The sequence below is a fragment of the Doryrhamphus excisus genome, linkage group LG10 (genome assembly GCF_037039965.1).
Source record: "Doryrhamphus excisus strain RoL-2023G ecotype Guam linkage group LG10, RoL_Dexc_Guam_v1.1, whole genome shotgun sequence".
Taxonomy (NCBI): Eukaryota; Metazoa; Chordata; class Actinopteri; order Syngnathiformes; family Syngnathidae; genus Doryrhamphus; species Doryrhamphus excisus.
In genome coordinates this window covers 10,218,886-10,472,883 of record NC_136366.1, presented here as the reverse complement: position 1 = coordinate 10,472,883, position 253,998 = coordinate 10,218,886, and the positions used below count along the sequence as shown (strand labels likewise).

The 253,998-nt window shown below is 44.7% G+C and overlaps 7 protein-coding genes and 4 long non-coding RNA genes across 38 annotated transcripts; 5 read left to right on the top strand and 6 right to left on the bottom strand.

Moving 5' to 3' along the window:
* Window positions 1–19,251: 19,251 nt before the first annotated feature.
* Window positions 19,252–22,558, bottom strand: LOC144901184 (uncharacterized). Its single transcript, XR_013629330.1, has 4 exons — window positions 22,522–22,558; window positions 22,380–22,447; window positions 19,775–19,892; window positions 19,252–19,701 (listed from the first exon to the last, which is right to left on the bottom strand). It is a non-coding gene; the product is annotated as an uncharacterized LOC144901184 (long non-coding RNA).
* Window positions 22,559–32,491: 9,933 nt separating this feature from the next.
* On the bottom strand, window positions 32,492–54,616 carry arhgef28a (Rho guanine nucleotide exchange factor (GEF) 28a). Its single transcript, XM_078794065.1, has 32 exons — window positions 53,990–54,616; window positions 53,210–53,249; window positions 50,867–50,909; window positions 49,677–49,729; window positions 49,532–49,616; window positions 47,370–47,467; window positions 47,097–47,266; window positions 46,901–47,024; window positions 46,737–46,836; window positions 46,507–46,593; window positions 45,454–45,487; window positions 44,520–44,621; window positions 44,118–44,244; window positions 43,508–43,622; window positions 43,374–43,429; window positions 43,017–43,077; window positions 42,751–42,868; window positions 42,596–42,678; window positions 42,041–42,178; window positions 41,720–41,970; window positions 41,030–41,155; window positions 40,841–40,958; window positions 40,516–40,764; window positions 40,313–40,389; window positions 40,051–40,229; window positions 39,888–39,979; window positions 39,635–39,820; window positions 39,339–39,559; window positions 38,814–38,861; window positions 37,896–38,396; window positions 36,918–37,182; window positions 32,492–33,762 (listed from the first exon to the last, which is right to left on the bottom strand). Exons 2-32 carry the CDS (start codon window positions 53,228–53,230, stop codon window positions 33,632–33,634), a joined length of 4,059 nt encoding a protein of 1,352 aa, XP_078650191.1. The 5' UTR covers window positions 53,231–53,249; window positions 53,990–54,616; the 3' UTR covers window positions 32,492–33,631.
* Window positions 54,617–55,098: 482 nt separating this feature from the next.
* On the bottom strand, window positions 55,099–61,079 carry LOC131120055 (uncharacterized). 4 transcript variants are annotated; one of them, XM_058065093.2, is made up of 10 exons: window positions 60,866–61,079; window positions 60,418–60,467; window positions 59,866–60,271; window positions 57,197–57,274; window positions 56,864–56,925; window positions 56,701–56,787; window positions 56,458–56,611; window positions 56,278–56,385; window positions 56,146–56,197; window positions 55,099–56,083 (listed from the first exon to the last, which is right to left on the bottom strand). In XM_058065093.2, exons 3-10 carry the CDS (start codon window positions 60,235–60,237, stop codon window positions 55,872–55,874), a joined length of 1,125 nt encoding a protein of 374 aa, XP_057921076.2. In that variant the 5' UTR covers window positions 60,238–60,271; window positions 60,418–60,467; window positions 60,866–61,079; the 3' UTR covers window positions 55,099–55,871. The 4 variants fall into 4 exon arrangements, with proteins under 4 accessions (XP_057921076.2, XP_057921073.2, XP_057921077.2 ...); XM_058065090.2 differs by lacking the exon at window positions 60,418–60,467 and having other exon boundaries at window positions 60,866–61,078; XM_058065094.2 differs by lacking the exon at window positions 60,418–60,467 and having other exon boundaries at window positions 55,099–56,080; window positions 60,866–61,078.
* Window positions 61,080–63,347: 2,268 nt separating this feature from the next.
* LOC144901075 (uncharacterized) lies at window positions 63,348–83,258 on the bottom strand. Its single transcript, XR_013629260.1, has 4 exons — window positions 80,756–83,258; window positions 79,375–79,509; window positions 74,538–74,609; window positions 63,348–63,413 (listed from the first exon to the last, which is right to left on the bottom strand). It is a non-coding gene; the product is annotated as an uncharacterized LOC144901075 (long non-coding RNA).
* Window positions 75,463–83,779, top strand: egfl7 (EGF-like-domain, multiple 7). The gene is made up of 9 exons (XM_058065133.2): window positions 75,463–75,618; window positions 77,828–78,042; window positions 78,841–78,969; window positions 79,785–79,897; window positions 80,579–80,674; window positions 80,779–80,943; window positions 81,616–81,692; window positions 82,822–82,981; window positions 83,078–83,779. Exons 2-9 carry the CDS (start codon window positions 77,966–77,968, stop codon window positions 83,095–83,097), a joined length of 837 nt encoding a protein of 278 aa, XP_057921116.2. The 5' UTR covers window positions 75,463–75,618; window positions 77,828–77,965; the 3' UTR covers window positions 83,098–83,779.
* On the bottom strand, window positions 83,392–93,970 carry agpat2 (1-acylglycerol-3-phosphate O-acyltransferase 2 (lysophosphatidic acid acyltransferase, beta)). Its single transcript, XM_058065132.2, has 6 exons — window positions 93,518–93,970; window positions 89,211–89,344; window positions 87,707–87,882; window positions 87,532–87,627; window positions 86,273–86,345; window positions 83,392–86,203 (listed from the first exon to the last, which is right to left on the bottom strand). The coding sequence occupies exons 1-6, from the start codon at window positions 93,694–93,696 to the stop codon at window positions 86,052–86,054; spliced, it is 810 nt and encodes a 269-aa protein (XP_057921115.2). The 5' UTR covers window positions 93,697–93,970; the 3' UTR covers window positions 83,392–86,051.
* A 2,304-nt stretch (window positions 93,971–96,274) lies between these two features.
* On the top strand, window positions 96,275–138,438 carry fnbp1b (formin binding protein 1b). Of its 21 annotated transcripts, XM_078794048.1 has the most exons (18): window positions 104,031–104,179; window positions 109,378–109,493; window positions 111,204–111,260; window positions 111,334–111,481; window positions 117,043–117,105; window positions 117,874–117,978; window positions 120,625–120,753; window positions 121,678–121,824; window positions 123,669–123,860; window positions 124,874–125,062; window positions 131,567–131,581; window positions 131,834–131,869; window positions 133,208–133,317; window positions 133,388–133,520; window positions 133,736–133,858; window positions 133,948–134,125; window positions 134,636–134,794; window positions 136,115–138,438. In XM_078794048.1, exons 1-18 carry the CDS (start codon window positions 104,048–104,050, stop codon window positions 136,120–136,122), a joined length of 2,040 nt encoding a protein of 679 aa, XP_078650174.1. In that variant the 5' UTR covers window positions 104,031–104,047; the 3' UTR covers window positions 136,123–138,438. The 21 variants fall into 21 exon arrangements, with proteins under 21 accessions (XP_057921108.2, XP_078650180.1, XP_078650181.1 ...); XM_058065125.2 differs by lacking the exon at window positions 104,031–104,179 and adding an exon at window positions 96,275–96,576 and having other exon boundaries at window positions 134,636–138,438; XM_078794054.1 differs by having other exon boundaries at window positions 104,029–104,179; window positions 124,967–125,062; window positions 134,636–138,438.
* Window positions 138,439–153,956: 15,518 nt separating this feature from the next.
* Window positions 153,957–175,055, bottom strand: LOC131120084 (uncharacterized). The gene is made up of 5 exons (XR_013629259.1): window positions 174,337–175,055; window positions 174,065–174,267; window positions 160,157–160,310; window positions 155,193–155,394; window positions 153,957–153,987 (listed from the first exon to the last, which is right to left on the bottom strand). It is a non-coding gene; the product is annotated as an uncharacterized LOC131120084 (long non-coding RNA).
* Window positions 164,512–212,553, top strand: col5a1 (procollagen, type V, alpha 1). 4 transcript variants are annotated; one of them, XM_078794042.1, is made up of 67 exons: window positions 164,514–164,881; window positions 177,346–177,513; window positions 181,263–181,476; window positions 181,636–181,798; window positions 187,299–187,430; window positions 187,963–188,064; window positions 188,146–188,547; window positions 188,619–189,011; window positions 189,045–189,506; window positions 189,586–189,642; window positions 191,329–191,370; window positions 191,801–191,863; window positions 191,955–192,029; window positions 193,182–193,274; window positions 193,358–193,414; window positions 193,492–193,545; window positions 194,166–194,219; window positions 194,297–194,350; window positions 194,431–194,484; window positions 194,561–194,614; window positions 194,778–194,822; window positions 195,170–195,223; window positions 195,407–195,451; window positions 195,767–195,820; window positions 195,898–195,942; window positions 196,031–196,084; window positions 196,844–196,888; window positions 196,957–197,010; window positions 197,738–197,782; window positions 197,857–197,910; window positions 198,445–198,552; window positions 198,883–198,936; window positions 199,077–199,130; window positions 199,308–199,352; window positions 199,512–199,565; window positions 199,643–199,687; window positions 199,764–199,817; window positions 199,885–199,938; window positions 200,020–200,073; window positions 200,346–200,453; window positions 200,958–201,047; window positions 201,399–201,452; window positions 201,565–201,672; window positions 201,739–201,846; window positions 202,244–202,297; window positions 202,373–202,426; window positions 202,511–202,618; window positions 202,693–202,746; window positions 202,827–202,934; window positions 204,441–204,494; window positions 204,685–204,792; window positions 204,870–204,923; window positions 205,005–205,058; window positions 205,139–205,192; window positions 205,261–205,314; window positions 205,468–205,575; window positions 205,659–205,712; window positions 205,789–205,842; window positions 205,979–206,086; window positions 206,170–206,223; window positions 206,302–206,337; window positions 206,417–206,470; window positions 206,544–206,811; window positions 206,885–206,997; window positions 208,157–208,225; window positions 210,556–210,789; window positions 210,866–212,553. In XM_078794042.1, exons 1-67 carry the CDS (start codon window positions 164,782–164,784, stop codon window positions 211,010–211,012), a joined length of 6,333 nt encoding a protein of 2,110 aa, XP_078650168.1. In that variant the 5' UTR covers window positions 164,514–164,781; the 3' UTR covers window positions 211,013–212,553. The 4 variants fall into 4 exon arrangements, with proteins under 4 accessions (XP_078650170.1, XP_078650168.1, XP_078650169.1 ...); XM_078794045.1 differs by lacking the exon at window positions 208,157–208,225 and adding an exon at window positions 208,030–208,098 and having other exon boundaries at window positions 164,527–164,881; XM_078794044.1 differs by lacking the exon at window positions 210,866–212,553 and having other exon boundaries at window positions 164,512–164,881; window positions 208,030–208,225; window positions 210,556–210,705.
* Window positions 212,554–228,269: 15,716 nt separating this feature from the next.
* olfm1b (olfactomedin 1b) lies at window positions 228,270–245,897 on the top strand. Of its 2 annotated transcripts, none has more exons than XM_058065177.2 (6): window positions 228,270–228,798; window positions 232,786–232,935; window positions 233,007–233,162; window positions 235,069–235,288; window positions 239,607–239,713; window positions 243,430–245,895. In XM_058065177.2, exons 1-6 carry the CDS (start codon window positions 228,733–228,735, stop codon window positions 244,102–244,104), a joined length of 1,374 nt encoding a protein of 457 aa, XP_057921160.2. In that variant the 5' UTR covers window positions 228,270–228,732; the 3' UTR covers window positions 244,105–245,895. The 2 variants fall into 2 exon arrangements, with proteins under 2 accessions (XP_057921160.2, XP_057921159.2); XM_058065176.2 differs by lacking the exon at window positions 228,270–228,798 and adding an exon at window positions 231,372–231,848 and having other exon boundaries at window positions 243,430–245,897.
* Window positions 245,898–249,036: 3,139 nt separating this feature from the next.
* Window positions 249,037–252,757, top strand: LOC131112914 (uncharacterized). Its single transcript, XR_013629318.1, has 3 exons — window positions 249,037–249,425; window positions 249,544–249,621; window positions 252,625–252,757. It is a non-coding gene; the product is annotated as an uncharacterized LOC131112914 (long non-coding RNA).
* Window positions 252,758–253,998: the final 1,241 nt, after the last annotated feature.

Genomic DNA, 253,998 nt, shown 5'->3' with positions numbered 1-253,998 from the left:
TGTGTGCCGTTAAAGGAAAAAAAAATCCACATTTCAAATATTTGTCAGGCAAATACCATTTTAAACCACTTCCAACCCCCACCATTTATTTCCCCGAGGGTGAGGATGATTGGAGGAGATGTGTTTTATCTGGGTCAACATACAGCGAGTGTAGGTGGATAGCAAAGAAGAAGAAAAAGGAGAAGAGGCCGCCTGCTGAGTGAATGTTTCTTATTGCAAACAGGGCGTAGCCGCTTGAAACCATTCCAGACATGCACTCATACACGCGCACTTCCTGCCATGCTGTCAGCGATGTTGGGGTCGAGCTCAGGATGACCTCAAGCGTTACATCAGCTTGCGGAGCGTGAACGCCTCGGGCTAGCCAACTGCGACAAGGCCAGCGCATCGATTCGCCACCTCCAAGAGGGGAAAGTCATGAAGACGAGATTTTCGATGGGCTTAATAATTGAATCAAGGAAAACAGATAGTTGAAGGAAAACTGCACTTTGGGGGAGGTGGGGGGTGGGGGGGTGAGGGTTGCCCATCATCCACAATCTCCATGTCATGTCATGTTTCTCCCTTCTTTTCTCCGCAGAAACTATTTGCTCCAATGACTGTAAACATCCTCTGTCTCGTACACGATATGGTTGTGTAGCTGCGTGATAAAACGCCGATGTCACTTCCAGACATGAGACTGAACAGCGAGAGCACGCTTGTCATGGCTGCATGGCGGCATCAACTATAAATGTAATTTTTGCAAATTTACCGTTGGCTGTCAAAAATTGAATAATGCAGAACATAATTACAAACAATATATACTGTAGCATATTTAAGCAAAGTTGAATCATGTCAGGGCTGCACGGCGATATAGTGGTTAGCACCCAGACCTCACAGCTAGGAGACCAGCGTTCAATTCCACCCTCAGCCATCTCTGTGTGGAGTTTGCATGTTCTCCCCGTGCATGCGTGGGTTTTGTCCGGGTACTCCGGTTTCCTCCCACATTCCAAAAACATGCTAGGTTAATTGGCCACTCCAAATTGTCCATAGGTATGAATGTGAGTGTATATATATATGTGCCCTGTGATTGGGCAAGACAGCTGGGATAGGCTCCAGCACCCCCGCGACCATTGTGAGGAAAAAGCAGTAGAAAATGAATTAATGAATGAATATACTGTAGCATATTTAAGCAAAGTTGAATCATGTCAGAGCTGCACGGTGGTCGAGTAGTTAGCGCTCAGAGTTAGCATGTTCTCCCCGTGCATGCGTGGGTTTTTTTATTATTTTTTTTCCAGCCTTTTTTTGATGTCTTGCCTACTTTAAACAATCAAAGCCAAGAATGGAGTGCGCAACTTGCTCGAAATGCTTCAGAAATGATGGCGTTTCCAAGCGCTTCTCCTCATTTTCAGGATGAGCACATCTTCATTAGCTTTGTTTATCCACAAGTCAATGCCTCTCTTTGCTTCAGTGTTATCATGCGAGAGCTGAGAGGGAATGGATGAGGGGTAATTAAGGTCTTCTCCAGCGCACAATAGCTTCTCTTTCTTCCTTCATTTCAGCCTCCTTTTGTCTCTTGCCCGTGCCATTATCGTAACCCTCACCCCAGTAATCTCTTTGACCCCCCCCCCCCCCCGGTCCTCAGGAAACATACCCTTCTGAGTTCCGTACTTTGTACTTACTTTACAAGGGAACTGCAGCTCTGCTAAAAGAGTTTTGCCATGTTGTTGTACTTTTCTGATTACTATTTGATATAAATGACAGTACTGTTGTTGCACACCATGTTTATCTGAGTGTTTTAGTTTGTTTTTTTATGTGAAAAAGTTTGACATTTGTCAATTAGTCGACTATGGACAAAATCAGATTTGACTATAAATATTCCTTATTCGACCCTACAAAATGGACCCAAACCACTTTATGGTGGTGCCTAAAATGTGGCCATACACCAAGATTTTGTGCTGTAATTTCTGTAACAACTTAAGAAGGACATGACCCAGATTAGCCTCCCCAAAGAGCTCACTCGTTTTAGCCACTGCGGTCTCATTCTGTCAGTCACTAAGCAAAATGTGGGCCCGTTGCTGACTAAGTCATCGGTCATTCGCCCGGACTCCGAGCTGACCCGTTGGTTTGGAGTTAACGAAATAATCTAGCTTGTCCAGATGGGTTATAAAATACACCTTACAGACAATATCTATGCAAATTAAGTCACAATGGCAAGTGAAGAAAAAAGGCCAGTCCTAATCCGAAACCAAAAGTTAACAAATCAAACCTCTGCTGGGGTTAGATGTTTCTGAAAGTTTGGACATCCATGTTTAGTTTGATAGTTTTGGTACACATTGGGAACAAATACAAAACAGAAAGCAAAATAAAATAGAAGTCTAACATTTCCTTCAGCCAACGGCTGTGGGAGGCCTCCTCTACTCCTCCTCCCCGAGCGTCGCAGGTTTACGACGCCCCTCGGCTGCCCGGATCCAAACATCACCTCAGCCTCTGGAAGCACTCCAGCTTTTTCATGTGGACATGATGTGTTTGGGGGTCATTAGTACACACTTATTAAGCGCTCAGGGAGGCTTTTAAGGCCACCGAGCGATGGCAGGCTTATCTCAGACTTTCAGCGAGATGAAACGCGGCGTGGCCTCATAAGATGGATGTAATAACCGCTGGGGCTGAGTCACTGCGGGCGGCCGACTCGTAACGCCGTTTATGTTCTCTTTGAAATGTCTTTGTTGGCTCTTTTAATCAGCGCCGCGTGAAGGTATTCGGCCTGCAATTTCTGCACTTTAATGGATTTTCACTCGGGTTCGGTTTGCGGATGGCAGTTGAAGGCACCTCACTCAGGTACGTAAAGTCCTTGTAAGTATACACACTTTAAAAGTAAATGTTCACCGTGACAATCAATTACAGTCCGCCTTCTCATTAAGGAAGGGAACTCATGTGCACGCTCTGTTATCTTCTTTCATTCTTCAGCTGCCCTTTTCAAAGAGACAACAAGAGGGAATGACGATGATGGCATGTCTACCAAGACCTTTATCTGGGCTCTGTGACCTTTACTGGCCAAACATCATTTTACCCCTTCAGTCATCTTCACCCACATTCCTTTTGCAAAGGACATCACAGGACAACACTTTGGTAGGAGACACAAGCAAAACATCAGCACTATTACAGCGATGTCCAAAGTGCGGCACATTCATTAAAAAAACAGCATACTATGTATGTACAGTATATGTACATGTACAGTATATAACTTCTTTGCAAATCTACATGTGTTTCTTTGAAAAATATCCAAGTGGCAAAGTTGCATCCACCATGTGGCCCTCGCTGGAAAACGTTTGGCCGCCCCTGCGCTACGTCCCCTGAATGGTATACAACAAATTCATAGTCGGGCAGCACAGCAAACAAGTGGTTAGCACGCAGGCCTCACAGCTTGGAAACCCGCGTTCAATTCCACCCTTGACCATCTCTGTGTGGAGTTTGCATGTTCTCCCCGTGCATGCGTGGGTTTTCTACGGGTACTCCGGTTTCCTCCCACATTCCAAAAACATGCTAGGTTAATTGGCCACTCCAAATTGTCCATAGGTATGAATGTGAGTGTGAATGGTTGTTTGTCTATATGTGCCCTGTGATTGGCTGGCCACCAGTCTGTACCCCCCTGGCCCAGGTGTACCCCACCTCTTGCCTGAAGACAGCTGGGATAGGCTCCAGCACCCCTGTGACCCTCGTTAGGATAAGCGGTAGAAAATGAATGAATGAATGAATGAATAGTCACATCCGTACACCACTAAAGAGATTTTTCTATGACGGCCGAAACACAGGTGTCGGTTTTATTTGGATCACATTCAATAGAGATGTCACCATGGGCCAAAGGTCTTACATTTTGAAGTTTCAAACATACTAAAAGAGTAAAACTATGATATTTCTGGACTAAAACAGACAAAAAAGAAGTGCTTATACTGACAGTACTGACACTGAAAGCTTTGTAAAGTTGAGAAATTAGACATTTTTTTGGGGGGGAGGGGGTGATCTTATGACTCACTGTGTTCCGCTGCAGATCGACCCTGCCTGTCTGATAAAGGTCATGTGCGCAAACAACTCCGGGCCAAGTGGGAACATAACAAAGAGAAAGGAAAAGTTAGCATGAGGGGAGCGCGCACGACGGATGACGTAAGGCGGCCTCAGAGCCACCATCACCATCAAGCAGCAAAGTCTGCTGAAGGAGAGCAGCGGCGGTAGGGTGGATGTGGGGGGTGGTGCTGGTCTCGGGGCCTAGCAGGAAGTCTTTGAGTTTGTAATTAGCAAAAGAAAAAAATGCAGGATGTCTAACAGCTGGTTGGGATTTCAGCACAGTCCCGTGTCAGGTTGTTATCAGTGCCTGGGAGGGGATTTCATTGGCTCCCCTGGACCACCTGATGGCAGCTTCGTTACATCTCTGCCTCTGACAGCAGGGGGGCGCCCCCTTAAAGTTTTAGTATTAATCACACAAAAGGGGTCCTCCGCCCTGGCCCCAGTTGGACTCGCACATGTGGTCCCCATCAGGGTGTCGGCGAGCCTGAAGCCAGATGAAAGGCAGCCATGTAGCTCCCAAAGCGGGATGCTGATGAGCGTCCGCGTTTGTTCGGGTGCTGGACCACACACACACACACACACACACACACACACACACACACACACACACACACTTGCAAGAAGCCACAGACACACTCAAGTTGCTAGCCACAACCACTTAGACGCTGGCTTGCCAATGCACTGTGAAAACATTTCTAACCACCCAGAGCGCCGCCGCACACACGATGAGAGGTGGTTGGCTTTGCAGAGGAGCTTAATCACACGCTGGCTCATAGTCCCCCTCCCCTCCCCCCACAAACATGTCAAACTTTGGTTGCGCTGTCATTCTAGCAGATGTTTTCCACTCCAGACTCAAGGGGATGGAACCAATAACATCGCCCTGCATTTTCAAACTTCTGCTGATTTGGTCAAATGTGTCAACAACAACAACTACTACTACTACTACTACTACTACCACCACCACTAGTAGTAGTACTGCTACTGCAGTACAGACTGTGGAATGTCGTGATGCTGTGTCAAAGCGCAATTGTACTGACACAGGTGGTCCTCGGGTTACGTGTAGACTGTGATGCAAGTCCAGTCTTATTGGTGGGTTTCATGGGAAGTGCATCCCATTACCTGCATTATTGGCTGCCTCTTTTAGCAGTTTTTATATCTTTACAACATAGAGAAAAGAGAAAGACGGAAAGAGAAAGGCGGAATTTACTTAAATAAGCATATTGTCTGACCAATACAAGGTGGCAGTCAAGCACAAAACAGCCATGATTTAATAATTAATGTTTGAAGAGCATTCATGTGAGGCCGTACGTAACCAAAGAACATGGTAAACCCAAGGCGGCCTGTATTCTGTGTAAAAAGCACGGGTGGGTGGAGCTTTGATTCTGCAATTGTGGAGCATTGTCGTATAAAACCTATCCCTTCCATTTCCTCCTATTGCCAAGATATCGTAATTGACTGAGCCATTCCCGTCCTTATTGCCCCAGCAACAGTATTAGCTAAATAACAGCGTGGGAGATCTAAACACAAAGCCTCCACTGACTGGATTAGCCACGGTCCATTTTTTTTAATGTTTGGCCAGTAATAATAATTGGCCTCAGCCAGCTACTCCTCAATCCTCAGACCTTGTCATTTTAATCTCTGCTAATCCTCCTTTGTGTCTGCAGAAATGACTTGCTGAAGTGGGCCTCAATCTAGGTCAATCCATGCAGACACTTTGCTTCGTGTGTGCATGTATGCGTGTGTGTGTTTGTACCCCCATGTGACATTTGACTGCAAGTTAAAAGGGGGAGCCACTGTATTGGCCAAACACCTTTAATCGCCAATTTAATAGGAGATTAGCAGGGAGATTAAACCATGTCTACAGGGAGTCGGAGCTCTCAGCAGTGCACACTTTGAGGTCCTTAAATAGGCCCGAAAATCTGTTTACGCTTCCTTATAGCAAGAAAAAAAAAAAAAAATCAAAGAGCCATTTGAGAGAACGCTGAGCGCAGATTTTGCTCATTTTCCTTTAAGCCCCACTCTTATTACCAAAGCACTAAAAGACAAAGATAGGACTTAATGAAAGATCATTTTCAATGGAAAATAAATTAGGCTTTGATTGCACTCTTAAAGTGATAGTTACGCAAAAGCTTTAGGGCCACATTGACAATAAACAGTCAAGTAACAAGAAAAAAAAATGTAGTTTTAGAAGTAAATGTGGTGCCAGCGAAGTGCTGATATGTTTGACTCGGGATGCTGTGTAAGTTTGGAAGTGCTACAGTAAATTTGAATGATTGTTGTTGGAAGAAGGAATGAGTGTTACGGATGTCAAATGAGACTGGAAGAGACGCCGAGTGCCACCCTCCATGCAACGCCGGATTGATAGACTGAACTGTAGTAATGCATGGCAGCCGATGACGGAGTTGCTATCGTCACGTACAGTATATCAACCTCTGGAATGACGACGGTCTTCTCATAAAGCCATCAAATTTGAGGGTCTTGCGGCCTTGTATCCGTAAGGTACATCGCCTTTCTCTTTTGTTACGTTGTGTATCTTTCTACAACTCTGATATTAACAACCTAAAATGGCACTCGCGACCCACAATGCATTGTGCGATTACGTGCGGGCATTGCGAAATTCCGTCTTGGCCGCATTATAGGCGAACATTCTTAGCTGTAGAGTTTTTAGAAGGTCATAAAGATTTTCTAAGCTCTAACTATGAAAATATTAATAAATATTAATATTGAATCTTTGCAGAAATTCAGTTATCGTCGTTGGATCTTTTTATGCGATATTATCAGATCTTATCAAAACAGTTTGTCTTCCTGCTTTTGAGTCCCCCTTCTGACCCACACATCTACTTCTCAAATCCAACCCAGACACGTCTCGTTATGCAAACTGTGCTTAATTAAGTGGGAGTGAGCCAAATCTGCATGTGTCCAATCACGAATCACGGCTTGTGAAATTATGTTTTGAAGCTCTTTTGTCCTTTTTTCCATTTGTGCAATGCTTCGTGACTGTTAAATAAACAATTAAGTCTAAGGGCTTGAGGATGTGTTGCCCGGCAACAAGTGAGGATGTGTTCAGCTGATCAAAAAAAAACACACAAAAAAACACACAAAGATCACCTCCATCTCATCTCCCTAACCCACTTTTCAACTTTCAACTCTGCATGACTCTTCCTTGAATGTATGAGATCACATGCAGGGAGGACCCGCTCTTCCTCCCTCATGACCCATCAACAACACAAATCCATGCACTCCCTTCATCTGGGAATGAGTCATGATAAAAGAGCTGATAGCATGGAGCGTGAGGTTGGCGTACATGAGACAGTTGATTCTACTACCACAGGGCAGGAAATAACCAGACGGACGCTGGAGTAATACAGTTGTCACTCGTTTTGTTGCAGTGTTTTTAGACCAAACCACTATAAATCAAATTATGTGATATAGAATCTGATGTTAATGGGCTGGAATTTTCATATTTAGAGAATAGAAAACCTGCTAAATACAGTTTTTAACATTATTAGAGCCCTGTAGACATGAAATAACACCCCTATAGTAACAATTCCACTCATATTATTCATTGTTTACACCGGATTGCACAATTATTATGCTACAGGGACTCCAAAATGTCAAAACCGTACTTAGCAAGTCATAAATATGTTTTTTTGGGCTCTAAGCCCAAAAACATTTATCAACAACGAATCCTATATCCCAGAAATTAATTTATCACGTTGAAGTCTGGAACCAATTTACCGTTATAAAAGAGGGTAAATGCAGAAGGACTGTATTTAAATTTCCATTATTTCCTGTGATGAAACATTGTTTCCAAAGTCCGGACTAAACAAAGGTCAAACAGGATTGTGTTCAGCTATGGATTGTGTTCCACCGCATCCATAAAACCTAATAAAACGTCTCCCGGCTTCACTGCCTCGATATAAAAATCCACAATGTCAGCCCTGGAGATGTTTCATGACAGCGTAAACATTCTCACTAAAGGTCAGATGAGCGCCAGCGAGAGGGAAAATACGCAGCCTGCCTCAGGAAGCTGAAAAGCTGCCACTGATTCCATGATGACCTTGACTGGTGTCAGCAGCAAAGCGGCGTGCCTCGCTTATCATGCGCGCTCCAAACAACAGAAAGACGCACAACATTTGTCATTGAACAGGAAGAGCGACAAACAAAGACTCCGAGGTTGGGAAAGCTATCAACCTATCTCAGCAGTATGAGATTATCCTCAAGGTTCAAATGTTTGTCACGTAAATCAGCCGTGTCCAAACTTTTCCCAACTAATGCCACATAGTGACAGTTTTGTTCTTTTTTTATTTTCCAAATATCTCAACTTTCTTCTTTAGTAACTTTCAGAAATTTTCTTTTTCACAATATTATAACTTTATTCCCATAATATTACAACTTGGCTGCACAGCATAGGAGTGGTTAGCTTGCCGGCCTCACAGCTAGGAGACCCAAGTTCAATTCCACCCTTGGCCATCTCTGTGTGGAGTTTGCATGTTCTCCCCGTGCATGCATGGGTTTTCTCCGGGTACTCCGGTTTCCTCCCACATTCCAAAAACATGCTAGGTTAATTGGCTAGGTTCATGAATTGTTTGTCTATATGTGCCCTGTGATTGGCTGGCCACCAGTCCAGGGTGTACCCCACCTCTCGCCTGAAGACAGCTGGGATAGGCTCCAGCACCCCCGCGACGCTCATGAGGATAAGCGGTAGAAAATGAATGAATATTCTAACTCCCCCCCACCGCCCCAAGATGATTTTTCTGAAAATTCCAAGAATATTACAACATTCAACAAAATAACTTCAACTCTATGCTACAAAGATGACATTATTTTTCCTTATAATTATGAGTTTGTTTTCCTGACATTATTCCCATAATATTTTGACTTTATATTTCTTGTAACTGGATTTAATTATTTTTCCTTTGGGAAAAATGACTATGGTTTTTGGACCGCTCTATATGGAAACCAGTTCCAACACTTAGCATCACTTAGCAGATTGTTTCCCACTGTAATCCACATTTACATCGTCATAAAAACAAGTTTCACTTCAGAGCGTATTAGTGCGACGTGTGTTTCCGCGTGCCCAATCCCGTTAGTTGCAGGCTAACGCAACAAAGTGTGACATTTACTAGCGTCACGTTGGCAGAATTTGTCGGAGCATGACGGCTGCTGCTGACCCAAATACCGAGTAGTGTCTATCCCAACACACACACACATACACAACACACACCTTTCAATAGGCTTCAGGCTTGCAGCTAAACTCCGCAGCAGTCACGTTTCACATGCAAATGCATTGTGTAGCTTTTGCTTAGTAGGGGAGGTCAGGGCAGTGCACAGGTTAGAGTTTAACCCCTTGCTCGTTAAAGCTAGTGGCAATTTCACCCCCTCCAAAAAAAAAAAAAAAACTAGGGGAACATTCCCACACTAAATCCCTAACAAGCGTATTGCCATGCAGGAGAAGGCGTTTCATTTGCCCCCGAGCCAACATTACTTCCAGCATGCGTGCGCCATAATGAGATTTCCACTGCATTTCCCTGAGCTGTGTGTCTGCGAGTGCGAGTGAAGCTCACTTTGGAATTAGAATTGGGAAAACGAATGCAGCCGACAGCTCCCAAAGACATAAAAAGTTTTTTTTTTCTTTTTTTTTTAAAGCACCAATAACAAGAAGTAAAGTCGTTTTAAAGTTTTTGAATAGCGCTCCCATTTTTGTTCAATTTCTTTGTCAGTGCGTCCGAGGCCGCTGAGCTTTCAGTATAGACGGACAGCAGGATGAGTCACTGCTCGCAGTGTGTTGACTGAGGAGAACATTATGGGATGGCATGAGTCACGGCTCTGTGGGCAGCGCATTGTCATCTGCAGCTGATTGGCCTTGTTTGCTCTTTAGACTATTCTCGTTGGAAGAGGAGGGTAAACAAACCCAAATACAGAAAAATGATGAATAGAATGTGCAATCTAGCAAGGAGTCCTGTTTATAAATGTTCTTGCAAACAGAAAGTCGGCATATCCATCACACTGATGGCCTCAGGAAAGGAAAAAAATGTAAATCAATAAAGCAGCCAAATGGGATCTGTCTTTTCTTAACACATATTTATTGGTGGAAAAGGATACGTTATTTACTCTACAGAAAAATAGCTTTTCTTGAAGTGATCATTCAGAATGTCTACCGAAATTTGGTACAATAACTGCACCAATGCTGACGTAAACGCTAGGAACCACACCGAAAGAGTGGATGGGTGATTCCCCTGAAAGCCACTTGGAGGGGCATGACAATCCTGTTTGGACTGTAAACCTGTTTGTACAATTCCATGCAGAACATGAATTTGGCATCTTCCCCGTTCTCTCTTGCCACATCCAATATGGCGCTGACTTTGACGAACGATTCAGCACCGACGCCAATACTTGACCATCACTAATGTATTCTCAAAACTGTGCGACGCTTTGGTTGGAAAGTACTGAATATGGCACAGAAGCCCACGTCATCGTATGATGTCATGTGCTGTTGTCACGACAACCTCAACATGGGCGGCAGACACAAAGTAAATTGAGCGCTGCCAAGTTATAAAAGGGCATCCGATGGAAAGTCTGAATTATTTACCGTGGCGGATGCGTCAGAGTCATGTGGCTCAGTGCGGTCGTGAATATTTCATGTCCACGCTCCGACTAGAGACGGCAGGTGACTGGTGACCCCTGATGTTTTGGGTCTTACTGGTCGTCCTCCATCACATGGGTGAAGGGAAGAATGCCATGCTTTAGCTTTTTAGCAATTGTCTGAAATGGAAGGAATAATAAATAACCGCGGAGTTCCTTTGCAGCCGGATTTGTGACACGGGCCAGACGCTTGCAGAGCAAACAAGGACAACAAACAAGCAAAGACAAAAACATGCTAGACCCATCCTACATAAATAATACACGTGTTTACTTTGCCGGCGCTGCATGAGTTCATGCTCGTAAAAGATCCGATGATGCGAGCTTCCTATTTCACCCCGACTTCCCCGGTGAGTGCACCTGACGTGACCCCCACCGCTAACCCACTTTAGGATTCCTGCTTGATTAAATAAGGAGGGGAAATTGTCCTCCGAATGCCTGGCATGGCACCATTCAGTAATACACAAACACTTCTGACATTTAGAATTGAACATATTTTCCTTGAGGGTACAAGTTCGAGGCATTTTATTGAATGCCCTACTTTGAACCTGCACGTACACGAACCAACACGGAGCTGCTAATCAGCTCTGGAACGAGGTCACATTCTTTCCTCCATTAGAACACCACCAGCCAGCCACAAGGATGTACAAACAGGTCCCAGCGGCCAAGCTTTTCCTCACCTGGGAATGTTTCTTCCAGGCACACGTGGTGAACAGAAAGCTCCTTGTTGTATGTAAACTACTTTAGTGTTCTTAGGAATCTCCAGTAGGTGGCCAGGGGTCACTATGGCCACAAAAAACATGGCTGATGAAGTTTGCCCGAGACCTCCATGCAGAGCCGCGTCTTGGAGCGTGTGCCCAAATACTGTACACCTCGCTGGGGCGCAGCAGGTGAACCCCTCCGCTCTATACTCTGGTTCTCCTGACAGTAGTGATGTAGTACTAGTATTCTCAAGGTATTCAATTGACCGCAACTGGACTTTTCAGGTTGTCTTAGTTTCGCCTCTCATCCGAGTAGGTTTCATCAAGAGGAGGACTTGGGGGCGACATCAGGGCATCTCAGCCCGCCATTCTGGTCTCCTTTATGAACGTATGAGTTGTGGCTGCTCCTTGGTGGTCTACATTCTTTAGTGGAAAGCACGGAGGCAGTCAGGTGATTTAGTGGTCCGGGACGCCGCTCCGGGCTTTAGGGGATGGATGGGAGGGGTTGGGGACTACTTGTGACACTTCATATATCAGCTGAACCAAAGTGAAATAATAATAATAATAATAACTCTAAAGTCCGGTAAAGACTGCGAACAGGAGACTCGTTGGAAGATGATGTCATTCCAACTATTCATTGGAAATGACACGGGGAGCTTTCGCTGCCTGGTTCCTCGCAGATGTGAGCTCACACGGTAGGTGTCAGCTCTCGGCATTAACACATTGGAACACCGTGATTGGAGGTGAGTAGTACCATGTGATTCCCACTGCATCTTCTCTTCCTACATTTTGTCAACGGACAGCACAATCTCGCTGGGGAAGGACATAAAAGAAGCTTTCCTTCCATGCAGGGGCCGTTTGCTTAATGGACGATGACAAGGATCAGAGGTGTCTTCAGAGGTTTTACGAGCAGGCGCGGCTGCGATGGGATGCACGGCTGCTTTCATTCTTACTTCCTCTTTAATGAACTCAACACACACACACACCAGTGGCAGATAAGACAAGCAGTCACGGATAAAAATGCTGTTGTTGACATCCCAAATTACCACAATGGTAGATCTGGAAATACAGAAGCCAGCAAAGACAGCATTGCGCTGCAACTGACAGCGATTACTTGCAACATAACAGGGTGTCTGTCTGGCTGATACTACTTTCAATGCTGGGAAAACCTGACGCTTGTTGACAAAAGTTGGGAAAATAATGTGTTTTCAGGAATATTTATGAACAGGGATCTTTTATGAACATGGATTTCTTGTTCCACTCACTGAAACAGGGGATATCATCTGTTATTCTTAAAAACTTGAGGTGCATGTTGTTTTAAAGTCAAATCCTGAGCCTGATGGTCTTAAGAGTCTGCCAGGGAGAGGATGCAGGGCTTAGGAGGCGTCTGGAAGGTGAGATCACTGCTTCCAGGCAGGGTGGGACCACAAGACGTACGTCGGATATAAGCAACATTCTAGGAATCTAAGTATGGAAGTGGTTAGCTGTTCTGTCTGGGCCTCTCCTGGAGATGCTTATCTAAGAAATGGACACTCCTCTCCATACTGGAGTGGCGGGAGGCCGACCAGGGCCGGGGCCAAGCCTGCTGGAGCGCAGCCAGGGCAGAAACGCATGATCGACTCCGACATGACGACAGATCCTGCTGGGCTCCAAATTGAAATGACAAACTCAAAGAACGATGCACATTTATTAGTGCCGGGTGTCTACATAAAACCGGATGTGTATCATCGTTTTAATGTGTTCTATTGCCAACATAAACACACACACTGAATGCACAATGTGATTTACGAGGCCTCTGCAGGGCCATGCATTCAATCCAAATCGCCCACCCCCCCCACACACACCCCTGCCAACACCCAGTAGAAATTAGAGCTCACGGCGGCCCAATAAAGTGCGTCCAGCGCAGCCGCCTCCCATAAAAGCGGCCGAGTGAGTCGGCTTGTAGAGCCAGTGTGAAATTGTGGAAGTTATTTCAGAGGAAAGTTGCGGCGTTGTTAAAGTCACAACACTTTGTGACGAGGTGCTAAAATGTTTGAAAGTAGGGAAAAGACTGGATGTGTTAATTAAGCTAATGGAATCTTCTCCAGGCCTGTCACGATAACATATTTACTGGACCGTAATTGTCCTACAAATTATTGCCATGAAACGATATTACTGTCAAGATTATTGTGAGATCATTTCTCATTAATGTAATATTGTCAACATTTTTGAGACTTTTTTCCCCATTAATGTCATGAGAATATAAGGCATATTAACACAAGTACACCGTATCAAAAGCAATCAACTTTAATTTCTCAAGAGTATTTAACATTTTAATTGCATTGGCAAGATTAAAAAGAAGCAAAACTGCACTTAAATATAATGGCAACGATTTAACTTCAATAAAAATCACTATATTTCTATATATTTTTAATCAGTGTCACTTTCGTGAAATGACTTGGAGTTTAACATTGTGTGTTGATAGAGAACAGCTAATTTGCATAAACACGTCTGTGACCGTTACTAATATCGTGTGTGGAATACATAGTTAACGTTTAGTGAGGTGTAACGTTTATTTCTTCCAGGCTGTTTGGTAGCGAGAGAGGAGGAAATCAAACATGCATACACATGTCAATTTAACGAAGCCGGCAAAATGATCATCATGACAAGCCGAATCTTCTCACTTCCCCCAGTTGAAAAAGTACCAATGGTGGACTTTAACTCGGACCTCGCAATCTTGCACCTGCTTGGTTTTCCTGACGGACTAAAGCACATCCCTGAATCTCCAACCCAACTCATATTCATCATCACCTTTGTCGGCTTGGGTCCCCCCCCCAGGTGACTCGCCTTCCTAGTTGTCACCTCCATTCAGAGCTCTGTGCAACATTCTTCCTCTTCTTTTTCCTAGTACCCGCTCACACACTACTGACACACTGCTCTCGTTGAGCTCATCAACATTCCGTGCAGATATGACACCTGTAATTAGCGCTGTTAAAATTCCTTCCCACGTGTGCCCTCAGGGAGCAGCAATTTATCCATGAAATACTTCGACTGATACACTTTGTAATATTTTGATCTAGCTTATCTATGTATATGAAGAGTCCTAATATTAGAAATGGATGTATGATACAGTGTACATGAGGGGTCTCGTGTCACACGATCTCATGAAATTAAAACCTGACAAGATTTATCATTCAGAAAAAAAAAATAATTAATCACATAAGTGACAAGGAACTCAATAAAAGTGCAGGCCTCCAAATAAACTCTCACCTCCAAACAGGCAGGAAGAGAACTGACTGACTGCAGATGCTTCATAGAATAACACCGAACAGAGTGAGACCTCTTGTCCGTCATATAGCTGCTCTGTCTCTATGGAGGAGGCAATTAGGAGTGGAAAAGATGCTCGCAAAGCCAAATGCCACATAGTGAAGCAAGCCCTTCAACACAAATGAGCCAGTATGCCGAATTTATTTGAAACAGGTGCACAGATCCACCCAACATAGTTTTCTCCTCTGGAGGGGGCGGGGAAGCCTTCGTCCCGACAGTCAACATTCACTAAGACGTTCGGTCAGCACAGTCAATACAAACGAAACAGTGGACAACAACGCTGTGTGTTCACAGAAAGTCATCACAAAAGAAATGCTGCTCCTTGATACTGGTGAAAAGCCAGCATTTGAAGAAATGCTGCAAATGTCTGACAGACAGTATCAACTGCCTACAAGAAAACATATGATACAAATGTAAAATTAAAGGAAATATTGGCTTATTATGATATCGTATTCATTGTTATGATTATAACAGAAATGTTGACAATAATATTCTTTAGTGTCAATTTGTGGGACATTAAACACCTCAAAACGCACCTGAATTGTTTTGCGACTTAAATTAAATAAATAAAAACGTTTGCTTGTCCAGTCAGATCTTTTCATTATATCTTTATTAAAATGAATGTTAAAATCTTGTCTGGTTCTTATGGACCCAATCTCGTGCATGGTTTCGTCTTGTGAGTTGGATGTATGATGACATCACAAATTTATGCCAATGTAAACTAAAACATATTGATGAAGATCAGGCTTTGCATCATCGGTGCTACTAATTCTTGTAAGACGCTAAAATAAATTTCTCTTTTGCGTCTTCTGTTAAACAAAGAAGAGTCGCAAACATTGGCGCTAGCAGGCTAAAGCTAATGCTACTTCTACTATGTAGCGGAGGCAATGCAGATTTGTATTTGTGCATTGGCAACCAACATTCCAACATTGTCTTTTGTGCGTTTATTTATGAGGATTCCCGCCAGTTCCCTGCAGCGGCTGTCAACAGAATATGATTTATGCTAACGCCTTAAAGCACAAAGACGCTCCCCGTGCTGCATTTAAACGACAATACATTTCTTTTGTCATGCGAGCTGCGCGGGATTTCCACTTTAAAGACTCTAAAGTCGGCGCAGGCATTGTCGTGACTCACATGACTGCGCTATGCGCGGAATCTCATTCGTCTTCTTCGTTCAGAGCCTTCCACCGGCACTCCTACCTCCACATTCATTCATTGATTGAATGACAAAAGACAAAGCAACTTGCCAAAAAAGAAGCGCCGCAACTATTTTCCCATCACGTCTGCCAAGAATAATCTCTGACAGCTGATGTGTGAATGCGCCAAGGCGTCATTAATGTGCTCCGTCGCCCAAATCGCAACAAAAAACTCCCGACTTTTGACTGCTGCGGGATGGGATAGTCACCGCGCGGATTTCTCACGTAAAATCGGAAGGAGGATTACTTCTGGGAAGCTGCAGAAAAAAAAGATGAGAGCTAAAAATTAGCATCAGCATGGGATTTGTTTCACATGTCTGTACATTGTAAAGGAAGCTTGCACAAATCAAACGCGCGTGGTGAAATTCCCCCTTCCGCGTGCGTGTTTTTATATCAGGAAAATAAATGTAAGCGAAATCATTGCTTTTCTCATGCTTGAAAATGAACTGGAGTCTATTGTTTTGCCAACTCTTCCTTATAAAAATATAAAATAGATTCAAGTGAAGAGAATATTATAATAACTACAAGCATGCCCGAACGCCTCATGGGGCAAGGAGATCGGATCAGAAAGGAGACAGAGCATGAAGTTGCTCTGCATGCATCATATGTAGTATGAACAAATAAGTAAGTTGGATGATTATTTTGTGCATTAAGAGGCTTCATCTTGGAGGCTTCATTTCCAATGGTACCACTTACCGATACAACCTTACAATACCTGGATGCTGCCGCCGTGCAAACCTGTTACTGTGCATAGGGACAAATAAGATATCAGGAAGGGGGGAAACACTTCTGGGGGACGCTAGACTATGCTTCCATCTGCTGCCATAGCAGAGACGCCCTAGTAAATACTGTACATGTGTTTAGCCAATATTTACGGTACGCTTATGCGTTCTTTGATTCTAAATTTGTTCTCCAAAGAGCCAAACGCGATGTGGAACCCCCCTTCTCGATGAGTACTCACCTCCAGGTCTGTGATGAAGACAGGACTTCCTCTCCTCTGATCGCATTAATCAATTTTAATTGCGTCGGGGGCCTATAATGCCGCCATTGTGCATGGCGTAATTCAATCTGCAAGCTGGTTGTATATGGCATCTACTTACATGTCACCACGCCACCCCTCCCCCTGCTCTTGCCTTCTGAGCGGGGTCGCCAGGCGGGAAAACAGGAACGCCGGGCGGGACGAGGTCATAGGTCGCAGTGCGGTGCATTTCATCCGGCAACGTCTGGAGTGTAAGGGTGGGTTCCAAGATAGTGGTCGTGTTTCATGAAGGTTATACTGCCTTCAGCCTTGAGCCTGCCCTCCACACACACGCACACACACACACACAGAATGAATGATACTGTCAGCGTGTCACAGTGGGCGTCAAACGATGAAGCTCAACATAACTTAGCCGAGGGGGAGCGGCAATAAAGTGGATTTGTTTAATGGGACCGTGTCTATCACCATATCTCAAACTGGTTGTACAGTCAATTACTGCACTGACTCTAATTATTTAGTCATGTCAGGTGGGAGGGGTGGCGGGTGGGGGTGTGTACTTGCTGAGTCGGCTGCTTCTGTCGCAACATACAAGAAACATGACACATTTTAGTGTCAATAAAAGTGTCTTTATTTTACGTGAAACATATAGGCTGATATATTGATATAAGATAGAATTGTTCCCAAAGGAATTAACGTTTGTTACAATTTGCTAATTTTTTCCCAAAGGAATTAACGTTTGTTACAATTTGCTAATTTTTTGGTTAACATCCAAACTTTCTGCTATATTTTGCCTTCCCTTGCGTTCGCCAGCTTGTTTAGCGTCTAAAGTACTGTCCAGTTTGTTTATGACGCCACCTTGGATCACACGCCCAAGACAAAATCTTACGATGCATGCATTGTGGGCCAGGGACGCCATTTTAGAACAACACATCTGTTTATATATAACAGTTGCTGTGCGGTTTGCATCATTTTCTGCATTTTAAACTATAATTATTGTATATAAAATGTGTTATCTGTTAACATTTTGGGGTATCTGGAACGGATTAAATGGATTTACATTCTTTTCTATGGGAAAATTTGCTTTGGTTAGAGTCCGACCTTCTCGAATGGATTAATGATGTTAACCAAGGCACCACTGTAATGGGAATAGTAATAACTGCTTCCCAGGTCGAGCTAGCATCATCATAGAACCTTTGTTAACTGCACAGGAACTACTTTGAGGTAGCAGTTAGCATTACTAAACTGCAGGACAAGTGTACGCGAGGAAACGAGTGACAGGCATGACTTTGTGAGGCCTTTTTCCGGAAGCTTTCCGTGGAATTCCAAACAGTTGGGCTCCAGATACCAAAGGCAAGCGGTGTCCTTTTACTGTCTGATTCTAACGCAGGTTTGTTTACTCACATTTTTCTAATATTTAGGATATTTGCACACTATTCCCACCAACGACAGATATTCAATGGTGGACCTTGGACCGTGACGTGGTGGTGCGTGCACTCCACGACCCCTGTCCCTGATCACTCGCACAGCACACCGTTGGCGGGACAAAGAGTGTGTTGTTTAGTTAAACGAGGGGCCCTTAGATGTGTGATTAGCACAATCTGCTGCAGGAAGCTCCTTCACCACACACACAACCACAAAGTTTGCGACACCCGACAGAGGGAAGTTCTAGCAAGCTTGTTTTTGCACGTTCAGCTATTAGTTGTAATTATGCATTAATACAAAGTTCAACACTGTTCCAAGATTTTTACCACAAAAGGTTTTGACTGTCTAAACACGCCAAATTGTTATTGCGCAATCCATGTTGTACATGACTGATCGAGGGGGCGTTCAATCAAGACAATTTAAGCTAATGCTAACAGGTTTCCTGTTTGGTCATCCCCCATTCACTCCCGACGTTTGCTAGCATTAGCCTTTAGCACGCAGCTACCTAACGTCAATGACTTGATGTTTTACGTGGAAATAACTCCTAACGTTTCTCAAACAAACATGTAGTCCATTAATACACACATTCAACTGCAGTGTTCAAGCTTCATTTGTGACATATTACTTACCTTTTATAAATAACACGACGATGGCACACGTCAGCTAGCAGTATCAATGTAGATTTATCGTCACGTTCGTACGCGGTTCCGCCTTGTGGACTGGCATGGTAATAGCAGTGCTACGTTATCTAACACAACAGTGCTTCTCAACTGGTGGGTCGGGAGCCAAAAGTGGATCACAGATTCATTCTGGGTGGGTCGATTTAAAAAAAAGTCCAAGTAAATAAAATAATATAAAAAGTAAATGTAAAAATTGTAAAAAAAAAAAAAAACAATCTTACAAATGTAAAATGTAATTACAAATTAATACAAATAAAATCAAATTCATTTCGAAAATAATGATAGTCTTATAGTGTAGTCCCATGCGAGTAGCAGGCTGCTACGCTGGCGAAGGGAGTGAAGATGTATGAGTGCATGGCGGGATGCACGCTGACTGTTGCACATTTAATTGGATTAGCTTCTTCTGTGTGGTTTCCTGGCAACATCGACCAGGGAAGTTTGCTTGTCTTTGCCCCACACCTCGTTTGAAGTTGATTCAAGTGAATGGTGTCTAGGGTCATCCACATGCAAGGTGCCCTCAAAATCAACTAAGAAACTGCGGCTGCATTCCTCAACATGATTCCTGCTTCTCACTGCGCCTTGAGACAAATACGTGCATGCGGCCAGAGAGCTGGAGAGAAATCAATTGTTCCAGTTAACAAGCCACGGCTGGTTGGAGATGGATATCTGGGATGAGATGCGTCTCCTGTCGGCGGAGGCGAGATGTTTCCTCCACCAGTTTTACGAGCTGCCATCCTTCCCTGCGAGAGGAGATAGCGGAGACGAGGGAGAACGTAAACAAACGTGACGACGCAAACACATGAACAACCTCACCGGGAAGGGAGACGACACGGTGGATGAGTGGAGGGAGTCGAGCACAAGGCCCCAGTGTTGCCTTTGCTAGGCGGGGACAGCTGTCATGAAGGCACCCCGTCGCCGCCGCCACCCTCAGCTGTCAGAGGCGGGAGAAATAGGCGATTCACATGCGGACATTGGGTCAGTGTTCGGGTGACGGGACATCTGATGCACACAGTGAGGCATGTGTGTGTGCGTGCGTGTGTGTGTGTAGAATAGAATCACCTTTGCCAGCCAACACACACACACACACACACATCTTTAGCATCCCAATGATGATGATCTGTTTCTGTTAACATTGAAGTTGAGTAATGCGTCTTATGGTCTTCAAGGAACCGCAACCAAGTCTTGTGGTAAACATCAACGAGTCTTCAATGAAGACTCGAAGAACCAAACCAAGCGAACGCGTTTTTTCTGACTCTTTCTGACGATTATGAGTGTGACGTACTTGAATCCCGGTAAGAGGACAGTCATAGCTGTCAGACTCCATAATATAAACGGCTCCTGTGCAATAACCGTGCAATAAACAAGTGCAATAACCGTGCAATAAACTCGTGGCTTTATCAACAGCTGTAAATAGTGTATAGAACTTTATTTGTATGACCTTTTTTATTTAGCGCTGTCTATGCTTGTGTGTGTTTTTATACTCTGCTTTTGCTGCTGTAAATCTGGAATTTCCCCTTGTGGGACTAATAAATGCATATCTTATCTTATACTATTCTTCAGCATCCTTTTTGTAAAAATCAAAGAAAATTCTTCAGCGAGCAATCATAAATAAACTTTATGTACGGACCGTTTATCAGATACATTTTACAGTCTCACCAAAGACAATATATGTAGAGTCACACTAACTCATCCTAAAGCAGCCTTGAATCAAATTCAAAGTCTTCCATGTGTTCCAATGGGTTTTGTTAACAAAACAGACGTACATCAAAGCCAATTTGGACCAACGGAATCGAAACATCTGTGCTGAATTACAGCCTTTGACAAACGCCACATCGCTATCACATCTGTGGCCTGTTGTGCCGCCGGGTTTGAAAAGTGCTAAAAGGTTTGCCAGAGACCTCGGTGGTATCACGGCGGCTGCTTGGAGCATGTGTCCGAATACAGTGCATCTTGCTGGGCCACATCAGACGGCTCCCTCTGCTCTATACTTTGCTTCTCCTGGTAGTAGTGACGTGGTGGTTGCCATGTCATGATATTGGTTTAGCACAAATCAACAGGTTTTGACCAACTTACATCTCAATTTCAAAAGATACAAAACAGTTATCGGTATATCGGTCCAGAGATGGACAGTTATCGATCTTTTTGAAAAAATGATATTCTGCATCTCTACTATAAACATTTAACATTTGCATCCATTGAATGATCCCGGACCAGTCCAGGGTGTACCCCGCCTCTCGCCCGAAGACTGCTGGGATAGGCTCCAGCACCCCCGCGACCCTCGTGAGGAAAAAGCTGTAGAAAATGAATGAATGAATGAATGATCCCATCTGCCTACACTGCATTTTGCTCAGACAAATACTCCAGATGTTTGCCGCCTAAACAAAGGCCAGCGTGTTGCCGCGCCCGCTCTGAATTTGCAGGTGTCGTCGGGGCACAGGAATTTCAACAGCCACGCAAGACAAGGCAAGCCAGGGTGAGCTTATGGACGAAAGCTGGAGGAGATTGCTCCTGTTGCACGGTCACGCTCGTTGCTGTTCCCACCGGGGGGGGAGAAGGCTGGTGACGAGCGTGCACACCTTGGCTGCATGTGTGCCGCCGCTCTCTCTCCCTCCGTTTTGCTTCCTAATCTTGCTTTGCTGCAGCGGCGGATTCCATCCCTTTGAAATGCTTCCCGGTATGTTTATTTATGTCGGCCTCTTGCGTGTTTCGGGGATTACATCTTTGCAAAATTTCCCCTCCTCATCCTTGTCTTCTTCAAAGCGGCTCTATCTTCTCCCCCTCTTGCTCTCTCTCTCACACACACACACACACACACACACACACACACACACACACACACACAGATTTTTGAGGCCTTATGGCAAGCATTAATGCTATTTGTGAACAATCGATGCGGTTTGGCATCAGCGCAGCACTGCAGCCATAATTCAATTCAAACTATCACTCTATCATGCGAAGGTCGTTAAAGGGTGCAAGTTCCTGCATGCCAGCACACACAAGGAGAGACATTTGTTGGTCTTCTTCCATCATCCTTTGGGCTTAATGGTCAAGCTAATGAGGCCTTTGGAGAGTTGTGCTGTCATGAGGCATCACCAGAGAGAAACCTGCCGAGCCCATTAGAGCCTCCATCGGCGTCCGCCAGCCTAGCCGAGTGAGGGTTTTGTCTTCCCGGGCTAAATGAGCACCCCCGCGGTGACTACCAAGCGTGAGACGGAACGCTGCGGTGGCCGAAAACAAAGATTTGCATGCTCGGACGCCCTCTGGAGCTCTGCTATCCTTTCCATCCCTGTCACCCAAACTACTTCTGCACAGCACTTGAGTATGCGTCGGTGTAAACAGACGATACACAGACGATCCACAGACGCCCAGCACATATGGCGATGAGTCATGGCGATGCAGCAGCTTCCTCTTTAATCACCTGGGGAGGCTACGTGGACCTCGACAGTTGCGGCACGACGCCGGTGTTCTGGGGTTCTCGTCTTCACGCTAAAATAAAAACACGTTAAGATGACGTTTCAGGTATCAACTTATTGCCACCCCTACGTGAGTAATGGGCTCACCTCGGCCCCCGCAGTGGAAAAGATGCGGCTCCAACACTGCGGTCACAGGTCAATATTGTATGCAGTATGTATGCATGTCCACAGCTAAGAAAAACACCAGGCTGCTAGAAAAGAAACAAGGGAAGGAAAGAATGTTCCATTTGTGTTGCAATTGAAGTCATGTTTACTTTTGCTTATGCTGTATATACAGTATGGACATCTTATACCGCCATTTTAAATAAAGTCTGTCCTATCTACAGTTCCACTGTTGTAGTCCTGTAATCACAGTAGTATGGTGGGGGGGGGGTCTCGGTAACCGCGGGATAACGGCATCGCGCTTAAGAAAGCGACGTTGACAAAGGAAACAGGATATTGGTTACCCTCCGACCCGGCCCAGATGTGGACAACTTCCTCATTGGAGCGGCGTTACCGTGGCAACAGGGGGAGCTGTGATGAGCGTTTAGATGGAAAGAGAAAAGAAAACAAGCCAACCTGTTGTTTGCTTGGACTGACTGACTGACTGACTGGATGCAGCTGACAGGACGCCCTGCTTCAAGCCCACGCCTGCACATGTCCATAAATTGGATACTTGAAAGGATATTTAGCTTAATTGATGCTTTGGAAGTAAACACAGCCTGGGTTTTAGCTTCATACCAAAGCATAATTAGACATAATTGTCTCTTCATGTACTTCTACTACATAACACAAGTCAACAAGTATGACAGTCCATCATTTTATCATTCAGCTGGTTGAGAGAGGATAACGTGACGATAACGTACCATTCCCCCCACGGTCAAACGATGGAATGATCCGGATTAGAATTAAAAATGAGTATAATTTGTTTGGTGTAACCGAGTTGTGCACAATTCAACTCCCGGAATTGGAAAAAGTGTTTTGCGCAGTGCTAATTACTGTAAAGAACCATGCTTATAACGATGCGACTGCAACCAAAACAGAACCGAGCACCCCTACGGACAACCCAAACTGAAATTTGCACCTCACACACTCCGACTCCTGGAGTCAGATGGTTCAGATGACACTGAACAACTCATACGAGGTTTGTTTGCTTCATTGCCTCGCACGAGTCGTTTTTGGGAATAAGAAATCTTTTTTGAACAAACCATGTACGATTCGTTCAGTACAATCTGGAGCATCGTTTTTCAACAGTGCTAGCAAACAAAATGATGTGATGACCATTGAAACATATCCTTATGGCCCACGTGATTCACTTCTCGGAAAAGGTGTCAATCTAAACATAAATTTGGATGGGAATCATTTTGACGCAATTTAACCAACAAACGAAACAAAGAGTCTAACTTCAATCAAAACGTTTGTGGGATCAGAAGCAAAGTTTTAACAGACCCACTCCCGAACGTAAACCTCATAGGAGCCATTACTGGGAATGGGAAATAACAGTTTTTGTGCAGTTCTATGAACAAACCTTGCATGATTCATTCTGCGTAATCTGAACCGCACTACAGATGACAAGCTAACATATTGGAACACAACCAACAATTAATTCTGTTTACCTTAAGTCAACCATACCAACAATACCAATGAACTAACATAACCTGTGTTGGGATTGTTAGTATGGTTCAGATTATACAGGATGAACCATAAAGGGTCGCGGGGGTGCTCGAGCCTATCCAAGCTGTCTTGGGGCGAGAGGCGGGGTACACCCTGCACTGGTGGCCAGCCAATCACAGGGCACATATAGACAAACAACCATTCACACTCACATTCATACCTATGGACAATTTGGAGTGGCCAATTAACCTAGCATGTTTTTGGAATGTCGGAGGAAACCAGAGTACCCGGAGAAACCCCACGCATGCACGGGGAGAACATGCAAACTCCACACAGAGATGGCCGAGGGTGGAATTGAACCCCGGTCTCCTAGCTGTGAGGTCTGTGCGCTAACCACTCGACTGCCACCTCACATGATTCATTTTGGGGAATGAGTAGTTTTCAAACAAAACTTGCTAACCACTGCTAACTACTAAGCGACGCTAGGAGGTTGCAATCCGTGCCATGATGAGCGAGCATGCTCTGAGTGCACGGCAGGCGGGAGTGTTTGAATTGCCGTGTTGCAATCCAAAGCCAACATTTCACCTCTTTCTTTCTTCTACTGGCGTGCGGAAGCTACCGCTGTGCCGCTGCCCTCCTTTCATTCAAACAAGTTGATGAAGAGGCTTTGGCAAAGTTCCCCCTTCCACGCCCGCAGGCGTAAAATTATGGGGGAGGCAGAGGACGAGGTAATTACCGTCAAGTGTTTGGGCCTCTACCCAGAAGAACACACGAGCCACTTCAAAAGGTTGACGCGCAAACACGAGCATGCATGGTGCTAGCTCTACCTTTGACACTTATTATTACTGTACACCCGTGTCGTACTGAAACATGTGGAACAGTTTCCTATGCGGTACATTTGGTGCTCTATGGTTATCAGAGCATTTTTTTTTCTTTGCCATCATTGAATAACCCTGAATTCACACCATACGTGCATCACGTACATCACATTCTTGTAGAGTATATTTCATTCATCCATTCATTTTCTACCGCTTATCTTCACGAGGGTCGCGGGGGTGCTGGAACCTATCCCAGGCGGGGTACACCCTGGACTGGTGGCCAGCCAATCACAGGGCACATATAGACAAACAACCATTCACACTAACATTCATACCTATGGACAATTTGGAGTGGCCAATTAACCTAGCATGTTTTTGGAATGTGGGAGGAAACCGGAGTACCCGGAGAAAACCCACGCATGCACGGGGAGAACATGCAAACTCCACACAGAGATGGCCGGGGGTGGAATTGAACCCTGGTCTCCTCGCTGTGAGATCTGTGTGCTAACCACATGACCACCGTGCAGCCCCAGCGTATATTTAAAAAGCTCAATTCACATTTTTTTCTAGTCCCGGGCTAATTCAGCTTTTATGACTCAAGTGCATCCTGTCGAGGCCACGACGGTTCAAAACAAAAAGGTAACGATGCTGCTTTGCAAGCAGATGACTGGAGCTTTATGAGTTTTATTACATTTCATAGTTTTTCCCGGGGCTGTGGCAGCCATTTCATTTCATGGACACTCCTGCATCGATTAGTGACGTGGGTGAAAATCAATAAGTCCTCAAAAGGACATGAAGTAGATGCGAGTGGACGTGGAGGACGTCAGCCTGATCCGACTGATTTAGAGTCTAACAAAGCAAAACAAATATAATTTTAAAGAATCCGAACACGGCCTGCATGGAATGACAACGATGGCATGAAGACGTTTGGGCGCCAGGCCCCCGAGGTGACCATTAAAAATGAAATAGTGCGTTGCCACTCTTACTAAAACTGCCTTCACCGGGGAGCACAAATTGTTGTTGTAAATAAAAACCCTGGGCGTCCAGGGACTACGTGTTGTGGTTATTAGTTTGCACCCCACCCCCATCCGCACGCCCCCCCCCCTTGGCCGCCCGCCTTCAGCGCTTTGCCTGAGCAGTGAAGGCAGATGATTATTAACTCCAGTGGAAGCTGGAGGTGGAAAATGTAAAATCATTAAAAAACACGAGCGCAGGAAAAAGAAAAGCGCATTAGGAGTCACAGGAAGTCAACATAAACGACTTCTGAGATGTTCATGATGAGAAATGAAACTCTCCTGCTTGTGATGAGCGACGTTATTATGTGGCACTAAAAGGCCACTTTTACTGCACTCGTCCATGCGGGCTTGGGGACCATTTTACTTTTACCGGCTTAACATCGCAGACGAGGAGAAACTCCACTCGTGATTGTTTCAACTTAGCATCGGAACTCCAAGTGCTTCTATTCCACAGCCAATTATGTTGGCAACACATGATGCAACTTGCACACCGCAATCCCATAACTCCTGCAGTACCTATACAACACCACTAGGCTTTACTTGATTTCTATCCTACAGATGTATGAATGATGAATGAATGCAGGCCACACAGCTAGGAGACCCGAGTTCAATTCCATCGCTGTGTTGAGTTTGCATGTTCTTCCCGTGCATGCGTGGGTTTTCTCCGGGTACTCCGGTTTCCTCCCACATTCCAAATACATGCTAGGTTAATTGGCCACTCCAAATTGTCCATAGGTATGAATGTGAGTGTGAATGGTTGTTTGTCTATATGTGCCCTGGGATTGGCTAGCGACCAGTCCAGGGTGTACCCCGCCTCTGGGATAGCTGGGATAGGCTCCGGCGCAGCCGCGACCCTCGTGAGGATAAGCGGCAGAAAATGAATGAATGAAAGATGTAATGCTCACCTCCCTACACGCAGAACACATGCTCTATGTCAGGCCCCAACATCCATTGGGGGCCCCATGTTGGGCAAGGGGGTGCACTTTAGAACATCACATCAGCCTGAGGAAGGAGAAAGGAAAAAAATAGTTACTGTAATAATTGGCAGCACACAAAAATGATGCACTGTAATGGTACAGCTGCTGCATTTAAAAAAATATCTGTTTTTAAATTTTATTTATTTATTTTCCATTTTGCACACAAAAATAATTTACCAAACTATTTGTTTCCCACGTACAGTAGGCCCTCGTTTATCACGGTTAATTGGTCCAGACTTGACCATGATAAGTGAATTTCTGTGATGTAGTATTCCTTCTTTAGAAATGTAATATTTTGGGAGTTATGTTATTAAACATCTGTTTACAATCTTCTAAATAGTTTTTTTAAACATTAGCAGAGCTTATATTGACACCCTTATAGTCCCAATGGTGTGATATGGGAGATATAGAGAAATCTAAGAAAATACAGTCAATTCAGGTCAAATTGATCTGTTTTAAATGTTTCAAATGTTTTAAATCAATATTTGACCCTGGAAAGAAACCAATGGACTTAACATATTTCTTATGGGAAAAATAGTTTTGGAATGGGAACAATTTGGAAGTCAACCAGCATCGACTTTGGAGGATTCCCTGTCCATGCATTCATCAGTCAGTAAGCAAACACGTGATCTCGATGCGGTAAATATATTTGCCAGTTTCTCTTTCATCCTTCAGTAAATGATTTCCATGCTGACAGGCCAGCAGTTGCTTTGCGAGAACGCAGGAGCGATGAAATGGATGCAGGTTTCCTTTGTAAAAGTCCAGACTCTTCCAAAGCTGTGCTGTTGCCGTGGTGACTGCAGTGGCAAAAACACACAAGCCCTTCCTGGTGGTCGGCGTGGGACCTTTTTCATCATATTGAGAACGTGATGAAGTTTGTACGAGGCAAACGTCACAACACCGCGAGACAAGCAGGACGTGTCGTACGCCCTTTTCCTTTGCAGGCCCTCGGGGAGGAACCTTTGATTCCTTGTAAACGGGACGTGGAACAACCCCAAACAAAACACCTGGATCTCGTCTTGTTTATCCAAACAGAGCGACTGTTTGGGCGGACGACCACATGGATGGGAAGGGAACAAGTAGGGATGAGGTGTCAAAGCTGACATGTCTAGAACATTCCTGCAGACCAAACACAGTGTGTGTGTGTGTGATGCATGTTCTTGTTGTGTTGCTGCAGGCAGGCTTGTGTTTGTGTACGACCGAGACGTGGAACCACCCCATGGCCCACAGCAAACCAGCTAACGACTCCAAACCCTCAGGAGCTCACATGGTGGATGGTGCTGTGGCGGCATGCGAGGCGAAGCAAGCCATGTTGTGTTTTTGTAAAAAGTCCCACCAATGTGTTGCGTTAGCAAACGCCTTTTGAGACAGGGGTCAAGAATTTGGAGCGGCTGTGTGATATTTGGGAAGGGGGCGAGAAACCAGCGCCGCGTGATTCCCGTAACAACGGCAGTGCAAGTTCACGCCTTTGACATGGGGTTGAAGGTCATGTTCATTCGCACCGACTCACGAGAACCCAGCACAAAAACAAGGCCAAGTCCACACCCACACAGCTTTGACCTTTCAGTGTCGTAGTCGGTGTACAGCTCGTATAGATTTACTATGTCAACACACGGCCATGCATGGTGGTGGTAGCGCGCACGAGTGCTACCGACACTTGTGGAGCTGCGATTCACCCAACATGCACTGTCACATATGGCAAAGCAGAAACCGAAGGAAGGAAGGCGTCTAACATCCACCAGCTCCACGAGTGACATCATCACAGAGGTAGCGGAAGGTCGATTTCAAGCTCATTGAAATATTCACCACAAGTGTGCGGCTTCCCCTCAAGTATTATATGTACAGTAGTGAGTAAAAGTGACTGTAGGGGTGTTATTTAATGTCTAGAAGGCTCTAATAATGTTAAAACTCGTCATAAATATGCTTTCTATGCTCTTACTATGAAAATAGTCCACTTAATATTGAATCCTACTTGGCGGACATTCACTTATCAGGGTTGGTCTGGAAGTATAACAGTGATGAGTGAGGGACGAGTGTAGTGAAGGCGACTGTGTGGCATTGTCCCTTGACGGGATGAGAAATGACTATTTTGCTGACCCAAGTCTTATGTGGGGAAAATGAGGAGGCATTTAGTGCGCGTGCATAAACACGCACACATCCTAACAAGTGAAGGCCGATATTGATTTGATTTAACAGCAGCGGCATCCATCATGCAGTCGTCGTGTTGTATCATAACAAGACAGAGGCGCTCCCGTGTTAACCCCGCACTGACAGAAATACGACCCGCCGTTAATTATTCACCGCAACACGCCGTGCGACCGACCGACCGACCGACCGACCTCCCCTGCTTCTCGGGAGGTAAAGATGCTGTTTTTGTTGGAGGTGAAAAACTGATATAAGTTCTCAAAGCGGACTGTCATTATTCCTCATTAGGTGTGTTTTGTACTGCTAGTCACTTTGCTGAGGGAACAATTAGCACTTGTTTTGTTTCTGCTCCAATGGAAGTCATTTAGCTGTTATTGAAGACTTTCTTATTAGTGATGGATGACGCTGTTTGCTGGGCTATTTTACGTGGCGTGGAAGGTGTATTAATCATTATTAATGACACTTTTTTTTTAACCCCTCTCCTTACAAGCCAAGGTGATTTAGCCTCCTGGCTGGACACTGTGTGTGTGTGTGTGTGTGCCTAATGAAGTACTTACTCAAGCTGCTGTCGGCAGAATGCAAGGTCACGCTGGATGCTGGGATAACAGCGGCAGATTACATTCAAGGTCAAATCCAAACACACACTAAAGGTCAGTGACTTTACACTGTAGCAAAGTTTAGTCCTCTAAAATGTCAAGTGGATACATTAAGAAATGTAAACTATGAAAATATTCAATTTATCAACATTGAATCCAACATGGCGGTCTGGCCTGGAGATAATGAACCGCTATAAGCGAGGGAGGGACGATGGAATAGATAAAAATATCAATTCTTAGACAGCCTTGGGTGGAAAAAGCGATGGAAAGGTAGAACTCCACGGGTGTGTTTCATTGTGGTAACAGCATGACGATAACCATAGAAGAAGAAAGAGGATGTCTTGACAAGAAGTGGATGTCAATAACACTGACAGAAGGAGAAGGGAATGCACATCAAAGTCAGCTGTGTTTACGTGAAGCAACACCCCCCCCCCCCACCCCCAGGCATGCATTGATGGCAAGTTGGATCATGTGTAAGTTGTTGTTGGTGAAACATCTTCAGGCTGCATGACTAGCTGTCAAAACTGGGTCACGGAATAAAAGAAAATAAAATAAAGAGTGAGTCACCTGCGAGCAGGGTCCCCCGCGGACACCATCAGGCGGTGTGGGACCATGACGCATCCCAGCGCCGCCTCATCAGGACCACCTCTCCGCATCATCCACTTTCTGAGAAGTCAGGGCCGTCATCCTGCGCCGAGGAGGCTCATCATTCCTTCTCGCTCGCTGCGGCGCTCAAGTACGACAGGAAGAGGGCCGCTGGGAAACACGTCAATAATTGGGCAGCAAATGGAAGCGGTGATGCAGGGAATGATGTCAGTCCCGCATCCTGACTGTTCATGGAGTCATGGCTGACATCAGCTTCTTCTTGGCCCCAACCTTGCAGAGCACTGGAGACCTGCTGTTGATGGCGGGAAAGGGGGTCATTACAGGAGCAGGTCCATCAAATAAAACTAATATTTTCACCAGATTAAATTAATATATGTTGCAATGTAACATAAAAGATAATTAGCAAATATTTTAGAAAAATATTGAAAAAACACAATCTGAATGTGCGATACTGACCACGCCATTTCACCGAGTTCCCGGTGCATTTCTGCCGCAGATCCTTCTCAAACTTTGGAGAGGAAAGCTTGCCAAAGCAAATATAAAAGTGTAAAGCAATATAATCATAAAAGTTGGGGGTAATATAAAGATGTGGTCCTCGTGTGGTTGACGAGAGCGTGTCTGGGAGAAGGGCCTCGCGTGTTTGTGTGCGCTATCGTTGCGCTTCGCCATAAAAGGCAACGCTATCGGCTGTTGTTTATTGTTCTTTATATATTTGGGCCAGGCAGGTTTATTTAGCCTACACAAGTCATTACGGGCATGGGGAGGTGGAACACCCTTGGAGGATGACTCAGCAATAAAACCTTTTCCCGTCTTTTAGGGCTTTTCTGCTTGGCTGCAATCGGCTCATTAAAACATAAACACAGAGAGGCCGCGTTATTGCGACTAATGAGAAAAGAATGACTCGGAATGATCCTAAAGGGATTTTTAACACAAAAGTATTAAAAATGAAAAAGAAAATGGATGACTAATGAAACACTAATGACTTTAATCCCTACTGTACGGATACAGATACAGTATGTGTTAGCATTTCTGCTAATGTAGCACAAACAGCCATGTTGAAGGATGTCAAACATGAATGACAGATACATACAAACATGTTTGTTTACCCCCCCCCCCCAAAAAAAATCCTTAAGCTCGTAAAAGTCAGCAAGGGCGATGTTACGCGCCGCCGCCGCGTGCTCCTTGGAATCACAGCTCGCTGGAGCAGGCTAGAAATTGATTAGGTGAGGAGGAGATTCACTCGGGGCCCTCGGAGAGCGAAAGCAGTGGCAAGGAAGACGAGCTAATCTGAATTTTAACGGCGAGGGGAAGGAGATAAACATGATGGACGGCGAGGAGGGAATAAAACACTGTGTGCACTTTATCCGCCGGCAAGTTGCAGAAACTCAAACTGCTGTGAAATAAAGATCAATTAAGTGTAAAAGGAAGCCGAGCTGGAATCGAGACGGAATAATTCCACAGTACAGCAGACAAAAATTGTTGGGTTTTCTTTTTTTTTGTTTGTGATGTCAAGCAAGACTTTAGCTCCAATTCAAACTGCACATGCGTACTTTGCTTCTTCTTGGGCTTTTTTCTCTTCTTATGTCATCTCAGAAAAGTAGCAGTGACAACAATGCGAAGAGGAAACGTGTGATGATAACCACAGAACAGGACGTGGCCCTTACGGCGGTAGTAATAGTAGTAGCCACAATGCAAGCATCTCGGACCTGGCTGCTCAGCACAACATCGTATAGTATGTAGTAGTATGGTATAGTATAATATATATATATATATATAAAATAATCATTCAATAACATTTACAATATATATTTTTAGATTATGTTCAAGGGTCAAACTGTAGTCATCCATATTTCATCTCATCTAATCTAAGATAATCAATATAATATATTATGAGGGATGTCTGATAATTATTGACACAATATTAGCATAAAAATGGTTGATATCGGCATCAGATCCCGATAATGAAAAAAATGCTTCATACAACACCTATGCGTTCATTCCACCACAGGAAATATGTCATGTTCACATATTGGTCTCGATGTCGGCTGATATTGGTATTGGAAGTCGAGAGTTGGACAATATCGGCATATAGGACATCCCTATTATATAAGTAAATAATATATGTTTGTCATATGTACCATAAACATTTAAAATGTGATACAGCCAAGTGTAGAGGCAATGTTTGAGGTAACGTTTTAACAAACATGCAAGTGTAAAAAGAAGTTAAGCCTTGTCTAATACAGAAAAAAGTCAGAGGAGGAGCTTGTGTCGCATTCCTGGTTCTGTGGTGAACGTCAAACGTTGCGTCACAAAAGAAATAACACATTTTCTTGCATCATCAAAGGGTCAGTATAGTGTACTGCGTATTGTTACAATATTTAAATATTAAATGCTCACCTTCTTTTATACTTGTAAGAAAGCCGAAAATGTAACCCAACACATCGCCTGCGCATGTAAGCGGTTCTATGGCGACTGCAGCTTGATCCCGAAACAGACAAATTCTGCTTCAGTTATTGTCTATTGGGAAATGATGTTACATTAAAAAATAAGTTTAGTCTCCTGTCATGTTTATCCACTGTCGATGTGCGTGTGGTGCTGTGATATTGCCGCACCTGCTGCTCCACCTGTCACCGCTGGCAACTGCACGTCTGCGCCGCTTGCTCACTGGCTGGCTGGCTGGCTGGCTGGCTGGCTGCCTGACTCAAAATGTTTGCTTATCAACCTCCTGGACGGCCGCGGCATCCGGTTTCAAATCAGTGGAAAACGAGCCACGCCGTTGCAACAAAAGTCCACTTTATCAGTACCATCAAGAACATGCGTGACAACAAAAAACACACACACATAACATGTAAAGCCCTAAGGATAAATAAATAGCCTTATATACATTGCATACAGTACATACTTACATATAGTACATCATGATCATCATGTTTAAAGGGAGGAACGAGTCTTTGATGATCTGCACTTGACTCCCCTGCTACTTACCGAGATACTTGGAAATACTACATGATTACACATAAACTGCATTATAGTTAAAATGTGTTTTTATGTATATTAGATGGATATCACTTAGGAAAGTCATACCTTGTGCAAAGAAATACAATAATAATGGAACATAATAATAAATTGGAAAATTGGCCAGCATTTAGCCAGTATTGAGTGAATGGAGCCTTAAAACGCACACTACTTAAAATAAAGGCCTCCAGCTCGCTATAGGAGGAGATACTGTGTGATGCATTATGAAGGCAGTTGGACTGATGTGGCACATTTTAAAAAAGTGCAGAGGACGCTGACCTGAGGAGGCTGCAGGAACCTGCTGGAGATCACGCAGACGCGTTCAACACACACCTTGAATACGTAACATTATCTGCAGGGCTCTAAAACAATCCCACAAGAAGGCGTACTGGTAATAAATACTTTGTCAGACGTCCGTGTTGGTTTCTCATTTAGAGGTACACGATGCTTTCCTCCGGGCTGTCCTCACCGCCGCTGTCCGTCTCCATGGAAACCAGGTGGCCCAGCTCCGGATACGGGTTGGGGGGGCGGTTTGGCCACATCTCCACCGTGCTGCTGTGATCTGTGGGGGGGTCAACACACAGAATGTAGAAAAGCTCAGTCAAAAGGAATGATAATAATAATAATAATAAAAATGGGCGGCACGGCGGTCAAGTGGTTAGCGCGCAGACCTCACAGCTAGGAGACCAGAGTTCAATTCCACCCTCAGCCATCTCTGTGTGGAGTTTGCATGTTCTCCCCGTGCATGCGTGGGTTTTCTCTGGGTACTCCGGTTTCCTCCCACATTCCAAAAACATGCTAGGTTAATTGGCGACTCCAAATTGTCCATAGGTATGAATGTGAGTGTGAATGGTTGTTTGTCTATATGTGCCCTGGGATTGGCTGGCGACCAGTCTAGGGTGTACCCCGCCTCTCGCCCGAAGACAGCTGGGATAGGCTCCAGCACCCACCGTGACCCTCGTGAGGAAAAAGCGGTAGAAAATGAATGAATAATAACAATAATAATAATGAAGACTGTCATTGTTGCAGTTGGGGTCAAAGTTCACACGTCACTCTCCAAGCCGTGATTTTTCTCTGGCAAAGTCTTCACCCTGGTGTCACGTCTGCTTGAGAGTGATGACACCATTAAAGGTGACAGGCTAAGAGAGTGAGTGAGAGAGTGTACCTTCTTCATTCATCACACAACAACATCCTCCTCCTCCTCCTCAAGATGCTCTTTGACCTTTGTGTCTCTGCTGCTGCTGCTGCTGCTGCTGCACCTTCGCAGACCAAAATAGTCCATGCACTCTGCTCTTGCACGTCTCAAAGCGTCCATCACGGGCTGGGCTGACACATGACAGCATAGCGAGCGCACACCATATGGGCAGCATGGCTATGGACATTAGCATATGTTGGTGTCAGACCCTATCATTTGTTGGTCCTGACACATTTAGATATCAGAGGTGCTGTGATATCGTATTGGATGAGGCTTGATGCTGGACAGTTTTTTTTTTAATTTTGCCCATCATGCCCAATCCTTATGTGAAACATGGAACGCATTTCTTTCCCTTTTCTGTGCATTGTAACACCAGAAAACTAGTTCATATGAGCTAGCTAACAATGCACGTCATTGGGATACACCTATTTCGACAACAGAGCTTGTTAATAAAAACCTCTAACAGCATTTTATGGTTTGATATGCATGCTGTGATCTTGCTACATATTTGTATGCTTGAAAATGCTGAATTATTTTGTCTTCCAAATATTTCAGGGCAGACAAAAGTGGCCTCTGAGTGTACTGCCTGCTTATACTTGGGCTGTGGCTTGAAACCCAGTGAATTTATACACTACTAGATATTTTATATGGAGTTCTACAGCTATATATCACATACTATAAAATGTTGGGCCCACGTATGGATGAAAATCTGGAAAATTCCACCCACGGTGTGTGTGTGTGGATGATTTAAAGATTTTAGGCCTCCAGTCAGCGAATCTCTTTGCTGTGTTTCCAGCTGCTCTCTTAATCCCTCCTGAGGATCAATAACAGTGTTTTTTTAAATAAAGAGGACTTTTGGAGGTGGGCATGTGTCTGGGAGTGTGTGTGTGTGTACGTGTGTCTGGGAGTGTGTGTGTGTCAGTGGGCCAGGTGCGCTGTCATGGTAACAGATGGCATGAACTATAAATTACCTGATTGTGTTCCCTGAAGGAGAGTGTGTGTGTGTGTTTGATGAATGGCATTAAGAGTGCGTTAGAGGAGCCTCGGTCAGCGACGTGAAAGATGAGACGTCAGCGTGCTGCAGATGACGACATTCACTCAAAGCCAAGACACTGAAGCCTGACTGAAGTCTCAAACGTGCCATTTCAAGCAACAGTATGTTGTAGTTATCTTTTTTTCACTGGAAGCATCACTGGAAGCGCCAAAGTGACCCTTGATGAACAAAATTCGGCTGCCGGGCGCACCAGCCTGGACACCTCTTTTTGGACACCGTTTTTAGCATTAGCATCAGCGCTTCGCTGGGTTCTGTGTAAAAGGCACAGATGGAACAACGATGGACGACTCTGTAGAGACAATTCTTGGGGCATCTCTGTGCAAAAGAGAAAGAATGACTTTATTGGTGCCCGACACTGTGAAAGTGCACCCAGTTGGTGCAATAAGCTGCTTCTGTGGGCGCTGTGTGAAAAGGCACAGGCCATTTAGTGGCAGCTCTGTGTGAAAGAGGCGGAGTGGCTGCAATTGAGGGCAGATTTGATCCAGTTAGTGTTGAACTGCAGGCCCCTGTGGGACTCATGCATGTTGGTTAGACGGCTGAAGGGAGGGGCTGTGGTCAAGTGTGGTGCACCGGAGTCTTGTTAACGAGGGTTTGAGGGGGGGGTTGTGTGCTTGTTTTAAGGCAGTGGGGGTTAATAAGACGATCAATGAGGGAGATGCTGAGGCTTTTAGTTGGACAAAAGGAGCTGCAGATGACACTCCACCTGACGAAGGTGAGGATTCATACTTCATCTCCGCCCCCCCCCCCTCGGCGGCCTGGGTGACAAGTCATGCTGTAATGACTTCTGCAAAGATTTTTCCTCCAGATCGATGATCCAATCAGTCAGCTGTGGCTCGTGGACTGTGATTCACACGCTAATGTCTGTCCCCCGCCGCTCCATCGGCGGCCATTGATTGTCATTTCCTTTTGGCGGAGGGGAGGGGGCGAGTGCCAGGGTCGGGCTACGGCAGGTGTGATGTGATAAGGGGCGGCACCTTTTTGTCAGGCGACACTGATTAACAGAGAAATAAGGACAGATGAGGTCTCAGCCTTGAGAGTGTGTGTCTGTGTGTGTGTGTGCGTGTGTGTGTATAGTTTGAGGACAGCGTGTAGGCGGCTGCTGTGTTTACCTTCTCACGATATCTCATGCATACTCAGAGACAAAGACAATAATTGACTGGCAGCTTTGAGGGCAGTGGGAAAGGAAATGCATCTTCAACTCAAATGCTCGGTAGAATTATGAAAAACATATACAGTATGCAAATCTGCACTTGTTTTCAAGTGTATTTTTTTTGCATCTAAATGTCTTCCATTTCCAATCTCTCATGATACTACACAGGAAGAAGGAAATAAAATGTGCTTAGCTGCACCACAAAGTGTCAATACACACGTCACGTTCCTATTCATATTGATTTATGAAATACTTGTGCATGCATGAGAATATGTAGCACAAATTCCATCATCGAAATATTCAAATGTTTGCTCTTACCAGAAGGCGTGTCCAATCCCAGCATGTAGCCCCGCCCCGTCCTCCACGACTGGCCGTCCAGGTTCACGGAGGGCGGTCTGCTGTTGGACCTGGCCAGCAGCGCGTTGAGGCAGTTGTGTGCTCTGGCCTCGCTGCCTTTGCGGTGACGGTTGTTCGGGGCTCCTACTCCTCCGCCGCCGTTGCTGCTTCTGCCGGCCAACGGCGCCTCGTTGAAGAAGATGGAACCGTTTCCGGCGTGATCACAGGACAGGCTCGGCGTCGAGTCCTGTGGCAGGTTCAGAGGAAGGTCAAGGATAAAAGGACACGCCTTATCCTTGCCAACACAATAAATACATTTCCGCTTGCCACAGCATTCTACATGAACGGGTCAACCCCCCCACTTGGCTTCAGTACAGCCAATTAGAGCAGGCCTGAGAGTTCCCCTTGTGACCCCATGCCTCAGGCATGCCTATGTCAGACCCCATGGACTACAAAAGATGGATGCAAATAAAGAAAGTGCACCAGAAAGGCCAGGTGAGCCTCGTCTGGTATTCCACGTGAAATAAATGAAGGCGTGTTGAGTGTTTAGCGTGCTCTGACGTGTCACAGCTGCCTGCACAAACTGCAGCTAGCTTAGCGTCACTAAAAAAAGCCCACAGAACTGGATGGGGCATTTAGGCCGACAAAGAGCCAATCACCGGAGTAGCTTCCAGGCTGCGTGGGCCTGCTTTTAATTATTGCAGCGGGGCTTTTATTTGCTGCACTTTAATTACCATCTATCATGGAGATGTTTATTGGCGAGCGGCGCTGCTGGTGCACCAGGACAAATGGCGCTGAAATGGTGCTCATTATCGCAGCTCGTACATTAAGAGGGGATTGAGCTGTGTGGAAGGAGCCCGGTGTTCCCCGGGCATTCCGCCGCCCGCCATTAAACCTCGGGAGACACTTTAAGTGGTGACGCTGTGATTGGTTGGTTGGTTGGTTGGAGAGCGCACCCACCTGCTGCCCCTCCAGAGGGATGACCATGTGAGGGACGGTGTTGGGTAGGCTCCTCTGCCGACTGTGCCTCCACGTCTGGAGAACTTTCCTGCGGTTCTCCAGGCGCCCCCGCTCCTTCTCCACGCTCCTCTGGCCCTCGCGGAGCCTCTCCAGGTTCTGCTGGTACTCCTCCAGCTGCTCATCCAGCTCGTCCCGCTCGCGCCTCAGCCTCTCCGCCTCCAGGTGGCACTGCCGCTCCCTCTCCTCCACACGGCTCTCCTTGTCGCCCAGCTGACTCTCCCGGGCATGGCACTCCCTTGCCCAGCGCTCCCGGTCCTGACGGAGGCGCTCGTGGAGGCGTTGAATCGAAACCGCCTCTTCCTTCCTCTTCTCCAGGTGGCGCCGTTTCTCCTGTTCATGCGAGGTGTGCTGGCGCTGTGATGCACGGGGCAAAGGCCGGCCGTCTTCTCTGAGGAGGAAGCTCTGGAGCTCGTAGCAGCTGTCCTGGATGGTCACCGCGGCCTGGGGGAGGGAGCACACAGACACAGCATGCAAAAACTGAAACGCTCGGACTTCATCATCATTTGAATACGGAAACGTGACGGCTCACCTGAGCTTTGCGGGTGAAAGCAACAAGGAAGGAGAACTTTAAATATGAAAATTGACATTACACATATTTACATTTACCTTATTTGTTTCAAATTTTATAGAAGCACAGCCATACCCCGCTGCCTCACTGTTGGACATGAGGCATCATGGACATGATATGATTGACTACGTCAAAAGTCAAATAAGACTTCATCCTTTCACCATACATGATATTATATTATCTTATCTACTTCTGACAAGAGGGCACACAAAACACTTTCATCTTCATTCAACATAACATCAGCGCGATATCATCTCATACGAGGAAGAACACATGCATTGTTTGCTGACCTGTAGACTGTAGAGCAGTTGTGTGAGGCTCTGAACACTGCGAGCAATCTGTCAACACACAATGGGTCAGATTGAAAGCGAGAGAAACACTCAATTCATGAATAAAAGCCACATTCAATGGAGTCAACTGAGGTGGAGCTACTTTAGTGAGGCGTGTGCACCCCCTGGCGGCTGTACAGGGTTCTGCAGCTCCTTTATCCACCTCTTAACACTTAACAAAATGTTAAGACCAGTTGAAAAATTTGTGTGAATACCTGACAATTTTGCCCCTTTTTCTTCAACTTTTCATGAGCTGATGAACAGCCTGTTTCACTTTAATGCGTGTTTGCAATAAATTCCTTATTCCAATGTTTTTTGTCTCACTCCCATTTCTTCTTTTTGCATTTTGAAGCTCTGCTCAGAACCTCCTTAAGATCCAACAGTGCAAAATGAAGATTTTTCAACTGGTTTTATCATTTGGACCAGGAGTGTACCTGTGTTGTTAAGATGTAAACATAGATCATGTATTGCTATCTTTAATAATACCTTTGAGTCCTCGTTTGTTCTTTGCAAGTAAATCGACGATAGAAGCTCAGTGGTCCCAGTCCAACACCCCTCAGCGGCCTGTGGGGGCCCGGGTGAGTCCTTGTGGTTAGAAGGCGGTTCTGGAGGTGTCGCAGGACTGACAGAGTAGGCGGAGTCTCTGCCAGAGTCCCAGCTGCGCACGGATAAAGATCTGGACTTCAAGGTAGCCTTCAGGTTCTCGGCTAGCCGTCACACGAAGAAAACAATGAACATGGTTGAAAAAAAAAAAAAAAGCAACTGCACGACAGTTAACGCACCTTCCTGCACAGCGGCCGCTAGCAGCACAGCGGCCTGCGGCAGCTCCTCAGGAGATGGACGCACCAGCAGCCGCGGCTCGTCAAGCGACGCTTCCTCCTGCCTGCTCAGGGCCGAGAGCGCAGCGTACATCTGCAGCTTCTCCTCCAGGCTGGAGCAGATCTGCTGGTCCTGGCTGATCAGGTTCTCTGGGGAAGATGTTAGCAAGTAATGGGCAAAAGTATTGGGACAGGGTAGTTTTTGCGTGACGACTACCTTGCAATTTCTGGACCTTCTGAAAACGAGCGTCTGTAAGCCGTTTCTCCTCTTCAGACTCGCTTGTGTCCTCGTCCTCCTCTTCCGGACAGCTGAGGAATATCAGTGCACTGAGGTGTGCTTCTAAAAATAAAAAAAAAACAAGCAAGAACCGCACGCTTACCTCTCCACCGCCTCCCTGACGAGCCTCATCCAGGTGTTGCGCTCATCCTTGGACGCGGCATAGACCTCGTACATCTCGGGCCCGGCGGCGGAGGCGCTGATCAGGAACATGCCTCGCTCCTCGTTGGCCACTTCCCGAACAATCAGCTTCTGCAGGGCGATGACGGGCGGCTTCTGGTCCTAATGGGTGCATCACCACAGTCCTCTTAGTGAGGAATGAAGGAAACGGGAAGTTGGTTTTTAAAAGCTCGGCAATGGCGTACAACGGTGGCAAACGTGTACTTCTGGTCCTTCTCTTGCAGGAAGACCAGGGAGTCTGTCAGCAGGAGAGCCAGGACGTCTGTCAGAGAGGAGGACACTTCATTAGGTGCACTTTTAGAGAGATGATTATGCTTGTAAAACTGCTTTTGAATCACACCTAAATCGGTGAAACGCATGTAAAATACGACAAATATGCGTTCCTGACCTTTGAGCCTCCCCGTGGCCGTCTTCCACAGCAGCGCTCCCTGATGCTTGAGCTTTTGCCCCATCATGTCCTGCTTGCGAAGCGTCCGCCCGTTCTTCAGCTTGGCCGTGCTGCGGCTCTCCGTGCGGCTCCACACATCCCGCAGCCGCTGGCGCCGCTCATACTCACTGACCCGCAGGTCCACGACCACTATCAGCGCGCGGACGTGGGCCAGGGATGCGGCCAGGTCCACATGCTCCTGCGTGTCCCCTTGGATGGAGGAGGGGGACGTCAGGTGTGGAGAGAGTGCAGGGTTACATCCAGCAGAGGGCGGCATATGACAAACCTGCCGTGTATTGAAGGATCCTCTCCAGCAGCACAGGATATTTAGTGATCCTTTGGGTGACCAGCAAGATGCACTCTGGGATCTCCCTCCGTCGCACCAGGGAATTACCACCTTGTTGCTTCATGACAGAATGTCGGGATTGCTACCTCCACTTATTTAGCTGTGCTACTTTGAGAGCAGAGCAGGTACCTTGATGAAGTTCTGAAATCTCTTGTTGCTTTGCAGGAGCTCTTTGAACCACGTCACGGCTTCGTTGTGTCGGCTGCAGAATTCTCCGTAAACATGCCCCATCTTCTCCCCGTCCTCGCCTGAAAACTGACCACCATTGAACATTTTCCCCATTATTGTACTGCGTGTATATCCTTCCATGCATTTCTTCAGGCATACAATTTGACTGGAAGTTCCCAAAGAAGGGTTCCAACGGAAAAATGCGATGATGACCAACAGAACAGGAAATGAAACCAGGGTCTGCCTGCTCAGTTTTAGTTACGTATGACGTTTAGCCAGGGGTGTCCAAAGTGAGGCCGAGGGGCCATTTACAGCACGGGACAGTTTTTTTGTATGCCCTCATAATTTTTAGAGACAAAAACTGCAGAAAGTTGAAAAATTAAAGGAAAACCAATTGCATTCCAAAACAGACAAAACCTCTACAAAAAGTTGCAAATGTTGGAAAATTAAGTTGGGGAAAGTTATGATAAGCTATCATAATAAAGTGAAAATATTATGAGAATAAAGTCATAATGAAGAAATAAATGAGAAAAAAATGTTCCAAGAAGAAAGTAAATATATATATAATAATAATATAAATATTTGTAACACTAAAACAACACAAACACACACACTGGAACTAGTGCCATTGCTTCCTACTTCCCAGCTGACCTGTTGCAGCAGCACGTCTCCAACACGCTGGATGAGGTAGTTCCTGTGCCCTGGAGGCTGCGCCGAGCGTTGCCGCCGCTCCTTCATGGCGGTGAAGAAGGCGTGATGGAGGAGGAGCAGCTGGTCCAGACAGGGGAAGATGCGCTCCACCGCCTCCGCGTCAAGCTGCACCTCCTCCCGCATGCCTCTGCGGAACACCTGGGCCATGACGCGCAGCGTCTGGAGGTGATGAAGCTCCGTCTGCATCAGCTCTGCGTGCCGAAACCACAATGTAGCAATTTCACACAAAGCGGATTCTGGCGCGGTGATCACGCTGCTCACCGTAGATGACGTCCTGTCTCTTGACAACTCGTTTGTCCTGCTTCTTGCAGAACCTGTACTCCACTGTCAAACTCCACGACTCTGCCTCATAATCTGCCACGTCGGCAGAGAGGTCGTGGTATTCTGTATCTGTAGTGGCTAGTACAAATGTAAAACCATTTAAAGCTGCTGTTACCATCCATGGATGAAACAGCCACTGCAGGAAAACATCAAGGAACTGCTCAGGTGTGAGTCTGTCATCTTATTTATGTCTAATATGTTTTATTTTGGCGTCACGGCGGTCTAGTGGTTAGCGCGCAGACCTCACAGCTAGGAGACCAGGGTTCGGTTCCCGCCCTCGTAAACAGGTTTTCTATTCCATGACTATGAAAATATACATATTTATATATAATAAATTCATTAATCCTACTTTGTGGAAATTCGGTCGAGTCGGAACCAAATAACAACGCTAAAAACGAGGGATTATTGTATATGTCAAAGCTCAGTGGGGCTTTTAAACATTCTAAATTCCAGCATCAAGGCTGGCACACTGATTGTCGAACCTCTGAGGCGTACCTTCTGATGAGGGCCACTGGCTGGAGAGAGAGGAAGTCCCCTGGCGCTCTTCCATCTCAGACTCGGAACTCCCGCTGAGTCGACTGCAACAAATGGCAGCAACATTCTCACCGCATCCTCGTCATATGACCGGTCAGATTTCATCACACCCTTACCTGTCATTGCTGGGCGAGCCTCCAGCCAGAGCACCTGAGGTGTCCTTGGAGGTCACGAGAGGGATAGAGCCGGCGGGGGGCACCACACATTGAGGAGGACTCTCTCTCACCGTGAAGTCTGCAGGAAGGAGAACGGGGCTGAGTGATGGCATGCAATTGAACTTTATTGATAACAACAAAGGCAGCTCGTGGAAGTTGTTCGGTCCGCTTCAAGATTAAGTCTGACAGAGTCGAACCGAGAAAATCTCAACCTGCTTTGAACTCACTCTGCGGGAGGGATGCCGTCCTGCTCTTCACCATGGCAACCGCATTCTTATCCTGAAGTTTCTGCACATCATGCAATGGCAAGAGTTGTGTTTAGAGCACATCGGCATGAAGGCAGGTTCTAACCAGAGGTGCACACACAAGATGATTACAACGTCATACTGATAACATTAAACATGGTCAAATTCTAATATGTTCCAGTTCTTTTTACCACAGTTAAATCTAAATTGAAGAAGTAGATAAAAAAGGTTATCGGCACCATATCAACCTTGAGGAACAGAAAGTTAAAATGGGTATCAGTTTGAGAAATACAAAAAAAACAGCTATTGTGAATCTCTAATTCTAACCAACGAACTCACCTTTAAACATGGCGGGACGGAGTCCTTGCAGCTTTTATGGACCGTGGCGGTGCAGGCTAAAAGAAAGACTTGTTTTGTTTTTTGTTTTTTTTTAAAAAAAAAGGTATGATGGGAAAAGTGGCGCTTTTACTTACTGGGGCAATGCAGAAGGTCTTTCCCCAGAGCAGGCTTATCGCACACCACACACATGACAGGGCCCAAACAGGAGCCTGTGGAGAAGCGATGCGTGTTCTGTTCCTTCCCTTTGGCCTTAAAAAAACAAGTGATAAGACACAGGAGTTGAAAAAAAAGATGGCTTTACTTCATATTCTTATTAACCAGGGGGGGTGGGTCTTATCTATTTGTGGAGAAAACAGATGGAAATCCCCACCGACAAGGAAGGACAAAGGTCAGCGGGGGCTTCCACTCTCTGTGCCGACTCAACAGATTAAACATTAAAAAAAAAAAAAAGGAACTAGGCCTGACGCCACCGTTTGTTTGTTCTGGTTCCACTTTGCCAGAAATAATTCCTGGTAGCAGCGGCATGCCGGGATTTTACTTCTTTTATCAACAGGAAACACTTTTAATGACTAAAATCATCACATTAGGACAAGCTTAAGCTTTAAGAACAGACTGTGACGTGTAGAGATGCTCCATATTGGATTTCTTATCGATATGAGATATTGTGATGCTGGAGCGGAGACCACTATTGGAGAGGACAGAGCCGGTCGGCTCTTGTTGCTAAGGTTGAAGTTGCGGCGCTACCTTGGTCTTGTTGCGGGTGTTGGACATCCTGCTCCTGAGGAAACTGAAGGTGCGGATGACCTTGTACTTCTCCGACTCGGCTTTGGCTGGCACGTTGCTGAACCTGTCCTGCTCCTCCTCTTCAATTCTGTCAAAGACAAAGATCCAAAGCTTGTTTGCAAAAAGCTATAGCAGCAAATAAAGGAGGAAATAAAAAATGCGCCGGTGTTAGTCACATGGGTCCTCACTGCGGACTGTCCTGAGATGAAGTGAGGTTAGTCTAGGTGGGGGGGGGGGCAATACATGTCGTTTTCATGTCACTGCTGTGAAAGCGAATGAAGATTAGTACAGCCTCTCTTCTTTCTGTTCTGCTGAGGGACTTGGGCAAGTGTGACAGTGGTTAAAACAAACAGGAGCACATACTCTTTGAGGAACTCAGACAGGGTGAGATGTTGGAGGGACTCCACCGGCGCCGTGCCACCCTCGTCATCGACTGACCGGGCTCCTTGACGGGAACTAAAATCCCTGTGAAGAACATCACGCGACACACACACACACACACACAAACACACGCTTCAACTGTCAGTGTGATGAAAGCGCTCTGCCGTGATGGCCATCAGGGGAAGCTGTTGAGCTGTAAAGTGGGAGAGATAATAGCCCACAGAAGGAGATACACCTGCAGGATGGAAACAACTGATCATCCACACCCGTTTCAAAGCAACAGGGAAAGAAGAAAGCAAATTGTGGAAAAGGGCAGTATTATTATTAGTAGTACTAGTGATAGTAACGTTGTTAGTAGTACTATTATTACTAGTAGCATTCATTATTATTATTATTATTAATAAAAATGTATTATTAGATAGATTAATAATGTATTCATTATTCTTGGTATTAGTCGTACGATTTTTATTATTATTGTTGGTGGTAATAGCAGTGTTGTTATAGTAGTATTAGTAGCAGCAGCAGTAGTAAATATAGTAGCAGTAGTAAAAAGTGAAAACATCATCCAATCAGCTGATGTGAGCAGATAAAAGGCCTCGCTGTGACATCACACTATGGAGAAATTATTTTGTAAATGTTTTTTTTTTTCCAGGGCAAAAAGTGGATCATAAAATGTAGGAAAATGACAAATAGTGATAAGGCATGCGTCCTGAGAATAAAAGTAAGTCAGCTCAGGGTGACAGTGATACTGGAAGTGGACGCCACCGCCATAGTGGGGAAACAAAAAAACACTAGAGATGGGGGGGGGGGGGGGGGAAGCTGCCAGCAACCTGGTTGTCATGGTTACAGGCATGCGTCACCCAGGCTGTTACATTGAAAGATAATGCAACTAATAATCTGAAAATGTACACATTACCTTTTCTCATGCAGCTGCTCTGAGGCTTTTTGTTCTGTGGAAGAAGAGGAGGAGGGTTATGTCTTCCTACCATACATTCATCACACAATTGCAGGTTTGGTTTGCAGGCCAAAGCGAAAGCGCAGGCGAGCGGGCTGCAAAGCAATAATAATCATCACGTGCCACTCACTGCTTGTTATCATTGGAATGTATAAGATCAGAACGTCTATGATGACTTTTAGAATTGCGTCTTTATCAGTATTTTTTTTTTAACCTGGCATGAGCCTTCCAATCAAACTCACATCGATACTGTATATCTGGAACATGTACAATTATGGTAAAATATGTATAAAAATAACTCTACCTCTAGAGATCAATATTTATTTGTAACTGTGCAACAGTTGGTGAAATGATTTTTTTATGTGTTATACAGTATAAATAATGTGGATTGGATATGATGACAAAACACATGCAAATCAACAGAGACACACACACAATATTAGGTACACCTGCACAATCTAATGACCTGCGTCCAATGCCGCCTTACGCTTATAACAAAAGAAACACTCCTAAACGAAAGGATTTCTAGCATGAAGACCTCCAACAAGGACATGATGTGAAAGGAAGTGGTTATATTTTAGTGCCTAAATATCTATGAAATGTAATTTCTCAGTGAATAATGTGTGAATATTTATATGCAAGTCAGTAGTATAATTAAGTGGAGGTCCGTGCTGTAATGCAGTGTGATCCATGACTGCCCAAGTGGTCCTAATTTTGTATCACCTCACCAATTTCTAGTAATGTTGGAGCAATGTTTAAAAAAAATAGAAATAAACAGAGCAATATTAGATTATCTGTGCAGTAAAATATTTTTTTAATCACTTTTTCCCAAGAAAAGCCAATGAAAGGTAAACATTGTTATCTTTGTAAGGGTGGATTTTCTTGTATTGTGCAGCAGTGCCTAATGAAGTGGCCACGTAGGATGCTAATGCTCATGCACGCAAATAAAAGCTCTGACGTGGACAAGCTTGGCTCAGCAGGGCCTGGCGTCGCTCAGAGTGGTCCGGTACTTACTAGCAGGGTGCAGCAAGGACAGAGATTTAGACAGAGAGAGGGCCTGAAGCAGAGACCGACTGTGGCTGAGGCCATGGGAGGGGCCATCTACGGGAGGAGGACACACAGTGGACACGCACCGCACCCGCACATCAATCACACAGGTTGCACACTCCACCGGGAGATCTTCGGAGCGAGTGTGGAGAAACGTTAGCCTGAAGGGTGAAATGAGCGAGTGTTGAGGCACTGACCCGTGCTGCATGTGTGTCCATCCTGCACAAAGCGAGAGGGGCGTAAGCCGACTTTGGAGTGCGAATACGAGCGCAGCCGCATGGACGAGTCACCCAGCTCCTGCATGGTAGCGAACAGTCAGGCTCTCATCAATTGTCAGCATGTGAGAAGCATTTTATGTTACTTTGGCGGCGGGGTCACACGCTGAGGAGGCGGAGAGGCTGCGAGTGCAAACAAGCAGCGGCGATGTCCTCGTCTCCGTGCCGCCGTCGTCCTCGCTGTCCACCTGCAGGGACACGTGGCTGGGACTGCGGTGGCACAGGAGACGTTAATGCAAAGACGCACATCGTCGCTGCTGATTGGAGAGGATGTGAGAAGACCTGAGGATGGAGGGGTCCATGGCGAGGGGACAGGCATGCACTGAAAGGGGCAGTGGTCGGGGCGTATCCATGGCAACCAGACGGTCCTCCGCGTTGAAAATGGAAGCGTCCGTCTCAGTGCTGTCGCTTGTTACACCATTGATGCCGCACCTAAAGTCCACATTATCCGCCTGAGGCAAATAAGAATGATCTGTTCCAGTGTCAAGCCTTGGATATCCCAAAACCTTTATTAAGCACATGTGATAAAAACTGTAATTGTTGATCATCATGAACCTGTGTCAAGTTGCTGCTGCAGCCGTTCATGGTCGGTGGCGGCACAGTTGCATGCTGGGAGAACTGGACACTCCTGGACTGCATGCGTGCTTGGTTTACTGAAATAAAAACACAGAATCACTTAAGATAATTGGCCCAAGTTGAACAAACATATCATTACTACGTTAAAGACCATCAACACAGTCGGGGTATCTCACCAGCAACTAAAATATCAAGCTAGCTTAGCATTGTCACAAAAGCAGGAAACAGTGTGGCTTGGTCACAAGGTAACACCGCCACCAAAAATATAAAGTCTCGGATCCCTGTGGGTGTCTTGGGTGTCTTTTTAAAATATTGTCCCAGGCTAACCTGCAAAAATAACCTTGTAACAGTGCACAGAATCCATGACCCTCTAGTATTCAATCATTCATTCATTCATTTTCTACCGCTTATCATCACGAGGGTCGCGGGGGTGCTGGAGCCTATCCCAGTTGTCTTTGGGCAAGAGGCGGGGTACACCCTGGACTGGTGGCCAGCCAATCACAGGGCACATATAGACAAACAACCATTCACACTCACATTCATACCTATGGACAATTTGGAGTCGCCAATTAACCTAGCATGTTTTTGGAATGGGGGAGGAAACCAGAGTACACGGAGAAAACCCACGCATGCACGGGGAGAACACACATAGATGGCCGAGGGTGGGATTGAACTCAGGTCTCCTAGCTGTGAGGTCTGCACGCTAACCACTCGACCGCTGTGGAGCCTGCATTCAATCATATTTATCCTTAATGATGGCCATGACAGTCGAGCGGTTGGCACCGTTTTATGACCTTCAATTTCACTTCCATGGTGAGGTCTTTCCTTTTCTTTGGCGCACTGCCGCTTGGGAGACATAATGAAGTCCAAAAAGTCAACTAATAAGCAACATTATTCTTCCTCAAGTGGGGCAGCAACAAGTTCTCGAGCAAGTTCCTTTACAGACCAAAATTACGTTTTTAATTCATTTATGGGAGCGTGTTTGTAACCACCTGTAAAATGCTTCACACTTGCATTCAGGTGTTTACAGCAAAGGCTTGTAGCGTTTTAGCTTTGCATGTCCTAAACACAAGGAACAGCTGGAATTATAACACAAGCTATCGTATACCATCCAAAACTGTAAAACACGAAGCAGCCAGGTAGCTTCACACGCAACATAAAAGCTCAAAACATCTGAGTTATGACCAAAGCCATCACAAGCATCTTGAGCGTGTGGCAACCTAACTTAATGTGTGTTAAACACAGGAACCAGCTTGGCTTTGGCCACACCGACTCTGTTTGGAGTAGAAAATGGCCTCTCTTGATGAGATGAAGCGCTTTCTGCTCTCATGAAGGGAAATCCTGGGCACCGTGGAGGCATTTCCTCTTTATTGTGCCCCGTTCCTGTGCACACTCACGAACCCAGTGACCTGTCGTGTTTGTACTTCATCTCCGAATATATATATATATCTGCTAGATAGCATCCCGGCTTGAAATCTCTCCAATCTGTCAAAGCTGCTTGACAGAATAATTGACTAGAGCCAGCGACGGCGCTGAGTTATGTCTCTGCATACAGGAACGCTTTGGATGTTTCATGTTGACAAAAAGCACTTCACTCCACTTCGGAGACGCTTCCAGGCACAGATGAGGAATTCAGGGCTTTAACGGGCTTTGATTGCTCCTCCGTCCACGCAAGAACCAGCTCGGAGAAGCCATCCGTTTTTTTACAGGAAGAAATATAAGCGACGGTAACCTCGGCGATGACCTCAACATCCCTCCATCCTCCTTGGGACGACTTTTACAAGAGGGGCTTTCAAACTGGATAGCTTGTGAAATGTAAGCTCTTTCTGTCAGAAGCGCTCCACTTTTGACTGACAGATTGGTGGGGGCAGTGGGGGTAGGAACCAGTCGGACCCCATTCCTAAACAGTTTCCTGCGTCATTGCTGCAGCAATACTTTGAAAACACTGTTTATTTCCGTAAAGCTTTGGTCTGACAGAACAGAGTATTGATTTCCGATGCGATGCCAGACAGAAGACCACAAGGGAAACTCCACTTTTCATCTTTGCGGGAATAATACGATATTTAAAACAAAGCATATCCTATTCATCCAGCATCTTAAAGCCTCATTCGTTATCATTGGTCTTAAAGTCTCAAACATACCACATGGAGATGACGGTTGCTCCTCTTTTTCATCATCACCATCATCATCATCATCCAAAGCCAGGACTAGCTGCTCTTCAAAAACCTTAAAAACAAACTTTTTGTTTTTTAATTCAGATTTTCTTAATGACGCACAACAACTCACGTGTGAAGTGTCCACCCGTACCTTCTCCTCTACTGGCAGCTCCTCGCTAACTCCTGAGCAAAAAAAAAAAGAAAAAAGCGCACACAAATATTTCACTTGAGAATGTGACTCGCTATCTACCGCCCTTCTCCTCCTGCAGCGTAGAGTCTTCTGTTTTGACCCAGAATGGAAGAACACGTCCTCCTCCACCGAGAGGACTTTGAGGAGTCCAGACATTGTGCGGGTCAATATTAGAGGCACACTTCTGCTTTGGTCAATAAAGCCATCTGGCATCGCTATGGTAACTGAGAAGGGCGGCTCCAGGTGATGGGAGATGAAGAAACAAAAAGATGGCGGGTCACTATGAGCTAAGACCTAATGCTAGTTCGTGTTTGGACTAAAAGACTCTGCTGTCATTTTTTCATAGTCTGCTTAAAATTGCACTCACACTCTCTGCATGAAGGTGAAAACGTGAGGGTCCCTACACCCCAAAAACCTATGGGAGCCAATTGATTTATCAGTCCAAAATCTCTGATATTGGCAGTCCGATACAAGCAATTCCAGAGTCCGCCGGTGTAGCTAGCCGGTGTGGTGTGGCAAGGTGTCACTACGCCAGTAACAATGTTAATCATGTTGCTGTAGCTTGGATAACATGTCAGTCACGTTGTGTAAATGGAGGATTGTTGGCGCTTTGGAGGTTTTATGGTGGAATAGGTCACGTCCCATTACGCGCATTCTTAGCTACCTCTTTTTAGCTGTTTTTATATCTTTAGAATGCACAGAAAAGAGAAAGAGGTGTGTGTTCGTGTCTCACAAAAGGATTGTGGATGATTCCAAAGTACACTTTTCCTTTGAAGAAGTAATTGGATCTGTTTTTATCATAGCTGCTGTTGCTGATTATTGTTGTCTGTTTGAGTAATATCACTTGATCAAGCCACATTCCACACTACAAAGTAAGTTTGTAAAAATTGAGTATTGGTATTGAATCAGAAATTAATAAGTGTGTGTGTTGTTTTGCTCAGGTTGCGTTACACAGACGGAGGGGGGGTTGGGGGGGCGTGACATCAGGACAAACAGACAAGGGAGTAAACAGGAGAGAGCACATGGCCCTCCCTCACAGCGCTCAGGTGAGAGTAAACAAGCTTGGAACATTCGTGAATAAACAAAACTTGGCTCGTTTGACATCACGCTACTGATTTTACAGTCCTTACCTTCCTCGGGAGGAAGACCCCCATTGTGGAGCCCCCCAGCTGCCTGCAACACAGATGAAAATGACATGTAAATGTATTACTTGCATTACAATAAAACCTAACAGCGGTAGCTACTTTATTTCATTAATTAGTGGGATTACTGTACACTCAAAACATGTTAATTCATCTCAGACTATGTGGTGTCTTTGAACGCAACTCTCATTGCTCATAATAACAAATGGATCTTTGAGTATCTTTTAGTTTTCAGATATAGTTTTGGTTTTCAAATATGGATGGATGGATAGATAGATAGAAAAATTGGCCCATTCCACACATAGTTGCAAATGGTGATTAATCATAATTAATTTGAAAACTGTGGTCAATTTGATTAAAATTTTTAATCATTAAAAACCACACACTGCTGCCTCCACAATGGTGCCACTCACTGTGACCCACTTTTGGTCCCAGTGGGGAACGCTGAACATGCAAAATTTCAAGCAACAGGAATGTCATTGTCACGTTGAGCCAGGCTGTCACAGTTTGGTGCATTTGTCCGAGGGTTCATTACACTAATACACTTTCTCTGCCTGTGTCCAATACTAAGAGTTGTCCAAATTATTAGTGTCATTAGTGTTTATCATCAGAAGGAGGACATGGACGAGGCGTCAGGTTGATTTGATCTGTGACATTAACCTGATCCATTCACCATGAAATATTCAACACAGTGTGGTTGCCTCTCAGAATGACGGTGGCGGGTTGGACGACGTGACTTAATCATGCAACATGCAAAACTGCTACCGCTTACAGATGACACAACAAGATGGCGGCCGTTGTTTTCTGACCCGGCCGGTGATACGCTGCTCGCTTACAATAAGCCCGTCCGCTTGTTTGTCCGTGCAGCAGGTGAACAAAACAAGCGGACACGTGTGCCACCACGTGCGCCACCACCTGTGCACGGTCGCCAGAGAACCGGCGATCGTTGGAGCTCCTTGCCGTGATCTCCGGAGAGCAACGGGCTATGACGCCGAGCCAGTTGAAAACAAAAACAGAAGCCTCTCTTTGCCTCTTCTGGTTGGACGATGAACCATAACTGTTTGTCGCAAGCCAGAAAGCCATTTGTGTTCTTTTTCTGATAAAATTCTCTTCAAAATGACACACAATTTGAAGATATTCCATTGATGAGAATGTGTTGAAAAATGGCAAGAACAATGTTTCCTACCAGTCAGACTCATGCATACATACATGCATACATATGAGGAGGGGGCTTGGGGTGTTTTTTTTTTGTTGACAGCTCCCGACCTGAAACACCAGTACAAATTATTCTGGCAGGCATCAGGTTTCTCCACCCTTCAGCTCAGACGACTCCTGAGCGCAGTAAAGTGGTAACAGAGATCCAGTGATCCTGGGGACGGCGTGTTATACCATGATAATAAAAACAGCCTCTGCATCACAGCAGCATGTCACCGCTCGCCCGCACAAAGCCTGGCATTGTCATCGGGATGGAGCGTCGGGAGTTGCTGCGTGACCTGACCTTGCAGCGCGTAGACGCCACTTCCTCTTAATGGCCAACTGCATGTGCATGTGTGTGCGTTTGTGCACGTGTGTGTGCGCGTGTGTGATGGTAATGATTCCCATGTCTGCTTTGATTTTGCTCTCCCCCAAAGTTGGTGACATAGCAAAAACAAGCAGACACTTGGCTTACTCTGAAATCTGGCAACAGTCGGGCAAGCGTGCGGCCCACCCATGAGTCCTGACACCCACATGAGAAGGGGGGGGGGGGGTGTTGGGGGCAGAACATTCGAAGCCAACCAAGACCCCCATTAAGCTAACAGAAGAAGGTGCTTTCTACCTCTCTGGTGCACTCAGACGGTCTTTGTCATTTGGTGACCCCCCCTCAGGACTAGAACCTTCTGGTTTGGGTTTCACTGCAGACATAAAGCCTGCAAGTCAACGCCCACAGACCACAGTGTGCACAAAACAAAAGCAGAGAAAAGCAAAGCATACAACCGCTCTGGGTTTTACAGACCAGACTGAATATGCTGTGTAATCAATGTAATGTAATGTAATGTAATGTAATCAGTGGTGTGCAGTCATGGCCAGCAAAGTGTTTAATCTTAATATTTTCCAAGTCAAACATTTTACTTTTTGTTAGCACTTATACAAATATTTATTAAAATGGAATTTCGAAACGTCCGATGGACCAGATTACGACGCTTGCTGGGCCTAATGTGGCCCCCGGACTGCAGTTTGGCCTTCCCTGGTATAATAACAATAATCCACAAAGTGAGGACAGCCGCATTCTGACTGTGTTGTGTTAGTAACTGAGAGATTTTAAATAGCTGTCTACTTGTGTGAGGGACTTACATTTCTTCTGTGGTCCTCCATTTACTTCAGAGAAGGTCAGCTGTGACGAAAAACAACAAAGGACCATAAAAGATCAAAATATGCTCCATTAAAGAGGAAGTCCGTCATGTTCTCCATTCTCAGGGTGTCATCCTGCAGCAGGGAAATTCCTACCCAGTGAGACTGAAACATGACATCATGCGCATCCACCAAGATGCTTCTGTTATCTTTTTTAAACGTGGTCTTGCATTACAGGAAGTGTAAGCTCACAGAACACCCTTTATATAAATGTTGCAACGTGACGGTAAAAAAAAGGGGGAAATATGGAACACCAAGTTACTTGGAAGTGACTTCATGTCCCATCCGGGAATGCTTGCTTATACTGCATGGTTCTATGGTTATCATCACAATGTTGTATGGCATGTTGTACAGCAAGCAAATGTGAGATTTGCTTACATCATGTAATGGCAAGTAAACCATTGAGAAGAACATGCACTAACGACAAGTACTCCACTCTAACGGCATCAAAATGAAGCTGGTGGATTGATCCAGTGTGCCTAATAAAGAGGGCAATGACGTGCCCCATTGACAGCAGTCAGGTTAACACTCATGGTGAGCGTGTTAGCTGTCAACACGTCGAAACTAGCCACAAAACAACAGTGCCTTTCGCCGTATACATGAACGCACCAGTTAAACTCGTTTGTAGCGGCAAACACACCAAAAAACGAGGCGTATCTAACGGCACCGCGATGCAAATATTTAGCGTGTTGTGTTAGCGTCAATAAGTCAGTTTGACTTTACCTTGTTGCTTTAATTCCGCTGCAGTGAGACTTTTTAGGACTTTTCAAGCCGAATAGTGGCGTCTCCATCCGCCTCGTCCAGTCGTTTGTTAGCAGGTGAGACGTTTCGAAGAGCCCTCCTCCTGTCTGACAGAAGAGACACCCCCCCCCATAAGTTACGTTTAATATGAATGAAAATGCCTCCCTTCCCTTCTCGTTTACACGTTTAGCTGATTGTGGCGTTCTATGCGCCGTATTTTATATTCTGAATATAAAATGTGTTTTTAAAAAGCGCTATTTCCTTCGTGTTAACTTCCGGGTTCTGCTCGCACTTTGGCGCCATCTAGTCATGTCATTCAATATGCCACTTGTATGACATCGGTCCATGGGGCACAAGTGATGGCGCTCCTCTAATTCTGCCTGGTAACAATTGTGTCACGTGACCAGTAAAATCCGTCCATTCTGGTGTACAGTATATTGCTAGCTAACTATATTTAGTTTAGTTGTCCAGTTTGTAGTAATTAACACCGTCACTGTAAAACAAATATACAATTTTAAAAAACATAAAAAATATTGTAAAAAAGCGATTAAAAAAATAGCAAAATACCCTGAAACTATCGCAATATCTCAATAAATTATACAAGATCTCCAGAAACTAATACAGAAATATCAAACTCACCTGTGAAATTTGCAAGTTCTTTTTCTCTTTCTGTAAAGACGGGCAACATGGGGTGGTCAAAACAGCTGCCAAAAGACCTGAAAATCACCTATCAGTTTCCACTGTGAGGAACATAAGGAGGAAATAGATGACAAAGTCCAAAAGAGGTAGGCCAGGAAAAACATTACAAAGGATGCAGAAAACTGTCCGAGACAACCCGACAACCCATAATAACATCAACTTCTAGTTAGTGGGCTGAGGCATGCCAAGGAACATTTGTACAAGCTGGCTTCATTTCGGAATAAAGCGCTGTGGTTGTCCTTCCCATCAGTTACATTTGATACATTAAAACCAAATTGTAAACAGTGATTTATAAACGATGAAATTGTCCGGGATTACTAAACTTTTGCACACCACTATCATTTCCCCCTTCCCCTGTCTTTCGATTCAGTTGAGCATTAACTAGTCACAGCTGATGCCAGACAATTTATTTCACTAAAAATGACAAGAAAATAAGTTTGATATACATAAAAGTCTGCCATATTATTTTGTAAGGTTTGTTTCGATAGAAATATAAATATGCACACGCTGCTCATTCGGCCTGTATCTTATTTACAATATGAACTACAGTACAGAATACATGTCTTCATTACAGTAACACTCGTTAAACTGACAGCAAATTGCCACCACCGACCCACCAAAACACATCTCCTGACATAACACCTTCGGAAAAATAAAAGCACGACATGTGAAGCATCCTGCTTCAATTTTTTTTTCACTGAGCCAGACGCTCACCCAGACATCAACAGGAAATGAAGGCTGGATTTTCCCAGCCTTCCAAAGCAACCCCGAGAGATGTTAAGAATTCATTTGACTGATGTGAAGATTAGATGAGGATTGACCACTTCGATGGAAAATAAATCATTCAATAAATAAATCCGAAATGGCAACCTAGATCACTAACAAGTCTGGAGCTCCATCTTTCGGCAAACCCTGTCACCCGACACACCAAGCCACCCAGAGAAAAACATGTTATTTAGACTCCTGAGCACAAGTTTGCAATCGACCAAAAATCAGTTGAAATAAATTGTTCATAGATTTGTTACCATATTTGGACTACATTAGCACACTTTGAAATATATTAAAATAGTTTTTAAAATAATATAATTTAACACTATGGACTATTTACACTGATAAACAAACACTGTGTGCGTGTGTGTGCGTGTGTTGCAGGCTGTGGGCGGGGCTAACAGCAGCCCAGCAGGTGCAGCAGCTGGGCGTCCATTCCTTCAATGTCAGACTCATCGCCCGAGTTGGGGCACTTGGCGGCCGGGGAGTCGTGCGCCTCGGTGGTGATAACGGCCTCCAGCCACGAGGAGAGCGAGGAGGACGAGGAGGAGGAGAAGGAAGTGGAGGGGGAGGGGTCATCTTGCGTGTCCCACACGCCATGGCGGGCTGCTGTGAAACAAAACAACAAGTTGCTTATGCAATAAAGGCCACAAATCGACCTGTGAAGCGACCTGCAAGGCTGGCGGCTGCTGTGTCGCTGTTCCGTCTCCTCTTGTTGGTGCCCTGCACGCAAAGCACACACACACATTAGATGCTGTGCCAGGGCCGTCACCGTTGTGTTAATATTGACCAACAGGACGCACTTCCTCGTTGCTGCTGGAACAGTCAGAGGACAATTCCTTGTGGATCTTCTTTTCAGCGTAGGCCTGCTCGTAGTATTTAGCCCGCTGCTCCTTGCTCAGTGACGCCCACTGAGCAAAGCATACATGACACACGCAAATGCCTCGCACTCTCTGCAGTTGAGTCGCCTATCATTGGCTTACCAGCTGTCCCAGTAGCTTGTTGACCGCCACGCTGCCCTTCTCCTTAATCTGGGCCTTCAGCGTCGGACGCTGCTCCCTCAAGAAGCACATGAAGGCGTTTGGAGGCTTTTTGCCGCAAGCTCGCTTGTGCCGCCGTTTGAACTTTCTCTTACGGCTGAAATAGAAGAGGAGAGGAGGGAAGCACGACAAAGCATGATGTTAAGTACATTTAAAGATCGTCCAGAGGACAAGGGATGATTCTACCTGGGGGAGGAGGTGGATGTGGATGGCGGAGGAGGAGCAGCAGCTCCCTGAGAAGCATCTACAGCTGCGTACAACACCTCTCCATTCCTACCAAGACACATAAACACTGTCTAGATCCGTTTCAAAGTGTGTCTGTGTAGCGGTGTATGTGTATGTTACTCACAGCATGCCAACAGCACGCAAGGTTGCGCCTTCGGGCAAGGGAACCACTGGCAGACTTTTTTTCTAGACACACCAAACCGTTGCAAGGCTGCATTAGTGCCCTCTGTCCACATGGTGGCGGCATGTACCCTTTTAACCTCAGAGCATCGCCTGGTCATTAACTTATTTTATTGTTAATATAAGCATGACATAGAAAATCTTTAAAGTGTCATTGTTCTGTTGGGAGTTTGGAACTGCAGACCTCAGGCCTCCTACCACCTCCCTTCAGATGTGTTCTAAAGCCAAGACCGAATAGGTTTGCTTTGTTGGTGTATTTAAACCCAAGGAGTCTTACCGGCTGTGGTGGAGCAGGCGGGTAGCTGTAGGCAGGCTGACTGTGGATGACCTGAGGAGGCATCTGACATGGCACGTACTTCGGCGACAACAGCACACATGGGTATGGGTTAGGTCAAGCAGGCAAACAACAAATTAACAGTACAGTCTTGGCTTCAAGTTTTGAGAATGACAGAAGTATAGGTATTTTTGTCAAATATTTCTATGGTCGCCCCGCTATATCCTGGCCCTCCTGTATAGTATAACTTTTATTGACAGTTACATTATAGTTTATGTAACAAGCAATATTTGTAGTGTTTTTTTTCAATTTTCAATTTACATGCATGTTATCAATTCACTTCTGGGCCACATCCTGAGTGACAGCCCATTCTTACATAATCAATGCTAGAATTTGCAATTTTATGTTTGCCCACCCGCCTCTTGAGGATTGACCACAATTTCTCAAGTGATTAGCCAAAATGCCTCATGGCAAGTTGCTTCATCACGCTGTTGTTTGTCACCAAACTCTTCTTGGGTGGCTGGGAGGGGGTGCTTTCAGAGGATGTTTTGGTGCCATACTTTATTCATGACGGGGTTCTTGGCAAAATGATGCTGACCCGCTAGCTTCCATTCTCACTCAACTTTCTCCATGCCTCAGGCCGCCGTTTCGACATGTTTTGTTCAGGAGTGGTTGGATTAGTGTTTGTGATGATAGTCCGCCATGATCGAGCGGTCCACCGGGAGAATATGTCACACAAACATTCTCTTCACAGTTACATTTCATTCACATATAGCCACTGTCTGCGAGATTCTGCATTTAACAGTAAATTCCCTTTCTATTGGCCAATTCCGGGGTTCCATTTGACATAGAAATCAGAGCCCTACAATATCCTTGCCTGTGAAGCTCTTTTTGTGCTAAGCAATGATGACTGCATGTGTACCCAAGCAGGTAACCACGGGTAACAGAGGAAAAACAAAGATTTTCAAGCACCACCATCCGGTCTGTTAGTCTAACTCTATCAGCATGACAGTCATCTTCAGCTTTTGTCCTTGTCAACAGTCTCACCATGTCAGCTGGTCCTTTAGTGACAGGGCTGAAATGCAGTGGAAATTTTGTTTTTGAGATTAACTTCCATTTTCATGACAATGTTGATCTTATCACTTTTCACAACATTGTGGGGTATATGCAAATCTTATCATGCTTCACAACATTGTGGAAAAAATGCAATTTGTGTCACTGTCAAAATCTTTGACATGACTGTCAAACCTTAAGTCAAATTTTTTACACAATTTTCTGGAACTATGCTACTTTGAAGTCACACATAACTTTGCTGAAACTTACAAAACAGCAAATCATTGACATTAGTTTTACATTTGTTTTGGGTTTTTGTGATGTTAAGCAATGCTGCATGTCTGTGTCCTGGATGCTAAGTACAATATGGCTAATTCAACAATGCAATGTTAAGGCCACTACCTTTTTTTTTTTTTTTTAAATTGGACCCCAACCACCAAACCCGAAGGAACGTAGCACTCATCAGCTGTCCTCAGCTTATTTTTACACTTGTGAGACTGTTAAACTGCTAAAATTGCTTGAGCAACTAATGTGATGCTCATAGTCCATCCTACAGTGCATCCGGAAAGTATTCACAGCGCTTCACTTTTTCTACATTTTGTCATGTTACAGCCTCATTCCAAACTGTATTAAATTAATCTCTTACCTCAAAATTATACACAAATTACTCCATTATGACAATGTGAAAAAAGTTTTTTTGACATGTTTTGAATTGATTAAAAATAGAAAACAAAAAAATCACATTTACATAAGTATTCACAGCCTTTGCTTAATACTTTGTTGATCCACCTTTGGCAGCAATTACAGCCTCAAGTCTTTTTGAATATGATCCCACAAGTTCAGCACACCTATCTTTAGGCAGTTTTGCCCATTCTTCTTTGCAATAAGTCTCAAGCTCCATCAGGTTGGATGGGAGACGTCTGTGCACAGCCATTTTCAGATCTCTCCAGAGATGTTCGATCGGATTCAAGTCGGACTCTGGCTGGGCCACTCCAGGACATTCATGGAGTGGTTCTGAAGCCAATCTTTTGAGATCTTGGCTGTGTGCTAATGTCTACTGTCTATATGGTCAAGGTACATGACCAGTCTACTGAGGTCAAGTGCGCTCTGGAGCAGGTTTTCATCCAGGATCTCTCTATATATTGCTGCATTCATTTTCCTTCTATCCTGACTAGTCTGCCAGTTCCTGCTGCTGAAAAACATCCCCACAGCATGATGCTGCCACCACCATGCTTCACTGTAGGGATGGTATTGGCCTGGTGATGAGCAGTGCCTGGTTGACAAAATGTAGAAAAAGTGAAGCGCTGTGAATACTTTCCGGATGCATTGTATTTCCATTATTTGCTCTGGGAAAAATTGGCCTTAATGGTTTACTGTACAGCATGTAATGAAGCTACATTCACAACCCCATGCACAGTGCATTACCACAAAGCACATTTTTGTGTTTAAACCAGACTACTTGAAGATTGAAAGTACTTAGAATGTTACGTCATCCTTCTGTGGAACCATGACAACATTCCACTGCAGGTGATCAAAATCTATCACCTCCTGCCAACATTTAACTGTGATAAATTCAGTAAATCCTTCAAAGCACTGTTGCATGATAGGTTAACACTTACTTGCTGACGGAAAGGAGCCCCCACCTGGCGGCTGAGGTGAAAAGGGTGCATGAGGTACGGATTGAACTGCGGCCCATAGCTCATACTGGAAAGCGACACTATTTGGCTGTGGGGGAGGAAAGGCGGGCGCAGCGGGAAGCGCCCGGCGAAGCCTCGGACGTCCCCATGGGCGTCAAAGGCCCTCCCAGAGTAGGCGGCCGATGGAGGAGGAGGTGGTATGTGATGGTTGGGAAGAGGATGAGGAGGAAGCGGGTGAGGAGGATTGGTGGTGTCGCAGAGGATATTGGAGCATAACTCCTGGAGAGTGTCGGCGACATCCTGCCACTCCAGCTCGCCGACGATCTGCTCAAACTCTTCCCTGAGTTTCTCCATGGCGGTCCTACTAGCTCGGCCCGACTGTGGACACCTGTGACACACACAATTGTTGTGGTTGTACCTAGTCAACTGTAAATAAACTGCAATTTAACATAACTTTATTATTTGTACACAAACACTTTTGGATTCAACAACACAAAGTCATTTGAATTGAAATTCAGCACAAAGTATACTTACTGTAATGTCTAAAGGTTTTAGTCAATTCTTTACTACAGCTTCTTCACGTGCTGCGATTAACGACAGCATGACGTCACAAAGACTAACCTGCCGCCGAATTCTCAAAGAAAAACGATACTTTCCTAAATTATGTTAAAAAACAACAATGTACTTTGCCAAATTATGTAAAATAATGGTGTGCCACAGTTTAAACAATTACGTCCAACGATTGCGTATTTTCGGCCATTTTGCTGCGTGAAAGATTCGTCATAATGTACTCAAAAAAAGACTTTTAAAAAGCTACTGTACAAGAGCACAAATGTCTATTCATTATATAATATATATATAGATATATAATGCATAATTATATTATGAAACAGTACTAAACTAGTAAAAACGACAACTTAGAATTATATATTTTTCAGCTAGCTCGCTAGCTAGCTAACAGTGTCAAGTGCAGGTGGGCTACCTGTTAGCAAGGAATAGCTTCCGGGTTTTAGCAGTTTCCCGGCTCCGGTCACTCCCGCTTGATCGCTAAAGTTGTTTAAAATTCGACCGGACGTGTCCACCGCGGGACTTTGAATCACAAATCTCACAATTTGTGGGCCCCACGGCAAACTTTACGCAACGGTTCGTATTTCCCCCCCCAAGTCTGTTAGCTTCGTGACGTCACCAACCGAGACAAAGCTCCGCCCACCTCCTTGGAGAAACTGGTTGCTATAGTGAACGTGCGCATATGAGACAGACGTCACTTGTTTTTAAATAAAAACGTTTTTTTTTTAAAAAAAAAAGAAAAAGAAGGTTCATGTTGAGGAGTTGGGGGTTATTAGGACAGGAAACCATTGAATCAATTTTGTGTTATTTTTATGAAGCTAAACCACAACAAAACATATGTTACTGGCCTTATAAAGAGAGCACAGCAGTGTATGACTTAAAATGATCTACGATAGCAATATAATTCTAGAATATTACTACTATCAATCACATTGTGGATAAAGAGAGCAGCCATTAATGGCTGCACAACATGTCTGGCAATGTTAGCATGATATAGTGCCTTTTCGACCACATTTCATGGTTGGGGGTGTTTATCAACTGCAGCGATTACCAGGCATCTATTAGGGGTATGGTATTGATTCAGGGCAGACCTTTATTTGTACAATAATAATACCACACTACACTTTTTTCCATAAATAACAATGCTTGGTTCAAATAATACAGTACACACTGTTTGTCCAATATTGTACAATTTAGCAACACTAGCATAGCTATGTGAGCTACAGTGCTAACATTATGCTACGTTATCCTGTTTGCTGAAGAAAAGTTAGTCAAACATATACATATCTCCCACATCTATACATAGCGGGCAGAACTTTATTTTAAGATGTGTAGCAAAGCCTGCTTTTTTTGTTGCAAAGCTGTCCTGCAGGGAAAAAAAGCTAAGCATGCATTGAAAATACCATGTCTAAAAAAAAAAAAAAGTAAACAATCCCGCAATGTTCCCATGTGACCGTTTTTGTGACTTTGCATTGCAGCTGTGACATGTTCAAGTCATGTCTGACAACATTTCAGGGTGTAATCCCACTGGGATCACCTCCAGTGGACGCATGCGAGGCGTCAAGTGTCAGCTGTGTTATTTTGACAACATAATGTTCAACCTTCTGGTTGCCGTGGAGCCACAAGGGTCTCCTCGGTTTTATGTTCTTGCTGCCACGAATCGGGCTCGTATATTATGAGAAAGCGCAGTTTATAGTTTCCAAATGTTTCCTCGGATACTTCCCCTCCACTCCACGGGGGTTTGCGTGGCCGCTTTTAAGGACGTGTGGACGGCGACGCAGTCAAACCAGAAACAGGTGGAAGGCCAGAGCGTCTATACGGGAACAAGACCAGACAAAAAGGAGTGGAAAGCATCCACATATACAACCTCAATGTGACCCCTGGATGACCGCTGATGGTGAAAATGTCACACAAACATGATACGGTATATTTATTCTGTTCTGTGATCTTCATAGGAAAGGAATGTGACACAGTGATGCTACATGTGCACATCATCTAAACGCCCTCCTTTATTATTGCTCGACTATGTTGGCCACAATTTGAACAAATTGAAGCTGTTCTTTGTTCTTCTTAACTCCACAAATATTCAGAGCACAATGGAGCAGAAACACAACTTTGTCTTCTTCAAAACTAGAATGAACTTATCTGTTTTAATGCCTGTTTTTCTTTTATGGGGGTACATTTTCCTAATCTACTATATTCATCATATTAAGTCGCCTTTTCATGTTTTTTATGTCATAAACTGATAGAAATGACATAAAATGATACGGCATGATATATTACTACACCTCAATACTTACTTTGCGACTCCAAATTGTCCATATGGGTAGAAACGTGTCTATATGTGCCCTGTGATTGGCTGGCAACCAGTCCAGGGTGTACTAACAGTTAATTAGCTCAGGATGAGTGTTTGTGTGGCTGTAGGGAACCTCCAGTGGGTGTCATTTGTCACTGAAAATGTTTTTTGTGTTGCGCCCAGGGTGTACCCCGCCTCTCGCCCGAAGACAGCGGGGATAGGCTCCAGCACCCCCGTGACCCTCGTGAGGATAAGCGGTAGAAAATGAATGAGTGAATGTTTTTCTATTCCACTTATGCTCACTAGAGTGGCGGGTGTGCTGGAGCCTATCCCAGCTGACTTGGGACGAGAGGCTGGGTACACACTGCGCTATTTGTGGTAAGACGCAACACAAAAAGAACATTTTCAGTGACAAATGACACCCACTGGAGGTTCCCTACAGCCACACAAACACTCATCCTGAGCTAATTAACTGTTAGCTCATTAGCGTCTCCTCTGTCGGTGCTCCCAGCCGCTCCATAGAGACGGGGGGACACAAGAGGGAAAGTGAGGGTGGTTCTTTACTTTATTTGTAGTTTCTAGAAAGTGAGTGAAAGCTTACGCAACCACAGGCCTGAAGAGTCTGGGTTTCTCCTCAGTGGTCATTAAGTCAGGGAAGAAAGAATAACTGCAAGGGGGAAAAAAACAACAACACACACAAAGAAGAAATCCTGCCCACTGTGGATGTTGGAAAGTGATTCTATGACTCGGACTGAGCAAAAATATTTTCCTTTTTATAGATGGCTTTAACTCTGCCGGGCCCGGATGGGAATCTTTGCGCTCCCTTTTTTCCCTCCTCCTCCTCCTCCTTCTCCTTTCAGCGGTGACAGAATGGCAGACATCAAGACAGAGAGGCCACTTGAGGAGAAGGAAAGCAGAGCCAACAGGTCGGCTCCTGAATGGTACGACAAGAAGGGCCGGCGGGAGGACGGTGACCCCCTCATAGTCAGCCTTATGTTCACCTCACCTCACCCTCGTCTCCACACTTGGCCAAGATTTATTCAACACGGAGAAATCCACATCTACGCATGCAAACTGGGATAAAACTTACTACCATACATCCCAGTTTCCAGTATTGTTCTGTGACGAAAACCAAAAGCAAGCCAGGATGCTGTAGGAGGGGTTGTCTTTGCTCTTCTCACCAGCAGGGGGAGCCCCACACTTTGGTCATCAAAGCATCCAACCTGGCAATATTTAAAAATGAAAAAACGTGTACATTTTTATGTACACTGATGGAGCTGAAGGAGGTTCTAAATAGAGAGAAATAGACAGAAAAACCCCAAACTCCACAAAACAGAGTACCTGTGCCATTCTTGTTCAGGTGAAAAATGGGTTTGGGCATGTGTGATGCCAGTCTTCCCAGGAAGCTCGTGGGAAAGTTGCTCCGGGTGCTGAAGATGACTTGACGACCACACAGACCAGGGCCTTCAGTCATGAGGGATACTACATAGGCAGCTGCCGTTTGACGCCCCTGCACAACTTGAAGCTCTATTGAAGGATCATGATGACACCCCCAAAACATCTCAGGTGGGATCTTCCTGTCCTTGGAAGCCATCGGGGGGACCATCAATAGAGAAGAAGGCTTTCTTCCACCTTTCAATGTCCCACGTTTGGTTGGCGCTCTCCTGCAAATTCCAAACAGGTGACTTTGTGGCGTTGAAGGAGATGCGGCTTTTGAAGGTCTGATATCTGGAATCACACTTTCCGAAACGTCCAATCAGGACATAAAAGACATAAAAGTCAACTTTCTCTCATCATTGTGACATTTTAGGTGATGAAAAGCAGCAAAGTGACGCTCTAGTGATGATTTTCATCTCCTTCTGCTTGGCATTTGGAATCCACCGTGGCTCTAAATACAGAATTCCATTCGCTTATTTTGGGTTTTTAATATAAACCCCAAGATAAACATCCACATCCAACATATGGTCAGTGTTTGGACAAGTTGAAACCACTTTCCCCCTGAACGCCTTCAGTTCTGCTGGTGCGTTTTTACTCTTTCTTTGGCTTCCTTCAGCGACACCTCCTCCAAAAAGACGCCTCAAGTGTTGTGAAGACAAGAAGAATACGCGGGAAGTTACAGTACGTGAAGCAATACCGTGTTATAGCTTTAGGGTGTATAAGTTTTATCCATAAAAAAGCATACACGGAGAGAAAAAGCTAATAAAATAAATCAAGGTGCACATGTTGCCCAGGCTGCTAGAGGTTCGTGCAAGGCCAAAAAACAGCTGCCAGTAGATGTAACGCTGTCATCGATACAGCACACACACATGTATATGCTATATATATACACTATATACATACAGTGCATCCGGAAAGTATTCACAGCGCTTCACTTTTTCTACATTTTGTCATGTTACAGCCTCATTCCAAACTGTATTAAATTAATCTCTTATCTCAAAATTCTACACAAAATACTCCATTATGACAATGTGAAAAAAGTTTTTTTTGACATGTTTTGAATTGATTAAAAATAGAAAACAAAAAAATCACATTTACATAAGTATTCACAGCCTTTGCTTAATACTTTGTTGATCCACCTTTGGCAGCAATTACAGCCTCAAGTCTTTTTGAATATGATCCCACAAGTTCAGCACACCTATCTTTAGGCAGTTTTGACCATTCTTCTTTGCAATAAGTCTCAAGCTCCATCAGGTTGGATGGGAGACGTCTGTGCACAGCCATTTTCAGATCTCTCCAGAGATGTTCGATCGGATTCAAGTCGGACTCTGGCTGGGCCACTCCAGGACATTCACGGAGTGGTTCTGAAGCCAATCTTTTGAGATCTTGGCTGTGTGCTAATGTCTACTGTCTATATGGTCAAGGTACATGACCAGTCTACTGAGGTCAAGTGCGCTCTGGAGCAGGTTTTCATCCAGGATCTCTCTATATATTGCTGCATTCATTTTCCTTCTATCCTGACTAGTCTGCCAGTTCCTGCTGCTGAAAAACATCCCCACAGCATGATGCTGCCACCACCATGCTTCACTGTAGGGATGGTATTGGCCTGGTGATGAGCAGTGCCTGGTTTCCTCCAAACATGGCGCCTGGCATTCACACCAAAGAGTTCAATCTTTGTCTCATCAGACCAGAGAATTTTGTTTCTCATGATCTGAGAGTCATTCAGGTGCTTTTTGGCAAATTCCAGACGGGCTGCCATGTTCCTTTTACTAAGGAGTGGCTTTCGTCTGGCCACTCTACCATACAGGCCTGATTGGTGGATTGCTGCAGAGATGGTTGTCCTTCTGGAAGGCTCTCCTCTCTCCACAGAGGAACGCTGGAGCTCTGACAGAGGGACCATCGGGGCCTTGGTCACCTCCCTGACTAAGGCCCTTCTTCCCCGATCGCTCAGTTTAGAAGGCCGGCCAGCTCTAGGAAGAGTCCTGGTGGTTCCAAACGTCTTCCATTTACGAATAATGGAGGCCACTGTGCTCATTGGGACCTTCAAAGCAGCAGAAATGTTTCTGTATCCTTCCCCAGATTTGTGCCTCAAGACAATCCTGTCTCGCAGGTCTACAGACAGTTCTTTTGACTTCATGCTTGGTGTTTGTGCTCTGACATGCACAGTCAACTGTGGGACCTTATATAGACAGTTATTATATTTCCAAATCATGTCCAATCAACTGAATTTACTGCAGGTGGACTCCAATTAAGCTGTAGAAAGATCTCAAGGATGATCAGTGGAAAAAAGATGCACCTGAGCTCAATTTTGAGCTTCATGGCAAAGGCTGTGAATACTTATGTAAATGTGATTTTTTTGTTTTCTATTTTTAATAAATTCAAAACATGTCAAAAAACCTTTTTTCACATTGTCATAATGGAGTATTTTGTGTAGAATTTTGAGGTAAGAGATTAAATTAATACAATTTGGAATGAGACTGTAACATGACAAAATGATGAAAAAGTGAAGCGCTGTGAATACTTTCCGGATGCACTGTATATACTGTATAATACGCACAAGACGAGTGATGTGAATGAATGATGAACGACTCACATACGAGACAATTAACCACACCACAACCACAAGCGTATGAAGCGTGATGAACACTTTAGAGACGTACTTTTGTGTTTATCTGATAATATCTTATATTACATTGTAAAAAGCAATTTAGCATGTGGATGAGGTGTTTTTATGCTTAGCCTGCATTTTGCTTTTATTATCAGCGACAAAGCGTATTTATTAGTTAGTTATTACACTTTTTTATACAAATATATCAACTTTTTTGTAGTACATTTTTTGTACATTTTTTTTGTTTTTTTTCTCATGTTACAAGGTTCCATTAATTGTTAAATTTTATGCTACTTTTTTCTCTTGTGATATTTTGTATTTACTTTTTTAATATTATTCTCCTAATTTCCCAACTTTTTCTTTGTTGTGTTTGTTTCTCATGTTAAAACTTTTCATTTTTAAATTTTTCAATTACACAATTTTTTTTCTTTATTCTTTTTATTTAAACACATTTTTCAACTTTCTTCTAGTACAATTTTTTCTCAGAATATGATGACTTTATTGTCATATTTCCACTTTATGAAAATACAATTTCCCATCTTACTTTTCCAAGCAATTCCAACTTTTTCTTTGTTTTGTTTGTTTCTCATGTTAAACCTTTTCATTCTTTAATTTTTCAATTATACTATTTTTTTCTTTATTCTTTTTATCTAAACACATTTTCCAACTTCGAGTACAATTTTTTCTCATAATATGATTACTTTATTGTCATATTTCTACTTTATGAAAATACAATTTCCCATCTTACTTTTCCAAACAAATCCAACTTTTTCTTTGTTTTGTTTGTTTCTCAGGTTACAACGTTTTCCTTTAATTTTGCAAATATTTTGCTGTTTTTTTCTCTTTTTTTCCCCAATTTTATTCTTGTAAAATGACTGCTTCCCCTGGCATTTTTTCTGTGGTTTCGTATTGTTTCCTATTTATTCCTATTGTTTCGTATTCTGGTTGAATGGTATTGTGAGAGGGCGCAGAGGGCCAATCAGAGAACAGCACTCGGACACCCCAGGTATCGTTTTACAGTGAGCGCATGAAGTGGTTAATGGACCATTTCCACAACAAACACCCTCAAAGGAGACTAATGCACCTGTAACCTAACAGCTAAAAGTGCTTGTCTGAAAGTGTGTGTGTTCAGGGGGTGTGTTGTTAAATGTTAAATACGCAGCACACACACACACACACACACACACACACACATACACACACACACACACACAGTGGCTCGGGGGTGAAGGACATGTCAAACACAACCGTAACATCTCTTGTTCCAACCAGGGCTACCAAAAAGAACGCGTTAGCGATGGTAACTAATTTATTTCATGGTTTATGATCATGTTGTGACCTGAACACAACACGAGCAGTGCAGTGCGGTTCAACACCGCGTGTGTATCTCCAACTCCCAAACACGTCTGTCACCCATTCCGGTGGTCATGTAGCCCATTCCGGTGGTCATTTCGACCACCAAGGTCGCCCCCCGATAAGACTCACGGATGGGAGCGAGAGGTGTGTGAATCCATGTGTGACCTTTGCAACTGTGGGAATCCTCTTCAATGACCGCCAACCCCCCCATCCCACCCAACCAACCCTCCTATTGTGACCTTTGACCCCTCACCCCCTCCACACAAGTGGATAAGAGACAAGGACGCGACAACAAACGCTGACTTCTCCAACAGACCAAAACGCTGATAAGTGCGCTCAAACATCATCCAACGACACCGGCCCCCCTCTCTGCACCCCTGCTCAGGTGCCACCTCGCTCACATACTGCCGCCTGGAGGGAAAAAGGGGGGGGGGGGGGGGGGTGCTCTTTTAAACCTGATAACTCCCTGCGCGTCGACTGACAGGCTCTCAGGGAAGACGGATGATAAAGCTTTTGAAAAGGGGGGCTTTTTGCTGCCTTTTTCAGACCAGGAGCAGGGAAAGGAGGGAGGGGGGGCAGGGAATGGAGGGGGGGTGTCATCACCTTTTCAGTTCACAAATCATGGGACAAACCAAATCACTCAGATTTTTATGCTGCCTACAGAACCGTTAGGCTCATCATTATTAATATTATTATTATTAATATTATTATCTATGGAAGCCCATTAACGCCACTGAAAGAAAAATGTATCCCAGAGATAAAAGATAAAAAGTCTGCATTATGACATAGATAAGAAAGTCATAAATAAAAAAGATAAAAGGTTAATTATGAAACAAAAAGTCCAAATCATGACATAAGTCTTAATTATGAGATAAGAAAGTCATAATTATAAAACAAAAACTTAAAATGAGATTTACAAAGTCATAATTATGAGATAAAAAGTCATAAGTATGGAAAAAGAAAGACATAATTAAGACCTATAAGTCAAAATGATGCGTCATTTTCTTAAGTCAATTGATAATTATGAGATAAATAGTCATAATTCTGATATAAGAAAGTCATAATTATGAGGTAAGAAAGTCATCACTGTGACATAAATCCAAATTGCGTAAGTTGAAAAGTGGAAATTATGAGATCCAAAGTCAAAATTATGAGATATGACAGCCATCATTTATTTATTGTTTATTAAAAGAGAAAAAGTCATAATTATGAGATGAAAAGTAAACATTATGAAATATAAACTGTGGAAAAGTGTATTATCTTTGGAGCTGGTATATTATTATGCGAGTGTAGTATCTAGGAATGGTGCTTTGTACGTGGTGTACCTAATAAAGTGGCCAGTATGTCTGTGTGTATGGGGGGGGGGGGGCAAAGTATGCATATTTCCCCCCCAACCTACGGAAAAATGAGCATTTGTCACATCCCAATGGATTCCGACAAAACAAACAGTCAAGTGGAAAGTGCAGTGACGCCACCCCGGGGAGGGGTGTGTGTGGGGGTTCAAAGGTCACAGCAGGTTTGCATCGCCATTGACACCCGTCGCCGTTGTGACATTGAGATAAAATCACGACTGACTTAATCACAAGCAGGCCGCCGCTGAGGTGAAAAGATGTCCGTGTCCATTTTTAAGGTAGCCTAGTCAGGGTGGGGCCTGAGGGTGGGGGTGGGGGTGGTTGAAGAGCTTTGGGGTGGCCAGTCTGTCAGACTGAGATAAATTCAGAGGGGAGTTGGCAGGAAGTGCTCTCACATCACTTCCTCTCTTTGTCTACGCGGCTATTTTCAAGGCTCGGAATGTCGCTTGTGAAAAAGGGAGGTCTGGGGGGGGCAAGGAATTCAAAACAAGTTCATTAACTTTGGAGAGCGTGACTCGCTTCTTGCAGGTGAAGGCTGTGTATCCTGACGACCGCCACAACCTGCTCACGTTGTCCTGTCCCAAAAGACACCCCCCCCCCAAAAAAAAAAAACATGGACGTAAACACTGATGCTGGTCACCAAAGCAAATATTCCTGGAGCGCCACTGAAAATACGCAGCATATATGCATCGCCTCGACTTTACTCTGGGAATCCTCCATGCCACAAATTGCATCCATCCATGGAATTCTTTCCAAATCCTGATTCCAATCCCAACCGTCTTTCAGAAAACCTTCCAATACCATCCCAACCACAAAAAAAATAATCTCATGTATCGTCCCCAGTTTCCGTCCCCCGGAGTCAAATGTACAGCGCCGGGAATTCCACATGGACCACCCGCAAAAAAATCACGTGTAGCTTAGCGAGCTAATCAAAAGCTAGCTTAGCTTAAAGGAAAAGTGCACAAAAAAACACAATCCTTAAATGAGACATGAACACACATCTTTCTCTTGTGTGTGTGTTCTAAAGATATACAAACAGCTAAAATGAGACAGCTAAGAATGCACGTGAGGGGACATCCCTATTCAACCGAGGATCTTTTCTGAAAAAAAAACTCCATAAAACAACAACAACGCTCCATTTACTTCCATCATGTCACTAGCATATTAGCCACTGTTACCATTTTGGACCACTACCACACTGATGCCATTAGAGCCATGCTACAAAGCCGTGGGTTTCCGCCGGAGTAAAACCCAACCAGAGTTACATATGAGAACTAGCCAAGGCTGGACGTCGGCCATTTTGGAGCAAAGTTAGAAATGGCTACCACCATCTATCAATGTCTAGTCTGAAACTAGCTTAAAAACCAGTCTTTGTTTCTCAAAGGGAATGGTTCAAGGGTGCAGTAGGACAAGATGACGATGTTGACAATCCAACATCAGCAACTTGCTACAGAGGGGGGGGGGGCGGTCTCAGAATCTTTCTCCCAGGGGACGACTTGGCAACAGATGGTCGGACACAAAACTCCTCTTGTGGTATCCAGAAAATGGACTTGTGGAGATTCTTGGGTTGCAGGGAGCAACAGAATCTCCTGCTTGATGAAGATCTCGGTGACTAAGAACCCCCCCTTGGATCATCGCGTCTCATTTCTCAGCGTCCGGCTAATGAGTCACCGTACACCCTCCAAATCACCAGGGGGCGATGTGTCACCTGTCATTGTGCTAATGATATGCTAACTTCATTAGCATCACGCCTTGATGCTATCACAATAAGGTTCCTCACTGTGTCCCTTCCGCGACTAATTGGTTAGGCCTTAGACCAGGGGCGTCCATACTTTTGGACGGGGACTTATTATGCGCATTTTGGGCCCTTTGTATTGAGATGTGGACTCCTGTAGAGCAGCTACACACAATAACCCATACAGAAAGCTTTGTAGATCTTCCAGAATCTGCACCCATTACAGCTGGACTTCCAGTTTCTGCTATCCCCCGCCCCCAAATCTCATCATTTTGACATCAATTATGACTTTTTATTTTATTATTATTTTTTTTTTACTTTAAGTCCCATGATGTCCACTTTTATTTCATAATTTCCACTTGCGGATTTTCCCAATGTTGCTGTCATTTTCTGTTTAGAATGCTATGAATGTGCCTCGGGCCAATGTTTTAAAAAAACATTTGTGTGCTGCAAACGACCCCCGGGGCCACCTTTTTGGTACCCCTGCCATATTGAATGATTTTGACTAAAAAAGTTTGCTAGCTAGCTAGCTAGCTCGGGATAGCGGCCTCTGGCTCCAGTCTGAGGCTCATGTTTCAGGGAAATATTTGCCCTAATATTGACAAGGTAGCTGTAATGATGTCAGCCTGACGCCCCGGAGCCTCATGGACCTCAGCCAGCTTGGTTCCTGTCTTTGATTACATGCTAACAGCCTTAAAACCCGGCTACAACGACCCCCCTCCCCCCAAAAAACAGTAGAAAGCAGAAAATCCCGGCGCTGTCAAGCTGTCATAAAAGCTGGCGAGGCTCCAGCGTGATCCCGAGCCAAGACAGATTAGGTTTCTTCTGGTGGAAGAGCGGCCTGACAGCGCGGGATGAGGGTAAAATATATGTTTGTGCAGCAAAGCAATATTAAGAGGACGTATTCGCCACATGGGACAATGTTTGGACATGTCAGCGTGGACAATTTGACAAGTAAGTGAGGCTAGGTGAGGCTTTCTGGGGTTTAAAGTGTAATAAAAGGTCTGGGCAGCATCAGAGTAAAAAAACAGGAAGGGGAGGGGGGCAATACAGGGACACCACAACACATACGTGCGCACCAAATATGCACAATATTAGTCAAGGGGCAGCTACACCGGTTTTGAATTATCTCTCTGTGGAAGTGGGCTGCAGGAAGTGCCGGGACCACCAAAGAGGGTCCTGGTGAGGCGAGGCATGCCTTAGCCTGGCTCTGTCTGCATGGGGTGGGGGGGTCGGTGTGTTGGGCCTTGGACAGCAGGATGTCCTGTTTGGCGGCCCGCTGTGGAAATCCCACACGGCAAACAAGAGACCAACATGTGACCTGGCAGGAAAAGGACCGAGACTTGAATTGACACTTTTTAATCCCAATTATATCTCATACTTCTCATGCTTCTCATACCTTAGAGATCATCAGTTTGGACTTTTCTTTCTCATCATTGTGACTTTTTAATCTCATGATTTTTGACTTGTCACCTCATACTTATGTCTTTATATCTCACAATCTTGACTTTTGATCTCATAATTTGGACTTTCCTTTCTCATCATTTTTATCTCATGATTTCACCTCATACTTAAGACTTTATATGCCATGATGTTGACTTTTTATCTCATAAGTTGTACTTTTTACCTCATACTTATGATTTCATGTCATAATTTGCACTTTTTAGCTCATAATTGGGACTTTCTTTTCTCATAATTAGGGATGTTTATATCATGATTTCAGCTTTTACCTCATACTTATGACTTTATATGTCATCATTTGCACTTTTTAACCTCATACTTATGATTTAATATCAGAATTTCCACTATTTATCCCATAATTCTGACTGTCCTTATAATTATAATTAGGAATTTTTATCTCAACTTTTTCATTTAAACTTTTTACGTCATACTTATGACTTTATATGGCATGATAGTGACTTTTTATCTCATCATTTACACTTTTTACGTCATACTTATGTCTTCATGTCGTAATTTCCACATTTTATCATTTTTTAATATCATAATTTCCACTTTTTTATCTCATAATTCTGAATTTTTATCTCATGATTTCAACTTTTTACCTCGTACTTAAGACTTTATATGCCATGATGTTGACTTTTTGTCTCATCATTTGCACTTTTTACCTCATACTTATGACTTCATGTCATAATTTCCAGTGTTTATCTCATAATTTTGACTTTCCTTTCTCATAATTAGGAATTTTTATCTCATGATTTCAGCTTTTACCTCATACTTAAGACTTCATGTCATAATTTCCACTTTTTATCTCATAAGTTTGACTTTCCTTTCTCAAATTTTGGGAATTTTTATCTCATGATTTCAGCTTTTACCTCATACTTATGACTTCATGTCATAATTTCCACCGTTTATCTCATAATTCTGACTTCCTTTCTCATAATTAGGGATGTTTATCTCTTGATTCTTGATTGCAACTTTTTGCAATCAACTTTTATCGACTTTTACCTCATGTTATAATTTTGACTTTCCTTTTTCATAATTATGACTTTTTATCTGACAGTTATGACTTCATATGTCATAATTATGACTTCTTATCTAATAGTTTTTACATTTTTCCTTTCCAAATATCTTTTTCTCATACTGGTATGACTTAATCCTTAAACTATTTTCACTTCATTCATTCATCAGAAGATGATCAGACTTTACCCAAAATCATTTTTCATCCTTTCTTTCTCATATTGTGACTTCTCTTAAAACGAGGATTTGACTGTATTAATAATTTGTTTTTATTCCTGTTAAATTATTGCTCATTTTGCTGTTGTTTTTAACTTTTATTGTTTACTAGTATTTCTTAGAAAAAAAATGGCCCTGGAGCCGCACTTTGTGTACTCCAGCTAACGTTATGTAGTATTGTGTCTTGGATGAACGTATTAGCTAAGCAACAAACCCATCTTGCCCCCCCCCCCCACTCCCTGTCTGTCAGGGTCACCGCTGCTGCCCTTTACCGAAATCTGTCAAACCCGGTCTGACGCAGATCCGTTTCCTGTCCGAGGGAGATTTTTATTGTTTGGAGGGAGCCGGCTCCTGAATCTCACTCCTGCAGCCTTTTCCTGTTTCCTCTGGAGGAGGAAGCGCTGCTAACGCTTCATGCCCCCTCCCACCACCAACCACCCTCTCCTACCGGCACCCCTCCCTCTGAACGGGACAGAAGTCCAGCTCATTTGGGATTTCAAAGAACCAAGCATGGAAGAAGAGACAAGCTGACACTGATGTTGCATCCTCCTGTATATCCTATATGGGGGACCCCCCCCCATGCAAAACCCCCCTCCCACAACAAGTCACCTGTGTCGGTTCCCATGACATCTCTGCACGTAGACGTCCTTGCTGTTGTTGTGGAGGGAGGTCACTTCTTCCCTGAAATTGAGAGTAAAACACTCATTAGTTTTGGCTTTAATCAACAAACTGTCTTTTATTCGTCATAGCCGAAACAGAGGCGGGACACTGCCTGTGTGAAAGGCAAGTCCACGATGCTGGCACACAAAATACCTGCTGGACAATTGCCTTTAAGTGTATGGTGGGTGTCCTGCTGTCGTGGAATACCCTTGCACACAGGCGCCGTCCCGCCTCTGGTGCTCTGACAGCAAAGTTGGAAAATTGTCAGGTTGACCTTGCCCCCCCGTCCCATTGGGTGTTGTTTATACAGAACAGTAGCACTAGTGGGGGAGGTGGCAACGTGAAAGGGGCTCAAGATTGCAGCTCGTTGTATTGTCCATTTCTGGGCCCCCACCTGGGTCTCGGAACACAAAAATCGGACTCAGTGGAACCTCTAAAAAGGTACCACACCCTGCAGGAGACACCATTTGATTTCAAACAAAAATATTCTGGAGGAACTCGCCTCAAAAGTCCAAGCGTGACCATGCACGGCCTCCATAAATGTCATGAGCGTTGCAGGACGGATGGCATTCAAGCAGATAAAATGGCATTGGTCTCCACGCAACCCAATTAGGAATGCTGAGGTTTGGGACACTAAGACAAGGGATGGGGGGGTGGGGGGTTCTAGGGAAGGGAGGTCGTCACAAAAATGCTTCCAAATCACATTTTGTCCAAACGCTGCGAACAGGATGGAGAGTGTTTGTGCAGGAGTGGACTTTTATCAGGCCCCAACACTCACAGGAAGTCCGGTTTGGGATTGTCCGTGCGATTCCTGCCTTCCAACAGGAAGCGCAGCATAAAAAGCAAGTGGAAAAACGCCCAAAGAGCATTTGGAGCGTCACAGGCCCGACCGGCGGACGGAGAGGAGCAGCTTTGATTGACTTCCAGCAGGGGAAGAAAGCCTTCAAGACACCATGGAGGGCTTCCATGGGCTGACAGGCCGGGGCTGGGCGGCGGGCACGGGTGCTCAAGATGACCCCCGGCTGAACGGGTAAGACGGGACGTTTTTGGTTCACATTTGTTTGACACCTGTGAGCGAAGGAGGCAGTTTATGAACGCTGAATGGATTATTGCACGCTTAAATGTCACAAATATAAAAGATTAAAAAGTCACATGAAATGGACTGAGAGCTTGACATAAAAAATGACCAAATTATTTTTAAAAAATAAAATCAAATTGACAATTTTTACTGTGATGTAACACAGAAATAAAAATAATTAGAAATAATTAATTTAAATGCATTACAAAAACAATAAAAATTACCAAAAATAGAATGTAAAAACTGTAAATTAATTTTAAAAAACTGAAATGCATGACAAAAATATACACTGGCGGGACACCCAGCTGGAGGAGGAGGAGGAGGAGGAGGGAGGAAGGCCTACAAGGAGGTGGGGGGAGGTCCTCCCATCACCCCCCATGCTGTGTGACAGTCTGAGCCGCAGCAGCAAGCAGCGAGCACACTTCCATCACTGGACTTATTATTACAAGTATTTTGTGGAGGACTGCAAGAGGACTGGTAGACCGCAGACACCACCTTCAAGTCTGCTTGCTGACAGCTGATGTTTGCTTTTTTTTCCGTTGTGGGACTTCCTTTACAGTAAAGTAGGTGAATGTTCTGTGCACGCTTGATGAACGTGTGTGTGTGTGTGTGTGTTGTGTAGGACATAATACGTGCACGCAACTTGAGCGCGCATGAGGAAGTCGCGATGGTGGGACGAGGTGCTTCTTAATGTCGCCCTCTTGTGGGCACAGGTGGTAGTGAGAGATTTTCTAGTATTAAAGGAGCCGTTCACAAGCTTTTTCGCGGGTTTTTGTCTCTGTGAACTGGTTCAATTACCCTGCAGCCGCTAGCTAAACAGCTAAAACAGCTAAAAACAGGTAACGTGGCATTAATTGCCCAACTGTTGCTCTAACTGCATTTGTATGAATGTATTAACCCCCCCCAGTGGAAAAAGTAACCAATCTGCTCGTTGCCTCAAATCCACTCTCGGTACCACTTCCTGAGCTGCCTCTGGCGAAAGCCCCTCTGAGGACTCCGAAAACCGGGACTTGTTAACCCAGACACGCTGGATTCACTCATGAGCGACAGCCTGAGGGTGCCCACAACCTGAGGTGGGCTCACGGGTTTAGGGAGTCGGGTAGTTGGACTTGTTGGGCATGTACGAGTTTCTCGGGTGACGAAGCCGCCGCATTGAGCGCTGAATCACACGTCGACGTCGCCGCCATATTGGATAGGGCAAGGGAGGGTGGGGAAGATGCTTAATTCATGTTCTGCATTGAATTATACCAGCCGGTTTACAGTCTAAAAAATATCTCATTGCGATTACCTTTCACAGGTAAGGTTAAAAAATACTTTTGTTTGTGTTTGGCTATTATAATTTTCTCGTGTTTTTTATAGGGTAGTGAATCTTTGTAATGTTAAATTCTGCTTGTTGCCTTTTAAAATGAATACGAATCATTTTAGTTTCTCCTGCATCTGTAAAGATGGGATTTCCAAATGAATTGGAAAATAGTTCATATGATCTGATTCAGACTGTGAATGCTACACATTGGCTGACTAGGAGTACCAGAGACATGGAAGGATACTTTGGTGTTCTAGTCTAGTCCACGTGGGTGCGGGTCAACAAGAGGCCACACCACCGGTCTGCTCTTGTGGGTCTTGTTTATGTGCAGTAAGTCATGTTAATCATCACATAAAAAATTATAACAGTAATAACCGCTGTCAATAATACCACGTAAAAATGCAAAGGGGATAACTTAACTGTTATACAAGCGTAAAAAGAACTTCACCCCCGCATATAAAAGTCTATGAATGCTTACTTCTTACTTCACATAACTTCCTGTCTTTATTTGTCTTCATTGCACCACCTTGAGGAAACAATTGCCACCCATAAAGCCAAAGAAAAAGCAAAAGCCATACACTAAATGAATGAATCCTTTGCTGGCTGAACCGAGCTCTCATGAAGTTTTGTGTGACTTGTGTGACACATTTTGGACACATTCAGACTTGTGGGCCACCTGGGGTGCTGGAGCAAACATAAAGGATGAGTTACAAATAGCTGACTTGGTTCTGACCTGATCCTCCAGGAGAAACATTAATGCTTCCTTTGCGAGAAATTGCTCCCTTTCCCTTTTTTGACATGATAAAAAAAAAAGAAAGAAAGAGAGACGCTCCTCTAACTTCTCATCTTCATGTCCAGGTCGTCCTCCCCCTTGTGGAGAACATTCCGATCCGCCGTGATCCTTCCTCCCCTCCTCTTCGCTCCGACTGCCACAGTCTGAAGGAGTGTGTGAGAGCAGGAGAGAGCGAGAGAGAGAGACGGAACGTGGGAAAGAAAATGATCCAAACATCGCTCCTTGCCGCTCTCCTCGTCCTCCACGCCATGGCCAACCCCCAGTTCTTTGCTCACCACGGGTAAATGCCCCCCCTCCACACACACACACACACACAGTGTTAACCTCCACTTGACTTTGAAATCAGAACATCTTGCTCACCAGCATCAGCGTTCCGTCACTGGGGGGAGTTTGACATTTGCCGTGATGCCCCGCCCACACACATTGATTCAGTTGACAAATTTTCACAATTTAGTATCAGCCACCCATATAATAGCCGTGCTTCAAATTTGGTAGCCGTCGGACAAAATCTCTAGGACAAGTCTGCTTTTGAAGGACTCCAAAAATGTCCATATTGACTTTGCTTCAAACCAAAATGGCCGACTCCCTGTGCGTTTTCAGGCATGGCTTAAATATGCCATGGGAATTTCATAAAGCCTTTTAAATTAAAGATTAAATGTAGATTTGACTGTAATTTGTGCACACCAGGACGTAAAACGGACCAGAACTAGTGACTAGATTCATCACACACCTGCTCATAAACACCTCAGGCCACTAGCCAAAGGTAATGCTACACATTGGCGCTGTCACCACTACTGCTGCGTAATAGGCTTTGTAGGTGGAATAGGTGTACATGCACATTTTACAGTATATCTTTAGAACACACAAAAGAGAAAGCTGGACATATGGATTTTTGATGAAGTGCACTTTTCCTTTAAGCTAGCATATTAGACGCATCCGATGGGAGGCTACTTTAAGTCCGGACGAGAGGAGAAGTGTTTTAAATTGTCTGGGAGCTTCTTTAAAGCATCCTGTTTCCGAGTGATGATGCTATTCGTGGGCCGACCCCGACGTCTCTAACCCTGTCCTCTGCCACCAGGAGGAGGGTGTGTGGCAGTCGTGACCCCCACCATCGCCACATTGTCACGGCAACAGAGTCCTACGTCCTTCCTCTGCACAGGCCCTACATCACCATGTGTCAGGGGCAGCGCCTCTGCAGCACGTACAAGTAAGTTTCACGTTCACGTGAGAAGACGCTCCCGTCGTCGAACGCGCTGGCAAAACATTTAACTGCAATCTCAACTATCAAGTACTTTGTGTAACTACGGGAAACCAGCGCCCACAGAGACCACGCTCCTTGTTTATTTTGGTCGCCTTCGCTTTCAGACTCTGACCCCCCCGCAAAAACATTCCCCCCAAGACATTCTTTTAACTCTGGCTTCACCGCCAAGCCAAGTCTGTGAGAAGTCCTGCATGCAAAATACAGGCTCAGTTTCTTACACCATGGCTAGCTCCAAGTACATTCTAAACATTCAAGTACTTCATTAGTAATGAGATATCTTATTAGATACTACTCATTTGGCTTTTTCACTGATAACACAAAGCTCAGATAGCTTAGCAAATACAGACTTACATCAAAGTGGGCCCCGCATCCTTGGGTTCCTCTGTTCATAAAGTCTGGACAGTAGATGCTCGGTTGTTCAGGTTGAGTGGAAGGCAGCAGGTCATCATCTTCCTCATTTGCTGGCTGTGGGAGTCTTTCCTGCAGCTGTGGTACAAAACATATTTACATCAATTCAATTTATTTGACAATTTCCATTCATTTCTATGAATGGCAAGCATCCATAGAAGGCCTTGTAATAGTCCCTTGAAAAAAATAAAGCCTTTAAACTGCAATTCACCAAGCTGTTCGCTAGGTAGCGCTACTAGACTCTTAATTGTGCTGGTATGGAAAGTATAGAAACTACTTTGACAGCAGCATCTTTCCAAAGGACGCATTAGATGATATTAGATCTTGTCATTTGTGCGTTTTTCTCCCCACAGGACCGTGTACACAGTAGCGTACCGGCAGGTGAGCAGAGCGGCATCTCTGTCCAATTACTACCCAGAATGCTGCCCGGGATGGCGGCGCTTTCACTCCCTCAGTTGTAACCAAGGTAACGTGGTTGCTGTCGCTGTCTCATTTATTGCATGGTTGACCCTCGACCGCTGATTTATATTGCACACGACTTGAGATTTATGGAGGATTTTATGAAGAGAAACATAATATAGTGTCCCACTGGGATCCAACAGGTATGGGAGGGGCCAACGAGGCAGACGAAACATTTGATTTTATTTTTAAGAAATTTAATTTGAATTAGTTAACATCTTTAGTCGACATTTATTCTGTTGTAAAATTGGCCACAACTACACCCACTATTGGTTTTATTTTCATTCTTTTTATGTACTCCTTCCAACATGTGGCCCTTGGGGGGACCGCCGTCCCTTTCTATGTCCATCCTACACCACAGTTCCGACATAACAAGTTTATATAATACGTTCATTCTAAAATTAAAGTGAGGAAGGACAAAGAAGCGAAAAACATACCACTTCCACACTGAATGAGAGCATCTCAGTCTTGGCATGTGCATAAATGCATAAACTGCATAAACTAATTATTCTCTATAAAATGTACTTTTATGTTTATATATGTGGGTTTCTGGAATAACTGGATGGATTGGATTGACATGATTTCCTATGGGAAAAATGAAGGGAAATTTTTAAAAGTTTAAAAGATGCAATGTTTGAAAACAATCCAATTATTTGATGTAAGCATTTCTTGTTAATGTGTCTTGCAGCTGTGTGTGATCACACCTGTGTGAACGGGGGAACATGCATGACACCCAACCACTGTGCTTGTCCACACGGATGGACGGGACGCCGGTGCCAGACAGGTAGAACCCCCCCCCCTTTCACACACACACACACACACACACACACACAAGCACACTTAAACACTCCTTTACGGTACACACCTCGTCCCCGTGTGGTGTTGCAGATGTGGACGAGTGCATCCAGCAGCATCCTTGCGCTCACCATTGCATCAACACAGCCGGAAGCTTCCGATGCGCCTGCAGGGACAGGTTCCGCTTGTCCGCAGACGGACGCTCCTGTCACCGCTTGGGTCCCGCCGCCCAGGACCCTGGTGATGTTTCCACTTCAGGTGAGTGAAGTGGGCACTGGAGTGGGCACATTTATGTTTTGTTTACCTGAGAAGATAAAAGCGAAGAAGAAGTGGAGATCCTAGCCAGCTTTGCGGCCCATTATTACTTTTGGTACGCGCTATGCCACTCTCAACTCGTACCGTGAGTAATAATGCACTGCGACTGGCGCCCTCTGCTGGACGCTGATCACACAGCATGGAGATAATATTGGCACGTGCTCATTCTGTTACTTAGCAACAACAACAAACCTCCTTATCTCAAAATGTGGGATGTGCCATCATTCCCACTCTTGACTTCTGGGAACATTTTTGAAGCGTCAACATCAAATGGCCCCGCAGCAGAACCTCTCAGCTATGAGACTTCCTGGATCGCCTCTATGCAGAAACCCAACGGTCAGCACAGACGGCATTCCGCTGTTAGGCTACGTCACGGCCACGTTGACCGGAGAACAGTTGGACTCCACTCCCAGTCTCTTGGCCGACAATGGACCACATCTGGGAACGATCGAAGCACTGCCTCCTTTTCCAAGCTTGGCGTGAACGAGTGGTCTATTTTTAGTGACCTCTCTCCCAGATTCCCATATCCGTGATGGCCTCCCTCCTCCTGTGCTCTTCATTCCCTTGGCCTCCATGCAGTTCTTCCAGCCCCTGATGTCTTCTCCTTTCATGCAGGTGAACGGTTCGGCATTCTGGGGAATGTTTCAGAGGAGGTGAAGAGCCTGAGGAGCAGGGTGGAGCTTCTGGAAAAGGTATTGTTGGATACACTTTCACACAAACTTAGCTTGCACTTTCTCGAGGGCGCCCTGTTAGCACGTTAGCACGTGTTTTGGTTAACCAACACTTTTGCTAAAATGTTGCCTTTCCCTGCATTCCCAGCTTCTTCAGCGTCCAAAAATAGATGAAATCTTGCAATACTTGTACGTGATGCTGCAATGCATTGTGAGGTGTGGGCGCCATTTTATGTTGTTAATGTCAAGAGTTGTAGAGAAAAACAAACGTAACAAACGCATGGACCAGACAAAAGAAAAAGGCGATGGACCGTAATAGAAGAGACAAGGGTCCAAGACCTGCAAATTTTACGGCTTAATGTGAAGATGGTCATCATTTCAGAGATTGGTAAACATGACAGGAGTGGATCCGTCATCAGCTTCGATGCATACTACTACGGTTCGCTGCGTAATATTCGATTAATATCGATGTTAAATGTTCAGTTGTCCATTTGTCATTGCTGTTCTCTAAAACTAGATAATAACTAATAACTATATAAAACTAGAATTGTCTATAAAATGTGTTTTGTGTTAACATTTTGGGTGTCTGAGATTAATTGGATTGTTCTTTGGTTAGAGTCCGTTTTGGTTTGAGTTGGACCTCCTGGAACGAATTAATGACATTAACCGAGGCACCCGGCTGCACGACAGTCGGGTGCTTAGCACGCAGGCCTCACAGCTAGGAGACCCGAGTTCGATTCCACCCTCGGCCATCTCTCCCCGTGCATGCGTGGGTTTTCTCCGGGTACTCCGGTTTCCTCCCACATTCCAAAAACATGCTAGGTTAATTGGCCACTCCAAATTGTCCATAGGTATGAATGTGAGTGTGAATGGTTGTTTGTCTATGTGTGCCCTGTGATTGGCTGGCATGTCCAGGGTGTAACCCACGCCTCTTTCCCGGAGACAGCTGGGATAGACTCCGAGTCACCACTGTACTTTCAGTCTTGGCTATTCCTTGTCGATACTAAGAGTCCACAGTTCTACTGTGTGATCATTGACTACTATAAGAACACATCAACAGAAGCAGCAAGAAACGAAATAACTGTAACAGTACCCGTCTCTCTCCCCCTGAAGAGGTCCTTCCTTCACGCTCCTTTTTCAATCCCTGCAGAAGCTGCAGTTGGCGCTGGCGCCGTACGGCAGCGTCTTCCCGCTGTCGCTGGACGAGGGCGTGTCCGAAGCCACCCTGTTATCGCACTCCTTCCAGCAGCTGGACCGCATCGACTCGCTCAGCGAGCAGATCGGGTTCCTGGAGGAGCGCCTGGGAACATGTGAGTGACACGCAACGCCAAGTCCAACAGAAAGTCAAAGATTAGGATCACATAGCACACATTTTCACCCTCATCGTTGCTCTCGACTCCCCGTAGGCTCCTGCCAGGAAAATTAGCAGCGAAGAGACAAAGAGGGTATACTCACCAAGATGGCGAGCGCTGGGTCGGCCGTCGCAATCGTCGCACAACTCGGGACGGGATGTTCCCCATCATGCTGTTAAGAAGTCTTACGTTACGTTACATCATCATCAACCGTGAACTATCAGTGCAGCTGTGTGTCCACACCTGGACACATCTGTATTTATTATTTAAAAATACAGTTATTTCTCAGTACGGTTTTTTTTGTTTTTGGGTGATAATTTCATAATAAAAAAACAAAAAAACGTCATGTGTGCTCAGTGAAGAAGTGCTTTAAGAAAAAAAGAAATACATTTATTTCATCTGTTGCACTTGCAAGGCATTCACATTTACCCACAGGAGGTGAAATCAGGAACACGACATCGTCAATATATGTCAGATTATTATTGAAATGTGGGACACGCACCCACGCACACTCTGTAGGTTGTTATTTATGTTCCAACTAAAGCTACCAACAATTACACTTTAATAGCTTTGGTGACCATGAAGACAGTTTGTTTTTGTTTCCTGCCAAAATTCAACATGAAAAGTGCTATATTCACTTCCTTTTTTCCCTCAGAGTAACCCAATTGTTGTTTTGATTACTTTTTTTGGAAGCCCCTCCACCTCATCCCCAACGAATCACAAAAAATGATCACAATGTAAATTTGAACATCTCTATGAAAGGATGCATACATGATTGCGTCGCACTTGTGCCGCCCATTAAACTCACTAATTGACACGTCACAAATGACTGAACATATGATTATTTTTTTTTTAAAAAGCCTTTGTTTTTTTTTGTTGGAGGAAACCAATTTGGTTCAACATTCAAGCAACTTGCTAAAAGAAAAAAAATTATACTGTATTTTGAATGCAAGACAAGGAGCAAAAAAAAGTTAGTAATATTAGGGGTAAATATTCAAACTGTCCTTACTGCGGTGTGTGTTTGTATGTGTGCGTAAAGCTGAGGCGCGAGCAGGTCACCTATGAAGCGAGTACGAGCCAGCGCCACTCGTCAAACCTCCTCACAATCAGTCATGAACATTTCATCAAAAGCCATCCAAGCTCGGACAACAACTGCGTGTGAGATAAAAAAACACACTTTAAAGGAAAAGTGAAAGAAAAACATTGCCCATCATCCACAATCCTAATGTGAGACACATACTCGTCTTTCTCTTTTCTGTGCCTTCTAAAGACGAATAAAAAAACAGGTAGGAGACAGAGGGATGCACCTATTCCGCCTAGAAGAACTACATTAGTGGCGTAGTGACACCTCGCCATACTTCCTTTTTATAAAGGAAGTATACTGTAAATAGTCCATGTTATCATGAATGTACCCGTCACTACATGCTCACGGCATGAATAGAAAAGGATTCAACCTTGTTGGAGGTGTTTTAATAGCAGGCTTTCTCGGTGGAATAAGTGTGTCCCATTAGGTGCATTACTTAGCTACCTCTTTTTAGCTATTTTTATGTCTTTAGAATGCACAAAAAAAAGAGAAAGACATGTGTTTGTGTCTATCATAAGATTGTGGACAGGCAATATCCTCTCCCCAAAAATTGCACTTTTCCTTAAAAGCACCAATCGGGGGGGAAAAAAAAGAGAAACATTACATGTGGTTAGTCGCGCACGTACTTTATCCCAAATGCTCAAAGTACATTCTCAAAAAAACGGGAAGCAGGTGCTGGCGTGGGTAAACAAAAGCCGGCAAAACCTGCCCTAAGACCAGGTGCTTTTTACACAGAAGCCAGGGCTTTCATGCGGCGACATGGCATCTTGTGACGGGATAATTGGGACGACATTCCGTGCCAGCGTCTGATGTGACGTATAAAATATTGTCAGACAAGGTCATCTGCTTTCAACAAGACAGGCAAGGAGTAGGGATGCTTTTCACACTTCTCATCCAAACTTGCTGGCATTCCCTTACACACAGAGGCCGTCCCACCCTTTACTGCTCTCATACTACCTCCCGATGCTGCAATACTCTCAAATCCCACCTCCCCGAAATGAAATGGTATACAGAAGCTCAAATCAAACTTAAGGCCAAAATTCCTCTTAAATAATCAAATATAATCTATCCTACGGGGGTTAAATGGCAACTTAAAACACCTTATGTAATTTTAGAATGGGAATAATAATAATAATAATAATAAATGTCCACATTGCCTACCAACAAAACATGTCTGAGGTCGTTCACCTGACATTTTGGTGCCCCATTTCTGTCCCTCTCCACTTCCTGGTCACTAGCGATCCTAATGAGCGCTTTAAAAGGAGTCTAAAAGAGAAGTGATGTGACAAGACGACACTCACTGACCGCTGCGTTCTACCCGGTAGCAGGCAAGCGGAGGCATGACGTCAGCCACTGAAGCACAAGATGGCGGATCAGTCCCTTAAATAAAACGGCGCCACCTTGACTTTCGAGGGCTGAAGAAGCAAAACGGATATCGAGATGAGCTCATTGGGAAGGAACTCTACGACGCGTTGGACTCTGACCTCCACCACTTGTGAAAACCCCGCCTGCTTTTGTCTTTAGGGTGGAATGCAGAGAGGAAGGAAGGAGGTGGGCTGCGTCCGACGATAACCCCAACAAAGGCAACATCAGAGGAATACAAAAGAAAAAAGGCAGAATGAGGGCTTAGAAAAATGGCAACAAAAAAATTAGCGTCCAAAGCAAAGATGAAGCGGTGTGAGAAAGAATGCATGCACAGAAGAAAACCGACAGACATCAAGATTGTTGGGGCGCACTGTCCGTCACTCCGCTCGCCAACATGGCGAGGGTCAGGACTGACTCGAAGGGAGGGGTCAACGAGACAAAACCGCCGCAATCACGTGGTGTCCTTGGTCAGGTATGGGGACAGCCCGTTGGTGGTGGTTGGGAGGGGTCGACTGGAAAAAAAAAAAATCGCTGGAGACAGAAGTGGCAGCGTCTTGGCGGTGAGAGTATGGCGGCTGCTCAGTGCCTCACAGGGCCGTTGCTGTAGGTTTTGGAGATGTCCAGGAAGGCCGAGCGCATCACGTCAAAGGACTTGTCGGCGAGGGACGACACGTCCTCGGACGTCATCCCTTTTGTCTCGATCTTTGGCAGGATCTTCAATCTGATGGTCCCTGGTGGCGGAGACCACACACTGAGCCGACAAAGAGATGCACGATGGGAAAACAAGCAAAGCCAGTTACCCGATTTGAACTGTTTTTCTTTCCGTAGGTAGAAGTTGCTGTAGGAGGAGAAGACCACGGGAATGATGGGCGCCTGAAACATGAGAGGAAGCATGTCAAACTTGACCAGAGGCCATACTTCCTGGTGCTACAAAGCTCCAGTTAATGCCACTAATCAATTAACTGCAGTGGCCGGGGGCTTTGCTCTGCAAAACAAAATAACCGGCAGGGTTTCTGTGGCTGTAGGTAACCTTGTGAACTCATATTCAAAGTGGTCGGGAGGCATCAAGCAGGAAAAATGTTGCTACTTCACTGTCAGTGTCAAAGTCTAAGCAGTTTGCTTTGGTTCTGTTGCTGCTTGTGCAACATACTTATTAAATGGCCACGTGGTCAAAGATATATATATATATATTCTATTTATAAAAATATGTTTTTATGGGCAATCTAATGTAATGCTTTGTCAAATTTCTGAAAAAAATAGCCTCTCTCCAATTAAGGTCCGAGCTATAATTCCAACATTTACGCTAGCTGCTTCTCACATGAAAGTGAGCTCTTTCACAGACGCCCTAATAGAAGCCGAGTTGCTCTCACAGGGTCCTCAGCGGGCCTGTCAGAGGGGCTGGCATAGTTGAGCACGGTTTCCCCCCCTGGGGGCTGTCCCGCTTCACTCCATTTAGCTGTTCTGGCCACAAATGGAAAAGAGACACCAGAACTCAACAGAAGCGGTCCATTATCACGGGGGAAACAGACTTGTTTTCTCCTGATCAGGAAGAGAGTTCCCACCTCAAACCGACACACTTCCAAGCAGAGCTCACTAATGAGGGCCAGTGGGGCTTTACCGACCAACCTGGCACCAATCGTACGTACTAAAACTAGCCATTTTCTCAACTCATTCCACCTGTCTTGCCTGAGTGTGCGTTGCGAACAGCAGCTCTGACCCAGGAGGCGATGCAACTCATTAACACACACATCTGTCAGCTTGTGCTGCAGCTTCTCCAGAAACAAAAAGGGAAAATGACAAGGATCGGGACTGAATTCAAGCTAAAACTTTCATTAGACGTCAATAATATGGCGTTATGACTCTGTAAAGGAGGAGTGATATAAGGGGACTGGCTCCCCCAAGTGGCTGGAACAAGTACAGCACTCAGTGAGAGGATGAAAGTAGGTTCATGTTTACAGCCGAGGTCAAAAACAGACGTACGCCTCTGTTTCTTGCATTTTTTTTGCCCACAAACCCGGCGTATAAGGTGACACATCAGGGTGAAAAAAACAGTACTAACTTGCGCTTGCACGGCCAAGTGGAAGGCGCCTTTTTTGAATGGCAGCAAGTCGCCTCTCTGGTTCCGCGTTCCCTCTGGGAACACCCACAGACGGATCTACGGAGGTCAGAGAAGAGCCCTCCAAAGTCAATCACACGACTTTGGATGCTGTGAAAGTTCTGGAATGACGTGCTACCTGATCGTCTAGCATGGTCTGCGCGGCGTCAGCCATGACACTCTTGGCGTCGCTGGTCTTCTTGCGGTTGATGAAGACGATGCCGCCGAGCCAGCAGATGAGGCCCACCGTGCCGGCGTAGATCAGCTCCTTCTTGGCGATCATGGTGCAGCGGTCGGGCAAGATCTCCATCAGGCCTGAGGAAGAGAGGACACCATATGTGGATTCACAGGCGTGTGACCCTGCAGCTGGATGTGGCCGTCGGCATGGCGACGCGGGTGCACAATCGCAGCCTGGTGCTGAGATGTTAATTAGGCGTTGCCAGCCTCAGTGTGAAAGGCCCTCCCGCTCCGCAGACAACACACCACGGGGGAAACAATTGTGTTCTCCGGGGGAAGATGAAGCACTTGGTGAAATGCAGAAATCATTCAGCCTGAATCAGAACAATTGATTTGAAACGAATGCGTGGTTTGTTCATTTATGATCTGAGGTTGGATCAGATCCATCATATTGATGCGGGTATTGATCGACACATCAAATCAAAACCCAGCATGCTTTTAAAATAATTGTAGCGACCGCCGCGTGGTCCTCGATGTGCACTAAAGTCGATACTTGTCCCAGTTTCAGCTGAGCCCACGGGCGCTCTCGCAGTGGGAAATCGGCGATGTGCTTGGGAATTCTTGACACGTAAATTCTAGTTCGTTTTGACTATGGCGAGAGCTCCAACCAAGGCTCGATGAAAGAGGTTGCAGTGGTCAACCTGGACGTATTACATTATTAATAACCGCAACCTTGCATCATAGAAATATCCATCAAAGAAGAAAATGCTAAAAATACTGCTCGGCCTGCTTTACAAAATATCACAGCCCTTGGCCCTTGCATTCTTTTAATTTTTTCAGTATGTGGCCCTTGGTGGAAAAGGTTTGGACATGTACTCCACGTTGGAGCACGATTACCTGAAGCACTGATGTGTTCAAGTGCACAATGTCATTCAGGTTTAACTCTTAAAGGAACATTTTGCCCAACATCCACGATCCTTATGCGGGACGTGTACACACATTTCTCTTTTTTTTGCATTCTAAAGATACAAAAACAGATAAAAAGAGGAAGCTAAGAATGCATGTAATAGCCTAGTGAAACTCCAAAAGAGCCAATGCTAATGCTACTGTAAGTATTACATGTTATGAGTGTTCCTGTTCCTGTTCCTACATGCTCACAACATGGATAGAAAACCTTAAATCTTGTTGGCGGATTTGGGAGGTGTTTTAATATTGAGGTGGAATAGGTGTGTCCCATTTCATGCATTAATTAGCTGCCTCTTATTAGCTGTTTTTATGAAAAAGTGCATTTTCCTTTCCTGAATACTATCAAAATCGTGCCGAGTACGACAAATGTGTACATGTTGGCAGATCTGGTATTGCAGTGTGGTATGATGAAGATGCAAATGTGCTCGAGTCCAATGAGAGTGTGGGCCACAAAGGGACAATGGAGATTTTGGGGAGCTATGGTCCTACAGGGTACGCACCCAAAACGTCGAGGGAGCTCTGGTGGTTGGAGATGATAACGTAGGGGCCCTCGGTCTGCAGGTGCTCCCAGCCGCTGACTTCGAACCGGAGGCCGAGGAAATACTTGACATGACGAACGAGGACGCGGATGATCCTGAGGGGAACATTTCATTTTAAAAAAAGTATGAAATATGACAATAGTAACACCTCGGTACAAGGCTAGCAAATTGCATGCAGATAACAGCCGAGTGCTGACTGTGTCACAAACCCTCGTTAGCGCCTATCTGACATGGACGACTTCAATGACCTTTTGTCTCCTGGAGAAAAGAGCCGAGTCACTCCTCTTCCTCCGCCTAAATCCTTGTGACAGTGCCCCACGTTCTCTCCTCCTCACTGAATCCCATCCCCTTGTCATGCCTATCCCAACAAGCCTCGTACATCTGACTTTTGCGAGATATTTCAGTGAAATTGTTCTCTAAATAACGTTAACATGTCACCTGACAATGGTCCCGATTTAGCCACTCTGGCGAGAGGCGGCCTTGTGCTCAAATACTAATTAGTATCAGGTGCTCTTTCTAATTCTCTAATTGCCATTTTGAATTCAATAAGACAATTATGAACGCGTAACTCGTGACTACTATGCCAGGAGGTCACGTGAAAGCAATCTGGTGGTGGTTAACATGACATATTTGACTGCCGCACTGGCGTAATAAGGGCAACCTTTGGGTTATCTGCCTGCAGAGCAGCGCAGCGATAAGTCAAGTCAGTTCAAAAGCCAGCAGTTATGCAATCGCTCGCTTTCGTGTCGCAGCATTTGTACCATTGGCCAGAGGGAACAAAACAGCCGTAGCTCTGGAGTTTTAAGGACAAGCGACTAAGCTGCTAATCGGAACACAGACAGCAATTTTATAACTTAGCATTACTTTGTGATTTTACTCATATTAATAAGTTGATACTGATAAGTGAATTTTGCCAAATAAGGATTCAATATTAATAAATTGTGTAGTATGTACAGTAGGAGACTTGTTAATGACATTCTACATACGATTTTTAACATTATTAGAGCACTGTAGACATGACATAACACCCCTATAGTCACCTTTTATCTTTACACTCCTATTATTCTTTGTGTAGAACACATTGCTCAACTGGGCCACGGGCTACGGGATAACTGCAGGGACACGAGACGGCCGCCACGAACATAGAAAGCTATCTAGTTAGCTTCTACAATGTACTTGTAGAAGTATCTAAACTGTGTCTGTGTCTAAACTTAAGAAAATGTTTCCAACAGAGTGGGGAAGAAGAATTCCAAGAGGCCAGAACTACAGTTCACTATTGTCCTACATTGCCTTGTATATTTGTATTCTCGTACATACACTAATAATAGGCTGTGGTTAACCACAAAATATATTACTTTTTGAAAAACTATGATAGAGGCAGTGATGTTCAAACCTACAATGAAACAATGGATGACTGTAGGGCTGTTATTTCATGCTTACAGGCCTCTAATTACGTTTAAAACCATATTTAGAGAGTCAAACAGGTTGTCAATGCCGAAACAACATTGCATTGCCTCTCTGTTTGCCTCTCCTGATGAAGTTTGTATAACTCCGCTTCCGTTTCATCCTTCAGGGGAACACTGGAGGCAGACTGCTTTGGGGTTTGTTTTAACGATATCCTTCTGCGCAGAGTAAACATGAAAAGACAAAAATGCCAAACAGTTCTTCTTTTCACTGGTGCTAAAGGAAATTTCCCACAACAACTTGTTAACTGTTATCAATATTGGCTGTCTACGTTTAATGGGGTGTTACACTTTGGGTAATCACGGCAGCTGAAATGTAGGTTCCACCCTTTTGTATTGTTTATTCCATCCCTTTATTCCTCCTGTCATCCAACCTGTTTGGTAGAGTGAGAGAAGGAAAACAAACACGCATGCACATGTCAATTTATCGATTTTGTTTTTAATGATCTTGCGGTTAATTGATTTATTGATTGTGGTGACAGACTCATTCACAATCAGGTTTGTTGTGTTTGGGGTCAAACCTGAACCGTTCATGGGATAGCTTTCTCACCACAGGCGAACTTGCACAAGTATTGATTTTAGGGTATTGATTGCTCTGCTAACAGCCTAGGGTTTGATTAAAACATGTAAATAGCATGCTAATGTAAAAGCACCGTGAGTCGTTGTCCTTAAAGTGACAGTTGTGCACTTGAGCAACATTTGAAGAACGCAAAAATGCAGACTTCAGTCTTGGGATGTTTTTATCTGATAAGAAATGTTGACGGGTGCTAAAGGCCATGATAGATAGTCAGAGGTAAGGTCTTTGCGGGACAGCTGGTTGTCCTTACTCGCTGGTGTGTAACAACCAAAACGGCATTCAGAATTCATCCCCACCAGGAAGGTCTGACTCCGATTGTCACCGTCAGTGAAGTGAAGCTTGGAGCTGACAGGTTGGTGCAACGTGACACCAACAGTAGCTCACCTGACGGTCAAATACTTAGGTCAAATACAGAGAGCAATGTGGTCTTCTGAAGTATGCACCTCAGTCAAAACTATTGGGCCAGCAGGTTCTCTCTCTCTGATCAGGGGGAATGGACCATCTGGCATCTGGCTCTTGGAGGTAATTAAAGCAATGCAGTGGCTTGTGACTCCACCACACATTGCCCATCCCTGCGTTACAAACACTGCCAGGTGTTGACCTGCTCCGTTATGTTCTGTGTAATATGGCTGCACAGTACCCTAGTGGTTTGCCTCAAGTGTCTGGAGATCTGGATTCAAACCTAGAGGCTTTCAATGTCCCATTGGTGTGAATGCGAGTGCAGTAATTTCCATGCAACCATTAGTCTGGGCCAGCACGCCACAAATACATTTGGAACGCCATGCTTAAAAAAAATAAACTAATTATAATGGGACTGTGTGCAAGTCCGTATACAAGGTGGCATTGTACCTCAGCTTCCTAACACACCCGCTACGCACCACATTAAAACAAATTTTGGAGCTTCCATGCAAATTTTTGCCAAGCAGAAACTTGAAATTTGTTGCATATTCTAATATTCTAATACATATTCTAATTCATGAATATAGCACATGGGTGTCCAAACTTTTCCAGCAAGGGCAAGAAATGAAAGGATGCAAGGGCCACTTTGAATCATACGCTAAGAAGTTATATTTAAAATTAAAAATCTTGCTTTGTGATTGAAGTGAAAAAGTGTATTAGTATGAACTTCAGCTTTCCCATTTTTGCTGTTTTTCTTAAATTTTGCAAATGACCTTATTCCCATAATATATTTACTTCCCCCAAACCAATTTTGTTGTATTTGTTTCTCATAATATCACGACTTAAATAATGTATTTCCTTAATGTTTCAAATCCACATTACTAAAATGTGATATTACAACTTTTTCTCGTGAATTTACGACACTGTCTCCATACATTACGACTTTTCTCTTAATAGTTTGACTTTATTCTTGTACAAATACTGCTGGTCTTCCGATTTTTGCTGCGTTTTTTCTGGTTTCTGGTTAAATTAGACTTTTACAGTGAAAAAACAACCACGGGTCATAAATGGTCCCTGGGCCGCATTTTGGCCAAAATGGACAGAGGCATGCTGTGTAATATGCATAGGATATTTCCTGGTATGAGTAAATAATCTGTACGGGTCATTGTGCATAACTGATGTCAGTATGCTCGTTTATCTCATAAATAAGAAGCTATGAGCTTGGTCTGTTTGCTATCATGACAATAATAATCCTGTAAAAACATGTTGGAACTCATAAAAGATAGACTAGCTACACTCAATTCTTGGTCCATCACCATATGAATTGTATTTGGCACATTGTTGTACCAGAAGAAAAAAAAGGGTTTGGGGTCGTTGTAGAGACATTCCTTTCATTAGCAGCCCCCCTCCCTTTTTAAAAAAGGGGTCTTTTCAGGTGCGTGAATGTACACAACAATGGCAGCCTTGTTGTGCACTGTGAACGAACTTGTGTTCTACTCTCATCGGACTGTTAACATTCTTACTGACAATAACACACGATCGTGGAGATGATTCCGGAACGTTCTCTGTGTTTATTTATGTGGTTGTTGCGGTTGGGCGCTTCTAGTTTTTATGATGGTAGGCTTACGTTAGCGTATGGCGATTTAAAGGCGTTAGAAGGGTAACTGCCAAAGCAAACAAAAAGATTCTTCGCCTGAGGCAGTGATTTCTCATGTCAAAAACACCAGATAGTAAATATGACGGCGGTGACGCTTGGCTAGCTGCAAGGCTGTTTATCACGGCAGCGACTGCTAGCCAGCTAGCCTAGCATGCTAGCTGTCAAAACTCACCTCATGTTCTCCACGTCCCTGCCCCCGCTCTTCAGTATGCACAGCGGGATGGCGGCCAGGGCCAGTACCATCATCCAGGCCACGTAAAAGCACTTTTTGAAATAGAAGACGAAGGTGCTGCTGGTCCACAACAGAAGCGGCACCAGCAGCAGCGGGGGCATCCAAAGGAGCACGTCCATAGCGGGGAAGTGGCGAAGGTGGACGGCGGGGTCCGGCTCTGCTGCTCGGCTACGTCTCCGCGGGCAAAGGTGGCACCGTGATCCGGTCAAACATAACACGGTGATGGAGTCGCGCTTTTTACCTTTTTTTCCCCTTCCTTCCGCTTGTGACGCGTCGAAGGCACCTCAGTGAGACCATGTAACGTTACTCATGTGCTGCTCAATGACACACGGTCCAGTCAGGCGTCATCCGCTCTGTTTTTTTCTATTTCCGGGTGGTGGACCTCCATTTGTGACGTCACCAGCTCGTGTCATAACGGACTGCCTGATCAGATGTATTTATTGCCCTGTTTGTCCTACCTATAAATTACCATAAACTAACAGCACATGTTTTTTTAATCTTGAAGCGGCACAACCTGATTCGCTTCTCCATCCCCAGAAATGAGACTGGTGTGTACATAATTGGATTAGCTGGGCTAATCCAATCCTTGGCCATAATCTGAGGCTGTCTGCTGGCACGCTGAACGGATCTACTTGACGTGATTTGGAAGATTACCATGAACATGTCGATCATCAATCCTGCTCAGCGAGTAGCCTGGATTATGACACCTGGATGCTCTTTAGGAGAAATATTCAGGGTCTTTAAGACCTGTTGGTCTGGCTGTAAAGTGGTTCTGTCATGATAGAAAGGCTTCGGTAGGGACTGGGGGGGTGTCACAAGATCTTGCCAGATTAAAACATGACAAGATTTCTTATTACGAACAAAATGTCTTCTGGGCATCTGGGCCTGGGAAAATAAAATTTTGCCGGCCTCAATATATTGCCATGCGCATGCGTGTCTGATTTCAATCTGTTCACTTTGTTCCATAGAACAACAGCATGAACAGAGTGAGCCCTTAAGGCAGCCTTTGTCTGCAAGGGGCGGGGCCTCCAACATGCACACACATAGTGCAGAAGAGTGTAGCCTCACAAGGGGAAATGCAAGGTAACGTAGTAGAAATTAAATTACATCACAATTTATGCTCCTTTTTTTATGGTACTTTTCTTAAAAATAATGGTAAAATCTCATCTCACAAACCAAATCTCATGTATTGTCTCATGTCTTGTGACACCAATTGGTCGTCCAGGGTGTCCTCTGGTCCCTAGTGAGTCCTGGTCCCCAGTGAATCCTGATGCCACTATTATTACTACATGAACCACTACACTACTAATGGCCTACCTCACTAAAATATAAAAAAAAACGTTACAAATACCATGCAGTAACACAATTAACGGTTCCAAATATAGAATATATTAGGTTCATATGTGTATATATATATATATATATATATATATATATATATATATATATATATATATATATATATATATATATATATATATATATATATATATATATATAGAATATGATAAGATGTGTTTAATGACTGTGAAGCTTCATCATCAAGAAGTGTCAAAAATGGAGCATGGCTACTTCTTCGCCATTGGATGTTTCCTATCACACCATGCAGATTTATTGCCAGTGATATCTCTAGTAGACTTCCTCCTTTTCTATAAGACATCCAAGCCACTTGTTTTATCTAAACCACAAAGCCCATACGGCTTTGTCATCATGAGCCATTGCTTTGAAATTATTTCAACCAAACCACGATGCTGAACAAAAGGTTGCTTTAAGGTACCCGTGTATCCGTTTGTGTATAATACGACTACGTTAAACTACTTCTACACCAAGTTTAATGTGTTTTGAGTAGTTTTTGACTAGTAACAGAAATACACAAGTGTCCACAACAGTGTCCCAAGTGGTGTCTCTTCATTTGTCACCACTAGAGGGTGGTGTTGCATTAGCAATACAGTAGTGAGTTTGGCCTGTTGACCTCTGTCGTCCAATTTTTTGGGTGATTATAACCACAGACTTCTGTGCTTCAAGGAAGCTGGACCCTATACCGGCTGACTGGAGCGGTATAGCAGTGAACCTGAAACATATTTTTGTTTTCCAAGTCTAATATACATGGTTTTGTGGACATTAAAAGATCATTTAGTCATTAATTACGCTACTGCGGTGTGTTTTTGTGAACTACAACAAACCAAAATTTTCTAAACGCCATGCTGAAAGGCAGGCTCACTCAGAACAGCACGGTTGTAGTAACTACAATTGTCAAGTAAACAGTCAGATGTAATAATAGAATAATAATATGGAGTTTACGGTGTGATTGAGCCCATAAAAAGAAAGTATAGGGCAGGGTGTTTATTATGGGGTGTGTGTATTCAATGAAACATCTGCCTGGGGGTGCCTGGGAGATTTAGGAGCCTCCCCCACTTCCACACCCCCACCATCCGGCTGCTTTCATCCCTCACTTAAAATTCCGGGTGGCTGATACTGCAAATTTTGATATCCAAAGTCAAAATATTCAGAAAAAAATCATACCCTGAGTATCGCTAATATCGATTATTATCGATATTTGGATCGATATTGGATCGACTAATTCAAACCCACCTCAACATCTGCATTATTTTCTGAACCCTGCCAAGAACCCACCATCCATTTCCATCATTATCATCACCTCCCACCACCACTTCACCCCTCACCCCCTGCATCGTGAACGCGCGCAGCACGGAGCAGCTGTCATTGAGTGGAGGCGGGGGCGCGCGCACACACACCGCATTGAGAGGGGAGGCTATCCTGTGTGAGGATTACTCTGCAACATCTTGGCCATCTTGAAGCAGGCAAGATGAGACGCTGACACAAAAGCCCAACACAAGACGGGAGTCGTTTTTTTTTACTCTTGTAGTTTTTGGCTGGCGACCACCGAAAAGACAACAAAAGCAGTTATTGTGTGCGTGAGTCGTGGATTATTCCGAGGACATCGTCCTGAAACCATGAGCTGGGGCTCAGAGCTATGGGTGAGTGTCTTATAATAAGACTCAGAATGGTAATACAGTCATAATAATAATGTTGTTATACGCTGGCGGTAGGAAAAAAGGACGTGCACACGCTAGCCAGAAGCGCACTTAAGCTAATTTGTAGCTTAGCAAGCTAATGCTTTCATCCTCACAGTTATCGTCTTTTATGTTTGATGTCATCATCTTGGCTGCAACCGTCGCTGCCTGCTGTCCGCAACATCAAAACGAGACTTTCTAGAAAAGACAAAACGGAGCATCCATTTTAGCTGAGCAGCACAGAGGCACACACCCCCTCAAAATATAACAACAACAATTGTGTCACCTTGCAGAAGCGTTCTAGTGTTGGCTTGTCAATGTGGAGCAAAACAGGTGTAGGACTCGCAACCGTCTGCTCTGGTTTGTTGAGGAAGTGCAGCCAAGACATTGTAGTTCTACACAATGTGTGGAATGAGTGTTTTATGCACTGATTGTTAGCAGCTATGTAAATATGCGTGACCACAGGGGCGTGCTAAAGTAGCTATACTGTGGTGGTGCATGAGTATGTTGTCCAATCCAAGAAAATGTAGATTTTCTTGCAGACATCTACACGTTTTTGATACCACACAGGTGAGCTGGAGCCTATCCCAGCCGGCTTCAGTTGTGAGAGGCGGGGTGCGCCACCCTGGGTCTGTGTCAATCACAGGGCACATATAAACAAAGAACACTTACATACAATTTAGAGTCTACATATTGTAACGTGTGCTGCCTGATATTCAGACTATGTTTACCGATTTGATTTGGTGTGATTTCAAACCCTGAACACGGGCAAGTTGTAACAAAGACAACCTAAAACCTAAGCTGTTAGTTTGTCTTGGTATTACCAGACATCGTTGTACTCGCTTGTAGCACAACACACTCTTGTGTGATGTGATAAAGTAATCAGCGTGCCTTCTTTTTAACTTTCATAATGTGGCAAGCACACAAAAAGCATATAAATACATAAAAAGCGTCACACATAAAAGAAACAATGTTGTAAAACATGCTCAGCTAGCTTTAATATGGTTGATGATTTAAATTAGAGATGCACGATATATATATAAGGATACAGATAAGGAAACATTTGAAACAATTGAAACAAATGAAATTGGGATTTGACCAAATGTACCTGTTGATTTGTCCTAATGCAATAATCATGACATGACTACTGCCACATCACTACTATCAGGAGAACCACAGTATAGAACGTAGGGAACCACCTGTTGTGGCCCAGCAAAGTGCACTGTATTCGGGTACATGCTGCGAGCAGCCGGTGTGACACCACAGAGGTGTGAATCCTTTTGCACCGTTTAGACGCCACAGCGCTGGCATTTCAGGTGGCTGATAAGGTTGTTTGTGTGCTTGTTTTATTTGTGCCCCTATTGCAGAATATTATATAGCGTGTGGGAAATCTCACCTCATTGGAGCAGTTATTGAAGCCATTTTAAATGAGATTTGATTTATTTATCATAATTCCCTGATATCGATAATGATTGTGCACCCCTAAATTCAAAGCAAACAGCAGCACGACAAATGTAACTTGATTTTTAAGCGAATGCAGAGGTAGATAACAGCTTGTGGCATTAAGTAAAAGGAGGATGCCTACAGCCACAGCTGTTAATGTTAATTGTTTTGGGCTCAGCGCTAAATAGGGACCCTGATGTTTATTTGGTTTTGTAGTACCAGGCAACTTGTATCTACCACTTTATTCACTAGACTATACACCAGCCTGAATAAGGTGTTACCATGCCTACAGAGTACTCCCAATTACATAGCAGGGCTTCCCGCACATTAAACGCATACAAAGCAGAGAAAAAAAAAAGACTAGAATAAATTCCAGTGTTGTTAAGTCACACTTGAAGCCACTTACATTTCTTTTCAAGGTGGTAATTGCCATCAAGCGTCATTTAGTAGTCATCTTGAGTCAGTCAGACATTCAGGTCAACGTGCTTAGTCGCGTCTCACAATAACAATGAGGATGACAGGACCATGTGTGTGTGTCAAAGCTATTTTAATGATACAATAATAAAAGGCTTTGAGATGCGGAATTCCTGTTGTCCTGTTGAGTGTTGTGGAAAAATGTACTTGTTCTGCTGTCTGTTGCTGGCAGAGTTGATTGTGTGCGTGTCACACGCTTGCAAGTCAGTACAAGATGCTGTCATCTGAAGCAGCAGCAGGAAGGCCCTGATGCATTTGTCGAGCCCCTTATACTGTATATACAGCCCGCCACCTTTGTGTTAAAGCAACAGCTTTTCACATCAAAATATCTTTACTGGGGGGTTGATATGAAAATACATAAATCACAGATGCTTGATCAAAGCTGAACATTTATGGTATGTTTACATGGACAAAAACCTATTAATCACAAAAGGTCACATGCAACTTTTGTTACAATGACTGTAATTTGCATTCCAGGCTATTAGTTGGAGATGGCACTACACTTATCCGCAACAGAAATAATCAAAGAACAGACTATTTTTAGGCTATTTACTTTTTTGCTAAAGTTTTCACTTCAAAGCGGCCTATTTTAGTTTGACAAGTCTTTTGTTCCCTCGCAAGCAACCAGAATGTGGTCTGGAGATAGTTAAGTCAGATGTATTTTTCTTTGAAAAAAGCGGGGAAAAAAGGTAAGGAGAGACTTGTTCATTCTCTAGTAATTTACATAGTGCAAAGTTCTCAAAGACAAGCACTTGTGCTCCACATTCTTGGTGTCTTTGCCTGTGATGTCAGTGTATTTTTCTTTACTACCACGCTGCTTGACCAAGCGCCTGCTGCTGCAGAGCCTTCAGGCTACCTTTACAGGCTTCCCTCTGGAAAACATTTCGTGGAAAACCAAGTCCAGGCTTTTGAAGACCATACTGTATTGTAGCCAGATGTCTTGACTCTAATCCACACACTTGTCATGGTGATCCTAGTCCTTGCAACAGGTCGCCAAATAGGGCACGGCAATCCTTCACAGGTGGCTGTCACCGGAGACGTTATTTTGTCTTCCTAAACCAGCTCATGCAGCAAAACAAGAACATCATCGTAATGAGAGAAGCATGGACCGGATGTTGTGGTGTAGTCAGCAAGTGCGTTTTAGATATTAGTTTAAGATATTAGTTTTAGATATTAGTGATATTACTGTTTTGAGATAAAAAAAATAATCTCTGACCATATAAGCATTCTAAGGATGCATGCAAAAAAAAAGTGCATCGGAAGACAGGATTGCAACATGACGGATGACGAATGAGCCACCACGTTGTTCTTAAACACCCAACGTGAACAGGAAACTGCGATGTCACTTGCTGACCTGAGTTTCGTAACTTCCCACAAGCTCCCTCCGGGGAAGCAACGCACACAGCTCTTGCAGTCATGTTAGAGTTTCAATCAATCAAGTGACTAATATCTGTCGACCAATCAATGGACATCGTTTGGTTCCCAGACTGTGACATAAGCGGAGTTTAGTAGATGTTATAAGTCTATTATATGTGTGGGAGGCTGCACGGTGGATGAGTGGTTAGCGTGCAGGCCTCACAGCTAGGAGACCCGAGTTCAATTCCACCCTAGGCCATCTCTTTGTGAAGTTTGCATGCCCCCCCCCCTGGATGCGTGGGTTTTTTCTGGGTACTCCGGTTTCTTCCCACATTCCAAAAACATGCTAGGTTAATTGGCCACTCCAAATTGTCCATAGGTATGAATGTGAGTGTGAATGGTTGTTTGTCTATATGTGCCCTGTGATTGGCTGGCCACCAGTCCAGGGTGTACCCCGCCTCTCGCCCCAAGACAGCTGGGATAGGCTCCAGCACCCCCGTGACCGCGATGAATGTATGTGTGGGTGCGCAAGGACAGTTGAGTTTGCTCATTTGTTTTGGCGCGGTAGCCTGGTTTGTTTTTGCAATAAAATTGTAGGCCTCCCTATGGAAATGCCAAAACTGACTTCCATCCAGTATATTAACATGTGCATACGTGTCTGTTTTCTATGACTGGTGCCCCCACAACCAGACAGGAAGACCTCTTGTCAGTCATACAGTTGCTTTGTCTCTGGGTGGGAGGCGGGTCGTGTGTATACACACAGCAAAAGGAGCAGTGCAGGGTCATAGAAATTGGGAGGATTGCAAAGCCAAATGCCACAGCCGGCGTGTGGAAATATTTCCCATCAGTGAGCCCAACAGTCGAACATTCCCACCTCAAACATATCCATCTGACCCAGTTTTCCCAACTGGGAAAAAAAACTACACAACACGAGTCAACATCGATAGGCAAAGTAAACACAAGCGAAACAGTGTGTATTGCAAAAGAAATGCTGCTCTTTAATGCAGTTGAAAAAGCAGCATTTCTGGAAATGCTGCAAACGTTTGGCAGTACGAATTGCCTGTGAGAAAATACATGTCCGAAATGGCAATTCCACAACTTTCAGAGTGTAAGATGACATTAAAGAAAATATTGTATCACTGTCTTATTATTAGTATTATATATTATCACAACAGTGGTTTATTTGGTCTCAGAAATACAGACAATAGTATTGTTTAGTGTCAATTTGTGGGGCAATAAATGTAACAAAAATGCACCTGCAATGTTTTGTTACATTACATTAAATGTTTGTCCAGTCATATTTTTTCATTGTGCTTTTCTTAAAATTAATGTTAAAATCTATTTAGTGGAGCCAGTCTAGTGCATCATCTCATCTCTTGAATTGGGTGTCTCGCTATTTTTCATTAATGGACAATTTTACACAAGTTGTCTATGGATTGAGTTGATGCGTATTATACCATGACCTCGATGACGAAGGAATCTCAACAGGCACCACACAGAAGGGAGCCCAAAAGTGTGAATGCCTTTGGAGCAGCGACACAGCACTGATGATAGTATTCACTGTGCTCATAAAGGCAGACGGACAAAGGAAACGTCTGCAGCCATGAAATTACAACCATCCATCGCCGTCCCGGGCTTGTAAATTCACCAGAAAAGACTCTGTATCAAAAGGAATGTTTCAACAAGACCCCAGCTGTATTCTGCCCAGCAAAAATCTGAATTCCAAAAGCAGAGCGATTTGAAACCTGTTCTGTTATGATGTCACAATTATAGAATGTCTGACTCGGACACGGTAGTCTGAAAAATTGCAGAAAATGTTTGAGGTCATGAAATAGAAAAAATGGGTCAATAAGTACAATATATGAATCAGTTATGAAGTACATCCATTTTCTGCTGCTTATCCATGTCTAAGGCCCTGTCCACACAAAATACCAGGACAATGTCGTGAGTCATGACACTCGGAATATTCAGGTATTACGCTGGCTTGACATCAAAGCGCACTTTCCGACGACATATCAGAAACGTCATCATTTTCAAAAAGCAGCAGATTGCTTGTCTATACGGTTTTCAGATGTTCCGTTGACAGAAAATACTGTTTAAGGGCACTCATGTCGATGAGTTATTTTGCCGTTTTGACCTGAAAATGTGTGGTTAGCTCCTTCGGCAAGCAGCACTGACGCTGTCATTAAAGATGAATTAGGTGAGCGTGTTGTCCAATTACTATAAAAAGCACAAGTGAAACAATGCACCTTTACACTTTGTTTCACCTTAAAGATTTCACTTCTCTCCAGTGAGATGGGAACTGGGAACCGAGGCTTTGGACTATCTTGATGAACTATGTGTTCGGGCTTTTGTACTCATTGCTGAGGCAGCATGGGTAAGACTGAAATCCTTCTCAAAGTAAGTTGTCTTTCAGGGCGATATTTTTTATACACACCGGTATAGATTCTTCCAGTCTTCCAGAAAATGACTTATACCGTGATAAATGATAAACGTAAGCAAGCCGAGTTGATGACGTTTATTTCAATTTTAATTTCTTGTGGTGTCCTGATGTTGGAAAGTTTTAGATTTGATTGTTATTCAGAGACTCCACACTCATTCATAACAAGGTTAGTCTCCTGGTAGCCATATTCTTTCCCAGCTCTAAAAACTGCCTTGTTGGAATCATATCCTCAATGTTTTCTCAGGGACTCCCTAAGAGTCCAACCATATCCCTTGTCGCTCCTTTGACACTCAAGAGACATCCAGGCCGGAAACCCGAGCTAGTATGTTTCTTTCTGCCAGATTGTTCAGAGCCAAGCCAAAACTCCCCCCCCGTGGATGAACCCCTGACACTGCTGTAGCACCCCAAGACCTCTTTTCAAGACCTCTTTTCTTTGACCCCCCCGTGACTGACTGTAAAATGGCTCTGAAGGGCCTGCACCGTTCCCCGCGGTGCGAGGAGCACAGAAAGGAGGTTAGGGGATTGTAGTAAATGGGAGTATTGAAACAAAGTAGGATAGCATTGACAATTCTTTGAGAAAAGTCTTACGGGGGTCTTTGGGGTACTTAACTAGATAGTAGTCTTTGGTGTCTTTGAGGAAGGAATGCAATGATGAATCCACTGATGTGCCACCTGTCTCAGCCATTGTTCTCAACTACGCAATGCCCCTCACAACTCACGGAGGAGAAGCTGTTTTGTAATTTTATCCATGACTCAAGGCTTCCCGTCGCAGACTGTTACAGCCTCTAATCTGTCACCACTGCCTCTTCTCTTGTTGCTACAACTCACCTCTAATCACTGGTGGAAATTACACCGCAAACAGTTCAACTCAGTCACCTGAGCTCCTCACGGCAATGGGTATTCCTCAATAGAGGACCACGCGCTCTAAGCCCACTAAGGAAGAACTCATGTTATTCATGGTGGCTGATCAGAAAGTAGTGCAGATGTAAACGCTTGCCCTGTGGCATCTAACATGCCTCTTAAGGGCCAGTTTTTACTCACATTCTCCAACAGAACTGAACAATGTCAGCGCTGATACCAGAAGAAGAGGACCACCAAAAAAGAACATCATAGCAGCAGTAAAATATGGTGGTGGTAGTGTGATGGTCTGGGACTGTGATAAGTGGAACCATTAATTCTGCCGTCTACCAAAAAGCCATGAAGGAGAATATCGGACCATTCGTTCATGACCTCGAGCTGAAACCATCTTGGGTTTTGCAGCAGGACAATAATCCAAAAAACATCAGCAAGAAATAAAACCAAGAGGGGGGGCAAATACTTTTCCATACCATGGTATATATTCTTTTTCCTGGACCTCAAAGTGCATAACAACTCAAAAGTTATTATATGAGTACATATCATTATTTCAGACAATTTATTATATAAGAATTAAAGAGCTTTTTTGTGAAGAAAAACAGCTCAGCTGGAACAATGGCTAATGTGTGTTTGAAGGCCCAGCAGGGTTCTAATCCAACCAACGGCAGCCTCCCATTGGACGGTGAGGCTAGTTACAAAGAAGGTGTAGTAATCAGATTAATAGCCACGTCATTTAATCAAATGGTTCTTACTGGTTGTCCACACATGGATGACTGCAAGTCTACTTGTAGATGAGATGGACTGACTTCAGTTGAAACTTTTTTTCGTATTTTTTAACTTTGTGGTAACCTTAATACCGCCACCATGTTGCGGAGAAGAAGCGAGTTCTTCATCTTCCTGGACAGCCCCTCAGTGAAACCAGAGAAAGAGGAGCGAAAGCTGAGCCCTTATCAAGAGTATCTGCAGGTGCTTCTCCAAATGAAGATGACCAGCACTGTAAGTCGGTATGAAAGTGACTCAATGAAAGAGGTTTGATTCAGGGGGAGTCTGAAAAGGAAGCGGTGGGAAAAAGGTGGAGTACAAAAAGCCTTCCAGTTAGCATGAGTCAGGATGGAAAGGCAGCGAGGTCCGATTGCAGTCCATAATATGTCCGCTCATGTACATGCACATAATCTTAAATTTCAGACAGGCTGAGGTGTTGCTACTATAAATATCTGCATGGCATGCAAACCAGAACTCTTGCATGTAAGGTCACCAAACAGCTGCTGTGATTTTGCATAAGGTTTGTGTGAGTGTACTTCCACGGTGTTTGCTTTGTGACTTTTGCGAGGATTACTTTGGTAAATATTGATAACTGATCCTATTTAGGAATGGAAGTATTTTTATTTTTAGAAGGGAAATGGGTGTAATACTCGGCTGCAGCCAGCAGAGGTGCTGTTGATTCAGTCTCATGGAGGTAAGTCGAAGAACATGTTGAGCACACCAACATCCCTTTGCAGGTGTGTGTTTAGCTTTGGTCCCTTTTCCTGTGACAAACCTCTATCGGCTACCCTGGGGGGGTTATTCTGGGCTATGAAGATATTATTCCACCCCGCGTCTTCAGACAAAGCTGAATGTGTGTTTGAGAGAGGCTTTGGCATCACCCACCAAATATTTGTCCATGCTGCCGTACGCCTACAACCAGGCTGTGCACGGACCAGCTCACGGACCTAGGAGCACAGTGCTTCACTGTGTGTGTTATCTGCCACCCCAACAGTCAGAAGCAGAATGTGAACGGATGACTAGCCTTGTGCTAGTTTTGTCTGGACTCCATCTTAATCTCCGTCAGCACGGAAAGCACTGATATTGGGTTTTCGTACATATAAGGAAGTCCGGCTCACTGTCACGTCACAGGGAGCCTGTGTTAGAAAAAAAGACTCTGAAACCGAGTGTTCAGGGCCATCCCGAACTCTTAATGCGCAGACCTCATTGTCTGAAAGTTTGGCATCGTTTTACAACAAGAGTACAACAACATTTATAGGTCGGACAAGTGGAAAAAGCATAATGCCACTGACAGGACTGGAGTGGAACATGATTTCACCACTCTCACTGACATGTCTTCCTTCTTCTTGTTTTCGGAAACTAGACTATACAGAGCTATAGTCTCTAATGAGGATAAGCGGCATAGAAAACGGATGGATGGCTGGATACAGACTATAGAGCTACCTTCTACTGTCCCCTTGTCTTCAAGACAATAGACTTGAGGTCACATTGTCCTCCCTCCTATAGAACATCTGCACCGCCTCAAGCTGAGATGCCCCCCCACACCCCCTCCCCTGCACTGGCGGGACATCTGTTTTGCGTTGACTCAACAGGTTTCCTGTCAGAGGCACACTGACGCAGACAAGACTCAGTTGACACATGCTAATATAAATCTCCGTGTTACAAACGAGTGTACAAATAAGTTGTGGTAAACGTGAGACGGCTCATTTCTGAGTTTGTTTTGGTGGTGGAGTTTCCTTTTAAGTCCCGTCTGGTCAATCGGTGAAGCAGCTGCCTTTCCCTCCCTCCCCTCGTGTGTCTTTTTCATGGCGTATTGATTGCAATTTCTTCTGTCCGTCTTAGCAGCAACCTGACCTCAACAAGACATGGTGTCCATGGGAGTGTTCATGCAGTGTTTTCAACCAAGTTGTCTGCAGTTAGCGCATACCTTGTAGGGTTGTGTTATGTTTATGGACCTAAATGGTCCAGAAGACTCAGCACTTTTTCCTGCAATTGCTTTACAATTATCTGTGTACATGCAGGGAATGTTTTTCTCCTTTTCTATGATCAGCGTTGTCATGAACAAAGAAGTTTAAGCGTTCTAGATTAAAACATAACTTGAGTATGTTAATAATATCATCAGCCACAAAGCGGGTGAGTTGTGTTTTTCCTCTAAAGTTGATTGTATCTAATTTGATTGAGTCATTTGCTGCAAGGAGAATCATTGCCACCTTAGATCTCTGTTATCTCTGCAGATCAGATAAATTGCCCCCCAGTAGATGAGCGTAATGGAGAAGTAATCTGGAGTGGAGGCTAAATAATGTGCATTAGCTCCGATTAGGTGGTGGTGCAATGCGGTTAGATGATCCCTAATCCCCATCAGCAGTTGGGAAGGGCTGTGGGTCAGCGGGCTGATCCTTGAACAACCATGTATTTGTTTTCTTTAAGTCACATGGGCCCCCCTACGTACAGTATATTTAGTAACGTCTTGGGTCTCCTTTTGTTCCAACTCCATTCCCATTTCCCGAATAATACAAAACTTCCATTTGTTTTCCTTTGTGCACCATCACAATAGCCCCTGCATCACTGGGAGTGGGACTGGGTCCTGCAATAACAAGCTGGGGTTGGCCCCGTTCGGGCCCCCTTCACAGCACTCCTCAAATGCCAAGCTGTTATTACTCTGCGCTTTATCGGCCGTACAGTACATGTACATGACAAATACCTCATTAAAGTGAATGGGGTTCCTCCAGCTGCCCAGCATCAACTTCAAACTTACTACAAGCATTATATGGTCCATCTTCCTGCTTTGAGTATGGAAGCTACACTTAACGGTTATATGAGCTATTTTTAATGTTTTCATATTTATTGGTATGATGTCATAGTACCCTAATATCGGCCCGATAATTACTGCTCTGATACTCCTTATTGAAATACAAGTGACATGTAGTATTCTGGTCACTGGGTTGCAGTAATGACACACAACTAATACTTTTATACTTTTATTTGTCAGAAAAGTGGAAAAAGCCTAATAGGTTCGTTTAACATTGCATGGAGTTCCCCTCTCATTCGGTGTAGAAGTGGTACTTTTTGGCTCTGGAATCAATTTGAGGCTAGCTTGTTAGCTTACAGCATAAGAGTTGTGATGTAAACACTAATCCAAATTAAGGAAATCATTTAAATTAAAAGTTTCCTATGCACCAACAGTGAAAATATTCAATTTATTAACTCAGAATTCTATATCACATTTGGGGCTGGTACCAGTTAACAGCGCCACCTACGAATGTTTTCGAACTCCAAAAAACACTTCTAAAAAATGTCAAGGACTTGAATCAATGGTAGCTTTCACATTTTTAAATAATTAGTTTCCCCCTTCTCCTGCCTGTGATTCATAATTAAACTCTTTTCCTGTTTGGCTAGATGCTCCTACCAAATCGGCTCAGCCTATTGGAGATTACAGTGTTATTATTTTACATTTCTGCGTTTTACATGTCAAATAGGGTACAATGAAGTGGTTGGGTGGGGAGATCCCAAGGCCATGCTGGCCTCAGAGTAACTCCCCCTCAAATGTAATCCCTTTCTGTGTAATCCCGCCTCCTTCCAATCCCCCCGCTCCCTCCCTCCTTCTGCTCCACTCACTCCCTTCCCTGTCCACCTCCTCCTCCATCCCATCCAGTCCACCTTACGCCTGATGGAGCATTAATGCAGCGGGCCGCTTCACATTGTCACCGAGTTGGAGAAGAGGGCGGGCGGTTGCGGTCGTGTCGGCTGCTTTCTCTTGGATTCCTCCACCTTTCCCGACAATCAGGAATTACTTGCAACAGTTTGTCTGTCGGCTCTGAGGTGTGAGGGGAGTCTTCCCAGTCCAGAAGTACGCCTGGATAACTTGTGGAGATGTTTTTGTGGATGACTACTTTTGGATGAGGTCTCTGACTAACCTGGATTTGGATATTCTCAGAGGCAAGCGGGATAAAATGGTGCCCCTGCAAAAAAGGGTAATGTGAGTTATGTGTGTAGCGAAGGAGTGCCTTTTTAGGGAGGAGGGTTTTTATTATGAACAACGTGGCTGCAGTCAGGCATGCAGATTGTGTCTCTGCTTTGCTGCTGATAATTTGGCTGTACTTTCCAGTCAGAGTGAGCATTATCATTTGAAGACCCTTATCTGGTCTGTTGAGTGGCTTGTTGATGAGTGATTGCGCATTGAAACTTGCTAACAAAGCCTGCCGGACACCCCCCACACCCCATCACCCACTCAAAGCACTATATTGTCTACCCCGCTGTGGAGGCCGCTTTCATCTTTTTGCGTACAGCATAGTCACTAAAGGAACTATAATATGCAAGACGTGTTGAAATGCTCGACGTGTTTGTCAGTTATCACCACCACAGCAGTTTCCGTTCTCAGTAAGCATACTTTTCACTGCAAAGAAGCATCAGTTACTTTGCCTGGGTCGTCATAATGTGTTTGGACGCTTGTGACAGGCTGGATTTGAAAAACTAATACTCCAGATATGGTACATGACAGGATGGGGAGCTGCCAGAGCTACACCCAGGTAGCATGCTTCTGTAATCATGGAAAGTTTATGTTGTACCCGTGTCATTCTAGAACTCTCTTTCTGTTGTTGTTTGTTTAGTCATATTTATAATGGGGGTGAACTACACACAGGGTTTCCTTCCTTTATATCACGTGTTTTGGAACAGGATATCAAAAATAGCCGTTTGAGTTTTGTCAGAGTGGACACTGTCCTGCGGGCCCTGTATATATATATTTTTTTTAGGTCAAAATTGTATTCACAAGAGGAGGTCAGATGCTTTTGTCTGTCCGAGAATAAACACATTCACCGTCACGCATCCTGCCTGATAGCTGAGGTCGAGTGTAGCCACATGGAAAATAATTCCTGCTGCAAATGAGGCTGAAGACTGAAGGCGAACGTCACCGTGTTCTATTAGAAGTAGACACAAAGATGCCAAAATATTTAGTTTGCTACGTTTAAATGATTTCAATTGTCATTTTAGAGTTTACATTACTTTTCTCAGCTGTTGGCAAAGCAGGTGCTACCAGGTACAAAGGAGTACTAGCTCTAGTACCTAGTATGTTCCAAGTTCCAAGCAAGCTGATATGGATGACATACCCAAGTGGGGCCTGAGGGCCATTAGCGGCATGTCTGATTAAACAAACAAAAAAACCCCAACAAAAACAAGAAAAAGAGCAGTACTTTGATGTGTATAAATACTGAATATATGAATGAAGTAATCATACAATAGAGTAAATACAGGATTTTCTCCTTGTTTGTTGGCATACCCACTGATGCATTCAGTTGAGCTCGGTCTTCTCAGTTTCTCACTGTAATGTTTGAAAGCTGTGTCATGGAACATTAGTTTGTATCCCACTGTTTATTAGAGAAACGATTAGTACTTTATGTGATCAGCATTAATCACCACTTCTTCTTTTCCTGCAGGATCAATTTGACAACTTGGAGAGGCATACGCAGTGGGGGATCGAGTTTCTGGAGCGGTACACCAAATTCGTCAAGGAGAGGTCAGAGATAGAAGCCAACTATGCAAAGCAAATTAGGTGAGTATTTGTACTGAGCCAATGAATCTGCCCGCAAGCCATTAAAAGACAAGATGAGTGAATCTCTAGCAGCTTGTTTCGTAGTTGACCTTGACCTGTGACCCTCTGAACCTCCCCCCCCCGTCCTTGGTGCAGAGTGAAACCAATACTACCACTTAACACGAACAGGAGTGCAGGATTCTCTACGCTTTCTCCTCACGTGTGTCTGTTGTTGACTTCTGCTTCAGGCAAGAGGAAGTGTGTGTGTGGTTGAGTGTGGGGGGGCGGTGCTTGTGTTTCCATAGCGACATGTAGGTATCAGCCTTATGTACCCCTGGTCTGACCCAGATTTGTGCTTTTGCAATCCCCCCCCCCGCGCCCATTTTCAATGAGTGTATGAGCAGCCTTCCTAAGGCATGCTAACACAGGGGGAGATTACCACCCCCCCCCCTTCTTCCTCCATTAGTCATCTTTAAAAAGGCATGGCAATATGGTTAATGCTCTAAGTATTGACTCTAAAGCAGCCCCTCCATGCAAACTCACTAGCCAATAGCAATGCAGCATTGCCATAGCAACCCCCTTTTGGCAAATCCCAACAGATTTGTCCTCTTTTTTTTTTTTCTTTAGCTTTAAGTCATTTTGAGATAACAGGACCACTAGTGTGTGCTGCCATGTGTTCCCTGACATCCCATTGCCTCCAAAATATGCACGTAAATGCAGAAAATATGACAACTACTATTTTTTCATGAAAAAAATCTTATGTATATTGTAAATATCAATTTGCACCCTCAGTATTCTTGTAAATAATTCTGATATTTGATTCAATTTGTATCCGTCAGGTGTAGGTTAAATGCAGCCTTTGCATTTCCAAGTAGCTAGCATACCAGCTACACGCTGCACTAATCCACAAATAATCCTCTTCCAATGGCATTGGTGTAAACATGCACAATGCACAAAGTCTAGTCAATGCATTGGTGAAAATACTGCACGACTCATCTTTTGCACCTAAATATTGCAGTGATAATACTTTTTAAAATCCTCAGTGGCATAGTACTTCAAAGTATTTACAGTATATGTCTCGGTGAGCGGACCGGCAGTCTGTCAAATGCCATCTACTGGAGCTGGAGTGACTGAATGGCGACTTGTGCTATAATTAGAGGACCACTCGGGCAGAGCTGGAGTAGTATATATATCTGCCTAGCAACAGTGCATGCACACACCAGCAGGGAGTAGAGGCGTCGGGGATGAGCGCAGATTATACTGGATTGAGTGCAGACGAACGTTACTTGGATTTTTTCCTCCCCCCTGTGTCTCGTGCATCCTGACAAATATTGTTCTCCTTTTTATGTTGCTTGCTAATTTCTTGACAGCGGCTCACTGAATTTCCACCGTACACGGTTCCAGCGTTGTGTGCATGTTGTTATGAGCATCCATGAAAGACAGCATCCCCTTTCTCATCCCTCGTCCGAACAAGGCCACATTAGGAAAAAAAGCATGCTTGTTTCTGGTGACTGGTTCTGGGTTTAACCTCGGTTGGATGGGAGGTGGGGGGGCAATAATTTATGGCCTGAGGAGAAGGATGGAGACGTCGTTGCTGGAGCAGGAAGCACTCTGCAGAATTAACTAGCACGGAGCGTTGGCAGGTCCACAAGGGGCTGTGTGTGTCGAGAGATGGATAATGGCAGTGGTGTAGCAGCCATATTTATTTAGCTCTATCCTTTGTCTTAACAGGAATTTATCAAAGAAGTACCAACCCAAGAAGAACTCACGAGAAGAGGAAGAAAGCAAGTAAGCTTGACATGAACGCACCCAACTACAATGTTTCCTCTTGAATGAGACGACTACTTTTGACTTGTTCCAGGTACACATTCTGTCGAGCCTTCCTGACCACGCTCAACGAACTCAACGACTATGCAGGGCAACACGAGGTGATTGCCGAGAACTTAACGTCACAGATCATCACTGAGCTTTCGCGCTACCTGCAGGAGCTCAAGACTGAGAGGAAATCGGTAAGGAAAAGGTCGAGGATGGCAGTTTTTACACAAGACAATTGATAAACGGATTTGCAAGTGAGCAGTCAAAATTGTCGGGGGCGAAAAAATAGCTAACTTTGGCCTTTTTGGACTATATACTATATAGTCATATACTAGTCATATACTATATGACCGTAGAAACTTTTTAATGTGCGTTTTGAAATGTTTATTTTCCCATAATTTGACGCTGAACAATATTACTGTCTATATTTTTACAGACCAAATAAACCACTGTTACGATAATATATAATACAAATCATAAATAATAATACAATAATGCAATATTTCCTTTAATGTCATATTTTACTCTGTAAAGTAGCAGAATTGCCATGTATTTTCTCACAGGCAATTTGCACTGTCTGTCAAGCGTTTGCAGCATTTCAGTCAGGGTGTCAGCATTAATAGTTCCAGTATTTAGTTGAACAATGCCAGCTCACTATTTTTGTCTTGTGTACTTATCTTTGTCTCGTGACACCCCTATCATATACAGTAGGTGTCTGTATTTACCAACTTCTTTGGCCATATAATAATAATAATAATAATAATAACATAATAATGCAATATTTCCTTTAATATGTCAACTTTCACTCAGTAAAGTAGCAGAAATGCCATTTGTGAACAATGCCAGCTCACTATTTTTGTCTTGTGTAGTTGTCTTTGTCTGGTGACACCCCTATCATATAGGGGTCTGTATTTGCAAACGTCTTTGCTCAGACTTTCCCCATTGTTTCTTTTATTTTGGCGGACTTTTTGACGCTTTCATGGGAGAGGAAATTATTTACGAAGAAAAGCTGACCAATCACGGCTCTGTGGTCCACAGCCCTGAGCATAAATTAGCATAAAGTTGTTGTCATACGGCAAATATTATACTCAATGTGTGCGTGAGATATTCCACTTGGAATTAAGAAGCCCATTTCATGAGCATGCTCTCGTCACCATGCACTGAGGTCATGTGTGAGTAAATATAGCTTCGCTCCGAGGCTTGCCAGGAGTCCAGAACGTGACTGGCTTGAGTCTCTTTAACAGAGCTTTCAGTTCAGTGCAGCCTTCTTAGACATTTCAAGCCAAATTTGACAAAATGGTGCTCTATATACATTATTCAAACAAACCAGGGAGTCATGTTGCTGCTGCACACAATTCATACACCACAGCTCAGCGCTAATTAAGTCAGAACAGCGTCGCTGGAGAGCTCAGAGATATCTACCCAGCTGGAAAATGTACTTTGTGAAAAAAAAAATCTGTTGTGGACTCTGGTGTCACGGAAGCTCCAGCTGAGGGAACTGGAGTGGAAAACCAAAACCAGAGGGCTTCAAAGGCACAGTGACCTTTTTTTTTAGTGTATGTTCGCTGTTGACATCAGTGTTGCCCTGGGTCACGACGAGCAATCAGTCTAGATTTGATGCTCTGTGCATGTTGCAGTGGTCCCGTGGCAGGGGGAGGGGGTCTACAAGCCTTTGTGAATTGGGGAAAAAATGATCAGCCTTGCCGTCATTTCATCTGGAACATTCTAGTATGTCAAGCGTCCGGATTTCTTTCTGCTTAATTATGACAGCCTTGTGAAGTAGACCATGCTTGGATGCAAGCAAACATAGAGTATTGACTCCTAAGCCCATCAAACACATTTAGACCGGAGATCAAGACCCTTTCTCTCAAGTCCAGTCAGCTTCTACAGGGCCAAAGCACAACAACAACAACAAGAACAACAACCAGAGGTGCCACAACATTACAACATTCTCATGGGCACTAAGCCTGGGACTACAATAAATGAATTAATCTCACAATCGTAAAACAAAAAGTTTACTCTGTGCATTGGTTTCAGCGCCATCCCGGTTGTCCTATAGAACAACATGAACAGCATGAACAGAATGAGCCCTTTTGTCAGTCATACAGTCTCTTTGTCTCGGTGGGTGGAGGCGGGGCCGCTAGCATATACACAGAGTGAAGAAGTGAAGAAATTAGTAGATTATAATATATTGTCATATTTTTTTTTCTTAAAAGTAATGTTAAAATGTTGTCTCTTTCTCATAGACCCAATCTTGTGTTTAATCTCATAACAACCACTGAACCCCATGTGAGCGGAGGAAAGGAAAAATTCCCTCTGTGACAGAACTGAGGCAGGCCCATCATCAACGACCTTCACTGACTTTGTTGTGAGATTATTAGACAGGTCCGTCCAAAAGGAAGACAAGCAAAAACAATATCTTATTAATTTCTCATCCACCTGCCTTGACCGTTTCCCAGAGTCAAGCTCATTTCCGCATGCAAGGTGAGGCCAAGAATGTTGTCCTAAAGGCTTTCCAAAGAGAGAGAGCACTTGTTTTCACAACATCACAGACCTGATTTTACAGGTCAGGCTCCTGGATTTAATATGTTATGCAAGCATATTTAATTAGATTTGGACTAAAACAGGCCCCAGAAAGAAACAAGATGACACAATCGCAGAAAACTTGGGCTTCCCCAGTGATGATATCTTGCTTGTTTCCTTGACAGGACAGCACAGGAGCTTTAAATCTGCTCCTCGGGATTGGGATTATGCCGATGAATGATTAGAAGGTGTTCTGTCAGCAAAGTTCTATCCTCCCCCAGGCTTAGAGAGGTGTCATCTCCAGTCACGACTGATTAAGCTACTTCAACGTGACGTGACTGCTGTTCTGTTCATGTTGCGGTTTGTCCACACACATAAATGAACATCCCATTCCACTGACAATCAGGAAGTACGTATTTAGCGTGTAAACATCTCAACCGCAGAGCGTTACAAAACATCTTTAAATCCGTGCCGAGCACACTGGCCTCATCCACTAGTACTTAAGAGGGGGGTGTCCAAACTGTTTCCACAGAGTGGGAAAGGAAAGGATTGTTTTCTAAAGCTTTCTTTAAATTAACTAATCTAGTAATGTCAAGAAAAAAAAACTTGTCCTCCTTTGCTGACCACACACACACACACACACACACAATTAAAATAACCTCAGTGACATCAGCAGTGCCGAGTGTTCCAAGCGTGGCGAGTCTTGATGCTAAGTCTTTTATCGCCCTTATCGCCTCTTTCTTCTATGATTTGTTGCAGTTTAGAGGGATTATTATGTGTGTTGACAGGAGTGGGGGTGGGGGGCCGTACATTCCTATGTACCATGTCATGTCAACAAAGTCATGTTAGAACTTTGGCCTGCTTGCATGCGAATGCTTACAGTGGAAGATTGATTGACCCTGATTGATGTACAAATTGGAGTTGGTAAAAACTGACTTGCAACCCATTTTTGGGAAACGCTAATTGAAAAGGTTACTTAGAACATTGCACATATAGCCGTTGACGCCTTTACAGTCAGGACTTTTCACAGCGAGTCTCCTCGAATAAAATACGGTCGGGGACCATATGTAAAACCCTGAAAAATTGACTTTCTGAAGCATATTTTGTCAACCCCAGACTTGTTTACTTATTCAATTATTATGATTGAAATACAGAATGTTACTTGCAAAAACTTTTTGCAGGTGACAGAGTCTGTATTCACTTAACACCCAAATGAGGCACTGATAGCCACTTCATGTTTCAGTCTGCTTATTACCGTCCCAGTCAGTCCCGGTATTGAACCCGTTTCAAAGTTAGGTTTGGAGTTTGCACTGAACTTCCTAATAGCTTGTATGGATGATAGTCTGGAGTAGTAGAGGACAAATAGCCCCCTCTGGGATCCATGCTGGCATTCCGTCACGCATCTGGTCCAGTCTGATGACCTGGAGGGTATCTGCTCTACTAGCAAGACGTACACAGCTGCACTCCCGGCAAAGCATTCTTTTGTCTGTGGAAATTTGCTGTATTTGATTTCAAGGTGTTGTGATCCCAGCAAGGTTGCTTCATCGGTATTGATTGACGTTTTGGAAACGTTGCGTCAAGATATTTTCCGTAGATGCAGTAATGGGGAAACAGTTGCTTGTAGGAACGCTGCACACACGCACAATGAAGTCAGCCAGTCTGAGGCTGATTTACTGTATCTGCCTTTATCTTTGTCTACATTGAGTCAAAATGAAGGCCAGGCTACTAAGTAGCTGACATTGTGCACGTGACATGAGTCAAGCGGCTCCACAATGTGTTTTGCCTGCAGTCAAATACTTCCTCTGAAACATTGGAGCACTTCCCTGTTTTCGTCAGCTTCCCTAAAAACCTCAGTGAAAAGGAAGTGGGACTCGCTTGGGTGAAACGACAATCCTGTGTCACTGAGATTTTGCATTTTGGTCACCATCAAAACGTGACGAGATTTCTCATTCGCAATAACAAATACATAAATCAATCACCCGGTCGTGTGCATGGGTGTCTGTTTTCCTTGCCCCTGAACAGGCACCCAACTTTCCACAACATCAGTGGGCGTCCTGAAACCCGGCATGTTCCATAATTGCATGTTCCGACTGCTTAGAGGACGTCCAAGCATGTTGTTTCTTTAATCATGTTGGTCATGCACCCTCCTTTGTGTGACTAAAGGCGGACTAATTTTAATGATCCCGGGAGAATCGGAATGTTAGACCTGGTTCACATTGATGCTCGAGACTCCGTGCCCAACCCTAGCATTCATAGAGAGTGTAGTTTAATACACCGCCAAAGAAAGGCTGCTCTTGAATACGGTTGAAAAGCCAGCATTTCAAGAAATGCTACAAATGTTAAACAGTACTAATTGTCAGTGGGAAAAAAAACATGACACAAATATCATTTGTACAACTTTACAGTGTTGTATACATACTTTTGTGAGTCGGTTAAATAATGTCCAGTCATCATTTTTCATTGTACTTTTCTTGAAATGAATGTTAAAATCTCGCCTTGTCTCGATCTCATGGACCCAATCTCACGCATGCATCATCTCGCGTCGTGAGTTTGGGTGTCTGGTAACACAAATCAGAAAATGGTGTGTATTTGTGAAAGCTGAAGCGACCCCTTTCCCCGGCCTTGGTATTGTGTCGCGCCATCGATATTCAGCTCAAGCTGCTGATCCAAAGTTCCACACGTGGCGTAACCGAGGGCAACAGCATTGGCAGTGTTGGCACCCACCCGTGTCAATCCAACAGGTTTTGTGGAAGCATGTTAAGTAATTGTCACGTAATCCTGTTGGCCAACCAACACAAAGACACAAAAATTCTTATAAATTTGGTGTTTAATGTCTTTTGACTTCCTCTGTGTAGGTTTTGTACAGACGACAATCATCTTTATGGTAGTTTTGGAATATGCATATGCAGACTTGTGGAGTCTGTGTGTGTTGCTGGCAGGATTTGATCGGGCTGCTCTTTAATCAAATTGACTCGCAGCCATCTGCTCAAGCGTGTACAAATCTTTCCAAGTTAAGCTTGTGGGGAATGAGGTCATATATATTTACTATGTACTGAACATACAGTCGTATTTGCCCTACTTTATCTCCCCACCATGGCATTATCATGTGATTAATATTGATAAAACTCACATTGGAGCGGGGAGGGTTACAGGAAATATCATCCTCATTATGTCAGAATCAGTAAGCCTGTGAATGCCATTTATATTTGTGTCTTTTTGGTTCTTCCAACAGCACTTTCACGATGGCCGCAAAGCACAGCAGCACATCGAGAGCTCGTGGAAACAGCTGGAGTCGGTGAGTGAGACCGCCAATGTGCAGCTGCTGCACTTAGAGATCAACATTGCACGGCGCGCCCTCAGAAACCCCCCCTGTACAAAACATAACGTTGGATGATGAGTGAGTACAAACAATGTAATACATGAAGAAGAGTTAGTAAGCGTGGTTAGACATAAGACCGTATGTACACAGCGATTCAAGACTCTTCTCCCTTGTAAATATCGGTACTTGAAATCACTCATTTTAGTGCATTCTGTAATTGATGTATTAATTATTACCTATAGTATTTTTTTAAAAATAATTTATATGTGTTTATAAATATATTTCCACACTGTGACAAAGTAGAGTTAGTCTAGAGCTTCTACAGAACACCACTTCTTATCTAAAGCCCCACCCCCTTTTCTGATGGGGGGCCTTTTCTGTGTGAAGGCCATGCATTGCCGCCGTGTCCTCCTCGACTTGTGTGTTTGCGTTCAATGATCTCTTTGTGCAGATAGGCATAACAAACTGTCGATTGTTGCAGATGAATGCTTGTTTTTTTCTGCACACAAATGACCACTATGAACATTTGTTTAATCTGGATGCTACCACTGTGTCGTGAAATGAGCCGCGTTGCGTACAGGACTGTATCTGAAATGTATATGTGACGCACGAGTATGCTCAGGAAAAGGTCACTTTGCACAGTGAGAAAGGCTTTTAATTGGCGTGTTTCCTGCCTGAATGCATGACAAGGAATGGCCACAGTGCTTTCTGTGACTCTGAATTAGCTTTCTGTCTTCTTTTCAGTGCAAAAGGAAGTTTGAGCGTGATTGCAAAGAGGCAGACAAAGCACAGCAGTACTTTGAGAGGATGGACGCCGACATCAACGTGACTAAGGCTGATGTGGAAAAGGTATGTGGCTAACTGCCGGTCGTCCACACACGCCTCTCGTCATCTTCTTCGGCGTACACGCCCCCCTCCCCTGCCTGCCCCCGGCTTTTGACCTCTGATGCCATTGAAGCGGGATCTTCTCTCTTCAATGTGGCGCTCGGCAGATTCTCAGGACTTCCTGTTGTCACATCCAATTAAAAGAGCCCTCAAACACACATACAGCTCCCACGCCTGCAAGGCATTATGGGTCAGCAGCGTGTGCTCTCGCCCCTCCCTCAGCCGCCGGAGCAGGCGGTCAGGCTCCGTGTTGACACAGTTCAGACCCGATTATTATGCAAATATAGTCAGGAATAAAGACCCTTTCAGCTCTGTGGACCTAGCTGCCAAACAGCTTCAGCGGGCTTAGGCTAACTTAGTTGAACTTCGCCGGGAGGACGTCAAGGAAGTAGCCTGCAAACAAGAGCTGCGTTGTCCCCAACATCGAGGGGGACAAATGCGTGTCTTGAAGTGCAACTGTACGAGCCTCACGCGTCACACATGATCGATTACACGGAAGCACACATCTAGCCCTACGCAATGTCCTGACATTCTAAAAAAAACACACCATCTGACAACATGGTCTCATGACTACAGCGGAGGAGTTTGCTCCAAAACATTCAAGTTGGGGCCAGAAGAAGAAGAGTTCCAGTTCCAGGCCACGTGGGGTTTATTTTGACAAGTTACGCACCCGTGACTTTTATTGTCAGTAACGTTATTTGATTAAATTTGAGGCCTTTGCGGTTTTTATTTTGGCTTTGAGGCAAACCTCTAATGGGTCCCTCGCCGCCTCTGGCAAGGAGATCCCTCAATTTGGGGTTTGGATTGACATCCCATACATCCACCAAACCCCCCTCTTGTAGAGATCTTCACTCATAACACAAGAACAGTCACCAAATTGGCTAATATTTAACCTCTACGTATAGAGATCCAACACAGTGTTTCCCCATAGGAAATCATGCAAATTGAACTTGTCTGTTCCAGGGTCAAAAAGGAATATGTAACTTGTATTAACTGTGCAGAAACCCATGACATCACTTCCTGACAATGATCTCCGGAGGTTCTGCTGTATACAAAGTGTATGAACTGTTTGTTTACCAAGCTTCCCCATTTGAGTGATGACACACCGGGGTGCAGCAGGAAGCATTTCTATGGCAACTTCTTGTTTAGCTGGCAACGGCTAACAATCCTTTTGTTTTGTTTGTGTATGTGTTTGTATATTTCATTTTTATGCCATGCCTTGAAGCGAAGGTCACTCAAGGTAGGACCAGTGGACAATGTCTGCGGGAACACACACACACACTGTCTCAAATGTCTCTCTCTCAACGTCAGTGGCTTGTCTCACTGTCTTCAAATATACATGTGCAATAATAAAACTAATTACATTCCCGGGAGAAATTCTAATGGGCATGCCCCATGTTGTGAACCTCTGGCTCGATGTTTGCTAGCATGCTGTGCCATGCCAGCAAGCAGTGCGATTTATAATTTAGCATTTCAAGTAAATTAGCAAAAATGCTAACATGCTAACAGTTAGCATGCCAACACCAAGCAATACAGCACTCTGTGCCAAACGTGCAAAGGCAGTTCTATAGTGTCCCTACATCATACCGTGGAACAGTTACAGTGGTAACAGTTAATATGCTAGCATCAAAAATAGATTGCTGATTTGCAGCTGAATGGGTGCTTTGCATTGGAGGCATGCCCATATAGCCGTCTTAGTAAGTTTGAGTTGCCTGCAACCCTTCAGCGTTTGATAATGACAGGAAACAGGAAACCAAGACAGGATGTGATTTGGTTATATGCTTTCATGATTAGCCAGCAGGGCTCCATGGCAACGTTGTTGTGCACATCATCACTTTGCATTGCACTACTTTGTGCGTGCATGCTCACACGTGCACTTCCTTTTTTTTTTCTTTTTCTTCTTTTTTTTTTTAGCTTTATCCTGCAGATCACTTTTCCACTTAGGTTTTATAACCGCCTCGCTTCCTGTGCTGGAATTAATGTCCATGATGACCGTCTCCAGTCTGATGTGTCCTGCCTTTTTATTCTCCGCTGTCAGTTATTGCTTAGCCACGTGTGTGTGAGAGGAGTGTGTGTGGGTTTGAAATGATCCTTCGCATCAACATGATGAAGCAACAAGTGTTGGACTGGCCGCCCGATCGAATGGAAAAGAGGAAGCATCCAACTACTTAGCTGCACAAGCACACACACCAAACGTAAATACACACACACACACACAAATACACACGCACGCGCCAGCAGGCACACAAAGGCAGCACACATGCTGTCTAGCTGAGATAATCTCATCTCCATCTGCCGGGATCTGTAATAGGCCTGCTCCTGCTGCTTCTCCCCTCCCAACACTGCATTACCACGCTCGCTGCAAAATGGTCAACAACCAGCAAGAAGGCCAAAATTAGCCGGGTGACCATCAAACTGAAAATCCCACCTATCCGATGGCAAGGGCGTCTCCTATTTTCAAAGCCACAAGTGCCATGTTTAAATGTGTCAGCGTGTATGCACGAGTGCTGAAACACACACAGACAAACCCCATTGATTGATTTTTGGTTCTTCTGCATATGCATCATGATAATTTAACTGTGGTATTGTTGGGTTTTTTTCTTCCTGCAGGCGCGGCAGCAAGCTCAGGTCAGGCACCAGATGGCGTCGGACAGCAAGAGCGATTACTCGTCCTACCTACAAAAGTTCAACCAGGAGCAGAATGAACATTACTACACGGTCATCCCCAACATCTTCCAGGTACAACACCTCTTATTCGGCTCTGTTTTTTTATTGGCTTGCGGCACATTCTAAAATGATCATTTAGCCAGAGAAAAAGTCAAAATATTAAGAGAAAAAATTGTTAATCTCACAAGAATTTTACGGGAATAACTTGAAATATTAAAGAAAAATTTGTTATATTAATTCATTTAAAAAGTCATAATATTACATGAAACAAAAAACAAATAAAATTAGGTTTCAGGAGTTTTAATTTTAAATAACATCTAAATATTATGGGAATAAAGTCATAATAGAACATTTACAAGAAAAAAACAAAACAGAAATGGAAAAAACAGAAATTTAATGACAATGGAGTCAAAATATGAAAAGAAAAAAAGTTCCAACCGGAAATTTTTTTACAAGAATTAACTCCTAATTAACATTGTTTATATTGAAGAAAACATACATTCATAAAAGTCATTAGGAAAAACCAACAAAACAAAATAAAGTTGAAATTTTTGGAGAAATTAACCTTTTAGTACAAGAAGTACAAATATTATTGGAATAAAGTCACAATTGCAAGAGAAAACAAGAATGTTGAAATAGCGCATGTTCGAGTCCTGTGTGAGGAAAGAGGGATACGTTCTTTGTTAAGATGATACATAGCTGCACCTCTTGGATTGTATAAAAGTCAAAAGACAGATTTCTGGAAAATTCCATCACATTATTTAGTCATTATGTCTGCCATTAGTGGGGGAAGAAAGTGCAAAGTTTCTCAAAGCGCCAACTGACTGAAAAGTCACTTCAGATGGGGCGTTCATGTGCACCTAAAAATACATTCTCAATAAGCTGTGTTGTATTATGTGCTACTTTTACTAAAAGTAGTGCATATGTGATGAAAAGATCAGGTCTTGTTGTTTTATTCATATTCCCTAATCAATAAATCTTTCTGGTGCTTTGCAGAAACTTCAAGACATGGAGGAGAAGAGAATCGAGAGGATAGGAGTGTGCATGAAGACGTTTGCCGACGTGGACCGCCAGGTGCTGCCAATCGTGGGGAAATGTTTAGACGGCATGACGACGGCCGCCGAGTCCATCGAGCCAAAATCCGTGAGTGCCGGGAGGGGGAAAAAAAAAGAACAAAACAACGTGTTTATCTGTTGAGATGTCACATGTTTACTTCCTGCCGTGTGACTAAAACCCATCCTCAGGGGATTCCATACTAGCACTTAGTGGGCGTGTCCGCCATCTTCAACAACGGCAAGCAACAACATGTCACATGACTCTTTACCGCAGGCCTTTTAACCCCTCATCTCAACTGCAGCCTTCCGTCTCTTATCCTCTGCACGTGATTCATTTGGCTCTTCCTGCGTCTGTGGAGCCCACGGGGCCCTGAACCCCGGGTGTTTTTGTCACGGCTGACACATTTAGGCCTTTTCCTTTCTTTTCTCTGGCACGGCTGCTCACAGTCCTCACTCTTTATCACGAGCTATAAACACCCGAGTCAAGAGGACAGTGTTGTGGTGCTATTTATCTCCAGACCTGCTGATTAGCTGGAGAATCACAGGAAGCATGCGGCGACGCGTTAAGATACAGCTTGATGTTTTACTCTTTGGGGCTCATTGAGTTGGTCAAATAATGGCTTTCGGTCAAGGTAAGTTTAGAGAGTTACGGGAATAATTTGTTTCCTCTGGAATGTTTTCATATTAGTTACATATGGCAATTTAGACTGGTTTTGAATGCATCATATGTAAATATATATACATAGACTAAGTACACCTCATTACAAGTGGTCCACATCCCTGAAACAACATAGTACACATAAGTATACAACTAAGAACATGTTGCGCGATGACAGCACAGAACCAAACAAACACTATGAACAAACCATGGGTCTCAAACACAACATACAGTAACTGGGAGTCACAAGTCTGGAATCATGTTTCTCTAACTCTAAATGTACGCCCAACCACCCGATTGCTAGCGGGGCTGAAGCGCAATGATAAAGAAAATAAATACATTTTGTAAATAACTACATCAAATTTGAAGTAAATACAAACCAATTTGGAAGTATGGGCCATTATTTTTTTTCAGCATAATATACAGTTAGGGCGGCACGGCAGTCGAGTGGTTACCGCGCAGACTTCACAGCAAATTGTCCATAGGTATGAATGTGAGTGTGAATGGTTGTTTGTCTATATGTGCCCTGTGATTGGCTGGCGACCGGTCCAGGGTGGACCCCGCCTCTCGCCCGAAGACAGCTGGGATAGGCTCCAGCACCCCCGCGACCCTCGTGAGGAAAAAGCGGTAGAAAATGAATGAATGAATGAATGAATGAATATACAGTTAGAAATCCCACAAATTTTTGCCCGTTTGTTTTTTTTTCCCACTTAGTTTGACGGTCCTTGAATGCACCATAGTTGTGTGCGCATGCTAACTTTGTCCCATACCACACAGTATTTTCCCCATTTTTCTTGGTATACAGTCTAATACAGGGGTGGGCAAATATTTTGACTCGTGGGCCACATTGAGTTAACAAAATTGCCCGGGGGGCCAGAACATATATTTAACACACACACACACACACACTATTTTATGCTTATAATTTTCCTTGAATTATTTGTCTAATTTTATGTGTAAAAGTGTTATACTATCAGCTGTATGTTCTCATATCCCTTTTTTCAGGAGCACTTTAAACATCAGACCACATCAAACTATGTCATTTCATTTGACAGTTTTGTTTAGTTTTTTTGTTGTTTTTTTTAACTAAATAAGACATTCCACTTGCAAGTCATGTGGCCAGTTTTTATGTTAAAAGTTGAAATACTTAGAAAGCAACTGGCGGGCCGGATTCAAACACTTGGTGGGCCGCATGTGGCCCCCGGGCCGCAGTTTGCCCACCCCTGGTAATATCTATCTCACCTAAACGCTGCCATCCGTGTTTGTGTCACCAGGACTCCAAAGAGGTGGTGGAGTCTTACAAGTCCGGCTTCGAGCCCCCGGGAGACGTGGAATTCGAAGACTACGGGCAGGCCATGAAGAGGACGGTGTCAGACACAAGCCTGACCAACTCGCGGGAGGTCAAGGAGAGGCCATCAGGCAAAAGCAAGGGCAAACTGTGGCCTTTCATCAAGAACAAAAACAAGGTAACACACAGCAAAGGCAGCAGGTTGACAGATAGCCTTTTGCAATTTTGATGGTGATTTATTTTCCTCCCGTTTGGCAACCACCCTCACTGACGTGGAGCATCCCCACTTGTAACACACACTAATGCATTTCCACCTCTCCACTGCGGAGCGACTCATTGTGACCGACATGAATTAACTTGCCGCCGGACCTCAAGTAACAGTCTCTCTCTCTTTTCCATTGGTCGTCCACTAAGAGCCGAGTTCTGAGTGGTCTTACGGGTTGGTGGTACTTTCACTTTTAGACCACAGCATGTGGGGGGAGGACGCCGTTTATAGCGTTGGTGCTTGCTGTATTTAGGATGAGTGCGTTCATAAGGTGTATGCGACGTATTGACACTATCCACGGACTGTATGGAAGTAAGCACAGGAGAGCAAAGAATTAGCTCGGTAGTTGGTATCTTTTCTTTAATCCCGCGTCAATGACTTGTTGCTAGTTTGCTTTTGTTTTGGGGAATGAGCGTCCCGTGCATGGCACCACTAAAACTCCACTCTGCATCTCTCTCTCGTACCGCTGAGGACAGTTTTTGGGACTAGTTATTATTTTCTGCGACAAAGGCCTCAAAATTGAGTTGCTCGCGTCCTGAGGGATGATCGTCTCGTCCTAGTTGGCATGCCGTGAGGAGGATCCGAATTAAAAAAAAAAAACAAAAACGGAAAAAGTGTTCCCTAACTGGAAGCCTGCATGCGCTTGGACTGAATCTCCATGGCTGCTTGTTTTGACGCATCCACGCATTCTACTCACGCTGCTGTTTTTTTATGTTTAATACATTTCCACTGATAATATTGACATTCCCTCATTGATAAGGTTTTCTGTTAATTCTTTTAATATTTGTTGAGGAGGCTTATTTATTTCGTTTTGTGTTCCCTCCTCCTTGTCCTCCTTTGTCCTTTTTACCATGGGACTCTCGCCCCCTTCTTCTTCCATGATTTTCTTCCTCTTGTCCGTGACGGATCCCCTCTCTTACCGGTAGCTTATGTCCCTGTTAACGTCCCCACGCCAGCCCCCACCTGCTCCCCCAGCCTCATCCCCACCCTCACCCTCTGCTGTTCCCAACGACTCCCAGTCTCCCAAGCAGCAAAAGGAGCCCCTCTCCCACCGCCTCAACGACTTCATGGCGTCCAAACCCAAAATGCACTGCCTCCGGAGCCTGAGGCGAGGGGTAAGTGTGCGTGTTTGTGTGTGTCCGCCAAGCTTTGAGCATGCTTGTGTGTCTCAGTGTCTGAAACACCACGCCTTCCTCACTGTATGGGTCGACTACCGCAGATCAATAGCTCGCCTCGGAGCTGTCTGTTAGTACTACCAGGTACTGCATTTCCTCAAATGTGGGTGTTATATTTTATTTAAGCCCTAAATATGCCTCACACATTATTATAAAGGATTTGAAATGATAGAATGGACATGTACCCCCCACTAATGAATCCAGCAGGGGCCACTTTATGTAAAGCACCACATGTAGATATACAGTGCATCCGGAAAGTATTCACAGCGCTTCACTTTTTCTACATTTTGTCATGTTACAGCCTCATTCCAAACTGAATTAAATTCATCTCTTACCTCAAAATTCTACACAAAATACTCCATTATGACAATGTGAAAAAAGGTTTTTTTGACATGTTTTGAATTTATTAAAAATAGAAAACAAAAAAATCACATTTACATAAGTATTCACAGCCTTTGCTTAATACTTTGTTGATCCACCTTTGGCAGCAATTACAGCCTCAAGTCTTTTTGAATATGATCCCACAAGTTTAGCACACCTATCTTTAGGCAGTTTTGCCCATTCTTCTTTGCAATAAGTCTCAAGCTCCATCAGGTTGGATGGGAGACGTCTGTGCACAGCCATTTTCAGATCTCTCCAGAGATGTTCGATCGGATTCAAGTCTGGACTCTGGCTGGGCCACTCCAGGACATTCACGGAGTGGTTCTGAAGCCAATCTTTTGAGATCTTGGCTGTGTGCTAATGTCTACTGTCTATATGGTCAAGGTACATGACCAGTCTACTGAGGTCAAGAGCGCTCCGGAGCAGGTTTTCATCCAGGATATCTCTATATATTGCTGAATTCATTTTTCCTTCTATCCTGACTAGTCTGCCAGTTCCTGCTGCTGAAAAACATCCCCACAGCATGATGCTGCCACCACCATGCTTCACTGTAGGGATGGTATTGGCCTGGTGATGAGCAGTGCCTGGTTTCCGCCAAACATGGCGCCTGGCATTCACACCAAAGAGTTCAATCTTTGTCTCATCAGACCAGAGAATTTTGTTTCTCATGGTCTGAGAGTCATTCAGGTGCTTTTTGGCAAATTCCAGACGGGCTGCCATGTTCCTTTTACTAAGGAGTGGCTTTCGTCTGGCCACTCTACCATACAGGCCTGATTGGTGGATTGCTGCAGAGATGGTTGTCCTTCTGGAAGGCTCTCCTCTCTCCACAGAGGAACGCTGGAGCTCTGACAGAGTGACCATCGGGGCCTTGGTCACCTCCCTGACTAAGGCCCTTCTTCCCCGATCGCTCAGTTTAGAAGGCCGGCCAGCTCTAGGAAGAGTCCTGGTGGTTCCAAACGTCTTCCATTTACGAATAATGGAGGCCACTGTGCTCATTGGGACCTTCAAAGCAGCAGAAATGTTTCTGTATCCTTCCCCAGATTTGTGCCTCAAGACAATCCTGTCTCGCAGGTCTACAGACAGTTCTTTTGACTTCATGCTTGGTGTTTGTGCTCTGACATGCACAGTCAACTGTGGGACCTTATATAGACAGTTATTATATTTCCAAATCATGTCCAATCAACTGAATTTACTGCAGGTGGACTCCAATTAAGCTGTAGAAAGATCTCAAGGATGATCAGTGGAAAAAAGATGCACCTGAGCTCAATTTTGAGCTTCATGGCAAAGGCTGTGAATACTTATGTAAATGTGATTTTTTTGTTTTCTATTTTTAATAAATTCAAAACATGTCAAAAAAACCTTTTTTCACATTGTCATAATGGAGTATTTTGTGTAGAATTTTGAGGTAAGAGATTAATTTAATTCAGTTTGGAAAGAGGCTGTAACATGACAAAATGTAGAAAAAGTGAAGCGCTGTGAATACTTTCCGGATGCACTGTATCTATATGGGGGGGTGCTGGAGCCTATCCCAGCTATCTTTGGGTGAGAGGCGGGATACACCCTGGACTGGTGGCCAGCCAATCACAGGGCACATATAGACAAACAACCATTCACACTCACATTCATACCTATGGACAATTTGGAGTGGCCAATTAACCTAGCATGTTTTTGGAATGTGGGAGGAAACCGGAGTACCCGGAGAAAACCCACGCATGCACGGGGAGAACATGCAAACTCCACACAGAGATGGCCGGGGGTGGAATCGAACTCGGGTCTCCTAGCTGTGTGGCCTCTGCGCTAATCACTCGCCTGCCATGCAGCATAGATATGTCCATTAGTACCTATTATTATTATAATGATCAGCTTCAGTCTTGGCTATTATTTTTCCAGTTTTTGCTGTTTTTTTAATTAAAAAACATTGAAACTTCTAAAATGATATTTGTCAATATTAAGATTTTATTTCCGTTATATTCGGACTTTATTCTCTGAACATTATAAGTGGGGGGTGCTACTATTTGAGGAAACATGGTACACTATGCAGCAAACATGGCTGATTGTCTTTATTTCCCTTTTTGATAACTTTCCACATTTTATGAAGTTAATGAAATAGTTTAAAGATCACAAACTAGTACTCCTCATTCTTTCATCCATTACTTTTGTTTAGGATGTGATCCTAAAATGGTAGCACACCACATCAGCAGTGCAACAGACGTGACGGCGCTTTCACTCATACAGTGCGGATGTCTTTTTTTTCCTACCATACTTCCCGAAGCGCTATGAATCAGTGGTACCTGTCTGACTCACCCGCAGTGTCCTCATCTTGTGTCATCATTCTTCCTCTTCAAATTAACTCACTGTGACACACCCACTCATCACCCCTCCCCCTTCCTTTCCCTTCCCTTGGCAGACACCAGCAAGCCGTCCTTGACACTAGCATGAACAGACCGCAGTTGCTTTTTTTTTTTTTTTTTTTTTTTTTTTTTTACTTTCCTGATGGCAGAGCTTCTTTTGTGTTGGCACGTGTAGAATAAAAAGGGGATTAGAGGTTTTGCATCAGGCTGAGTCACTGCTGTGCGTGGAAAAAAAAAGGTCTTTCCTGGTTGGTGGCCTTATCAGTAGCAGCAGAAGCAAGAGTCCGGTTGCCGGTTGTCCTCATCGCCCAATCACCTTTCTGAAGGTCAAAACGCACCTTGCATCGCCCGCCCCCACCACTAGTCGACCCTGACCCCAGGAATGGGTGTTACCTCACGTGTTCCTTCCGCGCTCCACAAATAACATTCTTTGTTTACGCTTGTATTTTCAAAAGGGCAGCCGTTATTCAAAGTAGTGAATCGGTGTGAACATCTGAAAAGAACAATGCAACAGCATATATACTGTATCATAAAGGAAACCATTGAAGTCTGCAAGAGAAAAAAAGGAAGCGTGTGTTTTTTTCTCCCCCCCTCTCGAGCGGCAGGAAGTGCAGGTTTTCTGAAAGCGGAAGTGCTGTGACAGCTCTTCAGAAGTGTGATAAAGAAGGCCTCAATCTGATACATTGTGTTTGACTCTGATTTCAACCATTCATGTTTGACCTTTCGTTTGACCTTTCTACAGAGAAAGTGCCGGACGGTTTATAGATGTTATTTCAATTAGGCTACGCTCTTTCCCCATTTCTCATTTCATCAATAAGTCAGCTTTTACTGTGTTCTTGTCTGATATGTTTCATGTTTATAGCTGTTTATAGGTGTAATGTAATGAGTGATGCATGAGGGAGTAGATAATCCATCCCCAATGTCCCACTGGGACAGTTAAAGCACAGTTTGGGTGGTTGCAGTACGGTTCCAAACTAATCCTGGTACAGTTTGGGCATAGATACTTTCATCCGATTCAGTTCATGATTTTTATGGACAGAATTTCTAGGCTCAGGTCCGGTTTGGCGGCTTTCGTCTATCCACAGACGATATGGTCTTGATGACGTTCGGCGTTTACTGGGACAGTTTGCAGCTGAGGCCGTGGTTCTGAGTCGGAAAAGGGTGGATGGCTCCCCGCGGGTTGGGAGTGAGGTCATCACGAGTGAGGTCATCATGTGTATGGGTTCAACGTCTGCAGTAATGCTGATGCTGTACCAGACCAGACCCATGAGAATGAGATCGTGGGTACAAGGGGCTACGAGTTTCCTCTGTAGGGTGGATGGACTCACTCTAAGAGATGAGTGAGGAGCTCAGCCATCCAGGAGGGGCAAAGAGTAGCTCGCGCAGGAGGCCCCAGGGCAAACTGGGACATGCTGGATGGATTATGTCTCATAGCTGGCCTGGGAAAGTTTGGTGTCATCCCGGTGGAGCTGGAGGAGGTGGCCGGGGATCGGGAAGTCTGGGCTTCCCTACATGAGACTGCTGCCCCGGGACCTGGATAAGCCGAAGATAATAGAATGGAATGGGCTTTTATCTGTCAGTTGAGGTGGCTCGGGCATCTCGTCCGCATGCCTCCCTGGTGAGGTGTTCCGGGCATGCCCAGCCGGGAAAAGGCCCCGGGGCAGACCTAGGACACGCTGGAGGGATTATGTCTCACAGCTGGCCTGGGAACGCCTTGGTGTCTTCCCGGTGGAGCTGGAGGAGGTGGCCGGGGATCGGGAAGTCTGGGCTTCCCTAGTAAGACTGCTGCCCCCGCGACCCGGACTCGGATAAGCGGAGGAAAATGGATAGATGGATGGATGGGCTTTTATCTGGATCAACTGGTGAGTGAGTGAATCAGGGGGACACAATCGCACCGTGCTTAGTCCCACTTTACACCGAGAGTCACCAAGAAATAAGACTGGAATTGAATAGGATTGGAACCGTACTGTTCACACCTTTAGTGTGTTTAGGTGCAAGCACCCTTAAATGACTCCTGCAAATGTGACCCAGAACATTGGCGCTCCAGTCCACCATCAGTGTGTCTGTGCGTAGAGAAAGTGTCTTAGAGCTTAAGATGTCCGTACTGTCCTCCTGAGCTCTCCTTTGACTCAAGCTGTGTGTTCTCTCCGACGACCGCCAGCAGCAGCAGCAATCGCCGCGCTCGCTCGCTTGTCACAAAGAGCTCATGAAGAGGACTCTGGGCCGGCCCACGTACGCGTTTGAAGCCAGGCAATACGTCGTAAGTGTGAGCGAGGAGGGCGTGGAACGCTGCTCCCATCAAAGAGGCTACTGTCTGCGCCGTTCCTCTCTGTACATGTGACCGAGACGAACGATCAGAGACGGTTGACTTCATCTTCACGCATCACATGTGCCCAGCTTGACGTCCGTCCTGTGTTGGTCGCCGTGTCATCCCTCGGGCCGACCTTCTCCTGAGGGGGTCAATTCACAAAGAGGATGCAGAGGCCATCACGGACGAGAGGATCCGTTCCATCCTCTTTGTTTGATACCTGCTCTCAGGTGGCACTTTGGGTCTGGGTGCTTGGAATTCACCCCTCCGGCGCTTCATGTGTGTGTTTGGCAGACTGCTGCAGCGACCATGATGTACATGTTTATCTATGTATGTCTTTAAGTCTTTAGCATGGATTTTAATGTTGGATAAGGAAGGTTAGCGGACTCCTCCAGAGTGCCTCTGTGGAGCGTCTTGCCTGGAGTATGATGACTCTCATCTGCTCCAGCTAAACACAGCCTACAGCACTACACCTGCTGTTCTTTGGGTCCAACCCCCCCTCCCCCGTCTAACATCCACGGCGCACCTCCAAACTATTTTCTCCAGCGTGTTCTCCTAATTAGCTAATTAGTGTCTCTGCAATAATGACTCAGGCCAGTTGGCACTAAACTAAGGTGCCTCTCCATCACCTGACTCCTCGCTGGGATTTGGCTAAGGTGCTTGAAGCGCCCTCTGCTGTCCAGTATGTGTCTCAGCACGGGTGTTTTTTTTTTGTTTGTTTCTTTTGACTCTTTCCCGATTTCAGAGTCGTCACAGCATAGTGGAGCCAGTGAAACTCGCGTCTACATAGAGTACGCAGGAGTCAGTGAAACTCTAGCCTTATCAACGACTCATGAGTCAGTCAAACTTGAGTCGAGCACTCGCGAGTCGTCGAAACTCAAGTCTTCATGTGCAAACCGAGAGTCAGTGAAACTCGAGTTTTGGTCAACGTGTGAGTCAACGACCCTTGAGTCTTTTTTTTTTTTTTTTCCCAAGCACCCGTTAGTTGAACGCCAGTGAGTCAGTACAAATACGGGTAGAATAACAGTTGCACAATTAATGACATTTTCAGGGCTGAGTAAGGGAACGAGTTAAAGGGAGACAAGAAGCCGTGAGTCCCAAGTCAGTTAAAAGGTTTTATCGCATTGTTGTGGTGGCGCTCGCTGTCCCTTTATCTTCTCTGTGTACTCCTCACCCACCTTCATCATCCTCATCCTTCTAGCTAGCCGCCACGCACCGCACAGCCATCCTCAAGTAGACGTTAGCAGACCCGAGTGGGCTTCACTGCAAACATCTTAATTTGTGTTTTATTAAGGAAAATGTCCCTCATAATTCCCTGGTTGTTGACAGTGTTTGTGTTTCTCTCTCTCTCCTGCGCCTCCCCTCGCCACCCCCCCCTACCCCTTCCTCCTCCCCACCATGAAGCTTTCTCTCAAGCTGGTAAGCATGACCGTATGATAACCACACCACCGTAGCGGCATGACCACTGCATGCATGTCACGTCCTCCCAGTAACACTATAACGTTCTCTCAAAAGTCTTCGTATTTCTTTTTGTTGACTTTTGGATTGAATTCATTTTGCTGTGACATAACAATGGCTCTCATTTGTTATTTTTGATGTGTGTTTTTTTTTTTTATGTTACGGCTGTGTTCTCCCCTCCCCCCATCTTTGTGTGTGGTCTCTGTGGTGCAGATCACACTCAATTCCCACGTCCGGAATCTCATTGAGGTGATCATATTTACTGTGTTTTAGCTGCTAGTCTTGTCTGTTAGTCCCCGCCAAGTGGACATGGCGACGTGTCCTGTTCACACGTACTAATCGGATCGAGTCGTACATGTTCACTGCATGCTCAGCTTTTTTGTTTTTTGTTGTGGAATGCTCTTTTTTACTAATTCTGTTATTTAAAATTTTTGGAAAATTGACCGAGTTTTAACATCAACGTCATTTATTTGATATTGAGATTTAGATGATGATTCCCAATAATGGATCAGTTTGCTATCCCTAATCAGGACTATGGACAGAACTGCTGCCATTATGCTAACCTAGCCGGCATCAAATGTATAGAAAAGCATCCTTAATTGAAGAGCGACCATCATCATTGTTGGCGACACAGAACAATCGTACTACCAACACCATCCCTGCAGTAGTTCTAGTTTTGGATTGATTGTGATGTCACTAATACACAACCACATTAGCATGTTGTGCATGATGACTGACAAGGGTTTTTGTTTTGTTGCATGCCCTGGTAAGTGTTGCATGCCGCTACGCTTTGGAGAAAGGGTAAGGTTGCCATGGTGACCTGGTGCCGTTGAACATGTGTCGTGTCCTCCTGACCTCCAGTCAAGCCTGTAGCTACAAAACTCAAATGAGATCCAGTCTGGCCTCTACATATCCAGTCCATGCAGGTTTAGGAATGCAAGCAAATGAGTATACTCGAGATGCATGATATCTTTTTGCCCAACCGATACCCATAACTTTGGCTTCTCAGGACCCATACGGTACTAATAACTGAAAGTTTATTATATCTCCTTTTTTAACTGCAGTTTGTGCACACCTGGAGGTAAGCACTGCAGCATATAGGGTTTGAGTAAGGGTACCTGCTGATTTGTCCAGGGGAACCGGAGTATAGAGCGGTAGAAACCAGCTGGCATGGCCCAGCAAGGTGCACTGTATTCGGGAACACGCTCTGCTTCATTGGAGCATCTTTTTGTAATTAGCGATTATTGGAACCGTATTTAATGACATGGGATTCATCAGTATAATTCCCTCATATCGTGCACCCCTAGAGTATACGCTTTTGAAATGTCAATCAGAAAGCTGAAATAAGGAAGGAGACGGATGCATGGCAACTGAATAAGTGAAGCCTCCCGGTATGACAAACGAGTATATCCATTATCTCCTTCAGGTAAATTGTGTTGTTTAGCTCCACTAAGGGAACTGTACTCCATCCATCCCTCATCCAAGCATTACAACAGAAGATGCTGCACCTAACTAGGAACATCCCGTCCACAATCCTCACAGTCGTATTTGTTGTCCTTTTTTTGTGGTCCATTTCCTGTCTACCAGGGTTCAGGACCGGAGGACTTCAGCCACCTTCCACCAGAACAGAGGAGGAAGAAGCTGCAGGCCAAGCTGGACGACCTCAACAAAGACATCCAAAAGGAGATGGACCAGAGGTGTTTGTCCGAACACGCTGGGGTTGCTATCATCAAACCACAGCAGACTGACATGGCCTTCTTGTCTTAGGGACGCGCTGACAAAGATGAAAGATGTCTACGTGAAGAACCCTCAGATGGGAGACCCGACTAGCGTGGACCCTCGGCTAGCAGAAATCGGGCAGAACATAGAGAAGCTCCAGTTTGACGTGCAGAAATTTGAGGCAGGTTTTCTTCTGCCTTTGCAACTTTCTCTTGTTTTATGGAAGGCAGTGACGCGAGATTCCAACATCTCCGGCTGGACTTCTTCCAAGCGTGCCTGCTCCTCGTCCATATTAGGACAGGCTTCGATGCAGCTGGAAGCGATCCACAGCTCTTGAATTTGAGGCTCTAGCTGCTTGTGCAACACATGCTAATCATGCGTGCGTTGTGGTTCCAGGGCTGGCTAGCTGAGGTGGAGGAGAAGATGCCGTCCAAGAGCGACACACACCGGAGAAGCACACTCTACGAGAACCAGAACAGCACGGCGGTGAACAGCAACTGTGCCCAAGACAGGGAGAGGTAAGGAATACTCGGACAGATGATCCGGCTCGGTCGCCGCAGACAAACCCGGCGTTCATTTTCACGGCATATTTACTGTGTGCGTGTTGGCCCTCGAGCAGCCCGGACGGCAGCTACACGGAGGAGCAGAACTCGGAGACGCACGTCAAAGCCAACGCCAACCCCAACCCTAACCCCACGTCCACCACGCCAGAGTTTGATGACGAGTTTGACGACGAGGAGTCGCTGCCCACCATCGGCACCTGCAAAGCCTTGTATCCATTTGACGGTAACTAAAACTGGAACGACTAGAGACGGTATCAGTGGCAGGCCGCCACACTGGACTTGACAGACTCGACATGACAGGCCTCGCTGAGAAATGCTTAACCTTTATGCTAAGCTAACAGCATGCATCTGGAGTATGTGATGCATATTCAGCATAATAGTTTTCATTGTTGTGCATGACGACTTTGACAGGTCATGTTAATGATAAACACATAACCACTGGACATGCTTCAAAGCTAGAGCCTCATATAAATATTAGGCTGCGGCCGCGTGACTGCTATCAAATGCGCAGGAATGTGAGGAGGAGTGTGACCTCCCTGGTGAATGTGCGGAGGAGGAAATGCTCATTTCTCCAGCACATGATTTCAAAAGTCCAAATTTAGCCAAAATTTGGTTGGGAATGAAAAGAACCCGCCATTTTTTTTTACCAAGCACCAGCAAAGCTAAGATGGAATATGTTACAGATGGGCCGCATGGTAAGCACTTGCTAACGAGTCGTGTTGTCGCTTTGTAGGCCACAACGAGGGCACTATCTCAGTGGCGGAGGGCGAGCTGTTATACGTCATCGAGGAGGACAAAGGCGACGGCTGGACGCGAGTGCGCAGAAACGAGGATGAGGAGGGATACGTCCCCACGTCCTACGTTGAGGTCTTTTTGGGAACAAACGCCAAAGGTGCTATGACATACATTTAACAGACAGTGTGTATGTGTTTTGTTTTTTTTTGTTTTTTTTTTTAACCGTCAGTCAGAATGCTGTAGTTCCAATCACACACAGTCTGGTACCACGTCATGTTGCTCCCCAAGGGAGCAGTCGAACAGAATTCCTCCTTTGTGCCTCATTGAGCTCAGTGTTAGGAAAACATGGAACAAGCACTGCAGTGCCACCTAGTGGCACTTATTACTCATTACAAACAGACCTTTTACTTTGAGGGGGCAAGATTTCAACTGCTGTCTTGTAATAAATCACACACACGTGAATGTAACGTGCACATTTGTACTGCTAATCCGAACGCATGCGACGTTGTTTCAAGCTGCTGTAAAGCATTTTCAGAAATGTGAAAAGTTATTTTTGTAGGTTACTGTCAAAGAAAATATAGAGAACTCCCCATTCAAAGTGTGGCATGCTGTAGAGCTATCATAAATTTGACTTTTTAATGACTATAAGTAGCGTCCGTTGTTTAAAATTTGCCTTGTAAATAAAGTCAGGCAGTTGCAGTTCAACATGATGCACTTTAAAAAAATGAGTTAAAATCTGAAACACAACATTGACTTCTAAAAGACGCCCAAAGAAATCTAACCTCCAACCATTAGTGAAAAGTGCGAGTTGTACAGTATTAGCATGAGCTGCTGTTGTGACCCACTGTCACCTCCTGGAGGAGCTAAGTGGTATTACGTGTGATACTACTGTACATTTATAAGTACAAGCGGAGAAAACACGTTTATTATTTTATTTAAAAGACGCCAAAATACATCTTGTCACATCCAATATGCATTGGCCAGAAAAATAACAATGAATGCTAGCTCTTTAGCATGAGCAAACCAGTTTATCTTTGAATAGAAGTGCTGTAATATGGCTCATTGTCACCCCCCCGAGGAGTAAAGTGATATTACGTCTGACACTACTGTACCGCGAAGGTTCAAAGCTGAAATACACATTTATCATTTTCTTTTAAAGACGCCACATGACATATTCCCACATTAAATCCCAGAAAAATCACGTAATGAAGACGAATGCTAGCTGTATTAGCATCAGCTACGCAGTTGGTCACTGCTTCGAATAAGACTGTCGTGACTCACTGTCACCCCCCTGAGGAGGAAGGTGGTATTACACCCGGTATTGTTCCTTGCGTAGTTTGCCTGTGTACATTTAAAGTATCTCTATATAATGACTCACTTGGAGTTGGGTTGCTGTCTTTTTCCCTCCATCGCCATCTAACGTTTGTTTTTCTTTTTGTCACCTGTTTTGTTTGTTATTTCTTTTCCTGCGTTGCAGATTCCTAAAAGTGCGAGGCTGGCTGAGGAGTGGCAGGGCAAGCAGCCTCAGAGAAATCACCGAGACGGCCAATTAGAACGAATTTTCCACGCCACACACACACACACACACAATTTTGAGAAATGCAAATTGTTAGTGCTTGTCATCCTAACAGCTCCTGCCGTAAAGACAGATTTCTGCTTTGCAACTAACCATCCTCGCTCTCAGCTCAGTGGGTGCGGTCAGAGAGAGGACCACTAGAGGAGGCCCCGCCCCCTTTGGCATCACTCCCACCCCATCCAACATACTGTGTGAATGTGTGACTGCAGGAGCTCCGCCCACAGCAGGTAGCGGAGGTGCTCGCAGTGTTTGTGTTCATCACGCCATCACGTCGCTGGTGTCTGCTCCTCTCTCTGACCTGACGCCACCCAACCCCCCCGTCCACCCACACTCCTCCCCCTCCCTCACCTGCACAGCTCCCCGACCCCGCTTCCCATCCAACCCCCTGCAGGCTAGCACCTTGGCTGCCATTTTTGCAGCCGTTCAGGTCGCGTTGTGGTGCGCTGCATGCTTGCCCTGTCTTCCTCCTCGCCCCCCTTGGCCCGGCCCAAGTAGCGGCCACGGGGGTTGGTGGTGGTGGTGGGGTGCTGGGCCACCCCGCCTCCTTACCTCCGGCCTTTACGTTCAGTTAACCCCCCATTGCCTGATCACACTCACGTAACCTGAATGCCATCAGAGAGCATGTCAGCCACCCCGCCCCCGTGTCCGCCCACCCCTTGCGTCAGAACACAAGCAGGACCCCGAGATAAATAAGTGAGGTCACGATTGCCTTGTGTTTTGTTGTGTGTTTGTTTTACTTTTTATGTTGTCATCACAAACACCCGCCCGTCCCCCGTATATGAGAACATACTGTGAGCCTGCGTCATGTGATCAGAATGAGACACTTCCTGTTCACTCACCCAAAACCACCACTGTCAAGACTAAACTCAGTTATGTCCAAGCATCACAATGGCACATATGTCTTTTTATTTCATAATTGACATGATTTTATCATTATTTTGAGCTGAAAACGTGTTTATTGCATCATCTGCCCAAATCGGGACTGAAACCCTTTTACTGCAAATAAAAGTACGCTGGAGGGTTAGGGCCACGCTAAAATGAAAAACAAACGTATCAAAGATATTACGGTGGTCATGTTCCGGGAATAAAGTTGCGATATGAACAGAATCACGCCGGACCATTACAACAACAAGATGTAATGTTATGACAATACAACAATATTACTTGTAATACTACCAGAAAAGTGTCATTTTATGGGAATAGTCAGAATGTTGAAAGGTGTACTTAAAAAAAAAAACTATTTGCTCATCATCCACATTCCTTAATGCGAGGCATGAACTATTTTCTGCGTTCTAAAGATATAAAAACAGGTCAACAAACACCGTCGAGAATGCATGTAATGATAAACTATTCCACTTCCAAAAACCTCAACAAGGTTTAATGGTTATATAACCATGCTTGGTCATTTGAAGCGTTAGCGGAACTTCCTTCCTGGGCGCACTGATTTCACATAGCAACATAGAAGGAACGCTACATTCAAGGAACGCTGGCGCGGGCTAGTGTATGGTGAAGCTACTTGCTAACCGGCTAGTAGCTAGCCAGTGTGGTGTGGCGAGGTGTCACTATACCAGTAATGCAGTTCTTTGGCGTAAAAATGTGGCTGCAGTTTGAGTAATATGTAGGTCACGTTATGTAAATTTGTATCTCACATAAGGTTTGTGGATGATGGGCAAAATGAGCGCAGTTTTGAAAATAAATTCAAGTAAAAAATGAAAAACAAGTACATTTCTAGGCATATTAGACTGATAAAACAAACATTGTGTAATTTTAAGAGAGACAGTTGCAATACAAAGATAATTATCGGTTTTATTCCTGTAAAATGTCAACAAATTTCTACGCTACACCTTTTGCTGAAAATGAGGGAAAGTTGTAGTATTTTTGTTGTTTTCTGTTGAGTGAGGCCCTAATGCTCCTACAGATAAACTAACCACCACTTCTGATGACACACAAACATGAAACTGCTTGTACAGTGGACACACGACAGAGAGAGAATATATATAGATATATAAATAAAGATGAAAATGGAATAAAAACCTCTATTTTAACTTTTGAGGAGAGTGTGACCTCTCCTGTATTGTGCTTTGCAAAAGTCAAGACTACCACATGGTGTGTTTTTTGCACTTTGTCTCCTGTGTTCCGTTTGGTAGACCTTTGCTTGTGTTTTCTGGAGCACTGAATACTTTGTATTGTGTTTACTGTGCCAATTAAATATGCCTGGAAAGTTACCTGTGTCTTGTCGTCCTTCTTGTCCGCCGTCCTCCTGTTTTTGATGAGTTTCCAGTATTTCAACTTGGCGTGAAACAAAAAAATCCGCTTCGCTTCTGCCGGTGCAACACAGCTTCAAGTCCGCTGGGTAGTCGGCAAAAAGATGTTACCTCTGCAATCACTAGCAAAATAGGGAAATCGGGCAACATTTCGGGGCATTGTTCAAATTGTCCTGGGACTTCAGTACCCGAGTCACAAATTGATTCAGTTGTGTGAGTTTCTGAATGAATGAATCAAGTACCCAATTCACTTCAGTGAGTGACTCATAAGAACTCGTGTCAGCAAAAGGAATCGATGTTCTCATCAACGGTTGCCTTTGCTGTATATGGGAAAGCCAGTTAAGCCGAATAAACAAGCTCCAGTTTACAATTTACACTAAAAGCAAAAGGTAAAACACTGTTGGAACTTGAAAAAGTGAAATGTAGCCACTTGGAAGAATCTCCAGCGATTCTCTACACTAGGTTATGGAAGTGAGACTAGCTAGAAGTTAGCTAGCTAGCTAGCTAGCTAGCGGGCCAGCTTCGAGCTATTGTTTCCAACTATTTAATGTATTCCTGTAATATAACATATACACATACATACACAACTGCAGCAAATCATTTCAACAATTTGCATTAATCTAAAAAATACAGCACAAACTATGTATGTGGCCGTCATTTATATGCACCGGAACTTGCCTCTAGGTCACGTGGCTGCAACACAACGCTTTTGTCATTCCAACAAATCGGTGACGTAATTCATTAGCGCAATAGAAAGTGCAGTTCTCCTTTCAGCCACTAGAGGACACTCACGTTGCATCCTAAGAGTTGATAGACACTTTTTAAATTTGATTTTGATGGACTGACAGGATTGTTTGTTGACTTTGGATAAGTGGACGTTAGCAATTCTATCAAAATCTATTTGTTGACTTTATTTGTGCGACATTGAAGTCACGTTTGGAGCCGTTTTAAAGTATTTGATTACACAAAGTGACTAATGCAGTAGTACTACACACACATCTGGTTTGACAATCAAGGTCATGCAGCTGACTTAGTCCCAGTTGCTCCCCCCTCCCTGCACACAAATATGCAGACGCATGCTGTGCTGCGCAGATGCAACCCTGACCTCCTCAGCTGCACATGTTCAAACAGCTTCATTCACCTTTGACCCCTCTCGCCCCCTCCATACCTCATGACCTTCCCTGAGCCTCCAAGGTGATCATTGCTTCCCTAACTTTCCTCCTCTTAAGAATTACATTTCCATCCCTTTTACCTTCACTGTGGCGATGTTTTTCTCCCACACATGGAGACATCTGCGCTTTTCCGGCAGACCACGCGGGCGGCAAGAGCAACTGGTTGCCATGGTTACGATGCTGTTGCTAAGCAGCCGACTGACAGGCACGAGGGCCGGCCATGTCCTTCATGCTTGTGGATCCAGAGCTCAGAAATAATCTGTTCCAGGGTCAAACTGTGGCCAGCGTGCACCTTGATGACGTGTCCAGGCAATACACCCAGCAGCAGGAAAGAGGCAGCGCCGTTAAACTTAAACTGAGCGAGGGCGTCCGGGTTTCATGTTGGTGGAGCAGTTTTCCTGGCAGCTTTTTCCCCGCCTTAGCTTCCTGTCTGGAACGCTGATGGCAAAAGCACACCACTGGAGATCACCCCCCCCCCACACACACACACCCCCACCCTTGCCCCTTCTCCAAAAAAAGTCCATGTGTGAAACACATCAATGCTGGCTGAACATACGACAGAAGCCTTTTGTTTGCAGTGCTATAAAGCTATCACATGACCAAACGCTGCCCCCTGGTGGACATATGTATTATTTATTATATATTACCAAGAATAATACCAGTATCTTACTGATACTAGCATGATTATATTGATATTTTTCAAATCTTTTTATGTTTTTTTTCACAAATAGGTGTGGATTTGTGTTTCCCACATTGTTGATATTATATTTATACACGGCTACATTTATTCATATATATATTTATTTTTCATTGTCTTATGTTGTTGTATAATAAGAAATTATTAATTCAAAATAAATCAATTGTGTATTACTTTTCAAACAATTGTGAGTAATAAAAGAACATTCACGTACTATTTTTTTAATATTTATTTTGTTATATTTATAGAAATGAATTTCTTTGTATTGTATTGGAATTATATTAATGAATTCTAAATTAATGAAAAAAGTTTAATTCATTGATTTCAAACAATTTCTAAATCGTTATCAGTGTCTTTAATACTGCCACTATTACTATTACTTAGTATCGCCCCCCCCCAACGAGAACATATTGCTTATTCTATTAGAACGTGTCTGGCTCTCCTCCAGCTGGACTCGGAGGCCCACGTTTAGGAAGTCCAGCTGGGGGATATAACTGGGGTGGGGGGCCCCTTCCCTAAGTGCCCCCCCCAGACCTCACGCCGTGAAGAAAAGTTTACAAGCTCGTTTTTTATTTATTTGCAAGGCAGTTGTCTAGCAACCAACACAACACTTGACCCCCCCCATCATCATCAATATCTTCATCAGCCCGAACATCTGATGCACACGTGGTGTTTGTTGGACATAATGACGTCACTCCCTTCTACTCAATTTACACGAATGAATGAATGAATGAATGAATGACGTAATGCAGCTGGCCCTTTAAAAAAATGGCAGCCGCGAGGAGGGGAGATGTCACACTCTGAACGCGATGACCAACGACGGTGTGACTCACAAGTTAATCAAAGATCGTCTGGGAATTTATCAACACTTATCCTTCCTCTTCCTCCTCGGCAATGTTTGCTGGGAAAAAAAAGAAATTGTAGTGCAGTACCTCCGGTCTGCCATGACATCATGCCTGCACATCTGGAATCGCTAGAAGCTGTGAGTGTGCGCGTGTGCGAGCGTCAATAGAAAGGAATAACTCCGCTGTTGACACATCAGCAGTATGGAAAAAAAATGAGCAGAAAGAAAAGAGTGTTTGTTCAACAGCAAAAAGAGTTTGTGAGTTAATCGTGACTAAAATGTGTCGTCAATCCCATTATCGGCTGCTCGTCCTCTTCACCACTGGAGGGCGACACTTCGCTTGTCGTGAGGTGTGCAAACGGTTATTTTACCACCGCAACCTGAACAAAATGTGCGTTTTTTGTCTTTTAAATCGTTTTTGTTGGAAAGAATCCAATGTCAATGAATACACATAAATATTATATATAATAATTATTAATAAAAATGAATAATTACAACAGAATTATCAAATTGATAATAATGCACTCATTATCAACAATTAATATTTATAGTAATTAATAATATTAATAATAATAATTATTATTATTTCTGATTTCATGTCATGTTTTTGTCCCTCTGCTTTATTTTTCCCATAAAAAAGTAACAATTTCTCCAATAAAGCTGACTTGTTTCCTTTCTTGAAAAAGACTCTCCAGAGGGGTGTGATTATCGCCAAAATACAGTCATCCCTCCTTTATCGTGCTTGTCTCGCTGTCAGGACATCAAGTGTGTGTGTGTGAGCAACCACAGCTCTTGTCGATTATTTCGCTTGTTCGTCTCCCAGTGGCCAGTGAACAACGGTAATTAAAGAGAGAAGCGCTGCCAACCGGAGCTCATGGATGTGTTGCAGCTGCGGAGAAGGAGACAGCGGAGGTGAATGTGTGAGGAACCCGCCGACCAATCACAGAAGTTTGTCGCAGGTCGATGAAAAACAAAAAACACGACTGTGGCTGTGAAATGATGACAAAGCGCTAACGACAATCAGACTTTGTGTTTCTTTCATGTGCGTCCTCCCAGCCAGCTGAACAGGATTCAAACACAATAAAAAGAAACAAGAGGCGGTGCTCCGACTTCAACATCAATCTCCAATTTCATTCCCTGGTAGAAGTGCAGATGAAGATGAGGGGCGGTGTGGAGGAGGGATGGAAGGGGGGGGGTGATTTGGAAAGAGCGGGGATGACGAGATGTGTTTGCCAGATGTTTGTAGCCATGCCGAAACAAACAAACAGTCACGGCCTCAAACTTGCTTTTCAGGGGGATTATGTACCGTCTGCTTTGCATTTGCACTGATATGTGGGGGTGGGGGTGGGGGGTATCTACATGTATTGAGACAAGATGGCCGTCAAAGAAACAGGAAGTCCACAAAAGGAGCAACTTGGGGGTCTGAGGCAGGACTCCCTCCAGAGTTGCCCTGTGGACCAAAGTCCCGGTTTGGCCTCCAAAAAATCAGGCTGCCCTCATGAATCACTTTGCGCTTCCACCCCCAGTCAATGACCCCCCCCCCCAACGGGGTTTCCCTTCCCGCAGACTACAGGAAATGTAAAAAAAAACATGTTTGAGTCACATGGTGATAAATTCCTTTGCAATGGCGTAGAATTCCCTGAGGACGCCATGGCGTTCGCCACAATGGATGAACGACCTGGATGCAATATTCCCGTATTCATCACTGACTGTCTGTGTGCACAAGATCCTATTAAAGGGGACCTATGATGCTTTTCCACGTTTCTGACCTATTAATGTATAGTTAGAATGTTGTATTGACGTTTTAAATGATGCCAAAGTTTCAGATAACGAGGTTTGTGCATTTGGAAGTGAGCCCTGAAAGAAGTTTGGGATGGCTCAAAACGCTTGGTTTCAAAAGGCGTGGTAAAACTAGCCCTTTGTGACATCACAGAGGGATGGACAAATAGACTGGTTTGCATGGACATTTTTTAAAAAAGGAAAAACTGCCTCGCTTTTCTTACGTTTTGGTTTTCCTTGTTGAGATTCCCCGCTGTTGCTTTTTGAAACGACATTAGCGGGTCTACTGCTCGGGAATTTCAGCAGCAGCAGCGCCGCCGCCGGTTCAACTCGTCATGGCGGCCATCTGCCGCGACCTGAACGTTGTCCCGAGAGCGTAATAGGTCGCAGCTGCAGCGGGCCTCGCCTTCATCCATCTGTCCTCACAACATCACGCTAATGAAGACCAACAATCTGCTCTCCATCATCCACACCGTCCACACTTTCGCCCCGTTTCCTGCACCCCTCCCACCCCCGCCCCCGCCGTCCATGTGGCGCTCCACAGTTGAGTCTCCGCGCCGATGAAGGGGGGAGACGATGTTGATGCTTTGAGTCATGTCTTCGATGCGGTTGCGGGAGAAGACACCTGACATGATGTTATGCTACATTTACAGATTACACCGACTGGTAGCCGGCAGCTGGGGTAGGCTCCAGCGTCCCTGAAGGGAATGTCACTCAAATCTCTCATATAAGGGAAAATTAATGATGCCACAAAAAGCGATCTGGACGTCTCCCCTGAAAGAAGTCCAACAAAGACGTGCTGTCCTGACATGTGAAGAAACTTGACTCCCCCCCCCCCCCCCAACAGTGTGCTTTCTATTCCAGTATTTGGATTTGGGATAACCACTCCGACAGGATGAACAAGTCATGACATTTACTCTCATTCTCTTCCGTGCTTTGCTACGTTTGAAATAGACAAAATCCAACCTGCTAACAACCATCATCCAAATATGGTTTTACATGATTAGAGCCCTCCTGCCGTGAAGCAACACCCCTATAGTGACCCTAGATCATAATAAGAGAAAATAAGACATTATTTCCGTATCATTATTACTATTACACACTTGTGTAGTCATGATGCACAAAGCATAATAATAATAAATAAATTGAATATTTTCATAGTTAAAGCACAGAAAACCTATTTAAGACTTTCAAAATATGGATAGTGTGAATGGTTGTTTGTCTATATGTGCCCTGTGATTGGCTGGCCACCAGTCCAGGGTGTACCCCGCCTCTCGCCCGAAGACAACTGGGATAGGCTCCAGCACCCCCTGCCACCCTTGTGAGGATAAGCGGTAGAAAATGAATGAATGAATGAACATTATTAGAGCCCTGCAGACATGAAATAACACCCCTATAGTCACCTTTACACTCTGATTCTCGCGGCACTGCACCTTGTCGGTTCAGTGCGGGTGTCGGCAACCCTACGTGACACAGCACATGCATGTCGTTCCCTTAAAAAAAAAAAAACCAAGAATATTCCACTTGAGTCTGGAGGAGTTCGGTCTGTCAAAAAACAAAAAGACAATTCATGAAAGTCGACCGCAGAGAAACCATTTGGGTTTGCGGGTGGAAGGGAAAGGAGACGACCACCAGCATCCCCATCATCATCATCATCATCATCATGATGATGATGGACACAGGAAGCCATGTTTTATACGTGGAATTGAAGCAAACATGGAACAGAAATGAACAAGTGGAACATTTGGAATGTTGTAGTCAGCAGAAGGAAAAATAAGGAGCTAATTGACATCTTTTTCCTGGATTTAAGACAATGGTCGGTCGGTGATGTGCTCTACTGGAAGTCATCCCAGTATGGACTGGTTTCCTGACTGTCATCATCCATCCACATCTGTACTCTACCGTACTGTACTGTACTCTACTGTACTGTACTCTCCTGTACTGAGTGATGGCCGAGGAGGCTGGGAAGATGACACCTGAGAGGATCTTTCATCTGGTGGCGTCTGTCAGGTTGGAATACGAGGCTGCAGCACCACTTGGATGAAAACGCTGGTGTGGCCATCAAAGCTTTGGAAAAGGGCGTTGGGCGTTCCGGAAAAATGTGTCACAAGGCCTGCTGATGGAAGCCGTCAATACCTGCCCCACCTGACCCCCAAAAGCTCCTCTCTTTGTGTATCTAAGGTTGTTCCTATCAGTCATCTGGACCAGCCAACATCTCCACACTTTGACATTCTGCCCCCTTTTCTTGTGGGGGGGTTAGTGCCTCATCGTCATCATTTTGCTTCTTCTTCCATCTCTGCTCCGACACCAGTAAGAGCCCACAAGTATTTCCATTCTTGCAGCAGCTGTGGAGCTTCCTTCCTGTCAGGGTTAATCAGCGTCTGGGTCGTTATCAGCGATAAGCGACTACTTCAAATGCCCACAAGGAAAATGTGTGTAATGAGCGTTGTTCTCATCGTGGCCTTCTGAGGGGGAGGCGGTGTTGGGTGGAGTTGGGGGGGTACTGATGGTTTAGTCCATAGCAACATAGGTGTCTTTAAAAACATGTCTAAACAACACAATTCATTCATTTTCTACCGCTTATCCTCACGTGGGTCGCGGGGGTGCTGGAGCCTATCCCAGCTGTCCCGATCCCACCCTGGACTGGTAGCCAGCCAATCACAGGTCACATATAGACAAACAACCATTCACACTCACATTCATACCTATGGACAATTTGGAGTGGCTAATTAACCTAGCATGTTTTTGGAATGTGGGAGGAAACCGGAGTACCCGGAGAAAACCCACGCATGCACGGGAGAACGTTCCACACAGAGATGACTGAGGGTGGAATCGAACTCGGGTCCCCTAGCTGTGGGGCCTGCGTGCCAACCACACAGGCCATGTTTAAGACATTAAACCGACCATTTATTTCTATACAAATAGTAATAGTAATAGTAATGATCCGTTCCAGTGTCAAACAGGGGCCATATTAAAATTTTTAATCCGTGCTCAGGCAACATTTTAGTCTTGTTTTACTCCTCTTAAGTGGAAAAAGAAGTTCACCACTACGACAGCTTTTCTCCTACATAAGAAAGCTGAGATGCAGTGTTTTTCGGTAAATATCAGCATAGCAAACTTTAGCATACCTTAGCATACGTTAGCATACCTACATGTGGGCAAAGTCGCATCCTTTCATTTTTCGCTATGCGGCCTTGGTTTGGACACCCCTGCTTTGAGACCTTTTCTGTTTTTTCTTTTCATCTTTTTGTATGACGTCATCATCTCTTTTGTTGTCATCGCACCTTTTCCACTTGTGACTTTCTTCCAGTTTCTGATTGGCTAACACATGGTCGTCCGCCTCACCTGTGTTGCCTTTCCACGTGGGCTAACGCTTTGGGTGAACATGGTGTCAACATCCTCCATCTTGGCTCTCCTCCTCCTCTTCATCATCATCATGCTGTGTTTTCCCTGGCAGACGTGAATCCAGTGTCTGGAATGGAAAGACTCCCGTTACTGCGGGGCCACATGTGTTTACGTTTAAGGCATTTCGCAGAGCACCTGATGAAAGAGAAACAGGAGGCAGGAAGTCACTGGAAAGTGTGATTCAAACCCAAAATGTCCTCCGCCACATGAGAAGCTCCTGCTGGTGCTCCCGCCGCATCATCATCACCATCATCATCATCATCATCATCATCACAGGGGGGAGGAGGCGGTGCTGAGGGGGGAGACGGGCTCTGGTTCTGCTTGACCCGCGAGGCCGACTGAGGTGGAAAGAATGCGCAATGCAGACGGAGAACACGTTAACTGGGGGGTGGGGGGGGGCAGCTTCCTCGAAGTTTTCCCACCGTCCTGAACCCACCTCACCCACCATAGAGCATAAAAGGAGGAGGGGGAGGGATGGAAAAGGTTATGGATGGCAAGAAAAACCCCATCAAGCAACTTTTTACCAGTAATATGCGCTAATGTTCATGCAAACTCATGAAGTGGAAAACCAAAAAAAATGGGATTTTTTTTTTTTCAGATACTTCTCAGAGCCAAATATTATTATTTATTTATAAACTGGAACACTTTTGTGTTCTATTTGGATACAAAGAACATGCAGCCTTTCTCTCTCTAGGAAACCGTCCCATACTTTGTTGTAAAAATCTCATCCCGTCCTTGTGAGTTTGGGCGCTCATTTGGTTCCAGACGGTTCACTGATGACTGAATTTCAATGCTATATCCTTTCATTCATTTTTTTTCTACTGCTTTTCCACACGAGGGGGGTGCTGGAGCCTATCCCAGCTGTCCCTATCCTACCCTGGACTGGTGGCCAGCCAATCACAGGGCACATATAGACAAACAACCATTCACACTCACATTCATACCTATGGACAATTTGGAGTGGCCAATTAACCTAGCATGTTTTTGGAATGTGGGAGGAAACCGGAGTACCCGGAGAAAACCCACGCATGCACGGGGAGAACATGCAAACTCCACACAGAGATGGCCGAGGGTGGAATTGAACTTTGGTCTCCTAGCTGTGAGGTCTTTAATATTTTTATAGAAGAGCAAGGTGCAGAGGTGCTGAACCAATGCCCAGAGTGAACTCTCTTCCTGCCTGTTTGGAGGCGAGAGATGAGGTAAACATGGAGTGTTGGCCCCATGGCAATCTATTATCCACTTCTTTTTCATTGATTGTGTATTCATTCATTCATTTATTTATTTATTTATTTATTACGCTCCCGGGCCTAGTGAAGTTTTATTTGACGTTTCCTCCTGAGTTTGAGACATCTTTGACAAGAATCCTGGATCCATTCACAAATCCTGCTTGCAAATAAAAAAAAGCTTCATATGGAATTCTATCCGATCCGAATACATTGCAGCCAGATTGGTGATTTATCAGCAAAGCATGGAGGGGAATAAAACGAAAGGGGAGGAAGTGGTCTGCATGGAGGTGGAAAACATCTGCTTGCCAACAGCGTCATGGATGCACTCCAAGAAATGGGAACGCCGTCACCGGAAAGACTGGGAATCACTTAAAAAAAAAAAAAATTAAGTCAAGCAGCTCAAGAGGGGGAACTTAATGGGACAGAAAACTAGGATGGGGGTGGAGTTGGGGGGACCCAGAAACAATCCGAATACCCAAATGTTGACGTTTCCTGTTGTTTTAGAAAACAGGGAGCCCACCCAGCCAGTATGTGCATCTTGGAATGTGTGTGTGTGTGTGTGTGTGTGTGTACACATACTTGGAGGTGTCAGCCCCCCTTCCAGGGGTGGATGGGGTCCCTTCCCCTGATAGAAGCACTGCAGACCACACCTGTTTGCTTGTCTGTGTCCATCCTCTGCAGGGTGGGGGTTGCGGGGACCCTCTTAGGTCCCACTGGGTCTTCATAAGAATCAGGGAACCATGCTTGGGTTCTACCTGGTGCCCAGCCACTGCTCCCCCAGGGATGGATTCAACACAGAACAAATTCCATTGTCAAGCAACACGTCCGTCATTTGAAGGGAGTCCATACTCACCAAGCCTCCCGTTTTTCCCGGAAGAGGAAATGTGAGGTGTATTAAATACAAGCTGAGCATTCCTGGAGGTGTTGGACTCCAATGTCTTTAGCAGATCATTTAAACAAGACCCCCCTGACACTAGGAGGAAAAAAAATAACCTTGAAGAACCCAAACTGGTTATGAATCCAAAAACCCTCTTAATAATACTTGAGGTTTGGATGTAAGAGCCGACACCTTTGGCTGAACTTCCTCGAAAGGATGGGAACATATGGACTTCAAGGATTCAGCAGGTCAAGAAGAGGTGAAAAGAAAGGTGCCCAGAGGTGGAGCCTGGGGGAGTACCGCCACAGTCCCAAAACTACTTCAGCTTACTTGATGGACAGTCAAACCTTGGGTTTGCTTCATGACAGTTTTCATAACATTCAGTTTTTGCTTTGTGTATTAGTCCTTTCCCTGTATCGTTCCGTGAAATTAAGTACTTTTGCTAATGATGTCTCGTCATTTTGTCCATGACTGTATTCTTCCTTCTTATTTTTGGGTGTCTGGAACAAATTCATTGGATGTAAAGATAAATTGCCTCAGTTTTCATACGTTTTGGTTTGTGTTGAACATTTTGGAACCAAAGGACAAAAAACGAGGTACAACTGTACAATCGTCTCTCCATTATCGCTCCCTCACTATTCCGTGATTTCTCAGAACTTAGTCAATTAATTAATGATGACTGTTCCATGGTAGACTAGCGTGAAAAAAGGTTGTTAGCGTGCAACACAAGAGTTGAGCAATGTGAGAATAATAGGAGTGACTATAGGGGTGCTATTTAATCTCTACAACTCTCTAATGTTAAAAATACGTATTTAGAAAGTCATTAACAGGTTTTCTATGCTCTAAATTAAATGGTTGGGTCTGGAATCAATTAACCGCCATAAACGAGGGTGGATATATAAGTTGCTAGCCAAATGTCAAACATCCCTACTGTGTTTGTGACTTACAAGCTTTTAGGATTCAAGACTGCAATTAGTCTTTGAGCTTAGAAAGAAGAAGACCATGGATGTAATGTTGGCAAACATCTGCTGGACTTTCAGGAAACTGATGGGGCCAAAATGTTCGAAAGGTTGAGTGTCAAGACCGAAGCAGAACCCTGGAGGGTTGAGATTACAAACCAAAAACTAGTATCACGTCTGGACCACAGTTCAAAATCTCAGTTGATCCCAGTCCAAACCACACTTAATGGGACACTAAAAACACTTGAAGATCAAAGATCACCATTGTTATTGTGACATTGTGTTCCACGGAGAAGAAGTACTTTCCCCCAATGGCAGATGTTTCCATAATCACCCAACGCAATTTCATTCTCATTTTCATGAGCGAACGGATGTCATGAGAAAATACTTTTTATGAAACGCTGCTGTTTACATTCCGACCTCCCCCCAGTTTGGGGGGAAAAGGAGTGGAGGGCACGTCTGCTTCTCGTCCTGCAGACCAGACTGAGAGTCAAAGCCGTCTCCCATTAGGACAAAATCTTAAATAAAATCAACTCCAGCCACTCCAAAACATCAGACTAGTCGATAGAGGATAAGTCTCGCTGTGATGCTAAGCTGAACATGCACAATAAACGCTGACATTTATATTTGACTAGACAAAGCAGAGAACTAAAGGGAGCTAACACCATGTCAGTGAATGTTAGCAGCGACAGGGTAGCTACAGTTCATTAACAGTTTGGGGAGAAAAGTTATACTATAATGAGTATATGGTGGGCGGTATGGCGGACGAGTGGTTAGCGCGCAGACCTCACATCTAGGAGACCAGGGTTCAATTCCACCCTCGGCCATCTCTGTGTGGAGTTTGCATGTTCTCCCCGTGCATGTGTGGGTTTTCTCCGGGTACTCCGGTTTCCTCCCACATTCCAAAAACATGCTAGGTTAATTAGCCACTCCAAATTGTCCATAGGTATGAATGTGAGTGTGAATGGTTGTTTGTCTATATGTGCCCTGTGATTGGCTGGTGACCAGTCCAGGGTGTACCCTGCCTCTCGCCCGAAGACAGCTGGGATAGGCTCCAGCACCATGAGGAAAAGCAGTAGAAAATGAATGAATGAATGAGTATATGATGAAAATATTATGGTAATAAAGCCATAATATTACGAAAAGAAAACAAAAATTATTTTGGAAGAAAGTTGAAAATCTAAATTATAATCTCACGACATCTCCTTAACAACGTTACATGTCTACTAACAACACTAAATTCATCGCACATCGACTTAACACAAGGTGTACCTGACAAATATACAAACACATCCCACAAAACATTAATAATGAAAAACATTTCTCTGATAAGGCATTCGGTCGGAGCAACACACTCATTGGGGCGCTGCAATGACGTCTGCCTCCCTCTGGGTTTTCGGTCTTCTGGCTTCCTCTGGTGGATAGAGGCAGCATTGCAGCACCATCCACCATTCTCTATGCTTTCTAAGCTCCTCCAATGAAAAGTTGTTTTTCTCCCGTTTTATACTGGTATTGGTACATGTTTTTCGATATTTCTGAGATATAACTTTTGAGAGTTAAGTTGCTGTGTGATGGGTTTAATGTTGTTTGTGAGATGAAATCACGAGTGTCACATTGAGTAATGACCTCCTGGGTCATGTCATAGCTCACGATCGGCTCCAGTCAAATAAAGAGCTCACGGAGCATCATTTGTGAACATAAGATAGTAAGCTAGTTTCTGCATTTCGTAAAATGTTTACATTTTCCCAAGCATAGTGAAAGAGTAAAAGATTGTAAAAGAAAAAAAAAAGAAGAGAAAACGTGCAAGCTGTGAGAACACGAGGCAGGCGGAGCAAGGAGTGATGCAAATGGAATTTGCTGGAGTTCATGAAGCCAAGGCAAATGTGCACCTTTTGCTAAGCGTGTTTGGACACAAGCGAGGACTCGGAGCGCCGCGGACACGGGAGGGAAAGGGTGCCGAAGATAGCAAATAAAAGCAACAACCAAGTGCTTTTAAACTGAAGAAGTATGAGCGGGTGTGTGTGAGAATTCCAAACAGAGCAAAGGAAGAGTATTTTTTTTCCATGCACCGTGCAGCCCTCAGCCTCCCTGCGGACCCCCACACGCACGACATCCCCCTCATGCGCATACGTTGCTGCTACTACGTGATAGGCTGAGAGGCAGAGGATATAGAAATGTCCTATCTGTGGGGAGGGAGGGGCAGACAGAGAGCGCCGCCTCCATCTCCTCCGTCTCTCCCGATGACCCGACTTCCCCGTCCTGGTTGTGTTTCTTCAAAGACTCACTGACAACATGCTCCTGTTGTGTCATCATCGTCATCATGAAGATCACAGGAGTCAGGGTTTGATGCCCAGGTGATCAGGTGTCACGGTGCCGGTCTGGCAAATCCAGATGAGCTTTTATTGCTACCTGGGCCAAGTTCTGGTTTGGACAGAGTTCTGCCAAACTGGACCCATCAGTTTCATGTTCCTCGCTTTCCTGCACGTGTACAGTAAAGGTCACACGGCAACAGAAGCAGCTGACATACACTCTGGTTGTGTTAAAACGAGATGCCAAGTGTCTGAGAGATGTGTCCCGGGGAAAACCGGACCAGTTTCCAAGGAGGCCATTCCGCCGAGGCAGGTGGTGCACAGGGTCCGAGATCCCAGCAGAGGAGTAAAAGAAAATGAAGAAGCACATTCCAGCTCGTTCATCAAGACAAGAAGACTGATTCTTTTTGCAGGGGCGGACGTCTCACAGAAGGACATAGCAGTCATTCCCAGAATCCATTTTTTTTACTTCCACTGGCAACCCCAACTCCCAACGCGGAGACACTAGCATAGTGCTTGAACACACATATTTTATATGTCGTACATTTTGGTCTGATTCGACATAAAAAGCTCGTCGGAAGAGGCGGACTCAATGACCTCCTCCTTTAACAGGCGAGGCGTTCGAAGGAGTTCAGACGCTCTGTTCTTGGACTTCCTCCAGAGGGGCTGATACGACGCGCTAGCTGTCATCAGACTGAGCAAACATGCCTGCTATAGGATGGATTGCATGTACTTTTATCGCGTCTCCAAGTTGCAGCCTGTCCGACGGAACGTAACTGATGCTACATGTACTGAGGCGTCTGGTTTGCCATGAATGCACCATCAGCTGACCATACAATCCTTAAAGTCCTCCCTGTTGACCTGCTTAGTTCTTTATTTTTAGGGTTTTCAGTGCCTGTGGCCACTGCGCCCATGCTAACGTATAAAGCCTGTTTAAAACGCCCAGGTACACAACGGGCGAGGCTAGAATATCCTAATATTACCTCCGGGGAACGAGTCAGGCTTTATAGCTAGGGTGTTTCAACCCTTTTCACACAGAAAAGTTGGGGGCTGCTTAAACATTCTTCACCTTCTTGTTGAATGAACGGGTAAAAATCTATCAAAGTAAGTCCAGGCATGCATACGCAGGGTCTATAATTTCACTTTTACGGGTATTACAGGCCTGAAGTGACCCACGTGCCAGGCTTTGGATAACCCTCCATTATATTCTCCTCATCTGGCCCTCTACGCTTCTTTAAACTCTTTCTGGAAAGCGCTACGTCACTGCACGACTTAAATGTTTCCACTGTACAATAGCGCTATTGTTAGGCATGTTTATTTTCCCTTTGCCTCGCTAGCCCCATTAGCATGACCGTCGCCATGTTTTATCCTAAGGGGACGCTGAGGAAGACCATAAATCCGGAGATGATGGTCTATGGAGTAAGCCTCGGCCTTCAAAGACGAGAGCTGGGGCATACGCGTCCGGACACGCTGGGAGAAGCTCGCCATTCTGCTACGTACATTTCACTTCCTTCATGCTGAAAAGCTGATTAGCAGCGCTGCTCCCGAAAACCATGTGATGTTTAGCGTCATCCCGTAAACTGGAAAGATACTCTTCCAAGCGGGAAGACTAACTAACCTGTCAGTCTTTGAGCGTTTACTGACCATATGAGCTCTGACAGCTTTATGGTGGACCACGCTTCTGGACCGCACAAGTTTCAAACCCGCACTTGTCTTTTAACCCTTGGTGCAAAAAGGCTGAGCGAGCACAAACGGGAGTGCCGAGGTGAGTAGCACATAAGCGCCCCCAAGGGGGAATACTTTGGATGTCTGAGACGGGTGCTGGTGGGATCCTGGAGGACAAAGATTCATGAACCGCCGATAGACAAAAATAACCTTTAAGGCGAGGAGAGAATTGTGCTTAGCGTGCGTCTGTGACAACATCTGTCGGGCAGACGGGATTCACATGAGAGGGCGGCGAGGGACCATCTGTCCTGCATCTCCAGGACCTGAAGTCACATTTAATAAAGTATCCTTTCTACACAGCAATTGGCCACTCTGAACTTACCATAGGTTGGACTGGGTCGTCTATACTGTACGTGCCCTCTGATTGGCTGGCGACCAGTCCAGCCTGTCAGCTGGGATAGGCTCAAGGTTAAAAACTTCATTCACAAAACTCAGTTAAATAAATTCAGTACCAAAAAAAACTTGAAAGAAATTAAACTTCATACATGATGGGTCCACAGTCTCAGCCCTCAGTCTCCTGTTGGATAAAACAACAAAATAAGTCACTAACTTGCGCTCTGTCATCGTCTTACAAACTTCACATTCACATGCACATATCACCTCGTACTTCGGTACGAGGTACATTATTAAAAAAAAACAAACAAAAAACTTAAACTATATTATGGAAAGCAGGAAGTGAACAAATGTAACAGTTATACAAGGATGAAGAGTCTTGAACCAGTCATGATGTGCTATATATATCACTATATTGACACTTACTATGGTACACATTATGGCACTGGATGCTCATATCACCTCCTACTTCTGTATGAGGTACATTATTAAAAAACAAAAAAAACTAAACTCAAACTGTATTATGGAAATCAGGAAGTGAACAAATGTAACAGTTATACAAGGATGAAGAGTCTTGAACCAGTCATGATGTGCTATATAGTATATCACTATATTGACACTTACTATGGTACACATTATGGCACTGGATGCTCATATCACCTCCTACTTCTGTATGAGGTACATTATTAAAAAACAAAAAAAACTAAACTCAAACTGTATTATGGAAATCAGGAAGTGAACAAATGTAACAGTTACTGATTGTAAAAGTACCAAATGGAGGGGTAGGATTTAATAAGCTTTGCTTCTTCCAACTCCTTTTGGACATGTGGAACTGGGAACTTATTATGGGATGCTCTCAATTGTAATCTGATGCACGTTCAAATTAAATAAAACCATTAGCATTGGCATTAGCATTAGCATTACATGTTCTTTGGTTTCATAGGTTTTCACAGGTGAAAGCTTAAAAGTCAAAGTCAAAGGTCAAACTCCAAAACACTTCATTTTCCTGAACTCTTCATCCCATCATCTCCCAACTACGTGGACAAGTCGAGTGGACATAATCGCTCAGCTGATTTGTTTTTGCCACCGATTGACCTTGACCTAATGGAGCTCAGGTCAAAGTTCATGAGTAACAAGGTGAAAAATGAAAAAGAATCAAACTAAGCACAAACCAAGGAGTCATACATCAGGTGAAAACACTCAAAGCAGGTTCTCCAGATCTGGACTAGTAGGTTGCTAATACACTCTAATGTGATGACATAGTAGGCAAAAAAAAAAGGGGAAAACATTGTGTTTCCTGGCAGACCCGTTCAGTTTTTCCTGCACGTGAGGAAGACAAGGTACAAGACGTCTCTGAGTCATTTTGTGTCTGCCGTCTTGAATACTAACCCTCAGATTGGCCTCTTCAGTCAGAGAGGTAATGGAGCAATGGCCTGAAGACCGCAGGCTGCCCGACTCAGCAGATATCTCACTCTTTCCAGCCTTCCCCGCGGAGCCCACAATGTGTCATCCCTGGAAGAGCTGAGGAAAGGCTCAGAGAACTCCAACGGCTGCCAGATATTCTCACGTTCATGCATGCTGATTGTAGAAACTGTAAAAAGAATAAGGAACATGGTGGTGGGGGGGGGGGGTGGCCTATGATCAGATTTATGGCAAAACAGGAGAGTCCTTGCCTCCTAATGCATGCTAACATGTGCTAGCAATGCTAGCAACGACAATGACATGAGGGCATGTTGCTCCGAGATTGCAGATTCTTGCTTTAGTGGTCCCTTACAATTTTTCCCCCTGCTTCATCATGACTGCATTTTGTGGAGTTTTTGTCCAAAGGGGGACACAGGAGGAGCCAAGAAGAAGGGCTGCATGCCACATGTGAAGGAAAGAAAAGGTCTAGACCAGCAGGGTCCAGTGTCCAGACAGGAGCAGTAAGGTCACGGAGGGCGCTCACATTCTTACAGTTACACATGGTGCACAGGAACGCTAATGTGGAAGGTTTGGTATTAATAAGGCTCTATCGATCACATGATGGTCCCAAGTGAAAGCCTTGTTTTCCCTCCCAAACTCTCAGAAACGCTGAACCAAAGTGGTTGACCTTACGACTAGTACATCGCTACTATCAGGAGAACCAGAGTAGAGGGGAGGGAGCCACCTGCTGTGGCCCAGCAAAGTGTACTGTATTCAGGCACATGCTCCGAGCAGCCTGGGAAATGCCATGGAGGTCTTACCGGTCTCGCTGGTGTTTCCAGTTAAAGTGAATGTTTGTTTACAACATTATGACAGGCTGTTAACCCTTAGATGCATAAGTGGGTCAAAAATGACCCGGTCAAGTTGTTTTCTTGAAATATCTTTGTAATGAAAATTTTTCATCATTTCATATTCCAGGTATTCCTTATAAAACATGTTTTTAATATCATGCCATTCACATTTTCAACTTACCTTTTATAAATTTTAAGAAATTTTTGTTTTTGTGTTACTACCCCAACCTTCCATGTATTTTCTATGGAATCCAATCGGAACCTTTGATTCTCAACTTAAATTAACTGTAGAACAATGAACAGTAGTTGTCAGAAGTGTCAAACCTCAGGAAGATTATTTTACACATAAAGTGCTAATATAACAAGTATTATCTTCACATAATATTGTGTATGTGTCTTTCATGACTGTTAGTATTATCAACAAATTAGCCTACTTTATAACTAGCTGACACTAGCTGGCTAACATTACTATATGTATTGTTGGCCATTACTCTTTTGTTTCCTCATCCATGCCTTGCCTGTGAGATACACAGCTGAAATGGTCCTACAGATGCTGGATGAAATCATTCTCGTGTGGTCCTAAATATAATACTAAATATCATACAAGTGATTATTCCTAAACAAAATGGCAAAATTGGCATAAAAACACATTGATTCTAGTATGGGTCATTTTTGACCCCACTGATGGAAGAGTGTAGGGTCCAGTCACTCATGCATCTAAGGGTTAACATAAAAAAAAAGAGTGCTTGATTTGCTCACCTGCACAGTAACACTAATCTTGCGTCATTGGCGTTTTTATAAATTAACGGTCATTTGAGCTATTTTGTATGTTGTTGATATGACGTTATAATTCCCCTGATACTGGTCCGATTTCTACTCACATGGTGAATTCTGAAGAACTCACTGGAAAGGTTTGGTTTTACGGTATATGGACCACCTAATGTCTTCCTGGAAAGCTCTAAAAGTTTCATTTTATCCTCCTGCAAAGGAGCGTGGCAGCAGGCCAACAACAGCCAGCTGATAAGTGGCAGCTGGCAAGTTCACGACAACGTGTAAAGTGTGAGCTGTTTGTGCAGTGTGTGTGTGTGTGTGTGTGTGTGTGTTGTGATTAGCGCATGTGAAAGCCGGCCTGCTCATACTCGCTTTTAGTTTTTGGGTTTGTTCTTCTCTCGTGTTGAACACCAAGCTGCCACTAGACGCTGCCATTAAAAGTCAACATCTTTCTATTCTTTCATGTCGCTGCTCTTTGGCTGGTGACTGACAGGAGGAGGGGCGTCTTTTGCACCCACTGGCGACGCAGCGGGCGGTGGTTAAAATGTACTTTGGAGACGACTCCAGGGGTAGCAAAATAGAAAAGACACCGCCGCATTTCACTTCAGCGCCGTACAGCCGACTGGCGTTCCTCCAGGAACAATACAGCAGCAGAACAGGCTGCAAGAACATGAACACGTATATTCAGCACAGAATTGAAAAAAAAAAAATTTAAAGACACAGCGTCTGTGCTCAGTGGAGTCTGTGTGGTCCAAACACTCACTGAGTTGACACGTACCAAAAATGATGGCCAGGCCTTTACTTGGACAGGACGCGGCAGAGGAGAGGGACAAAACCCAATTCCAAACTATGTTCCTATGGGGGGGGGGGCAGTGTGCAACATAAAATAAGCACATTTTACAACACAAGAACTCAAAGACTATGACAATTGCAGCCATTTTCTTGGTGTGTACTGCTGATGCCACCTATCCGCACGGGGGGGGGGGGGGGGGGGGGGGTTGGGTGTCATGACCCCTGACTTCAGCATCTGTATCTTGTTAGGCTGCGGTGTTACATAATACCTGACACAGATGTGCTCCAAGTACAACGACAGGGAATACTGCATGCATGTAGTATAAGAATGTCAAACAGTGTACAGTAGAGGACCTCCAAAGTTCGACAGTCCAAAACATACATGACAAATATAACTCGGATGTTGTCTTGCAACCACATAGCAAAATACGATTCATCACAAAAAAAAGGATTGCTTTTTTGTTTTGCTTTTTCTTTGGTTTTTCTCTGACCAAAGTTGAGTGTTTAGTGGTTTTTGACAGTGATAAACGACATGAATGATGTGTCATCATCAAGACTTTGGTGTGTTGTTGTCTTTTCCTTTAATGAGTAACAACACTCCAATCCTTGTTACACTTGTTACACTCGCATGTTCAGACTGTTAAAATGTCAGACTGATGAGTCATATTTGGAAATGACGCCTCATGCGTGTTTATGCATTATTAAAAGGTAAGTTACTATTCACACTGTTTTACAGGGCCACAGTTTGATCCTCAATCATGTTATTTATATTTCCATGACTTACTTAAGCCCGGGTGTCTGGGAATTATGTGCATCAGACATGCAGTTCACATTTTTACTCCACCCTTTTTCTAGTTTTACCCGAATAAATTTGGAATGTTAGGGGACCATTAAATTGGAGAAATATAATACGGCAATAAAGTCATATTTATACAGGGTCAGGTAAAATGATCTGACACATTTGTAGGTTAAATAAAAGGCCAATAAAGTAAAGTAACATAAAAGTTTTTATTTTCGAAAAGTACATATAATGCAATTCTTGTTCATATAATGCCATTTTGCTTTGTTTCTTTACAATGTCATTGTTTTTGTTGTCACGTCATTGTTTTGTTCTGTAACGGCAACACAACGAGCGTTCCGTTTGCACGTCAATCTTGGTAGACATGATTTCGTACCAGCTGGAAACACCATCTTGTTATGGGTTACCAACCTCAGAGCTTCTGGATCTGCACTGAAACAAAAATCAACCAGCCGACCTTGCACTGCCAGAACTGATTTAATTGTTAATACATAATGAAACAGAATGGCATTATATGTACTTTTCAAAAATAAAAATACTTTTTTGTTACTTTACTTTATTTGCCTTTTATTTAAGCTACAAATGTGTCAGATCATTTTGCCTGACCCTGTATATTCATTCATTCATTTTCTACCGCTTATCCTCACGAGGGTCGCGGGGGTGCTGGAGCCTATCCCAGCTGTCTTGGGGCGAGAGGCGGGGTACACCCTGGACTGGTGGCCAGCCAATCACAGGGCACATATAGACAAACAACCATTCACACTCACATTCATACCTATGGACAATTTGGAGTGGCCAATTAACCTAGCATGTTTTTGGAATGTGGGAGGAAACCGGAGTACCTGGAGAAAACCCACACATGTACGGGGAGAACATGCAAACTCCACACAGAGATGGCCGAGGGTGGAATTGAACGCTGGTCTCCTAGCTGTGAGGTCTGCGCGCTAACCACTCAACCGCCATGCCGCCCAACCCTGTATATATTTTTTTGAAATATATATAAATTCATAGGATATGCTTTAGAAAATATCAAAGTGGCAAAATTCCATCCTTTGTTTTTTCAGTATGTGAGTGCCAGGCTTAACAGCATCAAAACTAGCAACCCTACAACCCCAAAAAGTGATACTACGTTGTGGGAAATGCACGTTAAATGGGGGAATCCATTATTCATTATTATTAATGAAACATTTCTCGAACGTTTGCAATTTTTAACATGGAACACTTGAGGCGTCAGATCATGTGACTTCTCGTTCAACGCTCAACTGTTAATTGGTGTCTGGTAATGACATCCCTGGCCTGATGGAACATTTTTGACTTGAGATGAAACATGTAAAAAAAAACATGCTGCACAGTCGCATTGCCAGCGAGCCTACGCCGCGTACATTTTACTTCTAGTCTTTGCTTTTAGTCGCTCAGAGAAGCAACCTTTGCCAGTTTTTGAGGCGTTTTGATTCATGATAAAATCTTGACGGTGGAATGGAAAAGTATGGCGTTCTGTAAGGATGAATGATGATCTACAGCTTTAGTCATGTAGGATGATGCCAGACCCGGGTATCGGGTTGAAGTTTTTTGGCAGCTTGCTGAAAGTACGCCCGTGTGTGTGTTCAAACTCATATCTATACAGTCGGTGCAATATATAACAAAGTCAGCAGCTGTTTCACCTGGAGACATTAAAACATATCTAACTTTTCAAACGAGATCTGACATGAATCATACTTTGATTAAAATGGCATCCATACCTTTAACTCCACTTTGTTAATTAGCCATCATCCATAAATTCATCTTGTGGGAATATTGCTCCAGGTGGTGAAGAAGCTGATGTCAAATGTTCTCCGTTGGCTTTAGATGAGCTTATTCCTCTGGAAGAAGTCCTTTGCAAAGTGCAGCGTTGTCCTGTTGAAAAAGCCAGAGATTACCATATAGACAAGGGCCTCCAGTCATCAGGGATGCTGCCTACCGTTTGACACCCCTGCACAACCTGAAGCTCCATTATTCCATTGAAAGATCCTGATGGTGGAAAACACCTCAGTTGGGATCTCCTTACGTTACGTTGGAATCTATCGGGGCAATCAAGGGAGAAGAAAACTTTCTTCCACCTTTCAATGTCCCATCTTTGGTACACTCTTGCAAATTCCAAACGGGTAATTTTGCAGATGGACAGCCAATGGGGTCCTCTGGCTCAGGATCCCTGACATTTTTGGGGACTACCAATTGACGTTTTTGTTCCATGAGCCTCAGGATGTAGATATGAAATCTTATTGCATTGACGTTGCCCTTTTTCTATATATTAATCTGTTCCAGGATCAAACTGCTGCTTTATTAACAGTACAGGCAATGTTTTAAATCACCCTTTAACATTCCTTCAACTGCCTAACACATCAGGCGAAGTTAACAGTACATTCATTCATTTTCTACCGCTTATCCTCACAAGGGTCGCGGGGGTGCTGGAGCCTATCCCAGCGGGGTACACCCAGGACTGGTCGCCAGCCAATCACAGGGCACATATAGACAAACAACCATTCACACTCACATTCATACCTATGGATAATTTGGAGTGGCCAATTAACCTAGCATGTTTTTGGAATGTGGGATGAAACCGGAGTACCCGGAGAAAACCCACGCATGCACGGGGGAGAACATGCAAACTCCACACAGAGATGGCCGAGGGTGGAATTGAACTCGGGTCTCCTAGCTGTGATGCCTGCTCGCTAACCACTCGTTCGCCGTGCAGCCCGTTAACAGTACAATAAAACAAAAATACAGTAAAAGTACTCTCTTTGAAGACATATGGTGTTTTGTTGGCTGTTTTGACGCATGAGGCATATTTTTCCATATTGAATTCCATATTTCGGTTCCACATCGTATCATTTATGTAATGTCTGAGGTGTGATAAAGATGGCTGTAAAATGGTACATACATGGACCGCTACTTCTATATGCTGTCATGTTGTGAGGCCAGACTCGAAGACTAGACTTCTCATTTTGGTTTGAATGTCCAGAAGACAACAACAATTAAAAAACAGTCTTTCTGGCCTCCATTGTCCCCCTGAACTCCCACAAAAGCCAGAACAAAACATGTAAAAACTTCAAAGAATGTGTTCTTTCTCTTGTTCCTGCCTTCTTAAAATGTGCAGAATATGACAGCCAACATACATAAAAGCCTAAGGAAGAGCTGCCAGCGGTCTCTTGAGCTTCTCTTCTCTCCTGGATGTCAACTTCTACACTCTTGCTCCTCAAAAGTCTATCATTAAAATGTAAGAGGCAAAGAATCACCATGACTCCATAATTCTTCCCGCCCCCCCTCCTCAAGGCTTAGATGCCATGTCATGAAAATGATGGCGTGTTGGGGAAATGAGAGGTGAAAGAGCAACGAGCAATGTGTGTAATTCTACTTGTTGCGGTTCTCATGGAACCTGAAGAACCTGGAAGCGCTTATTTTTAGTCTCCTTTTCTCCCTGAAATTCTCTTTCATGCTACACATAACTTAACTTTCTAGATATGCTTCTTTTACAGGGTTAGACATGAAATAAAAATAAAAACATGGAACGAATTCCTGACATAAAGCATCAACTGTTGCGCTTTGGGGACAAGCAGGAGAATTGTTTGAGTGGAAACTTAGTAGAATCTCAAACTCTTTCTTAAGGGACGGCTGACAAGAAATCGATAGCGTTTAAAGCCGTTCCAGTTGCCTGCATTGACATCAGCTGCCCTCCAAGTCAGACAAGCTCTGAGTTTTTTTCTCAGTCAGCCGGTCCTAGTCAAAATGAAGTCAAAGCCTCAAAGTAAATAGAAGCTTCAAGCTCATAAAACCTGCCCACTTAACCATGTTTTGGCTCAGCGGTGCTTGTGGTTTGTGTTTTTGGATGAACTGTAGGCACCTAAGAAGTAGCCATGATTTAGAATGGAGAAGCTTTTACAGCTGAGGCCGCTGACTTGGCGGCACACGCCGCGCTGCTGAAGGAGGTCAGCGTCGGACAACGGTGCTTCAGGCTCCTCCTGAAAGGACATTCCAGGTGTTTGCCTGTCGCTCAAACAGAAGACAGCGTAAATCATGTCGCAAGATGAATGCTACATTGTATGTTTTAAGCACGTCCGCACAGCTTGCATGCAGTAAGTGAATATCGCTTCGGGTCAATGTCGACGTCTGGAGGAAGGCGTTCATCTTTTTTCCACTGAGCTGCGTTTCGCTTACTACCTATGACACACTTTTTACGACACCTTTAATGGACGCCTGCCCCTCTCTCCTCCCCGCCTTGCTACTGCAGCTTATAAAGCACAGCTGGCCGACCCAAAGATAACGTCTATGGTGGTGTTATGATTCGCTATTCACACAGAAACGCCTCACCTGAAGGACAAGAATGCTTAGACTCGATATGTCTACATAGATAGATGGAAACAAACACATGAACGTACATGGGGGAAGTTTGCCCTGCATATTAGCTGTCAGGTTACACACTGTTCAACTGCAGTGTTGTGTGTCTCAGTTGCTATGGATACGCTTTTGACTAGATACAATCCAGACCAGTTGAAAAATGGCCAGATGAGACAAAAATAAACAAGCATTAAAGCGAAAGAGGTCGCTCATCAGCCGGCTGCCGTTTGACGCCCCTGCACAACCTGAAGCTCCGGTGTTCCATTGAAGGATCATGACGGCACCCTCTCCACTGTGTTGTGTGTAAAAAAAAATAACATCTCAGGTGTGATCTCCTAGTCCTTGGAAGCCATCAGGACCGTCAAGGGAGAATCAAACTTTCTTCCACCTTTCAATGTCCCATTTTTGAAGGAGACGAGGCCTTTGGAGATGTTTTTTTTACACTTAAAATCCCTCTCTGGCAGATGGTGTCTGATGGGTATTGGATGCACTCAGCACCCGTGACAACCTTCATTTGGGCCGACGACAGTAGATAGATCAGGAGTGTATATAGACAGATACAGTCGATAGATGGTGGCTAACTTCTTTTTACACTTGTGAGACCGTTATGAGAATGTTAAAAAAAAGATGTATTTGCAGAACTCATCATCTGTCATTCAGGTTCTTATTTGTACAACAATTAAAAATGTTGAAAAATAAATGAATACATTTACAAAATTACATCACATAACCTTTCACACTGCATGGAGCAGTGCGCTTCCCCTCTCATTACGTGTGGAAGTGGTAAGTTTTGGCCAAGTAAATTGAATAAATATTGCCTATAACAGTTTTAGAGAAGTATATGTAACAGAGTTAAAAATACATTTTATTTACAATTTTTGTAAATGTTTGAATTTCATTTTTATTTTACGTATTTTATATTATTTTTTAATCCAGAAAACTGTCCAAAAAAAAAGAATGTTGAATAAAAAACATTCTGTGGCACAAATGATTCATCAGTAACATTTAGCGGACTTATTTTTGGCCTTTTATTAGCATTAGCTAATTAGCTAATTTAGAAAAAAAAACCAAAACACATCACATCTGTGACATTATTCACCGTTACGCTTAACGAAAAAGTACCCATCAGAAACAATCCTTATGTGAGACATCGCCACACGTCTTTTTCTTTTCTGTAAGTTCTAAAGATATATAAACAGCTAAAAAGAGGCAGCTAAGAATGCAGCTGACTGGACACACCTATCCTATGCCGACAAAGCTTGCAAAACCTGTGAGCATGTGGTAACAGGCACATTCATGGTATGCATTACGGTATTTTACCACACTTTGATCATTTTAAGCATGAGTGGAACTTCCTTCCTTGGTACACGGATCTCACACAGCAACATCGTTTTAACTTGGGCCAAAACTTGAATCCAACTAATGAAATTGTTACTTTCTGGCTCAACCTTCTGATATTCTGCTTTCTGTCCCCCCCCCAGCCCCGTCCCCTCCTCTCCATCTCTGTGGAAAAAGAATTCCAAGTGCAGGGATTGTAGGCGTGAAACTTTCCCCTGGACCTTTCCTCCCCCCGACCCCCTCCCTAGCCCAATAACAGGGCTGCCTGCGCTGAGCGGACTCCTCTGATTTGCCTAAAGTGTGCTCGCTGCCGAGTGACTGACAGCCCGGGGTGGGTCTCTAGATGGGAGGGGAGGTTTTTTGGGGGGAGGGGGGCACGACGTGACGCCCGGACGCGCCTCAGAGGAGCGCAGCAGCGGAGCGGGAGAGACGGCGTGTGTGCAGCCGTCAACTAGCTGGAGGATCCCACTCGGACGGAGGACCCTTATGGCTGCTTGAGAGCCCACCTCAAAACTTTTCCCCCCGTTCCCCCCTTCTTTTTTTTCTTCTTCTTCTTCTTCACTTTTTTGCTTGTCAAGTGCTTGTCCTCATCACAAGTAGCGGCCGCAGGTCCCAGAGAGTTGCTTTGAGCGGCGGACCACTCAGGCAGGCCGTCATGGATACCTCCATCAGATGGAAAGTTAAAAGGAGGATAAGGGACGCCCAAATCTCCTTGGCGATCATTTTGGTTTTTGTCACATCGCAGGCGAGTTCAGGTAAGATGCAAACTTCGGCCAAGCTCAGTTTGTCCTTTTTAATCCCAATCATGCATGAGAACCTTTTTTGGGGGGGGGGTTAAAGTTCTATGACAAGTGATAAAAGTACAGTGTGGCTTCATGCAAACCACATGAAGTTATTTTAAGGTTTTTTCAGGACTGCACCATCCCTAAAAGGGGGAGGGCGCCTTTTAGTGAGGCTGCAGGGTGGAGCCCCCTGAAGGACAGGGAGCATCCGAAACGAATTTGACATTCAGCTGGGATAGCGCTACAAAAATATTCCTTCACATTTAGGAATCCTCCATGGAGGTCACGCAGCACCATCAAGGGTTAAAAGGGGGGTCCGGCCAGCAAGTATTATTAGCATATAGCCCATCATGGTTGGTGGTCTGCTGCTGGACTGGCCTGACGCGGGTGTTTGGGTCCAACAGGTGGACTCTTGCAGGCAGCGCTGATGGTGCGGGTCTTCGGTGTTGTGCAATGGAAGAAGTTTTGGGAAAAAAAGGATGAAAAAAACAGAAGAAAAAGATAGCGGATGCTGGAATTGGTTCCAGGCTTAAGTGGGCTGTATATAAAACTGCCTGCCTGCCAATAAAAGTCGCTTTGCTGCAGATCTGAGAGAACAAAAGCAGACATGTTTGATGTGATCCTTCAGGACTTTGCTGCTTAACATCTCAAGTTTATGAGGGAGGAACTGACTTGATGAGAAAACGTCTGACAAAACTGATTCATTTGCAGAGCAGATGATATTTCAAATATTCATCCATGCTGGGCACCTCTTACATTACCAGCCAAACCCGACACAAACTACACTACTTCATTTTTCGTTTTGGAATTTTGCCCATCATCCACCATCCTTATGTGAGACATGAACATTTGTCTCTTTTTGGTGCATTCTAAAGATATAAAAACAGCTAAAAAGACATAACAGGACACACCTATACCTGCTAAAACATCCAACAAGGTGTTGTGAATTTTGGTCATTTGAGCATAGCGACATAGAAAGGCATATTATGCCTAGCCTTTTGTTTGTTTGGAAAAACAAAAACACAACATCAGTATGTAGTGTTAACTTTCGCTAGTGGCCGAAGGCATTGTGAGTGAGTGTGTTGTGGAGACGGTCGCTAGCCAGCTAGTAGCTTGCCGAGGTGGTGTGGCGAGGTATCACTACGGCAGTAAATTCGTATTTGGGCATAACGATGTTCATAACAATGTCGCTGTACAACGGTTAATATGCAGGTTAGCATATTGTGTCAGCGGAATAGGTGTTTCCCACTCTAAGCCGCCTCTTTTTAGTTGTTTTTATATCTTTAGAACACACAGATAAGTCTCACATGGATTGTGGATGATGGGCAAAATTCCAATAAAAGTGCACTTTACCTTTAAGGTCACATTTTGGATAGCGGTTGTCGGTTTAGCTAACCGAATGTTAGCTTTGTGTTTGGTGTGACATTGAAATGTTAACGGAGTAAATGTAGCTTAAGATCTAATTAAAATGCCTTTTTGCAAATTTTACCCAGTTTTAGCATAGCAAATGAGCTAGCAAGCCTGTTGGCATTATCAACAGAGATATAGCAGCTTTAGCTCCTGTAGTTCTGATCTGAAAAATCAAACAAAACGTTCAAAAAAAAGATGCATTCCTAAACATGTATTTGCTTTTGTTTTACACTCACGCGCTTGTTAGCTTCATTCAAAAATGCTAGCTGTCCGTTTGACAGCTAGCATTGTTAGCGTGCTGAATGTCGAGATGCATCAGCGAGTGAACTCTTGAGTGTTGGGGAAGGTCATTAACGAGGAAAACTTCCCTTTACGGGAAGGTGGGGCGCGCTAATAACAGAAGGGCCTGTCACACATAAAAGTCAGGAATGAGGGGAGGGGTCAAAGGTCAAATGTGAAGGTTAGGACTCTTCAGACTGAATGGCCTGAGGAAATCTTCCAGAAAGACAAACATAGTATAATAAGGTGGCGTTTTTGCTGAGTCATCCAAATTCCGATCAATGGGATCTTTTGAAAACGCTTCACCGAGGTTTGTTACGATGAATTAAGCTAGAACTTTTTTTTTTGTCTGTGACTAACACTCGCTTGTTCTTCAAGAAAAAACATTCTTGGGATATTTTGTCCCAATCCAAACAAGGATGGATTTGGACCAAAGCCTCCAACGGCGACACCGGCGGCGCTCAACGGCTATTTGCGCCGCTTTTAAAAAGTCAAACGGATAAGCAGGAGAAAAGCTCGCTATTCGCCGTACGCCGTCACATCTGGACTTGATAAGCGCCATTGTGCCGTCTGCTAAAGCCTCGGAAAAGCCTGGAAAAATTTCTTCCAGATGTTTTCTTCACCAATCCTCCGTGGAACGACACGGGACCAGCACAAAAAAAAAAAAATACTGCTGCCTTCTTCTTTTTTTCCCCCCTCGCTCTCTCCCTTCCCCAAAAAGAAAATACACCATTCTTGTGGCAGCTTTTTACAGAAAATTCCAAATGGAATAACATCTGCAGCTGAGTTTTGTTTCAATAGAAAAAAAATGATAGCCTTGCATTTTGCACGTCCACTATCAAGGTCATTAAAAGGTTTTTTGCATTTAAGGACGGGGGTTAAAGGTCACATGCAGCTGCTTCACACATTTCTTTTTCAAATAGAATTCATTGGGATTGGTGCTTTTATTTGGGCATCGATTGTTTGGAATAAGGTCAATTGGCTGGAATTGATTGTTGACCCACTAAATGAGGCTAAATGGAGCGCAGTACTACACTGCAACCAGCAGAGGCGCTGTTGATTCAATTGCAGAAGCATAGAATGAATGCAAAACAGAAGAGTTCAGGCATCGAACACAGGTTATCTTGAAAATGTTGATGCATAGTTTATATATATAAACACATTTATCCGATAATTTTGACAATTGTTAAAAGTTACATTTCAAAATAAATTTATTCAAAAAAACCAAATTATACTAAAAACTAATGATGAAATAATAAGTAATATAATATATAATAATAAATAATACTTAAAAGCCTAGCCACAAGCCTGATTCTGATGGAGAAATGTTTTCCCAGCACGTGAGAAAGGAACCGGAGCTGCATGTGCCGCCTGGGCCTCTAAATGCCGCCATTGTGCCCGCTAACCATCGCGCGAGATAAAACAAAAATATGCAGTACAAGTTATTGACCCCCGCGGCCGTTCCCAAGTTCGGGCCCTTTGTGCCGCACAGACGCTTCATTCTTGGCCACATCCTGCGTTGTCCATGTTGCGCTACTGGCTTTCTTGCGCCGTCATTAAGGCCGGAGGTGATTGTTTGCCCGCGCTCAATGCTTCTCTGTGTGCTGCCTTGGACGCCACAAACGCACACATGGACTTCTCTGGCTGGCGCTGGGATGTGCTGAAGCATAAACGCGCCATCATTTCAGTTTCATATTACAGCTCGCCGCGACTGGAATGTTGTCGGGATCTCGGATACACGGTGCAGTTATGTCTCCGCACTCCAACATTTGGGATTTGTAGTCCGGCAAGGAAAGTGTAATGAGGTATTATAATCACGGCATGACTCATCCTTTCCAACCTCATTCCCCTCCTCATCCCTAGCCAGGCTCAGCCACACTGTGGACCGCAGGAACACTCGAGGCAAAGCACTTTTTCTTATTTCCAACCAAAAGAAACACAATAGCTTCTGGTTGTGTAGCAATAACACCAACAAGTTATTTTTATTCATTAGGAGAACTATATCGCTGTATTGCGACTCCAATATCACTCCCTCACTATATCGCGGTTTTGGAAAAAAATATTAATTTATAAATGATTGCCGTTTCGTGGTTTATTATGGCCTACTGTGATTGGAAGCACTGAAACACGAGTTATATGTAGTACTGTGATCACTAGGCATCAGTAATGTTAGGAGAAATCACATTACATCACATGACTTTTCACACTGCATGGAGACATGCGCTTCCCCTCTCATTACATGTGGAAGTGGTACGTTTTGGCTCAAGTAAATTGAATAAGTAAATTGAAGGACCTAACTAGTTAGCTTGCTAGCTTGCTATGTTAGCGACAGCTGGCTGTTATGTCCCTGCAGTGATCCCGTAGTGTTCAAAATGTGATGTAATCAATGAATAATAGTGTAGAGTGTAAAAGTGAACTGCTATGAATTGTTATATTAAAAAATGAAATACCTAGTCTATTATAGTCTTTTAAAAGTAAATATAATAGTTGCAAAATAAATACAAGATAAAGAAAGGTTTTTATAGACAATATTATATATAATGTAATTATATATAAGACAATCATATCAATGCTATCAATACAGTGTGCCATAATGATACGATGCGATCAATTTTATTGTCCCACTTTTTGTGTGCTAGCAGGAGAAATTATGTCGTACAAACATAGCTTAGCCGCTTAGATGAAATAAAGTTTCCAAAAAACGTGTTGGAAAGAACGAGTTTCATGTTTCAATGATCAATCATCCCAACGTAGCCGTGTTTTTTCGCACCGCATGACTCCGCTAGTGATGGATAACTCGGAGGATCCCACAGTTTATGAGCTTTGGACATTTTTTTTCGACCCTCTGCGGCCTCCCGATGAGCGTCGTACATCAGCGACCTCTTGTGCAAATGCCAACTTGGACTCCAGAATGAGCTAAGTTATGTTAAGTCATGTTCAGGATGTCCGAAAGGCCGTTTGGTGATCGCTCATGGATTCTTATGATGACAAAACGTGAACTCAAAAGTAAATTTGTACTTTGACAAATGGAGGGAAACAGAGGGGGGTTATTGATGGAACTGATTGTATTTTTGTGCTCAGACCACAGGTCATAGTGTCACTTGGATTGCTTTCAAATTTTGCGTGTTTGTAACGATACCTGAGATGTCAACGTGGGCCAAACTTGGCATCTCTTTCTTCCAATATTGATGCAGTTTGTTGGCACAAACCTTATTATCAGAAATGCATAGTTTTGTGGCTAGTCCAGTGTGTTTACATGTTTCTTTGATGTTGTCAGTTGAGCCACAACAAGAGGGCAATGGGCAATGCATGCAAACTGAGGCGAAATTGTAACATACATTTTCGACATTAACCAAAAAAACATGCTAACCGGGACGGACGTTAACCAAGGTTCCAGTATAATTATTTTTGTTGAATAGATGATGAATTGGATTTAGATGATTTATTATGAAAAAAGTGCTTTGGTTTTCATACATTTTGGTTGTTGCCAGACTTCCTGGGACAAATGAATGATGGGAAAAGTTGTCAGGGACTAGCGTGTATTTCAGCAGGACTTTTCTCCAAATGCAACCATCGAGACCAACATGCTAACTTGCCGCCACGGCACACCAACCTTAAGCTGGCAAATGACAATAATGTGTGCTTTCATTGCTCTTAATCTAACATTTAAACACTTCCCACAAGACAGGAGCGTTTTACAAAAGAATGATGCTTTTCCTGTTTTTCCGCAACCATCAGTATTCTGTGATTCTTCCTTCCAATGAAAAGCAACAACGATCCCAAAGCTTGGACGTTTCATTGCGGCTAATATGGAAGAATGGTGCAATAGTAAATCGCATCCTGGTTGTGTATTGTTGTTTTTACACTGATAATTCGGGTTAGATGGAACATTTCTTGGAAAGTGGCAGATGTAGCGCCATTGTGGTTATTTTTTGAGGAAAGCTTCATTGTAATGCTTGTTTTTTTCCATTTGATGAAATGATGGCTATCTGCAAGGCTGGCTGGGAAATGTCAGTGCTGCGGGGCCCTCTTTAATCATAAATAGCTCAACAGTTGGCCATTAAAAACAGAACGGCTCCCCCATTGAAGAGGAAAAAAAACACAATGAGAGAGGCAACAATGCGGCTTGTAAAATAACACAGTAGTCACGTGGAATGCCAAGAAATGCAAAGATTTTCAAGCCTCGTTTTGTGCTTTTTACACCAAAAAAGCACTAGCGAGGCAAATTGAGTCAGTTTTTCCGTTGATGTCAGGAGTGGACAGATTTATCATCACTGCTGTGAGCTGCACAGACAGTCAACAAAACCATCTGGAACTCTGCAAAAGCAATGAGAGAGCGAGAGAGAGGAGAGAGTCCCTTGAAAAACAGTAAAAAAAAAAAAAAAAAACCCAGCCTGGATATGGATCATGTTGCAGCTCTGCTGTTTAAGAATAAGGAGGATTATTATTGTACGGTTACAGTCTGCTTTCAGTCCATCAAACGCAGGGAAACGAGATGGATTAGGAGTAGAAATACTCATCGTGCTGCTTTCACGTGCACGTTGTGTCCCTGGTTAGGTGGAGGGAGTGGGGGTCACTGGGTCAGTGTTGTGAAAAAAGAGCTGACGGACCAAGACTTGCGTTAGCGTTACTGGCTAGAGTACCTAAAATGACCAGCACATTTTTAACAACTAGCGGACGTCATGTCAATAATCAGCAATTCAGTAGTGAATTCTCACCTTCTTTATCAAAATGCTGCCGTGTGTGACTTTTTTTGCTCCCATTGAGGGTTATTTTTCAGCTGTTATCAATGAGACTCATGGGATAACTGTGTTAGTTAGCATTGAACTACAGAGTCATTGATCATCAGACTGTTGATGAATAACGGTCCTTCGCGACAATGACTTCCGATTCCTTCCGAGACTTTGTGTCCTGGGTCTTCCCGAGACCTTCGACTGGTTGGACGTGCCTGGTACACCTCCCCCTGACTAGAGGGTCAAACCCCCGATTTTTGAAAGTGTCCATTGGGCATCTCTATCGTACCGTGAAGGAAAGTATGATCAGATGGTTGTCCAGCGTTGCTGGTTAAGATTGTCAAACTCATTTTTGTGGGATTATGATTACAGATGATCGTGTTGACGTGCTATCTAACGTATATCAGCCTCTTAACGGAGTGCAAAGTATATCAAGTACCTAAGTAGCAGCGATCAAAGCTAAGAAGTGTGTGTGTATCTTAAAGCCCGACTGGCAGCATGTCCATGGAGTGTGTGTAATGAGCTCAATCTAGCAGACGTAATTCCTCCGGTATGATTCCCACGTCTGGTCACATGCTCAGGTCAGCGCGGATGTGAAGCGTGTCTTTTGTTTCCGTGCTGTGCTCAAGTGCAATGTTGTAGTACTCGAGAAAATTGTAGAACTAGGAAATCTTGTGCGATGTCTGCAAGATGACTTCATTGGGCATGAATGAAGAATCGAACTACAGACGGGATTATGCAGATTGTCCTTTCAAAATGTTTGGCAACAAAAACAACATACGCAAAAAAAATGAACATGCAGACAGGATGAAACGGTAGCTGATTGTTTAAAACAGTAATCGGAATTAGCATATCGTTTCCTGCAATCTCGTGTTTTGAGAGTCCTTGAGCACAAAGTCAGATCCACATGGATGTTACGATGCTAAATAGTTATTTTTCTGTTTGTTTGATAGTGAGCTACTTGTTTGTGGAGGATAAGGTTTTAATTTTTCCGTCATCTTGCTAGCTATCTAGTCTGGGATCCAAACATTACTAATCTTGGCATTTTGGCACAAAGTTGCTTTGAGTACATGTTACTTAAGATAAAGAAATGTGTGAAAAAAATCTTGTCACTCAAAATTCTGTATTATTGACCTTGATCCTGAAAGGGGAAGTGCACTTTTTGGGGAATATCACAATCCTTTTGCGTGCATTACAACATGAGAAAACAAGTTAATTTCAGCTAGCTGACAATGCTGTCATTGGGATAGACCCATACATAGTTTTTTAGACTAGTAACTAGTAGACTGGGACCTATTACTAGTTTGATTATACAACGTGGTGCTTTCAAGTACTAGTATTGATTACCATTGATGGCAAGGTTGTTCAGTTGGAGGATTTTAAAAGGTAAAAATTGAGCATTCTTGGTTTCCAGGAGAGGTCGGGTTCTCTTTAAGGCTGCTAATTATTGCTTGTCCTCGGCGCCAGGTCAAGCATGCGCCTACTGGACCAGTCCGCCGCCGGCCTCGCTTGGAGAAGAAGCGATGCCCACGAGGAGCAGGAGGAGGGGAAGGAGGAGTGGGGCAGTCAAAGAGGGAAGAATGTTAATCTCCTCCCCCCATGAAAAAGCCCTAATTCATTATTCCAGCCCCCCCTCCTGTCAAAGCAGTGGTGCTGTCTGAAGAGTCCCTGAGGATTGTTAGCCAGGGTGTGTTTGGAAAAAGAGAATGGGGAATGGGATCCACCACAGGCCTGGCAATGGGCCGAGACCAGGATTATTACCAATCCCAAGCTACTGTTCAGACAAAAGTGCAAATAAAACGTCTGGAATGCTACGTAGTTCAATATAAATCACGACGCTTTGGACTCACTGTCCTGTGAACGCTGCTGGCTCCTCAAAGAATGTTGATCTTTTTGAAAAAAAAAACGATCAATCTACAGCTGAATATTAAAAAAATGGTAGTTTGGAATTCAACTTAGGAAAATACTCCCATAAAATCAACACACACTGCACATAATGTAATGATAAATACACTCAACACAAATATCGTATTAGTCAGCATTACTCCACAGACTGTCCACAATAAAAGCCACCCCCCTAAAATATGTATTTTTACCGTATTTAATGTGCAACTCTGCTGCACATTGCCGCTGTCAACATGTGGCATTGAGCTGTGTGATAAAACTACACATTTTGTACTGTCCTTTTATTGTGGCCAGCCCAAGGCACACCTGTGCAGTCACCATTCTGTCTAATCACGGTTCTTGATACATTTTGTCACCAATATTTGAAAGAAAGGCGCCTTTTGTGTATATAGAAAAAGCTTTACATCTTTGACGTTAGCCCATGAAAGATGGGAGCATAAACAAAAGTATTGTTTGTTTTTGTTGAGTGTAACACAACAAACAACAGAAATGACATTATGTTTGCCTGATTGATGATCAATAACATAACTTTTACATTTGACAGCTCGCAACCCAATGAAAACGGCCACATTTTTGGTTCCTGCCCCACATTTAGGGAATGAATAGTGTGTGTTTCCGTATGGTTCAAGTTGCCACCAAAGCTAAAAAGATGCACTGTAAGTGAATGAGCCTTATATGTGGTATAAACAGCTAGCATGCACACCAGGGGAAACCTCTCGGATGTAAAGCTTATTTTTAGCAAAGAGGACCAAAAGGTGGTGGTCCCCAGAGAGGCAGGGGTCCACGGGGGGCGCTAAGTGTGTAAACAAGGTGTGACCGAGGTTCCTACCTGCGGCTTCAGATGCGGTCAGCGATGGCTTCCTCCGACGGGGCGGTGACAGCAGAAGTGAATGACGGCGTGTGTCTCGGCTGTGTTTGCTTGTGGTGGGCTTCTTTTCGGTGGTCCTTCAGCGGTGAAGGCTCCACTGTGTTTGTCATCGCACCTTCTCCGCTTGGCTCACCTCCATATGACCTCGCCGAGGGCCCTTAGATCTGCTGGCATAAAAGCCCTGATTGTAAGCGGTACTTCAGTAGGAAATTGGGTACAGAAATGTAAAGCACCGAGGAGTGAGGAATGATCCTGATGGATTGTTTCCTGTTCCAAAATGCTCATCTTCTGGGGATTAGCTTGTGTCAGTGTGGATTAGCGCCGCCAACGCTCCTAGGCCTGGGGGTCGTGACTCGGTTAGCATCGACTGGTTGCCTCGAGGCGTTGTTGTTGCCGTAATGGCGGCTACACTCGGCAAAATCACTGTCTCCGCTACGTTTGTGGTCGCTCACACCGATGAGATGTCTACAAGGGGCTGTTTATTTCATATTTTCTCCAGAGTGACACCAATTTGAGTTTAATAAGGTTGTTAATGCCCTTTACAGCTCTTTTTATATATGAGATCACGGTATGTGTTGCCAGCAGTGTCATGAACGCTCGCTGCCTTAAATGGCAGAGGAGCTGCCTAACGATGATTAAAGGACGCATGGAAACTGAAGGCAACGTCTGGCTGCTTGCTTATAAAACATCAGAGAACACCGGCGACCGTCGCTGTTAGAGCCTCACTAACACTGACGGGGAGGTTTTCATCGCTTAAATGGCAGATCTGATAGCAAATAGTCTGGATTTTATTGTGTGGCCATCAATTGAATGCTAATTTTCGTAATTATTATTTTATTCCCATAATATAACTTTCCCCAGCCTAATTTGAATGAATGAATAGATTAACCTAGCATGATGTCACTGCTGAGTGGGAGGCTCATATTAGCACTGCAGCTAACATAGCTATGCTAACGTTGTTACTGTTTGTCCTACTCCTTAATGTTACGTTGTTGTTTGTGAGGCAGTATATGGCATCTATTACGCTGGACAAGGGTACGGTTACAGTGTGTATTCAGAATATAAATGGATAAAGTAAACAATGGCAAAGACAGGCGGATGTGGTTAAACGCATGTAATTAGCTAGTCACAATTGAAGCTAGTCACACAAAATGGCGTGCTTCCAGTTCCAAGACACTACCCATTCACTAGCGAGTAGATTTGGGCACAAATGACGCGTCATTTTCAACTTCCTGATTGTGATCGCGTAGAGGAAGACTGGCATAGCGTGTCAAAGACGCGCTGTAAGGCAGCTATATCTATGAGTATGTTAGCTAGCCAATCCTACTAATTGGGTACTTTGATATGACTGGTCAACAATAAAACAATATTGGATCTTTAAAGACGCTGCGTGATCCACTTAGAGAAAGACTCATTCTTGAATCTTATCGATTATTAACATTTAATGAGTGATAACCAGCAGACATTACCAAACGCTTCATTGGATTTTGACAGATTAGCAGCAGTATTTTGACGATGACGATCCCATACTGGGGGGGTGGGGGGGGTTGCTTATGTCACTCTCCTCCTCCTTGTCAGCTGACGACAGACAAAGCCAGCCTTTCATCGCCTTGCTTAACCTGCTCCCAGGTGAAGGGTCTACACCTCCAGGAAAAAACCCTAAACTTGGGCGGGTGAAGCTAAAAGGGCGCGGTGCTCGGATCAGTCTGACAAATCCCTCTTCAGCGTGGAGCCAAACGTGTCTCCCAGCGCTGAAGCACAATTAGAGAGTTTGGATAACGGTCTTCCTCTGAGACAGGAAGTGTGGGCTGGCTCAGGAGAGAGCGAGAGATGAGAGCAGCCTGATTAGGAGGTCACGCCGCTAAGAACTGATCCAACTCTTGTTTACCTCTCGAAGAGACTTAAATCAACTTACTGTTTGTGTAACGTCTGATCAACTCTTTGTTTGGGCTTTGTCCTTTTTGTGGAAATAGGAATTTAAGATGTTCCAATTTCATCCATGCCAGATTTAAAGTTGGATAAGGAACATTTGGACACAAGTGATGGTATCATGGAGATACCCAGAAAATGGAACAGGGCAGATCGGCTATTTTAGTAACTTACTACTACTACTAATGTTCATGTGTTGCCTTGGTTAACATCGTTAATCTTTTCCAGAAAGCCTGACTCAAACCAAGACGGACTCTAACCAAAGCAAATTCAATGAACCTGTTCCAGACACCCACAATAATGCACTGTGAAAATGATGCAAAAATAATTCTGCATCTATGTTGTATGTATCTATGTTATAATACTATGTTTGACTCCGGCTGCCACGCACATGCGACAGTAAGTTTGAATTACCCAACTGGTCGAGGCAGACAGCTGCCCAACAATGTTTTGAGGTTGGAGTCGCTGTTCCCCGGTCCAGGTGGAGCCTCTCACGTGTGCGTTCCTTTTCCTTTTTCGGCTGTCTGTTTTGTTTTGTTTTTTAAATCGATTGGCACGAGACCCGAGTGTAATGGCATCCAGCTGGAGGTCACTTCAGTGCAAACACACACTTTCACTCTGCTCACTTTCCAAACAGTCACTCTGGTTAAGATCTTCTTCTGTGTGTGGTCCTTTATCGCCCGACACCAGGAATGCTGTGCTGTACCTGTGCATGTGTCCAAAAGGGACATTTGGGACAGGAATAACAACAGCATTCCCGCTTTTGTTCAGCGTCAGTGCCGTAAAAGTCCTTCTGTTGTTGGTGCGTCCTGGCCTTCCTCGTGAAAGACCCCCACTCTCCCTATAGACACAACCCAGAGGTTCTCCTCTGTCCACAACTTGCCCCCCCCCCACCTCAACCCGGGCCCGGCTGAGACTGGATGCTTGTGTGTCGCTGTGGCCGCAGGAACAGCTGTTTGCACTGTGTGGTTTTGGCAGGCGGTCCAGGGTCAGTTCACGTGGGGTTGACACAGCGTGGACGCCGACGGTGGCCTTCTTACGGGCGGGATCGACGGCCGGCCGGCAAGCGTGCTGACTGCACGGCGGCGACCGCAGTCGTTTTAGCATGGCATGGACCAAGATGAGAGGATGTGTTTTTGCTGCGAGTGAAACCCCAAATCATCTCCCACAAAGTGTGCTGATGTCAGCAAAAAGCTGAATTATGCTCCCTAAAGATACTCTTGCTTGAGTTATTCACAGCACAAGCGGTGTAATTAAAGCTATTAACCTGACGTCTGACATGCCTTTTTGTTGTGCTTATCTCCTTTGTGCAGCGGAACCAGCCAACCTCTTGCAGATTTTAGATTTTCCCAGTTTGCCCGAGGGCGTCACGAAAACAACAGGCTTCTGCTCACATCGGAGGTCGTCACAAGGACCCGATGTGGCCTACAGGGTATCCAAAGATGCCCAGCTCAGCGCCCCCACCAAACAGCTCTATCCAGGTGAGGATTCCTGTACTGTTCCTGTACTCATCCCTGTGCAGGTGTCTTGGTCTACAGGACCCAGAACCATTTCCTCTTCCCTTTGCTTATATTTTACTTAGTAAACATCATTGTCAACCATAAGTTATTTTACGGAATGCTAGTTTCAGTTTCCTTAAGCTTTAAGGTCGTCTTCAAGCACAAATTGATAAGCAGACGGCTATTAGCAACAATCTGGACAATCCAACAAATAATCAGGTCAACCTTGTGCTGTAAGAAGAACTAGATGATGGGAAAGTGGTCAGGATCGCGTGACAGGATTCTGTTTGTTAAATCTGGCTGGCGTGGCTTTGGATCTGATCTCTCAACTTCCCTCTGCTTTCCCATCATTTTCCAGAGTATCATTTCTGCTTTGTGGTGTCTTCTTACATTTTCACAAAAATAGGCTGTTTTTAGTCTTGTCAGGTCTGGTTTTAATATGCCTTAAAGGATCCCTGACATGATTGATCAACTTTGTATGATTGTAGTTATGTTCAAATCAAACGGCAAATTTGCAAAAATGACATTTACAGCCATGACAAGCTAGCTGTCGCGCTTCAGTCTCATTTCCGGCAGTCAGCTACACAAACATAGCGGCGTACGAGACAGAGGATGTTTACAGCGATTATAGCCAAGATTTGAGCCATGTGTCAATAGTTTTTGAGGAGGAAAAAAAAGCCTTAGGACATTGGAGATGAAGATCGGTCGCCGTCAAAACACAGAATGGTAAGTGTAAATGACTCTACAGTTGCTTATCCGTCATTTATTGCTTTAAATTGGCTTCTTAATGAGCGTAAAGCCAGCTAGCCTGATTTATTTTACATTTTGTCACCATCACAGGCGCCACTGCCCGCACAGTAAACATACATTCGACTGTGCAAAGATGTTTATATAAGACAGCCTTGTTGCTATCATGGAATAGTGTTTAAAAGACATTATGTAAACAAGACATGACTTACTGCTATGTGGCAACTTTGACATAACTTTTTTTTTTTATGCTGTGTACCAGCAGAATAGCATCTACGAATAAAATTTCTACTAGGTTACACTCATCTGCACTGTGTGTGTATGCTAACAGCCCCGCCTCCACCCACCCAGACAAAGAGACAGTATGACTGATAATCAGGGCTACCCATTAGTACCCACCCCTAATACGTACTTTAGTCCAGATCACAGTATCAAACTACAAACATGAACACAGCCTTTGTCTCGTCCAGTCCACGTCTTGCCTGGACTCGAGAATATGCGACTAATTTATTCCAGAAGGCGGCCTTGCCGGTGACATCACTCTATTTGTTTCTTTTTCCCCTTCAGTTAGCCACTCAGCTCTGACTTGGCCGCTGGCCTTGGATGTAAAATATGCCACAATCATTTAGCTTTTTTTTTTTTTTTTTTTTAACTGCGCCACGTATGAACAACAAAGAGATGCTAACCGTGTCAGACAATGCGGTCGATGCAGGCTGCTTTGCGGTGATGTTCTGGAAAAGAGCGAGCGAGCGCCGACATGCAGTCATTAGGGAAGCGTGTGGAAAGGATGATGCGTTTAAAAGCCAACAAAAGTCCTTTCTTATACCTTTTTACGATGTGAAAGTGCAAGATAATTACAGCGTCTGCAGAGGTTATGTACAAATTAACAGCTCAGGGTACAGAAGCTAACGCCATGAGGCTTTATGACGTTTCATGCAATGAGGTACATTAACGCAGGATGCAGAATAAACATACAGTAGCAGCTTCCATTTTTGTTGGCAAATGTGCTGGCTGGCATTCTGGGACTCAACAGCAGGTCTCCTGGGGGGTCGTAAAAGCTTCAAGAGGGCTCATGTTTGACCTAATTTGACACTATAGTGACTTTTCGGCATAAGGCATAGCCTTATAACAAAAGGACAAAAAGGAAGGAAGGAAACAGAGGTGAATATCCCAAAAAAGTTGACGTAAAGATATTTAACTCGTGTTTTGCATCATCTAAGTGATCTAAAAATAGAAAATTGTACATATGCATGACGTATTAACAGGATTTTTCACTCTAATTTTGTCGCACTTGTATACATGTCAATTATACTATGTACTTACAGTACCAGGATATATTGACATAAAAATAGCTCCTTAGGGCAAAATTTGTCAATACATTTTAGCCGTCATAAATGTATTTCTGTTAGCATGTTTTTTTGGTTAAACGTTAAAATATATGTCACAATTCACGTCACCATTTTGCCTCAGTTTGCATGAGTTCTTTTGGCTTTCTGCAAATTTTATTTGGCTAGCGTCTGTTGTTTTTCATCCCGTGACGATTGTTTCCGAAAAACGCCGTCTGTTGTACCGATGAGGCTGTCAAAGTATGCTCCCAGTGGAATTTTAAATGTAACAGACGAGGCAGGTTTATCTCAATAAAACCCTTTAAAATGTTTCTTTAACAAACCTACAAGTGGCCAATCGGCGTGTTTGAGATATGGAGGTGACTTTCCCAGATCCTCAATGTCCACTTTGGCACCAGAGCCTCTTCATACCCGTCTAGTCAGCTCACACAATAAGGTATCCTCTCACCCGGTAGCCTTGAAGTAGCCATTAGAGCGCATTCCAGAGAAATCTGAGCCCGTCCTAAATGACACTTCGCCTGTCTACTGAAGAAAAAAAAAATATCTTTTTTGGTCAATCACCTCCTAAAAGATCGAGGTCATTTCTAAAAAAAAAAAAAAAAAAAAAAAAAGAAAAAATCAGCATTTCTGTCCGTGCCCTACTTCCTTTTTGCCCTGTGTCCCTTTAATCCTCATCTGACCCGACACTCCTGAGTCATCATCACCGCGTCGGCAGGGCTCATGGTTTTTCTGACTCTCCTGACGTTCCGTCTTCTTCTTCCCAGCTTCTTAAAGCTCCTTCATTATCATCATCATCATCTAATTGCGAGATGAAATTCCAGAGAAGCTTCCAGGCCATGTGCTGTCCACATGATGGAGCAAAGCAGGAAGACAGCTGACAAACAAGAAAAACAATAACCGCATGTGGCAAACCTTGACACATCCACGTAGCCTGAAAACCTACTTTGCTTTTTTTTTTTGTTAACTCCACTTACTAAAGTTTTCCCACATGTCTTAAGTTTAACGTCTGGAATTCTTTGCTCACATCAAAGCAGGACGACTGGAATCTGAGTGGTTTGTCCGCTATTTGCTGAAGGGTCATGCCAATGACTGCTTCAATAAAACGATTTCTTTATTGACGCTAAAGCCCTCACCAAAAAAAACGTCAACAGTGTTATATTATTACAGTGTTAGCGATATTATTATTGTAGCAGCTAACATGAAAAACTATTTTTATTTGCCGGACTAAAGCGACGCTTCGCTAGCCACTCGTCTATGCTTAGGCTACTGCCCCTGCGACCCAACCTCATAAGCGGAAGAAGATGGATGGATGGTCATGGTGACCCTCACATTATTGACCATCTTCCAGGGATCCTGGGGAAACCCGAGCTGAGAGAATGCGTCCTCTCGTTTTAGCTTTTATTTACGATTATTTCCGCTGGAAAACAAAAACGCTGTTCATTGTTTTTCTCATTAAAGAAAGTCTGAGCCTAGCATCTGCTCGCATCATCAGACGACGTAGTGAAGTTTGTCAAACTTCACAGTTTTTACAAGCAAATGTTCTGCCAGATTTTCCAGCAAATTGCTTCCTTGTGTATCCCCCTTCTTGTAGTTTGTCATTGCTTTGATCCATTATCCATCCTTCCTTTGTCCGTCCAGGTGATGTATTCCCTGAGGACTTCTCCATCTTGGCCACAGTGAGGCCCAAGAAGGGCAGCCAGTCCTTCCTGTTGTCCGTCTATAATGAGCAGGGAATCCAGCAGGTGGGAATGGAAATGGGTCGCTCGCCCGTCTTCCTGTACGAGGACCACACCGGCAAACCCGGCCCGGAGGACTACCCTCTTTTCCGTGGAATCAACCTGGCTGACGGAAAGTACGTGAACCGGCTAAGTTGACTTAGCAAAACACACAGAATTTAAATTTGAATGCAAAGCAGTGCCCACGAGGGGCCTGCTTGGAGGGTGCACGTATCCCGCCTGTAACCTAGTAAGTGTGTGAACTGCCACCGCTACCAACTCCCTCCTGTCTCCAGGTGGCATCGAGTGGCCATCAGCGTACACAAGCAGACCATCACCCTCATTCTGGACTGTAAAAAGAAGACCACCCAGAAGTTGCTCCGGTCGGCCCACCCCATCATCGATACCAAAGGAATTATCGTGTTTGGAACCAGGATACTTGATGAAGAGGTCTTTGAGGTAGGCACCGTTGCAGCTGTTTCAGGGGTTGCTTCAAGTCTTCTCAGGAGTCTTCTGTTTGTTTGGAGCAGTTCTAACCCAATGTTTTTGTCATATTGCCCATGAGCAAGGCACTGGATCTTCCCAAAACATGATATTTTACCAGCATTTCAATGTCCAGAGAACCTCTTGTCTGTGTGGTTTAGGTTTAAGCGTATTTCACACCCACAATTCCTTAACTGGCATCTGACTTTGTAGGTTCCACTTCATTTGCCTGCTCAAGCCAAAACGGATGCATTTGTTGTCGCACATACTGAGGACGTTAAGGCACCACCCATTTGAGGTGTCCCGTACAAGCTGGCATTTAAATGTCATTGCCGCCCGTTTGAGGTTTGCGGCGGCGGCCACTTCCTCCGCAGACATGTCGACTGAGTCTGCATGGCCTTCTAAATCCCAACTACAGCAGTGCGAGTCCAGTGCGCTCCAGAGGTCTTTGGCTGAGTGGATTAGATCACTTTGGACAGTCAGTGCCCGAGCTGTCTACCCTTGTTTTACAATATAGATGCTAACAGCTAGCTTGTTGAAGGACGATTTAGCAATAATTGATGACACTTTTAGTGTGGAGCTAAAATAGCTCCATTTAAGCTGCCAGATACTTCATATATTGCACGCAACAAGTGAATCCATTCTGGGGTTGATTTTTGTTCAGGCGCTTTGTCTTACTGCAACATTTACAGTCTGGTTGACAAACTGTTTGCGGTTGCTGAGCTGTCTTCGGGTTTTCTTTGTTGGTTCTATTTTACAAGTGGTGGCAATGCTTACTTGTTCCCTTTTTCTATGACACACAAACATGACACAAAAAAGCCATTCCCAAAGTAAAAAAGGTAAAGCCATCACTGATCCATTTGGCGTAGAGGTATGGATTTGGTCTCTTTTGGCAGCGACCAAGCTGAAAATAGCTAATTGGCTATCGTGCCACAGTAGACCGGGGAAACAGTCATCTATTGTTGCCGACTGAGGTGCCAATCAAAGGTTTATGGTTCAGAGTAGATTAGGTAGCGTGGAATGGCTAATGCATCCATGCTAACCAAATTTAAGGCTTGGTGTGGACTTTATTTTACTGGAGTACATCCACTGGGTCCTTGTCTATGTAACAGGCCCATATTTGGGATGGTGTACGTCAGTTAACCAAAAAGCATGCTAACCAAGGTATGCTGAATCTCTAAAAGCTAAAGGGTGCTCAGTGGGGTACCTTGTGGACACCCACCAATGTGAATTTGTATTATAATCCTAAATGAATGTTCTTACATTTAGAGACACAGCGAGATCATGGGCTTTATTAGACTAGCTTACTCAGACCAGGCGGTGGCAACTTGAAGTATTTAACAAGTTGTAATTATAGCTGCTGACTATTATTATCCCCCTAAAAAACCAAAACAAGCCCAAGAGTCCTAAGAGTATTTATAAGTAGAACTTATTCACTGTCTTTTCAGCCACGGTTGTTTTACTGAGAATGAGGCGATACAGCAACCATTTCAATCTTGACTATTGCCAGCCTAGTTGTCGACTGTTACCGTGGGAACAGAGAGGTCTGTGCGTCTGCCAGTCTGGAAGCAGGGCAGAGTTGCAGAGAAAGTGGAAAAACTCCAGCGCATACTTTCCAAATGATGCCGATTCTGTTCTCCTCTCGCTCCTTTCACCCCTTCACAAGTTTCGTCTGATTTTTGTTATGTTTTTTTTTTTTTTTTTTCTGCCGGCGAGAGGCGTGCTGGGTTTTTCGTGCGAGCCAAGCCGGTCGTGCCAGAATAATAATGTGTAAAAGGAAGAAAAAAAATCTTCTTCCTGGCCTTAAGACCACATGTCACTTCTCGGATCACAGGCGCAAATTTAATCACATTTCTTTGCATGTGTTGTTTGATTCTTTGTCAGTGAAATATTCAGTGTTTGCAAAAACCCGGACAATCCACCTCAGTGTGTGATAATGCAGAAAAACACAGCTCAGCATACAGTAAAGTCCATAGCGGTTTGGGAGTTGTGAGGCTGAAACCAGTACTACTTACCGTACCCCAGAGTGGTTTGTGGTTTGGTTTCTGAAATGGATGTCGTGGTCACCGAAACAAACGTCCACTCCTCTGTAAGCACCATCTTGGTGGCTTGTAGCATTTCTAGCGCCTGTGGAGCGCCTGTTTAAAGACAATGAAATTAGAGGGTCAGTGTTCTTAACGGGTCACAAAATCTGAGCCAACATATTGTAGGCAAGTTTTTGTTTCGTGTTTGTTGGCGTGAGGGTACAGCGGCGTTACACTTACACGCACTTTGCCAGAATTTATTTATTTATGGCATGCCTGTAAATGGTGAAGATGACTTTAGTTTAGGCATAAATTACGCATGTGCAGCTATTTCGCATTGCGCAAATCATTAATTCCTCCATTTGCAAAGGACTTACAAGATGTTGCATTCCAGAGAAGATGCTCATGCAATGTACAGTATGTGTATGTGCATTTTTTCCCGCAGCTGCACATAGAGAATGTGCAAAGAGCAGGAAGGAGGCAATAAACTAGAATAGGGACATAAACAGCGTGGTAAAGGGGACTGCTAGACCAGAAGACATGATGCCATTATGATGAGTTAACAGAAGATCACAAGGAAGATCCATGATGCTACAGAAATTACAGTACTTGAGAATTCACCCCAAATGCACCACATGCATTGTTTGCACATACTGTAGACTGCAGTGCATTCACGAGTAATTCACAGAAATTACGCTTGCCCCAATTTGTTTTGCACATTACTATCTAATGTATTGCTGTAATGATACATTAAATTAAATGCCCTAAAATCCATTCTTAAAATCAAAATATCAATACTCAGAATTGGATAGAAAACACAATCAGTGGAATCGCACGTCACTGTGCCTCTGGAGTCTCCCCCTGCTGGGTTTTGGTAGAAGTTCAGGTTAATTGGAGATTGCACTCCAGCTCGACGTCAACATTGGACGGCAATTGTTCCATCTGTGAAAATATGATCTTCCCTTCTCTGAAACATTATCATTGTCCTTAAATGTGTTTGCATCATCCAGTCCTAAGTATGCGTCACACTTTTCCATACTTCGAACCGACTGCAAGCGATGTGATGGACTTTCCACCGTGCACAATTAAGAACATTTCTCTAACTGGTGTCAGATGTTGTATTCCTTCACAATGTCAGCAAGCCCCGGCCTGAAGTGCCCCCTCAGCACTTTCTGTGTAAGAGGGAGGGAGGAGAGGGTGGAAGTCAAACACTACCTCTGGTATAAGAGGCCAACATACGATCCGTTTTCCTTAAAGAACAGGAAATGGGAATATGGCTGCCGGTAGTCCGTAGAGACGTGGGATTAAAATCTTTAGCGGACTGCGGTGGGCGGTCAGCATGGTTAAGGTGAGGCGGGGTGGTTAAAGTGGCTTCCTGGAGTGGCGTGTTACTGTTGGCGTGCATTTTTTTTTGGGGGGGGGGGGGTGGAGGTTGCCATCCAACTGCAGTCTGCAAGGGAAAATAAAAGTAATGTAATGTAGCCGCATGCATTTAAAGGGACGGTACGCATACTTAGGAGTATGGCCTGCTGATGATAAGTCTTGTGAGTGTGTAAATATTCGGTTTATGTACTGGAGCTCACATTAAAAAAAAAAAAAAGCAGCCTGGACCTCCCAGGGTCCTCCTTGCTATGTGGGCCCCGCCCCTCCCTAGCACCCCACCACATGTGTCAGGGAGATTTAACTTACTTAAGCTGCTCGGTGAGGCGGAAAAAAGTAAACACTGGCATTTCAGAGAGATGATTGTGACTCTTGAGCACAACTTCTCATCGTTGTCCGACAAGGGGGGGTGAGGGGGGAGCTCATGTTGCAACACTGTGAAAGCACATATCATGCAAATCATCACAATAACAGAGGCTAGAGTCCAGCCTGAACTGAATAGCTTTGGGTCCAGTTCAGACAGACAGATGTTTGGCCATGTCCTGAGTGGAGGGGGCGGGCTCTCTCCTGCCCCCACCTGGACACAATCAGAACAGGGTGAGGTTCCTCTGTGGTGTTGGTAATATTTGCACATCAGTCATTCCATAAGTGACATATTTTATCAAAGAGGTTTCCTCTTAGCTTGAAACGTTGCATTCACTTGCATTCCATCTTGCTGCTGCTGAAAGAGTTCCACAGCCTCTAAAAAGGAAATCAGAACATTAAAAATGGAGCTGTGGCAGCTCTGCACATTTTATGCTGATGACGTTAAAGCTTCTGAATGGTTTGCATTTATTTTGTGTCCTCAATCTGAGGTTTCAGATTCAGACAAAATGGACAAATGGCATTCCCATGATGAAAGAACTTGGATAAATTCATCTTGTTGGTGTTGCATGACAGCCAAGCAGCAAAAAGAAGACCTGTGAACATGCTCACGTTGTTCACGACAAGCCTTCCTTTTTATTCATCGTGTTCCCGACCAAACCTGAGCTCATTCCCGCCTCTGAGATCCCTGTGTCCCTTCCCAGTGCAGCTGCGATTCACCGCCTCGGCCAAAGCAGCACAAAAACAACACACGCTGTCACCGATACTAAGTCCTCGCTTAATTCACAAATTTAGACGAATACATTGGACATTCTGACCTTCCCGGGAGGTTCGTAGCTGGCAGTGATGCTGCGTATCGGCTACTTCATTCCACCCGTCTCGGAGGAAACATTGGGATTTGTTTTCTTGCATCCAAAGTAAACGCTAGCGATAAGCCAAGGACAGAGCGGGAAACATCATCCTGAGGAGGACTATTAAAGGATCACGGGGTGTTTCTGTGCAGAATGTTCACTCGTTCACTCGTTTCTGTGGGAGCTCTGCTTAAAGAGTCTCAGCTGGCAAGGCCTGCATGATCCTAATTCAAAACATCACAGGAGTTAATTCCCATCGTTCCTATCGCCTCATTACTATCAACCGTTTTCTCCGTTTGTTGATTCTGTATTGGAATGATGACATCATTGACTTTAAATATGTGATGAGAACATGTTTGGACAGAAGCGATACAGCAACTCGTAGCACACGCTCACTCCCAGCTCCCTGTGTAGCCCGGGGATCCCACAGAGCCTTCCTTTTTTTTTCCTCCTCTCTCGCTTGCTTTTTCCTTCTCGTGCTTGTTCCCATCAATCTCACGGGTTCTGCCTCCTCTTGTCAGCATTCTTAAATAACCATTTTACCGCCCATGCCTCCTGTTGAGTTAAACGTGGACGTGGACTCGTAGTGTCTGCAGGTCTGCTCATGCTCTGATGGCGTTATGCGGAATCGCTCATCTTTCACAGTCCGCTGCGAGCGAGGCAATAATCAGTCTCAGTGGCGGGACCGGGATCCGTGTATTGAAGTGGGACCCTTTCAAATCTATGGCCGACTTACAACAAACAGATCAGATGTTGCAGATGTCGACAAGACATCCCTTCACTTTTTTTTCCCCATGCTTGTTTGTTTAAAGCCATAACTCCCAGTCTCAAACGTTTCCTGTTTGTGGTGGTTTGCAGGGAGATATCCAGCAGCTAATGATTGTAGCAGACCACCGTGCTGCTTATGACTACTGCGAGCACTACAGCCCCGACTGTGAGGTGGCGGTGCCCGACCAGCCGCAGAACCAGGACCCCAACACCGAAGACTATGTGAGTGTTTTTCCTCTCTTCAACCGTTCAAGTCCAAGATGCCTTCACGAGGTTCTTTGAAACGCTTTGAAATGTGAGCAAAGACAGCGCTTGGATCCATCACTGATTACAGTCGACCCCTTAGTTATCCATCACTTCATTTCAGCTGACAGGGAGCGCAGGTTCATCATCATCATCAGGTTATTAGTCAGTCCATCATGGCCAGATACCTTGATGATGAATGGTGCCCGGTCCAAAGCTAAATTCCTCCACTTCACTATCCCGCCTGTACGCTCATGCTAATTAAAGAAGTTGAAGGAAGGAACAGGCGACCTTTGTGTGCGCGACATGAACCATTTGTCATTCTGGGTTAACAAGTTTGAACAGGGATGTCCAGTAAAGGTTTCTGTAGGTCTGAAGGCATTCCTGCAGCTGATTGATGGCCTGCGTCTTGCTCGTGCAACCCAGCATGATCCAGTACAGTCATGCTGGGTTTAGGAATCGAGCATTTCATTCCAGATGATCTCTCATTGTTTGTGTTTACTACCTACAGAACACAGAGGAGGACAGTTATTATTATGAATACCCTTACTATGAGGATATGGATGGAAAGCCTCTTGAATCGACTGCCGACGCTGAGGAAAAGGAAGTTAAGGTAGATGATCGAGGAGTGGCTTTTTCGAAAAAAGGTTGTCAATATTCGCAGAATAAGTTGCGGTGCTGTACGTGGTGACAGGTGACAGGTGCGGTTTCCAGAGATGACGTGAGAGTCGGCGCTGGCGGCAAAGTGGTGACTTCCATCTCGTCGAGCTCGTCCTCTTCAAGCTCATCATCCTCGGGCTCGTCCTCCTCCAGCTCGTCAAGCAGCTCTTCGTCAACTGGCGCAGGCGGACGTGACGACGGCTCTTACGACAGCTACGACAGCTACGGAAACTACGAGAACTACTACGACGAGCTGACGCCGGCCACTCCCGACGACGGTGACGACTCCCGCCGTATCACCATCACCAGCACCGGCACCGGAGGTCAGCTGGACCTGGGAACAGCTGGAAAGATTGACCTGGGCACAGGGGGCGGCGTGGAAACCAGGGTCATCACTGGCGGTGGGGGAAGCTCCTTCACCATCAATAAAACAACAGTAGGTTGACGGGAATCGTGCGGCTGTTAGCACCGGTCATACACGCGTGTCACTGACTTCCGTTTTCTTAGGTTGGAACTTCCGATGACGACTACGGCGATGGCTACGATTACGGAGTGGACAGCCACATAACCACTGGCGGAGGAGGCAGCAGTAGCCGTACAGTCCACATCGGCGGTGGCGGTAGCAGCAGCAGCAGCACCGTGCACATTGGTGGTGGAGGTGGCGGTAGCAGCAGCACCATCCATCTTGGTGGTGGCGGTAGCAGCAGCAGCGGCACCATCCATCTTGGTGGTGGTGGTAGCAGCAGCAGCGGCACCATCACTCTGGGTGGTGGAGGCAGCAGCAGCAGCAGCAGCACGATCAATCTCGGCGGTGGAGGTAGCAGCAGCAGCAGAATCCATCTCGGTGGTGGAGGAAGCAGCAGCACCATCACACTAGGCGGTGGCAGCAGCACAATCGACCTCGGTGTCGGCGGTGGCAGCAGCACAATCGACCTCGGTGTCGGAGGTGGCAGCAGCGGCGGCACCATCACACTCGGCGGTGGCGGTAGCAGCAGCAGCTCCACCATCACGCTCGGCGGTGGCGGTAGCAGCAGCAGCAGCAGCACCATCACGCTAGGTGGCGGAGGAACCAGCAGCAGTTCCACCATAACACTCGGTGGTGGGTCTGTTGGAGGCGGTTCCGTCTCCGTTGGCGGCGGTTCCGTCTCGGTAGGAGGATCTTCCACGACCGGTGGCGGCTCGGCCAGTGCCGGAACCGGTGCTGGTGGCTCCATTGCCACTGGAACCGGCCTGGGCGTGGAGGGTGAAGATGACTACAAGGACCTGGACGGATTCAAAGAGGCCATCATCACCGACTACGATGACATAGATCTGTATGACACCTATGACGATCTGGACTACCAAGAGAAAGGGTCCAAAGTGCTTCCTGCCGAGACCAATGAGTATTACGGACAGGTGAACAACACTGACCACGGTCCAGAAGGTTGGAAAGATCACAAGAGATCTAATGGTGCCGTCATGTTTTGCCGTGCAGGTCGATGGCGCCCGTGGCGAGAAGGGACAGAAAGGAGAGCCCGCTGTCATCGAGCCTGTGAGTATCACTTGTTTGTATTTGCGGCCCATATGTACACGTCCAGACCCAAAACCTGGAAGCGGACCTTCTTTCTCATGTCCTCGGGAGAGGCTACAACATAAACATTTGGAAGACAGCCATGCGGGGATTGCCAAGTCATCTGCAAACACAGTGCAGGCTGTGTCCAAACACACGGAGAGGGAGGGAAAGTGTGCAGGAAAGAATTCCCTCCAAGGCTTTCTTTTTTCCCCAAGCTTTGGTAGAAAAAGGCAGAACTCATTGAAGAAGTCCTTGTGTGCAGGTGAAGGCACCAAAGCGTAGGGCAGGTCTGCAGGTCAGGTTGAGCCCTAGCAGCTGTTTCACTGCCAAACAAAATGTCACAAAGTATACACGCCTCTGTGACTGAGCGTCTTATTATTTACATTGGAGGGACAAAAAAAGTAGCGTGTGTTTATGTTCACCTCTCCTCCATGGACTGGGAGACAATAGCCAGCCTCGTGACAGATGTTGTCGCTCACAAGCACTCGGTTTTCCCAGCATACACAAACGTACGTCTCATCTTGCTAGCGTCACTCCAAGCAATTTGATGAGGTAAATATTCAAAAGGGCGGTGGAAAACAGCTGAGATCACATAATTGCGTCCCACCGGGGTACGTTTGATTTATAGGAAGTCGTCTGCCACAGAACAAATTTATTCAGTGCCCAGAACTCAGAACTTTATTTTTATTTAATTGATTCATTAATGATTGCGGTTTTGTGGTAAGACTATAGTCGATTATAACTCAAAACAAATAGAAATACAAGTCATATGTAGTACTATTATGGTCACTAGGTGGCAGTAATGACACACAACATTGAGACATTACCTGACATAAAACTGCATTTTTTGTGTGTAATTTTGCCCATCATCCAGAACACACATTTTTCTTTAATGTGCATTCTAAAGATATATAAAGAGATACAAAAAGAGGCAGCCCATTAATGCACGTAATTGGATGAACCTATTATGCCAAGATATTAAAACCCTTCCAAAAACCTTCAACATGGTTTTGTAGTAACATGCACATTTATGATAATATATATAGTATTTATATCATAATAGTATTTTGGTCATTATGTAATGTTATCTTGGGCTAGCGGCCTGAAAATAGAAGGACATGTGTTCATGTGTCGCATATACTGCAATTTTTTGGCTTTTTAAGTTTAGAAAAACAGTCGTTAGCTTGCTTAAAGGTAACTATAGGGGTGTTATTTCATATCTACAGGGCTCTAACAATTTGAAGAAAGAATCCTATTGTAAGGACATTCAACTATCACGGTGGTTCCGGAACCAATTTACCACAATAAACCCGATACCACATTACGGTAATTGCGTCTTGGAAAATCCATAAACTGTCAGGTCCCAGAGTGCATCTTGGAGTCAACCTAACATGTCACGATGCATGCATACACGTGTTGTATGCCGTACGCACTATCACGGTTGAGATCTGCTCGCCGCTTCCAAATGAATCATCTCGCGCTTCTGGTGTCAAGAGAGCACTGCAGGGCTTTTAATCACCGGCTGAAGCAAAGTGACAGGCAGGAATGTGCGTTAAAGTTTGAGGGGCTGACTGGTTTTGGGAACGAACGCAGTCTTTTTTTTATGATGATGAGACGGACGCGTGTTATTAATGATGGGCTGATTCCTGTGCTTGTGTATTTCAGGGAATGCTGGTGGAGGGTCCGCCTGGGCCTGAGGGGCCAGCGGTAAGTCAATGCGGCGGATGACGTGTCTTTCTCGCCTCTTTATTAGCACTCTGTTTCTCTTCCACTGTTTAGTTAGTCCTTTGCATCAAAAAAAAAAAATATTGCCTTCCTGTTCGAACCCCTCGCTGTGTCAAAGGGAGTGTCGAGCATCTTTTCCCAGATTGGATAGGGACTCGCCCAAATGTCTATTATTTAGGTCATTACTTTTTCAAAATAGTTGCTCCTGACACCCTACAGATGGAGTCCTGCAGGGAGGGCTTCCATGGACAAACAAAGAGCGCCTCACAAAGGACGCGTCGCTTCACAACGCTCCCATGTTGCCTCACGCATTCCTTTCCCCCATGTGCAACCGCTTTGCAGATTAAAATATTTGCTGCTTTGGGCTTTGTGGTGTACATATGAATCCAATGTCATCTTTTGCTTACAATAGGGTCTCCCTGGACCCCCAGGTGCCTCTGGATCACCAGGCATTGCTGGAGATACAGGAGAGCGCGTGAGTAGGAGCCGTTTGAAACTCAAATGGTCCAAGCTAGTTAGCAGCACGTGTACCGACCCACCTGTGTTTTCCCTCTCTTGCTTATCAGGGCCTTCCGGGTCGTCCTGGTCTTCCCGGTGCTGATGGTCTGCCAGGACCCCCTGGCACAGTCCTCATGCTGCCTGTAAGTACAACACACGACACTGTCATTAATATTCAGCTCATTTAAAGTGCACAAATGACCCCCCACTGTAAAATTGTGTGCTAGCTCAGTCTTATTGGATGCCAAGTATGACGCATGACTTTCAAGTGCTGGTTTTATTTCACGCTGACATGCTGCGTTGGAAAGTTTCCTATTGTGTTTATAGTACTTGCAACAAATCAAAGCTGTGTTTTAGCGGCCCCTTGTGGTGCATGGCGTAACAACATCACCCAGGACTATATATGCTGTATTAGTCAAGGCCCGTCTTTGGACCACTTTTAAGGAGGTCTGTCTCTGAATCCATTGGATTTGATTTAGATTGATTTAGACAGAGACAATTTTACAGAATCTGAAACTAAGCCCGGTCGTGATTTGATCTTGAATCTTCACTTAAAATTAAAGATGATGGCCTGTCCTTTCAGGGAGTTGTTAGCTCTGGATGGCACATTGTAACGAGTCTCTTTGGCAACCATGTTAACTTTATACTCTCTGTGACTTTGCCTGGTTGTTACCGTCGAGGTGATGACTTTTGCAAATGTGAAATTGTGGTTTTCAAGCTCCCGTCTGGACAGGAAGTCCATCATGCTGCTGGAAACGTGATCCACCAGCCCCAACCTCCAATGCGAAGAAGGGATATTTAATTGCTTTCTTGACCTGAGGATGCTTTTTGGGTTATTGTCTCTATTGTTCATCCAAATCTGATGCAAAGCTCGATGGGGAGATGCTTAAAGCATCACAGATGGGAAGGAAGCGGCAAACTGCTGCATTTATTTTTTGTTTGGGCCAGTAGCCAATCAAAACCAGATGAATTTGCATGGCTGAGAGAGCTTTGAGGAGATCTGGGTGGGTCATGATGACATTCAGCTGTCTCTTTGTCCCTTCCCGATTGAAATGGAAGATTTGCTGGTCATTGTGAGGCCTGAGAGTCACATAGAAAGCAAACGTGAGGAGCAGGAAGCTGGGCTGTAATCAGCCTTGGTGCAATACCGCTTTGCCACCACCAGGTGGCTGTAGCAGTTGCATCTATTTAGTGAAGGCAGCCTTTCTGATGCTGGTGTGGCACTCAATTATATATAAAAAAAAAATTGGCTATGTTGACCGAGAATGATTTAAACTGGATTTTCCCTCTCATAGTTCCGATTAAGCGCCGGAGGGGACTCTGGCCAAAAGGGACCTGCCGTGTCAGCTCAGGAGGCCCAGATGCAGGCCATTATGCAGCAGGCCCGTGTAAGCACCCAGAAGATCTTTTTATCTTCTTCTGGCACGTTTTTCTATTTGAATCTTTCACGTATTCCTTTTCCCATGTCCAGCTGGCAATGCGTGGATCGACTGGTCCGATGGGTTTGACTGGTAGACCCGGCCCGCTGGTGTGTATACGAGTTGCAATGATGATGATGATGCATGACAGCAGCGGACGTCCCTCATTAGTGTTTCTTCCATTCAGGGTCCTCCTGGCGTGCCAGGACTAAAGGGAGAGTCCGGAGAAGCGGGTCCTCAGGTACTTCAGGAACATTTTTATTTCCAACTCCCAAAAATGAAGTGTGATGAATAGGAACTCAAAAAGGTGGAACACGGTCCCAATCCTAATTTCTTGGGGATTTGTCCATAACGGAAATGGAAATAATTTATACCCATCAAATTCAGCACATGGGTAATGTTTGGAAAATACTGTAATCACTGGCCGATATTGATAGTAAAATCCATCAATGACATCAGTGACTCAGGACTTGACTCGACCGATGACCTGAAAATATATATTTTTTTTACATTTTTAGTGAATGTGCTGAATAAAACATGTCCCCATTTTGCTATTATGGTTATTATGTCGTTTCTATATTTTTCCTTTAACTTGTAAGGACTCAAAAATGTCAAGCCTATGACTTGACTTGAATGGAGACATGTGATTAAAGACTTTAAACCTTCCGAAGACTGGGAAAACACTTGACTTGCGCCTACGTCTGATAAAAAATAGTTGATCTTTTACATCTGCTTCAATGCCTCCCCTTTTAAAACACCCCTTCATTTATAAAAAGTGTCACAAAAAAAAGCACATTTTGCCTGTCGAAGGGTTCAAACTGGGCCATTTTCCAAAGAATCACCTGTGTCGTATCCTCACAGGGTCCTCGTGGAGCAATGGGATCATCTGGACCTTCCGGAAAGCCCGGCAGAAGGGTAGGCCTGATGTTCAACCCAGAACACATCCAGAGTGTTCCAATGTCATGAGAAAACAACAATGGTTACCTTCACAGGGTCGCTCTGGAGCTGATGGCGCCAGGGGCATGCCGGGTCAATCCGGACCGAAGGTATCTGGATCCACACCCCCCCGAATCCCAATTTCTCTATTAGGTCTTCTCTCCGTAACCAGTATCTTGTTGTCTATCAGGGAGATCGTGGGTTCGATGGTCTGGCCGGACTCCCTGGTGAAAAAGGACACAGAGTGAGTATTTATTGTCACAATGTGGAAACTCTGGAGATGTTGAGACGTGACGTTAAAACCAATGTGCATCGTTCAGGGTGAAGCAGGCCCCCACGGACCACCCGGTGCTCCTGGCGAGGATGGAGAGCGGGTGAGATGTTATCAAAGGCTGAAAGCGCCATCCTTTTATGTTTTTAATCTTTTGTCCGCCTCTAATCTCATCATTACCTGCACCCGACACCACCTGCTCCGCCTTTTTTCAATTATCTTCCCACTTTGTGACCCCCTTCTTCGTCTCTCTCTCTCTCTCCCAGGGAGATGATGGAGAGATCGGACCAAGGGGACTTCCTGGTGAACCAGTGAGTGTTTGGCAGCCCTACAAAGTGCATGTATCATCTTAGCACGCAGCCTGTCATACGCTATCACAGGCAGCCCGAGGGGAGGGATGCAGCGGCTTAAAAGCCTCCTCCACCCCGTCGCTGTTGCTGTGACTTCTTTTATCCACCAGGGTGTGCTCTACCGGTTGGATAGCTGGAAAAAAGTATCATGCAGTAAATCTGCAGAACTAATCTGAGAGCACCCTCGAAGGACATTTGGGAGGACAGAAGTTTAATTTATAAAGCCTAAATTTAGCCAAAGGTGTTTAATAATTCATGTCAGGTAGTAACGGCGTTCTCAATCTCTCTGCTCCATCTTTTATCCCAAGGGCCCTCGTGGTTTGCTGGGACCTAAAGGACCTCAGGGACCTCCCGGACCTCCTGTGAGTTGCACCCACCGTCCTGCTCTCTCCCTACTTGTTGGAAACCTCGTTAATAACGCACAAGAAGAATACATTCTTGATATTTATAGACGTTTATGGGCAGTCAGGTGGATTTAAGGTTCCTGTGATAAGCACTAAATTATACTCTCGGATGCTGACTTAGGAATTAAATGTCTCCCGCAGGGCGTCACTGGAGTGGACGGCCACCCTGGACCCAAAGGCAACATCGTAAGTGATGTCCTACTTAACGCTTGACATCAACAACGTTTATAAAATCTTTAAATTTCATTAAAAAAAAAAACGCAATAAAAAGTGATAACAAAATCAAGGACTTTGTAAATTGGTACTTTCAGAACATAAATCTTAGACTAACAAAATCCTTTTTGTCTTTCATGACTGGTTTTCTTTATTTTACTCAAGCTTCTGCCCCCAAACCTCTCTGGGGCTGTTAAATAATAATGGACGACCATTGTTCCATTTAAGCTAAATTAAAATCAGTGAAGAAATTACAACATTTCCAAACTTCTTTGTTCCCAACCAAAGGGGCCTCAAGGAGAACCAGGACCACCAGGCCAGCAAGGAAACCCCGGTGCTCAGGTTAGCGATACGGATGCATTCATTTCATCAAAGAGCGCAATAAAAACAGCTTGTTTTTATTTGTGTCCTCTCCGTAGGGACTTCCGGGGCCACAAGGAGCCATCGGCGCCCCCGGAGAGAAGGTGAGGCATCACACGCTTCATCACCGCGGCAACACAATTTCACTAAGGGGGCTAGCTGTGATGATTATGTCATCTCTCGTTCATCCAGGGCCCCACTGGTAAACCTGGTTTACCAGGAATGCCAGGCGCTGATGGACCACCGGTAAGTCCTTAAACTACACATCCCACAATGCACCTGTACTTGTACACAGTGACGGACTCCATGTTTTAATATCACAAGCGGTTCTCTCTCTCTGATAATGGTGCGAAAAATAATACCAATATTAATATATATTACTAACTAGATGTTATTCATTTTGTACCTCATATACATTTGATTTACACTTGTTAGTTCCACATATACATTACACTGCTGCCTTTTTCCTCGAGATCTATGAATTCATAATTTAGAAGCCACAAAATAAAACATGAGAACAATGCAGCTCCTCAACCTCCAGTGGCTTTTAGACTCCAAATAGCTCTTTTCTATTTTTAAACATCCATTTGTCCAAATAGCGAGTGCCTATTTCGCTCGCGCCCGCACCTCATTTGGAGATCGCACGGATCTCGTTCCTTCCCTGTGCCGTGTCACAACATTGGAAAGCCATCAGAGGCTTTTCTCAGCTCTATTTGCTTCCAATCTATTTTCTCTCCACCTCCCACACATCCTCTTATGACTGCTTTGTGCACGTGTGTGTGTGTGTGTGTAGGCCTTTAACTGCATTGTGTATCACGGTGTGTGTGTGTGTACATCCATCCGTAGATGTAATGTACATAAAGTACTACACTAGAATGAACTTTCCAATTTGCTTTGCCCTCCAATAAAGGCTTTTACTACTTCGTCCTCGTTCATTCCAGCTCCAGTTGTGTTTATGATGGTCATTACTCGCTAATGGGATGATATGATTGTCATCACTCGTAGGGTCACCCTGGAAAAGAAGGACCTCATGGAGAGAAGGGACACATGGTAACGGAATATCAAACTTTGTGCATTCATGCTGTGTGTGTGACATGATTAACATTTTGTGTCTCCAGGGCCCCGCTGGTCCTCAAGGACCCATCGGTTATCCTGGACCTCGAGGCGTGAAGGTGAGCCACTCATCAAAATCGACAAGAGGCCTATTAGCGACGCTTAGCGACAACAAATCCATCACGCGGTGCTAGCCTTTAAGTGTTGTTAGTTTGTTTTTATAAATCAAGTTCACTGGGCAATTAAAGGCACACTTGGAGGGGCGCAATGACTCGGGTGGTAGAGCCATTGTCTTCAAACACAAAGATTCCTGGTTCGATCCTCTGTCCTCATAAGGGTAAGATACTGAACCCCCAGGTGCTCCTGATGGCGCATCATCAGCAAGTCAGTGTTTTGCAAAAATGTGCAAGGTCAAGTCACAAGGCCAGTCAAGTCTGAAGTCATAAGTTCACTGTTCACTTTCTCCCAAATATCATTTTAACAATTCAATTTGGCAAATACAACAGTCTGTGATTGCCTGGCGACCAGTCCAGGGTGTACTGGACTCAACTTAAGTATTTTTAATACATCAGAGTCAAGTCCCGAGTCATTGATGTCCAATTTAACATTCAATTTCGAACCTTTCCATTTTGTTGCTAATTTTTGCTTTCATTTGTGCGGTTGTAAATTGTTACACTGATGTTTTTTTTGTGTTGTTGCTAACCTTTTTTAGATGCTAACCAATATTAGCACATTACAGCTAATTTTGCAGCGTTCTTGCTAACTGTTGTGCATTGTATCTCACCTTTTGTACATCGCCGCCGACATTTGTGCCATGTGTTTTCATGATGCGTTGCTGCCTCACAGGGAGCAGACGGCGTCCGCGGCCTGAAAGGAAACAAGGGAGAGAAGGTAAGAGAAATTTCTGAAGGTTTTTAGATCATTATTTGTTTGTGCCGTTCACTTGATGATCCTTTTGTTGCCAGGGAGAAGATGGCTTCCCGGGCTTCAAGGGAGACATGGGTATCAAAGGCGACAGGGTAAGTCTTGCAGTTCTGTGGGGTGTGTGTGTGTGTGTGTGTGTGTGTGTGTGTGTGTGTAATGAGCAAACATAAGGTGTCGTCGCTGCCGACTCGTCCACTTTCCATTCTTAACCTCCACAACTTTGGGCCCATAGCGGCAGGTTTTGCTAAGGAGCTAAATCACCAACACTCGTCTCAGCCTGCACTTCAAACACCAACACACACCCACCCCCCCCCGTCCTCCCACCCTGACTATATTGAGAAAGGAAAGAAATCAATGGTGCTTTAAAGCCTGCAAACCCCCTCAAGACTTCCCTTGCACTGGCAGATGAAAGATTTTGAGCAGGGGATGACATGCTCCGACCAGAAAACGACACATTCTGAAGCTTCTAAAGTGTGTTTGCCTGCTATGTTTAGCTTTACGTGACTACACAATCCCTGAAGAGAGGCTTGTGTGCTGTGAGTCAGCCCGGCACAACACAACACAACTAAAGGGATGTAACACGTTACGTTCCTGTTTGTTTATGTGCCCTCTTTCTCGGTCTTCTCTAGGGTGAGCTTGGACCAGCGGGACCCAGAGGAGAAGACGGCCCCGAGGGCCCTAAGGGTCGAGGCGGTCTCCCTGGTGATTCCGGTCCCCTCGGCTCACCTGGTGAAAAGGTAAATTCCCTTGATCTTGGTCTGTTGTATTTTCCTTAGAAAAAGTCCATTGAATCCTCCAGGCGTCACCGTGCCATCATCAGTCATGTTTGCTTCAGCTCAATAAGGCTTAACGAGGTTGCACGCTACACTCCGTCATTGTGTTCCCTTCCGCGTTTATCACCGCTGCTCCTCTGGAAGCAGCCGAGAGCAAACGGAAAATTCTAAGTGTTGTTTGTTCGACAGAACGCTGGCTAAGACGTCAATGCAAACTACATGTACAACACTGGTTCTTTTATGAGTCTTTTAGGCATTGTCTTGACTTTGGATTGTTGTCAATGTGTCTCACAGGGTAAACTGGGAGTGCCCGGCTTGCCAGGATACCCAGGAAGACAAGGACCAAAGGTAAATTGTGCCCCGACGTCAATGGTATTTCTTCAATAAAAGCAATTAGCATTTGGGACAATGTCCTTCCTCTTAAAGTCAATGTTTGTTTACAAGTTAAAGTGACAGAAAATAAACATGGTTGTTGTTTTCGCACACAGGGATCTCAGGGTTTCCAAGGCTTCCCAGGTGCCAACGGAGAGAAAGGAACTCGGGTAAAGTAAAGTGTTCATTCATGTCAATGTTTTGCCAGGAGAAACAAGGGAGGAAAACTTAACAGGAGAAAACTCAACTATGACGTTCCAACTTGGGATCAGCGGATTATCTTGCAAGTGTCCCCTAATGAAGTGTCCCTGTGTCCCTCTTGGCTGATGTCCGTTCTGTATCCACAGGGAACCGCAGGAAAGCCGGGTCCACGTGGGCAGCGAGGACCGACGGTAAGTCTTAGTCAGCGGAGTCGTGATGCTACACAGATGGCCGGCTTGGCACCTGAGTGCCAACACAACCTGAAAAGCTCTGCCATTTCCAAATGGAAGTCCAAATGGACACTCATGTGGAGGAATTATTTCTAACGGCTTAACATTCTCTGTCCCCAGGGTCCTCGTGGTGAGAGAGGACCAAGAGGACCAACTGGCAAAGCTGGACCTAAAGTGTGTAAACTGTTGATCTTAAAAGTCCCCATGCTTGCACGGACGCTTTTGTTCACGTTTCCTTTTGGACCCTGCAGGGTAACTCCGGAACAGACGGCCCACCAGGACCTCCCGGTGAGAGGGTAGGTGACCCTTGACCTTCCTCACTCATCATTGTGACTTTTAATCAAAGGTTAATCAAGGTTTTTTGTGTCTCAGGGTCTGCCAGGACCTCAGGGACCGACAGGATTCCCAGGACCAAAGGGACCACCCGTGAGTCCAAACGTCCACTTTAAGATTCTACTCTGTCAGTCCACCTACAGTTTGTATTGTCTCTTAGGGGCCTGCAGGGAAAGACGGACTTCCTGGACATCCTGGACAGAGAGGAGAGACTGTGAGTGAGAGAAATAAAGAAGTCCTGACTCCTGTCAGTCACTCAGAGACGTAACAACTCTTCATCTTCTCTAACACTCAGGGATTCCAAGGCAAGACCGGCCCTCCTGGTCCTCCTGGTGTGGTCGGACCTCAGGTGAGCAGCTTCCTTGATTACCATGCCAAAAAAAAAGGATTTGTATTGCGACATTACAAGTTCCACTGTCCTGTACTTCTTCACACGCCAGGACCAGTACTCACAATGCATGGCTTCGCTAATGGGAACAGTCATGATAACAAAGTGTTCTAAAGACTAGTGGTCCTCCCACACAACAAATGTTTCCCTCTCTTATAATAAAAATGTCTTTTTCACCTCTTTCCTAATGTTTCAACATACCTTACATAATTATGCTCTTTGTGATTCCACAGGGACCAACGGGTGAGACCGGGCCGATGGGAGATCGTGGCCACCCCGGACCTCCGGGCCCACCCGGTGAGCAGGGTCTTCCTGGAGCTGCAGGGAAGGAAGGAGCCAAAGTGAGTCCTGATTTCCACACATCCCACGTGTGCACAAATGCACATACACAACTTCCTAGTTATTACAAGTGCCTATGGTCTATTATTAGTCTTATTAGTAGTATTATTATTAATAGTATTATTAGAGAATATTGAAAGAAAGAATAAGTTACATGTAGTAATGTGGTCACTCGGCATCAGCAATGTTATGAAACATGACGTTAGATGACATTAGCTTGGAGACTAGCTACTGAGTTAGCATAGCCCAGCCGACATGCCATGGCTGAAATTGAATGGAAAAAAGCTACTCCTCTCATTCCATGTGGAAGTGGTAATTTTTTGGCTTCTTTGTCCTTCTTTGCCACTTGCTTTGAAAAACTTTAGGGTATGTACATTGCAGGGACTAATTAGTTAGCTCACTAGCTAGCCTGCTGTGATGTAAACTAGGACTACCAGGTGCCAGATTTGGAGGATTTTTTGCAAAGAAGTGCTTTTTGGACTGTGACACCGTGTTGTCAACCACAGGGTGACCCGGGCCCTGCTGGCCCCGCTGGTAAAGATGGCCCACCTGGACCCAGAGGTTTCACCGGAGAGAGGGGCCTTCCCGGACCTGTGGTGAGCGCCGCCTTTAGATCTAGTCTCAAATCTACAGCTTTGCATAAGACTTGTGGGCAAACCATGACTGCTAGACTGCGGTGGAGTTCACGGTCGTGCATCCTTGTGTGGGCTTCACCAGGAGAACAGTGTGCTCCAGGCTTGTTTGTTCATATTTTTTTCAATAAATTCTCTACTCCACTGCAACTTGACAAATAGTTATGTAATCCGCTCTTACTTTTGCAGCACAGTGCTAAAGGTCTGAAAGAACTGTGCTGTCAAACTGTTCCTGTTTGGGAAAATAAATCCACCATACGGAAGGATGTGAAGTGTTTTGTCTTCTGAAAAGCATCTCTTGACTGTGTCCTGCAGGGGGCTCACGGTCTGAAAGGCAACGAGGGTCCGCACGGTCCACCTGGCCCTGCTGTGAGTACTACTGTTCATATTCACTGTGGATCTTGGGGCATGGTTCCTTTACAGCATAAAGATACGCAGCTTGGCATCGTTCACACGTCAACTTACACCGTCGCTCTTGCAGGGTTCTCCTGGTGAGCGGGGTCCTGCTGGCCCAGCTGGACCCACGGGTCTGCCTGGACGCCCCGGCCCACAGGGACCTCCAGGCCCTGCTGGAGAGAAAGGCGGACCGGTAAGAAAGTTTTTAAACAATACAGAGGAAGGAGACAACCGTATCCTGAATGGATATCACATTTAGGGAGAGAAAGGACCTCAAGGCCCAGCTGGAAGAGACGGTATTCAGGGGCCGGTGGGTCTACCTGGACCTGGGGGACCACCTGGACCACCTGGAGAGGATGGAGATAAGGTGGGTTCTTGATTCCTGGAATATTTGGCAGGCGTGGATCTTCGTGCATGTAGCAGCCCCTCTAAAAACCTTTGCAGAGGAGCTCAGCCTTGTGTTATACACTCAGAGGATGATCTCTGATGCTTTGCGGAGCGCTGTGATCCCCAACGAGCCATGGCGGACACAACAGACAATACACAGCGTGTTTGCCGGGGAGATAAAAAAGGGACCTCAAAGGCTTACACACGTTCTCATTAGAGGCAGACAAGGCGAGCGGCATCGACAAACTTAAAGCCGAAAGTAAACGCCTTAAGCTCTGTTTTTGTGGGCTTTGTCCTGTTCTTCAATCCTGACCCACAAAGTCCGACACATGACTTTTCTGAGTATTCTCGTTGAATGTCTCGTCTCTTTTCATCAGGGAGAACTTGGGGAACCCGGCCAGAAAGGCAGCAAAGGTGACAAAGGAGAACATGTAAGTCCACATCCTCTGTTTCACAATGTTTGTAAGCATTTTAGATCAGTTATCATTCATCCATGTGATCTACAGGGTCCCCCAGGCCCCACCGGACCTCAAGGACCAGTCGGAGCACCTGGTCCTGCCGTGAGTGTCTATTGTTGTGTTTTGGGTTAAATTGGCAACACGCTTTCTCCTGATGGAGATCTGTTTACCTGTGTGGGCGTACAGGGAGCAGATGGTGAGCCTGGTCCCCGAGGTCAGCAAGGTCTGTTTGGCCAGAAGGGAGATGAAGGATCAAGAGGTTTCCCGGGACCCCCGGGTCCAGTTGGCCTGCAGGTTGGGAACTGCTGTGGAGATACACTTAAAGGTCTTTCCATCAGTATTGCTGAAACCCTTTGTGAATTCGACAGGGCTTGCCTGGTCCTCCTGGTGAAAAAGGAGAAACCGGTGACGTCGGTCAGATGGTAAGAGCTGATGACAGGCCACAATATGAATTAATGCGACATTATCACTCATTACATGTGTAACATCTCTCACTCAAAAGGGCCCACCTGGTCCTCCTGGTCCCAGAGGCCCCTCAGGACCCCCTGGTGCCGACGGCCCACAGGGACCTCCAGGTGGTATTGGCAACCCCGGTGCTGTTGGCGAAAAAGTAAGCATTTCTACTTCGTTTTCTCAAGCATGATCCCTTCCAAGTACTTGAACTTTTGCACGTTTCAGAGAGCCGTCTCCCCTCCAGGGGCGGGGTGGATGGGGGCGGTGGGGGGTAAATCTGGCTTCAAGACAGTTTGTGGCTTTTAAAGCGTCCCATTGCGATTGGCAGTCCTGGAGGCTCGCTCCATTTGAGCAGTGATAGATTGTGGCAAAGTACGATTTCACTTCCCTCCGTCCCAGATGGGCAAACAAATAAGTTGTTTTCCGCACACATTTGCTGAGTTTATTTGATTTAATGTTGCAGTCAGCTGGAAGATAAAATACAAGACGCCATGCAGGCAGCAGATGAAGTGTGCAAACACTCCATGCCGTGGTATCAAACCAGCAGCATATTGCATGGCAGCAGTAGGCTTGTTTATGGTAGGTTTCCATGACAATAACCTATGAAAAATGAGAATATGGCGTTTTAGGGCAGTGATTTTCAACAGCTGTGCCACAGCACACAAGTGTGCCGTGAGAAATCGTCAGGTGTGCCGTGAGGAATTATTCAATATCACTTTTTTAATTAACATGTATTAATAATTTTCTGCAAATATTATGTCATTGTCGCGTGTCATTGGTGTAAAGACTGGCAGAGCAATGCAATATTCGTCGGTGTGGCAACATGTAGCTGATTGCCTCGTTCCTCTAATAGACTTAGGGATGCACGTGAGAGGTAGTGGTGACATTTTGTAAAATTGTTGTTTAAATTTGTATGCGGATCAAAAGGATCTGCTGTGGCGAGTCCATAATCAGGAAAAAGCTGAAAGAAGCAAATAATGTTGGTTATTGGTGTGCCGCAAAATTTTTCCAATGTAAAAAACGTGCCGTGGCTCAAAAAAGGTTGAAGAACACGGAAAAACACAATTCGGGTATGCAAGGTTGCAGTCCTCCGTCCACGCCACAACTGTTGTAGTCGTTTTTTATTAAAGAATCACCTTGAAGCTGGAATTCCGCTGAAAATGGAAGCCGGAAAACGACTGAGCTCAGTCCTTCCCCTCCGTGAACACATCAGCCTAATCATAACCGTGATGATGAGGAGCTGTCAGTCATGCTGGCAGTTTCGCTACCGTCAGCAGAAGAGAGCCAGTCAGGCCGCGGATGAGACAGGATGTGAACAACGTCCTGTTTTTAGTATCTCTTCATAAAAGGGCGCTTTGGTGCGTTGGCTGGCAAGCCGCACCACCCAGGCTGGCATAGATGATGTGACAGTGAATGATGATAGCAGCAGACACGTCGGTGAGTCAAACAGATTCAGGAATGAAGAGGGGAGGATGTGCAGTTTGGACGAGGGCGGATAGCGCCTATGCCCCCCCCTGGGCTTTGGGCCTCCTCTTGACAGACTGAAATCTCTCATGTCAGTTTCTTCTTTTAGGTCTGTAAAAATGATTTGTTTTAATGTCACTCTTGACAAAACCCCCATGATTTGGATCTTCTCTCAAAATCATTCCCCGTCTTTCTTCAGGGAGATGCTGGTGAGACTGGAGAACCAGGCCTTCAGGGAGACGTCGGTCCGCCGGTGAGTTTTCTTATTTCTTGAAATACTGTCCAGAGTGTGCACGTGTATGTCGGTAAAACCTCAACCCTCGGCTTTAAGAGCCCAATGGTCAGTGTCGTCGAGTCCCATTCTGAAGCCCCCGAGTTCAAGCCCAGCGCAGGTTGGCTGAAACAGGCGGGTTACTATGTTGATGAATCATGCCTGATTCCAGGGTCCAAGAGGAGAACGAGGAGAAAAGGGAGAGGCTGGTCCAGCTGGTGCTGCTGGGCCTCCTGGTCCTAAGGGTCCCCCTGGAGATGATGGTCCCAAAGGAAGCCCAGTGAGTTAACCTCCACACTCAAGTGAGTCCGATATCTCATCTGACAGCTTTAAAAAGGTAACCGTGTTGACTTTCAGGGTCCGAGCGGTTTCCCTGGTGATCCTGGTCCCCCTGGAGAACCCGGCCCAGCTGTAAGTATGTTGTTGTAAACCAAGTCTCTACTGATTTTGGACGCATGACTAAGATTTGGTTGTGGTTCTATTCTTCTTCAGGGCTTAGACGGCCCACCTGGTGACAAGGGAGACGATGGAGAAGCCGGCCAGGCAGTAAGTGCATTGGTCATCTCCAAAAGTCTATTTATTTTACTTGTTTCTCCCATGTTGACTCTGTAAAACATTGCATCTAGGGTTCCCCTGGACCTACTGGAGAGTCCGGTCCCTCTGGACCACCAGGAAAGCGAGTGAGTACCTTTGTGTGCTCTTGTTCAATTCTTTGTTGTATTCCATAACATAATATTTTCCTGAATAGGGACCGCCTGGAGTGACAGGACCTGAGGGTAGACAAGGAGAGAAGGGGGCCAAGGTAAGACCAAGTAAAAGTGGATAATCACCTTAAAGTATACAGTAGGTTTAATATGTACTACATGCGTATTATACTTTAAACATACTACTCAATGCAGTGATTAGCCAAAGTGGAAGTAAAATAATTTACTTGTTTTTTGTATACGTCCAAAAGGGAGAGCCAGGCTTAGAAGGTCCACAAGGAAAAACTGGTCCCGTTGGACCTCAAGGATCACCTGGCAAACCTGGTTCTGAAGGTCTTAGAGGAATCCCTGGTCCAGTTGTAAGTAATACAGTCAAAAAACTAAACTTAATTTATCGAAATGTATTTATTTTGAGAGCTAAAAAAATGTTCTCTGCATGCAGGGCGAACAAGGTCTACCTGGTTCTCCTGGCCCTGATGGACCTCCTGGCCCGATGGTGAGTTCAACTGTGAACCGATGATAGAAATGAAGCGACAGTGACTGACCCCGGTCCTCCAATCCTCCAACTACAGGGTCCCCCTGGCTTACCTGGTTTGAAAGGAGACTCTGGTATCAAAGGAGAGAAGGTGAGCCAAAAAGGAGAACTGTAAAAAAAGACCGATGGACTCGTTTCTTCCAAGATCAGCTGAGTCCTTTGCCTGCTATCACCCTTGAGGGCCCGGACTGCCACTTAGATCTATGATGGTGTTCTGTCCTTAACAGGGTCATCCTGGTCTTATTGGTCTTATCGGGCCTCCAGGCGAGCAGGGAGAAAAGGGTGACAGAGGTCTTCCCGGTCCACCAGGAACATCCGGTCCCAAAGGAGACAACGTGAGTGAAAAGTCCCACTTATAGGCGTAGAAACGTAGTCGCCAGCGTTCGAATCAACTTGGTCGCCACTTTCTTTCCTTTAGGGTATCGCTGGTCCTTCTGGTCCACTTGGTCCACTTGGTCCTCCTGGATTACCTGTAAGACTGTAGACATTATGCAGTATTAGGTCTTGTTCCGTCAAAAGATGGTTGACATAATCGTATTTGTGTCTTCAGGGTCCTCCTGGTCCAAAAGGTGCTAAAGGGTCAGCGGTAGGTTGCTACACATTTCAAAATCAGTCAAAACTCTTTAGAATCCTTCACAATCAAATCTTGAATTTGGTCTTTTTAGGGCCAAACTGGACCAAAGGGAGAGAGTGGTACACCCGGACCTCCTGGACCTCCTGTAAGTTATATCAGCGTATTGCTTACTACAGATTGGTATATGTGAAACTAATCAATCCCCGTCTCCGTCATAGGGCCCCCCTGGCGACGTCATCCACCCTCTTCCCATCCAGGCTCCCAGCAAGGGCAGGACGCGCAGGAATATCGATGCCAGCCAAATGATGGACGACGAGGCGGTGGACGCCAACTACAAGGACTACGACGATGGCATGGAGGAGATCTTTGGCTCGCTCAACTCCCTCAAGTTGGAGATCGAGCAGATGAAGCACCCTCTGGGCACGCAGGGCAACCCCGCCCGCACCTGCAAAGACCTGCAGCTGTGCCACCCGGACTTCCCCGATGGTTGGTATCTCCCACGCTACGATGACACGTATGTCAAATTCAAGTCAGTCACGCCTCCTTGGACCCTCGGTAGGCGAGTACTGGATCGACCCCAACCAGGGATGCTCCCGGGACTCCTTCAAAGTCTACTGTAACTTCACAGCCGGCGGCGAGAGCTGCATCTTCCCCGACAAAAAGTCTGAAGGGGTGAGTGGCGTGAATCAACCCCCCCCCCCATTATTTTTAGCCTCTTGCTTCATCGAGGTGGGAAACATCTTTAGATCTTAATAATATAATGGCTTCTTCCAACAGTAAATGCCCATGTGACCAGCTTCCGTGAGAATACTTTTACAGAGACCGCGTGTGGGGAGGGGGCGTCACTCAAGACCTCACTCCCCACGAGCGCCAAGTCAGTCATTATGCTAAACAGTCTCATGCAGGGAGAAGCCCCGCCCCCAATGTCCAGTTTCATCTCCACACAGACCGGCATCGACGCAGGCACAATTTCGATTGTTTTTGGTTGGTTATGTAAAGACGAGAGTGGCCGATTATGTGTTTCTCTTCGCTGTGTTGGAGGTTATGTGGCGGCCATTTTAATGAGGGCGTCCGTTAGCATAACTCAGGCATAATGAAGCCCTCTTTTTCAAAGCAGACCGCTCTCATATGCGCCAGAGGTGGAAAGGAATCGTTAGTGGAGCGCTTTATGTAATGGAACAAACCACAAAGTCGTCATGTGCTCCACTTGGATGAAGAAGTCGTCGTCTGCCCCCATCAGTCATTTGGTCGTTAAGCCAATGACGACAGTTGTTGATGGAGCCCTGCTATCTAACCAAAGATGCATTCATCACTGTCAAAGCGCCGAGGTCTGCTGGTCTTTATAAATAGCTGGACAGGAAGCGGCGGAGCTCAACGCTCCCAGCAGGCCGTCACGTCTTCATTAATCTCCTGAATTTTACAGCAGCAATTAGCTGCCAGCTGCAGTTTGTTTTCGGTAAAATGGCACAGCGGTTGCTCCGCTCCATTCCGGTAGTCTTGTCCGTGTCTCTACGCAAAGATTGGGCGCCGTTTAAATTCTAAATGTTCTGATTTCCTGTTCATTGTTTGGATTCCGGTTCCTAAGGTGTTAGTCCTGGTTCCCATCGACCGACATCCGTGCCAGAAGGGTGAAATAATCAGCTTTCCCTCCCGTTTAACACTAATGGTTTTTCCCTCCTCCTCTCTGTCGATCCGTGCCCCCAGGCTAGACTCACCTCCTGGTTAAAGGAGAACCCCGGCTCCTGGTTCAGTGAATTCAAACGTGGTAAACTGGTAAGCCGGCCTTTCCAAGTCCCTTTCCCTTCCCTGAATGCCTCTTATATTTTTACAGAGCAAAATGGCAAAATGGCCCAAAGACTCGCCAGGCACATGGTATAGTCACTACAAGAGAGGTTCCCTGGTAAGTGGCCCCCCCCTTGCCTGCCTGCGGCCCCCAAAATCCGGCTAAGGCTGGGATTGTGTAGGGGCCCCGAGGCTCTGCATGGTTTTGCTACTGCACCTATGAGTATGTATACACGGGCACAGCGCTTGGCCTTATGGGTGCTGCATGATCCGGCATGACACGCATGCTCCTTCAGTCCAACAGTACCGGGGCAGGGGGCTCTCCAGCGGGCAGCCCCCCCTCTGCTCATCGACAATGGCTGTATGTCTCGACCTCGCTGACTCAGGGCGGACCACATCCAATATTAGCACCTTTGCTAAAAGAATTCATTCTGTAAAGCAAGTATTTGTAAAGTACTGGTCTCGGTCTTGGTGTAGTCACTCAGAGTCTAGCGGGTCAGACACGCAGTCATCATTCAGGCAGGGGCTTCTGGGAAGTCAGTCACTGATGATTGGAGGATGTGATGACGAAGAGGTAATGTTCCTGCGGTGATGGTGGGTTGGGGGAGGGGGTTGGGGGGGGGGGGTAAGGCAGAAGAAGGGAATGGAAAAGAAGCATGATGACCCACTCTTGGAGCCGCAGGGTCGACACCCCTCCCTCTGAATCATTTGGTACATTTACAATAAAAGATCATCCAATGTGAGCGTCAGCACTGTGGCTCGGGAGATGCATGGTGTGTGTGTGTGTGTGTGTGCGTGTGTGTGAGTGAATGTGCATGAAAAAGAAGAAGAAGAGGCGGAATGCTTGGCTGCAGTTCTGCATGCGCCCAGGTAGTCCTGTTGGTACGAAAGAAAGACGAAGCCACATAACGGATCCGTCATGGTTGGTATGACAAATATCATCATCCCATCTCATCTTAATGGGAATGGCTACGACGTGTGCAGCACAAACGCTAACCATGATAGCTTCATTAAGATCACGTTAGCATAAATTAGCGCCTGATTGGAGACAATATTTGACGTCTTTTTGCGAGATTAGCTCATTCGCTTCTGTCATAATAAACACAATTGCTGCAGTTTCCTGTCAGATTCTCAATGCTTAACCTTGCAAGTTTTCATCAAGGAGCATCATAATGGAAAAAGGCCGCTGATTTACATGTAAGACTGTTGTCATGGAAACCGCAGGCTACAAGGTCTGTGAAAAGATGACAGCTTAATGGTGTAAGATCAACTTAAAGAGCTCGTTGTTATTTTGATGTTTAGAATGTTGCAAGGCAGTGGGTCTCAACTGCTTTGGATGCGGGACCCACCGTCACGCCTTCAAGGACAAATTGCGGACATTTTGCAACGTAATCTTCTCAAATATCTCATTGAGGTGATAACTAACAAAACAATGTTAAATGCAAAAAAACTGTTGCGTAGAGGGTACTCACTTTTGAAGGTGTTGCAAGCAGTGCATCCCGCCCTCTTCTTGCTACAAGCATATAAGCTGCCCCCCGTGTAGCAAACACGTGCTGGAACACTGTCATTTTGAAGCAGCTGTAAAAAAAACAAAAACTTAATTAAAAGACAGTAACGTGGAGTTTGATCTTGAGATTTGGCAAAGGATTTATGGCTGATTCTTGTCTTATTCTTTATGGCCGCCCCCAATTCGGTCGCATTTCTCGTTTCGGTTGCACTGGTTTAGCGTTCACAACACATAGCAAGCAAATAGCACAGACATGAGGTGCGTTCATTGACATTGGGTGATTAAAACATTTCTTTTTGACTAAGTCCCCATGGCTGCACGGCAGGCGAGTGTTTAGCACACAGGCCTCACAGCGAGGAGACAGGAGTTCTATTTCCACCCTCGGTGTTTTCCACCCTGCATGTTTTCTCCAGGTACTCCGGCCCACATTTCAAAAACATGCTAGTTTAATTGGCGACTCCAAATTGTCCATAGGTATGAATGTGAGTGGGAATGGTTGTAGAAGACAGCTGGGATAGGCTCCAGCAACCCCTCCCGCGACCCTCGTGAGGATAAACGCTTCAAAATTAATGACCCTGTGACTCACTGAAAACTAATACTTAACGACCCACCAGTTGCTAACGCACACTGGGCGTCATGGGAACGAATGAAAGTTGCTATCTCTGCAATCTGTAGATACCAGAATTCAAATGATAAATCAAATAAATCCATGACAAAGCATTTTTGTACTCCTAAGATCGCTAGAAACGGGTCCAGTAGGTAACAACATATTCTACTTGCCAGTGATTGGCTGATTCTGAGTGGTTTGGATAGTGAGGAAGTGGTTTTTTAACTGGTATCAACACGCTAGTTGTGCCCGTATCTTCTGGAGTCGGGTACCTCTCATGTCTGTTAGCCTTCTCCCTCTGCCGTCCTTTGACCGGCCAACGCTTCCCTTCCAGCTCTCCTACGTGGACGCCGAGGGAAACCCCATCGGCGTGGTCCAGATGACATTCCTGCGGCTGTTGAGCGCCGCCGCCCGCCAGAACATGACGTACAGTTGCCACCAGTCCGTGGCCTGGCACGACCAGGAGCAGGACAACTACGACAAGGCCATCCACTTCCTGGGCTCCAACGACGAGGAGATGTCCTACGACAACAACCCTTACATCCGCGCTGTGGTGGACGGCTGCGCGGTAAGAATCCGTCGCTGTCCTTTGGTAAAGCGTCTTCGCTTCTCCATGTAATTGTCGGCGTTTTGTCTTTGAGCAGCTGAAAAAGGGCTACGACCGGACAGTACTTGAGATCAACACTCCAAAGGTGGAGCAGGTCCCCTTCGTGGACATCATGTTCAACGACTTTGGCGGCCCCTCGCAGAAGTTCGGCTTCGAAGTAGGCCCCGTCTGTTTCATCGGCTAGAGACTGAGCAAAATGGAGGGAAATTAAGAAACGACACTTATTTTGTTCTCTCAGAAAAAGAAAATAGGACATTTCTATTTGTACAAAAAAAAAACAACAACTTTGTTTGATTTCCGTAATGAGCAAAATTCAGTAGGATGAGAGGAAATAACCTTGAAACCTCAGCGTGACTTCTCCATCACATGCAAGTTTGGAAACTGGATGTCACACGCCACCTTTGACCTGTGCCATCACCATTGTAATCTCTCGCCACGGACTCCATTTTGGGCTCTTCTCCTTTCTGTCGCGCTCACCCCCCTGCCCCCTCCCTCTCCGCTGGCCACTTTTGTCCGCTTTTACCGTAGTTTCTGTTGGGAGCTTTGTTTGTGCATAATTGTCTCTTTTATATATAAATATATAAATATCTATAAATAATTTTTATGTTTGTAAGTACATTCTGTATATTGTTTCGGATAGTTTTTATTGCTTTCTGGCTTTAAAACATGCATGTGACTCCATTGACTGGGAAGCGGGAGGCGGTGGATGACATCACGATGTGGCCAAAACTCACCAAAAAAAACCAAAACTAAAACAATTGGGAACTCCTTTTTTTGCTGCGGTGTTGTACCTTTAAGAGCAGAATGGAAATAAACAAGGAAAGGGAAAAAAAAAGCTGGGACATGTTGATTTGCATATCAAAAGGAACCACTTGACGGCGTTTGTCAAACCCAAAGAAATCGGAACAAGGAAAGCTTTGGTGCTATTTTTCTCGTCTGTGGTGCTACGGTTTCTGTCTTCCTCGTGTGTGTGTGTGTGTGTGTGTGTGTGTGCGACACAGGTGAATCTCTGCTGCAGGCTTGTTTGTTTTGTATTTTGTTTCATTTTGGGGGTGTCTTTGTGTTACATGTTACGGTCCGTTTCCTCCGCGCATCCACTCGCTTGAATAACGGAATGAATGGGAGCACCCCCCCCCCCGATGGTTGCTCTCAAGACGCCGTAAAATTCCAAAGAGCAGGTTTTTGTGATGCCCTCCTGCCTAAAAAAAAAAAAAAAAGACAGCTTTACGTCAAATAATCTGCCATGGTGCTTTTCCCTGCCAAACAGGTCCAAGTGTTCTCGTTTTGTTTTTTTTAATGATGATGCTCTTTGTTGAAACTATGCACTCTCTCTGCTTATGACCACTAGTATCCACCACAGAACTTCTACAGGCTTCACAAATGGGTCTTTTTGTGTTTCCTTTTGTTGAATAAAATAATGGAAAAAAAATAAATAAATATGTGACTTGAACCATTTTTCAGATGTATGCTTGTAGATTGGCTTTATTGTTTCCATTTCCAAATTCAAGATACATTTCTTGTACATTTCCACCCCTAGCATAGAGGCTGCCATTCCTTTCTTTTCTATCGACCGTCTTGTCAAACCTGTGTACGGACACAAAAAGACTAGCAAATATATTTGTTTCCTTTTTTCACCCCCCAAATGTCAATAAATTGAAGTTTACTGTGGCCCTCCACTCCTTTGTATGTCATTTGAAGCATTAAAACTTATCTGTATGCATGAAATTGTAAGGTTTGCTCTCTTGTTGTCATGAATGTTGTGTCCCCATTGGGAGTCCAGCAGGGGAGAAAAAAAACAAAGAAAACTTGTAATTCCACCAAAAGCCAATGTTTCTTTGTAGGATATTTATTGTACTATTTAATAAAAAGATATAATAAATGTTAACATGTCACCATAGTGTAAGAGGATGTGTTGAGAGAGACGGACACCGCTTTAGGACACTTCCTGTTTGTGTGTGCGGACTTTAGGGCATTGAAACGCTGAGTGAGCGACTGCTTGTGCTGCTTAACGCGACGCGTCATCATGTTAGCTATTAGCTTCTTTGTCGAAAACGGGCTGATCCAAACTTACAGGCATCAGTAATGTTACACTGATGAGACGTAACGTGATGTTACATTACCTTCACAAGTTCTCCTCCCATTCAGTGTGGAAGTGGTCAAATTTGGCTTCTTACTTTCTCCTCGTCCAGCCCGAGCCCACTCCACCGTGACACCCGTCACACTCTCAAGGACTTCTGGAAACAGGAAACATAGATTCACGTTACCCGGCGCAGGCAATCTGCAGCTCTTCTAAGGAAGCCTGGGGTGCAGTCACATCAGTGATTAAAAAAAGAACAAAAAAAAAATTCTGAAACTGCTTTCATGGCTCCCTTCCAAATGATCTGATGCGGTGGCGTCGTTTAACACGAAAATACAATATTGTAACAACATTCATAGGTCAGAAAAGCGAGAAAAGCATAATAGTTCCTGCTGTTATCCTGTCGCCCGTGCAATGTGGCGTAAACAAAGAATAATAGCAGTGGAAAGGGAACTATAGGGGTGTTATTTCATGTCTGCAGGGCTCCAATAATAATAATAAGAAATATATTTAGAAAGTCATAAACCTCATTGTTGTTATGAGCGATGGTAAACCAAAGAAGAAAATGGTAGGAACTAAAAATGTTAAGCTCACTACACTTCTTTTTACACTTGAGTGTACATGAAATACTGATCTTATGAAGATAACTTGCATCGGAGTAGAATGCATCACCACCTCCTTCCGGTCCGATTAGGCGGGTCAAGCAGGCGATATCAGTGGGGAAATTTGTCCGCCCCCCCCCCTTCGCTTTTAAATGCATAATTGCTTTGAGCCGGAGGATGCTCAGCTATCAGAAGGCGGCGCTTGGCGCCAAGTCCCGGCGCCGCTGACCCACTTGCATGTGAATGGGCGAGATAGCACGCTAACACAAGCGCCGCCACGTTTGGGAATTTAATAACCGGCTTTTCCGCTCCGGTGGGCTTCCAGATTGAAGCGGCCGATGGTTCCGTGTGTCAACACACCGAGGTGATTAAAGATGGTCACCGGGGCGTTACGGCAGACGTCTGCACGCAGTCGCTGTGGCGTTTGGACATCATGATCGCTTTCAATATCTGTCCATATGCACGCTTGCACGAGCCTATTGAATAATTGCAAGGTTTCTTCTTAAGAAGGATCCACGGAGCATCATGGGAATGAGACAAAAAAGCAAGCAATCCATTTCAAAAGCTTTAAAGTGAAAGTGTGGGGGACAACTGTCTGAAATTGGACCAACTTGGTGCTCAACCAGCGGCATGGAACATGTTCTGCCCAACTTTGAAGAGTCCACTGTTCTACTTCCTTTGCGGTCATCAGCCATGGTTGACCCGGAGGCTCCCAGGTCGTCCAAGTGGGGGATTTCTGACTTCCCAGCTTTCTTACGAGTTAAGAATAAAACTTTTGTTGGCGTGTGGAGCATCGCCTGTTTTTTGTTTTGTTGCTGCGGCTTTATTTTTAGGTTCTTATTCCCAGGTTTGAATGCACGCTGCTGCTTCCGCTTCTCTGGAGCTCGCAGAATCGGGTCTCGGAGATATACTCGCTGATCACAGCGATGTCGGAGCACCCGAGGACACGTCCTGTTGGCGGAACGTTTAGGTCGGTTTGATCCAGAGGCTGTCATCGTTTCAACTAAAAGGGAAATGGAACGTTTCAGTCAACCTGCAAATAGCTGATTTTAACCGGGAGGAATGACATTCATTCATTTCTAGTGCTTATCCTCACAAGGGTCGCAGAGGGGGTTGCTGGTGCCAATCGCAGGGAAGGAATGATAATAAAGCAACATGAATTAGCGTCATCATGTTAAAACCACCTTGATCTTTGCTATTGATTTTCAAAAGACATTTTCAATATTGAACAAAGCTAAATTTATTCTCAATCAGAAATCATTCCACACTCTTTATTGCTCTCTGGTTCTACCATATCTTACTTATTGTGTGGAAATATGGGCTAATAACTATAAAAGCAATCTTCACTTGCTAAATGTACCGCAAAAAAGGTCAGTAAGGATAATTCATAATGCCGCCTACAGAGAACATACTAACTCCTTATTTCTAAAATCACAAATACTTCAACTTGCTGATATAGTTCATCTTCAAACAGCTAAAATAATGCATAAGGCTAAAAATAACCAATTAGCTAAAAATGTCATTCAATACTTCTCTACAAGAGAGGAGAAATATCATCTCAGGGAAGATTTACATTTGAAACACTTGTATGCTAGGACTACGTTAAAAAGCCACAGCATTTCAGTATGTGGAATATATATATATATATATATATATCACTATATTGACACTTACTATGGTACACATTATGTAATTGGATACTCATATCACCTCCTACTTCGGTACGAGGTACAGTATTAAAAAAAAACAAAAAAAAACCTTAAACTGTATTATGGAAAGCAGGAAGTGAACAAATGTAACAGTTACTGATTGTAAAAGTACCAGATGGAGGGGTAGGATTTAATAAGCTTTGCTTCTTCCTACTCCTTTTGGACATGGAGAACTGGGAACTGATTATGGGATGCACTCAATTGTAATCTGATGCATGTTCAAATGAAATTAAACCATTACCATTACCATTTCAACATGTTATCAAAAAAAATTACTTAAATGAATGAAGCAGCTGGTAGCAACCGTCTATTTTTAGTATTTAAAAAAACTAGTGTAGCAAGTCAGCTTGTGTTTTTTCCCTGCTGACGTGAACTCCGAGGCATATCGTCGACCTGTTGCAAAAGCGCTGAAGTGGAGATGACAGTGACAAATTACCGAGACGTCCTCTGACATCAGTCGCTAACCTAACACTTTCATCATGGTGTCTAGTTTTTGTTTTTTTATATGTATATATCTAAAACCTTCGACATTATACCAAAAACACATTGGATTGGAAAACCATCTAATAGAAGTATGCACAGTCACTAGCGTGCTATATCAGTGACTACAAGCGCGAGCCTCCCGCTCTGATGATGTACAGCACCTGTCACGCATCAATATCTCCTGCGCTGCGTCTGGCATGTACACCTATCCACGCTAATGCAAGCATACATCACATTTTAGTGGCTTCATTTGCATCGGCTAATAACAGAGCCGGGATTCTATTTTTCTTACTTTGTTACTCCTCAAATGATTTAATGGCGAATAAAAGCCCGGGAGGCTTCGCCCCATCGTCATGAAATATTCAGTCCGGCACAAACAGACATTAAAATGATTTGATCGCCCGTGCGTTTGTGACTCGGGCTGACAGATGTTGACTTGGATTTACGATGAAATTATGCCCAACGGAGAATATCTCCACATGGCGGCTAATGAGTGGACATGTTGGCTAGGCATCACACCGCGTGACATGGCTGTCAAATCCAAAATGATGTGTAGTTTGACCCAGTGATTTTCAACCTTTTTTGAGCACGTTTTTTTACATTGGAAAAATCTTGTGGCACACCACTAACCAAAAATGTTACAAAATGTCACCACGACCTCACACGTGCATCAATAAGTCTATGGGAGGAACAAGGTCGGTGTTGCCACACGGACCAATATTACATTGCTATGCCAGTCTTTACACCACAGACACTCGACAGTAGCCACGTTTACATGACCACTTTTTCTCTTTCCGAATGACCTTTCGGGAAACAATGGTATCCATGGAAAGGAATATTCCAATCTCTTGTCTACATGCACCGTGAAAATCAAACAGAATAGTCAATAGGGCATGCCCAGTAAAACGTAAACATCAACTTCACGTGATACCGGCTTCCCCAAGTTTTTCTTCCACTTGTTGGAATAACTCTGTATTGTCAGTTTTTCGTCTGTCCAGTCTTGAAATTTAGTTTGAATCAAAAACAAACTTTGCTTAGTCCAGTGCCGATTGCTGGCCTCCATTTTTAAAAGTGAAGAACGTCTGGATGTGCGTGTTACGTCATATCTGAGCATGTGCTGAAAGAACGCACTGGGATCAATTTAAACAGGAAAAGATCAAATTCAATCTTAAGCTAATTCTTCAAGCTAATATTTTATAATTAAACTCAGGACATGTTTTATATAGATATGTATTTTCTTTTATAATAAAACTGGAATTGTGAATGGCGTATAGAAGGGTTTAGATTCTGTTTCACAGATGGTGCTAATGCACACGAAAGCTGCTTGCCAACCACCAATAAACAACAGAAGAAGAAAAACACCAGGAAGAAGAAGGCACCCTGACAACTTTCCGATTGAGCGGGTACAAGATACCTCAATCGGATTGGTTAAAGGAATATTCCATCCCTGTTCAATTCTTTCCGTTTGAGCAAATAAACCAAATGCAATTGGAATATTTGAAAGAATATGTATATTTCAAAGAATTAGAACAAGGTAGCGGATTTAACAAAAATTAGGGTAATTCCTAAGTCACAAAAATAAAACAAAAAGACCTTCAGACTTCGGACGATTACTATGGAAAATGATGTGATCGGCATATGCTAAATATTATTTCACTGGCAATATATTCCAAGACTAAAAGAGGGACGAGTTTTCTGCCACCGACAATAACGAGGCAGTAAGACGGCAGTGAACACCACTTTTTTCCTCACACGTTTGCTCTTGGCGGTCGTAATTAAGCCCACACCAAAGAGACAAATTGGTGCAGCCCGTTCCCTCCCGTCCTTATTGATCTACGACATTAATAGCGGCCTTCTGTTTGGGTCTTTATGACCTCGTCTCCCAAGACCATCGCGCTGCTTCAAAGCCGATACTCGTCTCAGCATCGTGAAAACGGAGCGACGGGTGCCACTTGGGGGAAGAGGGTGGGCGGCAGCACAGGACCATATGGCCTCCCTTCTGGCCCTGAAAGAGGCAACCTTCTCATCAAGAGTAGAATTCTTTCCAAACTTCTCCTGCTGAGAGAAGTCCGTGGTTAAACATTCACTTTCGATGCCATGAACTGCAGTTCATGGCGTCTGAGGCAAAGATGAGCGACAAGACATTTTTAGTCTCCACTCCAGCGCAGTGCAAACTTTTCTTTCCTTCAAGATCCCAGATGTTTGGAACACTCCCTTGACAGCAGCTGATGGGAACAAAAGTGATTCGCAACATAGTAATCAAATTTTTCCTGCGCATGTTAATGATCTCCGTGCCGACTTGCTATGCAAAGCATGAAGCTAGCAGACTCGGGTGTTTGTTACCTGCCATCCTGCAGGGAAAGCGTGGCCGCCTTGCGTGGCGTATTTACACATCAAACATCTCCCTCGCCCCTTCCACACACCCCACACACCCCCCCGTGTCACAGACTCACTGCTCTTTTCTGGTCTCATTGATTCTTTGCATTCTTTTTAATATTAAAAACAATATTACACACATCCTTACAGATGATGTTTAACTATGTTTAAAACTGTCATATCTCACTCTACATTCTACATTCACAACTCTTCCACTTACTAAGCAGGGGTGTCCAAAGTGCGGCGCATTCTAAGACAATTTAACAAGAAAACAACAGCGGCAAAAACGGAAAAAAATCAACAGTAATGCTGCAAGTCAAAATATTAAAGCGGACCTATTATGCTTTTTCCACTTTTCTGACCTATAAATGTTATATTATCATGTTAAACGGTGCCAAAGTTTCAGATAATTAGGTTTGCGCATTTGGAAGTGAGCCCTGAAAAAAGTTTGGGATGGCTCAAAATGCTCGGTTTCAAAAGGCATGGTAAAACTGCCCATTTGTGATGTCACAGAGGGGTGGACTTCCTTATATGGGTGTGGTTGTGAGCCCTCTGCTACTCTGTTTACGAAACAAGCTCAAGCAGAAGTTAAGGTATTGGGTGATTCCCAGCAGGAGAAATATATTTTCATCTGTCAATGGCACGTTTTTGTCAACGTGAACGTGAAAAAAACGAAAAACTGTTGCTGGAGACAGAAGAAGTGCCGTCTGGCCTTGCATTCATTTTGGACACGCTGTGCGTCCACCGCACCACTCTGACAAAGTGTGCCCGACAATTGTTTCTCATATTATGACATATTGGTCAATATTTCATCTCTATGCTACTAAAATTACATTTTCCTTTTTTTTCCTTCCTCTTAATATCCCAATCACATACTTGGTGGGTAATTTGATTCCATAAATGATAAATTAGTCCTCTCTTTTCAGACTTTTTTTCTTAGAAAAAAGAACATATGCCTTCCTTTAATTAAGAAGCTACACGTTACAAATTAGACACGGGACCGTCAGCTTGTTTGTCATGTTGGGCGGCAAACTGTCAAGCGGTAATCCGGATGTTTTCTCCATTTGTTCAAGCGTGTGGATTCGGGCGGGTGCAGCCAGCCGAACCTGATGGATGCGAAAAAGACAACGACGGTGGCACAGGTGTGCTGTCAGCAAAACCGGAAAGCAGCTGGAAACGTGACGTGACGCCCGGCTTGCTCTGCGTGAGGCCGTTATGCGGACTTCCCGCCGTGAGCATCCTTTGCGACGCAGGGGCCTCGGAGGAGCAAAACAACACACTGTCTGCATGAAAGTGACCCAGTTTGGAGGAACAACGAGGACAAATGTCACAAGCTCTCAGCGCACCCGTAGTGTACTGTTGCTGTGCACCCGACTCCATCATGGACCACGGCGGCTGTCGGCCCTCATTTAAAGACCGCATCCTGCTCCATCTGAGATGCTTTAGATTGTACTCTGCTGCATGTACACGTTTGGAGTTTGCAAAACAGCTCCCCAGCGGATGCTACCGAGATGTTCTAGCTGTCTATCTCCATTTGTTTGTCTCCATGATGATATCGCAGGATGCCACCATCACATGAAATTGACGGGAATGGGAAATGTGGCAAGCACGCCGCTCACACACTGTGGGGCGGTGATGTGGTGTGTGTGTGTCGGGGTGGGGGGGGGGTGAAATAGAAAGTAAATTGGCTTCTGGAGTGGAAGGAGAGGGTGAGTTGCTCATCATCATCATCACGGCAGCAGATGATGATGAAGCCAGGCAGAGGTGGAGGACTGGTCATCAACACGACGGCCGAGCGACAGTCAATGGCGAGGGGAGGTGTGAGAGACTGATCACCGATTCATTCGGCTTCCAGCTTGTAGGAATATCCATATATCCAATATCCATTGGAAGAAATAATTGACATGGCCCTCGACTCTTATTGGTCTAAAGATTCTAACAGGAAGTAGTAAAATAGCACTAAACACATTGGGCAACAGGTGTTCTTTGCTAGCAAATCTATCAAAAATACAGAACACCAACAAATAGACGAGGTGGGGGTACCGGGAGCAGTCGGAAATCCCGGTGTCTTCCACTGCTGACAAAGGCTGCTCATCTGGTTCCATTATTCCATTATTTTCCGGGTGGTTTGCTTAGCCTTCTGAATGTCAAACCCATACGGGCGAATGTTGCCCAGCGTTAGCCGGCGTTTGACCTATGATCACATCGTGAGCCTGGAAAACTCACCATACGCCGTCAAGTGTTTGATCTTCAAATGTCATATTAAATGAAAGCTCCCTCCGCCAGATCGTTGTCTTGTTTGTTTATGTTTTGCCGCTAAACTGCATGCGGTGATCAATGCAGCCTGCAATAATAATAATAATAATACAAGCCGCATGTTATGGCATTTATCGGCATATGCGGATCACGTGATTATTCCACAGAACTCGCCGACACTGATCGATCTAATGGAACCTAATGGAGTGCTTAGATAGGTCTGTACATGCCTTCACTTTCTGCGTTTATATAGCTAGAACTGGAATATAAAAGACTAAAGGATGCGAGTGCTAGATGCTGAAAGCCATCTTCAACCCTGCTGATGCACGATCTTGCTAGCAGGCTGTTCTCACTCACATTCAGTGCAGTCCAATAAAAAGACTGACGCAGAAACAGTGTTGCAGCCCCCCCCCCCCACACACACACACACACTTCACTGCATTATTAATGATGTTGATCCACTGCGATGATGAAGACGCCATGCAAATGAGCAGCGTAGAAACGTGTCGAGCTGGAAACCACTCTGCATTGTGAGGCCTGCAGCGCATTTGTCTGGACTGAAACACTTCACGGCTCTTGTCCTTATGAGAAGCCAGGTACAACCGGTAGCGCTCGAGTCCCAGCTTCCTCAAGTAGCCAACAGCACTCAATATAAATTGGGTTCCTGCTCCGACGCGGCATCGTAGAAAGGAATGTGAGAATGAAATGCGATGGTATGGTTTGATTACATGGCACAGCTACTAGCATAATAGTCCACCATAGCAAAATTTCCCACTTAAGATGGGAGGAGAACTTTTCATTCTATGATGTGGGACATAGCATGGTTGAATTCATGCAGTGTTAAGGTAATGTCATGGAAGCTAATGTCTCAATATTTTGTCATTACTGCCCCCTTGAGACGAGAATATCACCTGTATTTCAATATATTGTGGCTAATAACAGATGCTAGTCTACCACCAAACAACCATCATTCATTCATTTTCTACCGCTTATCCTCAAAAGGGTCACGGGGGTGCTGGAGCCTATCCCAACTGTCTTCGGGCGAGAGGCGGGGTACACCCAGGACTGGTGGCCAGCCAATCACAGGGCACATATAGACAAACAACCATTCACACTCACATTCATACCTATGGACAATTTGGAGATGCTAATTAACCTAGCATGTTTTTGGAATGGGGGAGGAAACCGGAGTACACGGCGGTGCAGAGTGCACGGGGAGAACATGCAAACTCCACACAGAGATGGCCGAGGGTGGAATTGAACTTGGGTCTCGTAGCTGTGAGGCCTGCGTGCTAACCACTCGACCATCATGCACCATCATATATTCATTTCTGAAAAAATACAACATGGCCAGGAACGACTGTGTCGCTTACATATGCTCTGATATCTATGGACTACTATGACATGTAAAACAATAAACCAAAAAAATAAATGTACTTTTAGACTAAGCTAAGTGCTTATTATAGTAAAATCCATCAAAATGTATAGGGTTCTTGCTTTGGCTTTTGACCGTAAGTTAACTACAATTATTTGATTGTTCACTTTGTGAACTCCCCGGACATTTGGGGTTATCAAAAAGTCATCATTGCGAGGAAGCAGCTCAGTTGGAGTGTCCTCGTCTTCTGGATCGGGCCCATGTGGACCGATGCTGGCCTCAGAGGGAGGCGGAGTGAAGCGGGAGAACGTGAAAATAGCTGGAAGCCAACATCGCTAAGCACTCAGGCTCCCGATTCTCCAACGAGGACAGATGGCGGGATGGCGGCACGATGTGCAGAGAGATGGAAGCGAATAGGCAGGACCACGTGAGCGGCTGAGAGGGTTCCCTTGTGGGAAACTGAGTCCATGTTGCACAAGGATTAAAGTTTCCGCACAGAACCCGTGACTTGAGCGCGACACCACGGCGTCCCGCTAGGACCGGCGGCTTGCTCAATCGGCATCACTGAGTCGAGTCCAACCGTGGCTGCCGGTATTAGCCGTCCCCTTGCTTCTCCGGAGCAGCAGTAATCCTTCCACGCTTTGACGCGTCTTACAAATAAAAGCAGGACAGACGCCGCATCCTCGCCGTCTAATCCCTTTAAATCGAAGAGGCTCGTAAACAAACACGTGAACGAGAACGACAAGCCGTGTGTTTGAGGAGCATGGATGCAACTCGAACGCCAGCTGGCACTTGGGTCTTTACATCCATTCCTACATGGCACAACTTTATTATTATGGAACATCAACATTATTTGTAAAAATTCCCATCGGGAAATTATGTCAATAGAAGATCCAAGGTCAAACTGTGTAAAAATAAGTTAACCAATGAGAAGCTAAATTTCCAACCAATGTAAGGACAACCTGATGACAGGTTAGAATGTGTGCCTGGGAGGGTAGCCGCTTCCAGACCCAAATGTGATACGTGATTATTGATATTCCATTTTCATAGTTTGAGTCTACAGTGGTGTGGACTTTGCATCGGTCTGTTGTGGTGAAGAGAGTCCAAAGGCAAAGTTCTTAATTTAGCGGTCGATCTACTTTCCTACCCTCATCTATTGTCATGGACTTCGAGTGCCGACCAAAAACATGAATTGGCGGGTACAAGTGGCCGAAATGGGTTTTCTCCATTGGGTGGTTAGGTTCTCCGTTGGTAGAACTGGGGTCATCAACACCTCTCTGGGTCCGACCGGAAGGAGGCCTCAGGGAAAACAGATGGTCATGGTCTCTCCAACATGGAATGGAATGGAATGGCCTTTATTGTCATTATACAAGATGTACAACAAAATTGGAGAGCTTCTCTTTTCAGTGCAGTAGTCAAGTATATATAGTCAAAAAGTATATAAAGTAAAAAAGACAATTTAACAAGATATATACAAGATATCCAAAATATACACAGTATTGCACAGGAGCAGATATATTAATTTTAGTGCAATGATCAATGGGTCATAGTGCAAATAATGACTGGTGTGTACAGATGAGTAAAGTCACATATGAGTGTATTGTAATGGGTTGTTAAATAAATAAATATGATTGAGGTAGTAACAGAGGCAGTGATGGAAAATATTGCACATTTGGCATGGCCAAAACATGGCCTGGGATTGTCTTGAGATCTGCCGGGAGGAGCGGAAGATGGATGGGTACGACCCCAGGAGCAGCATGGGTTTATTCGGGATTATTGTGCCTGTTGCGGTTATGGTGGCCAGCGTATAACACAACATATTCACAGTGTGTCTTCTGAATACCTATTTTATTTCATTTTGGTGCTAAATGTTGCGATTATGATGAGTCCGTAAGGGGCTTGACATTTTGAGGATTGACTGTACCGGAGGATTTAAAGTGGTGCCACGGTCGCAGTGAATACAGGGTAGTACCAGGTGCCCTTTGTGGATCTTAACACCGAAATCTAAAGACAGCAGCCATTATTTCATGGCTCTTACTGCTTTACTTAAGATACCTCCATAAACCAAAAGGCTGGAGGAGAACTTCAGGCAGCTGTTTAAAGAAGATGACATTCATTTGGCTCTAATGCAATAAGAACCCGGCGGACCGCAAAGGCCGCCAGCGACCAGCTTTAACAACCTCATTACCTTCCATACGACCACGGATTGTCTCGTTTCATTTGCTATGCATGCGTTGTTGCCCTTGCATTGCTGCGCCACAGAGACACACGATAAACACGCCATGCAAGGAAAACAGGACTCCTGTGTGCCATAGCGTCACATTATTGCAACCGTGTACGTTCAAAAGCATGACTGTCATTCATAACATACATGTACTGTATCTACATATATAGGATCTAATTAGTGATGCTCTTTATTCATTACAAGCTGCCGCAATAACCATCACTCTCCATTCTGGAAACTCCTATGTTGTGTTAAGAGCTTTTTAACAATCCTCACTGACTTGACTTTCAGAAAATGCCCCGAGCAGACATATTACAATAATGAATATGGGACTTTTAAGAAAAATGTGGTCTTTTTAATAAGTGCTTGTGATGATGGCTTCCTACAACCTCACACACACACACACACACACACACACACACACACACACACACACACACACACAGACGATAGATGACAGTGTCCTCACACTGTGAGCGCTCCAGGATCAAACGCAGAGGCACCCGTCAATCATCAAATCGTTTGTGGCACCGTGCCAGGCTAATCAAATTAACCCAAATTAGCCATAACGCTTGGAGCGTGCTAATGCTAGCCGGCATTTAGCCATAGCTTGCATAAGTGTGTATAGACTGCAAGCCTTTGGCTTTTGCGAAAAATGTGAAAATGTATGTGAAATAACGTAAATCAGGTGTCCAAGCGTTTTCCATGGGCCAAGTTGATATTATGTAAAGCAAAATATTTATATTTTTTGCCTTTTTTATTTTTTTTAAATAAAAAAAATATTATTATTTTGGCAAGCTTTCTTTTCGGAATTTTTCTTGTTAAATAATTATTGTACAATGCGCCACGGGCCAATAAATAAACAGCCGTGGGCTATAAACGCTTTAATCACCTCATCATAGAAAAAGAAACATGAAAAATGATTTGGAGTGCATGCAAAAGTGGAAAGGAACACCTAGCTATCTTTGACCATCAGGTTATTCACCACTGAACCATATGTGCATTGTACATTTCATATACGGTATTGTGGGATGGAACATGAGGCAAAACCACACATGCTGCTGCACAGTCGCTGGTCATGTGACCCTGCAGATGCATTAGACATTAGGTGTGATGTGTTTAGCCGACAACAAGGACATGAAGAGAGAGAAAGCCAGGTATGCTTTGACAGAAAAACACATTGGGCTAATGGCTTCTTTTTGCGACTCCACAAAGGTTTCCTTGGCAGCTACGTTCGTCACGGTGATCGGAGTACTTCCTGTGAGAGGCCTTGGAAGGCGATTAAAGCTCAGCGTGTTTTCAAGAAGAACACAGCATGCCGTCATTTCCTCATTTACAGAGAAAAGAATCAATGACACAACCTTGACGGCGCCATCAAAGCCAAAAGAATCAAATAAGCTCGACCTTCAGGCTGCAGCCGAGCGCCGTTTCCGCTATCGTCATGCAGAGAGCGAGACGTCGCTGCGGGCTTTTGGAAGATAATTAAGACATCCGCAAATCCACGGTGCTGCTCGGGTGCACGCGAGAGCATGGCTGGGATGCAGCTGTGACCTCTAACGAGCGATCCGGCAACTCCGCTAATTAGCCACGACATGCATACAAAAAAGGCAGCATCGGCGGCGGTCAAACAAAATGAAAAGATGAGAGAAACGAATCATTTCTCTGTACGCTACAGATTGAACTTGAAACTGAAACCTTGAAAAGGCAACAAAATGGAGAGCATTCAAACATACTCAGGAATCAATTTGCATGTTGAGTACTATAAATATGTACATGTTGGCAGGTCTGCATTGAAATGTAATGCAGTCGCCCCTGACAGTCCAACTCTTGTGGTTAGCGTGCAGGCCTCACAGCTAGGAGACCTGAGTTCGATTCCACCCTGGGCCATCTCTGTGTGGAGTTTGCATGTTCTCCCCGTGCATGCGTGGATTTTCTCCGGGTACTCAGGTTTCCTCCCACATTCCAAAAACATGCTAGGTTAATTGGCCACAGGTATGAATGTGAGTGTGAATGGTTGTTTGTCTATATGTGCCCTGAGATTGGCTGGCCACCAGTCCAGGGTGTACCCCGCTTCTCACCCCAAGACAGCTGGGATAGGCTCCAGCACCCCCTGCGACTCTCGTAAGGATAAGTGGTAGAAAATGAATGAATGAATGAATGACATTGGGGCTGCGAGGATGTGTGCTAATTTGTTCAAAGGTCATTTAGAGTAAACATGTGGTCATGATCAAAGAGGGATGGATGGATGAGGCAATAATCGCCGCCGCTCTCCTCGCCCACTCTCATATTCCTTATAAATCATTTTATGGCCTGCTGCCCGTTAACGCCGAATTAATCAAGGGCCCTACCTCTCTGGTCTGCGGCGCAGTAAATGAACACGGCATTGCTGATCGTGTGCAGCGGCGGCGGCGAGCCAAGGGGGAGTGAGGAAAGGCAGGCAGGGTGGTGGGGGGGCGAGGAAAGTGATGAAAGGGGTAAGTAATGGCAGCACGCCTGAGAGCCGAGGAGAAAAATCTGTCAAGGACCTAAATTTAAACTGGAGCTCACTTCCTTCCTCCTTTCTCAATTTCTCTGCCCCTTTTCTTCGCCTTGCCCCCCCCCCATCATGCACACTTGCTATCTGTCACTAGAAACATTTTTTGTGCTAGAAATGAAAGAAAAACGCTCACTTTGGGCTTGCCTGCAGAAATAGAAGCGTCTTCAGAGCATGCTGCGCCGCAATGGCTAGTTGCTTTTACTAGCGTCCGCGGGAGCTGTTTATTTAATGAACTGCAGAGAGTACCGGGTTTATATAGTGTGTGCATACGCTTGTGAGAGCGTGACAATGTGTTACTTCTTGCAAGGGGAATGAAAGTGTAACTGCCGTACATTCTGGTCATGTGGCTTTCCTATGTCGAATATATAGCAGTAAGAGGCGGGACTTGTTTCTCCCAGCTTAGCTTTCTTTCACTTTACATCTTATGAAGCATCAGGTGACGTCTACACTCAGGTCTGCACTTGCTGTGCGGCTGTAAAGGTACCAATTCATTTCAATCCCGTCCTTACAGGCGGGTTTGTGGAAAGAATACAAGTGGTCGTACGGAATTAAAATGATAGTCAAGTCAATGGAAAACTTTCCAACTCAACAACAACAACAACACTGCTAGTTATTACTGTCACTTTCATAGGATCAGCCACCTGGTAGTTCTTTTCAAGAGGTCATGTGACAGGCTTGTCTTTAGGGTGCGGATGACTCCATGCAGAAAGGATAGTTGTTTTTGCTCATGTTGTTTTGGTGCCCTTTTTTATTTGTGCAATAAATAGGGTTGGGCGTCAAGTCTTGAGCATCGATGGGAACAGGGAATAACATTGCCATTTTTCCGGGAACGATAAAATACTTTTCTGTTTTGACCTAAAAACGTTTCCATGTGGACAAAACAAGCATTCATTCATTCATTTTCTACCAATTTTTCCTCATGACGGTCGCAGGGGTGCTGGAGCCTATCCCAGCTGTCTTCGGGCGAGAGGCAGGGTACACTCTGTACTGGGGCCAGCCAATCACAGGGCACATATAGACAAACAACTATTCACACTCACATTCATACCTATGGACAATTTGGAGTGGCCAATTAACCTAGCATGTTTTTGGAATGTGGGAGGAAACCGGAGTACCTGGAGAAAACCCACGCATGCACGGGGAGAACATGCAAACTGGAATTGAACCCTGGTCTCCTAGCCGTGAGGTCTGTGTGCTAACCACTCATCTGCTCATCCGATTTGAAATATCAATACATCCATTTTCTATGCCGCTTATCCTCATTCTGGAGCCTATCCCAGCTGTCTTTGAGCGAGAGGCGGGGTACACCCTGGACTGGTGGCCAGCCAATCACAGGGCACATATAGACAAACAACTATTCACACTCACATTCATACCTATGGACAATTTGGAGTGGCCAATTAACCTAGCATGTTTTTGGAATGTGGGAGGAAACCGGAGTGACAAAACAAGTAATTGGACAATTTAGACAATCCAATTAGCCTAACGTGCATGTTTTGGGATGTGAGATGAAGCAACAAAAGATGACTAGATCATGCAAGTTCCACACAGAGGTGTTCTCATGGAGATTAGAACCAGGAACTCCTGCCTGTGAGAGCTGTCCCTTGTGCCAAGCAAACATTATCTTCAACAATGAGGTCATCAAGTAGTTTCCAGTTGTCCCTATGGGCTATGTGCGTGTGAGTGACTTTAACTGATTTTGTAAAGTCATGTATCTCTCCTCTGCGCCTGACACAGTTGGACCCCCCACCCCTTAAACCCCTCCCACCCATCATCAGAATGCAACTTCCGCTTCTAGCACCGCGGACAGCGCCGCACACTCAGCCTCTCCACCGGCAGCATCATCGTCGGCAGCTCGGCGTGGGAATGTAAACTTCTGAGCCACCACACACGCACGCACGAACGCACGCACACCGGAGTGAGACGGTTCCGCCCGCGACAACCCCCCCACGCAGCAACGCGCGTGTGGTGTGTGTGTGTGTGTGTGTGTGTGTGCCACACCGCGCCGAGACAAATGTTCCTTCCCGCCACGCTTTAGACGAGCGCGGGAAAGCGAGGAGAAAAAAAAGGGAGAGGCGCCGACGAGGCGATGCATCTGCACACAGACTATTCCATCTTTCTGCTTTTGTGTTGCTGAAAGGAGCTTTGCCAATATTGACAGGGAACAACAACAACACGTCAAGACCCGCAACGCCGAGCGACCCGGGAGGGGGAAGAAAACCGAGGACGGGGACTCCATCTGCACACTCCGGAATAAGGCGAAGACATGCAGCCCGCCAGTAGGCTCCTCACGCTGGTTCTCCTCGTCTTCATGGGCACAGAACTCACCCAAGTAGGTCCCCTTCACGCCATTTTGGCCCTCACACATAAAAAAAGATATAATCTGCAAGTTTAATTGGCTCCAGCAACCCGGAGTCAGATTAGCGCAAAGAAGAGCGAGCACATTTAAAGAGATTAGCAAAGCACGCTATTCATCGTTGATACCACCTGTGCTGTAACGAGCTCCAAATATCATATCGCATCATTTTGACTAATATCTACTTCCTCAAAACTAATATTATACATAACATTGACCGAATATGTGCTACTGGGGATGCTCTTTTGGTGCAAACCGTTTCTCCACACTGAGCTGCATTCCCTCCTGGAGGTGCTTCTGAGCATGCTCAGTGACCACAGTGTGCAGAAGAAGAAGGAAGGGAACATTAGGTCCATTATTGCACTGACTGCTGGGTTGTAAACACCATTACTGCACAGTCAAGTGGCAACATTAACTCTCCACTTCCTGTCATCCAAAAAGTAAACACTTCACATCAAGGTGGGTGTACAGTACATGATGTGTGCTAGAGGGCCTTAACACCCCACTCCCCACTCCAATTACAATATTCATTAGCATATATAACCTCTGTGATATACTTAAGTCCATCAAAATGAAGTCTGCTGCAAATCCGGGAATGCTAATCCTATTAGCTGGCTATATAATATTGATGTCATATTGCACTGACAGATGAAAGCCATCAATTGATCGACATGTCAATGTTTGCGTATTCCCTGTCAAAGAGCTCTGCCGTGCTGTAAGTGAACGGGTCAGGATGTGACCTGTAAGCCTGGACTGCGTTGAAATGTTTCATTTGGTTTTGTGAAAAGATGCTGACGCCACGGAGCAATGCTCGGGCGGCCGTGTGCACTGATGGGAGGAAGCCATCAGTCAGGGGGTGGTGGGTGCGGGAATGGTGGTGGGGGAATGGTCACGTCAAGCATGTTTCACTCATGCAGTTTGTTTGGCTCAACTGACGGTAAGTCGATATATGGAGGAAGTCCCGCCCAGGAAACGAAAGGTTTCAGCACTTTTAGGAGGGAAGGGTAGCAACATTTTAAGCACGGAAGTTGACGTAACGTGATGTCACAAAAAGTCAGCAAAAACATGGCGGACACGTTGCAATGAAAAATCTGTTGATCGTTACTTCTTCATCCATTAAGGCGGGAGCAAATGGTGGAAGACTGCACTGATCACCTGTCAATCACAAGGCTGACAAACTCTCAGGGCCTTCCGTCCATCTTAATTCTAGACCACTAAACAGCAGAATCAAGGTTTTTGGGTTTGAACCTCAAAAACATGTCCTCATCTCTAATGTTTAGTCAGTGATTGACAGGTGATCAGTCCACACCGCTTCCACATCACTTTGCCATTAAGAATGGAATGATTGTAATTAGTAGCTAATTCCCTACATCAATACTTTTGATGATGCTGACAACCAGGATGGCTGAAGCTTCCTCACCTGGTGATCTCACAGTGTCTTGATGCATTGATCTTTATCATTGGTGGTCCGATACAGGTAGTCAAACACACATGCGGTACTCCCCACTTAGGAGGATTCTATTGGCTACCACATTAACGCTCAATGTTGAGGTATCCATATAAAAACCAGTAAAGACCATTTGAGTACTGTAAGTGAGAGGCTGTGCTGGGTGGAGCCGCGAGGCGAGTGTCAGTCAGAGTAGGAGTGTCGTCGTGCACTTGTGGGCTGAAAATGTGAAATTGTGCTCCGTCGCTCTCTCAGTGTGTGTTCGTGTTGTTATGGCAACTGCTACGGTAAACCACAATACACAGTGGGCGATAACGCTACCTTGAAAGTACAGCTTTAATCAGCCGTTTAACACTCTAGACTTGATTACCTATAGTCATGCAAGAGTTGGTTTGGCATGGTTTCGCAATAAAAAAAAAAAAAGCTTTGTCCGGCCGTTGGACGCCGCCGAGATTGACCTCACGTCGGAATGCAAAGGTCACAGTGAAGCGATGCGCAAATAGTGGAAACCTTCCCTCCGGTTTACCAGTCCTGCTCGTCAGGGGGCCTCATGCATGATGTATGACTGCCATTTCCTGGCATTTGCCTTTATGAGGGAACACACACCGCTTGCTATGCATATCGCAATTTAAATATTAAAAAGCGTCACACAACAGCTGCTGAGGTGAAACTAAGATGATGAATGCACGAAGGTGTGTTCTTCTTTCGCATGTCCGAGGGCTGCAGCACCACAACCGACAGCAAGATGGCGCCAGAGTACAGCGCATTAAAATCTCACGCCCTCATTAAGAGGATGAAAGCATCTCAGCTACCCATCCAGAGGTTGCTATGGGTGACCGGGCGCATCCTTCCTCATTTTGGAAAAAAAAAAACGAGGATGGTTGAGATGAATCCCCCATTGTCATCCCCACATGGGGGTAGAACCACCATGGGTGGATCAAGCTCCAATGGCATATTTTTCCATGAGCCTGGATGACATAATTATGTCTGGAGATGGAGATAGATGCATAGTACCTCCCCCACTACTCCTCCATCCCACCCCTTGCACCCTCCCTCCTCGTTCTCATCCACTTGGAGCGTGCCGCCTCTTAATGACGGCGCTCACGGAGGCAGGCAGGAGGCGGGCCCACAGGCGTGAAGCAAATAGTAAGAGGTGCATCCGAGAGATACCAGTGCGCGGGAGAAAGCGGAGCCACGCACAGCATCCCGGTTCTATCCTATCTTTTTTTTCCATCCATTGGATCAAGTGCTTGCTTTCCACCTTTGTTGGAGATGTGCAAGAAAAGAAGAACCCAGCCGGAGCCCCGGCGTGAACCCGTTGGCCAGTCTGGGCGCAAAGACCCGCTTCAAAAAGAAATAATTCTCCCCGGAGTCCTGAGAATGAAGACGGCGTGAGCGGAGGTGCACTTCAGGGGGAGGGTCCGCGAAGATGTCGGTGCCGCTGCTGAAGATCGGCGTGGTGCTCAGCACCATGGCTATGATCACCAACTGGATGTCGCAGACTCTGCCCTCGCTGGTGGGGCTCAACACCACCAAGCTGACAGCGGCGCAGGGGGGCTACCTGGATCGCAGCACCGGAGTAAGTGTGCCATTTCGGGTTTTTAACCCCAAAGTGAAAAAAGTCTCGGCGACAACATCTTCTCACTCAACTCAAGTGGAAAGTTACCTAACCTAATTATGTTGGAACGCTGATCAGACGTTTCAATCACATCTCTCTGCAATCTTCAATGATTGGTCGTCTCTTTGAGATTCCGGGCTCCGAGTTAAGACTAACTGCATTCAAATCAGTTAACGACACCCAGTCTTCAATTCATCTCAAGCAAATCCACAAGACAGATCATTGTTGTTCGCTTTCATCTGTGAAGAAGAGCCTGCTTGTGCTTTTCTTTGTCTGCTCAGCACAGCAACATTTTCCCAATTTGTTCCTGGCTACCTCCCACAGAGCGACTCAGCAGGTGCATGCGGGGATTTTAATTGCGGACACGGTGATTAATGCGTGGCATCACTCGCTTTGCTAAGACAGGCGGGAATTTTCTCCACCCCCCAAAAAAAAAGCCTCTCCCATCTTGGATATGATGGCTTTGTACTAAATCAGATGAGATTTATTCATTCTTAAGTCCCTTTTGCGCTGCCCTTAAATATGTTCTTTTTCTGGGATGCTGTTCCGTGAGTGGGAATGGGGGGCAGGGATGAAGTTGACCCAGCCTACGGCCGTAAAGAGGTGGGAAAGGCACCTGTGTCTGCAAGGAGATGCCACAATGCCTCACTTCTTCTGCCTCTTCTCGTGTTGAAACTAATTGCAAGTCACAGCCGACACAACAGATGAACTAATTACCGGATGCTGTGCGGAAATGTCATTTTGCAGCATCTAAATCTTCCATTTTGACAAATTAGCTGATGAAACCGTCATGTAAGAAACGTCCCCGTAAAGGTAGAGCGGCTGCACTCTAATTGTGTTTCTTATTGATGTCGAGCATCAAAATACGCTCTCACAAAACGTCTTTGTACGTTCTCAGGTGCTGCCGGCTAACCCAGAGGAGTCGTGGCAGGTGTACAGTTCGGGCCAGGATGGCGAGGGTAGGTGCGTGTGCACCGTGGTGGCGCCCCAGCAGTCCATGTGTTCGAGGGATGCCCGCACCAAACAACTGAGACAGCTCCTGGAGAAGGTACACTCCAAGTTCCTTGCGGAAGAAAAGTCGGCACCGGTTGTATAACGTGTCTTTACGGCCACCGGCAGGTCCAGAACATGACCCAGTCCATCCAGGTGTTGGACCAGCGAACCCAGAGAGAACTCCAATATGTGGAGAAGATGGAGGTCCAGCTCCGTGGCCTGCAGACCAAGTTCAGGCAGGTGGAGGAGAACCACATGCAGAACATCGCCAAGCAATATAAGGTAAAGAACCGTCTGATGCGGTCATATCCATATCAATACATTCCTGAGGTAATCTGAACATGCTAGCACAACGTCCCTATACTCCAAACCAGCAGGGGGCAGCAAACCTGCTAAAGGATAACTGTGAGCCCAGAGAATGCTAACTGTCTGAGCTGGAGTCCATGCTTTGGGTCCAAATGTAGAAGGCAATCGATCTCACCCAGTTCACCATAACAGGTCATCGTACTTGCACCTTGTTTACGTCAATGTTCAATCCGCCAACAATATGGACCATTCCTAAAGATTAGTTATGGATTCAGTTGGTTCGGCTAACCTAACCGACTCACTATCACCTCTATGGGACTGATGGGGTACTGCATGATGAGATATGACTGCTGCTAGCTTGTTCAGATGCTTCCAAACCACTGGACTATGTCCTGTTTCTAGGGGGTGTCACAGATTGGGTCTACGATAACAAGACAAGAGTATTAAAAAAAATATATGATCAGAGTATATTGCAATCTGCTAATTTAATTTCCAAGTTACGCTCTTCTGCACTCTGACAAAAGTGATCACTCCGTTCGTTGTTCTATGGAACAAATGTGCCAAGGTCTTGAAACCAATGCACAGAGTGAACCCTCCTCCTGCCTGTTAGGAGGTAGCAGTCGAGGAAAATTGGCACGGATGCAAAAGTATCAAGTTCATTTTTTACTATTACTATTTACTATTACTATTTACTATCATCCCAAGACATTCTTTTCCCGAACAAGAAATCTTGTCACGTTTTTCAACCCGCAAGATCTTGTGACACCCCTCGGTATTTGGAATCATTTGTTATGTTTTCCTCATCTTATTACATCATTTGCGTCTCTCACTCCATTACATTTGTGCATCCTCATGCATGCGTGAACAAAACCACACATGCTCCCAATCCCCCCCCCCCCTCAGTGCATGTGTTTTACTGTGCAAAACCTGCGCGTGTGTGCGTTTTTTTCTTTTGTTTTGTTTGTGTGTCTGCTAGCCAGGTTAGCAAGCCACAGCCCGTCAACAGCCTGTCGTTTTCTTGCTTGCAGGGCTAACTTTAAGACATGTAAAGAGAGAGACAGACAAAGAGACAGAGACAGAGAGAGAGAGAGAGGGAGAGCCAGAGGGAAGAAGAGGCAGGTCAAATCCAGATTTCCCTTTCCCCCCCACCCGCACCCAACCCGACTGGGCCACAGTACTGAGAGCTTTTTGAGCATCAAAGAGTTAATTTGACCTTTTTAGCACCATTAAGAGAGAGGAAGCCCCGCCCCACCACTGATCTCTTCCTGCATGTTACTTCAAAAGTTTGATTTCCAAGTGTAAAATTCTTATTATTCTTATTCTTATCTCTAATTGTTGTTATTAAATATACTTGCTTTTGGCTTTTGTCTATGCATATTTGGTTACTGGACGAATCTATACGTTTAAAAAGAAAGAGTAGACGTAAAACTCCAGCCACGTTGTTGTGTGTGACATGTAAAAGCATGTAACCCTTACTACGATGTTGCATTTTAAAAAGACCATGACCAATAAAGAGCTTTCCCAATTGTTGCTGGTGTACCGAGGGCTTGCTTTTTGTTTTGTTTTGTTTTCTTTAAATGGCCGGTCACTGCTGGGACGGAGTCCCCTGCTCTGCTCTTCATGTGCTACGAGAGAAAAAAAATGGCCGGGTTTGTGCACACACACACACACACACACAAACACATGCATACACACATCCAGACAATGAACTGACAACACAGACACACACAGACACACACAAGGGGGTTGTGGTGGCAGGCTAGAGTGAGAGTAGTCAGGATCAGACAGGTGCTTTCTTTTCTTTTTCCTTTTCTTTTGCGCACAGCAGGGGTTGCTTTGCGTCGCACCTGACACTCAACCGAGCTTATTCTAATCCTTTCAGGCCATAAAGGCGAAAATGGAGGAGATTAGACCGTTGATACCGGTGTTGGTGGAGTACAAAGCCGATGCCAAATTGGTATTGCAGTTTAAGGAGGAGGTCCAGAATCTGACGTCAGTTCTAAGCGAACTTCAGGAGGAGATGGGGGCCTATGACTACGAGGAGCTCCACAGCAGAGTGTCAAATCTCGAGGAGAGACTCCGAGCGTGCATGCAAAAATTAGGTAGGCACAGACGACGCAGACACGTGCATGCACAGAACACCGCCGACACGCCGAAGAGAGAAACGCTTAGGCACATTCACATGACTTTGATTGTGTGGGCACAACATGTACATGTAAACTCTATGGGGGGGGGGGGGTACATAGGCAGATATTATAGCCACCATGTCATGAAACTAGGGCAGAAAATAATCGTTTTCTTGTTCGATGAACTGAATAATTGTTTAGAGGTGAACATCTCAAACACTGTTTTAAGAAGTCAAAGCTGAGGAGTGTCAAAGAATACCTTGTTGTGCCTACAACACAGACATAGGTCGGCTTTTATGGGTCACTCAGGGAATGTAAAAAAAATATTCACATTTGAGGGTATTTATATCAAAAAATGATGAATCGGATACCAAAATACTTGTCAATCAATTGATTCAAGGGCTTGGGTTTGCAGTTAATGCTTGATTACTTGTATTAGCCTTTCCTGTGTGGGTTTCCAGTGTGCTTCTGTGGTTACCATCACCTTTTTTAAAAAAAAAAAAATACTGGTACCCTGTGGTGGCCTCACACACAAAAAGCCAAAGAAAAAGCATAATTGGGGTTAAAACCTTTTGATCAGGGGAATCCAAACATACATAAAAGTGAAGGAAGTGGGGGCGGACTTTGATATGTTTGGTCAGTGGTCTCCAACCTGGGTGGTCCATTATATCAATTATTATTTCTTCATTATTGTGTAAAAGAGGAACACCATCAAGATTATATTATGATATGTGTGCTAGCATGAATCAAGGTGAGGTTCTGAATGAATATGCACATTAGCACTCAATAACGTCATCAAATCGTCACTGAATCTGCAAGTTATTGGTGTCAAAGCACATTAGTGTCATATCTAGTATATCATAACAAACTATCTGAAGAAAAAGGTCAAAATTTGTGATGGATAGAGACAGGGTGCAGAAATGAAATGATTTTTCCTACATCACAGCACACCATAGCAATCCCCAGACACCATGCGAATATGTGGCTGTGAGCACGATGACAGCGATGCAAATACAGTCGAGATGATCGCCTCCATGTTAGCCAGATGAATGTTGGCAGTCATGATGGGACGAGTTGTCATATCAGTCCAATCAGATTACGCTAATGACACTCAGAGCCACGAGGGGCCGCATCTCAGGACAGCTGCCATTCTTTAGTATTTCAGCACATCGTCAGCCTCTTTCAGCATCTTAGCATCTCAGCATCCGGGTCGTCGTGCCTTTGGAAGCCTCTTCAGGTAAACAAACAGCACGGAGCATGCGAGTGGCAGAGATAATACATCCTCATTTCCTAAACTTCTTTGCTTGCAGCCCGTCGACAGTCTCTTCACACCTCTGTCACAACTCCCAGTGCTAATGGATGCACACCCACACTCAATTGAATAAGACGCCGCTTACGAGAGCAGACGCGTCCATGCTGCAAATCACGAGTTTATTGTGTCCCCGTCTCCTATTATGCACATTGAGGAATTATTTTTGAGAGACCATTCGAGTTCATTTCAATGGAAACTAATCTCTTCTGCTCTTACTTCGTTGTAGCTGACCTTATCTGTTTTCTTTAATCTGCATTCATATGCAGCTATGTTTGTTTTTATTACGACCTTTGGCCGACTCATGTAACTCATGTGATCACCAAAGCTAGCGGAGCTGAGGATAGGAGTGTGTGTGTGTGTGTGTGTGTGTAAGATCAGAAGAGATAAAAGATGGGGTCACGTGGTGAGGGACAGGCTCAGGCAGAAGCGAGTCTGGCTGTTCCTTTCATGTGCACACGAAGATGCAGCACTTCTGTTGCAGAGATTTCACATGTGAAGGTCAATAAGCTGCATTAGCGTCAGCAGAACAAGGGCACGCGTGTATGTGTGTGTTGGCGGGGGAGGAAAAAGTCAAACAAAGAAAGCCAGGGATAGATTTTTAGCAGCGGATGCAACAGGAGAAGGAGAACGTGAAGGAGCGAGCCGGGGAGATTTGGCGTGGCGCTGTCCTTCAAGGTGTTTTACACCGGAACAGTCCTGCGGCTGAAGTGGGGGGGGGGGGGGGGGCACGGCGACCATCGATCAAGAAGATGGCGGCGGCTCGCTGGGCAATAATCAAATCGATAAATCACCCCCTGTCGCGTTCCAACAATGTGAGAGGGCTGCGGGCTAATCCTAAACACTGACGAATGGAGCGGGAAGTCCATACCGGCGTACGCTTGCCATCATTCTCCTTCCTTTGCCCACGGAGGCACATAAACAACCTCTCATTCCCAACAATACAAATAAACATTCATATACGAGGGTCGGGGGGGGTGCTGGAGCCTATCCCAGCTGTCTTCGGGCGAGAGGCGGGGTACACCCTGGACTGGTGGCCAGCCAATCACAGGGCACATATAGACAAACAACCATTCACACTCACATTCATACCTATGGACAATTTGGAGTCGCTAATTAACCTAGCATGTTTTTGGAATGGGGGAGGAAAACGGAGTACCCGGAGAAAACACACGCATGCACGGGGAGAACATGCAAACTCCACACAGAGATGGCCTAGAGTGGAATTGAACTCAGGTCTCCTAGCTGTGAGGCCTGTGCGCTAACCACTCGTCACCGTGCAGCTCACAAATGAAAACATCCCATAGGAAATATACGTGATCTTTTCCAGATCATGCTTCAAGCTTCCAAATCAGTCTTCCCGTTTGCTCACCTTTGACCTCACCTAAATGTAGGCCAAAGGGGGATTAGACCCTCTGGACAACCAAGCAAGGTTCAAACATCCATTAAGATTTGTTTGGGGTTCTTCTGTTAAACGAATATGGTATGGCGGTATGGAGATGATGATGCTGTGTGGTGCTTAGAGATGGAGGCGTGCTTAGAGAAAAGACATAAAAAAACCCCCATCAACCACTCTATTACTTCTTTTTAATCCTTCAGAGGATTATATAAGAGACTCAACCCCCCCCCCCCCCCTCCACTGTAAACGTCACACATGCGGCAAATCAATGGTTAATCTCATTTAGCACATACGTACACATGAATGTTGCGTACTGTAAGGACCTCCAACCAAAATGAAAACTTTAATGGGAGGAGGGGGGGTATTTAGTGGATCTTAAAGCACCCATCATCCACAATCCTTATGTGAGACATGAACACACATCTTTCTCTTTTATTAGTTGTAAAGATATTAAAACATTTACAAAGACGCAGCGAAGAATGCAAGTAAAGCGACACACCTATTCCACGTTTTATTGGTGACTTAATCAGCTGCCTCTTTTTGTATCTGTTTTTATATCTTTGCTAAATACAAGGATGAAGAGTCTTGAACCAGTCATGATGTGCTATATATATATCACTATATTGACATTTACTATGGTACACATAATGTCATTGTATGGTCATATCACCTTGTACTTCGGTATGAGGTACATTATTAAAAAAAAAAACAAAAACCTTAAACTGTATTATGGAAAGCAGGAAGTGAACAAATGTAACAGTGATTGTAAAAGTACCAGATGGAGGGGTAGGATTTAATAAGCTTTGCTTCTTCCTACTCCTTTTGGACATGTGGAACTGGGAACTGATTACGGGATGCAGTCAATTGTCATCTGATGCATATTCAAATGAAATTAAACCATTACCATTACCATAACTATAACAAACAGAAAAGATAGAGAGGTCTGTGTTCATGTCTCATAAGGAATGTGGATGATGGGCAGCATTCCAAAAAGAGTGTACTATTCCTTTAAGAGTGTGGAGGAGTGGTAAAGGTAATTGCTAATGACTGCAAATGTGCACCAAAGAGGCTAATGACAACCCCGCAAATAGACCATCATCATGACTTACTCTTTAAATTAGCGCCACAGAATGACTCCTTGCGTCCACCGCATCAAATTACCTCATCCAGACCGTCTAATTGACATTTGCCTTGCTGAGAGGCCGTTAGAAGAAAAAAAAAAAGGGCATCCGAAGGAATTGACGAGTGCTTCGCGTCCGGAGAGGTCTCTTTGCTTCTATCTGTCCTCATTATGAGTCGGACCCAGTCTTAATACGGGGGATGCACGTTTTGTCAAGTTCGCGTAAAGACATCGGTCACTGCTAATTAAAAGCGGGGCAGCTCACTGAAGTGGAGCACACAGGGCAGCCATTCAGGTGTTGAAAGGAATCACATCATAACATCTATTGAACAGCTCAGAGAGACCAGAGGCCAGTTGGACACGAGTTCCCTCATTCGTTAGGCCTATGACCAATCCCTGGTGATATCATTGACATGATACAAAACACACACGTTTTGGTGTTTTATCTCATCTTTGTCCTTTGCAGCATGCGGCAAACTGACGGGCATCAGCGACCCCATCACCGTAAAGACGTCAGGGTCCAGGTTTGGCTCCTGGATGACTGATCCTCTGGCGCCTGAAGGCGACACTCGGGTATGTAATGGAGATTAACCATCCCATCAAGGTCCTTCATTGGGAGTTCATTCATTCATTCATTTTGTACCGCTTTTTCCTCACGAGGGTCGCGGGGGTGCTGGAGCCTATCCCAGCTGTCTTCGGGCGAGGTGCGGGGTACACCTTGGACTGGTGGCCAGACAATGCCAGGGCACATATAGACCAACAACCATTCACACTCACATTCATACCTATGGACAATTTGGAGTGGCCAATTAACCTAGCATGTTTTTGGAATGTGGGAGGAAACCGGAGTACCCGGAGAAAACCCACGCATGCACGGGGAGAACATGCAAACTCCACACAGAGATCGCAGAGGGTGGAATTGAACCCTAGTCTCCTAGCTGTGTGGTCTGCGTGCTAACCACTCGAGTCTTCTATCAAAATATCATACTATGTCCATTAAAAAAAAACGTCTTTTACATTATGCAACAGGAGTAAAACGTGTTTAGTTGGCACAGCGTGTGTCCAGCTATTTGAGAGTACGATGCCGAATCCTTGTGTAGCACACTGGCTCTATCTGCAAGGACCCAAGCAGCTTGTTAGCAAGGACTAAACATCAAGACTGAAAACGGCGAGCTGGCTCTGTCTGAAGAGAACAAAGTCCCTAAAGTCCCCTGACACACAAGCTGATGAGCGTTTGTGGACCCAGTCTTCGGGTTGGCACTCGGCGGCCTTTAGTTGGCAGCGTATCGTGCCCGTTGAGATAGCCAGGGGCTAAGTGAGCAAAACGGAATTTCATCATTTCAATTCATCATTTTGGATGATTGCAAATGAGGAAAAAATGACCAACTCTTGTGTCATTCAGCGCAAGTCACCCCTGAGAGGTTTGTTACCGAGACTCAAAAGGGGGAGTTTTAAATAAGCAACGCCAGGTAGCGGTTTCAAAAGCAGACCAGAGGTGCTTGATGGTGCAGTCAGCTGTGAATGAGAGGAACCCGCCTGCTCCGGCCAGCATCACGTTCTGCCTGGGCTAGAACGAAGATACGCAGATGGAGTGTACACGGGGCATCGAGCTATCAAATCCATGTCCTTAAGGTGTCAGGGAGTCAGTTTACCAACGTACTTTCGCCGTACACTTCCTGATGCCTCAAGAGTCGCTCTGGAAGCTGGGTTGACTATCACTCTTGACTCCATCTGCAGACTTTGGTTTGAATCCGGTTGGAACACGAGACAGGCCGGACCAGATGGGTTTACAAGAGACCGTTCCATGTATATTTTGGGGTGACGTGGGTTGATGCTTCCATTGAGAAAACCTACCAAAAAATACCTCAGACTTTCGTACTTTCACACCGGACAGACATCATAAAATCTTAATATCATGTACATATTTTTGTGGATGTAACCGGGGGCAGCGTAGCGGACAAGGAAAGGTGAAAGCAAGGGGAATATAGACTTTTTACTGGGCTGATTATTGGCCGCTACAATCAGTGACACAGCTTTCAATGTCAGATGATGAAAAGAATCGGCTGCTGTGTAAATTGCTTCCTGGAGGCTGCTTGAACTTGCACAACTTGCATCGTACTGCTGACCTAAGATTATATTTAGCATGCTGTGAAGGATACCAGAAACTAATACACAACGAGTACAACACATAAAAGATGGGATTTATTCTCACAGGGAAATAGAGGAGAGTAATTGTCAACAGTATTGTGCTGGTTGTCCTTTGCATTTTAAAAAAAGGGACCAGTCCTGTTGCAAACAATCTCAGCGGGGCATTGTGGCACGTGGGGGGGAGGGGCCTGAGATTTGAGGAAGTGCATGGTCCTGTGGCGATGATTACCGAAGGTGAACGGTGATGGGGGCCGGGGCCACAGCAGCTGAGACAAGGGAACTTGATGCGGTGTGATGGGCACGGTCCCCGCGGTGCCCGGCCAGTGCCACCCCACAGCTGTCATACTGACTGTTTGCATTTGCCAACCGCCGGATCTCAGCGTCGCCTGGTCCTTGAGGGAGGCTTGGCTCTAACTTCATTAGGATGCTTGTTGACTATGTAATTTCATTCCTTCGGTGCGTGTGATCTGACTACAAAAACGAGATTCGCAAAGCAAATGCTGAAGAATGCTTCAACTGGGCTGAGCTTCTTAAAAGGTATCTGAATTTCAGCAGGTGGATCATATATCATTTTCACAGTTGTTGCTGCTAAGTAGCTATGTTTTATTCACGGCTGTTTGAAAGGAACAGTTTTCCAAAAAATTGACTTAACCAACACCACGGATTGGTAATGGGTCAAGGAAGAGCCCCATAAAAGTTGTTGCGTTCTCATCACAAATACTAGCCCGCCCCTCTCCCGAACCAAATACATTGAAACGACAGCCTGAAACACTGGCAAAAAAACAACAACAACAACACAAACGCCACTCTTACGCAGCGGGAATGGAAGCTAATGTAGGATTAGCTTAGTTTAGCAAAGCATGCTAGTGCGGCTTAAGTTGTATGAATGCGTGTTTTAACGCTTATTGATGCAAACTAGCGGTTTACGATGCCCGCTGACGTTCCACACATGCTTGGCTGGCCACTCACTCGAAGGTAGTTGGGATAGGCTCCAGCATACCCCACAACCCTGGTAAGGATAGGCGGCATAGAAAATAGATGGATGGATGTATTGCATCAACAAATGCAAGTATTTTGCATTTAATTAACAAACATTTTACTTACTGTCACTAAAGTACACAAGCTATGCTGCTAAAGGATGAAAAAAACTTAAACAAATGTAAGCATAAAAAAAAATACTGTTTCTACTGTTTATCCTTCGGGGAGTGCTGGAGCCTATCCCAGCCGTCTTGGGGCGAGAGGCGGGGTACACCCTGGACTGGTGGCCAGCCAATCACAGGGCACATATAGACAAACAACCATTCACACTCACATTCTTACCTATGGACAATTTGGAGTCGCTAATTAACCTAGCATGTTTTTGGAATGTGGGAGGAAACCGGAGTACCCGGAGAAAACCCACACATGCAGCTCCCCTGCAAATGCAACATGCAAACTCCACACAGAGATGCCCGAGGGTAGAATCGAACTCAGGTCTCCTAGCTGTGAGGCCTGTGCGCCAACCACTCGTCCGCCGTGTAGCCGCATAAAATATCTATATCTTACTATTAGCTGGTTGGACCTTATGTCTGAGACACGACTGACCCGGTAGAAACCCGTTGCCCGCTTGGAGTGCTCTGCCTAGTTGCCAAATGATGACATTGAGCTGTCTCCTTAAATTAGCACTCAAGTGTGCGAACAGCGCCAAGATCCCGACTCTCCTGCACGCTCCCGTGGCAGTGTCGAGAAAGGTCAGCACTCGGCAGTCTTGAACCCTAAGTGCAGTTCGGAGGGTAAAACACCCAAGCCGCCGTGTGGCCACTGATGCTACTCTATCTGCTCTGATGGCTTTATTGAGCCACCATCAGTCCGACGCAAAGCACTGAGAGGTATTCGCAGGATTCATGGGCTCCATTTTGTTGATCAATAAATGGATATTAGCATGCGTGACAGATGGAAATGCCAGTTTGATGTATTCTATTTCTGGTGGTGGTAGTGGTTAGAGCCGTTCGCCTCCTCCTGCTGTTTAGTTGATTCATTCAAATCACTCACCTTTCCCAAGGTCAGGATTCATCCCTGTGGATTACTTCAAACTCAGCTCAGGTTGATCTTAACCCAACTCTCAAGTGTGTGATCCTAATTCTGATGTGTCCATCTTTTAGGTCTGGTACATGGACGGTTACCACAACAACCGCTTTGTGCGGGAGTACAAGTCCATGCAGGACTTCATGATGTCGGACAACTTCACGTCCCACCGGCTCCCCCATCCGTGGTCCGGAACGGGCCAGGTGGTCTACAACGGTTCCATCTACTTCAACAAGTTCCAGAGCCACGTCATCATCAAGTTTGACTTCCGCACCTCTTCCATCAGTAAGTCCCGGCAGCTGGACTACGCCGGCTTCAACAACGCGTACCACTACGCTTGGGGCGGCCATTCCGACATTGACCTGATGGTGGACGAGGGGGGCCTGTGGGCCGTCTACGCCACCAACCAGAACGCCGGCAATATCGTGATAAGCAAGTTGAACCCCAACACACTGCAGATTGTGAAAAGCTGGACCACCAACCACCCCAAAAGAAGTGCCGGCGAGTCTTTTATGATCTGCGGCACACTGTACGTCACCAACGGGTACTCTGGTGGTACCAAGGTCTACTACGCCTACTCCACCAACTCCTCTACGTACGAGTATATAGACATCGCCTTTCAGAATAAGTACTCGCATATCTCCATGCTGGACTACAACCCGCGGGACCGTGCCCTCTATGCTTGGAACAACGGGCACCAGGTGCTCTACAACGTCACGCTGTTCCACGTCATCCGCTCAGAGGAACTGTAACCACGGAAAACCGATTGCATCCATGAATTTGCAAAAGACTCCAATGGCAAGCAAATCCTATTTATAAGACCAAGAGACTGAATGTGCACATAGACGACTTTACGAAAAAAATATCTAAAAACATCTTGGTATAAAATATGTCATTAAAATCAGACTGTTGGATTAAAAAAAAAAAAAAAGAGCAGTTTTGTACATTAAAAGAAAAAAAAAGACCTTACTATGACTATACTAGTTAAATAGCTGATGTTATTTTGATAGCTCATTTTGTTGGAATGAAACCCCTTGATTGTTTACTGCATAGAAAATGATTGTAAAAGTAGACAATACATAAATATATATATATATATATACATATAGAGTATATATATCGGAGTTAAAAGAAGACGAAAAGAACAGATGCCAAAAAACACGCCTTTTTTTGTATAACGGTTAATCAACCTACACTCATTCCAATGGCTGTGATTTCTCTGCTGTAGTCCTCGCAGCGGGAATTGAAACAAAGACTTTTTTTTGTCGGACCGCCCCGTGCGACGGATGGACGGACAGATGAGTTGGAACTGCTCTACGGACGCGATCATACACGGTGCATTGTGTCATATCGTTTTCATTAAGCATAGTAGCAAATAAAAAGTCTGTGAAGAACAATAACAGCAACTATAACAAAGACTTCCCCAAACCCATCTGAGGCCCCCGACTGTTGACGGCGATCATGTTCCTATTTTGGTGACTATGTGTGGAAAAAGGCTTTCTTTGCATGAGTGTTTTCTAACCACTCTCTGGTTTACGCTACTGAATGTCTTTTGCTGTATGGTACTACTGAAAAAAAAAAAATGTTGGGACTTCACTTTGGGAATCGGGGGACTTTTGATATTTTATATTTATTTATTGCTTTGTTTGATTTTTACTTCTCTCCAGTCCTTGTATCACTGTAACTGTCGGCACAGTAATCTTTGTTTATTTAGGACTGCATGGGAGGAATCCGTTAAGCAAAGAAGGAAAAAAAACAACAACATGACAGAATGTATCCAAGATAGTTAGCCTATCTTTCATTCACCCCATGCACTCGTAGTTGACATTTATTTGCAGTTTTATTTTAAAGTATGTTCCTGTTTCATATCATGAATCTGTTTGTGAAGGACAGTACTGTTTTCAATGTAATCCCTTGGACAAATGCCTTTCTTTCTTTTTGAGCTGTACTGGATGTGTTGTACTTGAGATGAGATAGTTAAAATGATTTGTGTCAATAAAAAGAAAAGAGAAACATCACGGGTTAAAATTGTTACCTCCTAAATATTGACAAGCTTCTAATGAGACCAGTTATGAAAACACTAGCCACGTATACATGGACCCAAATATTCCAATTGCATTTAATTATAAAATATTAGTAAGATTGAATTTTATCTTTCCTGTTTAAATTTATCTTGGGTGCGTTCTTTCAGCGCATGCTCAGATATGACGTAACACGCAGCTCCAGACGTTCTTTAGTTTTAAAAATGGAGGCCAGCAATCGGCACTGGACTGCTAAGCAATGTTTGCACGAGAAAGACTGGACGAACGAAAAACTTGCAACATGGAGTTATTCCAAGAAGTGAAAGACAAACTCGGGAAAGCCGGTATCATGTTGATGTTTATGTTTTACTGCGCATGCCCCATTGACTATTCCGTTTGATTATAGCGGCGCATGTAGACAAGAGATTGGAATATTCCTTTCCATGTATACCATTGTTTTCGGAAAGATTCCATTCAGAAAGGGAAAAACTCATGTAAACGTGGCTACTGCAAGGAGTTGGCTATGCTACTTTGGAAAGAAACATACCCTGTGTATTCAGTGGAACCTTGGTTAGTGTCATTCATCCGTCCCAGAAGGTCCGACTCAAAACAAAATGTAATCTTACCAAATATATTAGGGTTGGGGTGATCATTTTTCCAATGGAAGAGAAAATTAAGAAAGACACACATACTCAACTGTAAATAATGTGCGGGAAGAACGGCTCATAGCTCATGTTGCTACCGCTGTGTACACACTAATCCTAATGTAAACCAGATCAGCATGTAGCACCAAACCGGACTGGAGCATACAGGGCGGAATTTCAATGGCGGACGCACCAGGCTATGAATTGGAATTCGGGGTCGATAAGAGTGAATGCCAATTCCGGTGTATAATGAGTTGTTAACACAAAGCTAGTTTCAATAAAGTTTTGGTCAACTATCTTATTTTACATGTTACGTTCCAAGGGGGGGTTATTGTTCCCACTATTGTAATAATACCCGCCCATGTGTTTTTCTTTCCATCATCAGACCCCCAGTGCGATGCCCTTTGTTTTCTACAAAACTGTCCTTTTCATTCATGTAAATGTTTTCCTCCACGTTTTTGTTGATAGGCACTTCATTTCTCCCCCGCTATCCTCCGGCTGTCAATCTTCCCCATTCTCTGTGGGCTCACACTCCCCTGACCGCCTCTTAGTCCTCTGATGTTTCAATCGATGAATAAATGATTGCTTCTATTTTCACTGGGAGTGCATGGTCAACACAAGCTGCTTTGCTCCATAGAATGCGGCAGAGAAATAGTTTGGGAGACAAGATTAAAAAAAAGGGAGGGAGGGCAGTGAGACAGCGAGAGATGTCAGTGGGAAGATCTCAAAGCGTGTGACTGAGTGAGCCGTCAGTCAGGATGCTGAACACATTAGCATTTTTTTTTTGGTAGCTGAGAATGGCCCGTCAGGATCAACACACCCTCCAGTCGCTCCCCCCCCCCCCCCCCCCAACATCACCCTGAGAGTTGCATTCCATTTATTTCATGACTTTACACGCAGCCTCTGTATCTTGTTTATTCGTCAGGCAAACAGGTGCTGGAGGCTAATGAGCTTTGCACATCTTTGCCCTCTGAAAGGCGCCACTGGGACGGCAGCAGTTTGGGGAGTAAAAAAAAACGGATGTAGCCAGGTTTCACCTTGCCTGGACCAGCTACAGGGAGCACAACAACAATTCCCCCCCCAAGGGCGAGACCACTTATCAGTAATAGAAAGCTACAAGGCAACAAAGAGGCTTGATAAGATGTGTGGCGCTGCAGCCACTCAGCTACTACACACGGTGCACAAAAATGGATGTCATTGTGAACGCTTCCTTTTACCCTGTGGGGGGGGGGTCACTTCTAAGGCTTATTTGCTTGGTACTTTCATCTTTATTATGCCCATTATGGATAGATATATCTTACGCCTATATCAATAACAAAAGCTATCCATATCCGTTATGTAGAAAAAACGAAAATAACTAAAAACATACACAAGTACTTGGATGTGTGTAACGTGTAACCTTCTGCACGCTACACACCTCCATGCTTTCCACTTCCTGCTTGTTGTGGAGGCTTTAATACATGGGAAAGATGCACTATAAAATGCAAATCTGTTCTTTCTTCGAACATGATTTCTTCTATTGTGCACTTGTGTCATCCCGTTGTCTGTAGCAAATGAGTTCAAAGCTGGTCTCGTCTTGTTGACCCAAACTCACATCATCAAATACTCATCCCGAGTTACTTAATTAGTCTCTAAAAGTAAATTCACCAAAAACTAATAAAACGTTAAACATGTTTGGCATGGTTTGTTGCCTGCAAACCCATTAGCTTTCAGGATCTCAACTTAAATGTGCCTCTAATGTGAGACGACAGGCTTATCGAGGGTGTCAGCCATGTTTTTTGTTTACTTTCCACTAGAAAGCTTTGAGGTCAGACCTCGAAAGCTCAGAGAGGAATATTTGCAGTCGGGGAAATGCAGCAAGACTAGCAATGAAATCAAAATGGGATGATGCTTGTTTGTTAGAATTTCCTTCAGGTTTCAAAAATTACTAAAATGAAGATCCGTAGAGTGGCTATGGAAGTAGCTGGATGAGATACATTTGCCATCTCATATCAAGGTCACAAAAACAGGCGTGAATATTCACATTTTCATGCTGCCAGACACGTGTGGGCAACCATGATTACAAGCCCGTAGCTGTTTGAAATAACAGTCAATAATAAATCAATAGAAGCATAAAAATGGGGCCGGGAGGCAAACAACAGCAGTGGAGAGACAGTTCATTTTAATTACACGCCATAAAACGTCAAAGCAAAAATAAATATATAAAACAATTCGATGTTGCCTCTGTGCCACACATTTACACTCGGAGTCAGCAATTCAAACACCTGCTCTGCTACAAAATGTGCATTAGCATTTCTTTAATGATCAGCACACTATTGTGTATGTGTACATATTCCAAATTTGGCACAAAGATCTGTCATTTGGCATTCTGTTTCCTAGTTCTTCCTTTATAGACTTTCTCTTTACTCCAGTTACACCCAAAATGATAACATAAATCAAGAATACCTTCGCAGAAACAGATTTTATGCCCGGTTTAAATGACGCAATCAATAGTCCAGACGCGGAAGTGAAGCGACACGTGCCGCAAACTACACCGGAAGTTCTCACAAACTAGAAGACAAATTCCGTCCACTTACTTGACCATTTGACGCAGGAAAACAACATTCCCTGTTCGGTAGTAGTTGTCGATCTCCTCCGAAGTTCGCTGGAAGGAAGAATGGTCCCCTCTGGCGATGTCCCTGTAAGGTTCAGTATAGCATGTTAGCTCAGTAATTAAATATGAATGGACGGTTGTAACAGCCCATATTATAACACTTAAATGTGTGTTACGTACGTACCTCCTATATTCAAGCTTATCTTTAAAAAGTCTTAACTTGTTTCTGGTCTGTATATGTTGGTTGTTCTTCTTCGTTTGTTCTTCTTCTGTGGTGCCAAACAGCTGATCAGAAAAAAAAACAACCTAAAAGCATGAACATTTATCGTGGACCTATAATGCTACTTTTTGGGCCCTTTGTATTGAGTTGTGGACTCCTATTAAGCAGCTACACACGATAACCGGCACAGAAAGCGTTCTTGTTCCCCCCAGAATCTGCACATATTCACCTGTGTTTCTTTGGATTTCGTGGTTCCCGCGAAAACGGTCTGTTTTAATGTATTCCACCCACGCTTCGCCCTCCAGGCACGACCACTCTGCTGTGATTGGTCACACTGCCGAGTGCATAGAAACACTTCCGGTTTGTGCCGTGAATTGTTGCTCATAATAAACGGCGATTTCGCCCACTACCAGTGCATATAAAGACTTCCGGTTTGTGCAGGCAACTTTATAGGAGTTGATTAACGGCGATTTATCTTTTTAACATGTCAGCTTTTAACATTCAGCCATGTTAGATCCACGAATCCGACCCGGAAGTGGAGACTACAGTCTGAAGTTTCTGAAGAAAAAAGGTTACTTCAAGACGTCTCTCAAAGGTAAGTAGCTTTAGCATTTTAGCGTTAGGATTTCTATAGCATCGGTGTACTTGTCTAAAATGTATTTGTAGAAAGGCACTTAATGAAAGTAAATGTATTTATTTGTATTCTTTCACAGCACTGCCTTGACCCATCCAATATGGCGGCGACGTTGACGTACGGCTCAGTGCTCCATGCGGCGTCTGTCTCTTTAACTGTAAATAATTTTTAATTTACTAATTTATGTTTGTAAGAAATCAAATGTAATGTAAATTAATGTAATGAGTGACCATAACATCACCTACCTTACATCATAACATAAATTGTGTGCATGGGGAACACTAGGTTAATAATAATTTACTTAATTTTATATAATTAAAATAATGAGATGCAATTTCACGAAAAATGTCTCTATAAGTATGCGGTAAAAGTAGTAAAGTACAAAAACAGGTCACATTCACTTTCCTGCTACTGCTGTACTTTTATTTATCTGTATACTTGTCAGTATAACCAAGGCAGTCCACTTGACTAGACTTGTTTTTATATTTTCCTATGTAAGGCCATGCCTCAGTGAGCTTTTGGCAGCGTGACTGTGAGTTTATGATGATTTAAGTATTTATGCCAGCGTTTTGTGTCCTCTGGTGTGCAAGTGACTGTAATTGCACCCCGTCAAGCATGCAGCGCACTTGCATGCACACTAAACGGCCACACGCGGCCTGGAAAGTCGTGCCGCACGACAATGCGGACGCACCTATGCCAGGGGTCAAGCCACGTCCGTCGTGGAGTTTGTGTTGCTTTTGTGTACATATGTTGCTGACAGTCCGAGGCGCCATCTGTGCACATCGGAGACTTCACACTCCCGCTCGAGCTGTGCCAGCATTCCCGCCGGGGTAGGCAAGCAGAGGGTGGTCACGTGATCACCAGGTCACCGCATGACAGGACGACATAGTTAGTACTTAGTGCTTGATGGTGTTTCCTTTATGTGAAATGGTTGTCTTTTGGCTGCTTCTTTTTTTTTTATCATGGCCACAACTCAAGTTCTAAATTAGGCTCTTGAAACATTTGGGGGGAGTTCTGCACGAGGATGGATCACCTGTGAGCGATGGCTCAATTATCTGTTTGTGAGACGCTTGTAACGACATTGTGACTCCTTCGGCTTCTCTCGCAGTGAAACCGACTCAAAATCAGTCACAATAATGACGCCAGACAACACTTGCAGTTACTTTTTCCACTTCTGATCTCATCCCAGAGTACCTGAACTTGTTAATCTGCCAATACTGACACTAGTCAAATAGCAGCTCTCTCTTTATTTTAATATTTATTTATTGATATAAGAATGATGAGGCGGTGGCCGCTTTAGAGCAGGGGTGTCCAAAAATCGGCCCAGGGGCCATTTGTGGCCTGCAGCTTTTTACTCGGAAACATCAGTGGCACATCAGTAGTAGTTTGCCACCAATTTATTTACTTCAGAAGGGGTTTAAATCGGAGTGGAGAAAAAGTACAAAGAAGGCAAAAAGGTACCACTTCAACACGGAATGGGAGGAGAACTGACTGACTCCATGTAATCCAATGCCATTTCTCAATATTGGAACATTACTGATGCCTGGTGGCAAGAATATTTCATGTCTTTCGATATTTATTGACTAATAAGACTTTGTAGCCAACCACAAAACAATCACCTATTAATGAATTTTTGAAAAACATCATCATTGTAAGGGATATCACAAATGTCATTTGCAAGAACAAATTAGAACACCGGAGATGCCAATCTATTCGAATTCCTTTCATAATCCAGTATTGAAAGTTGGAGGGCACAACATGGATAAATGTTGTTTTTACTGTGCCTGCTTTCCACTTTGCTCAGCTGGACTCACTTCACTGCGACACATTTGACATTTATCAGTTCCTCAGCCTGTGATTGATGCGGCAGTAAAGTAAAAAAAACAAGCCCGCCAACCCGCCGCCACCCATTCCGAGCCGCAGCCTCCCAGTTGGGAAGCCGGCCATGTTTTCCTCCTCTGTGCAAAGAAAGCGACATCCCATCCGCAGAAAAGAAAACACGACCTTGTCTCGCCATCGCTCTCTTGTTTGTCAGATGCAGTTTGTCTAAATATCATTAGGCCCTTCCAGGTCCCACACGTGGAAATCCATACACCGATTCACACAGCAAGCTGACAGCAGCTCGACTCCATCGAGAGTAAAATGCTAGCGAGGCTCAATTTATCTCATTTGCCGGACATTTGCTGATGCTTGCAGCACAAAAGAGGTTATTTGTTTCAAGTGTGTGAATGAGTCGCTTCTCATATTTGGATTATTTGAGGCTCTTTGCAGCGCATTTGCATACCAGAGCGGAGCTGGTGTCTATTAATGCAGAGATGAAATGTGAAAGCTTGATGAGAAAGGATAAAAAAAATAGGTGAGGGGAGTGATGATTGCCCGGTTGGATCCAAATTTAAAATGACTTTGAATGATGGTGGGAGGTCAAAACCGCAACAGGAGCAGTCTATGTCATCCACAAGGTCATTAAAGAATAGACTTTTATAATGCCGCTCTTTCAATGGAATTGGATGTGATTGGCAAACCTGATTTAATTAAATTTGCAGGCTGTTTTATAGCGTTTCAATGCGAGCTCGTTTTTGCTTTAAAGCCCATTCTGAATGAGGTCATAAAAAAGAGCACCGGCCCAATTTCTTCTTGTGGTCGTCGTGGGGTGGAGTCGGGGGGGCTTCACATTACCATGCTTCTTCTTCTCCTTCTTTTGAAAGATCCCCAAAAGATCGTTCTTGCTGCCCCTGGATCCCTACAAAGCGCCAGAGATAATGGAGCGGCATAATTACAGGCGCTTGGATATGAGATATTTCCAAACCGCCAAAAAAACACCTGGCAAAACAGCTCGCAGTGTGAAGCCAGAGGAAACAGTATATCCCACCACTCTGCAGCAATTAAAGTTGCCCACTATAGCGCTCCCGGAAAGCGCTAGCTAATGGAGAGGCAGCCAACATTAGTTATGGTGCATCGGGCCGGCTCATTTGCAGCACCAGTCCTCCGAGGGCTGTAGAGCATCAGTCCGCTGCTTGCCACACAAATGCACTCTGTCAGGGCATGAGTGCTGCAGCTGCTGCAACCCGAAACCAAAATGTCTCAATGTTGTCATGAATGTACGAATCTCTTTAATTTGACTATTATCGTTTTTTCTTTGTTTGTTTGTTTTTTTTTTTAGTAAAAAGAGAAAAAGTCAGTGAAGCTGTTCCCAGTGTGGACAGCAGCCAGCCACAGCCAATGCAGCCATAATCGACTCGAGCTATGGTCCCTGTCTCGCCAGCACCGGGCAAAGGCGTTGGAGCTAACACGAAACGTAATCGCCAACTGTTTATACTAGAGACCGTCATTAAATTACTATTTAAGGGAGTTTGTGTAAAACAAAAATATATACACTAAATCAGATTATGTCTCACAGCTTGCCTGGGAACACCTTGGTGTCCTCCTGGTTGAACTGAAGGTGGTGGGAGACTGTGAAGTCTGGGACTGCTGCCCCTGCGACCCCGATAAGTGGAGGAAATCAACTTTCTAAATACAGGTAAGGTCCATTCATTCATTCATTTTCCACCGCTTATTCTCACAAGAGTCGCCGGGGGTGCTGGAGCCTATCCCAGCTGTCTTTGGGCAAGAGGCGGGGTACACCCTGGACTGGTCGCCAGCCAATCACAGGGCACATATCGACAAACAACCATTCACACTCACATTCATACCTATGGACAATTTGGAGTCGCCAATTAAGCTAGCATGTTTTTGGAATGTTGGAGTACCCGGCGAAAACCCACACATGCACGGGGAGAACGTACAAACTCCACACAGAGATGGCAGAGGGTGGAATCAAACTCGGGTCTCCTAGCTGTGAGGCCTGCGCGCTAACCACTCGACCGCCCTGCAGCCTGGTAAAGTTCATATAATTAAAAAAGAATAATGGAGACATTCAGACATGCGCCCTCGTTGGAACCATGCAAATTTTTATGACCCTTCCTCTGAAGAGTCTGAATTGAGAATCGCTAGCAACCAGAATGGAAATGAGGAACAATACCCGACCCGACTTGTACAAAATACCACAGCTCCTTAGCATTAAAGCCACACGCACACAAAACTAAATTCCAGCATCAAGATTTTGATCATTTTGAAAGAACACATAGTAATGTGTCACTAATGTGTCACTAATGTGTCACGTCTGGCACTAATTTAAGATCTTTTTGTCATAGATGCGTCTTATCCACACTCTGCCTGTCACAATTCTCCATACTTTGAATGATTGTCCACAATACAAGTCCACTGCTTTTGAATGCGTGCTGAGTTCAACTCAGGTCAGATCCCACAAATGGGACTGAAGCGACCTGGCCGGTCCGCTCCTTTTTGGCAGGGTGTTCAAAGTGTATGTAAGTAGAGAGTAGCCTACACAGAAAGGCAGGTCCCATTGTGGGATAACATTTTTTTTTCATTGCAGCCTGAAAGGAGGCAGGTCATGACTTGGGTTCTGATTGAAATGCATGACACTAAGCAACCAATAGTCCGGTGTCAAGCCAGCAGGGAGCTGGAGACCTGCAAC

Coding starts and splice junctions, on each gene's coding strand:
- fnbp1b (XM_078794046.1), top strand. CDS start 104,048: ATGTTGCGGAGAAGAAGCGAGTTCTTCATCTTCCTGGACAGCCCCTCA. Junction 120,754..121,677: donor TCATCCCCAACATCTTCCAG/GTACAACACCTC, acceptor GGTGCTTTGCAG/AAACTTCAAGACATGGAGGA. Junction 133,859..133,947: donor GTGCCCAAGACAGGGAGAGG/TAAGGAATACTC, acceptor TGTGCGTGTTGG/CCCTCGAGCAGCCCGGACGG.
- agpat2 (XM_058065132.2), bottom strand. CDS start 93,696: ATGGACGTGCTCCTTTGGATGCCCCCGCTGCTGCTGGTGCCGCTTCTG. Junction 89,345..93,517: donor AGGGACGTGGAGAACATGAG/GTGAGTTTTGAC, acceptor TGTTCCCCTCAG/GATCATCCGCGTCCTCGTTC. Junction 86,346..87,531: donor ACTTGGCCGTGCAAGCGCAA/GTTAGTACTGTT, acceptor CTCATGTTTCAG/GCGCCCATCATTCCCGTGGT.
- olfm1b (XM_058065176.2), top strand. CDS start 231,699: ATGTCGGTGCCGCTGCTGAAGATCGGCGTGGTGCTCAGCACCATGGCT. Junction 231,849..232,785: donor ACCTGGATCGCAGCACCGGA/GTAAGTGTGCCA, acceptor GTACGTTCTCAG/GTGCTGCCGGCTAACCCAGA. Junction 235,289..239,606: donor AGCGTGCATGCAAAAATTAG/GTAGGCACAGAC, acceptor TGTCCTTTGCAG/CATGCGGCAAACTGACGGGC.
- LOC131120055 (XM_058065093.2), bottom strand. CDS start 60,237: ATGGAGAAACTCAGGGAAGAGTTTGAGCAGATCGTCGGCGAGCTGGAG. Junction 56,926..57,196: donor CGCCTGCTCCACCACAGCCG/GTAAGACTCCTT, acceptor TGGTGTGTCTAG/AAAAAAAGTCTGCCAGTGGT. Junction 56,386..56,457: donor ACAAGCTACTGGGACAGCTG/GTAAGCCAATGA, acceptor TGCTTTGCTCAG/TGGGCGTCACTGAGCAAGGA.
- arhgef28a (XM_078794065.1), bottom strand. CDS start 53,230: ATGGAGGACCACAGAAGAAAT. Junction 42,679..42,750: donor GGCTCGCCCAGCAATGACAG/GTAAGGGTGTGA, acceptor CATTTGTTGCAG/TCGACTCAGCGGGAGTTCCG. Junction 40,390..40,515: donor GGCCACGGGGAGGCTCAAAG/GTCAGGAACGCA, acceptor CCTCTCTGACAG/ACGTCCTGGCTCTCCTGCTG.
- egfl7 (XM_058065133.2), top strand. CDS start 77,966: ATGATCCAAACATCGCTCCTTGCCGCTCTCCTCGTCCTCCACGCCATG. Junction 78,043..78,840: donor CAGTTCTTTGCTCACCACGG/GTAAATGCCCCC, acceptor CTCTGCCACCAG/GAGGAGGGTGTGTGGCAGTC. Junction 80,675..80,778: donor GGGACGCCGGTGCCAGACAG/GTAGAACCCCCC, acceptor GTGGTGTTGCAG/ATGTGGACGAGTGCATCCAG.
- col5a1 (XM_078794042.1), top strand. CDS start 164,782: ATGGATACCTCCATCAGATGGAAAGTTAAAAGGAGGATAAGGGACGCC. Junction 202,935..204,440: donor CCGGTGCTGTTGGCGAAAAA/GTAAGCATTTCT, acceptor GTCTTTCTTCAG/GGAGATGCTGGTGAGACTGG. Junction 205,315..205,467: donor AAGGAGAGAAGGGGGCCAAG/GTAAGACCAAGT, acceptor TACGTCCAAAAG/GGAGAGCCAGGCTTAGAAGG.